The 236,353-nt window shown below is 43.4% G+C and overlaps 6 protein-coding genes, 1 long non-coding RNA gene, 2 other non-coding genes and 1 pseudogene across 10 annotated transcripts; 3 read left to right on the top strand and 7 right to left on the bottom strand.

The window, feature by feature from the left end:
• Positions 1 to 27,767: 27,767 nt before the first annotated feature.
• On the bottom strand, positions 27,768 to 39,535 carry LOC133055016 (zinc finger protein 154-like). The gene is given in 6 exon segments (XM_061140489.1): positions 27,768 to 28,541; positions 29,774 to 30,505; positions 34,344 to 34,694; positions 34,696 to 36,092; positions 37,381 to 37,507; positions 39,288 to 39,535. Coding segments are annotated over 4 exon segments (1,830 nt in total). The 5' UTR covers positions 39,486 to 39,535; the 3' UTR covers positions 27,768 to 28,541; positions 29,774 to 30,505; positions 34,344 to 34,586.
• Positions 39,536 to 47,085: 7,550 nt separating this feature from the next.
• LOC133055006 (glycine cleavage system H protein, mitochondrial-like) lies at positions 47,086 to 63,723 on the bottom strand. 2 transcript variants are annotated; one of them, XM_061140461.1, is made up of 4 exons: positions 63,437 to 63,723; positions 61,995 to 62,121; positions 60,376 to 60,436; positions 51,978 to 57,377 (listed from the first exon to the last, which is right to left on the bottom strand). In XM_061140461.1, exons 1-4 carry the CDS (start codon positions 63,479 to 63,481, stop codon positions 56,822 to 56,824), a joined length of 789 nt encoding a protein of 262 aa, XP_060996444.1. In that variant the 5' UTR covers positions 63,482 to 63,723; the 3' UTR covers positions 51,978 to 56,821. The 2 variants fall into 2 exon arrangements, with proteins under 2 accessions (XP_060996443.1, XP_060996444.1); XM_061140460.1 differs by lacking the exons at positions 51,978 to 57,377; positions 60,376 to 60,436 and adding an exon at positions 47,086 to 51,969.
• Positions 63,724 to 86,809: 23,086 nt separating this feature from the next.
• Positions 86,810 to 87,231, top strand: LOC133055002 (large ribosomal subunit protein P1-like; annotated as a pseudogene).
• Positions 87,114 to 94,675, bottom strand: LOC133055001 (zinc finger protein 587B-like). Its single transcript, XM_061140452.1, has 3 exons — positions 94,456 to 94,675; positions 90,959 to 91,085; positions 87,114 to 89,418 (listed from the first exon to the last, which is right to left on the bottom strand). Exons 1-3 carry the CDS (start codon positions 94,492 to 94,494, stop codon positions 88,100 to 88,102), a joined length of 1,485 nt encoding a protein of 494 aa, XP_060996435.1. The 5' UTR covers positions 94,495 to 94,675; the 3' UTR covers positions 87,114 to 88,099.
• An 11,626-nt stretch (positions 94,676 to 106,301) lies between these two features.
• Positions 106,302 to 123,494, bottom strand: LOC133054999 (zinc finger protein 850-like). The gene is made up of 3 exons (XM_061140451.1): positions 123,225 to 123,494; positions 119,298 to 119,424; positions 106,302 to 110,773 (listed from the first exon to the last, which is right to left on the bottom strand). Exons 1-3 carry the CDS (start codon positions 123,255 to 123,257, stop codon positions 107,676 to 107,678), a joined length of 3,258 nt encoding a protein of 1,085 aa, XP_060996434.1. The 5' UTR covers positions 123,258 to 123,494; the 3' UTR covers positions 106,302 to 107,675.
• Positions 116,811 to 116,893, bottom strand: LOC133055321 (small Cajal body-specific RNA 18). Its single transcript, XR_009692612.1, has one exon. It is a non-coding gene; the product is annotated as a small Cajal body-specific RNA 18 (non-coding RNA).
• LOC133055334 (small Cajal body-specific RNA 17) lies at positions 116,969 to 117,111 on the bottom strand. Its single transcript, XR_009692623.1, has one exon. It is a non-coding gene; the product is annotated as a small Cajal body-specific RNA 17 (non-coding RNA).
• A 14,410-nt stretch (positions 123,495 to 137,904) lies between the features above and the next one.
• ZNF671 (zinc finger protein 671) lies at positions 137,905 to 151,131 on the bottom strand. The gene is given in 9 exon segments (XM_061140671.1): positions 137,905 to 138,167; positions 138,170 to 138,707; positions 138,709 to 138,820; positions 138,822 to 138,970; positions 138,972 to 139,117; positions 139,953 to 140,059; positions 140,669 to 140,805; positions 143,151 to 143,211; positions 151,022 to 151,131. Coding segments are annotated over 9 exon segments (1,623 nt in total).
• LOC133054992 (zinc finger protein 418-like) lies at positions 151,115 to 183,959 on the top strand. Its single transcript, XM_061140442.1, has 3 exons — positions 151,115 to 151,367; positions 152,944 to 153,073; positions 179,041 to 183,959. The coding sequence occupies exons 1-3, from the start codon at positions 151,335 to 151,337 to the stop codon at positions 181,863 to 181,865; spliced, it is 2,988 nt and encodes a 995-aa protein (XP_060996425.1). The 5' UTR covers positions 151,115 to 151,334; the 3' UTR covers positions 181,866 to 183,959.
• Positions 183,960 to 191,031: 7,072 nt separating this feature from the next.
• LOC133054998 (uncharacterized) lies at positions 191,032 to 203,638 on the top strand. The gene is made up of 3 exons (XR_009692555.1): positions 191,032 to 191,203; positions 194,011 to 194,137; positions 201,679 to 203,638. It is a non-coding gene; the product is annotated as an uncharacterized LOC133054998 (long non-coding RNA).
• The last annotated feature ends 32,715 nt before the right edge of the window (positions 203,639 to 236,353 follow it).

Raw genomic sequence — 236,353 nt, 5'->3', positions numbered from 1 at the left:
GGATTCGGGTGTTCTGGTTACAGCACTGGCTGGAGTGTGGATACTCCTGGTGTGACCAGGCTCACAGGGCACGCACAGCGGCGCAGCGGGAAGGGACCCCAGGATGTCCCATTCTGTGGCCTGGGGCATGAAGGGAAACATAGAGCGGGGCCATGGACACTCTGCCGGAATGAGACTGCTACGGTGTATTCTATTCCTAACAGCACGCACTCACTGTGGGACTGGTCGCCAGACTCAGAGAGAAACCCCGGAAAGGAAAGTAACAGACAGTTTGCAGCGAGAATTTGGAATCTTGGCGGCACCCTTGTTTATCAAACTGAGGTCTGGAAGTTGCTGGCCGCTTTTGAAACAAGCGGATCCTTCATGCAGACTGGAGAAAAGGTTAAAGGTGGATTTTTTTGGAATGCAACTTGGAGATATCCTCGGGCTTGTGTACCTTATCCATTTATGATTATTGCTGGTTCTGTAAATCTTACTAAGAATAATAGTCAATATTATATTCATTGTTTTAATTGTACCCTAACCAATTGCATTCGAGGAATAAGAAATAATTCTGGAGTCTTGATAGTTAAACAACCACCTTTTGTTATGTTGCCTGTAAATCTTACTGAGCCGTGGTATGAAGAGTCTGGGCTTGAACTACGGGAAAGAGTGAGTACAGCCCTTGCTAGGCCACAAAGGGGGATAGGATTAATAATTCTAGGAGTAGTAACGCTTATAACTTTAATTGCTTCTGCTACTACTGCTTCTGTATCCTTAGCTCAATCTGTACATACTGCTAATATTGTAGATGATTTAGCAAAGAACACTTCAAAAGCTTTAGGGATTCAAGAAGATATAGATAGAAAATTAGAGGATAGACTAAATGCGCTTTATGATGCAGTAAGATTTTTGGGAGAAGAAATGCAAGGGTTAAAGCTAAGAACAAAAATTAGATGTCATGCTAACTATCGTTGGATTTGTGTAACTCCAAAAATTTATAATAATACTGAGACCCCTTGGAATAAGATAAAATTACATTTAGATGGTATTTGGCATAATGAAAACATTTCCTTAGATCTAATACAACTTCATCAGGAAATTCTTGATATAGAAAATGCTCCTCGGGCTAATATGGATTTGGCAGAAAATGCTGAAGAGTTTGTTAACAGTTTGTTTTCCAATTTTCCTTCAATAACCTCACTTTGGCATCTTTTTTCAGGGGTCGTGGCCTTGCTTCTCGTATTAGCGCTTTTTGTGTGCATTACTCCTTGTATCGTAAAGAAATTTGTCAAAGAGCTGTGGGACATCAAGGCTGTCCTACACAGTAATTACTTACGCCAAAAGAATCAGGCGTGCCATTTTACTAAATAAAAGAGGGGGAGCTGCGGGGAGCGGCTTGAAAGAGCTGACTCTGGGAGCTGCCTTGATTGATTATCAAGGGTCTGTTCGCAGACATAGCTCTCTGTCCCGCCACCCCTCTGGAATTTACTATCTGAGTTAACTCCTAACAGACCATTAGTGAGCCTTGAATGCACACAAGGTGCAGATAGATGGCTTTGCACGACTGCCCTTAAGATAAGTAGGATGCCTTTGGCGCCATGAGAGAGCTCTGGTGATTGTTATCTTAAAGATGATGTACATGGGGAAGAATTTTCTTTGGGATGCCTCTCTTCTTGGTTTAGTATATATGTAACCCTGAGAAATAAAGAATCATCGTTGACTGCAGCGATCCTCTCGACCCCATCTGTTCTGTTTCTTTATTTCTTAGCCTAAAGGAACGCGTAGTGTTGCTCGCTGAAATCTTCCGGCTGGCCCGGCAGGTGGCTGTGATAAAATTGGGGAGAGCCTCATGATTCCTTCTGACACAAGCAACAGCAAGTTTGTACAGTGTTTCCCATGCAGTGTAACCCTCCAAATGAACCTAATTAGTTTAGGGTCTCTCTTTGAGATGCTCCAGGGCCCTCTGAAGCACCCCAAAGTCAGCTGGAGTTCAGAAAAACTTTAAATAGAATCTGATATTTGGGAAGTCTGTCCAATGTTTTTTAAAAAGTTTTAAAACACTCGGTCAGAGAGAATCATACCCAAAAGATTGAAAGCAGGGCCTGGAACAGATGTGGGTACACATCCACATTCTGAGCACCGTGAATCGGAACAATATGAAGTGGCGGAAGCCACCCGAGTGCTTGTCGATGGATGAGTGGATGGACCACGTGTGGTCTACACACAAAGGAGTGCCATTTAGCCTTCACAAGTAAGGAAATGCTGATGCTCGCTGTAGCATACACAAACCTCAAAGGCATGCTCAGTGAAATAGCCCTGTCACAAGAGGACGAACATGGTAAGTCTCCACGTACAGGAGGCATCCAGAGAAGTGCAGTTCAAAGGCACAAAGTAGACAGAGTATAGCGTTTCACCAGTGAAAATGGAAAAGATTTGGATGTGGATGCTGAGGATGTTTATACAACAATGTGCGTGTGGTTGATGCCATAGGACTGTGTACATAAAATGGTTCAGACGGGAAGTGCAATGTCTGTTTAGTCACAATGAATGAAGCACTGATCCCTGTTACCGTAAGAAAGGGCCACCGAGATCTCGCTCATCTGGTGCACTTTCAGTCCATCAGGGTTGTGACAAGGAGGGAAAGTATCTGTTTATGGTCCCAGAGAAAGAAACACGGCTCAGAATGGGAAAGACATTTCTCTAGAATCGGGGCAACTGGTGGAAGTGGACATGGGCCTGTGGATCGGATTATAATGTAGAAACCAAAATAAAGTCCTCCCTTGGAGGTCACATGCCACTTCCCTGGCAGAGGGTTTCTACTTTGTGTAAAACAGGGCTGAATTCTGTGTGAGATGGCAAATGGGAGCCCATTCTACTGCTGTGGACAATCTTCTAGAGTTCGGAAGTTACCTACGTTTCTTTTCAAAACAACCATGTCAACGAAGAGCCAGAAATTAGAGAAAACATCAAAACTTGTTTCAAAGGCCAAGCCCCACCCAGGCCGCAACCCCAAAGTGATTCGCAGTTTACCACTGTAGAATGGTGTAGGTTCGAAGGGCATGGTGTGTCTTGATGTTCTGGATGACCTGGCTGTTCTAGAAACAGTGGTGTTCTAATTGTAGTTTTCAGTGTGCAACTACCAAAAAACACCAGTAGTATGTGAAGCTGCATGATACAAAAATCAGTACACAAATATCAGTTGTGTTCCTACACACTAATTAGCATCAGAGAGAAAGAAAACCATCTCACAGTAAGGTCAAGAGGACTTCAGGCCTGGGAATAAATGTAACCCAAGAAGGAAATGACTTGCCCAGAGAGGACAGAGGGCCTCTCCTGCTGGCTCGGGGAGGTTGGCTCACATCCGGTGGCAGTGCCCGTGTCATGTGGGCCTCACTGCTCACTTTGGGCTGGTCGGTGCTGATGCAGACTCTGGCTTTTGTGAATTGCCTCAGGGGGGTGGGGGAAGGGGTGATCAGGGGCTGGTGGTCGCAGAGTTGAGGAGAGCGGGAAAACCACCCTCCTCATGACCTAAAGCTCCCCACCCTGAGGGGCGGCCCCCTGCACCACTGCACGCCATGTGGTCCTTACTGAGCCAGGCTCCCCTTCTGGGGCCTGGCGTTTTGGAGGGGGAGGGTGGACACCACGTGACTAGCCCCACTTGGGGGTCAAGTCTCTAATGAGTTTTCCTGGGAAATTACCCTCCGTCACTGGGAGGGCAGATGTTCTGAGACCCTTGAGGAAAGGAGAGGTCGTGAGGAAGCTGGAGGAACCCCCCCCCCCCCAACATGCCTCCCTACTGCACAACCTGACCCGTCCTAGCCTCGCGCACAACATGCGCTGAGTCCGGTGAGCCTCCTAGAAGGTCGCCGAGAATGAGGGTGGCCCAGTGGGCCCACACTTCCTTCCATGTCTGGCAGGTGGAAGAACCACCTCTTGCCCTTCTGGAAGCACATCTCAGGTTTTGGGGACTGAGCCCCTGTCCCCCAATTCTTCTCAAGAGCCACCAGAACAACCTGCTACCCTGTTGCCTGCACCCCCCCCCCCCAATACTCAGCAAAGAATTCAGGGGTGTCCACAGCACCGTCTGCTGGCAGGTCGCCATCTGCGGATGCCTCCCCCGGCCCTGAGAGGCAGCATCACCCCACCTTTCCTCACCTTTCTCTCCCAGGGGGTCCCTCCCAGAAGGTCCTGAGGAAACCTAGCCACCCTCTGCGTGGACAAAGCCCTGCATTTTCCCGAAGCCAAAGCACTGGCCGGCCCTGAGGAGGAGACCTAATGCCTGTCAGCTGCGCCCTGGGCCAAGCCTGCGACCAGAACACACAGGTCTGCCCTGAGAAGAGAGGCGGCTTGTCGCCCTCTGCGGGCCAACTGGGAGAATGCAGGCCGCGCCCGCTCCCACCGCAGAGCAGGCCGAGGTCTCTCCTGTCCGTCCTGCTCAAGGCACAACACTCTGGAAATAAACCGGTCCAGGCCACTATCCCAGGACTTATGCAACCCTAACTACAGAGCAATTAGGAACCACAAAATAAATGTAGGAACAGACTTTACAACTCAAACAAAAGACACTCCAAGTTGTCTAAAGGCAAATTTAAAATATAAAACTTTAAAAATTATAGAAGAAAACTGACTGTGGCTTTTTTCATGTAGATCACAAGCTTTTATCTCTAACATATCACATGAAAATCCACAGAAAAGGGGAAAAAATAACAAATTTTCTAAAATTGAAAATTGTACTGGTGAAATAACTTATCCAGAAAGTCAGAAGCCAGGCCAGAAATGAAGAAAAAATACTTGCAAAATACATATGTGATAAAGAACTTGTACTTGCATAATATAAAGTGCTATGAAACAAGCAGCTACGTTAAAAACGGGTACCAGGGCAGCTTATTTAACTAATATGCAGAGTACATCATGTAAAATGCTGGGCTGGGTGAAATTCAAGCCGGCATCAAGATTGCCAGAAGAAAATAACCTCATAACCAGATGACACCACCCTTATGGCAGAAAGCAAAGAGGAACTAAAGAGCCTCTTGATGAAGGTAAAAGAGGAGAGTGAAAATGCTGGCTTAAAACTCAGCATTCAGAAAGTTAAGATCATGTCATCTGGTCCCATCACTTCATGGCAAAGAGACGAGGAAACATTGGAAACATTGACAGACTTTGTTTTCTTGGGCTCCAAAATCACTGCGGATGGTGACTGCAGACATGACTTAAAAGATGCTTGTTCCTTGGAAGAAAAGCTATGACTAACCTAGACAACCTGTTAAAAAGCAGAGACATCTGCTGACAAAGGTCGGTATAGTCAAAGCTGTGGCTTTTCCAGTAGTCATGTATGGATGTGAGAGCTGGACCACAAGGAAGGCTGAATTGGTGCTTTCAAACTGTGGTGTTGAAGAAGACTCTTGAGAGTCCCTTGGACTGCAAGGAGATCCAACCAGTCCATCCTAAAGGAAATCAGTCCTGAATATTCATTGGAAGGACTGATGCTGAAGCTCCAATACTTTGGCCACCTGAGGTGAAGAGCTGACTCATTTGAAAGGACCCTGATGCTGGGAAAGATTGAGGGCAGGAGGAGAAGGGGACGACAGAGGATGAGGTGGTTGGGTGGCATCACCGACTCAATGGAGATGAGTTTGAGTAAGCTCCGGGAGCTGGTGAGGGACAGGGAGGCTGCAGTCCACGGGGTCGCAAAGGTTTGGACACGACTGAGGGACTGAGCAGCGGCCAGTGCCACCGCCATCGCCTCCTCCGGGCCGCCTTGCTCTGGATGCGCCCAGGCGGCTTCGGGGGCCCAGGGTCTCCTGGCTCTCACCTCACCCCAGCGCTGCCCAGGGCTGTTCGTCAGAAACTGTGCTGGTCGCAAAGAGAAGATGCTCCTTCCCCATGGCCCCAGGGCAAGGGGCACTTTTAAACAGGCACTTCCAGGATGTGAAGCCACCTGGGCAGGTGCTTTCCAGAACCCGAGACTCGCCTGGGCAGCCCATGGGGCTTATCTGGCCTCCCCGCACCAGGCTTCCACATCTCCCGTCCTCTCCCTCACTCCTGCGCTCCTCTCCAAGGGAGAGGTCTTTTCTTTTCTTAAGATTCATTCATTTATTTTACTTTTTGGCTGTGGTATGTCTTTATCACTGCACACAAGCCTCCTCTCTGGTTGTCGGGAGTGGGGGCTCCTCTTCGCTGAGGTCAGTGGGCTTCCCATCACGGCGCCTTCTCCTGCCTGGAGTATAGGCTCCAGACGGGCTGACTTCAGCAGTTGCAGCGCGTGGGTCCCAGAGCACAGGCTCAGCAGCTGGGGTGCAGCCTCACTCTCTCCAAGGCATGTGGGATCGTCCTGGACTAGCGATCACCAGAGATCAAACCGGTGTCCCTTGCTTTACAAGGCGGATTAATAACCACTGGACCACCAGGGACACCCACCAGGTCGTCTTGAAATTGTCTCCCACTTGTAGGCCAGTTAAAATACTTAGAAGACAGACCAGAGCTGCAGCCCCACATCCATCCTGACCCTCAGGACACGGCTGGTCCTTGGACCTGGGACAGCAGGGCCCATTTTCTGTAACTGAGCCCCTGGTGGGCGAGGATTGGCTGACCTGAGCAGCGTGACCCGGCTGGCCAGCCCTTCCCGGGTGTGCCTGCTTGAGGCCCTACTTCCAGGCAGGAGGGCGCCTGCAGCGGTACCAGACGCCCCCTTCTCTGCTGTCAGAGGCTATGGGGCTGGGCTGGCGAGGGGGACTCAGGGGCTGTCGCGTGTCAGGGGATCCGGCCTGCGTGGGGCTCTGCTGGGCCTTCTGCAGGAGGTACTAGGCTGCCACTTGAAAAGGAAGAGCCTGTGTCACTGGTACCTGCTGTTGGAAGTCTTCCCAGGCAGAGGTGAGGAAGCGAAAACACAGGCAGTGGGAGCAGGACAGAGGAGTAACTTAGGTAGGAAAACGGAAAGCTTCCAGAAGAGCCCCGCGATCAGCACCACCCCGCCAGGCCTGCAGCCCAGGGTCGGCGCCGTCCCACCTGCACGGCCTGCACGGACCAACTCGGCAAGTGTGCTGTCGCTGGGGTGGCTCCAGGCCCCTCCCTCCAGCCTGTGGGGTCTTTGCTCATATTCAGGAGTCTTGGCTGGGAAGGCTGGAGGAGGCTCAGGAACAACCAGCCTGGGGGTCAGCCAGCGTTTACTTAGAGAGGCCTCCGTGGGGTCCCCCAGCTTCCCATTGTGGACCTTCGGTGGGAGTTGGGTGATGGGGTGAGTGGGAGGGTGGCAGGGCTGCTGGCTGCGTGTCAGTCCTCACCCTTGGCCACTTTCAGAATTGTCCATCTGTGGCAGGCGTCCTGATTGATTTTCACCTGTGTAACTGGTGGGTTGTTAATTAGCAACGTGACTGTTGACATTAAATGTTCTCCTCAGTCAGGGCTGAGACGTTACACCACGTGTACCAGTGTAAGAACCTGGGGAAGCATGTGCCACTGGTACCCCTAGGGACAGGCTTCAGACTTGACCCCTCAACATTCTGGGGTCCAGCCACTGCTTCAGGATTTGGGGGGAGCCCAGTGCTGACTCCAAGGGTTCTGTAATCCACCCACCATCTGCCTTTACTGAGACCCACACTTCTAGGATTCTACAGAGCAGGGTCTGTGTGGCTGCTCTGTGGCTTCTCTAACAAATGATCACAAGCTGGGTGGATTAAAACAACGGGAGTTCATCCTCCCCCAGTCCTGGAGACCAGACACCTGAGATCAAGGTGGCGCAGGACTGAGGTCCCTCCAGAGGCTCCAGGAAAGGGTCCTTCCTTTCCCAGCTTCTGGGGCTCCAGGGGTCCCTGAGCTTGTGGCCCCCTCCCTCCCATCTGTGCCTCCGTCTTCACATGTCTTCTCCTCTGTGTCTTTCCTCATTTGTCTCATAAGGAGCCGGTCAATTGGATTGAGGGCCACCTTAACCGGAGATGACCTCACCTTGAGATCCTTAACTACATCTACAGAGATGTTTTCCCCAGATACGGCCCTGTTTACATGTTCTCGGGGGACTCAGCTTTTGGGGCCACAATTCAGCCCATTATTTGTGTATAAAATAACCCTCATTTTAGGAGATCACCGCAGTCCCGTATAGGCCAGCACAGACAGCAGCCAGGTGGGTGGGCATCTGGGGAGAATGAGGACCCCGGAATCACCTGGAAAGATCAAGACCTGGCTTCATCGAAAGGTGAGCTCTCCTACCGCAGGGCCCGTGAAAACAGCCACCCCATCCTGTCCATGGAAAGGGGCCCGGTGTTGAGTCTAGCAGGGCTTACCTTGCAAAGCTGGCTCTCCTGGGTGGCACCATCAAAACCATCGGGTAGCCTCTGGCTGATGATTGTGAGACCTCGTGTGTCCGCCCCTTCCCATCCCCCAGAGGAGCCTGGCTCCCGATCTGCCCTGTGTGGTGCTTCTGTCTGGTTACATGTGCACAGGTTTGGGCATTGTTAGCTACTGCACCCCGGAAAGAATCCTGTAAACTAAAGCCCACTGTCTATGAAAGGTCCATTTGCCTTTAGTCTACAGATTCTGTTCAAGAGGTCTGTTTTGAGTCCAAATCTTTTATCAGACACAAGTTTTACAAATATTTTTTCTCCCAGTTTGTGGCTTATCTTTTGATTTCCTGAATAAGGTCTTTCAGAATAGACATCTTTAATTTTTAAAGTCCACAATATTTTTTGTGGACTGACTTGTTGTGTGCTAAACTCAAGATCATGTAGATTTTCTGTGTTTATGCCAGTAAATTAATTGTTCCTTGACTATTTTGGAGAAGTTTTGGGATCCTTGGCTCTGTTTCAGTTTGAATTTCCACACTTTAATGGACCTAGTAGAACTGCCCTCAGGGGTTCGGGGTCCCCACCAAGCTGTGAGGGCAGCTCGGTCTGCACTTGTTTAGTGGCTGGCAGGGAATGCACAGCTCCCCTCCCTGACCTGCTGGGGCGTTGCACCTTCTGCCCATGCACCTGGCTCTCTCGGGCAGTGGACAGAAGCCTGGTCTCCTTTGTACCTGCTGGGGCTTTGGCTTCTGGAACACTCGTGGCTGAGTCCATGCTGAAAGCCTGGGACCTTTGGGACAACATGGAGTCAAGTCCACGCTAATGGGAGTCTGGTCTCCTCAGGACCCACTGGGACTTCAGCTTTGGGACATTGTGAGGTTCAGTTCAGGCTGACAGAACTCTGGTTTCCTCAGGACTCACTGGGGGATTCAGCTTTGGGATATGGTAGGGTTCACTTCAGGCTGATGGGAGTCTGGTCTCCTCAGGACCCATTGGGGTTTCAGCTTTGGAACATTGTGGGGTTCAGTTCAGGCTGACGGGAATCTGGTTTCCTCAGGACTTGCAGAGAGGAGATGCCATTGAAAGAGAAGGTGAGGAAATTGGGGAGAGAGTTTCTGTGTGTGGCTGATGCTGAATATGTCTGTCTTCAGAGGACTCAGGACTGGAAAAGTTTGATGTGGGAAGTTGTGGGGTTTTAGTCAGTCTTTGTCCGTGGTATGGGATGCTGTCCAGTGTTGTGTGTGGTGTCCGTTTCCCCCAGCATGGTTTATTGAGAGGACTGGCCTTTCCCCAGTGTATTTACTTAGGTCCTTTCTTGTGAACTGACTGACCATGGGCCTGTAGGTTTATTTTTGGGCTCTCATCTCTGCCTGTTTCTGAGTCAATTCCACACGTCTTGTGGTGCCATTAGCTGCTTAATGTGGGTCAAAGTCAGGGAGGGAGAGGCCACCAGCCTCTTCTCATTTCTCAAGGTCACTTTGGCTCTTCTGGGTCCTTTGTGGCTCCATGCAAATGTTAAGATTGTTTCTGTGGAAAATGTCACTGAAATGCTGGTAGTGATTGCATGTGTGTGTGGCTTTGGGTAGAATAGACATTTTAACAATATTTTCACTCATGAGCATGCGATATCTTGCCATTTTTTGTGTCTGTTCAGTTTCTTTGATCAATGTCAGCATTTTCAGTGTGCAGCCCTTTTAAGTCCCTGGTTAAATTTATTCCTAGTTTTTTGGCGGATACAATTGTAAATGGAAGTGGGTTTTCTTAGTTTCTCTTTCTGATACTTCATTATTAGTGTAGAGAATCACAAATGATCCTGCAGTTTTACTGAACTCATTTTTTAGTTCTGGCATTTTTTGGTGGCATTATGTGGAAAACTAGAATTCAGAAATCCCACGGTTTCAGCTACATCAGGGTCATCCACAGCACCCAGGACATGGCTACTAATATACTCTTCCCACAGTGCCTTTTTATACTGTGTGTGCTTCTACAAGGACAATTAGCATCACTACTTTGGGTGAATTTGAATTGGGTAAGTCAGTCTTGGCCTCTGTTAGCAGTGTTTGATGTCATCTCTGATTTTCTGGCATGTTCCTGACATGGTTGTATTGAAAAGTAATTTATTTTCTAGTCAGTTTCAAATATTTAAATTTTAAATAGCAGTACAAAGTTTGCTACATTCATACCAGCTACTACAGTGTCTTTTACCCAAAACAGGGCCTCTCTCCCAGCACATAACTCCAAAATGAGGGATAATTATGCTTTCCACATTGCAATCCTATCCACAAGACCACTTCAACTTTCGCCAGGTGCCCCAACTTTGTGCAAAGGTTTTTCTCCATTCTAACGCAATTTTCTTTTTCTGGAACCATCCCTGGGGTTTTCCCTCATGTTAAAAGTCTTCATGGATTTAAATTCTATAAGATGAATATGATCTGGGTGGCTTTTTCTGTATGGCTTTTTTCACTGAGGATAATTTCAGTGTTTTCCCTTGTAACATATATCAGTAGCTTTTCATTGTGATTAAGACATGTAACATTTATCATTTGAATCATATTAAGTATACATTTCTATACCATTAATTACATTCACATTGTTGTAAAAATATTGTTGCCATTCATCTCCAGAATCTTCCTTTTCCTGAAGTGAAACTGTAACCATTAAACAAACACTCACCACCCTCAACCCCTGGCAACCTTATTCTACTTTGTGTTTGAATTTGGCTTATCTGGATGTCTCATACTAGTGGAATGATAACCTTTGCCCTTTTGTATCTGGTTTGTTTCAGTTAGGATATTGACTTCAGGTTTATCCACATTGTAGCCTGTGTGAGAATCACTTTAAAGGTTGAATTGTATTACATTTTGTAATTCATCTGCTGAAGGACACTTGTTTTGATTCCACCTTTTGGCTACTATGAATATGGGGTACAAATACCTGTTCCAGTCCTTGCTTTTAAATATTTGTGGGTATGGCCTGGAGTGGAATTGAGGGATTCTCCCATCCAAGTACTAACCAGGCCAGACCCTGCTTAGCTTAGGGGGTCAGTCGAGATCAGGCGTGATCAGGGAGGCATGGCCGTAGGCAAATCCAGGAGTTCTATGTTAATTTTATGTTTTAGTGTTTGAGGACCCCACCTACTGATTTCTACAGATACTGCTCCATTTTATTATTTTCCTTTATATGGTAAAATAGCATGTCTTATGGATCTACCCTATTTTCCTTATCCAATAACCCAGTGATGGACATTTTAGTTATTTTTTCAGAGGGCCTTTGAGAACAGTGCTGCTGTGAATATTGGTATACAACTTTTATTTCAACACTTATTTAAAATTCTTTGGGTATGTTTGTAAGAGTGGACTTTTTGAAACTGATGATAACTGCATTTTTATATTTTTGATAAGATGCCAAAGTTTTGCATAAGTAGATTGTGCCATATCACATTTCAACAACTAACATTTAAAAGTTCCAATTTCTATACATTGTTGCCAAAAATTATCTTCATTTATTTTTAATATAACAATTTTAAAATATGTGAAGGTTGTGGTTTTAAGTTCCATATGGATGGAGACTTGTTATAGTCAGGTCTGAGAGACAAGCAGGATCGGGTCAGAATGAGGACCAGAGCTGGGAATCAGTGAGGAACAGAGCCGAACCTCAGTGAGGAGCAGAGCCAGGCCATACAGATGAGTGGAGCAGGGCCTCAGGGAAGCACAGCCGGGCCTCTCTGGGGAGCGGAGACTTGCCTCAGAGAAGCAGACTCAGGCCTCAAGGAGGAGAGCGGAACCTCAGTGAGAAGTAAGCCTGCCCTCTGTGAGGCCCAGGGCCTCAGTGCTGAGTGAGGTGGGTCCCAGTGAGGAGCGGATAAGAGCCTCAGTGGGGAGCAGAGTGGGTCTTCAGTGCCTAGAGGAGCCAGGCCTCAGAGAAGTAAATTCAGGCTTCAGGGAGGAGGAGAACAGAACCTCAGTGAGAAGTGTGCCAGGCTCTGTGTGGACCCAAACCTGGCCTCCTGGGGACCGGAGCCAAACCTCAGTGAGGAGCGGAGCTGGGCTTCACTGAGGACCATAGCCAGGCCCCAATGCAGGGCAGAGAGGAGGCGGGTCTCACTGAGGACTGGGGCCCAGCCTCTGTGTGGAGTGTAGCCGGGCCTCAGTGCAGAATGGAGCCTTGCCTCAGAGAAGCAAAGTCTGGCATCAAGGAGGACCAGAGCTGGGCCTCAGAGGAGCAAAGTTAGGTCTCAGGGAGGATCAGAGCTGAACTGCAGTGAGAAGCAAGCCTGGCCTCTGTGAGGACGGGAGCCGGGCCTCAGGGAAGACTGGCGCCAGGTCTCAGTGAGGAGCAGAGCTGGGCCTTGTTGAGGAGCGGAGCTGGTGTTAGGGCTCACAAGGGGCTCATAGCTATAGTTAAAATATGGCCCACTGTGGTGACCTGACAAACAAGGGATGAAGTCATGGCAGCCACATTGCCCTGTGGGCATCCTGTTTTTCCCTGCTGTGCCAGTTTCTCAAGACTACACCACTATGAGACCATGAGACCCCTTCGACTACATGACCACCCAGCCGTGAGACCCCCTCAACTACATGACCACAAGACCCCAGCTGCAGGCTTAAAGACAAACTGAGGCCCCCTCCCTCCGGGGCACAATTTCCCATCGATATGGTATAAGAAGGGTTGGCTGTAAAAAGAGAGCACTGGTTTCTCTCTAAAGCCAGTCACTTTCTTTCTTCCTATAATAAATATTTCTCTGCCTGACTGCCCGGCTCACTCTCTTTTTCTCCGTGCTTGCCTTACAGTCAGAACACAGAGTAGCAAAGTCAGGCCTCAGGAGGAGAATGGAACCTCGGTGAGAAGCAAGCCGGACCTCACTGAGGTTGTAGCCATTCCCCAGTGCAGAGCGGAGCCTGGCCTCAGTGAGGTCCGGACTTGGGCCTCAGAGTAGTCAAGTCAGTCCTCAGGGAGGGAGAGAATGGAACCTCAGTGAGAAGCGAGCTGGGCTCAGTGAGAACCCAGCCAGGCCCCAGTGCGGGTAGGGCCGGTCCTCAGTCAGAGAGAAGCTGGGTCTCACTGAGGAACAGAGCTGACCTCAGAGAGGACCGGAGCCCAGTCTCTATGTGGAGTGTAGCCTGGCCTCAGTGCAGAAAGGAGTCTTGCCTCAGAGAAGCAAATTCCGTCCTCAAGGAGGACCAGAGCTGGGCCTCAGTGAAGAGCGGAGGTGAACCTTCACTCTCAGTGAAGGAAAGTCGGGCTTCAGTGAGGAGGGTAGCCGAACCACAGTGAGGCCCAGAGCAGGACTCAGTGCTGGAGCTGAACCTCAGTGAGGAGTGGAGCCAAACCTCAGTGGGGTGCAGAGCAGGGACTCAGGACTGGAGCCAGGCCCCCGTGCGGAGCAGAGCCGGGCCTTCCTGAGGAGCAGACCTGGCCCCAAGTGAGGAGGTGAGCCTGGCCTCAGAGTAGCAAAGTCAGGCCTCATGGAGGTGAACCAAAGCTCAGTTAGAACCAAAGCTCAGTTAGTAGCAGAGCCGAATCTCTGTGAGGACCAGGGCTCACTAAGGACCGGAGGCATACCTGAGTGTGGACTGGAGCCGTGCTTCACTGAGGATAGCACTGTGGCCTCACCGAGAACAGAGCCAGGCCCCAGTGCAGGGCGGAGCTGTGCAGCAGTGCTGAGCGGAGCCAGGCCTCAGTGCGGGAGGAGCTGGGTCTCACTGAGGACCGGAGCCGAACTTCATGGGGGAGCAGAGCCTGGCCTCAGTTAGGACCCTACCCGGGCCCCAAAGCACAGCACAGCCGGCCCAGTGCAGAGTGTGGCCGGGTCTCACTGAGGACTGGAGCAGAACCTCAGTGATGACCAGACCCGGGACCCAATGAGGACAGGAGACGGGCCTCAGTGGGGACCAGAGCCAGTCCTCATTGTGGATTGGAGTTGGTTCTCAGTGGAGAGCAGAGCCAGGCCTCAGAGAAGCGAAGTCATGCCTCAAGGAGGAGCAGAGCTGAACCACAGTGAGAAGAGAGCCTGGCCTCTGTGAGGACCTTAACCAGGCCTCAGTGTGGAGCAGAGCTGGTCCTCACTTACTGAGGAGGGAGCCGGATCTGTGAAGAGTTGAGCCTGGCCTGAGTGGTGCCCAGAGCCTCTTGTGGACAGGAGCCGTGTCTCAGAGTAGACAAGTCAGTCCTCAAGGAGGAGGAGAACGGAACCTCAGTGAGAAGCAAGCCGGGTCTGGAGGCATACCTCAGTGAGGAGCGGAGTCGAGTCTCAGAGGACTGGAGAGAGACCTCACTGAGGACTGCAGCCAAGGCCGAGCGGGGCAGAGCTGGTCCACAGTGCAGAACATAGCCAGGCTTCACTGGAGAGGAGAGCTGGGCCTCACTGTGGGTCAAAGTCAAGCCTCACCTACGAGCAGAGCCAGGCCTCAGTGCGGAGGGGAGCTGGTCCTCACTGAGGAGGCAGCTGGACCTCACTGAGTAGTGGAGTCAGGCCTCAGTGTGGAGAGGAGCCTGGTCTCACTGAGGACCAGAGCCTAATGTCCGTGAGGAATGGAGCCTGGCCTTGGTGGGGAGCAGAGCCTGGACTCAGTGAGGACTGGAGCCGTGTTCCAGGGGAGAGCAGAGCTGGGTCTCGCTCACTGAGAAGGGAGCTGGACCTCAGTGCAGAGTGGAGCCAGGCCCACTGAGGACTGGATTTGGTTCTCAGTGCAGACCAGAGCCAGGCCTCAGAGCAAGTTCATACCTCCGGGAGGAGCAGAGCTGAGCCACGCTGAGAAGTGATCCTGGCCCCTGTGTGGACCTTAGCCAGGCCCCAGTGCTTAGCTTAGCCAGTCCTCACTCACTGAAGAGAGAGCTGGGTCTCAGTGCTGAGCAGAGCCGGGCCTCAGTAGGACCGCAGACTGCCCTCAGTGAGGACTGCAACCTGGCCTCAGGAGAGTCAACCTCAGTGGGGAGTGGAGCCATGTCCCAGTGTGGAGCAGAGCCGGGTCTCACTGAGGAGGGTAACTGGACCTCAGTGAGGTGGGGAGTCTGGCCTCACTGAGGACAGTAGCTGGTCCCCAGTGTGAGGCAAAGCCGGGTCTCAGTGAGGAGGGGAGTCGAACCTCATTGAGGAGGGGAGCTGGTCCTCACTCACTGAGGAGGCAGCTGAACCTCAGTGAGGAAGGGAGGCACATCTGATTGCGTAGTGGAGCCAGGCCTGACTGAGGACCACAGCCAGGCCCAGTGAAGGGCAGAGCCTTGCCGGGTCTCAGTGCGGGGAGGACCTGGAGTGCTGAGCTGAGCCGGGACTCAGGCAGGAGGGGAGCTCAGCGAGGAGCGGAGCCTGGCCTCAGTGAGGAGCAGAACCGGCCCTTACTGAAGAGCAGAGCCAGCTCTCAGTGCTGAGGTCCGGAGCCAGGCCTCTGTGTGGACCAGAGCTGGGAATTATGAGTACCGGAACTGGGACTCAGAGTAGCAAAGTTAGGCCTCAGAGAGGTGGAGAATGGAACATCAGTGAGAAGTGAGCTGGACCTCACTGATTATCAGATCTGGACCCCAGTGTGGTGCGGAGCCAGGCCACAGTGTGGACTGGAACCAGGCCTCAGTGCGGGGCCCCACTGGAGACTGGAGTTAGGCCCTAGTGGGGAGCAGAGCTGTGTCTTCGTGTGAAGCAGACCTGGGCCTCAGTGAGCTCTGGAGCCAGGCCTCAGAATAGTAAAGTCAAGCCTCAGGGAGGAGGAGAAGGGAACTTCAGTGAGAAGCGAGCCGGACTCTGTGAGGAGCAGAGCCGAGCCTTACTGAGGACGGAGCCTCAAGTTTTTCTCCCAGGGGCCCCTCCCAGCAGGTCCTGAGGAAATCTAGTTACTAGTTACCGTCCACATGGATACAGCCCCGCATATTCCCAAAGCTAAGACTGACCTGCCCTGAGGAGACCTAATGCCTGTCAGCTGCGCCCCGGGCCAAGCCTGTGGCCTGAACACACAGGTCATGCCCTGGGAAGAGAAGGGGCTTGTCGCCCTCTGCGGGTCAACTGAGAGAATGCAGGCCGCGCCCGCTCCCACTGCAGAGCAGGCCGAGGTCTCTCCTGCCAGTTCTGCTCAAAGCAAAACACTATGGAAATTCAAATGGGTCGAAGCCAGCATCGCAGCACTTCTACAGCCCTAACTTCAGGACAATGAGCAAACACGCGGCCTAAAACCTATCTAGGAACACACTTCAGGGCTCACCCCAAAAGGCATCCAGATTGTCCCCAGGTGATTTTAAAATCTACATCACCAAAGAAAAAATTGGACAGGATGCCCCAGAGGAAAATCGACAGAGCCACGGGTCAGGTAGATCATGAGGTCTGGTTGGGAGCATACACATAATTTATTAGACACACAAAAGGTCCTGCATGGTGAAACCTCCTTCCAAAGACCAAGAGCTAAGCCACAAAGTGGGGAAAAAATGTATTCTCCATCACACCAGATGAGGAATTTTTACTAGGCTAAGAACCAGAAAGCAAACAACTACATTCAAAATGAGTACTGATCTGAAGAGAGCCCTCTCCTCAAAAGATAAAAAGGTAATGAGAAAGTGGACAGGAATATGATCCACATGGTATTAGCCAAGGGAATGGCAAATTACATAAAGAAGACAGCATTACACACCACTTAGAAGTGCCTCTCTCCTCGGGAAAGGTCAATTCGGATTACTGGAGCATGAGCGGTAGCAGGAACTCTATTTTCTCAAGGCTGGGACACCTGTAAAGTGTCCTCAAGTCAACCACAGGCAGCCTTTTCAAAGCCAAACAAGTCTCACCCCTGCAGACCAGCCATCAGGCCAGCAAGCATTCACACAGTTGTATTCCCAATCAGTGTCCAAAGAAAAACAAGAGGGCTCTTTTGCATGGAGGCTATACTCCTACTCTAAACCTTAAGAAATTGAGGAGGTCCATCAGTCAGGGGGATGTGATGAGAATACATACACTGAAGGAAAGCAGAAAATCACACCCCACAATATGAAACTACAACACAGTCCACTCCTCTAAAGCAAATGGAAAAAAAAGTCACATTTGAAGGCTGACACCTTGAAATTTCAAATGTGCATCCCACACCCACAAGAATAAAACACCATGATATTGGCATGAAGATGTACCTTTTAAAGATGATTGGAATTGAAAGGATATTCCAGCAATATACTCACGGGTCGAAAAAGAGGCATCAAGACACTCGAGGAAGCAACAGACATGTGGTCCAATTCCTTTAACAGCAAGCTGGAGAGACCTGCTCTGTTAAAGTACCATCACTCTAAGATGAAACCCAGAAAGTGAAACATCATAAACCGCCCCCCCCCCCAAAAAAAAACCCAAAACACACCTCCTTACACACCACACACAAAGCTAACTCAAAGTCAGAATTTTCTCCTCTAGCTTTCCCGTGCTGGTTGTGGGCATTTGGACTTCCTCCCTTCTGCCGGCAGGCCCCAGCCAGCAGCATCCCCCCACAGTTTCCTCAAGTTTGCCTCCCAGGGAGGCGCCTCCCAGCAGGTCCTGAGGAAACTTAGCTGCCTTCCCAGAGGACAGAATCCTGCATTTTCCCGAAGCCAAAGCACTGGCCTGCCCTGAGGAGACCTAATGCCTGTCAGCTGTGCCCTGGACCAAGCCTGTGGCCAGAACACACGGGTCCCACTCTGGGAAGAGAGGCGGCTTGTCGCCCTCTGCCGGCCAACTGGGAGAATGCAGGCCGCACCCGCTCCCACCGCAGAGCAGGCCGAGGTGTCTCTGGCCAGTTCTGCTCAAGGCACACTCTGGAAATTCAAGAGAGTCGAGGCCACTATCCCAGGACTTCTGCAACCCTAACTACAGGGAAATGATTGAAAATGTGCCCCCAAACCAATGTAGGCATTCACTTCAGGGCTCATATCCGAAGGCACTCCTGATTGGCTCCAGGCAGTTTTCCAAACCACAGAAGTAGATAAAAAATTAGATCACTTGTGGGAACCATGTTTTACTGCTTTCTCAGAAATATCTCCTGGAATTTAATCTTACTCATTCCCTCTTCCTTGCTTGCTCTCCCCTACCCTTAACTTAGACGTTCTGGCCGACACATCAGCATTAGTTAGATGCTGTTCTGCACGCAGAACAAACCCCCTCATCTTCAAAGACCGTTCTTTACAACTCTCATGTGACTACTTCTGGACCTCCAGGAGGAAGCTTTCTTAATCCCAGAGTTCTGGTCTCTGTCTTGCTGCTCTTAGTTTAAAATGACAAGATAGGTTACCAATAAATAAGCACTCAGCATTTTCTCGAGAAGTTGCTTCTCTGCGAGCTCTCCCTGCATTGTCACAATCCTTTGTGTTTGTGAGAATTATTCAATGTGAAACCACCACAATCACTCAGAGGAACATCCACACAGCCCTGGGTCCAGTCAGGTACACCATGGAGCTCTGATTAGAAACATGCATCACCAAAAGCCCTCCCAGAGGGGAAACAAAACAACATGCAATTTAGTAAACAGAAGAAAACAATAAAAATAAAAATCCTGCAGGGCAAGAAATCTTAGCCAGAGGTGGGAGGAAAAAGTATTCCCACCACACATCTGATGAGGAATTCCTCATCATATTGACTCACATGAGACTGAGGACCAGAAAGCAAACACCTACATTCAAAATGGGTACCGGGCTTCCCTGGTGGCTCGGTGGTAAAGAATCCACCTGCCAACATAGGAGACATGGGTTCAATTTCTGGTCCAGGGAGATCCCACATGCCTTTGAGGAACTAAACTCCTGTGCCAAAATGAGAGAGAGAGAAAAAAATGAGGTATTTAGAGCGCCCAGAAAGCAACACAGACAGACATATGTGGTTCCTTTACTTCTGACCAAGCTCCATGGACCTATGGCAGTGAAAGAACTGTCACCCTAAGAAAACACCTGGAAAACAGAATATCACAACTGTGAAAACCAAAACCAAAACGGGGCTCCTTCCACGCCACGCACAGGACTAACTCCAAGTCAGAATTTTCCTCACACAGGACTAACTCCAAGTCAGAATTCTCCTCCCCCAGCTCTTCCTCTGCTGGGTCCTCCAGGAAGGACCTCCCTTCTCCTGCAGGCAGCCCCCAGCAGGCAGCATCCCCCAACTGTTTCCTCATCTTTTTTCTCCTGGGGGGCCCCTCCCAGCAGGACCTGAGGAAACCCAGCCACCCTCCAAGTGGACAGAGCCTTGCATTCTCCCAGAGCCAAAGCACTGGCCGGTCCTGAGGAGAACTAATGTCTGACACCTGTGCCCTGGGCAAAGTCTGAGGCCAGAACTCTCAGGTCCAGCGCCATTGGGTGGGTGGGGTGGGGGAGGCGGGCTTGTCGCCCCCTGCGGGCCAACTGGGAGAATGCAGGCTGTGGCCACATGTCAGCCGTGCAGGCGGACATCTCTCCTGTCAGTCCTGCTGGGAATTCAAACGGGTGGAGGCCACTTCCTAGGACTTCTGCAACCCTAACTACAGGGCAATGAGCAAACATGTCCCCCAAAACCAACCTAGGCACACACTTCAAGGCCCACACCAAAAGGCACTCCAGATTTCCCCAAGGCAACTTTGAAATCTACAGCAGTATGGAAAAAAATCAGACATGATCAACTAGAGGAACAGCCACACGGCCATGAGCCTGGTCAGGCAGATCATGAGCTCTGACTGGCAACACACATCACCAACTGCCTTCACACGTGGGAAACAAAACTTAATAGCACACACTTTATTAAACATACACACACAAATCCTGCAGGGCAAAAAAACTTATTTTCCAATCCTATGAGCTAAGCTGGACAGAAGGGCCTAGGGGGCTACAGTTCATGGGGCTGCAGAGTCCGACACGACTGAGCAACTGAGCACAAAAGCCACAACGTGGGAGGAAAAAGTACTCCCCACCACACACTACATGAGGAAGTTTTACTGACATTATACTAAGAACCACAAGGCAAATCTACATTCGAAATGAGTGCAGGGCTTCCACTGTGGCTTAGTTGTAAAGAATAGACCTGCCAATGCAGGACACAGGGGTTTGATCCCCGGTCCAGGGAGATCGCACATGCCAAGGAACGACTAAGCCCGAGCGCCACACTATTGAACCTGTGCTCTAGAGCCTAGGAGCCACAAATACTGAACCCATGCCCTGAAATGACTTAAGCCCACTTGCCCTAGAGCCCAGTTCTGTGACAACCGAAATCAGCGCATTGAGAGCTGTGCAGGGCAACTGGAGTATGGGCCCCACTTGCTGCAGTTATCAGAAGCCACCTGGCAATGAAGACCCAGCACAGGCAAAAGTAAAAAACTAGTCATAAAAGTAAAGCTCCTTTTTTATTTAAAAGGACATTAGACTAAGAACCACAAAGGAAACAGCTACATTCAAAATGAGTACCAATCTGAAGAGGCCCCTGGCCTCCAAAGATAAACAGGTAACAAGGAAGTGGACAGAAAAATGATCCACATGGTATCACCCAAGGGAAAGGGAAATGAACAGCATCACACACCTCTTACAACTGCCTCCCTCCTCCAGAAAGGGTGGTTCCAATTATGAGGCAACAGCGAGCAACTCTCCTTTCTTGCTGCTGGAACAACCGTAACAGCCCCTCAAGACACCTTTTGGCACCATTATCCGAAACCAAACAAATCGAACCCTGCAGGCCAGCCATCAGGTCACCAGGCATTCACACCATTGCTTTCCCTATCTGTAGCCTAAGGAAAACAAGAGTGCTCTTTTGCACCAAGGCTCTACCCATACTTTCTAAACCTTAAAAAGTTCAGGAGGTCTTCAGTGCTTGTGTGCATCAGACAAGGGGAGCAGTGAACAGTATATCCCAATGAATAGGGATCAGACGATGACACTCCACAATATGTAACTCCAACACACCCACCTCTCTAAAGCAATTGTGAAAAAGTCACATTTGAAGGCTCTTGCAATTTCAAATGTGCATCCCACATTCACAGTAAATAAAACACCGTGATACTGGCATGAGGATGTACCTTCCTGGAGATAACTGGAATATAAAGGGCATCCCAGAATTATGCCCATGGGTTAAAAAACAGGTGTGGAGACAGCCCAGGAAGCATCAGGCACATATGTAGTCTATTTCTTTAATACCAATCTGCCAGGGACCTGCTTAGATAAAACACCATCACCCTAAGATGAAACCCCAAAACCTGAACATCACAACCCTAAAAAAAAAAAAAAAAGGCTCCTTCCACACCGCACACAAGACTAACTCAAAGTCAGAATTTTCTCCCCCAGCTTTCCTGTGCTAGGGATGGGCATTCAAACCTCCCTTTCTCTGGCCTGCAGCCCCGAGAAGGCAGCATTCCCCCTCACCCCCCAGTTTCCTCAAGTTTTCCTCCCGGGGTGGACCCTGCACCAAAGCACTGGCCGGGCCTGAGGAGACCTAATGCCTGTCATCTGTGTCCTGGACCCAGGCTGTGGGCAGAACACACAAGTCCCACCCTGGGAAGAGAGGCGGCTTGTCACCCTCTGCGGGCCAACTGGGAGAAGGCAGGCCGCACCCGCTCCCACTGCAGAGCCAGCTGAGGTTTCTCCTGCCAGTCCTGTTCAACACACTAGCCTCTGGGAATTTCAACATGTTGAGGCCAACATCCCAGGACTTCCCTGGTGGTCAGTGGTAGAGAATCCACCTGTCAATGCAGCTGACATAGGTTCAATCCCTGAGTCAGGAAGATCCCCTTGAGAAGGAAATGGCAACACACTCCAGTATTCTTGCCCGGGAAATCCCATGCACTTAAGAAGCCTGGTGGGCTACAGTCCATGGGGTCGCAGTGAAGACACAACTTAGTGACTAAACAACAGTAATGACTGGAACCCTAAATATAGGGCAATGAGCAAATATGTGTCCGGAAACCAACCTAAACACAGTTCAGGACTCACACCAAAAGGCACTTCATCTTGGCCACAGCCAACTTTAAAATGTGTACAACTACATAAAAAGTGAGAGGATCCCACAGAGAAACAGTGACATGGCCACGGGTCTTTTCGGATAGATTACGAGCTCTGATTTGCAATACATGTCACAAGAAGGCCTCACACATGAGAAGAAAAATCAATTAAATGCAGTTTATTTTTTTAAAAAATCAAAATACTCTTGTGTGAAAAACCTCCTTCTGAAGGCCAAAAGTTAAGCCATGAAGTGGGAGGAAAAAATATTGGGCAAACACACACCAGATAAGAAATTTTTACTCACATTACATAAAGAGGTAAAAAACAAACAGCTGCATTCAAATGATTAACCATCTTAACAGCCAGGATTCTGGCCAGGTGGCTGTTTTTGGCTGGTGTCTAGCCAGGCCTGATTTTGTCTGTTTGTGGGTTTTGTGTTCTGTGCAGTTGGTAGTGCTGAAGCCTTCAGCCTATTTGCTAAGTTGCTTCAGTTGGGTCGATTCTTTGTGAACCCACAGACTGTAACCTCCCAGGCTCCTCTGTCCATGGGATTCTCCAGGCAAGAATACTAGAGTCGGTTACCATTTCCTTCTCCAGGGGATCGTCCCAACCCACGGATCGAACCCGCGTCTCTTAAGTCTCCTGCATTGGCAGGTGGGTTCTTTACCACTAGCACCACCTGGGAAGAAGACTGTTTGGCAGGTGTGAAAGAGCCTATGGCACGCATGCTTTGGATTGAAATAAGTTCAGGGAACTGGCTCCAGTGCCTGGCTGTCATTCTCGGACAGTGAAGAGCACAGACGGGCTCCCATCAGACAGTAACAGGTTTCAGCTGGCTGTCGTGGAGAGAATCAAGTGGAAGGGTCAAGTCTGGATGCAGAGTCCTGTCAGGAGACTCCTGGGACATGCCTGTAACAGATGGCGGAGGCCTGCTCCATTGCAATTGTTGTGACTCTCAGCCATTTGGAAGAGGCAGTTACAGGAATTGAAGAGGCAGAATCAAGGAACAGGAGTCAGCTATCGGAGGGAAGGTGACCCGTATGATACTCAGACTTCTGGCTGAGACAACTGGAATTGACACTGTACCAACTAGCACCTTTGGAGGGAGTCAGCCCACAAAACAGGTGCACAGCGACAGCAAACAGTGCAGCGACGCGTGTCAGACACGGTGTGAAAGCCCTGCTGGAATAAACGTTTGCTCGCCTGAATGCTGACTCCTGACCATTCCAGCCAACCCAGTTTTATACATCACATCTTGTCAATTTTAAGACACACATTTGTTTTCCCATCTCTGGAATCAGGATGTTTTTAATTGAATGTGTGACATGATTTAGTTGGCTGTGTATTTTTTCAGTGGTACACATAATCATGGTTCTTCTGAAAATGGGATGAAATCTTACATTTGATGAAATACAATGATGTCTATCAACCTTAAAAGGAAACAACACATAAGTGTGCTTCCTTATGACTTAAATTTTACCTTATTCTAAAAAGATCTGAAGTTACACACTCCCTGATTTTGACACAGAATAGAGAATCCAGAAATAAATCCATGTACTTATGATTAATTAATCTACAACAAAGGAAACAAGAAGATACAATGGAGAAATTCTTCAATAAATGGTGCTGCAAAAACTGGACAGCTACATGTCAAAGAATGAAATTAGGACATTCTCTATAACCATATACAAAAATAAACTCAAAATGGATTAAAGACCTAAGTGTAAGACCAGAAATCATGAAACTCCCAGAGGAACACATAGGCAGAACATTTTTTTGACATAAATCGTACTGATATTTTTCTGTCCCTAAAACAAACAAACGGACTTAACTAAAAACTTCTGCACAGCAAAGAAAGCCATCAAAAAAAAAAAAAAAACCTACTGAATGGAAAAAAATATATGCAACTGATGTGACTGATAAGGGGTTTTATATATACAGTAAAGTCGTTCAGTAATATCTGACTCTTTGTGATCCCATGGACTGTAGCCTACCAGGCTCCTCCATCCATGGAATTTTCCAGGCAAGTGTACTGGAGTGGGTTGCCATTTCCTTCTCCAGGGGATCTTCCCAAACCAGGGATCGAACCCAGGTATCCCACATTGCAGGCAGATGCTTTACCGTCTGAGCCACCAAAATAAGGGGTTAATAGCCAACATAAACAGCTCATACAACTCAACATCAATGGAACAGTCCAAATAAAAAATGGACAGAGAATTGAATACATATTTTTTTCCCAAAGGAAACACGGATGGTTAACAGGCACAAGAAAAGATGCTTAACGTCACTAATCAGCAGGGAAATGCATGCCTGTCAGAATGATTATCATCCAAAAGAACACAAATAACAAACATTGGAGAGGATGTAGAGAAGAGGGGACTCTTGTGCACTGTTGTTAGGAATGTAAACTGGTGCATACCCTGTGGGGAAAAGCAAGGGGCTTCCTCAAAAAACTAAAATTAGAACTACTATATGACCCAGCATTCCACTCCTGGGTATATGTGCAAAAAAAAAAAAACACCAAAAACACTTAAAAAAAAACATGTATACATTGAAAAAACACATGCATTGCAATGTTCATAGCAGCATTATTTATAATTACTAAGATAAAGTGTCCATCAACAGATGAACTGATATATATTCACACACACACAAGGAAAATGGAGTTCTACTCAGTCATACAAAAAAAAAAAAAAAATCAATGAAATTTTGCCATTTAGAGAAACACGTCATTTAGAGCAAACCCATCACTTCATGGCAAATAGATGGGGAAACAGTGGAAACAGTGGCTGACTTTATTTTTCTGGGCTCCAAAATTACTGCAGATGGTGATTGCAGCCATGAAATTAAAAGATGCTTGCTTGCTCCTTGGAAGGAAAGTTATGACCAACCTAGACAGCATATTAAAAAGCAGAGACATTACTTTGCTGACAAAGGTCCGTCTAGTCAAGACTATGGTTTTTCCAGTAATCACGTATGGATATGAGAGTTGTACTAAAAAGAAAGCTGAGCGCTGAAAAATTGATGCTTTTTAACTTGGTGTTGGAGAAGACTCTTGAGAGTCCCTTGGACTGCAAGGAGATCCAACTAGTCCATCCTAAAGGAGATCAGTCCTGGCTGTTCATTGGAGGGATCGATGTTGAAGCTGAAACTTCAATACTTTGGCCACCTGATGTGGAGAGCTGACTCATTGGGAAAGACCCTGATGCTGGGAAAGATTGAGGGCTGGAGGAGAAGGGGATGACAGAGGATGAGATAGTTGGATGGCATCACTGACACAATGGACATGGGTTTGGGTGAATTCCGGGAGTTGGTGATGGACAGGGAGGCCTGGCCCGCTGTGGTTCACGGGGTCGCAAAGAGTCGGACACAACTGAGCGACTGAACTGAACTGAACTGAGAGCAACATGGATGAACTCAGAGGGTTTCCTCTAAGTGAAACAAGTCAACCAGAGAAAGACAAATACTGTATGATATCACTTACATGTGGAATCTAAAAAATACAACAAATGATACTGAATTTTTAAGCAGCAGATTCACAGATATAGAGAACAAACTAGTGGTTACCAGTGGGGAGAGGGAGGAGGGGTGAGAAAAGTGGGGAAGAGACTACAGCGGTAGCAGATAAAGAGGCAGAGACTATTAGGTATAAAATAGAGCTATGTGCTTAGTCACTCAGCTGTGTCTGACTCTGGCCCGCCAGGCTCCTCTGTCCATTGGATTTTCCAGGCAAGAATACTGGATCAGGTTGCCATTTCCTACTCCAGGGGAACTTCTCGACCCAGGGATCGAACCCTGCATTGGCAGATGGATTCTTTACCACTGCATCACCTGGAAAATCCATAAAATAAGCCCATAAAATAAGCTAGGATACATTGTACATGGTAAATACAGCATATATTTTGTGATAACTAAATGAAGTATAATCTTAAGCATGTTAATTACTATGCACCTGTAATTTCTATAATATACATCAACTAAACTTCAATTAAAAAAAAATAATCAGTGTGATTTCACTGTTTATGGGAGTTGGAAAGTTACCAGCAGCCCGACAATATATTCTATTTCCACTTTAGACATAGAGTAGCTACAATTAACCTCAAGAACACAGTAATAGAATTTAATATGATTAGGGAGTTGGAAGTTTTAATATTTTACTTTAAAAGTTGAATGTATAGGTATAATTGACTTGTTACACACACTTATTAATAAGTAACTTTTGATGAGTTGATGCATGTTCAAAACCCCAAAACCAATTTTCCTCCTGCTTTTTAAAATTTATCCTACTCAGCATATAAAATTAATGATACAATGACATATTGTATATTTTGTTATGCCTACTTTCAAATATATACAAAAAAAAGAGACTATTATGAAGCCAGATGAACCAATTATCCATCATTTCATGGCCATTCTTTGCTTTTTTTAATGTGCTTATTTGCTCCATGGCATGTGGGATCCTTCTGGATCAAGACTCAAATCCATGTCTCCTGCATTGACATGTGGATTCTTTACTTCTGAGCCTCCAGGGAAGCCTTCATAGCCACTCTTATTTCATCTATCCCCATCTACACCAGCGGTCTAGTTTACCAGTTTCTTACCTATTCACAAACTTGCTTTTTAGGGGTTTCAGAGACCCAAGGAAATATTAAATGGAAAATTCCAGAAATGAAACAATTCACGAGTTTTAAATTGCAACTTTCTGCATAATGCAATCTTTCACCACCCTCTTCATCTCTCCCATATGAATATACATTTGTCTAGTAATTCACAGGCATTCTATCATCTCACATCATCACAAAAGAGGTGAGTACAGTATTATATATTTTGAGAGATCACATTTATCTTAACAAATACATATTTATTTGGCTGTGCTGGGTCTTAGTTGTGGCACGTGGGATCTAGTTTCCTGACCAGGGATCAAACCCAGTGCCCCTGCTTTGGGAGCTTGGGGTTCCAACCACTGGACCATCAGGGAAGTCCCTCACTTTTATTACAGCTATTGTTAATCTTTATCACAGGTACATACGTATAGGGAAAAACAGTACATGTAGGGCTTGGTTTCAGGCAATCACTTGGAGGTCTTGGGATGTTATCTGCTGCAGATAAGGGGGGCCTAGTACTAATTCCACATACAGCATCATTTAATGTATAATCTCTGCAGAACTGACTTTTTTAAAAGGTATTTTCATAACTCAGTAATCATAAAAATGTATTTTATCAATGTTGAATTGTCTCAAAATGTGTTTCTTAAATCAGATTAGTTGCAATCAGAATCCAGAATATATTCTGGAAGCATTCATTAACTGTCTCTCACAGATCTCTTAACACATGGGATGCACTTACCTTGTAAAATTCTCATTTCTTACAGTTTGTTGTCATTAGTTTGTCTGAAATTGGCATATTCTAGATGTGTCTCTGATACTGTTGAACTGATACTGACCACCCTTCCCCCATATATCCTGTATACTAGATGCCAATGAGATGGGTGATGAGGTTTGATCCCTGTGGAGAGGTGCGTGATGATGACTGTTAGGGAAATGAAAACAAAAATTTCTCCCAATCAAGAAATCTTTTCCACAAGGTAGTAAAGACAAAATCAATTTTATTGTTAAAATAAGTATTAAAGGATTACAGTGCATCACAGGCAATCCACTAGGAAACTGTAAAGACAGGAAAAAAAAAATCTAACTCCCCTAGTCCTCGAGAAAGAGGAGCTGACAATACCATTTGTCACACAGAGTCCTAATTTTACCTGGTAATTGGGGTGACTGTGTAGTTTATTGGTTTTATCTAGAGGAAACACAAAATTCTCATCTCTATAACTGAAGGTAGTTTTTAAAGTTGGAGCATGGCATCCACTAAGATGAGACTCCTATCCTCCTAACAGAACTGCCTGGTGAGCTATCTCCCCATCTTCAGTGTCAGGAGATGGGAGCCAGGTTCTTGAGAAAGACGTATGAATCCTAAAACTGGAGGTAAAAAAAAAAAAAGACCAGCTGAGAAAAGGCCTTCTTAGAAGTCTTCAAAGACATGCATTTTAAAAAGATGAGACAGTTCCTACAAGTTTTCTAAAGTAAATGCTCTGAGAGGAAGGAAATCTCATTCCCCATTTTCAACAAGAAGTAAATCTCTCTTTTTTTTAAATTTATTTATTTTTGGCTGGGCTGCGTCTTCGTTGCCGAGAGGACTTTTCTCAAGTTGCACCACACCGGGGTTACTCTTCATTGCAGTGTACTTCTCGTGTTGCAGAGCCTGGGCTCTAGGGCATGTGGGTTCAGCAGTTGGGGCACGCGGGCTTCGCTTCTCCTCAGCATGTGGGATTTCTTGAAGCAGGTTTCTTGAAGGTAGATTCTTTACCACTGAGCCACCAGGGAAGTCCAATCTCTTGTCTATTTAAGTGTGTATCTGTGGAATAAAATTGTATGTGACACATGAACAGTGTGATTGTGTTTTGGTACCACACCATGACACGCTTGGATACAAACACTTCACGTACTAGATACAGCCTGCCTCCACGTATCTAGGGAGATAGTGTGACAGCGTGGGGCACTGTCATCCTATCATATGTGAAAGGCACAAGATGTACAAGACGGGCCAGACCTCATCTAGTCCATTCAGGGACAGTGGTCAAGTTTAGTTCCCTAGCAGGGAATAGGAATGTTCTTAAGGAATGTTCATTGTCAGTCACTGGTTTTCTTTTTACCTATAAGTGGTGAGAACTAAACTCACTAGTTGGAGGAGGTGAGAGAAGCGCCATGGGGACAGGGACTGGTGAAGGTTACAGTGGACATTCTTAGTCCTGAGCCTCTCTTCCAAGGTCCACAACAGTGAGAGTGATCACTGGGTGACAGCTGAGTAGCGGGGCACTGATTGGAGGAGACATCCTGAGGCGACTGAGGAGGAAGACCAACAACCTTGGGGTGACTCACATGCGGCAGCAAGGGCCAGTCATGTGTTTGGGGTGACATCTGGGCCTGTGGGGTAGGGACCATGTGGGAGGAAAGACCATGTAAAGACAGAGGAGGAGGACAGTCATTTGCAAGCCTCCAAAAAAAAATCACTGTTAACCCCTTGATCTCAGACTTCCACCCTCCAGAAATGTGAGGAAGTAATCTTCTGGTGCTTAAAACTCCCAGACCATGGGGCCTTGTTTAGGCAACCTGAGAACATCAACACAGGGACCAGCGGCATCTGGAGAGAATCTACAGGGCCCCAGGGGAGGCTGAGAGGGACCCTAAGAGGAGCCCGAGGGAACAAGGAGGTTTCTTGGGGTGCAACCAGGTCAGAGGGGAGGGGGGACATGGTGGGTGAGCCTTGGACTGATGTCTGCACCCTCACCTCTGCCGGGCTCACAGCAAAAGATGCCCCTCCAGTCTCACACATGACATTTCCCCCAGTGCAAAAGGGGGATAATGATGGGGCTGCCTTGGGGGCTCTTAGAGGACAGACAGGGCTGGGCCCTGAGGGAGGCCCCCAAGGGGGCAGCTGTGAGTTGAGAGTCTGCAGAGAGGTGGTGGGGCCCACAGGGAGGCTGCAGGGACAGCAGAGAGCTCCAGGAGCCAAGGGCTCTGGCCAGTCAGGGAGCTCTTCCCAAAGTAGCTGGGATCCCTACTGTGGGTCCCACTTGGAGGCTGCACCTGTGTCTTCAGCAGACAGATAGCCGCCCCGCTGAGACTCTTCTGCCTCGGGGTTCAGGTCACTGCTCTGCCTCATCCCAGCAGCAGGGCTGCCCGCTGGTTCTGGAGCCTCAATTTCCTTGTCTGTGGAATGGAGCCACTATAAAAGAACAACAGACTCACAGATATATAGTGAGAGATTGCCTGAGATTGCCAGGGCGGAATAGGGGTAGGAGAGGGAAGGACTGGGAATATGGGATTAGCAGAGGCCATCTATTATATTATACATAGGATGGATAAACAAGGTCCTACTGTATAGCACATGGAACTATATTCAATATCATCAGACAAACCATAATGGAAAACAGTGAAAAAGAATGTATGTATTACTGAGTCATTTTGCTGTACAAAAGAAATTAACATGACATTGTAGTCAACTATACTTCAATAAAATATTTTTAAAAATAGTGGAGGCCACTCAAACAAAACCAGAAACAAAATCCTAGAGGACAGAAGTCAGCAACAAAGGACACCCTTTGCTGAAACTGGAACTTCTACCAAGGTAGGTGGCTTAAGTACAGGAAGACTTACCACCATGATCTGGGATTACCAAGGAGATGAAAAGCTCAAAGGGCTTCTAGGCACCTGATTTGAATACAAGGCAGTGTCAGAGTTGGTGAGGGCTCGTGCAGGTCTGCATCCTGTATCCTGCTTCTGACACATGTAATGCCAACCAAAAAACAACACAGCAGGCTGCAAGTAAGAAAAGAGTTTATTTGGAGTCTTAAGAAATGCAATTCAGGAGACACAGAATCAGGTAACCCCAAAAGAATGTTCTGGGAGAAGACTCTCAGGGGCTTACAAAGACAGAAAGCCATGAGTTTCTTCAAGTTGCTTTGTGAGAACTGTGATTGAGTCTGATGGGATTTAGGAAATATTTGTCCTTAAGCAATCAGGAGTTTTTTACAGCTGGGGTCCAACAGGTATAGATAGGTGATCATGAGTTACTCTAGGCTAAGGGTTTGATAAGCATCCTAAGTTCCTGGCAGATGTTCTAGATGGCTTCATTAGGACAGTAAGTAGTCAAAAGAACAGATTCCATCCAGGCTGAGAGGTGCATAAGTCACACTTCCTTAATAGCCTCTGGACCCCATTTTAGAAAGCCCTGCTCAATATAGACTCCATTTTGATTTTCCTTTCACAATAGTAACCCCAACGGCTGAATAAATTTAGGAAGAAACGTGTGACAAGTGGTGCTGTCAAATTCTCAACTTTTTTTGTTTTCTGGGCCTATTTCTTACCTTTTGAGTAGACCTACTTCGAAGGTTTTAGGATAAGGAATCAGAGCTCCTCTGTCCATGGAATTTTCCAGGCAAGAATACTGGAGTAGGTTGCCATTTCCTCCTCCAGGGGATCTTCCCAACCCAGGGATCGAACCCGTGTCTCTTGTGTCTCCTGCACTGGCAGGGGGATTCTTTACCACTGTGCCACCTAGGAAGCCCATAAAATATCACTACAGAGGAAACACAATATACTGGTATGCTGTCCACTCTCAAACTCCATGTTCAGTGATACCACATTAGAAGCTTTAAATTGACAGCAGTGGGAATATTTACATTGGGGAAACTGCAAACAATGTAATTCTTGGCTTGATTATGGGGACTATGTTAGTAATGCAGATTAAATTTAAAATATGCTGTACATGGCCACTGCACAGTATACAGCAGAAAAAATTAGAAGATAGTATTTCAGAATTTAAAATAGCTAGAATTACATCCCTAAAGAATGAAGTTTCAAATTAAGTCTTTGTTGTTTCATTATCTTGCTAATAAAAAGAGAAACAGCCAAAATTATTTCTATAAAAATGGATGAAGGTTACCACGAGTTACCACTAGTGGGGAATTTAAAAAGTGAAAAAACACTCCACATCTGAGGAATGCAATTAAAACAACAGTGAGATAACACCACACATTTATTTTAAAAGTCAAAAGTTGAAAAAGACTAAAGATATTGGCAAGGATGTGGAAGAACTGGAAGTCCCAAAGTCTTCCGTAAGAATACAAAGGGAAACAACCATATTAGATTACAGGATGTGCTGATGTGCTCAGCTGTGGCTGACTCTTTGCGACCCCATGGACTGAAGCCTACCATACTCCTCTAACCATGGAATTTTCCAGGCAAGAATACTGGAGTGGGCTGCCTTTTCCTTCTCCAAGGGATCTTCCTGACCCAGGAATTGAACCTGAGTCTCCTGCATTGCAGGCAGATTCTTTACCACTGTGCCACCTGGGAAGCCATGGAGAGATTAAACCGCCCTCCATTTGGCTGTCCACCAACTCCTGTCACAGGACAGTCCACAGATGGAAAAAGGGCCAGGTGGCCAAGTCAGAGCAGAGCAGGCAGCTCCAGTGTCTACAAGGAATTCAGTTTTACCTGCTACATCAAGGGTGACCCAAGGCTCTGCTGAGGTAATGAAAATGGATCAAGCAGGATCTATATCCAGGCAGGCACTCGGGCCCCATCAGTCACTGTGTGAGCTCTCTCATCCAACTTATTCACAAAGAACTGTGGTTGGTCGGGGTTGCCCCTTGGGTGTCCCCCAGGAGGGCACTCAAGACATCCCCCCTTCCAGTGTCCCCCTTTCTGACAAAAGCACATTGGTTCAGGCCCAGGTGGCTTCCTGGGGGTTTGTCCAGCTTTCTCAGTCCTTCAAGGTCCCCTCGAGGTGGTGGCTGAATCAAAACAGCCAAGAGCTGCATTTTCTTTATTAGTCTTTTATGCTTATTGGCCTCCTCCATCAAGTCTTGGTAGTTAGACCTTGAAGGCCTCCTCTACCAAGGTTGACAATGGGGTCTGGGGCCCAGCTCAAGCCTTTGTAATTTTCTACAGATATCAGGAGTAGCCTGCATGATAAAATGCATGGCAAATAGTGATCTCCCCTCTGTGGACTCAGGGTCTGTACAGATGTAATTCCTTAATGCCTCTTATCACCTGGATCAGGAAGACTGCTGGGTTTTTTCATCTTTTTCTTGTGTAACCTCTCCTACCTTAACATAGTATAATGTTCTTTAAAAAGTCACACATTCACTAAGCCTGTAACTCAGGCATTACAGCCCAAAGTATTAATACAGGAAAAGTGAAACATAACCATGTGAAGAACTTTTAATATATTCAAATGTCTGCAGTTTTACTTGCAACAGTCAAAAACTGGGAACTCAAATATGGATAAACAGATGAATGGACAAATAGTGGTATATCCACAGAATAGAATTCTCATCAATATAAAAAAATGAACTACTCACTGATAAATATTTCACATAAGAGTACCTGAGAGGAAAAGCATAAACACTTCATGATTCTAATCATATAAAATTTTAGACAATTAAAACTTATCTAAAGAAAAACAAATCAGTGGTTGACTAGAGGTCAGAGTAACATCAAAAAAGGAAACAAGGTAAAAATGAAAGTAGATTGGATTTTTTATGGATGTGATGATGGTTTATATAAATGTCAAAACTTATCAAAGTGTATATTTTAACTATGTGCATTTTACTGCAAGTATTTTGATGTTATTAAAACTTAAAAATATATTCAAAATACAAATCTGGATTTCTTACCATTTAAATAAATTCCCGATATTGACTTCATCACTTTCTGCCTCATGCTTTGGGAGGGGCAGTTGGCCTCAGCGGTCAAAAATATAAGCAATGAAGACTGTTCCCAACGTGATTCAACAGGAATATTGTCACAATGTCTGCTACTCACTGAAAAGATATCCCTTCTCTCTATCCTCACTTTTCTATCTGCACAGAAATGGCCTTGAGGAGGACAGCTCAGATAGATTACAGAAACCACAAAACTTTTGGATTATTTTCTCCTGTAATGCTCTCTGCTAATACAAGATTCACAATTTAGGAGGCCTGAGAATTTCTGTACATGTTCATCCTTCACAGCCACAATGACTGGAACACTGTGGAGGCTCTTTTAAATGGGCACATCCAACCAGTCTGTAATAGTGTCCTGCTCCCACTATTAATCTAGTACTTTCTGTAACAATTACCATTCCCACCATAATCTTACAACCAGTGATACTACCTACAGAATTCTGCATGTGAGAGCACATAGCTCCACTGCAGGGCCTGAGAGTATGTTCCTCACCAGTGCGCACACACAAGGCAATATCCCCTGTGAACAAGACAACTTCATGCTATTTTCAGAAGCACTGACGGTTGTCACAATGACTACTCCTTCCTTAGACTGACCTCTGAACCCAGAAAATACACAGTCAGGCCACAGGTTAGAACCAGAAAGCTCTGCAGTCTTCCCTGGGAAGCCTTGGGCAACAAGCAGAGTCCTCTGGGCCCAAAATGGGTCATGTCAGTGACATAACTCATCAAAGCAATGAGAGGAAATGAGTGCTTCTCTGGCTTCTCACAGTTCCTCCCATGAATGGGAAAAATCAAGGTTCCTTTCCTGAACACTCTGGGGTGGCTGAAACCTGCCAGGTGGGAGAAGTGACGCCACAGAAACTGTCAGCAACAGAAGTCTGGCAAGAGGCCAGGTTAAAAAGCACAATGTAGCTCCCACATACCTGGGATGTTTGCAGATGTTTGGATGTATGATGTTCAATTCAGATGGTACCACCAGGAAGGATCTCAAGAGTAGATCCGCTGAAAAAGGAAACTGTACGATCCTACACATGTAAGGTGTTTTTCCCTTCTGAAATCTGTGGTTCCAAAGAGTCAAGACTTTGGGTTAATGGCCTAATCACTTTCATTGCATTCATAAGGCCTTGATCCAGTGTTTTAAGAGACTGGAGTTGTAGGTAAAGAACTCAACAGATTCCCCAAATTGTAAGGCCTTTTCCCAGAGTGAATTCTCCGATGTGTGATGAGGTTAGAGCTTTGGCTAAATGATTTCCCACATTCACTACATTTATAAGGCCTTTCTCCAGTATGAACTCTCCGATGAGTAGTGAGGTTGGATATGTATCTAAAGGATTTCTCACACTGATTGCACTTGTAAGGCCTTTCTCCAGTGTGAACTCTCTGATGTTGAAGGAGGACAACATTTTGGCGAAATGATTTCCCACATTCACTGCACTCATAAGGTCTTTTTCCAGTGTGAACTCTCCAATGTTGATGGAGTGAAGAGTTTTTCTTAAAGGATTTCCCACATTCACTGCAGTCGTAAGGCCTTTCTCCCGTGTGAACTCTCCGGTGTGTAATGAGGTTGGAGATATATCTAAAGGATTTCCCACATTCACCACACTCATAAGGCCTTTCTCCAGTATGAACTCTCTGATGCTGAAGGAGTGCAGAGCTTTGTCGAAAAGATTTCTGACATTCACTGCATTCATAAGGACTCTCACCAGTGTGAACTCTCTGATGTTGAAGGAGCACAGAGTTTTGGGAAAATGACTTCCCACATTCACCACATTCATAAGGCCTTCTCCCAGTATGAACACTCTGATGGTGAATGAGGCTGTAGCTTTTGTTAAAAGATTTCCCACATTCTTTACACTCATAAGACCTTTCTCCAGTGTGAACTCTCCAGTGCTGAATGAGATGTGATCTTTGGATAAAGGCTTTCCCACATTCACTGCACTCGTAAGGCCTTTCTCCAGTGTGAACTCTCTGATGCTGAATGAGGTTTGAGCTTTGGCTAAAAGATTTGCCACATTCGTTGCACTCATAAGGCCTTTCTCCAGTGTGAACGCTCTGATGTCTAATGAGATGAGAGCTTTTGCTAAATGATTTTCCACATTCGCTGCACACGTAACATCTTTCTCTAGTGAGGACTCTCTGGTGCTGAACAAGTGTGTGTTTGCCACTCATAGGTTTTGTGTAGTCTCCCCAATTATAATGATTTTTACCCCTTAGAAAGGGAGTCTCACACTTAGTTCCACTATGTGATTTGTGCCAGTTGTGTGTGGCCTGTTGGTGAAGAAATCCTGAGTTGCCCAGGAAGTCCTTCCCAATATTCCCAAGGGTAAAGGGCTTCACTGATACATAGACTTTGCAGCTGTTCACAAACAAGGCTCTCCTCACATCACTTCTCAATGGTTTCTCTCCAATATGCTGCTTTTGGTGCTGATGAAAGTTTACTCCAAAATAGAATGGCTTCTCACATATCCCACTCACGTGGAGTTCCTGCCCACAGTGTGGTTCCTGGTACTCAGCCAAGTGAAAAATGTCACTCAAGAGCGGGCCACATATCTCATAGAGGTTGGCCTTCTGGGGAGACAGACCTGCCTTAACAATCCTGATCTGTGAGCATCCTTGATCAGAAATACTCTGTTCAGAAAATGCCTCCTTATCCTCTTCTCCAGGCCAACAACCTGAAAGCAGAGAAATACTGGTGACATACATACTGACTTTGTGCAAAGAAAAAGGCCCATTACAAATGTGGGCATTATAAATCCAGGAATGAGTCAATGGGATTGTTTGTAAGACAAGGTGGTTGCGTTTAAGTTAAGGATGGGGCTGCTTAGCAGCACTGGGCTTTTAAAGATTACAGAATGGGGAAGTCCTCACAAAGTAAAGGACACAACCATGGAGTGACACAAGAAGAGGCAGGGTCTACAGCTCATTCTGCAAAAATTTTCAGTAGGACCTTGACTGGTAGTGACACATGAATACTATATAGTAGGTTATATTCAGGCTCAGAAAAATCCAACTGTAACAGAGCAGCTGGTGTTGAAGGATTAAAAATGTACATAGCTTATGACATAAAAGGTATAGGCTGATGTTGGACAGCACTGCAGAAGAAGCAGTGTGAAAAAGCACTGAGGAATGGAGTCCAGGGAGGTAAGAATTAGCCCTAAGTTGGAAATAAGAAGTGACAAGTAACAGTGTTGAGAAGGTGGCTAACCAAAGAATGGGGAAGTGCAGGGAGAAAGTATGGCGGCCACTGTGATTGGCACCCAAAGGCTAGTCAGAGAATAGCTTTCTGGTATGATTTGTATATAGCCCTGACATTACACCCTCCCCCAGGGGACACTTATCAGGACCAGACTATGTCCAAGTTCCATGTGCTGTAGTTGGAGTCCTTTCTGTTCTGTGAGCCTCTCCACTTCATCCTCTTGATGAGTAACTATGAAGAACCTGGATGATTCAAGGACTATGATAAAGACAGGACAGAAAAGCAGCCAGCACTGGCCAAAAATAACTCAGCACAAGACATAAAATTAAATATTACAAAAAGAATTTCAGAGGAGTATCTTGCAAGAATAGCCCATGCTCCATATAAAAGGAGCAGGTCAATGACAGTAATTTCTGGAACAAGCAAGAATGAGGAAATGTTAGCCAGAGAAAGGAAATAGAACCTGGGGTAGACTGGTACCTTGGATCTGGAAAATTCACCTGGCTATGGAGAGGGTAAACAAGGTGGAAAGACTCCTGACTCTGGATCCATCCCTGCAAGGCAAGGGGTAGCAGGTCTTGGATCTGTCAAGGAGAAAAGAGGACAGTGCTCATTCCTCAGCCCTACCAACCACAACACCTACTCAGGGAACTGAGGAAGGAAGCAGTGCCCAGGGTCCTGACGTGAGAAAGGAGACTTGCCAATGGACAAAGAGAAAGGGCGGAGACTAGCTCAGGGCACAGGGGTGGGTTTGAGGTTCTTACCCAGGGAGCTTATAAGTGCCAAGTTCTCCAGCATCACATCATGATACAGGCGTTTCTGAGACTCGTCAAGGAGACCCCATTCCTCCCAGGAAAAGTTCACGGCCACATCTTCAAAAGTCACACTACCCTGTCACAATTGGGACAGATGAAATCACAAACAAGTTCCTCTCAAGAGGAATTCCCCCATATATCTATTCTATGACCATCCTCCTCCCAAACTCCCCAGTCAGAGGAGAAACTAGGCCCTGATGCCATTGTCTCCCTACAGGCCCACTGATTATGGGGTCCAGCCATCAGTGACAAGAGACAGGTGCACAAACAGATACTTAAACTGTGGGCCTGACATAGAGGAATCCAATACTCCTGCCAGGCAATAACCCTGGTATGGTCAAGGTCATGTAAATCACAATACCAGGGACCTGGGACCATCAGACATACACCCTCTCCATGTACACATCACTCTCTAGATTGCACATCCCTCTTATCTCCAGACACCACAGGCACGTGCCCACAGCCAGCACCACCTCACCATCCCACTCTATAAGCCTCTCCTTGGCCTCCCCTCATGTTGAAGTATTTTGATCACATCCTTTTCACTCCACTGGTGAGGATGTGTTTCCTGCCTAGAGTTATAGTGATGACCAAACATAGGACAGCTAACACTGGAGAGATATTATCAGTAGCATCTTATTAATCCTATATATCCACAGCTAGAATAGGAGAACACCACACACCACACAGGGCTACAAGGTGTTACACTCTGGAAAACAGTGGACAACCAAGAGCTGTGGGACCTAAGCTTTATAGTACCAAGAAGGTAAGGTGCCCCTGCTCTCCAAAGGAGGATGCAAGTTTCTTTTCTAAATAACCCCAAAGGGCTGGCTGACAGGGCACTGAAACCCACTACAGAGGGATAAGCAGGAACTATACCTCAGCCCCTTTATGAAAAGGGTTGTTTAGTTAAGGAGACCCTATCCACTGGGGCAGAGCAAGGTGGGGAACTGGTGCTCCGGTCATTTGAGGTCCTACCAGTTTTAACACATGTCCAGGCAGCATATAAAACTGGGACTTAATTTTAGGACTTACACTACAATTTAGCAGACAGCATCCAGAGTATGTTTGGCAAATTCATACAGGATCCAGTAATTCCCTAGACCTCTCATGGCTCCCAGTAGCAGTGGCAGCGCCAAAATCTTCTATTAAAGGCCTCCCTGAGAGGCTCCATTTCTTACCTGAGACTCCACCACACACATCGCCTGTTCGTTTCCGACATCCACCGCCCTACTCCACTTTGAGGCTGTACCTGCTGTTCCCTTATCTGTCACAACCTTCTTCTGTCCACCTAACCCTCATCCAAAGCCTAGCCCATTGGTGGCGCACCTCAGGCCTACTGATGCTCACAAATGACCACATTTCCCCCTGATCTTATTCTCCAGGCTAAATGAAACAGGCCAGAGCACCCCGGAATCATCAATTTGATGTCTCTGCATCTTTTTCCTTTGAACAGCTTTTGAAAACACTTTAACCTCTGACGTGGATTCTGCACTTTCTTTCTTAAAACTACCCATCGCTTCTAGAGTTCTCAGAGTAATGAACAACTTGCACTCTACTAGTCCAGTCTTAACAGCTGCCTCATGTTGTTTATTCCTGCAGACATCAGATGGACCCCAGGATGCCCGAATCCACCCAGCTAAGTTCCACGTGCAAGCCTCTGCACTTGCGGGTCCCTCTGCCTGCACCCTCTCCGAAGCGCCACCAAACTGTCAGACGCAAGGCCCCACCCACGATTGCCTCACCGTCCTGGACCCGGGGACCTGAACTGTGGGAGCGGAAACAGGCGTCTGGCGCTCGGGGCTTCAGTGTCCGGTCGGCTGAGGGCGGTGCGGGCCCGGAGAACGAGCGCTTACCTGAGGCGGGTCCCTCAACGCCGCCGCCGCCATCGGACTTCTAGGCGCAGGGGGACCGAAGTGCTCGAGAGGCGGGGGGATACCCGCGCCGCGGTCTCGCTCCCGGGCCTGGCGCGAGGCACCCCGGGAGGCGCCGAACCTCGGGCCCGCCTCTGTGCAGCAGAGACAGCACCTCCTCTCGGACATCCTTAATCGCATCACCTTCGTCCCAACCTAGCGTTCTGGACCAGGCACAAGCTTGGGGCAGTTATAATGGCCGCCTGGAGGCGGAGTTAGGAGGTCCCGCCCCCACCCTTTGTGCCCAAACGGAAACTCCGTTTCCCTGAGCCAATAAAGGACACTGCCTTCGACGCAAGGAATTCTGAGTTATGTAGTTCCCGTTTCCAGGCCAAACTGCTGAGCTCCTCCACGAGGAGGCTGGGGAAATTGTGCGCAAAGAGAAGGTATCAAGCATTTCCCTTTGACGAACATGCAGAAGGGCTTCCCTGGTGGCTCAGACGGTAAAGAATCTGTCTGCAATGCAGGAGACCTAGGTTCGATCCCTGGATCGGAAAGATTCCCTGGAGAAAGGAATGGCTACCCACTCCAGTATTCTTGCCTGGAGAATTCCATGCGCGGAGACTAGCATTCTTGCCTGGGAAATCTCCTGGACAGAGAAACCTGGCGTGCAACCCCCAGTCCATGGGGTTGCAAAGAGATGGGCACGGCTGAGCGACTAACTCTTTGACTTTCATGCAGAAAGAGTGCTCAGTCTTACTTGACTCTTTGCTGCCCCGAGGACTGTAGCCCGCCGGGCTGCTCTGTCCATGGGATTTTCTAGGCTAGAACACTGGAATGTGTAGCCAATTCCTACTCCAGGGAATCTTCCTGACCCAGAGATCAAACCCGTGTCTCCTCCATTGGCAGGCAGGCAGATTCTTTACACTGACCCACCAGGGAAGCCCCACCAATCAATTTCTTCAACCCAATTAGCTGCAGAGGACAGTGGCACAAAAGAGAAAAGTTCAGTGGGGTAAAAAAGATATTGGATGGAAAAAACCGTAATTACAATTTAACCCACTGTGTCCTGGAAAAATTAATGGGTCTGCACTTCCCTGGCAGTCTAGGGGATAAGAGTCTGTGCTTGCAATGGAGGGAGTGAAGGTTCGACCCATGGTGGGGGAACTAAGGTTTCATAAAAGGAAACAATCAATCTAAGAAAGAAATGAAACATTTTACTCAGGCCAAATAGGATTATAACCCAGGAACATGCTCTCAGAAACCTCCAAGAACTGTTACGCTTGTTCAAAATCAAAGCATAATGATGTAGCATTATGTAGGTTTTTGTGACAGAAGGCTACTTTAAATGCCATAGATAACTGGCAAAATCTAGATCTGTAAGTACAAAGTGGTAGGTTATCATGATCGCTTACACCATCAAGGAGGCATGTTATCTTTTTTTAAAACAATAATTTATGTAATTTTTGCCAATGCTGGGTCTTCCTTGCTGTTTGGGCTTTTCTCTAGTTGTGGCCAGCAGGGGCTACTCTCTAGTTGAGGTGTGCAGGCTTCTCACTGCAGTAGCCTCTCCTGATGTGGAGCATGGGCTCTAGGGCACAGGGACTTCAGTAGTTGTGTGGCTCCTGGGCTCTAAAGCACAGGCTCAACAGTTGTGCTTATGGGCTTGGTTGCTCTGAGGCATGTGGGATCTTCCTGGATCACAGATGGAACCCTTGTCTCCTGCATTAGCAGGAGGATTCTTTACCGGTGAGCCACCAGGGAAGCCCAGACACATTATCTTTTAAGGCATTGTCTTGTTGGTGCTAGGAAAATGTTGCTGTTTATGGGTTAAGCAGGTATTTCTGCCAATGGGGAGGTTTGGGGGGTGCATAATGCAGATATATGATATACAGTAGAGGGGAAAGGGAGGTCAAAGGACAGAGAAAATTTTTCATATTTAAATTATCCTTGACTTGCCTTAGAATACAAATTTTTACTGCATCAGTCATTAACTTTGAAAAATACAGACACTCAGACTTTAGGGCATCTGTTGATGTTGCAGTCAAAAGATTCAGTCCATGGGATTTCCCTGGCAGTCCAGTGGTTAAGACTCCACACTTCCAATTCATGGGGTGCAGAGTCAATCCCTAGTCAGGAAACTAAGATCCCACATGCTGCTTGGTGCAACCAAAAAAAAAAAAAAGACTCAGCCCTGCCTATGGAGAACTGTGACCAGAGTGAATTTGATCAATGGCCCGGGCTGTAATTATACATTTATTTGAAGCAATGGAGAACATGTTAAAGCTATTGAAGAAACATAATTATATTAGAAAATGTGGAAAATTATCCCAAAGAACCTAGTTACACCATCATATAGATGACAAATGGGGCTTCCCAGGTGGCACTAGTGGTAAAGAATCCGCCTGCCAGTGCAGGAGATGTAAGAGATGCCTGTTTGATCCCTGAAGCTCCCCTGGAGAAGGAAATGGCAACCCACTCCAGTATTCTGGCCTGGGAAATTCCATGGACAGAAGAGCCTGGTGGGCTATTGTCCATAGGGTCACAAAGAGTCAGACATGACTGAAGTGACTTAGCACACACACATATATGACAAATACAACACAAGGATGTAAGACAAATCTTTGAAATAAAGAAAACTAAGATGCATAATGTAAATATAAAATGGGAGTATGCTGCTTAAGATTTAAAGATAATGATTATGAAAAATAAATTTTATAAAAAGAAACATTGAATTTTAAGTTATTGGTATTTGTTAGTGTGAGATGTTAATGCAATTGTCATAATAAAAGAGAATTTGTACTTTATAGACATATTCAAAAGATTTATAAGAGTGGTGATGTGTCTGGCATTTTCAATGCTATAATATTAGGAATATATTTATTTTGAGAAAATGAAGAAGTACATCTTCATACTCAAAGTTGACCCATATATAACTAAAAATCCTTTTAAAATCATTTAAAATATTATAATTAACAAGAAATGATGGGCATGCATATATGCAATAAAATTAAAAATCAATATTAATTTTTAAGAAGCTTTCTTCTATTTTAAAATTTAAATGCAGTGTTACTGAAATACAAAGAAAAATTTGAAAAACATGAACACTAAGAAATGTGATGGGAAAATGGGAAAAAGTCAAAACCTTTGAAATTAAACAGAAATTATGAAAACCACTTGTAAGTGATAATAAATACAAACCAAGTTTCTATATAAGAAGGCTATTATGAATAAAAATACTGAGAGGTCACTTACTTTATGCATTTCAAACAAAATACTATTGTTGCAGATCTTATTAGTTAAAGTTTACTTAAAAGAAATGTTTATTAGAATAAATGTATGGATGTGAGAGTTGGATTATAAAGAAAGCTGAGCACCAAAGAATTGATGCTTTTGAACTGTGGTGTTGGAGAAGACTCTTGAGAGTCCCTTGGACTGCAAGGAGATCCAACCAGTCCATCCTAAAGGAGATCAGTCCTAGGTGTTCATTGGAAGGACTGATGTTGAAGCTGAAACTCCAATACTTTGGCCACCTCATGCGAAGAGCTGACTCATTTGAAAAGACCCTGATGCTGGGAAAGATTTAGGGCAGGAGGAGAAGGGGACAATAGAGGATGAGATGGTTGGATGGCATCACCGACTTGATGGACATGGGTTTGGGTGGACTCCGGAAGTTGGTGATGGACAGGGAGGCCTGGCGTGCTGTGGTTCATGGGGTCGCAAAGAGTAGGACACAACTGAGCGACTGAACTGAACTGAAATATATCCAATAACTTATTCTGGAAGAGAAAACCAGAGTGAGTTAATAGTACATAGCAGAGTGCCTGGGAACACACCTTACTGACATGTACATACTGAATAATTTATTGATGCATACATGTATTAAACTTGACTATCAATTTAGAGATAAAATATATAATGCAATAAAATATTAAAATAGATTGAACACTGAAATGGAAAAAATTTTCTCGAATTGGAAAATAATTTAATCAAATCTATACATGAAAAATCATACCTGTATGCATTGAGTAAAAATTTTCTCAGTGATTATTTTGATTTATATAGCATTTTATAAAATTGAACAAAATTAGGAAATTGGCAGTACAGTAAATATGCCAAGAAATTAAAGTAAGAGAAGTATAAAAAGGAAAAAAATCTGACCCTCTACAATGGATTGAAAGATACCTATCAGTGTGTGATCAGGGCATGATTTCTTGGAGTAAGCCATCTCTTGACTACTAGAAACCTACTGATTCACCATTGAATCATCAGAGATCTTTCCAGAGAGAAGAGAGCAAAATATTAACAACAATGAAGATATTATATATATATATATATACAAAACATGACATCATACTTAGATAATCTTAGGCTTTGAGATTCTTTATATCCCTGATTATCTTGTTATCTGTATCTTACAATCTTATTCAAGTTGCATGACTTGCTTTCACTAAAAAAATCTGACAAGAAATTTTAACACTGGCACTCATCAGAGACATCTTAGTAAAACACTCCTACAGATTCCATTTTCAAATCATGCTCCCAAAAGATAAACAATGCATATCCAACAATTGACATAAATATCCACTCAAAAACTGAATAAAACAGCCTTCTTACTGTTTGTGGGGAACAAAGCTTTTAGAATGGACACTGTGAGGTTCAATGTGTTTGGTCAGCAATAAGAGCAAATATAACTCAGACAGTTTGTTAAGGCAAGTATAATAGATAAGGTGGCACCATGCCTCTTGGTTCCTCAGAATGCATCCCTTCTCTGTGACTCTGAATTTTCTGAGACATGCTCTATTTTTTTTTTTAATAATATGACATGGATCTGTGGATATTGGCTACTTACCAAATTTATACTTGTCAGGATAGCTGAAATGTCAGCATCTGTGTAGCGGTAAAAAGTGAGCACCCAACAAGAGATAAAAGTTGTTAATTCCATGATCTCATCTACTCGCTGGGAAGTGATTATCATTTTACCTATAAAACGAGTGGTTGTGACTGCAAGGGTACATGAAAGTATCTTAGGAAAATAGCTGTAGAGTGAGCAAATTACAGAGTTATTAATGTTGATTAATTGAGTCATCCATTGGGCACTGTTGAAATCACTAGAAGAGAAAAAGGATTTGTGAATCCTGAGGAAAGGTTAAGTTTCAATGGGTGGTAAATGAAGGACACTGAGTTCTAAATTTGAGAGAATTGAGTCCATGATTATGCTGGAAACATGGCTACCATGAAGTTCTTTTTTTTTTTTTTTTTTTTTTTACCATGAAGTTCTTATTTCCACAAAGTGTGAATCCTTTCCATTTATGACATCTCTGAGGAAAACTAACTTGAAGAAAAATAGACCAGAAAGGGGTAGAAGAGTAGAAGGAAAGCCACATCATGTTATATTCCATTGGTAATCACTTATTAAATAGCTCATCTGCCTCAGAGGCTCATCTAGATAATAAGTTATATACATCAGCAACCAAAGAAAGGTGTTTTCATGCAGCCTTACTTTGCTAAGGACAGGATGTTTGAATTCAAGGAACAGAGTTTTAACAGTGCCTGCAACAAACCCAATACCTCGTCTGTGTTTAGGGAAACTTGGCTGTGGCCACTGCTGTAATTCTCTTTTAAATGACCTACTTTTTATTTTTCTTATGTAGACTGTATTTTAAAAAGAATATTTGTATTTCTTTGTTTGCTAATTGGGAAAACCAATTTGACTTGCAACAAGCAGAAGTTTAACATGAAAAATGAAATCAAAATAATGAACTCCCAGGGACCTTATGGGGTATGTTCAACACTGCTCCCTCTGTTAAAAAGGGACATTAGTTTCAAGTCCATGTTTGGATGCCCCCCCCCAAAAAAAGTGGGGGATATTAGTAACAGTGGGGAAATGTAGATCTACCACTATACTGTATTAAAACTTTCTTCAGACAGCAGCAAGGGAAAAAGCAGGGAAAAAGGATCAGCAGCTTTCTCAGCATCCAGCCATGCCACTTAATGTCGTATCTGTGCACGCTCTAAAATTATCTCCTCAGGCAGCACAAGAGTGTGGTCCAGGCCTTAAACAATAAGCAACAATGGTGTAGCATTCCAGAGCCCATTTTAACTGGGATTGTATGGTTTAGGAAGATGCCCTTGGTGAACTGATAGCAAATGGCTTCCAAGAAGTACTGTCTGAATCACCCTATTCTCTGACACATCTATCATCCACGGCCCTGCAAACTTGGAACATGAGCAGACTGGGCCAGTCAGCTCCTCTTCTGTGGAATCTGGAACAAGGACCTCAGACATGCCAGAGCCTGCCAGGCACTCCAGTGAGGATTCGTGTTAAGGAGTGTGTTTTTTTACCAAAAGATCCTTGGTGCAGACACAGAGAGGTTGAAAGAGAGGATGCAGGTTCAGAACACATGCAGAGTGCAGGGAAGAAGGCTGGTGTGTGCCAATGGTCTTCTCAACCTGCCCCAACAGGCAGTGGGTCCACGAATGGAGCAGAGGCAAGCTGCTACCCAGTGAGACCAGGAGCACAAAGATCTCCATTATCACTTTCTGGTACCAGGTCCTCTGGGCTGTCTCTGCTCTTCCAAGCTGAAGGTTACAAACACCTGAGAAAGTTAAACCTCCTACCTAGTTGTTAGATGGTGTCAGAGGCTATCTGTCACTCAGCCGCTGAGAGTGGAGAGACCCAGCTCAGAATCACTGATTCTCGAAGGTTGAGCTCTCTGCTGTGCTCAAATGGAAGATGTGGCCTTGGGATATAATCAGTTGCAGCTGAGAGAAAAGCCTCCAGTGGAGGAAGCTACTGGCGGTAACAGACAAGGATATTCCAGTGAGAACTACAAGGGCAGATGGTACATGAGTAAATGGCTGTGTTGATGATTCCAACAAAGCTAAAGGCAGCTGGGACTCCTTGGAATTCTCTGTGTGTCTGCCTCAGGCTGAAGGCTTCGTGTACCAAGGTAAATAGATTAAACATCTCAAGTTTTGGAGCTAGACTGAGGGGTATGAATCCCTCTTGACTCAGGCACTTCTCCATTGTGTGATCTTGGGGAACCCACTTCATCATTTTGACCCTGGGTTTTGCCAGTAGTAAAACAAAAGTTCCTACTTTCTCAGTTGTGAGAATTAAAGAGAATATGTTTATAAAGCAAACCCTGGAATCTTGGCACTCAGTGTGACACTCAAGTACTCAGTGTTTTGTTACTTTTATTGATTCTCACAGGGACCAAGGTAAGCACCTTCATCACCTCCAGGTCATTCAGCAAATAGGTTCAGGAAGCTCTAGTGAGTTGCCTAGAGATTCCCAGGAGGTGAACCCATACTGAGATACCAGCCCTCTGCAGCCTCTGCCTCCTTCAGGTGAGTGTGTCAGTGGCTTATCAGAAGCCCCATTTCTTTCTCAAATGCACTCAGCACCAGTGGGGCTCAGGGACTTTAGGGGAAATGAGGGGTGCCTGGCAAGGCTGGTGGGGAGGCCCAGTGAGGTTGTGGGTACAGTACGGGGCAGCAGATGGGTGCTCCAGCTCAACCTCCCACAGTTCATGGGTAGAGCCACATCTTATACCTGTTTTACAAGGGGAAACTGAGGCCCAGAGGTGGGGAATCATTTGCCTGTGAGTCATAATGATGTTTTGTGATCAGGATTCAAACCCAGGCTGCTTGAGCCAGCGCTTGGGGAGTCTGATTACTGCCCTATTTCCAGCCCAGCTGGGCTCTGAGATTCTTCATTCTGATGCCATCTTGTCCCCCTTCCTCTAGAGTTCTGCTCCAACCCAAATCCCATGATGATAGATCAGGAAACCAGGCAAACACTATTAAGCAAGGGTTTCTGGTTTTATTAAATGCTTGGACTTTAGAAAGTGATGGAGAGTACATTAGTAACACAGATTAAAAGTGAATGATATATGTGTCCATTACAGTGCACATAGCATAAAAAAAAACTGAAAAAATTAGAACACATTATTCTGTTATTAAAATACTCCATAAATTAAAAAGTCACAAAATGAGTGAAATTCCAGTATGACTTGGCTGTTTCACTGCTCTTTTGTAAAAGGAAGAAAATAGCCAAAACTCAGAGACTAGGTGACAAATATGAACATTTCACTAAAGATATAGAGATAGCAAATACATATCTGAAAAATGATCACGAATCCTTAGGGAAATGCAAATAAAACAGTGAGATAGTATTACAAACTTATCAAAAGGGTTAAAATTAAGAATTACTGATCAGAAGGAAAATAAAAATTAAAAAAATAAAGATAAGCATATTCCTAATAAAAACACTAATATCCTGGAAGGTTATCCTCTACCCCATTTGTGTAGAAAGATATATATATATATACACACACAATAGATTAAAGTGACAGCTTCCTTAAAGAAAAAAAGATTGACCAAACGAAGTATTCACTAGGATACAGGAGGAAATGGACCTCTCAAACACTGCTGATAAGAATGAAAAAAACCAACCAAACAAACAAAAAAAAACCCCACAAAAATTCCCAGGCAGTCCAGTGGTTAGGACTCCAGGTGTTCACTGCTTAGGGCCCAGGTTCAATCCCTGATTGGGATATTAAAATCCCACAAGCCATACAGTGAGACCAAAAAAAGAAGAAAAGGTATAATTAGTTCAGATCATAATTTGATAATTTGTTTAAGTTAACACACATCTATCTTATGATTCACACTTTGCACTCTGAGTTATTGAAATAAAGATAAATGAAACATATATCCACATAAAGAATTATACACAAATATTTTACCAGCTTTCTTTTTCAATAGTCAAAAATTAGAAAAACTCCAAATGTTCATAAACAAATGAATGGATAATAGTGGTATATTCAAAAGCAAGAATATTTCTTAGAAAAAAAAAGTATGAGCTGCTCATACATTATTGATGACTCTTCAAGGATTTATGCAACTTAAATAAAAGCAGAAGAGTAAATACTTTGATTCCTATCATATGAATTCTAGAAAATGCAAAGAGATCTATTATAATGGAAAATAAATCAATGCTTACATGGAGGGCTGTGAAGGGCAAAGAAAGAGTATAAAAGGTCATGAGATAAATATACAGTAACATACAGTCATTACCATGACTATGATGATGGTTTTACTTCCATACATATGTCAGAACTCATCAAATAGCTTTTGAAATGGTTCACGATTGAAAAAAAACCACCACCAACAAAAACCAAACTTCTATGTCCAACTTTCTGCAAAGGAGGTTTGGCAATTCTATATTCATTCCACTTTCTCAGGCCCTTTGTGGATCAGTTTTACCTCAAAGACAACAAATAGAATGAGCAATGAATGACCTTCCACCTGAGTCAACAGGAATGTGACCTGGGTCACAGATACATTTGTGGATGAGAATTCTCCTTTCTTCTATCTTTACTCTTTTTTACCTGCCTTGCTCTTGGTAGGACCTGGGGAAGAAATTCCCCTCAGCACTGCTGGCATTCCCTGTGAACAAGGGAAAATATTTATGCTGCTCCCAGAAGCAGTTGTCACAGCTGACCCCTCCTCAGGGTGATCTAAGTCTCCTGATGCTCATCATAGCATCCAGGCCTGAAATGAGGAAAAGAAAGCCCTGCAGTCTTTCACAGGGGGCCATGGGCAGAAATGCAAATTTGGCAAAAACTAGTAAGCTAACTTCTGCCTCTGTGTTGGCTCCTCTGAAGCACAGAAAGTTTGATACCCCCATGAAAGTTGCACACCTCTTCATGGTTGTAGAGCCCAATTCTGCTTATAAAACACATGGCATGGTAAATGGAACGTCCAAGATTAAGGAGGATTTAAATAGTAACATCTTTGTTACTGTACAAACCAAAGCAATGGTCAGGCAGATCTGCCAGCAATGGCTGGCAATTCTTAATTGGTGACTTGGAAGCTAGAAAAATTAATCACTAGTATCTTCAGACCAACATGTCCCTGAAAATGGTGGTCCTTCTCTGCAAGCTGCCAGATGAACTTTTGATGTTCTCTGGGCCGATACTGCATCAGGCCCAGGCACAAGCTGCTCAGAAAGGGAATGAAGACATCCCAAGGGTTTAGGTTAATCCTAATTTCCTCCAACAAATGAGAGAACAGAGTACACTTCCCTGAGCATGCTGGGGTAGTGACTGATGCATACTGTGGAGACCTGCCAGATTAGAGGTGAAATGAATATGGCAACGGAAACTGGAAGTGATGTAAATCTATCAAGAGCAGATTAGCGTGCAACACAGTTACACGTGCTTCCCACATGACTGAAATTATGATGAAGAATCTCTTTACTCTTGGTGTTTGGATTTATGAGGCAATTAGTGTCTCACAGTTTGGTCCAGTGTCATTACACTGAACAAGGAAACTATACATTTCTTATACATCTAAGGCCTTTTTCCAGTGTGAATTCTCTGATGCTGAGAGAGGTTAGATTTTCGGCTAAAAGACTTCCCACATTTGAGGCAGTCATACGGCTTTTCTCCTGTGTGAACTCTCTGATGATAATGAAGGGTGGAACGAGAGGTGAAAGACTTCCCACATTCACTGCATTCATAAGGCCTTTCTCCTGTGTGAACTCTCCGGTGAATAATGAGGTGAATTCTTTGGGTAAAGGATTTCCCACAATCACTACATTCATGAGGCCTTTCTCCTGTGTGAACTCTCCGATGTCGAACGAGTATTGAGCTATTGGTAAAAGATTTCCCACAGTCACTGCACTTATAAGGCCGTTCTCCAGTGTGAACTCTCTGATGGTAGCCAAGGGCAGAGACAGAAGTAAATGACTTCTCACATTCATTGCACTCATAAGGTCTTTCTCCAGTGTGAACTCTCCGGTGTTTAGAGAGGTATGAATTCTGGCTAAAGGATCTCCCACAATCCGTACATTCATAAGGCTTTTCTCCAGTGTGAACCCTCTGGTGTTGATTCAACTGGGAACTATCTCTAAAAGATTTCCCACATTCACTGCAGTCAAAAGGCCTTTCTCCTGTGTGAACTCTCTGATGACAACGGAGGGCAGAGTTAGAGGTAAAAGACTTCTCACATTCGCTGCACTCATAAGGCCGTTCTCCAATGTGAATTTTCTGATGATAACGAAGGGCAGAGCCAGAGGTAAAAGATTTTCCACATTCACTGCACTCGTAAGGCCTTTCTCCTGTGTGAACTCTCTGGTGTATGTTGAGATGATTTCTTTGGGTAAAGGATTTTCCACACTCATTGCACTCATAAGGCCTTTCCCCTGTGTGAACTCTACGGTGTCGGATGAGTATTGGTCCATTGGTAAAGGATTTCCCACAGTCACTGCACTCATAAGGTTTTTCTCCTGTGTGAACTCTCTGATGATAACAGAGGGCAGAACCAGAGGTAAAAGATTTCCCACATTCATTACATTCAAAAGGCCTTTCTCCAGTGTGAACTCTCTGGTGTTGAGATAGGTAAGATTTATGGCTAAAGGATTTCCCACATTCACTGCACTCATAAGGCCTTTCTCCTGTGTGAATTCTTCGGTGTATAATGAGGTGATTTATTTGGGTAAAAGACTTTCCACAATCAGTACACTCATATGGCCTTTCTCCTGTGTGAATTCTCTGATGATAACGCAGGCCAGAGCTAGAGGTAAAAGACTTCCCACATTCCCCGCATTTATGAGTCTTTTCTCCAGTGTGAACTCTCTGATGATAATGGAGGGCAGAGCTAGAAGTAAAAGATTTCCCACAGTCATTGCACTCATAAGGCCTTTCTCCTGTATGAACCCTCCAGTGTTCAATTACATCAGATTTTCGTTTAAAGGACTTCCTACACTCAGTGCATTCATAACTGATTTCTCCAGTGTGAACTGTCCGTTGTTGAATAAAGATGGAGCTATGGCCAGAAGACTGTGCACAATGATAGCACACATGGCAATTTTCTCCAGTGTTACTCCTCTGAGGATAAATGAGGACAAATTCTTGGCTAAAGGATTTCCCACATTTGCTGCACTTGTACTGCCTTGCCCCAGTATGAATTCTTCGATGTTGAATGAGGGCTGAGCTTCCTCTAAAAGACTTTCCACAGTCACCACACTCATAAAGCCTGTCACCAGTGTGAGCTTTCTGGTGCACAATAAACGAGGATTTATACTTGAATTTTTTCCCACATTTACTGCACACAAAACGCTGTCTTTCAGGGTAGGCACTCTGGTCCTGAACAAGTGTGTGTTTGGGGCTGAAGGCTTTCTTGCATTCTCCCTTGGTACAATGACTTTTTTTGCTTTGTAAAGTTTCCATGCAGTGGGTGACCGTATTTGGCTTCTCCCCAGTGTGACCGGCCTGTTGCTTCAGATGTTCTGAGGTGGTTTGGCAGTCATCCCCAACTTCCTTGCTGGTTAAAGGCTCCCTTGACACATGGAAATTGGAGCTCTTCACAAATGATGGCCTGTCCACACTGATTATGGGTGGTTTTTCTTGCTTGTGCTGCTCCTGGTGCTGCTGAGGGTCTGTACTGAAAGAAAATCCTTTGGCACATGCCCTACACTTCAGTAATTTCTTGCTGTGTTGTGTTCCCTGCTGCTCAGCCAAATGGAAAATGCCTCTCAAGACTGGACCACACACTTCACAGGGGTGAATCTTCTGAGAAGATGAAGGTTCCTTGGAAGTCCTTGCCTGTGACACTGCCACAGAAACACTCTGTTCAAAGGAAGTCTCAACTTTCTCCTCTCCACTCCAGAAGCCTGAATGGAAAGAAATGCTGATGAGGTACACATTCACTTTATTGGAAGGGGCAACTCTCTGCACAAACATGCAAATGAAACAAAAAAAGATCTTGCATGTGGCAATGAAGATCCCATGAGCCACAATTAAGACCCAGCGTATGGGGCTTCCATTGTGGCTCACTGGTAAAGAATCCACCTGCCAATACAGGAGACACAAGTTTGATCCCTGGTCTGGGAAGATCCCACATGCTGTAGAGGAACTAAGCCCATATGTGCCACAGCTACTAAGCCTGTGGTCTAGAGTCCAGGAGCTGCAACTGGTGAACCCATGTGCCACAACCACTGAAGCCCATGCACCTAGAACTCATACTCTACAATGAGAAGCCTTTGCACTGCAATGAGAGCAGCCCCCACTCACCAGAACTACAGAAAAAGCCCACACAGCAACAAAGATCCACCACACCAAAAATTAACAGAAAAACAAATTTTTTCAAAAGCAGTGGTTAAAAAACACAAGTAGGGTAATTATACTATGTCAGATGAGATACTCTTTAAGTAAATAATTGTCACAAGAGACAAAGGAGGTCATTACATAATGATAAAGCAATCAATTCATCAAGAGGATAAAAATTACAAATACATATGTACCCAATATTGGAGCACCTAAATATATAAAGCAAATTTTAACAAATCTGAAGGTAGAAATAGATAGCTGCAATAATATTAAGGGTTCAATATCCCACTCTGGATAAGAAAGCTGCTGGACTTGAACTGCACCTAAGACCAAATGGACCTAATAGACATGTACAAAAGATGCTATCCAATTATAGCAGAATACACATTCTTCCCAAGTGCATGTATCATTCTCTAGGAGACGTTACATGTTGGGTCACAAAACAAATACTAAAAAATTTACAAAGATGAAAATAGTATCAAGTATCTTTTCAAACTACAATGGTATGAAACTGGAAATCATTAACAGGAAGAAACCTGGAAAATTCACAAATATTGGAATTTAAATGACACACTCCTGAATGACCTACAGGTTAAATAAGAAGTTTAAAAAAAAATATTTAGACAAATGAAAATGAAAACAACACACCAAAATTTGTAGGATGCAGCAAAAGCAACTGTAAGAGGATAGTTTAGAGCAATACATGCCTACATTAAGAATAAAAGAACGATCTCAAATAAACAGTGTATGCTTATACCTCAAGACATGAAAAAAAGAACTAAGATTAAAATTATCAGAAATAAGCAAATAATAAAGATCAGAGCCGAAAAGTGAAACAGAGACTAGGAAAATGATAGAAAACATCAATGAAACTAAGAGGGCCTTTTTTTGGCCACAGCATGTGGCTTAAAGAATCTTAGTTCCCTGACCAAGGATCAAACCTGGGCCTCCTGGAGTGAAAGTATGGAGTCCTAACCACTGGACTACCAGGGAATTCCCAAGAGTCAGTTTCTTAGAAGATACGAGGTCTTTGGTTAGATTGACAGGCCTTTAGTTAGATGATGAAAAGAAGAGTGACGAAACAAACTCAGAAATAAAAGAAGAGACATCACAACTGATACTGCAGGAATACAATCTATCAGAAGAAATTACAATGAACAATTTGTTCCAACTTTGAACAAATTAGATAACTTCAAGAAATGAATGACATACCTATAAACATAAAACCAACCAAAACTAAATCATGAAGAATTAGAAAATCTGAACAGATCTATAAGGAGGTAAGGAGATGGTAAGGAGACATAATCACTAATAAAAAAATCCCCAACAAAGAAAAGCCCAGGACTAGACAGAATCACTGGGAAATGAACTTAATATTTATAGACTTAACATTAATCCTTCTCAAAGTCTTCCAAGAACTTGAAGCAGGAACACTTCCAAGTTCATTTTATGAGAACAGCATTACTCTGATATCAAAGCTATTTAAGCATAACACAAGAGAAGAAAATTATAGGACAATACCCCTGATAAACATAGATACAAAACTCTTCAACAAAACACTTACAAATCAAATCTAACAGCACATTAAAAGAATCATACATCACAATCAAGGAGGATTTATCCCGGGGATGCTAACAAGGTTAAACATCATGTGCAACATCAAAAAATGTGACAAACACATTATCACAATGGAAGATAAAACCCATAATCATATCTATAAATGCTGAAAAAGCATTTGATAAAATTCAATATCTTTTCAAGGTTAAAAACTCTCAATAAGTTAGACATAGAAGGAATGCACCTCAACACATCTGATATGGCTACAGCTAACATCACATTCTGGGCTTCCCAGGTGGCCCAGTGGTAAAGAATCTACCTGCCAAGCAGGAGACAGTTTTGATCCCTAAGTCAGGAAGATCCCCTGGAGAAGGAAATGGCAACCAACTCCAGTATTCTTGCCTGGGAAATCTCATGGACAGAGGAGCCTGGCGGGCTACAGTCCATGGGGTCACAAAAGAGTCGGACACAAATCAATGACTAAACAACAACAACAACATTATATTCAACATTCAAAAGCTAAAAAGGTTTTCCTCTAACATCAGGAACAAGACGAGGATGCCCATCACTTCTGCTTTTATTCAACACAGTACAGGAAGCCCTAGCCAGAGTAAGTAGGGAAGAAAAAGAAAGAAAAGGCATTCAAACCAGAATTGCTGTCATTATTCAGTTGCTAAGTCACGTCCGACTCTGTGCCACCCCTGGGACTTCAACACACCAGGCTTCACCATCCTTCACTATCTCCCCAAATTTGCTCAATCATGTTCAAAAAGTTGGTGATGACATCCAACCAGCTCATCCTCTGTTGCCCTGTTCTCCTCTTGCCCTCAGTCTTCCCCAGCAGCGGGGTCTTTTCCAATGAGTTGGTTCTTTGCACCAGGTAGCCTAAGTACCAGAGCTTCAGCTTCAGCATCAGTCTTCCACTGAACATTCAGGGTTGATTTCCTTTAGGACTGACTAGTTTGATTTCCCTTCAGTCCAACTGACTCTCAAGAGTCTTCTCCAGCACCACAATTTGCAAGCATCAATTCTTCAGTGCTCAGCCTTCTTTATGGTCCAACTCTTACATCTATACATGACTACTGGAAAAACCATAGCTTAGACTATATGGACCTTTGTCAGCAAAGTGATGTCTCTACTTTTTAAAATGCTGTCTAGCTTTGTCATAAAGCTCTTCTTCCAAGAAGCAAGTGTCTTTTAATTTCATGGCTGCAGTCACCATTTGCAGTGATTTTGGAGCCCAAGAAAATAAAGTCTGTCACTGTTTTCATTGTTTTCCTGTCTATTTGCCATGAAGTGATGGGACCAGATGCCATGATCTTAGTTTTCTGATTGTTCAGTTTTAAGCCAGCTTTTTCATTGTCCTCTTTCACCTTCATCAAGAGGTTCCTCTTCACTTTCTGCCCTTAGGGTGGTATTATCTGCATATCTGATGTTGCTGATATTTCTGCTGGTAATCCTGAGTCCAGTTAGTGATTCATCCAGCCTGGAATTTTGCATTAGGTACTCTGCATGTATGTTAAATAAATAGAGTGACAGTATACAGCCTCGTCATACTCCTTTCCCAATTTTGAACCAGTCTATTGTTGCATGTCTGGCTCTAACTGTTGCTTTTTGACCTGCATACAAGTTTCTCAGGAGACAGGTAAGGTGGTCTGGTACTGCCATCTCTTTAAGAATTTTCCAGACTTTGTTGTGATTCATATAGTCAAAGGCTTTGGCATAGTCAATGAATCAGAAGTAGATGTTTTTCTGGAATTCCCTTGCTTTCTCTATGATCCAATGAATGTTGGCAAGCTGACCTCTGGTTCCTCTGCCTTTTGTAAATCCAACTTGTACATCTATAAGTTCTCAGTTCACATACTGTTGAAGACTAGCTTGAAGGATTTTGACCATTACCTTGTTAGCGTGTGAAATAAGCACAGTTGTACAATAGTTTGAACATTCTCTAGCATTGTCCTTCTTTAGGATAGAAATGAAAACTGACCATTGCCAGTCCTGGGGCCATTGCTGAGCTTTCCAGATTTGCTGGCATATTAAGTCCAGCACTTTAACAGCAAGAATAGAAGAAGCAAAACTGTTTGTAGGTAGCACAGTCTTATATGTAGAAACCCCAAAATTCTACCCTACTAAATGAATTCAGTAAAGTTGCAGGACAAAAAAACCCCAATATACAAATTTGTTTCAGTTGATTTTATATACACTAGTAAAAACTGTCTGAAAAGAAAATTAAGAAAATAACCTTATTTTAAATAGAATAAAAAACAAAATAACCTTATTTTAAATAGAATAAAAAACAAAATAGGAATAAATTTAACCTAGGAGTTGAGAAATTTTTTTTTTATTATTAAATTGTTTATTCTCCTGCAAGGCTGTTGCTTCACTGTATAAAAATAGCACCAGCAAACACAGTATACTGCAAAATTAAGACAGTAATATTCTTCACTGGACACTATACAACTAACAAACTTTTCTCCACTGGCAGTTATTTCTAGTGGGAAGATCATTTTGACCCAAATCCAAGGATAGCTGTAAGCAAGTTACAATGTCATATAAGGTATAAGATAACCATGTTATCCTTGAATTACATAATTTTTATAATTAGTTTTATCAGAGATAATTTCAGGAATTCTGAATATTATAACTGGAGCCTAGCCTAAAAATCACAGGATGCTGTGGAAAAGATACACAGTATTTATCTGAAGGCATTAGAAAGTTAAGGGGTATTTTCTTCAGGAAACATTGTTACAAGTAGTTTCTTTTGCTAAAAGTTGCTTTTTAAATATCTATCCACCACTAATTTAAGACAACTATGCTAGATTAAGTTGTTTCAAAGTAGTTTATTTAGGGGTTCCATTTTCATTCCTCAATAGATTTTATGTATTTTTCATATGCTTCTTCACTCATTAGTTCATCTAGTTCTGAAGGGTTACTGAATGTCATCTTGATCAGCCAACCATCTTCATGACAAGACTTGTTGACAAGTCCTGGATTTTCTGCTAGAGCTGTATTAATTTCAGTTACTTCTCCTGATAGAAGGGAATAGAGTTCACTAGCAGCTTTCACACTTTCCAAAGCACCAAACTCCTCTTGTTTGTTCAACTTTGTCCCAACTTCAGGCAGACTACAGTAAACAACATCTCCCAAAGCTTCCTGTGCAAAATTGCTGATTCCCACTGTTCCAACACCGTTTTCTGTTGTTACCCATTCGTGTTTTTCTGTGAATTTCCGCACCGACAGCAGAGCAGGGCCGGTGCGCAGTGCCCGGACTGCACCCGCCCGCAGTCCCCATGGCCGCGGCGAGCAGGGCGCGCTGGGTGCCGAGATGGCGCGCAGGCTGCCGACCGCGGCCCACACGCTCCGCACCGCTTGCAGCGCCATGTTCGCACGGGTGCAGAGGGTCTCGGCGCGGCACCTAGAGCACCCAGGAGTTGAGAAATTTATATTCTGAAAATTATACAACAATGATGAAAGAAAGTAGAGAAGACATAAATAAATGAAAAGATATCCAGTGTTCTAGGATTTCAAGAATTAATATTGTTAATTTTACCAAGAGCAATTTACAGATAGAAAACAATCCATATCAAAATTCCAAAGACATTTCCCACAGAAATAAACAATCCTCAAGTTCATAGGGAACCATAAAAAATTCCAAATAGCAAAAGCAATCTTGACAAAGAAGGACAAAGCGAGCGGCATCATACTGCCTGATTTCAAAGTATTACAAAGCTACAGTAACCGACACATTATGGTACTGGCATTAAAAAAGACACATAGATCAATGGAATTGAATAGTGAGCCCCAACTCTAATGGCAGAAAGTGAAGAGGAACTAAAGAGCCTTTTGATGAGGGTCAAAGAAGAAAGTGAAAAGTTAGCTTAAAACTCAACATTCAAAAAACTAAGATCATAGCATTTGGTCTCATCACTTCGTGGTAAATCAAAGGGGAAAAAGTGGAAGTGGTGACAGATTTTATTTTCTTAGGCTCCAAAATCACTGCAGATTGTGACTGCAGCCATGAAATTAAAAGACACTTATTCCCTGAATGGAAAATTATAACAAACCTAGATAGCATATTAATTAAAAAGCAGAGATATCACTTTGCCAACAAAGGTCTGTATTGTCAAAGCTACATTTTTTCCAGTAGTCATGTACGGATGTGAGAGTTGGACCATAAAGAAGGCTGTGTGCCAAAGAATTGATGCTTTGGAACTGTGATGCTGCAGAAGACTTTTGAGAGTCAAATGGACTGTAAGGAGAGGAAACTGGTCAATCCTAAAGGAAATCAACCCTGAGTATTCATTGGGAGGACCAATGTCGAAGCTCCAATATTCTGGTCACCTGAGTCAAAGAGCTGACTCATTGGAAAACACTCTGATGTTGGGAAAGACTGAAGGCAGGAGGAGAAGGAGGCAGCAGAGGAGGAGATGGTTGGGTGGTATCACCAACTCAATGGACATGAGTTTGAGCAAACTCCTGGAGACAGTGGAGGACAGAGGAGCCTGGTGTGCTACAGTCCACTGGGTCGCAAAGTCAGACACAACTTAGTAACTGAACAACAACAATACAAGGTCAAGCCAGGCATAACATTCCCTAAGCCAAAGCCCAAGGGAGTCAAGCCCTAACCCTCTCCAATTCTGTGATGACTGAGAGACGTGAGAAGCTGCAAAAAAAAAAAAAAAAAAAATTTGATGCTAGCACAGATTAGTTCACGAGGTTCAAGGAAAGGGACTGTCTCCATAACACAGAAGCACAAGGTGAAGCAGCAAATGTTGATGTAGAAGCTACACCAAAGTTATCCAAAAGATCTAGCTAAGCTAATTAATAAACATTGCTACACTAAACAACAGATTTTTAACGTAGATGAAATAGTCTTATGTTGGAAAAAGATATCATCTAGGACTTTCACAGTGAGAGAGAAGTCAATGCCTGGCTTCAAAGGACAAGCTAAACTCTCTCGTTAGGGGCTAATGCAGCTAGTGACTAGATGTTGAAGCCAATGCTCCTTTATCACTCTGAAAATCTTGGGCCCTTAAGCATTATGCTAGATTTACTCTTCATATACTCTATAAACAGGACAACAAAGCCTGGATGACAGCACATATATTTATAACATGGTTTACTGAATAATTTAAGACTACTGTTGAGACCTACTGCTCTGAAAAAAAGATTGTTTTCAAAATATTACTGTTCACTGAAAATGTACCCAGTCGCTCAAGAGCTCTGATGGAGATGTATATTGTTTTCATGCCTAGTACAACATCCATTCTGTGGCCCATGGATCAAGTAGACTAGACTGCCAACCTTAAGAAATACATTTCATAAGGCTATAGACACCATAGATAGTAATTCCTCTAACTGTTGTTGTTGTTTAGTCTCTAAGTCACGTCTGGCTCTTTTGTGACCCCCGTGGACTGTAGCCTACCAGGCTCCTCTATCCATGGGATTCCCCAGGCAGGAATACTAGAGTGGGTTGCCATTTCCTTTTCCAGAGGATCTTTCTGACCCAGGGATCAAACCCATGTCTCCTGCATTGGCACTTGGATTCTTGGCACCAAGAATTGCCATCAAGATTGGCACCACTGAGCATTTGGGAAGGCCTGATTCCTCTAATATATCCAGGTCAAGTAAATTGAAAACCTTCTGGAAAGGATTCATCATTCTAGATGCCATTAAGAATATTTATGAATCATGGGAAAAGATCAAAATATCAACACTAACAGAATCTGGAGAAAAGTTGATTGAAGAACACTCTCATGTGTGACTTTGAGGGGTTCAAGACCTCAGTGAAGGAAGTAACTGTAGATGTGGTGGAAAATGCAAGAGAACTAGAATAAGAATGGAGCTAGAAGAGAACTGAATTGCTGCAATCTCAGAATAAAACTTTAACAGATGAGAAAAGAAAGCATCTTCTTGAGACAGAATATACTGGTGAAAATGCTGTTTAAAATGTTGGAATGATAACAAAGGATTCAGAATATTACATAAACTTAGTTGATAAAGCAGCAATAGGGTTTGAGAAGATTGACTCCAACCTTGAAACAATTTCTACTGTGTGTAAAATGCTATCAAACAGCATTCCATACTACAGAGAAATCATTCATGAAGGGAAGAGTCCATCCATGCAAGAAATTTCATTGTCTTATTTGAAAAAATTGCCATAGCCACCCCAACCTTCAGCAACCTGATTAATCAGCACCTTGATCAGCCAAAATTAAGGGAAGAGCAAAAAGATACAGCTCAGATGACAGTTAACATTTTTCAAGCAATGAAGACTTCTTTTTAACTAAAGTATATTTGTTGTCATTTTATATATAATGCTATTGCACACTTGGGCTACTGCACAGCATGAACATAACACTTACATTCACTGGGAAACAAAACTTTGTCACTTGCTTTAGGGTCATACTCACTTTTTATTGTGGTGGTCTGGAACCAAACCTGCAATGTCTGTGAGGTATGCCTTGCCTCTATCTGTATATGAATAAATGGACAGTCTGGTATTTATATGCAATGGAGTATCACTCAGTCATTAAAAAGGAAAGCATGCATTGATGAACCTGGAAGGCTTAACACAAAATAAAATAAGCCAGAAAAAAAAAAAATACTGTATGACTGAATGAATGAAAGTCGCTCAGTCATGTCTGATTCTTTGTGACCCCACGGACCACAGCCCACCAGACTCCTTTGTCCATGGAATTCTCCAGGCAAGAATATTGGAGTGGGTAGCCATTTTCTTTTCAAGGGGATCATTCCAACCCAGGAATCAAACCCAGGTCTCCTGCATTGCAGACAGATTCTTTACCATCTGAGCCACCAGGGAAGCCCAAATACTGTATGGTATCACTTATATATGAAATCTTGAAAAACAGAGTTGAAACCAGAGAAACAAAGAATGGGGGCTCAGGTCTACAGAAAATGGTGGTTGGTTATAAGGTGAATAAGCTCTGGGGATCTAATACAGCATGGAGACCATAGTTAATAATGCTGTATTGTACACTTCAAATGTGCTAAGAGAGTAGATCTTAAGTGTTCTCACACATATGAAAAAGGTAAATATATCAGGTAATGGATACGTTAATTTATTATAGTCCTCATTTCATAATATGTGTGTATATGTATAAAATCATAGCATTGTATACATTCTTTTTTAAAATTTTTTGGCTGTCTTCAAAGGTCACACCACCTGTCATGAATGAGAAAGATGAAATCATAAGCATTCTCTGAGAACCCACAATTCATCTCACATCTTCACATCTATTCCAGTCATCCTCCCCCAGAGTTCACCACCTCAAGGTTTGTGGGATCTCAGTTCCCCAACCAAGAATTGAACCCAGGCCACAGCAATGAAAGAACTAATCCTAATCACAGGACCATTAGGGAACTCTGTACACTTTAAATGTATACAGTATTATTAATTATAACTCAATAAGAGAAAAGGAAAAGAAGAGATCTAAACACTACAGACAGAACCATAAAGGATATCCTTGAAAAACAGCCCATGATCCAGGTTATGACCATGACAATGCCTTCAACTCTTGGCATACAGAGACATGAGGAAACGTGAGATAATTAAAGGGAACAAAACCAGGGACACAGAAGTGCCATGGATCTGGATACACCACCTGGTCAGGGAAAAGGGAAGAAAGATGCAATCCATTAGCCTCACTGCAAGATTGCTGACTTCAAATACATCCGTATTAGGGTTGAGTACAGAAATCCCTATGCTTATTCAATTATTAGTATTGAAACTATATCAGCATCTCATTTAATCCTTACAATGACCCTGTAAAGGAAAACAGTAATATTATTTTATTCTTTTTGGGAATAATAATAATAATTGGGGCTACAAGGCGAGACAACGGCAGTGCAAACAACCCTGCCCTATCTATCAAAACAACCAGCCAGAAAGCTGAGGAAACAAACAGTGCCCAAGGTGCATGTGTTTGAACAGGGCACCCCTTGAGGAAAGGAGGGTGAGGCAGGATATAGAGCCTAGCCCAGGTCAGTCTGGGGTGGGTGACAGTCTTACCCAATGAGGATATAAGTGCATAGTTCTCCAGCATCACATCATGGTATAGGCGTCTCTGAGCCGCATCAAGGAGCTTCCATTCCTTCCAACTAAAGGACAGGGCAACATCCTCAAAGGTCACACCACCCTGTCATGAATGAGATAGATGAAACCATAAACATTCTCTCTCTGAAAACCCACAATTCATCTCACACATCTATTCCAGTCATCCTCCCCCAGAGTTTGTCACCTCAGGCTATGGTGCCAACGATGCCTGATCTCTCTTCACTGTCCCGTTAATCACTGTTGAGCCTTCAGCCACAAAAGGCGGTGCCCAGGAGGAATAAACTCCACCTAAACTCTGGGCCTGGCTTACAGGGCCCCATCCCTCCCACCAGGTAATTCCCCTGAGAACTCCCACATTGTGCCTCCAAGACACAGCCAAACATGGTCTCATCGCTACCCTTAAGTCACCAGCACCAGGGCCTGTGGGCCCTCAATTCGTACTTCCTCTTGATGTGCACATCAGCTGACCAAACCTCCTTCACATCTTCAGACCCCACAGTTGCACTCCCAGAGCTCTCCCACCACCCTGCCCCACATCACAGGCATCTCTGTGGACTCACCTATGTACCTGGAACATGACATTCAGAGAGTGCTTAACAAAATCAAACATGATCTAGTATTATCCCAGATCTCTGAGGGATCCCATACCCAGGAGAAGTCCTGAATGCTGTTTTGAAGCACTGCCTACTTTCCTTCTGAACTTTCAGTATTAGCCACCCAGAACCAGTGAGGGGCTGGGACATCCTCTCCTGCTTTAGGTAGGTTCCATATGTGCCTTTTCAACCTTCAGAACCTGGGGGGAAAGGAAGGCAACCATGGCTGGGCTCAATGTGTATCACCTCGCCTGTATCCCCACCTGGCACTGGAACCTAGTGAAGTCAACCTGACTAACCTCTGCGCTTCAGTCCTCAGTGCTGCCTCTTATCAGATCCTGAGCCCTTAGACAAGACTCAACTTCCTGTGCCTTTCTGTGTCACCCCATTCCAGTATGTTCCTTCTCAGAGCAGGTTTTGAAAACTTTTAAAGCCCTGACAGTGTTCCTTGTCCATTCAGAACTCTCCATGGTTTCCAAGTCCCTCAGAATAAAGGAACAACCTCTCCCTCTGCCAGGCCAGGCCTGATTATCACCTCACACTCTTGTTTACTGCACATATAAGATGGACCCAGGTTTCCCCATCCTCCTGCCTCAGTACGACCTCCAAGCCTCTGAGCCTGGGGGTCCCTCCGCCTGTCACCCTCTTCCACGAGCCATCACATTGTCAGACACAGGACCCCACCCACGACCGCCCCACCGTTCTAGATCCCGCGGCTGTGGGCACTTGAGCAGGAGCATCGCGCTCGGAGCTTTAGTGTCTGATGGGGTGAGGGCGGTGCAGGCCCGGAGATCGAGCGTTTACCTGAGGCGGGTCCCTCAGCGCCGCCGCCACCGCCGCCGCCGCCATCTGACTGTGGCCGGAGCGGGTCCGGAAGCGGCCTGAGAACTCGGGCACTGCAGGGCCTCTACTGGGCCTAGCGCGGGTCACCCCGGGCGGCGTCGCCGAGTCTCAGATCTGCCTCTGTGCAGCGGGTACAGGCTCTCCTCTCGGACCCTCTTGGTGCGGCCACCTAGATCCCGACACAACGGTCTGCAGCCGGAAAGGACCCAACGGGCGCGAAAAAATCACTGCCACAACGAGGACGCCGGAAGTCCCTCCCCAAAGCAATAAGACGGCGCAGGAATCCCTCGCCCTGATTGGTCGTTGCCTTTTAATTGAAGCTTCTCTGCCTGCCCTCTTCTGGGTGTCTGCGCTCTACGGGCGCAGTGAACGGAGTTATTGTTCATCTGAAGCATTGGCTTTGCAACCCCCTGAGAGGGACCGTGGCATCCACTCCCAGGTGGCACAGTGGTAAACAATCGGCCAATCAGTGCAGGCTTCGCTCCCTGGGTCGGGAAGATCCCCTGGAGACGGAAATGGCAACCCACTCCAGTTATTCTTGCCTGGGAAATCCCATGTACAGAGGGGCCTGGAGCGGACTACAGTCCAAGGAGTCGCGAAAAGTTGGAGGCGACTGAGCACGCACGTAAGCTGAAAGGACTAAGGAGGAACGCTGGACGGTGGTTCTTATCCCTCAAAGGAGGGAGAGGCTTTGTTTGTTGGCGAAAAGACATTATTTCAGACTCCATGAAACTCAGCCAGCTCTTATGTGTGCGCTCATTCGCTTGAGTGTCCGACTCTTTGCGACCCCGTGGACTGTAACCCGCCAGGCTCCTCTGTCCATGGGATTCTCCAGGCAAGAATACTGGACTGGGTAGCCATGCCCTTCTCCAGGGGATCTTCTGATCCAGGGATTGAACCCTTGTTTCTTGCATTGGCAGGTGGATTCTTTACTACTAGCGCCACCACTTGGGAAGCACCAATATACAATATGATTTATCCTAGATAATCCAATCACTTAGTCCCTAGTTGGCTCCAGAGGCCAAATATGAGATTTTTAACTCAGAGGCTTAGTCCTGCCTTTTCACTTCAGAGGCAGAATCCCAACTTGTGCATGTTGCTACCAGGGTGCATCAAAGTTATGGACACGGGTTTCTCTGACACAGAAGGACAGAAGGACAGGGAAGCCTGGCATGCTGCAGCCCATGGAGTTGCAAAGAGTTGGACACGACTGAGCAACTGAACCAACCACCACCGGATGCATGAGTGGCGGATGGTTGGGTGCTGCTGGGTAGGTTGGAGAGCCTGTGGATCCCCATGAACTGCTCTGCCTCCCTCAGAAGCCTCCAGGGACAGATCTGCCAGGAACTCTGGGCAGGGCCTAGCCTTTGGTGATTTTAGAGGGAGAAGCTTTCCACAATGGGCAGACACATGCTAGGTGTCTCCTGCGGTCCCTGTACCATCCCAGCCTCCCTGACTGACATTTTGGGTCTGGCACTCTCTGCTGTGCTCCTCCATTACCACTGCACCTGTACTCCTCCTCATCTGAGACACAACCTTAGATCACAGGTGTCCCCGCAGACTTGACACATGGCCCTCTTAAGGTATAGAGCAAAGAGTGCATGCCCCAGGCGCCTGCCCTGTACATTCCTACCGCAGTTCTTATGAGACACTGCCCCAACCAGAAGTGAGTAGTGGCCCTGAAGTCCAAGTGTCTGAAAAAGCAGCCAAACATGGCGAGATCCACAGAAGGTAAAAGCAGTTGCAAATAGTCAACAGTTAGAGAAAGGGAGAGATAAAAAAGAGTTTTGGAGAGTTTGGTGTAAGAAGCCCTTGCAAAGTAACCAGTGAGTCAGACAGGGCAACTCAGAATAGCATGACCACTCAGATACCCTGATGCTAAAAATGTGAGGCCAGTGAGGATTTCCAGGGATGCCCCAGTGTGTTCAGGGACATGCCTCCCCTCTGGTCAGTAAGTTATGTCTTTGAGGCCTCCAAGCCTCCAGTCAGGTCACGGTGCCCCGAGCTGTTGCCTGACTGGCCTTGTAAAGTCTCCTCCTGCACATGTGTAGTTTTCTACCAAAAGCTTGGGGGAACTTGGGTAGAATTTTTCAGCTCCACAAGGACCTCCCTGGCCGTCCAGTGGCTTCACACTTCCAGGACAGTTAGGCCCTGCTCTATAGCACAAGGAACTCTGCTCAATGTCATGTGGCAGCCTGGATGGCAGGGGAGTTTGGGGGAGCATGGATACATGTATACCACATGGCTGCGTCCCTTCACTGTTCACATAAAACTATCACAACATTGTTAATCAGCCATACTCTACTACAAAACAGAAAGTTCAAAAAAATAAAAGACTCTATGCATCCATGCAGGGGGTGCGGGTTCCATCCCTGGTCAGGAAACTAAGATCCCACAGGCCACACGGCACAGCCAAACACAAACACAAACACACATACACACAAAGAAATTTTCAGCTCCTTCTCTGACCACATTCCAAATTAGTGGTGATTGGGAAACACTATAAAGTAAGACTACATTTATTGTATTATTGAATATCTGGATTTAAGTAATGGAGGTCATGTTTATAATGCAGACTGATCTTAAATATGTGTGGGATATGGTCATGACATTGTAGAAACTTTGAGTAAAAATGAGGAAATATCTTACCCGTATTAAAAACAATGATTCCATATGGCAAATGTTACTCATTTAAGAAAGTAAAATTCCTCATGTCTTTGCTGTTTCCGTGTCTTATTTGTAAATGAATCAGGAAACTGTCATAATGCATATTTAAAAAATAGCAAATAAGAAGTGAAACAGCACAGAAACAGATATACAGGTGGCAAAGACCTGCAAAGTGCTCAAAACCACATATCATTAAAAAATGCAATTAAAATCACACTGAGATAGCACTCTGTATGTGTACATGCTCAGTCACTGAGTCATTTCCAACTCTTTGTGACCACTGGACTGCAGCCCACCAATCTCCATTGTCCATGGGATTCTCTAGGCAAGAATACTGGCATGAGTTGCCATTTCCTCCTCCAGGGGATCCTCCCAACCCAGGGATCAAACTCGTGTCTCCCAAATTGCAGGTGGATTCTTTTCCACTGGGCCACTGGGGAAGCCTCGAGATAGCACTATTCAGTTTTAAAAAGGGCTGCTATAAATCATATCAAGCATTAGCAGGGATATAGAAGAAGCGGAACTCTCTAACACACTGCTAGTTAATATGCCAAAAAAAAGTACAATCATTTTAGATCTATCCTGTGACTCAGACATCCCAGTTTAAGTTATTGACACAAGAGCAAAGAAACACACATCCATGTAAACTAACACAACTGTTTGTAACAGGTTTACTTCCAATAGTCACAACCTAGAAATAACCTAAAGAACCATAAAGAGATGGATAAGTAAGTCAACAGTGGCATATCCAAAGATAAGAATATTACTCAGAAAAAAAAGAGATACTCATATCTCAAAGTAATTACAAAACAAAGAAAACCAGGAAAAAAAAGAACAGCTTATTCCCATCATATAAATATAAGAAAATGCAAAGGTTATCTATTATAAGGGAAAGTAAATAAATGGTTACCTGGAGAGGTGGGAAAGCAAGAAGAGATTATAAAAAGACATGAGGTAAACACACCATGACAGATCTGGTCATTATCAAGAGTAGGATGATGTTTTCAGAGGTCTGTACATAGGTCAAAATTTGTAAAACTGTATATTTTAGTTATAAGCTGCTGATTACATATAAATTGTATCTTTATAAAGCTTTAAAAATTGGCTCAAGAAAAAAAACCAAACAAAATCCATGTCCCACACTTACAGAAAATAGGCTGAGAAACCCTGTGCTGACTCCAGCATCTCTCTCCTTATGCCCTCTGGAAGGTCAGTCTTGTCTCAGTAGCAGCAAATACAGGGAGCAATGAACATTTCTATCCATCAGGAAGAGTGCTGCACAGGCCAAGAGCCACATCCTCAGAATACGAAACCTCTTCCCTTTTTTCCTCCCTGTGTAGTAAGGGCCTGGAGGTGAACATCACTGAGGCTACAGTGATCCTCAAAGCCTAATTTCCCTGACAACATCCTCAGCTACATAAGATAGGCGTGCCCACAAGTCCTGAGATTTGCATGATCTGTGATCCTGCAGAGTCACAGAAACATTGCTGGCTACACTGTTTTATTTTGGCCACACTTTGAGGTTTATGGGATTTTAGTTCCCCAACCAGGGACTGAACCAGGGCCCTTGGCACTGAAAGCGTGTAAGTCCTAACCATTGGACCACCAGGGAATTCCCTCTAGCTACATTTTTAGAAGAGGTACATTTCATCTAATTGGCTGCAGTTTCCTACACTATATACTAGAGTTTCCATACTTATTATGGTTCCCCTTATAACCGTTCCGTATCTATCACAGTTCTCTTACAATCAGTGACAACCAGTGGATTGTGGCCAAGGAATATGGATCTTTGCAGACCTGGGGAAGACATTCCATCAACAGTGGTAGAAATACCTGTGATCTTTACTCCAAGAGAAAAAAATGATGTGGTTCTCAGAACCACTCCCCTTCCTTAGGAGTCATCTGAGTCCTAAGGAGTCTTCCTTAGGACTCATAAGAAATATAACATACAAGCTTCAAATGAAGAGAAAGTCCTGCAGTCTTTCCTAGGAGGCTCTGGGCAGTAACACAAATTTGGTCAAAATCACCAAGTTATTTTCTGCCATGATGCTGCCCCTCCTCAGTTACAGCATGTAAGACCTATAAAAATTTCTCCCCTCCTTCCTGCCTGTAGATTAGAAATCTGTACTAGTTTCTAAACTACCCTACACAGGAACAGAACTGTCAAGATTAATGAAGACTTCAAGGGTAAGGCCTTTGTTACTATTCAAAGCAATGTGTAGCTGAGCTCTGGAGTCCATGACTTGCAAGCTGGACACACTCATCACAAGTATCACATGACACCAACATGTCCCTTAAAACTGTCATCTTTGTTGGAGTGCCACCAGCAAACTCAAATGATGTTCTATGGATCAATATTGGGTTAGGTCTATGCCCAACATCATCAAAGAGGAGAGAAAGACCCCCTAGGGCTCAGGTAACTCCTGATTTGGCCAATACATGGGAGGACAGAGTTAAATTTCCCTGAGCACACTATGTGGACCTGCTAGGTGGTAGGTGTGAAATGGCCTTGACCACAGAGATGGCAGTGACATAAATCTGGGAAGAACCCTGGATAGGTTGGAGAGTGCAACATAGTCACACGTGCTTCACACATAACCAGGGATTCTCCCACTATGCATGCGCAGATGGATAAAAGTCAATTCAGACAGCTGGCTCCTCAGAAAGTTTCCTCCAGTACCCTTAAACTGAATGCTGAAACCACATTTCTTGCATATCTATGCCTTTGTGTGAACTCTGATGTTGAAAGGGGTTAGATTTTTCCTATAAAAGATTTCCCACATTCAGTGCACTCTTAAGGCCTTTCTCCAACATGACCTTTCTGATGACAACGCAGTTTGGATGTGGTAATAAAAGATTTCCCGCATTCACTGCACACATAAGGCCTTTCTCCAGTGTGAACTCTCTGATGATAATGGAGAGTGGAACTACAAGTAAAAGATTTACCACATTCACTGCACTCATAAGGCCTTTCTCCTGTGTGAATTCTCTGGTGTATTATGAGGTTATTTCTTTGGATAAAGGATTTCCCACATTCACTACACTCATAAGGTCTTTCTCCAGAATGAACTCTTTGATGATAATGGAGGTCAGACCTAGAAATAAAAGACTTCCCACATTCACTGCACTCATAAGGTCTTTCTCCAGTGTGAGCTCTCTGATGATAACGAAGGCTAGAGCTGAAGGTAAAAGATTTCCCACATTCATTGCACACGTAAGGTCTTTCTCCTGTGTGAATTCTCTGGTGTAAGATGAGGTTATTTCTTCGATTAAAGGACTTCCCACATTCACTGCACTCAAAAGGCCTTTCTCCAGTGTGAACTCTCCAGTGTTGAATGAGTGTCCACCTACTGTTAAAAGACTTCCCACATTCAGTGCACTTAAAAGGCTTTTCACCAGTGTGAGCTTTCTGGTGTTGATTCAATTGGGATCCATATTTAAACAATTTCCCACACTCAGTACACTCATAAGGCCTTTCTCCTGTGTGAACTCTCTGATGTTGAATGAGAACCCACCTATTGTTAAAAGATTTCCCACATTCACTACATTCATAAGGCCTTTCTCCAGTGTGAACTCTTTGATGATAATGGAGGTTAGAGCTAGTGGTAAAACTTTTCCCACATTGACTGCATGCATAAGGCCGTTCTCCTGTGTGAGATCTCTGATGATACCTGAGGGCAGGCCTAGAGACAAAAGATTTCTCACAGTCACTACACTCATAAGGCCTTTCTCCTGTGTGAGATCTCTGATGGTAAGTGAGGGCTGAGCTAGAGGTAAAAGATTTTGAACATTCACCACACACGTAACTATTTTCTCCATTGTGCCATGTGTGGGGAGAAATGAGGACAGATTTGTGGCTTAAGAATTTCCCACATTTGCTGCACTTGTACTGCATTGCTCCAGTATGAATGCTTTGATGTTGACACAGGGTTGAGCTTTGCCTAAAGGATTTTCCAGATTCACCACACACATGAATCCATTCTCCAGCATGGACTCTCTGGTGCACAACAAATGAGGATTTGTACCTGAATGCTTTCCCACATTCACTGCACACAAAACAAGGTCTTCCAGTGCGGACACCCTGGTCCTGAACAAGTATACATGGGGGACTAAGGGCTTTCTTGCATTCTTCCCATGTGTGATGACTTTTCCTGCCATGTAAGGTTGACTCGCACTGGGTGACTGTGTTTGGCTTCTTCACAGCCTGTTGCTGCAGATGAACCATGATGGTCAGGAAGTCCTTTTCAAAATCCTTGCAGGTAAATGGCTTCTGTGACACAAGGAATCTGCAGCTCTTCACAAACAAGGCCTTGTCCACACTGCTTCTGAGGGTTTTCTCTCCCATGTGCTGCTTCAGGTGCTGCTGAAAGTTTGTACTAAAATAAAATTGTTTCACACATGCTCCACACCTCAACAGTTTCTGGACGTGTTGTGTTTCATGGTGCTCAGCCAAGTGGAAAACATTTCTCAAGACTGGACCACAGATCTCACATGGGGGCGTCTTTTGGGTAGACAAAGCTGCCTTCGTGGTCCTAGCCTGTGACATTCCTAGAGAAGTGATCTGTTCAGAAGGTGCCTCTGCATTCTCTGTTCCACAGCAGCAACCTGAACAGAAAGAAATGCAGGTCAAGTACATATTGACTACAGGGAAGGGTCAAGCTCATCACAAATTTGCATCTGCATCAACAACAAAACAGCCAGAAAACAATAAACAGTGGCCACAATTTCCCTGGAGATCCAGTGGTTAAAACTTCACCTTCTAATACAGGGAAAGTGGGTTCAATCCCTGGCTGGGGAGCTAATATCCCACATGCCTCTGTCAAAAAACCAAAACAGAAAACAGAAACAATACTGTAACAAATTCAATAGACTTTAAAAATAGTCCACATCAAAATCTTAAAACAAAAACAGCAACCAAATTAATAAAAGAACAAGACTGAATCTTATATTGTCAAAAAGAGACTCACATCAGTACTAAGGACACACAGAGCTCAAAATGAAGGCAACATAAAGATACTCCATGCAAATGGAAAACTGAAAGTCAGCATAAGTACTGTATAGCTAAAAAAAAAAGAAAAAAAAAGTACTGTATAGCTTCAGACAAAACAAACATTAAGTGAAAAACTGCCACAAAAGACAAAGAAGTTCATGATATAATGATAAAAAAGTTAATCAAGGGACTATAACAATGGCTAGCATATATGCATTGAACATTGTAGCATGAAAATGTCTGCATCAAATATTAACCAATCTGAAAGCAGAAACAACAACCCAATAACAAAGGATTTCATAGAACTTTCCTAGTGGTCTGGTGGTGAAGAATTCACCTTGTCATGCAGGGGACAGGGGTTCAATCCCTAGTAAGGTAATTAAGATCTCACATGCTGCAGAGCAACTGAGCTGGCATGCTAAAACTTCTGAGCCCGTGAGTTCCAGAGCAGCTCACCACAACAGAGGGCCTGCGTGCTGTAAATACTGAAGCCCATGCGCCACAACTAGGGAGTCCATGTGCCTCAACAAAAGATTCCAAATGATGAAACAAAGAAGATCCTGTGTATTGCAACTAAGATCTGACACAGCCAAATAAATAAATACAATTAGGGGGAAAAAAAAAGAGCTAGAGACTTCAATATTCTCCCTTCAACTAGAGGTTGATCATCCAGACAGAAATTCAGTAAGAAAACTTTGGACTTGAACATATATTTTAGATCAAATGGACATATACAAAACATAACGTCCAACTGCAGCAGAATACACATTCTCCTCAACTACATACAGAACACTGCCCAGAGCAGATCATATGTTATAGGTTATAAAACCAGGTGTAACAAATTTAAGGAGATTGAAATAATATAAACTATCTTTGCTGACCACAATGGATTGAAGCAAGAAATCAGTAACAAGGAGGAAACTGGGAAAATTCACAAACATGTGGAAATTAAACAACAGAATCATGGAAAAATAATGGATCTCAAAAGAAATAAAAAAATACCTTAGTAGTTCAAAGAGGGAAACTTAGAGCAATAACTGCTTACTGTATGCATATATAGGAAAATAAAAATTTCGGCTTCACAGGTGACTTCTACCAAAAATTCAAAAAAGATTAAATACCTACCCTTTTCAAACTCTTCCAAAATATTGGAGAAAGGAATGCTTCCTAGTTCATTTTACAATGGCAACATCACCAGACACCACAAAATGAAGACAACACAGAGAAAATTATAGGACAGCATCTCTGATAAACACAGATGCAAAAATTCTCAACAAAATACTAGTAAACCAAATACAACACCACATTAAAAGAATCATACATCACGATTAGTCCAGAGATGCAAGAATAGTTCAACATCTACAATCAATCAATGTGATATATCACATAAACAAAATGAAGGATTAAGACCATATGATCACTTCAATAGATACAGAAAATGCCTTTGACAAGATTAAACATCCATTTATGATAAAAACTCTGAATTAAGTCGGTAAAGAAGGAACATACCTCAACATAATAAAAGTCATAGATGGCAAATCCTTCAGCTGACATCAAGCTCAATGGTGAAATGTCAAAACCTATCTCTCTAAAATCAGGAACAAGAAAAGGATGTCCACTATCTCCACCCTTATTTGATGTAACATCGAAAGTCCTAGCAAAGAACAGTCAGGCAAGGGGGAAAAAAGGCATCCAAAATGGAAAGGCAGAAGTAAAACTTTCACTATTTGCAGATATCATGGTTTTACACATAGAAAACTTGAAGGACTCCACCAACAATCTATTAGAAATAACCAACAAAGTTGCAGGGTACAAAATCAACATACAAAAAACAGTTCAATTTCTAAACCTGAATAGTGAGCTAGCAAAAAAATTAAAACAATCCCATTTACAATTTCAACAAAAAAAAAAATACCTAGGAATATTTAACCAAGAAGGATGAAGACCTATACATGAAAAACTCTAAGACATTGTTGAAAGACTGAAAAAGATACAAACGGAAAGATATTACATGCTCACTGACTGGATGAATTAACATTATTAAAATGTCCTAAAGCAACCTACAGATTGAATGCAATCTCAATAGAAATCCCAAGGACATTTTTCACAGAAACAGAACAAAAAATCTGACAATTTATATATAAAACCACAAAACTTGGCAAATAGCCAAAGGATTATTATAAAATAAACAAAAAAACTCAAAAAAAAAAAAAAAAAGCTAGGGGAATTCCCTAGAGATCTGATGGTTAGGACTCAGTGCTTTTACTGCGATGACCCAGGTTCAATCCCTGATCAAGCAACTAAGTTGACCTGCTTGAAGACGCAGCACAGCCAAAAATGAATGAATTTTTAAGAAAATAAAAAAGGCCCCCCCGGCCCCCCAGGGTGGTCCAGTAGTAAAGAATCCAACTGCCAATGCAAGGGATACAAGTTTGATCTCTGGTGCAGAAAGATTCCATATGCTGCAGGGCAACTGAGCCCATGCACCACAACTAGTGAAGCCCACTTGCTCTAGAGCCTGTGCTCCACAACAGAAGAAGCCAATGCAATAAGAAGCCCATGCATCTTTGAATCAGTTCTAATGAGGTGGATGAAACTGGAGCCTATTATACAGAGTGAAGTCAGTCAGAAAGAAAAACACCAAATACAGTAATATTAACGCATATATATGGAATTTAGAGAGATGGTAACGATGACCCTATATGTGAGACAGCAGAAGAGACACAGATGTAAAGAACAGACTCTTGGACTCTGTGGGAGAAGGTGAGGGTGGGATGATTTGAGAGAACAGCACTGAAACATGTATATTACCATATGTGAAATAGATCACCAGTCCAGGTTTGATACATGAGACAGGGTGCTCAGGGCTGGTGCACTGGGATAACCAAGAGGGATGGCATGGGGAGGGAGAAAGGAGAGGGGTTCAGGATGGGGAACACATGTACACCCATAGCTGCTTCATATCAATGTATGGCAAAACCCACTACAATATTGTAAAGTAATTAGCCTCCAATTAAAATAAATAAATAAAATTAAAAAAAAAAAGAAGCCCATGCATCACAACTAGAGTAGCCCCCACTGACCTCAACTAGAGAAACCTCACATACAGCAACAAAAACTCAGTGCAGCCAAAAAAATTTTTTTTTTTTAAATGAGGGGTAACATGCTAGCAAGGATACACAGAAAAGGGAACCATTGCACATGGTTGCAAAGAATGTAAATTAACATAGTAATGGAAAATACCACAAATATTCATCAAAATATTGAAAGTAGAACTACCATATGATCAAACACACCCACTTCTGGGTATATATCCCAAGGAACAAAACCAGTATCTTCATCAAACAGGTTCACGTGCATATTCATTGCAGCATTATTCAAAAGAGCCAAGATACAGAAACATTCTAAAGTGTTCATTACTGGATGAAGTGATAAAGAAAATACGGTATACACACAAACATGCACCAACTTTCCCACGATTATGTGTGCAGGAATATTTGGACAAGAAAAAGGAAAAACTGCCACTTGTAAAAATCAGGAGCCTAGAGGACATTATGCTAAATGAAATAAGCCACAGAGCGATGAACAAATAGTGTATTAAATATAGAATCTTTAAAAAAGTCAAACTTAGGCATAAAGTAGAATGCCAAATATTGAGAGCTAGAAAAACAGGGAGATGGTCAAAAACACTTCCAGTTATGAGTAAGTTCTAAGAACCAAAAGTGCAGAATAGTGACTATAGTCATTAATATTGTATTGTATACTGGAAATTTGCTAACAAATCCTAAGTATTCTCACAGACACAAAAGAAAAAAAGTTATGTCTGGTGATAGGTGTGTTAATAAATTTCATGGTGATAACTGTTTCATAATATATATATATCAAATCATCACATTATATATATTAAGTACATACAATTTTATCAGTTATACCTCAATAAAGTTGGGACAACAGGATGAAATGGAAATAAGAGGTCTAAACATCATAAAAAGAACTATATAGGAGAGAGATCAATAGTAGCCAATGCTCATGTAAGTAGTCCCCATGACAATGGCTGCAATTCCATAAACAAGCAGAAACAGAATTGTCAGCTAAAGGAGGGGCCACAGAAACTGCGTGGATCTGGACACACTGACCCATTAAGGGAAAGGGCGAGCAAGCTGCACCCAAAGGCCTTATTGCAAGACTATGAACCACAAATCCTTCCCTGTGACAGTTCAGTATAGCAGGTATTAGGGCTGTAGAGGAGAAAAAAGGGCAGTGCAAACACCCCAGCCCTAATTACCACAACTACCCAGAACACTGGGGAAGGAAGCAGTGCCTACATGTGAGGACAGAGCACCTTCTGGGGCGTGAGGCAGGATACGGAGGCCAGCCCAGGTCAGTAGGGAGGCTGAAGGTCTTACCCAGTGAAGATATAAGTGCATAGTTCTCCAGCATCACATCCAGATACAGGCGTTTCTGAGCCTCATCAAGGAGCCTCCATTCCTCCCAGGAGAAGTACACAGCAACATCTGGAAAGGTCACACTACCCTGTGGTGAAGGGGACAAATGAAACCTTGAACATTCTCTCTCTAAGAATCCACAACACATCTCTCCAAACACCTATGCCATTCCCATCCTCCACTGGTGCCACTGATGCCTTCTCTCTCTTCACCAGCCGCTTTACTCACTGTGTTCAGCCCTCAGCAGTAACTGGGCAGGGTGCGGGGAGCGGTACTACAAGGCTTCTCCAGAATTTTGTGCACACAGATGCCATCTAAACTCTGGGCTTGGCGTGCAATGTCCTGTCCCTCCAGTCAAGCAATTCCCCTAGAGTCTCCCAAATTGTGGGATTCCAGACACAGCCAAAGATAAGCTCATACTTCACCTGTAAATATTCAACATCAGGAACCAGAGGCCATCAGTTCACACTTCCTCTCAATGGGCACATCATTCTGTAGGTAGCACTTCTCTCACAATTTCAGACTCTACAGTTGCACTTCCATAGCACTGACATCTCCCTGCACCACACCACAGAATTCTTCCTGAACATACATGAACACCTGGTGCTTGGCATCCAGAGATTGCTTTAGAAATTAAAAGAAGATTCACTACAACCCCAGTCCTCTGATGGATCTGACACCAGACTAAGCAACATGCTGCTTAGAAGATCTTGCCACCTGCTGCCAGTCCTTCCTTCAATATTCACCACCCTAAAACCACACATGATTTTCACATTCCCATAACTCTCTTCAACTTCTTTACTGCCAGCTTTGCCCCTTCAACAGCCACAATGCTCCTCTCTCCACTCAACCTTTGTAAAAAAAAAATCCAGCCCTAAAAATCTCCCCTCCAGTCATAGTGACTCACAAATGACATCGGCCCCAGACCTTATCCACTAGCAAGACTAAAACATCCCAGATCCTGTCAAAGTTTATTGCAACATTCTGGAGAAGTCATATGGTACTAAATGAGAAGCAGCCCCAGCCTTACTGCCTTCTTGTCTCAATTACTCCTGGGTTTCCTCAGCCATATCTCAGACTCCATTCACCTCACTGAAGCCTTGGCTGCCTGCCAAGTTGACCTCTTTTACATGGGTCCCACTGCTACTTCTCTACTTCACTTGGGTTTGCAATGCCGTACAAACCCTGAGCAAAAGAACTACTCCTTAGCACACACCCTAGTCTTTCTGACCTACTAATAATCATGGCCACTATAACCTGCATTCCCCCCCTAAATGTGATCCACAGCTCCACCTGTGTCCACACAATGGTCATCACTTTTGAAAATTTCCATTCCTGAACAGGTTCCCCAGTTTTCCAGACCTGCCTAGTCAAATGCCCATGTTGCCTACACTCAGTCTTCTCTGAAACATTTCAGACTCTTCAGAGAGCCAAAACAAACTCATAATATTTCCAAGGAAAATTAACCTGATGCTAAGGTCCCCATCCAGTTGATGGGTCTTCCATCCTTTTGTCTACTAGGGCCAAAATCCCAAGGGTCATCACTTACAATTGCTTTTCTCTTGTCATCAACAACACCCACAATCTTATATGTCCCTTTGTAACAGAACAGGATGAGAACAGCCCTTAGCAGGCAGCCATGGCTGTGCCTCATTACTCCGCACCCTGTAACTAGGCAACAAGTCTTGCTCAGCCATTGGTCAGTGCTGCAGAGGACCCTCCCCACAAGCAACCAACTGTCAATGAGTGACCATTAGGGAAGTGATTCAGTCAAGGGTCAGTGGTGTGGTGATCATCAGGTGGAGAGTGAGCTAAGGGGCAGATTCAGGCCTTCTCCTGGAGACCCTCCACCGCAACCATGCTTAGGCCAGCAGGTCACCTGAAGAGTCCAGGAAACAGGCTGGGGATTATGTCCTGCAGGGCTTCAGGGCCCTCATAAGGCCCTCTACTAGCCATGGCCCAGGCCTTGAGGCAGTAGTGAACCTCTCTCCCATCCCTGTCTCTGCGATGTAACAGCAGTGGCTGTTTGCATGGTTTGCAGTCTGTGAGAATTGGTTTCCCAGTTTTGGGCAGCCTGAGGAGTCTGAGTTGGATTATAAAGAAAGCTGAGTGCTGAAGAATTGATGCTTTTGAACTGCGGTGTTGGGAGAAGACTCGAGAGTCCCTTAGATAGCAAGAAGATCAAACCAGTCAATCCTAAAGGAAATCAGTCCTGAATATTCATTGGAAGGACTGATGCTGAAGCTGAAACTCCAATACTTTGGCCACCTGATGCGAAAGACTGACTCATTGGAAAAGACCCCGATGCTGGAAAGACTGAAGGCAGGAGGAAAAGGGGAAAACAGAGGAGGAGATGCCTGGATGGCATCACCGACTCAATAGATATGAATTTGAGTAAGCTCTGGGAGTTGGTGATGAACAGAGCAGACCGGCGTGCTGCAATCCATGGGGTTGCAAAGAATCAGACACGACTGAGCAACTGAACTGAACTGAGGAGACTGAGGGCCAGTTGGTTTGGGTGCCTGGCTCCCTCAGGGATGACAGCTGGGCAAGTCTGGGGACCTGGCCTTGAAGGAGCTGCCAACTGCAATCTGCCTCCTCTTAGCTAGGACTGGGACATTGGGGGGTGAAAGTTGTGCCTTGGGACTTTGCCCTTTCTTGTCAGGACAAAGAATAACATTCATCTGGTAGAGACTTACAGGAACTTCCTTACCTGACCATGAGCTGATGCCAAGATCAAAGGATCTGACATGAGAAATCTACAACTAACTACGCCCATACCTCACCTTTTGCTTTTAAAGAGCCTTGCTGAAAGCTTTCAGTCATTTTGGGGCTCATAGGGCATGAGCCACCCATCTCCTTGTACAAATCTGCAATAAACCTCTGTTCCAAACTCTGTTTTAGTATTGATGGGCCTGACTGTGTGTGGGGCACAAGGACTTGCGATTTCGATAACACCTTCTCAAAAACTTGATCCAGAATTCAATCACTTTTCACACATCCAAGGTAGTCGCTCCGGTCCATCAATACACACCTAGGCGATTACAATTAATACCTCTGTGCTTCCTGTCTCCTTCCTCCCTCTCCTAGTTTGTTTCCTTCTCTGCAGTCAGAGGGAGCCTATTTTGGTCTGCATGCGATCACTTCCCGCTTGGGATTCAAACCCTCTATTACCTATGAAATAAATGGTCCTTTCTTTTTTCTGGCCGCACGGTGGGACTTGTGAGATCTTAGTTCCCCAACCAGGGATTGAACCGGGGCCCTCGGCCATGAGAGGCGGAATCCTAACCACTGGGCTGCCAGGAAGTTTCCATAAATGGCCAACCTTTCTCGCAGCAACACTGCAACCTTGACTGGCCTAGCTGCAACTTGCTCCTAGCAGAAATTGCTAGGAGGGTGGAGAATTGCTATACCTAAGTCCCTGATCAGTACCACCTCCAAATCTCTGCGCCTGCAGGTCCCTTCGCCCGTCACCCTCTCCCACGCGCATTCACAGACACAGAGCCCCACCCAAGTCGGGCTCACCGGCCTGGATCCCGGGGACTGGGCTGCGGGCACGTGAACAGGCGCCCCCGACGCCCCCCGAAGCTCGAGGCTTTAGTGTCTGGTGGGGTGAGGGCGGTGAGGGCCCACGGGGACCAGCGTTTACCTGAGGCGGGTCCCTTAGTGCCGCCGCCATCGGACTCTGTGGGCGGAGCGGGACCGGGAGCGGCTGCAGTACCCCGCCCGGCGGGGCCTCTCCCAGTCTTGGCGCGGCAGACCCTGGGCGGCGTCACCGGGCCTCACACCCGCCTCTCTGCAGCTGGTACCTTCTCAGTCTCATCCCCGCTTCCCAGCACGAGTAACCGAAGCGCTTGAATTATGAAAAAACTCGAGCACATTCAAAATAACGCTCATAGCGTCGCCACCGGAAGTCCCGCCCAGACATTATTGCTTCACAAGAAAATGCGGCTTCTTTTCGTCTTAATTGGCTGATCGTCGCAGCCACCCATCGCACAGCCGCCTGGGTAATGTATTTCCCACAGATCCACGAGCCAAGGTCGTTTGAGTTATCCCTGACGTGCAGGAGAAAAGGCGAAGCTACACTGTGAGGTTTGCTAAAATAGCAACCTAAGTCCAGAGACTGAGGTGGGGCGTTGCTTCTTAAAGAGAATGCATTCAGATGTTTGAGGATTACTATCTGTAACTGATCACCCAAGTGTTTGGAGACAGTTTTTCAAATTCTTCGAAGCTCAGCGTGTTCCTAGAGGCTAAGAGTACCTTTCCAGATGCTCTCAAATCCATCAATCCAAATGCATCCCCGAACTTCCCAGGCGGTCCAGTGATTAATATTCCTCCCTTCCACGGCAGGAGGCGTGATTCAATCCCTGATGAGGGAACTAAGGTCCCACAAATCTCACAGCACGTCCAACCAAACAAAAAACCCAAATGACCTAAGCCGAGTCACTTAGACACAGAATGGAGACGCCGAGTCACTTAGACACAGAATGGAGACACTGATAACTGAAGCTAATAAAAAATAGTGCACTGTACATCTGTTTGATATAGACAAGTACACAAAAGTGTAGATAAGGAAAAGGATGCTGCGCCACCTTGAGGAAGGAATACAAAGATAGGTCTCTGACAACGATTCCCAAGACAACAGAAATCCTGCCTTTATAGTTGCTGGGAGAAATATCAATAACATCAGATATGCAGATGACACCACGCTTATGGCAGAAAGTGAAGAAGAACTAAAGAGCCTCTTGATGAAAGAGGAGAGTGGAAAAAGTTGGCTTAAAACTCAACATTCAGAAAACTAAGATCATGGCATCGATCCCATCACTTCATGGCAAGTAGATGGGGAAACAGTGGAAACAGAGGCAGACTTTATTTTGGAGGGCTCCAAAATCACTGCAGATGATGACTGCAGCCATGAAATTAAAAGACGCTTACTCCTTGGAAGAAAAGTTATGACCAACCTAGACAGCATACTAAAAAGCAGAGACATTACTTTGCCAACAAAGGTCCATCTAGTCAAGGCTATGGTTTTTCCAGTAGTCATGTATGGGTGTGAGAGTTGGGACTATAAAGAAAGCTGAACACTGAAGAATGGATGCTTTTGAACTGTGGTGTTGGAAAAGACTCTTGAGAGTCCCTTGGACTGCAAGGAGATGCAACCAGTCCATCCTAAAGAAGATCAGTCCTGAATATTCTTTGGAAGGACTGATGCTGAAGCTCCAGTACTTTGGCCACCTGATGTGAACAGCTGACTCGTTTGAAAAGACCCTGATGCTGGGGAAGATTGAAGGCGGGAGAAGGAGATGACAGAAGATGAGATGGTTGGATGGCATCACTGACTCAATGGACATGAGTTTGGGTAAACTCCAGGAGTTGGTGATGGACAGGGAGACCTGGCACACTGCCATCCATGGGGTTGCAGAGTCAGACACAACTGAGCGACTGAACTGAACCAAATTGACTCTGTCCAATTCATTGAGCAATACTTTCATCTATTTATCTTACTTCATATCCTCACATATATTCAATTCCTTTCCGAATCTGATGTCAATTTCAAAAAAGAGAACAAAACAAATGCCATTTTGACATGCGACAATGGCTGCAGTGTTTTGCAATATTTCAGCACTATTTGCTATTTCATGGTTGGTCTTGTTTCATCTACCCCAAGCACCTTACTATATTATTTCACCTGTAAAGGGGACGACAGAGGATGAGATGCTTGGATGGCATCACTGACTCAATGGACATGAGTTTGGATAAACTCTGGGAGTTGGTGATGGACAGGGAGGCCTGGCATGCTGCGGTTCATGGGGTTGCAAAGAGTCGGACACGACTGAGCGACTGAAGTGAACTGAATCCCAGATAGCATGTATTTTAATGTATAAACTCTTCAGACTGTTTTTAAAATGTAAGGGTTCTTGGGACTTACCTGGTGGAGCAGTGGTTAAGAATCCACCTAGCAATGCAGGAGACACAGGTTCGATCCCTGGTCTGGGAAGATTCCATGTGCCTCAGTGAAAGTAAACCTGTGCACCACAACTACTGAGCTCACATTCTGCAACTACTGCATAATGTCTTTGTACCTCAAGATCTAAGTTAAGTCAGAAAGTCATGTCCGACTCTTTTGATACTTCATGGAATGTAGCCCACCAGGTTCCTCTGTCCCTGGGATTTCCCAGGCAAGAATAGTGGAATGGGTTGCCATTTCCTTCTCCAAGGGGTCTTCTCAACCCAAGTCTCTTGCATCACATTAGGATCCTTTACCACTAAGCCACCAGGGAAGCTCAAGATGAAAGGTTCTATTGTTGTTGCTGTTTAGTCACTAAGCCAGGCTCCTCTGTCCATGGGATTTTTTTCTGGCAAGAAAACAGGAATAATGACAGATGCCATTCATCATAAGCACAAACTAGGTGTAAAACATCTGATTAACTATGGTTCATTTATTTCCTCTGGGAGGAAAGCATTGTCCTTACACCCCTTACATAGCCCAGGACAAGGAGAAACAGCCATACCACCGCTCCAGTGAATTTTACCTAAAGTCTCTGGGAAAATCCTCTGAAGCTATTTTTTAAATGTTTGCAATGATTATTTTTTTGTGATTTACTAAGTGTAGAGTTTTGGGAAGAATATTCCAGAGAGAGAAAAGTACATATGAAGGACAAGTATGTGAAGGGGTGTGAGCATTCAGGAAGCTGAGATAAAGGGTGGAAAGAGAATGAAGGGCACTTCTCATTAAGATGCTGAACTGAGCAGATATAATTATTTGTGGAAATATTAACAAGTTAACTGACCCATAAACCCAGTGGAGTATATTCATAAATTTCAAATCTTTAGATACTAAATTTTAGTCTTTATAAATTACAATAATGTGATAATATTTTTTCCATGGTAGAAAATGTTGTTTTTGTTTTAAAATTAAAATTATGAAGTGTTATTTGTTCAAAAAGTCATCCTGGTAGGGCTACTGTAGAAACTTTCAAAAATATAATTTATAAATATCTATATACACAAATCAAATGCTTAAAGACACTTCAAATTATGTAAAAGCTCTGAGAGTCTCCTGTTTCTTCTCACCTGGTAACCTATAAGGGGAAAACATTATTAAAAATTATACCTTTTAAACTTTTCTTTGAGAAAACAACTTTGAGCAAGATTATGTTTAGCAATGTAATGTGCTGACTCCATCCAAACCATTATAAGCCTAATATTTATCTTTCCTTTACTAGCTTAGTATAATTTCTTACATTTTCTAGTGTCCTTTTTAAAAACTTTTTTTAAAGGGGGGTTTGTATTATTTTTAACCTTTAAAGTCTACAAGATTTATTAATATTCAAACCCCTTTCAGGAAAGGTCTAAGATTTTTCAACCAATGTTGTTTTTCTTGTCTCAGTCACAAGTTGCCTGGACTGTGTACACACAGAAGAGAAATGAATGTTCTAATAAACTTTTCCAACCTGGGATTTAGGAAGTCTTTGACAATGCCAGAGATTTGAACACAACCATGCTGAATGTACATGGAGGGTTTCCTCCATGTGGAAATTGCAAATTCAGGGGACACTGAGTGGCATTTCCCTGGTGGTCCAGTGATTAAGACTTGCTTCCACTGCAGGGGGCACAGGTTTGATCCCTGGTCAAGGAACTAAGATCTAGCTAGCCACATGGTTCAGCACACACACACAAAAAGGACACTGAGCTACTTCAACCAGCTTATCAGAGAAGAGGAAAAGAAAAGAAAGGTGGGATGCAAGTAACACAAAGGGGGCAGGATTTAGGTGGTTTCACCAGTGAGAAAGCTTTAACTTATTCATAAATTATCTATAGCCAAGTGCCCCTAAGTGGATCCTACAGTATTGTTTACTCACAAGCAAAAGAAAGTTCTGATTAACCAATGGACCACTTTCCATGCATGGTGTGATGAAGCTTCCAAATGCAATTTTGACTAACAATGCCTCCTTGAAAGATGTTGGTTAAGGCATCATCTTAGATCCATTTGTTGCTAAAATGTCAATAACCTAAAATGGAAAATGAAATACAACAAACTAAATGCTGTATAAAGTGAATACTTGTATAATCACATAGTCAAAAACTATTTCAAATCAATTCATAACACAGAATTTTGACTACACTTACTTAGACTTGTGGAAATAAAGATAGCCAACCAAATGAGAACACTCAAAGCCTATTTATTCAGAGCTACAAATCATGGCTTAAAAATGTTGAGTATCTAGATTTAAGAACTAATCAGGAAACAAGGTCACGGAACTATATTGAATACTCTGTGATAAACCATAGTGGAAAAGAATATTAAAAAAAAAAAGAATGTATATATGCATATAACTGAGTCACTGTGCTGTACAGCATAGACTGGCACATACTATAATAAAAAATTTTTTTAAGTGAGCAAGAATATTAATGACTAAACTTTAAAAGTATATGCTGTATGTGGCTACTGCATTGTGTACAGTACACAAAGTGTTTATGAAATACTCCCACATTAAAGAACAGTTATTTTTATAGCAGAGAGGTCACATCACTGAAAAATGAATAAAATTCCAACATAAGTTTTTGCTGTTTCACCATCTTTTTTGTTAGGAAAAAAACAGAAACTTCCCCAAAGAATTTTTTAATATTTTTTTTTTGGTTGCAGCTTGTACCAGAGACTGAACCCAAGCCCTCAACAGTGAAAGTGCCAAACCTTAACTACTGAATTGCTAGGAAATCCCCCCAAAATTCAATAGGAATGCAGGGTGGTCTACAGTGGGGATAGCACATCCTCACTATCGTCATTTTCCTGCACAGCAACACATCTGAAGTGAAATCACATAGACACTACAAAACTGTCGGGAGCCATTATGGGAGGTACCGCCCATGACGAGGTCATGAAGAAAATACCGGGCAGGCAAGGCCGTCCGAGACCCCATCCATGACGAGGTCATGAGGAAAATACCTGACAGGCAAGGCCGTCTAGGATAAGGGACCCTCCAAGTTGGCCTCGGCCTCTACCCTACCCTATATCCTCCCCCCTTTTCTGCTGTTGTTCTTGTTTGCCCTGCTGCGGATTCTTGTGTTGCCTGCCGAAAGTTCTCCTGCTCCTCTTTCACTGAGTGAGGACCAACTTAAAACCCTAACTAATAAATCTCCTGGACGCTGGTACCCTATGAAGTGGCCAGGGATGAAGGAAATGCTTCAATTCAAACCCTTTTGCTGGCATTCTGGCTTGTTTGATAAATGTGTGCTCTTATTGCACAAAATGCTCATGATTGTTCTAAACATCCTAAACATAGTACGCTAACAAAAGAAACTATTAAGCATAGGCCCCTTTGCAGGGTGAAAAAAGCCCCACAAATATTATAGCCACATATACGCCTAATAGAAAATAGTTTAGAGATTAGCTGGTGACTTCTTGCAGGTAATTAACTTTTGGACTAAGAGCCTATTTTGTGCCACATCTGCTGTTTTTGCAATCCTTTGCATTTCTGTTCTGTGAAAATGTAATCCTATCTAGTTCCCATAGAGATGACGCTTATTAGAAAGAAAATAGATTAATTATAAGAAAGACAGGGTCAAAAAAAAAAAAAAGACAGGGTCGGCTACTGAAGTTGCTTAAAGTTGCACCAGGTGCAAACCATAAATTGTCAACAGGCCTGAAAGCCAAAAGATACTATATATAGAGATTAACCATAAAAAAGGCCCTAATAGGCACAGAGCCCTTTGAGGGTGAAGAAGCCCTATTAGAGAATACAAAAAATATTGTTTTAAAAGTGGTTATTAGATCAACGTTTGATTGATGTTAATGTGCTGAGGTTGTGCAGTGGACACTATTGTTAATACAGTTAAAGATATAGTAAAATAAGAGTTTAGCCCTAGTGTAAAAACAATAAGATAATTGTTAATTTTAACCAAGAGCGCTAATCAGGGGCTGCCTCACCAGAGCCACAGAGTCTTTGTGTGTTAAACTTTTTAGATAAATTTAGCTGAGAGTTTCTGCAAAAGGACTGACTTTTATGTTAACAGGATTGTATGTCTATTATGTTACAACTTGCTGTACCATGAGACTGCCAATTTTCTGTTTTCTGCTAACCTCAAGGCCAGAAGATAATGTACAAAAAATCTATGGGAAAAGACTCTCATAAACAAAAATATACAGAGCACACCTGGTTTCGTGAAGGACAAGCTGATATAATGTTAAACTAAGTCTGTATGCTTATCTGCCCCTTAGAAATGTACCAACTTAGGGTATAAAGGCTACGGTGAAAAATAAAGCAACTGCCAGACTCTGCTGCATATTCCTGGTCTGGTCTCTTTCCTTCTCTCTCTCTCTCTCTCCCTAGCAGACTTGGCCCTATCAAGGCCGGTCCTACGTGTCTCTCTCTCGCCGACGCTGTTCATCCTGAGGGTTCCCCTGGATCCTGCTGGGGCTGGACCCCGGCACAAAACCACTGATAATTTTTTCATCTCACAACAGCCTCCCTATACAAGATACATAGTTCTGGATGCCATGACAATTTCTGCACTGGCTCATCCTTCACAGCTAGTAACTGGAATACTGCAGAGGCCCCTTCAGTACAGGCACATTTCCACAAACTTGTGGCAATCTTTTCCCCTCCCTACAGATCCAGTGTTCCTTTAACAGGTGATTCCCCCTGCCTGTACGACTGTATAATCTATGCTGCCACTATCTCGAATTCTAGACATGAGGATACATGGCTCCACTGCAGGACCTAGGGAACAGTCTTCTCTTACTGACTGGACATAATCCATGACCTCCGTGAACAAGAAAATTTCCTTTATTTAGGAAGCAGCAAAGGTATCACAAATGCCCATCTAAAGACTGACATCTGAACCAACAAAATACCAATGCATCCAGGCTGCAAAAAAGAACCACAAATCCCTGCAGTCTTTTCTTGGAGGCCCTGGGCAGCAATGGCAACTAGGACAAAACTAGAGAGAGGTACACTCACAGCATACTGTTCTCTCTGAGGCACAGAGTGTGCAATTCCACAAAAAAGCTTTTCAACCCTGACTGCTGCTAGAACCCAGTTGTTTTCAAGTCACCACAGTGAATAAAATCCCAAGATTGAAGGGACTTAAAGAGTAAGGTCTTGCTTTTTCCTCCTCTGCTGCTAAGGTGCTCGGTTCTTCTGAGGAAGCTGCCATTTGGGGATGAGGCCCTCACTTCATCTGGTGACTAGCACCGTGCCTGGCAGCCCCCACCTAGCACTCGTCCTCACCATGGCCTCCATCTCAGAGCTCACCTGCATCTACTCTGCCCTCATTCAGCATGGTCATGGAGGATAAAATCAATGCCCTCATTAAAGCAGCCAGTGTAAATGTGGAGCCTTTCTGGCCAGGCTTGTTTGCAAAGGCTTTGGCCAATGTCAACATCAGAAGCCTCATCTGCAATGTGGGGGCTGGTGGACCTGCCCCAGCAGCTAGTGCTGCACCAGCAGGAGGTCTTGCCCCATCCACCACTGCTGCCCCAGCTGAGGAGAAGAAAGTAAAAGCAAAGAAAGAAGAATCTGATGATGACATGGGCTTTGGCCTTTTTTTTACTAAACCTCTTTAGTGACATATTCAATAAAAAGCTGAGCTGTTAAAAAAAAAGAGTAAGGTCTTCATTTTTCACACAAACCAGTACAATGGGATGCAGACTATTCCTGGGCTTGAGGCATGAAGGGGAGGAAAATCTCATCACAGGAGTCACAATAGACACTGAGAAAAGTAGGCTCCGTTGGCAAGTCACCAGCAGAGTAGCCTAGGACAAAAATAGGTCAACTCAGATATGTAACCCATCAAAAGAATTAGAAAGGAAAGAGTGCTCAGACTTATTACAAAGGCTCCCATAAATGGGACAACATCAAAGTGTTCTTCCCTGGACTCAGGGTGGTTCAAAAATGTACATCATGAACACCTTCCATACAACAGAAGCTCCCATAAACCTGGAATATAAGTGCATGTGTGAGGTCAACACCCTCATAAGGGATCTCCCCAGTGTTATACTGACCAATAATTCATCCCTGTACAACTCGTTTCTGAACTTTGTGGTATTCAATGAAATAAGAGTGAAGTTTGTGAACTCTCCAGTATGTAATGAGGCTAGAGTTTCAGATAAAAAAAAAAAAATTCCCACATTAGTCACATCCACAAGGCTATTATCCAGTGTGAACATTATGGTGTTCTATGAGACTAGAGTTGTAGGTAAAGGAATTCAAACATTTCCTACAATATAATGCCTTTCTGCAGTATGAACACTCAAGTGTTTAACGAATCTGAAGCTTTTTGCAAAGTACTTCCAACATTCATGGCACTCACACATGGCTTTGATCCAGTGTGAGTTCTCTGATGTTGAAAAACAGTTTCGGCTAACCAGCTTCTTAAATTTTCTTTACTTGTAAGATTTTTCTCCAATGAACTCTGTGATGTCGAAGGAGTGAAGAACTTTGGGAAAATGCTTTCCCACATTTGCTGCACTCATAAGGCCTTTCTCCAGTGTGAATTCTCCTGTGTTTAGTGAAGGTGGAATTATCGGCAAAGGATTTCCCACAACAGTGCACTTGTAAGGCCTTGAACCAGTGTGAAGTCGCTGATGCTGATGAAGAACAGAACACTGATTAAAAGTTTTCCCGCATTCACTGCACTCATAAGGCCTTTCTCCAGTGTGGATTCTCTGATGTTGAAGGAGCGTAGAGTTTTGGCTAAATGATTTCCTACATTCACTGCATTTATATGGCCTTTCCCCAGTGAGAACTCTCTGGTGTATAATGAGGTGGGACTTCTTGCTAAAGAATTTCTTACATTCCCCACACTCATATGGCCTTTCTCTAGTGTGAACTCTTTGGTGTTCAGTGAGATGGGACTTGTTGCTAAATAATTTCTCACATTTAAAAGGTCTTTCTCTAGTGTGAATTCTCCAATGTTGAATAAGGTTGGGCTTTTGCCTAAAGGATTTTCCACACTCTCCACATTCATAAGGCCTTTCTCCAGCATGAACTCTCCAATGTCGAAGGAGTGAAGAACTTTAGGAAAATGCTTTCCCACATTTGCTGCACTCATAAGGCCTTTCTCCAGTGTGAATTCTCCTGTGTTTAATGAAGGTGGAATTATCGGCAAAGGATTTCCCACAATCAGTGCACTTATAGGCCTTGAACCAGTGTGAAGTCTCTGATGCTGATGAAGAGTAGAACGTTGATTAAAAGTTTTCACGCATTCACTGCACTCATAAGGCCTTTCTCCAGTGTGGATTCTCTGATGTTGAAGGAGCGTAGAGTTTCGGCTAAATGACTTCCCATATTCACTGCATTTATATGGCCTTTCCCCGGTGTGAACTCTCTGGTATACAATGAGGTGTGACTTCTTGCTAACTTCTCCCCAGTTAGGATAAGTTTTTCCCCTCTGAAAGGCTGTCTCACACTCAGTTCTGCTTGACCTCTCCCAGGTGTTAGTAGCCCATTGCTGGAGAAATTGAGACCTAGTCAAGAAGTCCTTCTCAACCACCCTGAAAACTAATGACTTTCCTGACACATGGAATTTGCAGTTCATCACAAATGAAGTTCTATCCACATCTCTTCTGAAGAGTTTCTCCCCGATGCACAGCTTCTGATGCTGATGAAGGTTTGTGCTGACATACAACTGTTTCCCAGACCTATGTAATTTCTGCTTTGAATGTATTCCTTGACATTCACCCAAGTATAGAAAGTCTGTCAATATTTGGACACATAGTTCACAGGGGTGGGCCTTTTTGGAGGATAGATCTGCCTTGGGAGTCCTGATCTGTGACATTCTTTGAAAATAAACATTTTGCTCAAAAGAAGTCTTCTCGTTCTCCACTTCATGGCAACAACCTAAAAGCAAGAAATGTTGGTGAAGCACATGTTGACTTTAGTGGGGCAGGGGGGAAGCCCACACATCAGTGTGTGTCTGATAAACTCATGAATAAATCTGTGTGATTATTTACAAGAACAGGGAGTTGGCTTCTTGATGACAATATCATGAGCAATACTGGGCTATAAAGGCCACAGGATGGGGGAAGACCACATGAGAAAAAAGATAACCATGTGATGTGCCATAGAGAGGAAAAGCAGGGTGAAAAATTACTTAATTACTGACAGTTAAAAAATCAGTTACAGAGACTTCCCTGGTGGTCAAGTGGTAAAGAATCTGTGTTCCAATGCAGAGGACATGGGTTTGATCCCTAGTTTGGAAACTAAGATCCCACAAGCCACAGGCAACCAAGGCCATGAGCTGCAACCTAGAGAAGCCCATGTGCCACAATGAAGACCCAGTGCAGCCATTACAAAAAAAAAAGGAAAAAATATATATATAAATTAGTTACAAACAACATCAGCAGGACTGTGTCTGCTGGTAACACATGACTGCAATGTAGATGAGCATTTCCAGAGCCAAGAAAAAAGGACTGCAAAAAAGTAGATTTTGGTCAGGAACATTTTAAGAATGGGTATATGTTTGATTATAGAAAATACATGGGCCAATGTTACACAATGAACAGATAAAGCAGGGAGGAAAATGGGTGATACAGAGATTCAGAGATATAAGGATTAGCCACAGGTTGGACTACAAGTAGAAGAACCACAATGCAGAATTAAGTCAGCACTATTAAGAATGGAGAAAAAAAAAAAAAAAGGAGAAATAAGGTGTGGTCCTGGAAATAGCCATCAAAATTGAAGTCGAACAGAACAAATTCCTGGTATCACTTGAACTAGCATCATGCACTCCCACAGGGTGATACTGTACAGCAGCCCTTTGGGCCTACCTGGTTGAGTTGAAATTCATATCCAGCTTGTGGACAAATAAGAGCTCCCCACTCCACTTCCAAAATGAACAAGTGTATGGGACCTGGATGATGCAAATACAAGGGGAACGACACCACACAGGAGAAGCTGACCCATATTCATCACATCATAAACCAGAGAAAAACATTTAAATACTATTAAGAGAACTTTGGAAAGGTTCTTGCAAGAAGTGCATGGTCTACACCAGAGAATTAATTCCCAGCAAAGGCAGTTACAAGGAAATGTTTATGAGAAGAAAGAAGTAGAACCTGAGGAGCACAGATAACTTGCATCTGGATGTCACCCAGTAGGAAGAGGGCAGGTATGGTGGGATATATTAGGCTGAATGGAAGATTCCTGACACTGGATCCTTCCAGGGGAGGCTGCAGGGTAGCAGATGTGGGACCTCTTCAAGGAAAACAGATGGCAGTGCAAATACCTCAGCCCAACCAACCACAGCACCAACCTAGAGTACTGGGGGAAAAAAAAAGCAGTGATCATGGTCCTGACATGAGAAGGACAAGCTTGTCTCTGGGGAAAAGGAAAGTGCAGAGACTAGCTCAGGTCATGAGGAAAGGTTTAAGGTTCTTACCCAGGGAGGTTATAAGTGCCAAGTTCTCCAGCATCACATCACGGTACAGGCATCTCTGAGGCTCATCAAGGAGATCCCATTCCTCCCAAGAAAAGGTCACAGCTACATCTTCAAAGTTAACACTGACCTGCCATGATGGTGACAGATGAAACAATAAACAGTACACTTCTGAAGAGCTGCAGTCCATTTCCCCACACATCTACCCTTTGACTATCTATCGCCCAGCCCTTCCAATTCAGAGAAGCAATCACACCCTGGCACCTTGGTGTGGTTGTCTCCCCACAGGCTCATTGATCACTAGGTATAACCACCAGGAACAAGAGGCAGGTGGATGAACATATATCTCAACTATAGGCCTGGCATAGAGGGATCCACCCCCTGCTGACAAGCAATTTTCCCTGGTATGGGCATTGCCCTGGACATGTTAGCACCATCAGACATGCTCCCTCTTCAAGCACACATCACTCCTTGGGTTGCACATCCTCAGTCTCTGTATCCCATAACCATACATGACCATGGCCACCAAAACCTCACTCTCCCACACCACAGACATCTCCTTACCCTTCCCACACCTTATCTGTATTTAAGTCACTTTCTCCTAACCCCAGCATAGGGCTATGATGGTGACCTAACACATGACACCTCAGACTGGACAAATGCAACTGACAGTAGCTTATTAATCACATAAACTGACCACTCACCACAAAGGCCCACAGGGAGTAGTTCTAAAAAAAAACAGCACAATCAGGATCTGTGTAAAGGAATCTTTGTGGGATGAAGGAGTTTGGATGCTCCAAGGAGGATGTGACTGCCTTATTTGAATAATTCTGAGGGCTAGTGCTACCTAGAAGTATCTGGTTTCCTTTGTAAAAATGGTTGTTAGGCTAAGAGACGTTATCCACAGGAACACTGTGAGGAGAGGAACTTGCACTCAGGTCATTTGAAGGCACCCAAGTTTCACCAAATGTCAAAGAAGCACATCACATTGAACTTAGGCCTTATACCATAACTTGGCAGGCAGTATCCACAATACAAATGGCAAAATCAAACAGAACCCAATATGACTACAGAACTCTCAACAATTCCCAAAGGCAGCATCAGAAATCATCTATAAGGGCCTTACTGCATGACTCTGATCCTTGTCTCAGATTTAAAACAACAGAACCGTGTGTGGATCTCAGATACACATAGTCCCATGGTACTTCTGTGTGGTCCTTGATGTAAGTCAGCAATGACAACCTTTCTCTGTTCCCTTACCCTCATTCAAACTCCAGCCCCATTACTTGCCTACCCCAAGCCTAGTGATTCTTACAGAGGACCTTATTGCTCGTGGCCATATAACTAGGTTGAATGAAACACGCCAGGCACCACCAAAGTTCTCACAAAACTTGGTGAGCTGATAAAGTGGTAAAGAAGTACCAGTTCTGGCCTGAGTGCCATATGGATGAATTATCCCTTGCTTCTACATCCACCTCATGTTAACTCTTCTCTTGGAAGCTTTGGCTGCCTGCCAGACTATCCTGTCTCATACAGCAAAACTTCCTGGCCATTTACTTACATTTATGAAGTAAATGACACCACCACACATGGAAGCAAGCAAGAAACCCAATCCTCTGCCCGCTTCTTCCATACCTCCTCCCTAAAAGATCTGCACCACAACCTGAAGCTTGCCTCTTCCAAATGTTGAGACACAGGTCATTCAGTTTGGTCTACACTGTAGTTACATTTTAGATGTCTCTAACCTGAATCACTCTCAAGAATTCCAAGCTTGTACATCAGATGTTCATTTGATGCCTCCACTCATTGGTGTCTAAAATATCTGATTCTTAACATGGTTAAAACAAAGCTCCAGATAAACAATGAATATTACACCTACTACCAACCTGCTATCTCCACTGATGCAGCTTCCATCTCTACAGCTGCAAAGCCAGGGCTCATCTCTGGTACCTGCGTTTCATTCCCTCACCACCCACTTTACAAAATCTAGCTGCCTCCTCTAAAAACATGCAGCCAGGGACTTCCCTGGTGGTCCAGTCATTAACACTCTGTGCTTCCAGCACAGGAGGAACATGCAAGATCACGGATTGCAGAACTAAGATCCCACATGCTGCATGGGATGGCAAAAAAATAAAATTCTGTGGCAGCCAGAATACAGCCACATTTCCCAAGGCATGCCCCTGCTCCATTAACCCTCAGCTGGACTATGGTAGTAACCTCCACAATGATGGTCCTTCTTCCTCTCTCAAGCCCACAGTTTTCCACTCTAAAGCCAAATGAAACCTTAATCACATCACCTCCATCCCACGACCCAAACTTCTAGTTTCCTCTAGAACACAAAAATTGACATCTCAGGCAGTTGTTCCTCTCCTGACACCAACCCACCTGCTATTTATTCCTACCCAAAAGAGAGGAGACCTGTGGGTCCTGAATATTCCTGAGCTCAGTTTTAAATCTAGGCATTTGCACATCTTGGGTTAGGTTGACCTTACACACGTTTACCATGACTGCCAGAAATGGGAACACCTCTCTATATAACCTCTAGCATGGACTTAGGACGGTAGGCTTGGCGTTTTTCAGGAACCTCGGACTCAAGGAGGAGATAAAGGACATTAAGCATCTCCTGTGTGAGTGTGTGCTAAATCGCTTTAGTCGTGCCTGACTCTCTGAAACCCCATCCTAACAGGATCCTCTGTCCATGGGATTCTCCAGGCAAGGATACTGGAATGGGTTGCCATGCCCTCCTCCAGGGGATCTTCCCAACCCAGGGATCAAACCCGCGTCTCCTGTATCTCCTACATTGCAGGTAGATTCTTTACGCTGAGCCACCAAGGAAGCCCATTAAACATATCGGGGCGACAACAACTCCAGGGAACATGGGAGCGACAGCGGGCGAGTGAGGCAACGGGACACCCCCTACCACCCTGTTCAGGTTCCATAAGCACTTCTTTAACCCTGAGAATTGTGTGAAGAGGAAGGAATGCGTCCAATGTGGGATTCCACCGTTCACCGTCTGTACTCCTGCCTGGCCAAGGAAGCCAGCTTACCTCAGGCTAGCGGATTAACCTCTGGGGCTCAATGCTCAGTGCTGCCTCTTACCAGCTGTGGGGCCCTGAACAAAGATTCAACCTCCCAGGACCGCAATATCCTCAACAACCCTCCCCACCCTGTTTTTCCTTTAAACAGCTCTTGGTGATTACATCCCAATAACGCACTACCCCGGGCCTGACTGCGCTAACATTCTTCTTTCCGGTAAGCAGAAGGCTGATGATAGGTTTCCGGAATTCTCCCGCCTCAGTCCGACTTCCAAGCCTCTGCACCTCCGGCAGACCCCATCTCCCTTGCGTCATCACGCTGTCTGTCAGACGCAGGGCCCCACACAGCACCGCCTGTCCATCCTGGAGCCCCGACCTGGGCTACGCGCACGTGAGCAGCCGCCGCGCAGGGCTTTATGGTATGATGGGATGAAGGCGGTGAGGGCCCGGAGGACGAGCATTTACCTGAGGCTGCTCCCTCAGCGCCGCCGCCGCCGCCGCCATCGGACTCTGGGGGTAGCGGGGCTAGGAGAGGCGGGGAGACCCGGGAGCGGCGGACCCCAGGCGGTGTCGCCGAGGTTCAGACCCGTCCCTTTGCAGCAACGACAGTACCCCCTCTCGGACCTTCCTGTTCCCGTCCCTCGGGTCCTGCCAGCCCTCTCATACAGAACAGAACCGGCGGAGTTAAAATGTCCGCCTTAAGGAGGAGGCCAGAAGTCCCGCCCCTTAGGGTTGTTCCCCAGCGGAAATAGCTTTTTTCTGCGCCATCATTGCCTCAGCAGCGTCGCCTTTGACGCTGGGCACTCTGGGTCTTGTAGTTCCCAGTTGCCAGGAGAAAAGGCCTTCGTCCACCTCATATGGCGCCAGGGAATGACCTCTCCCAAGTCATGCCAGAGCAGTGAGTCGCCGCCTTTAAAGGGGCCAAACACCATTGGTAGGGATGCGTTTTGCAACTGACCGCCAAGGAATCCATGCCATGAATTAAGAAGACACGTCTTTCCCAGAACGCCAAGGGCGCCAGTGCAAATTCACGAAATATTTTGTTAATTTTATCTTCAGTTCAGTTCAGTCGCTCAGTCATGTCCGACTCTTTGCGACCCCATGAATCGCAGAACCCCAGGCCTCCCTATCCATCACCAACTCCCGGAGATTACTCAAACTCATGTCCATCGAGTTGATGATGCCATCCAGCCATCTCATCCTCTGTTGTCCCCTTCTCCTGCCCTCAATCCCTCCCAGCATCAGGGTCTTTTCCAATGAGTCAACTCTTCACATCAGGTGACCAAAGTATTGGAGTTTCAGCTTCAACATCAGTCCTTCCAATGAACACCCAGGATTTATCTCCTTTAGGATGGATTTCTCCCAGCAATCTTGATTCCAGCTTGTGCTTCTTCCAGCCCAGCGTTTCTCATGATGTACTCTGCATATAAGTTAAATAAACAGGGTGACAACATACATTTTATCTTGAGTATCTGTAAATGTTTTTGGTTATAAGGCAAATATTTTTTAAAAGTTTCCTTTATGCCCTTGACTTCCCTGGTGGCTTAGAGGGTAAAGTACCTGCCTGCAATGTGGGAGATCTGGGTTCGATTCCTGGGTCAGGAAGATCCCCTGGAGAAGGAAATGGCATGCTATTTATGCCACTGGGCATAAGGGCATCATTGAAAATGCTCATGCCAGTCTACCTCAATCAGAATCACTGGGCGAATTTTATTCCAGAGTCCTTATCAGACCAAATAAACCACTTTATGTAGGGTCGGACTGGTTACACTGAAGTAAAACTTACCTGTTTCAAAGAAATCTAAACCATACGATTTTCCAAACCTTGTCACAGGAACTGGATAGTACACTATGGGTTGCACAAATAAGCGTAGCCATGTCTTAGGAATGGGGGTTCTAGTAGAAGATGGAAATATTCAGGATATAGAGTGAGTGTAGGCAGTATAGCTTTCAAGATCCCAATGGGGTTACAGAGGAAGTTAGATAGAGGGGGATGGGAGAGGAAGCTGAAAAGAGTCCTCCATGACGGGCATCTAGATTTTCTGGAGGTAGCCAACCTCCATAAATCCATAAATCCAATATGGATTTATGCCCTTATGATTCTCATTTGTGGAATTGTAATTTCTTTTTGGATACTGATCTTAAATAGAGCAAACTTGTGGAAGTGTCATGAATATGCCAGATACTAATGTTACTTTTTGAAATTCTTTTATGTAATCATAGATTCTCAGATAGGCTTGAAAGTGAAAGAAAGTGAAAGTCACTCAGTCGTGTCGGACTTTTTGTGACCACATGGACTATAGAGTCCATAGAATTCTCCAGATCAGAATACTGGAGTGGGTAGCCTTTCCCTTCTCCAGGGAATCTTCCCAACCCAGGGATTGGGACCAGGTCTCCCGCATTGCAGGCAGACTCTTTGATTCACCAGCTGAGCCACCAGGGAAGCCCAAGTGGGTTTTCAATTATTTTAATTCTTTAATGTCTGTGTTAAAGCACCAGTTACAATGTATAGTATATTTGATATAGCACCAATAATGAGAGCCTTGTCTGCTTGATAATTTTAAAGCAAACTTTCTTATTTTACTAGAATGCTAATTTATTGTAGTGTTTTCTTTGGTACATTTTGACTAATGATGTATATATTTGCATGTTGTGTTGTTTTCTAACATGAATGGATCTATTTTTCTGCACTTGTTAATATGAACATGTTTTATAATTCGTTAGTATTATGTTGAATGCTATTAATGTATTTCTAATACTAAACCATTCTTGAGTTACTGAGATGCTTTCAACTTGTATTACATTCTGGAAACACAGCTGAATTTAATAAGTTTTATGAGCCTGCTATTCTAGTACCATAAAATTAGTTGAGGAATATGAATCTCTGTAAGATTTAGAATAAGCTTAGATTCCTCGTTTCAGCAAATGATTCATGTAACTCCCTTCCTATGAATCAAGGTCTTTCTACAAATCTGTCAGATATCAAGTATCAGCAAGTATCAAAGAGATTTGGTATTTGTTAGTTTGATCAAAAAAGACATGCATTTTAGGGAGGTTTAAGAGGGAGATGACATATGTATAGCTATCAGACATATGTATATGACTGATTCATGTTGATGTATGGCAGAAACCAACACAATATTGTAAAGCAATTATCCTTCAATTAAAAATAAGCCTTAAATAAAGAAAGACATGCCTAGGAGGTTGACTTATTGTTTTATTTTGTTATTTTATTTTTTAATAGATTTACTGAGTTATAGGGCTTCCTTGGTGGCTCAGAGGGTAAAGCGTCCGCCTACAATGCAGGAGACCTAGGTTCCATCCCTGGGTCGGGAAGATCCCCTGGAGAAGGAAATGGCAACCCACTCCAGTACTCTTGCCTGAAAAATCCCATGGACGGCAAAGCCTGATAGGCTACAGTCCATGGGGTCGCAAATAGTCGGACATGACTGAGCAACTTCACTTCACTTTCACTGAGTTATGATATAAAACTGTAAGATATCAATGTGTACATCTTCCTCATTTGACATATGTATACCATGTGAAACCATTCCTTCATCTAGTTAATTAATACATCATCACCTCATATAGTCATCGTGTATATGAGAGAACATTTATGTTACACTCTCTTTAGATGTATCAATTATACAATATGGTTTTATCAACATTACTCATGGTTTTACATTAGATCCTCAGACCTTAGTCATTTTATACCTGGAAGTTTGCTCCTTTTCACCAACCTCTCCCTATTTCTTCCACCCTGCCTCACACCAGTAACAACACTTATACTCTTTATTTCTATGAGTTTGACTTTTTAAGATTTTGCATAAAAGTGATACCACAGAGTATTCGTCTTTCTGTTTCACTTCTTTTACTTAACACAATGTATTAAAGATCCGTTGATGTTGTCACAAATAGCAGGAGTTCCTTCATTCTTGTGGCTAAGTTGTTGTTCAGTCACTCAGTCATGTTCAACTCTTTGCAACCCCATGGACTGCAGGCTTCCCAGTCCTCCACTATCTCCTGGAGTTTGCTCAAACTCATCTCCATTGAGTTGGTGATGCTATCCAACCACCCCATCCTCTGTCACCCCCTTCTCCTCCTGCCCTCAATCCTTCCCAGCATCAGGGTCTTTCCCAATGAGTCTGCTCTTCACATGAGGTGGCCAAAGTATTTGAACTTCAGCCTTAGCATCAGTCCATCCAATAATATTGAGGGTTGATTTCCTTTAGGGTTGACTGGTTTGATCTCCTTGCAGTCCAAGGGACTCTGAAGAGTCTTCTCTAGCACTGTTATCTGGAATTGTTGGATACTAGGGTAGTTCTTTTTTTTTTTTTTTTTTAATTTTTTTGTGAAAACTCGACTTTTTTCCAGAGTGGCTGCACTAATTTACATTCCCAGAATTGATGCACAAAAATTTCACATTTCTCAACATCCTCTCTAAAACTTATTAGCCTTTGTCTGTTTGATGTTAGCCTTTCTAATGTGTGTGGTGATATCTCATTACAATTTTCTTTGTGTATTTAGTGATACTGAACACATTTCCATGTACTTGTTGCCCATTTGTAGGCTCTCTTTGGAAAATATGTTTATATAGTTTCACTGTTTATTTTTTAATTGGATTATTTATTTACTTTGCTATTAAGTTGTATTAGTTCTTATATTTTACTTATTAACTACTTATCAGATGTATGATTTGCAAATATTTCTTGCTATTCTGTACATTCCCTTTTCATTTTGTTGATAGTCTTGGTTTCCTGTGCTGTGCAGATGCTTTTTTAGATTGATGTAGTCCCACTTGCTTATTAATATTTTTCTTTTATTAGTTGCTTTTGTTGTTAATCCCCCCAAAAAATCAATGCCAAGGCAAATGACAAGGAGCTTTCGCTCTATGTTTTCTTTGAGGAGCTTTATAATTCCAGGTGATGTGTTCAAATTTTCCATCCATTCTGAGTTGATTTTTGTGTATGGTGTAAGATAGGTATCCAGTTCCACTCTTTTGTATGTGTCTCTCCAGTTTTCCCCAAAACAATTTTTAGAAAAGACAATCCTTTCCTCATTGTCTATTCTTGATGACTTTAATGTAAGCAGATTCACCATATGTGGACCTATTCATTTCTGGGCTATATATTCTGTTCCATTGGTCTACATATCTACCTCTATTCCAATGATGGATTTAAAAGCTTAATTCTAAACCCTTATACTATACTGGGAGTATAACTGTGTGTTTCTAAACTTCTATACACTTTGTAAATATCTATTGGGATTAAGTTCCAGGTGGTAAAGAATCTGCCTGTCAAGGCAGGAAATGCAAGAGATTTGGGTTGGATCCTTAGGTAGAGAAGACCCCCTGGAGGAGGAAATGGCACCCCACTCCAGTATTCTTGCCTGAAAAATTCCATGGGCAGAGGAGCCGGGTGGGCTACAGTCCATGAGGCCCCAAAGAGTCGGACCTGACTAACCAACTGGGCACTTCACAATAAGCTGTAATGAGGCTGTGTCCTTCCTATTCCTCCATTTACAGAATCTTTACAATAGGGTCAAGGGTATATTTCAGTAAATCAGAGACTTGAATGATTTCCAGTTAGCTAAGTAGTTCACCAACTAACTTTTGCCACCACTAGTCATAAAGTCATTTCTAACCCAGTCATAACTGAATAATTTTATGATGAAACATTCTCTTAAGCCACTTCAGTAGTGTCCAATTCTTTGTGACACTATGGACTTTAGCCTGCAAGGCTTCTCTGTCGATGGGAGTCTCCAGGCAAGAATACTGGAGTAGGTTGCCATGCCCTCCTCCAGGGGATCTTCCTGACCTAGGGATTGAACCTGCATCTCCTATGTCTCCTGCATTGGCAGGTGGGTTCTTTACCACTAATGCCACCTGGGAAGCATTAATATAACATTATTAATGTTGATGTATATTGAAATATTAATATAACATTATTATTTTGTCTGATGACAGATACCTAATGGACACTGTTAAGCAATGAATCCATAGTAAATAAAGAGGCTTATTTACCACATATTTACCATGTGACATGACCGTACCAATGTCACAAAGTCAGAAGTAAGTCCTGTCTTGGTTTGCTAATTTGTCTTTTTCAGTTATTTCATTTCTTTCACTTCTATCCCATTATGCATTTTCTTTTCTTTGTTTGGCCAAGCCATGGGCATGCATGATTTTAGTTCTCCCACCAAGGCCTGAACCCGGGGCCCTAGCAGTGGAAGGGTGGAGTCCTAACTACTGGATTGCCAGGGAATTCCATTATTCATATTCTATTGTCTCTGTGGCAAATTATTACAAACTTAGAAGATTAAGACCATTTTTGTAGATAGTACTTAGGATCTTGGTTTTCTACCTACCCTGGAAATCTCTTGTATTTAGTCTTTTGCTGTTCAAAGTGACTATTGAGATAGTTGGATTGTTGGATTAATATCTACCATGCTGTGTTGTGCTCAGTCACTAAGTCATGTCTAATTCTTCACGACCCCATGGACTGTAGCATATTTGTTACTAATTTATATTCATTGCCATTTTCCTTTGTTTAAAGTAAAAAAAATTTTTTAATTTATATTTTTTTGTGCTGGGTCTTTGTTGCTGCATGAACTTTTTCTCTAGTAATGGCAAGCAGAGGCTACTTTCTGGTTGCAGTGTGTGGGCTTCTCATTGCAGCAGCTTCTCTTGTTGTGGAGCACACGCTCTAGATTGCACAGGCTTAAGTAGTTGAAGTGCATAGGTTCAGTAGTTGTGGTTCCTGGGCTCTACAGCACAGGCTCAATAGTCGTGGCACACGGGCTTAGTTGCTCTGTGGCATGTGGGATCCTCCTGGACCAGTGATCTTCTGCATTGGCAGGCAGATTCTTTACCACTGAGCTACCAGGGAAGTCCCTTTATTCCAATTTTTGTTTTCCACTCTTTTCCTGCTTATGTGGTTTTCATTATTTTATGATTCCATTCTATCTTGTTAGTGTATCAGGTTATACTTCTTTGCACTACTGATAAAGAACCTGCCTGCCAATTCAGGAGATATAAGAGACATGGGTTTGATCCCTGGGTCAGGAAGATCCCCTGGAGGAGGGCACAGTAATACATTCCAGTCTTTTTGCCTGAGGAATCCCATGGACAGAGGAGCCTGGTGGGCTAGAGTCCACAGGGTTGCAAAGTCAGACATGACTGAAGCATCTTAGCACATGGACACTAGAGTTTTCAGTAAACACTGACAACTAAAACAAGTCCATTTTCAAATAATATTCTCCATTTCACAAATAGCGTACCTCATAATACAACAATCCCAGTTCTTCCCTCTAGTCCCTTGAATTATTGTCATTTATTCTACTTATAGTCAAATCCTATAAATTTATATATAGGATAACATATAATTATATTTTATATAATTATATTAAATATCATTATATAATATATATTAAATATAATTATATTATATAGGATAATATATAATCCTATATAATTTACAATTATACAGTGGAAGTGACAAATAGATTGAAGGGATTAGACCTGATAGAGTGCCTGAAGAACTATGGATGGAGGTTTGTAACATTGTACAGGAGGCAGTGATCAAAACCATACCCAAGAAAAAGAAATGCAAAAAGGCAAAATGGTTGTCTGAGGAGGCCTTAAAAATAGCTGAGAAGAGATGTGAAAGGCAAAGGAGTAAAGGAAAGATATACCTATCTGAATTCAGAATTCCAAAGAATAGCAAGGAGAAAAGGAAACTTAAGTGAATGATGCAAAGAAATAGAGGAAAACAATAGAATGGGAAAGAATAGAGAGCTCTTCAAGAAAATTAGAGATACTAGGGGAAATTTTCATGCAAAGATGGACACAATAATGGACAGAAACAGTATGAACCTAACAGAAGAAGATATTAAGAAGAGGTAGCAAGAATACACAGAAGAACCATACAAAAAAAGATCTTAATGACCCAGATAACCACAATGGTGTGATCACTCACCTAGAGCCAGACATCTTGGAATGTGAAGTCAAGGGGGACTTAGCAAGCATTACTATGAACAAAGCTAGTGGAGATGAAGGAATTCCAGCTGAGCTATTTCAAGTCCTTAAACATGATGCTGTGAAAGTGCTGCACTCAATATGCCAGTAAATATGGAAAACTCAGCAATGGCCACAGGACTGGAAAAGGTCAGTTTTCATCCCCGTCCCAAAGAAAGACAGTGCCAAAGAATGTTCTACTGAACAATTGCATTCATTTCTCATGCTATCAAAGTAACGATCAAAATTCTCCAAGCTAGGCTTCAACATTGCGTGAACCAAGAACTTCCAGATGTTCAAGCTGGATTTAGAAAAGGCAGAGGAACCAGAGATCAAATTGCCAACATCTGTTGGATCATAGAAAAAGCAAGAGAATTCCAGAAAAACATCTACTTCTGCTTCATTGACTACACTAAAGCCTTTGGCGGTATGGATCACAACAAATTGTGGAAAATTCTTAAAGATATGGGAATACTAGACAATCTCACTGGCCTCCTGAGAAATCTGTATGCAGGTCAAGAAGCAATAGTTAGAACCAGACATGGAAAAGACTGGTTCAAACTTGGGAAAGGAGAACATCAAGGCTGAATATTGTCACCCTGCTTATTTAATTTCCATGCAGAGTACATCGTGGAAAATGCTGGGCTGGATTGAAGCACAAGCTGGAATAGAGATTACCAGGAGAAATATCAATAAACCTCAGCTATGCAGATGACACCACCCTTATGGCAGAAAGCAAAGAGGAACTAAAGAGCTTTTTAACATAGGTGAAAGAGGAGAGTGAAAAAGCTGGCTTAAAACTCAACATTCAAAAAACAAAGATCATGGCATCAGGTCCCATCACTTCATGGAAAATAGATGGGGAAACAATGGAAACAGTGACAGATTTTATTTTCTTGGACTCCACAAAATCACTGCAGATGATGACTGCAGCTGTGAAATTAAATGATTCTTACTCCTTAGAAGAAAAGCTGTGACAAATCTAGACAGCATATTAAAAAGCAGAGACATTACTTTGCCAACAAAGGTCCATCTAGTCTAAGCTATGGTTTTTCCAGTAGTCATGTATGGATGTGAGAGTTGGAGTATAAAGAAAGCTGAGTGCCAAAGAATTGATGCTTTTGAACTCTGGTGTTGGAGAAGACTCTTGAGAGTCCCTTGGATGGCAGCGATCGAACCAGTCCACCTGAAAGGAAATCAGTCCTGAATATTCACTGGAAGGACTGGTGCTGAAGCTGAAACTCCAATACTTTGGCCACCTGATACAAAAAGCTGACTCCTCAGAAAAGACCCTGATGCTAGAAAAGATTGATAGCAGGAGAAGGGGACGACAGAGGATGAGATGATTGGATAGCATCACCAACTCAATGGACAAGTTTGAGCAAGCTCTGGTGAAGATGGTAAAGGACAGGGAAGCCTGGCGCATTGCGATCCAAGCAGTGAGTCGGACACACTGAGCCACTGAACAATTCTACTCACATAGAAGCATACATGCACAGAATATGCACACACATAAGCATACATAACAGGATGTGTTGTCAGTATTACTATTTCAAACAAACTGCTATCAGATCAATTAAGAACGAGAAAAATAACTTTACCTGTATTCGTTCTTCAGTGCTCTTCTTTAATTGGACTTTTTGACCTATAGTTTTGCTCATCTCTAATGAAATTTACACAGTTCTTGCAAGGCAGGTGCTATGGTCTGAATGTTTGAGTTGTTCCTCCAAAAGTTGTGTGTTGAAAGAACAGTTCCAAAGGTGCTAGTATTAGGAATGGGGTCTTTAATAGATGCTTCAGCTATAGGGTGATGGAGTCCTCGGAAGTGGAATTAGTGCCTTTATAAGAAGCTCCAGAGAGACCCCTAGCTCTTTCTATCACATGTGGACACAGCAAGAAAGCACCAGCTAAGACCCAGGAAGCGGGTTACCATCAGAAAACTCATCCATGCTGGTATCTTGATCTGGTACTCTACAGTCTCCAACTTAAAGGGAAAGAAATGTTCATTAAAAACAAACAAACAAACAAACAAACAAGGCTGTGGTATTTTGTTATAACACCCCATGTGAACCAAGATGGTAGTTTTACTGGGAAAAAAAAATTCCCTCAGTTTTTATTTCTCTTTATTTTTAAAAACTCTTTATTTTACATTGGAGTATAGCTGATTGACTTTAAAAGGCTTTGCTTTCCCTGCACAATTTTTGAAGATTATTTATTATTGGTTACAGTGGGTCTTCATTACTGTACACAGGCTTTCTCTAGTTGAAGCCAGCAGGGGCTACTCTAGTTGTTGTGGGAAGGGTTCTCATTATAGCAACTTCTTGTGTTGCAGAGCACAAACTCTAAAGCATTCAGGCTTCAGTAGTTGTGGCCCGTGGACTTACCTGCCCCTGGCATGTGTAATCTTCCCAGACCAGGGATTGAACCCATGTCCCTTGCATTGACAGGCAGATTCCCAAACACTGGACCACCAAGGAAGTCCCCCTGAACTTTTTTTTTTTTTTTGAGGTGGCGGCTGTGGTGGTGGTCTTTGTTGCTTCATGCTTTCTCTAAGTTGCAGCAAGCAGGGGCTGCTCTCTAGTTGTGGTGAGAGCTTCTCATTAGTTTCTCTTGTTTTGGAGAATAGGATTAGTTGCCCCATGGCATATGGGATCTTCCAGGACCAGGGAATCCACCCCATGCCACCTGCACTGTAAGATCAATTTCACCCATCTGAAATTGGTGAATTGTTAACCACTGTACCACAAGAAATCATTTCAGGACTTTTTAATATCTGATTTCATTTAAAACTGACGTCTACATGTAGTTTTTAATCTTTAACCCTTGATTTCCTGGAGTTTCAAGCTGATGGCTACGTGTAGTTTTTCATTGCCATTTATCCTGCTTAGTACTAAAGCTCCTGATTTGTGCTTTCTTGTCTGACATTAATTTCTCCCTCAATGATGTAGCTTGGACAACCTAATCAATACCAATATTGACGCTCCACTTTGCTCCAAAGACTGAAACTCTTGATTCTTGCCTCAGAGACTAAGCCTTGGTTTTTTGCCTCATTGAGGAAATCTTTGGCGTTTACACCATACATGTTGGGCACAAGGTGGGGCCTGCCAGCAGATCAACAAGACTGCATCCTGCCCTCACTGTCCTGCATTGCTCAGGAACCTCCGAGGGCAAGAGGGATCTGTGACTTTGGGCAGCGCATCACCTTGGGGATGAGCTGTGGTAACCTCACCCCAAGAGAATTGGTTACTCAGCCTGAATGGTCCTACCTAAATTCTCTTGGTGGATGCCAACACACCTAGGTTTCTCCTGGGTCCCCATTACCAACACTACCTTCCTGCCACCTCCTGCTCTGCACCACACCTGGCTCACCCCTTTCCCTCTCCTGAGATGCCACCTCCAATCAAACATGGCCAGTGGCTTGGAGAATGTAGGCCTTGGACAAAAAGGCCACACCAGGTTGCACTGGGGAACCTCCTGGCTCTAGTTTTCCTGAGAAGTCTCACCAGGGATGGAGAGACCCACAGTGGCCCCATCAACCAACTGGAGTGTCTGAAAAAGCACCCCAAGTGATGGTGAACTTCATGGAGGGAAAATACCTGATGCCATTGTCAATAATTATAAACAGAAAAAGATGACAAGAACCTTGAAGAGAGTGTTCAGAGCATAAGAAGTCTATATCAGGAGATGGTGAGACAGGGAAGCCTAGCGTGCTGCACTTCATGGGGTTTGAGTTGGACACGACTGAGTGACTGAACAACATAAAGACTGGATGCTAAGTTTAGTTTTCCACCAAACACCCAGAGGATCCAAGCAGAATTTATCAGTTCCTTCCCTGAGTACATCCCACTTTCACAACCTAAGAATTTTAAAAATTGGCAAAAGCTACAAAGCAGGGCTAGGTTTATTGTTTCACTGAATGCCTAGACTTAAGTGATGGGAACAGGGATGATACATATTTAAAAAGGCAAATGATATGATCAGCAATTATACAGAAGATATAGAGCTGGTAAACACCACATTAAAAATGCTCAAAATCATGAATCTCTAGGGAAATGTAGTAAAACCAATTGAAAGCTCACTGAGACAGCACTACTCACTTATTAAAAGGACTGATATTAATGACTAGTACAGATGTTGAGAAATTGGAACTCCTACAATGCAGATGGAAATGCAAAGGGGAACAGTCATTTTAAATGAGTTTCTTAGTTTCATCAGGTGTTAAAATTCATCTACCAAAGTGACTCAGACATTGCCCTGAGTTATCAATAAAAGGAACATACATCCACAGAAAGAAGTGACACAAATGTTTATAGCAGCTTTATTTTCAAGAATGAAAACCTAGAAGTAACCTGAATACTCAGAAAAAGATGAATGGATAAACAGTTGTACATCTAAATATAAGAATGCTACTCATTAAAAACTAAAGAGATGAGATACTTGTACACATCATGGATGAATCTGAAACAATTATGAAACAAAGGAAAACAAAAATAGCCGTTTATGACTCCAATCAGATAAATTCAAGAAAATGCACATGTTATCTATTCTAAGGGAAAGTACATCAATGGTTATTGGAGAGGTGGGAAGGGCAAGGAGAGGTAAACATGCCATTAACAGATATGGGCATTATCAGGACTCAAGGTTCATACCTAGGTGAAGACTTGCTTCAGCATCAGTCCTTCCAGCAAATATTCAAGGTTGATCTCCTTGCTGTGAAAAGGACTTTCAGGAGTCTTCTCTAGCACATTTTGAAATCATCAATTCTTTGGCATTCTGCCTTCTTTATGGTCCAGCTCTCACAACCAAAAGTGACCACTGGGGACACCACAGCCTTGGCTATACACATCTTTGTCGGCAGAGTAATGTCTCTGCTTTTCAGAACACTGTCTAGATTTGTCATTGGTTTCCTGCCAAGAAACAATGGTCTGACTTCATGGCTGCAGTTTGGTGAATGTAAATTATACTTTGATATAGCTTTAAAGATTGGCTCAAAATGGAAAAAACATGTATGTCCTACACTTTTTGGAAAATAGGTTCTGCAACTGTATGCTGAACCCACTAAAGCACTCCTCATGTCCTCTGGGGATCAATCTTCTGTCAGTGGTAGCAAAGATGGAGACAATGAAGTACATTTCTACCTGAGTCAGCAGGAATGCTGCCTAGATCACAAGAGTCACATCCCTTTTTCCTTTCTTGCCTCTGTAGTAAGGTTCTTGAAGTGAAATTCACTAGAATCAGCATATAAACTGATCCTGCACAGTCAATGGAGAGGTACATTCCATCAAGTTGCCTGCAATTTCCCCCACTCCCTATTAAACCAGAGTTTCTGTACCAATTGTGGTTTCCCCTGGACCCAATGGTCATACAAATAATGAGATTAGCTCAAAGATTTGTGGACATCAGGAAACATGGTTTTTTTTAGACTTGGAGAATACATACCTTTCAATAGTGCCTCAATACCCTATAATGTCTAATCTGAATAAGGAATAAAGATTCAGAAACACTTGAAATGAGATTCAATTCAGACCAATGGCCCCTCAATTTCCTCCAGTGTCCCTATACTCAACAAGGAAATTGCACATTCCCTGTACATTTATGCCTTCCTCTAGGGTAAACTCTCAAATTTTCAAAGTGATTTGCTTGTAAAAGATTTCCTATATTTAGTACATTCCTAAGGCCTTTCTCCAGTGTGAGATTTCTTATGACAGTGCAGTTTAGTGGTGTTAATAAAAGATTTCCCACATTCACTGCATTTAAAAGGCCTTTCTCCAAGGTGAACTCTCTGATGATAATAGAGGCTGTTGCCATGAGTGAAAGATTTCCCACATTCAGTGCACTTATAAGGCCTTTCTCCAGTGTGAGCTCTCTGGTGTATAATGAGATGATTTCTCTGGACAAAGGCTTTCCCACAATCACCACACACATAAGGCCTTTCTCCAGTGTGAGCACTCTGATGATAACGGAGGCCAGATTTGCTGCTAAAGGATCTCCCACATTCACTGCACTCATAAGGCTTTTCTCCAGTGTGACTTCTCAGATGTATATGGAGCTGGTAATTAGTGGTAAAAGATTTCCCACATTTGGTGCATTTGTAAGGCCTTTCTCCAGTATGAACTCTAAGATGACAACGAAGGACGTAACTAAGAGTATAAGATTTCCCACATTCATTGCACTCAAAAGGCTTTTCTCCAGTGTGGGCTCTCTGATGAACACGGAGGAGGTAATTAGTAATAAAAGATTTTCCACATTCAATGCATTTGTAAGGCTTTTCTCCAGTGTGAGTTTTCTTATGATAGTACAAGGCAGAGTTAAATTTAAAAGATTTTCCACATTCCCTGCATTCATAACGCCTTTCATCTTTGTGAATACTCTGGTGTTCAATAAGCCTACACTTACTATTATAAGATTTCCCACACTCACTACACACATAAGCACTTTTCCCTGTGTGAACTCTCTGGTGTTTAGTTAAGGTACTCCTAAAGATAAAGGATTTCCCACATTCACTACACTCAAAAGGCCTTTCCCCTGCATGTGATTTCTGATGACGCTTAAGGGCTGACCTAGACATGAAAGATTTTCCACATTCACTGCACTCATGAGGTCTTTCTCCAGAATGAACTCTCTGATGATTACGGAGAGAACTGACAGTAGTAAATGATTTCTTGCATTCATTGCAACTTACATAAGACCTGTCTCCAGAATGAATCCCCTGATGATAACGAAAGTTGAATTTAGAGGTAAAAGATTTCCCACACTCACTGCACCTATATGGCCATTCACTAGAATGAATTCTCTGATGGTAACGAAGAACAGCAGGAGTAATACAAGATTTCCCACATTCACTGCACTCACTAGGCCTTTGAGTGTGAGTGCCTTCATGATAATGGAGACTAGTGCTACTGGTAAAAGATTTTCCACACTCACCACACACATAAGGCCTTTCTCCAGTGTGAATTCTCTGATGACGACGGAGATGGGAACTAGTAATAAAAGATTTCTCACATTCATTGCACTTATAAGGCCTTGCTCCTGGGTGAGATCTCTGATGATATCTGAGTGAAGGCCTAGAGGTAAAAGATTTCTCACATTCACTGCACTCATAAGGTCTTTCTCCTGTGTGAGATCTATTATGACAAATGAATGAGGATCTAGACATAAAAGATTTCCCACATTCACTGCATTTGTAAGGCCTTTCTCCAGTGTGAGATCTCTGATGATATTGGAGAGCGCTGGTAGAAGTAAAAGATTTCCCACATTCATAGCATTTATAAGGCTTTTCTCCTGTGTGAGATCTCCAATGATATTGCAAAGCGTTGGTAGAGGTAAAACATTTCCCACATTCATAGCATTTATAAGGCTTTTCTCCTGTGTGAGATCTCTGATGATTACGGAGGTTGACGTTAGAGGTGAAGCATTTCCCACATTCACTGCATTTATAAGGCCTTTCTCCAGTGTGAGATCTCTGATGATATTGGAGAGTGCTAGTGGAGATGAAAGATTTCCCACATTCACTGCATTTATAAGGCCTTTCTCCAGTGTGAGATCTCTGATGATATTGGAGAGTGCTAGTGGAGATGAAAGATTTCCCACATTCACTGCATTTATAAGGCCTTTCTCCAGTGTGAGATCTCTGATGATATTGTAGAACACTAGAAGAGGTAAAAGATTTCCCACATTCACTGCACTTATAAGGCCTTTCCCCAGTGTGAGATCTCTGATGATATTGGAGAGCGTTGGCAGAGGTAAAAGATTTCTCACATTCATAGCACTTATAAGGCTTTTCTCCAGTGTGAGATCTCTGATGAGATCGGAGGATGCAGTTAGTGGTAAAGGATTTCCCACATTCACTGCACTGATAAGGCCTTTCTCCTGTGTGAGATCTCTGATGATAAATGAGGGCAGATCTACATGTAAAAGATTTCACACAGTCACTACACTTATAAGGACGTTCTCCAGGAAATACTCTCTTATATCCAATGAACATAGAGCTGTGGTAAAAAGACTCTGCACACTCACTGCACACAGAACTGTTCTCTCCATTGTCCAATCTCTGGGGAGAAACGAGGACTGATTTGTGGCTTAAGGATTTCCAACATTTGCTGCACTTCTCCAATCCTGAACGAGTATAAATTTTTTGATGCTGACTGACAGTTGAGTTTTGCCTAAAAGATGTGCCACTTTTGATTAACAAATGAAGACCTTCCCCAGGATGAACTCTCTGGTGCATAATAAATGTTGATTTGTACCTGAATGTTTTCCCGCATTCCCTGCACACAAAACATGGTCTTTCAGTGTAGACATGCCAGTCCTGAACAAGTGTGTGTTCAGGGCTGAAGGCTTTCTCACAATCTCCTGAGGTATAATGACTTCTACTTGGTGAAGGTGATCTGCACTGGGTGGCTGTATTCAGCTTCTCGACAGTATAAGTGGCCTGCAGATGTCCCATGCTGGCCAGGATTTTCCCAGAAGTAAGAGGCTTCCCTGACACATGGAATCTGGGGCTCTTAAAAGATAAAGCCTCATGTACACAGCTTCTCAAAGGCATATAAAATTTTTTTGCACACGCCCCACACCTCAACAGTTTTTGGCTGTATTGTGTTTCCTGCTGCTCCACCAACTGGAAAACATATCTCAAGACTGTACTACACTTCTCACAGGGATGGGTCTTCTGAGAAAATGGAGCTGCTGTGGGAGATCCAGTCCATGAGACTCCTACAGGAACAGTTTTTTCACAGGGTGTCTCCTCACCTTCTGCTCCACAGCAGCAACCTGAATGCAAAGAAACACTAGTCAAGTGCACATTGACTTCCTAGGGAGGGAGCTAGTTCACCATAAATGTATAGCCATTTCATATAAGAACGACCTTCAAAGAAATGGGATACTTTTTAAGACTAGGGAGTTGGAAATCAGTTTAAGCAGCAGCTGTGCATTACTGGATCTGAAAGTGGTGGAGACCTCAACAAGAAAAGGATGCAAAAATAAGAGTTGTCACTGACACAAGGAAGAGAAGCAAGGTCTAGTGCTTATTTCTCTGTCCACAGCTTCCTGTAGGACCTTTTCTACTACTGATGTGAAGCTCAGTAGAAGGGTGTGATCACAGCCACAAAAACACAATCACAAATTATTTGCTTTTCAAGGTCAATTTAAGCATATATGCATACCTCACAGCATGATGCATGATGGGCAAAGTTCAGAGAGTAATAGAGAAAGCGAGGTAAGAGAAATAGGTAAGATGTTGAGTCCAGAGAGGTGGAGATGATCCCTGTGCTGGAAGTCATAGCAGAAATGACAAAGTAACAGAAATGACAGGTCGGCAAAAAGTCAACAGTGGAGGAGTAAAGGTAGAAATGGGGTGTGGTCACTGGCAATAGTACCAAAGTTTTCATTGAACAAAGACAGTTTCCTGGTATATATATGTATATATATATATATATATTTTTCCCCCCCCTGGTATATTTTTAACAATGCCCTGATGTCACAGTCTCCCCAGCTATAATTCAGCAGGACCAGGCCCACTGAGCTCACTGTGCCATGGCCAGAGTCATGTCCATCCCATTATGCACAAAGGATTCCTTTCCCTAAGAAAGTCATAACTGCAATTACTGGGTACATGGAGCACTGAAGGCAAAAAAAGAAAAAGAGAAAGGCCAGTACTGTTCCAGAGCAACTCAGCATTACAGCAGACCCAGGAAAAAGCACAAGTTGAGTGACATCAATAAAATAGTAGAATAGGAGATACCCTTTCACCACTAATGAAAAATAAACAGCTCTCCATGAAGGACATTAATCAGCCTTGGAAGACACAAGAGTCCAGTCAAGAACTGACTCTCATATTCATGTATGGATGTGAGAGTTGAGCCATAAAGAAGGCTGAGTGCCAAAGAACTGATGCTTTTGATTTGTGTTGGAGAACACTCTTGAGAATACCTTGGACTGCAAGAAGATTTAACCAGTCAATCCTAAAGGAAATCAACCCTGAATACTCATTGGAAGGACTGACGCTAAAGCTGAAGTTCTAATACTTTGGCCACCTGATGCGAAGAGCCAACTCACTGGAAAAGACCCTGATGATGGGAAAAATTGAAGGCAAATGGAGAAAGGGGCAGCAGAAGATAAGATGGTTAGATAGCATCACTGGCTCAATGGACATGAATTTGAGCCAACTCCGGGGACAGTGAAAGACAGAGGAGTCTGCAGTGCTGCAGTCCAGGAGGTTGTAAAGAGTAGTATACAACCTAAGCGTTGAACACCACCACCACCACCACCACAGTGGAACATAATTTAAAAAGCACACAGAAAAGATCACTAGAAAGTGTCTTTAAAAAGACATCTGGAAATGACTAGGAAATGAGGGCTGGGCTGCCACTGGGCTATTTCTCTCAGCCATAAGACAGGGGCCACTGCAGTCCCAGTGGCCTCTGCTGCAGAAGACATAGCTGCCTGCTCTACAGAGGACACTGGAACTTTTGCCACTGAGTTATCTGACACTCATGGTCAGAGTGGATGCCCTGCTGAGTATGAAGCTACCAGTCAACACCCTCAGTAGGAGCTGTTGTGGTGATCCAGAAGCAGGGCTGCCACAACCCCCAAACCTGTGCCGGCATTCCAGACCCTGACTCCACCACTACACCATGTACTCCTGTGTCTCAGGCACTAGAAACAACTTTGCTATAGACATGCCAGTTTGACAGAATCACAGCCACTGTCTGCATGTGCAGCCAGGCAGATTCCATGGCTGATCCCTGCACAGCCACATATCTCAAACCAAAGCCAAGGTTGCTGAGGCTATCCAATGACCCAGACCCCATAACCACTGTCACTCCAAAAGTGCCTGTATACAACACCCCAGGTCTGTGGATCCTCAACAGATACATACACCTCAGACACCAGTGTTACTACAACCAATCAGGTGAGCAACAGTCGACAGGGCACCAAGAAGGATCCCCTTGGTGACAAAGTCCTCTGGGAGAAAAAGAGATCAGGAGTTCCCTAGCAGCCTTCTCCACCACTTTGGACACCCTCAGCCTTGCTAATTGAGGAGTCTTGATTATCTTTACTGAAACTGACTTCAGGTGAAGGAGCAGCACAGAGAACAACATAGCTGGGCTTTCCACAGAGCCAGAATAGCCACAGCCCAAACGTGAACCCACCACAGATTGAGGTCTTCCCACACCAAAAACTGTAATGTGAAGCCTGGAAGAAATGACTACACCATCAAATCAGCATAAAGAAATACAAGGCTACAGGAAACACACAAAAAATCAAAGAAAACATGAAACCAATACAGAAATACCATAATTTATCAGAAACCACACCCAAGGAAATGGAGACCTACAAAGGGTCAAAGAGTTCAAAATAATTGTTTCACCACAGTTCAGTGAAGCAACAACAAAGCACAGACAATTCAACAAAGTAAGGTAAATAATACATAAACAAAACAAGTTGTTTAACAAAGAGACAAAAATGAAAAAGAACAAAACAGACTGCCAAAGGTGCCCTAAGGGACAGTCTCTGGCTGCCACACCCAAGAGCTGCAGGGGACAGGTACACCATCTTCCATCTTCCACAGTTGTCTACAGGTCTTCCCTGGTGGCTCGGCCAGTAAAGATTCTGCCTCCAATGCGAGAGACCTGGGTTCAGTCCCTGGGTTGGGAAGATCCCATGGAGAAGGAAATGGCAACCCACTCCAGTATTCTTGCTTGGAGAATTCCACGGACAGAGGAGCTTGGTGGGCTACAGTTCATGGGGTCGCAAAGAGTCGGACATGACTAAGTGACTAACGATACCAGCACTCACTGAACTCATGAAGGTTGGCTGAGAGGAATAGGACTGAAGAATCACCCCACACTTTCTTTTCTTTTTTTTTTTCACCCCACACTTTCAACCAGTGATACCAGAGGTTCTGGTATGCCCACTCTCCAAAAAGGCACTCAGATGTGAAGAATCAACAGATAAATCGATAAATGAATATGTGGGAAATGCCTATCACATCACTGATGGGATTCTTAATATTGTCAGGCGAGTGTATGCTCCTCAGTTCTGTCTCATCACAACAAAGATTTGGAACGATGGACATTAAAGCCCTCGGCTCGTCACAGCTCTTGGGTCTTGGACAAACCATGCTATAGCTCTTAGACAAATCAGTGTTATAGCTCTATTTTATTTAGAAGATAGCAGGAGGATCCATCCTCAAAGTGTGAGGGCATGCCAACCCAAAGACGCGAAGAGAAGAGAGTGGAGGAGCACGACAGTGTGCGGGAGAGAGAGAGAAAGAGAGTGAGTGAGCATGGGGGAGGGAGGGAAAGAGAGAGAGAGAAAGTGCTTTGGTTCCTCCTTTTATGTTTTTTCCTCCCCCTGGGCCTGCCCTATGTAAATTGGGCTTAGCCAGAAGTGCTGTTTGTTGTACCTGAGGTCTTCACTCTGGTCCTCAGACCTTTCTTTGACCTTCCTTTGTTCTATTTTCACGGGCTTGTCCCTTCCTTGTCTTTTAGCCACCGCCATTTGGGACGCCTTTTCCCTCTTCTAACTACCTAACATTATGATACAACAGGGAGCTAAGAAGACATATCAAAATAAGAAATGGAACAAGACCATTACATATATTTATAATCAAACACTTTCATGCAGACACAGAACAACTATATCCTCTTAATACCAGTACAGTGTCAACTAATATGTGGGAAAGGCTGTTTCTACATTGACTGTCTTTATTGCACTGATCTTTTAGCAGAATTATTCTACTTGGTCTCCAAAAGAAAACTTTCTACTGGGCTGAAATAGCACAAACAACTTACACTTTTACAGTCTGCTCTTACCTATTACCAGAACAGTTTATGTATTCTTACACCTTTGGACTTCTTCTTTTTTTTTTTTTTTTACATCCCTACATATTTAATGCTTTCAAAATAAGGTAAAAACATTTTATATAATAGAATATATTTGTTACAAGTTAAATTCCAGAAACATACTCAAGATTGACAATTCCTACTGTTATTTTTTTAAGTACCTTTGGACTTCTATGGGTATTAAAAACTTGAATAACGAAAGTTAGGAGAACCAAGATAGTATATATATATGAAGTATACGCCTTCAGTTCAGTTCAGTTCAGTCACTCAGTCGTGTTTGACTCTGTGACCCCACAGATTGTAGCATGTCAGGCTTCCCTGTCCATCATGAACTCTTGGAGCCTGTTCAAATTCATGTCCATTGAGTCGGTGATGCCATCCAACTATCCCATCCTCTGTCATCCCCTTCTCCTCCTGCCTTCAATCTTTTCCAGAATCAGGGTCTTTTCCAGTGAGTCAGTTCTTTGCACCAGATGGCCAAAGTATTGGAGCTTCAGCTTCAGTATCAGTCCTTCCAACGAATATTCAGGACTGATTTACCTTAGGATTAACTGGTTTGATCCCCTTGCAGTCCAAGGGACTCTCAAGAGTCTTCTCCAACATCACAGTTTAAAAGCATCCATTCTTCACTGCTCAGCTTTCCTTATGGTTCAACTCTCACATCCACACGACTCTTGAAAAACCATAGTTTGACTAGACGCACCTTTGTTGGCAAAGTAAGGTCTCTGCTTTTTAATATGCTGTTTAGGTTGGTCATAGCTTTTCTTCCAAGGAGCAAGCATCTTTGAATTTCATGGCTTCAGTCACCATCTGCAGTGATTTTGGAGCCCCCCAAAATAAAGTCTGTCACTGTTTCTACTGTTTCCCCATCTGTCTGCCATGAAGTGATGGACCTGATGCTATGATCTTTGTTTTCTGAATGCTGAGTTTTAAGCCAGCCTTTTCACTCTCCTCTTTCACTTTCATAAAGAGGCTCCTCAGTTCCTCTTTGCTTTCTGCCATAACAGTGGTATCATCTGAATATCTGAAGTTATTGATATATTTCTCCTGGCAATCTTGATTCCAGCTTGTGTTTCATCCATCCCGGCATTTTGCATGATGTAATCTGCATAGAAGTTAAATAAGTGGAGTGACAGTATGCAGCCTTGATGTGCTCCTTTTCCAACTTGGAACCAGTCCGTTGTTCCATGTCTGGTTTTAACTGTTGCTTCTTGACCTGCATACAGATTTATCAGGAGGCAGGTAAGGTTGTCTGGGTTCCCATGTCTTGAAGAATTTTCCAGTTTGTTGTGCTCTACACAGTTAAAGGCTTTGACATAGTCAATGAAGCAAAAGTAGATGTTTTCTGGAATTCTCTAGCTTTTTCTATGATCCAACCAATGTTGGCAATTTGATCTATGGTTCCTCTGCCTTTTCTAAATCCAGCTTCAACATCTGGAAGTTCATGTACTCCTGAAGCCTTGCTTGGAAAATTTTGAGCATTACTTTGCTAGCATGTGAGATGAGTGCAATTTTGCAGTAGTTTGAACATTCTTTGGCATTGCCTTTCTTTGGGATTGGGATTAAAAACTGACCTTTTCCAGTCCTGTGGCCATTGCTGAGTTTTCCAGATTTGCTGCCATATTGAAGGTAGCACTTTCACAGCATCATCTTTTAGGATTTGAAATAGCTCAACTGGAATTCCATCACCTCCATTAGCTTTGTTCATAGTGATGCTTCCTAAGGCCCATTTGACTTCACATTCCAAGATGTCTGGCTCTAGGTGAGTGATCACACCATCGTGGTTATCTGGGTCATGAAGATCTTTCTTGTATAGTTCTTCCATGTATTCCTGCCACTTTTTCTTAATATCTTCTGCTTCTGTTAGGTCCATATCATTTTCGTCCTTCATTGAGCCCATCTTTGGATGAAATGTTCCCTTGGTATCTCTAATTTTCTTTTCTTTTCTTTTTTTTAATTTCCGGTCTCAGTCTGATCTCAGAACACGCTCCATCACCTAGTTCCCAGAACTCAGATTGCGCAGTGGTCACGTCATCATTGACCAGGGCTCGCAGAGCGGCAGGGGCCACCCTAACCTCACCCAAACCTTAGCCCAACTGCCTCCCCCTAACCTCCCAGTCCCTGGGTCCCTGGCCCCATTTTGCCTGACACGTTTTCATAATCCTCTCAGGCTACGGGTCAGCGGCGCCACCAGCCATGGGGCCCGATCATATAAGGAAAATACTGCGGCCTCAGCCGGGGGCTGCATCGTAGACCCGGGGGCGCCCTGTCCCCTACGCCACTCACTACACCCACACCTGCCAACCTCCCTGACCTGCTTCGCACGCCCGGACCTCCCGGGCGAGTCCAGCCGCCCCTCTAATTTTCTTGAAGAGATCTCTAGTCTTTCCCATTCTATTGTTTTCCTCTGTTTCTTTGCAATGTATATCCCTTAGGCATCTATTTTTAACTAAGTGAAAACTAGATGGAAATACCAGAGACCCAGTCAATTTGCAGGAAAGATATTTAAGTTTTTGTCAAAAAATTATGACTATGGGCTTAAGCTTTTATTGTCTTTTTGTGCTGTCTTTGTGTTTTGAATGTTCAAACATATAACTCATGTATTAGAAGAAGAGTATAAATAACTGTTGAAAAAGGATAGTATCAATAACCTGAAGATTTTAACAATCTTTTTTGGGGGAGTATAATTGTTTCACAATGTTGTATTAATTTTTTCTGTACAACAAAGTGAATCAGCCATATGTATACATATATCCCCTCTCTGTTGAGCCTCTCTATTTCTTACCTTGTTTAACTAAAAATCAGTCAGTTGGAATTCCATTTAGATTCTAGGTCCTTGGTACATTCTTATGTTATGGCTATTGAAAATCACTCCAAAGCAGCTACACTGGAATACATGTAAGAAATGCTTTGACTAGTCTGAGAAAACTGTACAATAAAAATGGAAATTTCATGTACTTGCAAAAATTCTGAGTTGGTAAAATTACCTTCATCTGTTGGGCATTATGTTTACCTTAGTAAAACAATGATGACACTCACTGAAAACAAACAAATAAGAGCTTCCCTGGTGGTCCAGTCTTTAAGAGTCCACCTGTCAAAGATCCCTGGTCCAGGAAGATTCTACATGGCCCGCAGCAACTGAGCCCCTGCACCACAACTACTGAGCCCATGCTCCTAGAGTCTGTGATCCACAAGAAAAGAAACCACTGCAATGAGAAACCTACACACCACAAGGAAGAGTAGTCCCCACTCACTGCAACAAAGACCCACACAGCCAAAACTAACCAAATAAAAATGTGTTTTTAAAAAGAAAGCAAACAAACAAATGGACCCAAACAGAAATTCTGCTGCTGAAGAATACAATGAAATAAAGCACAATGAAGACAGTATCAACAGCCAAATTTTATTAAGCAAAAGTAAAAATCTAGGAACTTGAAAACAGGTGTTTCAATTATCCAATGAGGAGGAAAAAAAGAGAAAGATGAAGTGAAGAAAGCATACATGGATTATGAAACATAAAGCAAAACATTATTTGCATTTTCAGAGAAGACAGAGAGAAAGGGGTAGCAAGCAGATTTAAAGGAACAATGATTGAACACTTTCTAACTAGAGAGAAAAGAGTAGATATCCAGATACATGAGGCTCACAGGTTCAATCAAAAACTTCACTGAAGCATATTATAATAAAATGGTCAAAAAGCAACTACAGCAAATTCCCTGGAGGTCCAGTGGTTAGGACTGGGCACTTTTACTGCTGGGGCCTAAGTTCAAACCCTGGTCAGGGAACTATGATCCCAAAGCCTTGAGGTGTGTCTGGGAGCGGTGGGGCGGGGGTGGGGTGGGGGCGATTATATACTAGTCATAAAAAGAATGAAATAATGCTATTTGCAGCAACATGGATGAACCTAGAGGTTATCATACTAAGTGAAGTAAGTCAGAGAAAAACAAATGTATGTGCTATCACTTATATGTGGAATCTAAAAAAAATAGTACGAATGAACTTTATTTACAAAATAGACACAGACTCAGATAAAAAAACCCATGGTTGCCAAAGGAGAAGTGAGGGAGGGATAAATTGGGAATATGGGATGAACAGATGCACACTACCATGTATACAATAAACAATGATTTACTGTATAGCACAGGGAACCATATTTAATAACTTATAGTAAACTATTTAATGGAAAAGAACTGAAAACACATGGATGTATACATATATATGTATAACCAAATCACTTGCCCTATGAGAGTCCAGTACAGCAAGGATTGGGGTTGGAGAGAAAAGAGAGCAGTACCCACACCCCAGCCTTCTACCTACCACAACAACTATACAGAAAACTGGGGAAACTAGCAGTGCCTATACCACGTGAGGACAGAGCACCTCCTTCAGAAAGGTAGGGTGAGGCAGGATACAGAGCCCAGCCCAGGTCACTGGGGAGGCTGTCTTACCCAGTGAGGATATAAGTGTGTAGTTCTCCAGCATCACATCCAGATACAGGCATCTCTGAGTCTCATCAAGGAGCCTCCATTCCCTCTGGGAGAAGCACACAGCAACATCTGGAAAGGTCACACCACCCTGTCATGAAGGGGACAGATGAAAGCTTGAACATTATCCCTCTGAGAACCTACAATCCATCTCTGCACACATCCATTCCAGACATTCTCCACCAGAGCTCCCAACCTGAGAGAAGATGCCAGGCCCTGGTGCAACAGATGCCGCTGTCTCCTCACAGCCATTAACCAATGTGTTCAGCCCTCAGCAGTCACTGGGTGGAGGGGGTGGTAGTGCACACAGATGCCATCTAAACTCTGGACTTGGCGTGCAATGTCCTTTCCTTCCAGCCGAGCAATTCCCCTGGAGACTCTCAAATTGTGGGAAACCAGACACAGACAAAGATAAACTCATGTTTCACCTGTAACCTCAACACCAGGGCCTGGCAGTGGGGGCAGTGGGGCAGGGGGGCAGGGGGGCAGTTCACACTTTCTCTCTATGTGCACTTCATTCTGTAGGTGGCACTTCTCTCACAATTTCAGACCTCACAGTTGCACTTCCACAGCACTGCCATCTCCCTGCACCACACCATAGAATTCTTCCTGAACATATGTGTACATCTGGCGCTTGGCATTCAGAAAATGCTTGAGAAATTAAAGGAAGATTCACTACAACCTCACTGCCCTGATAACTCTAATGCCAAACTAAGCCACAAATACTGCTTAGAAAATCTCGCCACCTGCCACCAGTCCTTCCTTCCATATTTGCAACCCTAAAACCATACGTGAATTTCACATTGCCACAACTCTCTTCAACTTCTTTACTGCCAGCTTTGCCCTCAACCACCACAACACTTGTCTCTCCACTCAAGCTTTGTAAAAAACCCAGCCCTAAAAAATCTCCCCACAAGACATCACTTCAGTTCAGTTCAGTTGCTCAGTCGTTTCCAGCTCTTTGCAACCTCATGGACTACAGCATGCCAGGCTTTCCTATCCATCACCAACTCCCAGAGTGGACTCAAACTCATGTCCTTTGAGTTGGTGATGCCATCCAACCATCTCATCCTCTGTCATCCCCTTCCCCCACCTTCAATCTTTTCCAGCATCAGGGTCTTTTCCAGTCAATCAGTTCTTCGTATCAGGTGGCCAAAGTACTGGAGTTTCAGTATCAGCCCTTCCAATGAATAGTCAGGACTGATTTCTTTCAGGATTGACTGGTTTGATTTCTTTGCAGTCCAAGGGACTCTCAAGAGTCTTCTCCAACACCACAGTTCAAAAGCGTCAGTTCTTCACTGCTCAGCTTTCTTTATAGTCCAACTCTCACATTCATACATGACTACTGGAAAAACCATAGCCTTGACTAGATCGACCTATGTTGGCAAAGTAATGTCTCTGCTTTTTAATATGCTGTCTATGTTTGTCATAGCTTTTCTTCCAAGGAGCAAGCGTCTTTTCATTTCATGGCTGTAGTCACCATCTGCAGTGATTTTGGAGTCCAAGAAAATAAAGTCTGTCACTGTTTCCATTGTTTCCCCATCTATTTGGCATGAGGTGATGGGACTTGATGCCATGATCTTAGTTTTCTGAATGTTCAGTTTCAAGCCAGACATAGTGACTCACAAATGACATCTGCCCCAGACCTTATCCACCAGCAAGACTAAAACATCCCAGATCCCATCAAAATTCATCACAAAATCCTGAAGAAGCCATATAGTACTAAATAAGCAGCAGCCCCAGCCTCACTGCCTTCTTGTCTCAATTACTCCTGGTCTCCTCAGCCATTTTTCCTCCACTCATCCCACACAAGCCTTCTCCACCTGCCAGGCTGACCTCTTTTACACGGCTCCCACTGCCACTTCTCTACCTCACTTGGGTTTGCAATGCCCACAAACATATCCAGGCCCTGAGCAAAAGAACTGCTCCTCAGGACACACCTGTCTTTCTGACCTACTAATATCACGCCTACTATAACCTGCATTCCCCTCCTAAATGTGATCCACAGCTCCACACTGCTCCACACAACAGTCATCACTTTTGGAAGTTTCCATTCCTGAACACCTTCCCAGTTTTTCAGACCTGCCTAGTCAACTGTCCACCCGTTGCCTACACTCAGTCTTCTCTGAAACATCTCAGACTCTTAACAGAGCGAAAACAAACATAATATTTCCAAGGAAAATTAATCTGCTGCTAAGGTCCCCATCCAGTTGATGGGCCTTCCATCCCTTCATCAACTAAGGCCAAAACCCTGAGGGTCATCCCTCGCTACTTCCTTTCTATCACCAACAGATCCACAATTTGGCTTGGCCCATCTCCAAAAATGGATCCAGAATTCCTGAGACATCGAGGGCAGTCCCTCTGGTCCATGAATTCTCAACTAGGCAATCGCAATTAATCATTCCATGCCTCCTGCTGCCCCTCCCGCTGTTTACTTCTATAGTCTGTTCTCTGCAACCAGTTGGAGCTTCTTTTGATTTCGGAAAGCCTACCTCCTACCTGCGATTCAAACCTCTCATTACTTGTGTAACAAACTGCCAACTTCTCAGGCAGCAACACTGCAAGCCTGACTCTGGCCCCGCCGCATCTGGCTTCTAAAGGAAAACAGAGTAGTTGTACTGCGGTTCCGGTTAGTCTGACCTACAAGCCTCTGCATTTTGGGGTCCCTCCATCTGTCATGCTCTCCCACTCTCCACCATGCGGTCAGAAACGGCCTGACGATCGCCTCACCATCCTGAATCCCGGGGCCCGAGCTGTGGGCAAGTGAGCATGGGCCCCAGACTTAATTGTCTGGTGCAGCATGGGCTTCCCAAGGTGGCGATAGTGGTAAAGAATGCTGCTGCTCAGGGCTGGTGCACTGGGATGACCTGAGGAAGGGGATGGGGAGGGAGGTGGGAGGGGGCTTTCAGGATGTACACCCATGGCTGATTCATGTGAATGTATGGTAAAAACCACTACAATATTGTAAAGTAATTAGCCTCCAATTAAAATAAATAAATAAATTTTAAAAAATGTGTTATAATTCAGAAAGCCTTTTCTATGCCTGAAGCTTGGAACTGAAAAAAAAAATGTATTAAATGTAGCCTCTTGCCTTCCTTCCTTAGAACAGCAGCATGGAGTAAGAGGCAGACTGCTTGAGGTTAAATTCTAGGGTACTGTACACCAGCCATAAGTCTGTACATTGTGCTTAATACCTCTGTGCTAAAGTTTCCTCCTCTATAAAAGTTACCACCTACTTCACATGATTACTATTAAGATTAAATAACATATATTGAGGGTTTAAAATAGTTCTTGGTAAGCACTGTGTGTTTACTGTTATTTTTGTGACCGTTATTACTACCATTGCTATTTACATATTCTAGTCCCTCTGCTCAGGATGTATTTTCTTTCTTCCTTCACTTGGCAAAATACTTCTCATTTTTCAAAACCTGACTCAAAAAACTGTCCTGAACTTTTAAAACAATGTCCTTTTTCAGTGCTTTCATAACAATCTTTCTATCTATAATTATTAACAAAATTATACTGAAATTATCTATTTGAATGCCATACGCCTGTACACACTTGCCTCCTTCCTCCCCACTAAGTTCCTGGAGAACAAGTGTCCCTTCTCCATTTGTTCCCTAGAACTGATGCACAATTTATGTATCAGGGATCCACCCGCCCCAGAAAAAGAATCCGCCTGCCAATGCAAGAGACACAGGCGACGCGGGCTCGATCCCTGGTTCGGGTCCCAGGAGTAGGGCACTCCAGTATTCCTGCTTGGAGAATCCCATGGACAGAAGACATGGAGGGCTACGGTCCATATGGTCGCAAAGAGTCGGACAGGACTGAAGCGACTTAGCACGCAAGCCCGGGGCAAGGGCGGTGAGGGCCGGGAGGACTAGCGTTTACCTGAGGTGGGTCCCGCAGCGCCGCCGCAGCCATCGGACTCTGCCTTGAGAGGGACGGGAGTGTCGGTCCTTATCCCGGGTCTGGCGCTGTGCAGCGAGGACAGAGCCTCCTCTCGGACCCTGCCGTCCCCAACCAGCGAGCCAACAGGAGAGACGCCAAGAAAGGGGGGTAACCAGGCTGGCTAGGCGGGTGTCCCCTTCTCCCCTCACCATTCCGTGAGGACAACCGTGCCTGACGGAGCACAACGGTTTCCCGGGAGCGTACCCTGCTCCAACGGATCCTCTAAGCAAATAGAGCGCTAGGCGAGACCGGAAATCCCTCGGAAATCCCTCCCCTGGCGCATGCTCACTGGGGGAAAGTCGTCATCCTCATCCCTCATTGGTTCAACACTGGTGTCGCTCTGCCTAGGCTCTTCCTGGTAGTGAGGTTCTGGGTCCTCTGGAGACCCCAGGAAAGGGTGTTTTGCCATCCTTAATTTCCAGAGCATTTCCTGTAAGCTACCGGGAAGAATGCGGGGAAATGGTTCTCCTCCCCAGAGGGAGGAGCTTTACTCCTTAAAGACGTGAAGAGACATAATTTAGACTCCTCCCAAGCTCATCCAGCTCTCAGAGGACAAGTCTATTATTTTAGACTTTTCCAAATTCTGTTACTGTGGGAAGGCAACGCTGCCCCCATTCCTGATCCCATTCCAGTTCTAAAGGAATCAAAGCCACAGCCACTACTGCTGTTCCCCAAAGGTGTTCCCTGAGGGGAAATCAGGATGCAGACAGACAGGAAGCATTCTGTGCCTGGGACAATGACCCTTAATAGTTAAGATGCATATCTAAGGACTAATGTTAAGAAGCCCAGATTCCTGCATCCTCTCATACACAGAAAAGAAGCACTAAAATCATTAACTTGAGTTTGTTCTTTGTGATTATCAGTGATCCTTTAATGGTCAACTGCCTGTTTTTTCCAGGAAAAAAAAAAAACTCCTTCTCTATACCCCAGCTTTTCCCTTACCTCTATGGAGCAGTTCCTCAGAGCTGTGTGAGAGATTGTTACTAGAGTTAAAATTTTGAGTAACATCCCTGAATAGAACAACTTGCAACTTTTATGTTATGTCTTCCACTTCTATCTACAACTGAGGTGTGAGGGGCATCATTCAATAGAGCCATTCAGGCAAAAAGGAGTCCATGGGTTGCTAGAAAATTGGTTATTGCTCTCAAATATTTGTAACCGGAAGCATTAGAGTAACTTTTGTGAGTTTCAGTGTGAATTGCTAGGAACAATAGAAAAGATCCCTTTCAGGTCCCGACTGGCAAGAAAAAAAACAATCAACTGGGTAAATTTTAAAAGTAATTGTCTTTATTGATTGGTTCATGAATTAAGCATCAACCCTTCTAGCAAGCAAGGGGGAGTTCTGAAGGGCTACAGAGAGGAAAACTTTTTTTAAAGTAGGAAAAGGAAGTCATCAATAGATAGGATGATTTCAGGCTTAGATAACCTACCTATGGAGAATGGAAGGGGTCTAGGCACCAGATTACCTCATCTTCCTTTGAGGGAGATGGAGAGGGCCCCATGTGACATATTACCTCATTGGTAACAACCAGAAAATTATTTTTTTTCAAACTTTAAACTTTTTATTTTGTTTTAGGGTGTAACTGATCAACAGTGTTGTGGTAGTTTCAGGTGAACAGTGAAGGGACTCAGCCATACATATGCATGTATCCATTTTCCCCCAAAACTGCTCCCATCGAAGCTGGTACGTAACATTGAGCAGAGTTCCATGTGCTATACAGTAGGTCTTCATTTCAACCAGAAAATTCTTAAGTGATTCGTTAAGGCTACATTTCCAGAGAAAGTTGAAGAGTCAATTAGGTTAGGTATTAAGTCCCGGTTTGCTGTCATGGCCTATCATAAGTAACTTCGTATTCAGCCTGTGGTTTTCTTGTGAACAGATGGTGGGTCACCCTGAAGTAAACAACAAGGTCTGCTTCTGGTCCGACACAAAACCTCTCTCTTGCCTGCACAATTAGGAATTTTCTCACTCATTGAGGAACACTTTTATCTATTGTAATACTTTTAATTCATATCCCCAGATACATGCAGTTGCTCTGAGCAATCAAACAAAAAGCAACTTGACTGAAGTTTTGGGCACTACATAGAAGCTTTGATTTTCAGTTGGAGTGCATGTGCAAAAGGGAGCATCTGAACCCTGATAAAAAAGCATTTCTGAACCCCTGGATCTCATCTTCTAGGCAGTGATCATTATTTCTGCAAGCCTTGGTGTAACATTTTGTATGTGGAGTTGAGATTATATCAGAAAAACTGCCGCAAAATGTGCACTTCAGAAAGTAGTTAATAATGTTTATGTAGTTCTTTAAAGATAGTAGCAGGGCTTCCCTATTGACTCAGTGGTATAGAACCCACCTGCCACTGCAGGAGACTTGGGTTTGATCCTGGGCTCAGGAAAATACCCTGGAGAAAGAAATGGCAGTCCACTCCAGTATTCTTGCCTGGGAAATCCCATAAACAGAGGATCCTGATGACAGTCCACGGGTCACAAAAGAGTCAGATACGACTTAGTAAACAACAACAAAGATAGTAGCAGAAATAGCTCTAAGGACACGTCAGTAAAGGCTGAAAAAACTTAAGACCTCAAGGTTTGGAGGAGGCTCTGTGAAGTCAGGAAATACAAAATCAAGCCAAGCATGTGATTGTCTTAAACTTTGGTCATTGTGTGTATTTTGTTTTCAAAACGTGATTCTTCTTCATCCCTGAAAACATGGAGCAATACTACTTTGCAGTGAGAGTTAAAGAGGACATTAAGAGTACTTGGAATGGTAAAAATAAGAGGAAAACTGAGGTATCATGTGTCGTGGTCCAGGCATGGGTTGGAAAAGAATTTCCAGACATGAGACAGGATGAAGGGAAAATAGAGTTTATTAGAGTGGGAGGTGCTGTTAGAATAGTGGGCCAGGTCAAGGGACAACCGACGTTGAACATCCTTAGTCCAATTTTATACCCAGGGTACAAGGAGTGGGATAGGGATCTTGCAAGTCATTTGCTGGTTAGATGAGGCACATATACTGAGTTGGTGGTGGTGGTTGTGGGGGATAAGGCAAATATCTTCTCACTATGGGGTAGGAGGGGAAATGGGTTATACTGTTCCATTAATAGTTACAACATGGGGGAGGGAAGGACAATAAGGGTCTGGTTTTTCCATTCCTGCACTCCAACCCTCCTTGGTTATCTGCTCCTTCATCTTTGGGTCACCACATCATGTTTATTTACTGCTCTAACAAATGATCATTGAGCAGACACTTGATTTTCAGGAATTTTTTCTAGGTGCATGGGAGAAATTCAGGCACAGGAGAAACAAAGAGCCCTGCTTTGGTGCAGCTTCTATTATATTTAAAGAAAACAACAAGAAACATAAAATAAGAGATATAAATTACATAGTATGTTAGAATATGGCAGGTGCAATGGAAACAGAGGTGGTTTTGCTGAACAGAAGGGATGGGATGTAATAGCACAAGGAACAGTAAGTCCTCCTTAATAAGAGCACCACTGAGCAAGGATAAGCCCTGTGGGTTTTTATGTCATTGTTGTCTGTTAAAAGAGAAGTGTCCTACATTAAGATTTTAAAGAGATCATTTGAGCAAACATCAATTCAAACTGGACAGCCCCAAACCTAAATAATGGAAAGGATTTTGGAGAGCAGGAAGGGAAGCAAAGTAAGGAAATAATCCCATTGGTTGTAGTTTAAGGAATAGACTTATTTGGGAAAGTCTAAGGGGGTGTTTGTGATTGATTGTTCTTAAGTTTCTATTTCTCTCCTTGGAGGCATTTACAAGAATTTACTCTGGCTCAAGTTTTGTTTTGCTTACAAGGCTGTTAAAGCATTGGAACCAACTCTGTCTGATGGCTTTCTTGTTTAATTACACTTCCAAGCAAAAGAAGCAGGTGGCTACATACCTTCAGTGTGTGGGGCTCACACAGTTGTCCTCAGCAGTAGAGGTCTGGTCCTTTTTTTTTTTTTTAGTTCCAGTCATTTTAGCCTTGAGTCCACTTGGATCACTGCAGAGACTGGGGGTGGAGGAGGGGATGTCCATTAGAAACCTTAACTCTGCTGCTCTCTGAGTCTGCAGATCAATAGCCCCATTATCCGGGGCTGGGAGGGAGGCAGCCTTCCTTGAACAACTACTCACAGTTTCCTCTCTGCACTGACCCTGTACATCAGCATCACCTAAGGACCCATTAGAAAAGCTAATTCTCAGTCCAAAACTCAGACACCTTGGGAGTAAGGTCCCTGTATCAATGTTTTTTTTTTTTTTTTTTGGTATCAGTGTTTTAAGAAGACTTCAGGTGACACAGATGCATATGTTAAAAAAGAACAGGCCCAAAGTAGAGTCATTTACTCCTTATGGCAGTAAACCATGACTTAAGTGCAGTTTTGGCCTTCTGAAGAATCTTAACCAATGACTCCAGAATTTTCTGGTTGGCAGCCATGAGGCAGTCTATCACTAACGCCCTCTCCATCCCCCACAGGAAGAAGAACTATCTACCTGATAAAACCTTCACCATTCCCTTCCTCCCATTCCACCCCCAAGATACTCTGTCTCTAAAGTAATCTTTTTCTTTTGCTAATATCATCCTTGCACCACCCTTCTTCTCAAGTTCCTTTCTGTACAACCCATCTGAGTATCCTTTTAGTTGCTACATGGATCATGATCGCCTTATAAAACCAATTAGATCTCCAAAGAAGAATTGTGTTTATTAACACAAGTAGTAATATAACAGGAAGGAAAGGGGCAGGGTACAACTTTTGAAAGAATGACATAGCCCAAGTGATCCAACATAAACTGATTAGAATCAAATGGGACCAAGATGGCAGACAAGACTAGACCTTGATCCTCGATCAGCAAGTGAAATGGCACATACAGAGGTGCCATGACAGTTCCAAGGCACTGTTAAGAGACTAAGGAGCAGGCAGTGGTCCATAGCCTAGAAATCTCCTTCCCTTCCCAAAAATCGTTGGAATAATCCTCCTGCTCTTTAGCGTATGAAATTATCCAGCTTATAAAAACTAACTAGATCACATTTTTGAGGCTACACTGCACTCTGCTATGGCCCATATTCTGTCTGAGGGGTATGCTTCTCTCTAAATCTGAATAAATCCACTTCTTACCTATCACTTTGTTTCTCACTGAATTCTCTCTGGGAGGAGACATCAAGAACCTGAGCTCCATTAGGTCCTGAAACCAGGTACCGTGGGTTTTGGCTGGGTTTAAGTCCCAGCCATGTGGGTTCAAGTCCCAATCTGTGGTAAATTGTTTCAATAAGAGGTTCCATTCTCACACTGTGTTTCCTGTGGCCAGGGTGCCTGAGCTTCCTGTCAGTAGTATAAATCTACTCTGTGCTTACTCCCTCAGTCTTCTCAGACTCTTTGCAACCTGCCAGGTTCCTCTGTCCATGGGATTTTTCAGGCAAGAATACTGGAGTGAGTTGCCATTTCCTCTTCCAGGGGATCTTCTCCATCCAGGGATCAAACCTGGGTCTTCTGGGTCTCTCGCACTGCAGGTGTATTTTTTAACCACTGAGCTATCAGGGAAGCCCAAACCTCTTCTATAGCTGCAGAATTTTAGAACTGTGGTTGCAAAAGTTTATTAGTGCACATTTGTTATCTTAATTTAAAAAGCTAAATTTCAAGAAAGCAGAATGGAAGGACCTTGAACTTACCTCCTCTCAGGAACACACCAAAATCACAACTAACTGCTGAACAACTATGGATTAAAAAAACTGTAACCTACAGAAAAAGATCTACAGCTAAAGGCATAAAGAAGAAACCACAACGAGATGTAATTATATTCCAATTAAATAAATTTTTTAAAAAATTAACATGTAGGGATTTCCCTGGCAGTGGTTAAAACTCTGTGCTTTCACTCCCAGGAGACAAGAGTTTGATCACTGGCTAGGAACCTAGGATCCTGAATCACCAGCTGCACAATTAAAAGAAAAAGTTTAAAGTGCAGAATGTCGAGTTTGGATTATTACTCCTTTATAATCATAGAAAGTGAAAAACCTCTAATCATTATACTTGGTACAGGAAAACAATATTTGCCAATAAAATATCTTTTGCCCTGGACTAATGGCTGTATGTGTGTCTGTGTGTTCAACATGTACCTATGCACAGTATTTTTCTTAGTACAGGAAAGTCATTCTTTACCCGACTGCACTGTAATTTTCTCCATTAACCATGAATCATGGATTACCCGCTTGCTGAAGCGCTTGGCCCTGACTTGCACAGACTGCCGCCTAGAGGCGCCCAAGCTGGGAGTGACCTGGGCTGGTCCAGAGATCCCCGCGCACCGGTGGGCGGAGGGCGGAGGAGTCAGCAGATGGCGAGGACCCGGCTGAGACCCTCAAGGGCCTCCCCAGAAAAGAGTGAGCCTGAACTCTGGGCAGGGCATCGCCTTTGGGCTACGCAGTAGAAAATTCGACCCAGAAGAAGGGAGAACTCAGCTTGGAAGGTCCTACCTATTAATAAATCGCCTTGGCAGGGCCCAGACACTCCTGTGTGTCGCCCGGGTCCCCGCGCCACCCCTGTTTTTCCACCCAGCAAAGGACTCAGCCTGACTCTGCACCCCGCCTGACTCGCACCTTCCTCCTGCAGGTCCCCTCTAAGATGCGATCTCCACTCAGCTGTGGCCCAGGGGCCGGGAGCAGGAGGGCCTCAGAGGAAAAGCCCTCATCAGGTTCCTCTGGGAACCTTCTCCCTGGGCTCCTGCAGGACCTTCCGCCAGGTGTCTCTGGGTGCCAGCCCTCCTGAGAAACCTCACCAGGGACCCGGAGGCCCACAGGGACCCCGCTCAGCAATTGAGGTGTCTGGGAAAGCAGTCCCAAATGGTGGTGAGGTCAATGGAGGGTAGCTACCTGTTAGAGACCATAAGTCAGTAATTACAGAAAGGGATAGATGAAAAGAACGGCTGAAGAAAGATGTTCAGAGGGTGAGAAGCCCTTACAATGAACCTGGTAAATGCAAGGACTGTGGCTGTGTTGGGTACCTTTCCAGCCCTCCAGTCTCTCCCGACCCTCCTCCCACTGTCCCTTTGGGGAGGTTGCATATGTGTTCCAGCACCAGATGGCTGCTAAGGTGAGGCCGCTCTGGGTTTCTGCTGATTCTCCAACCTGTTCAGGGAGGGCTCTCACCTCTGGCTGGTCAGGATTTTCTTTCCAGCTGGTGAGGCTTCCGGAACCTCCAAACAGCTTGCAGCCCCAGATGCTGATAACTGCCCAGCCTTGTAAAGTCTCCTCCTGCACATGCTAAGCTTAGTTTTCTACCAAACATCCAGGGGACCCCAAATCGAATTTTTCAGCTCCTTCTTTGAACACAGCCCACTTTTATGGTGGGAGCATTTATACCTTGGAAATTTGCTAGATATATGGTATTACTGATGTGAGTGTGAGAGTTAGACTGTGAAGAAAGCTGAGCGCCGAAAAATTGATGCTTTTGAACTGTGGTGTTGGAGAAGACTCTTGAGAGTCCCTTGGACTGCAAGGAGATCCAACCAGTCCATCCTAAAGGAGATCAGGCCTGGGTGTTCATTGGAAGGACTGATGCTGAAGCTGAAACTCCAGTACTTTGGCCACCTCATGCGAAGAGTTGACTCATTGGAAAAGACCCTGATGCTGGGAGGGATTGGGGGCAGGAGGAGAAGGGGATGACAGAGGATGAGATGGCCGTATGGCATCACCAACTCAATGGACATGGGTTTGAGTAAACTCTGGAAGTTGGTGATGGACAGGGAGGCCTGGTGTGCTGTGATTCATGGGGTCACAAAGAGTCAGACGGGATTGAGCGACTGAACTGAACTGAATGATATTACTGAATACTTGGATGTAAGACGGTGATGGTTAATAATGCAGACTGAACGTAAACATGTAATCTTCTCTGGTGGCTCAGTGGTAAAGAATCTGCCTGCCAATGCAGGAGAGCCAGGTTTGATCCCTAGGGTCAGAAGATCCCCTGGAGAAAGAAATGGCAACCCATTTAAGTATTCTTGCCTAGGAAATCTCATGGACAAAGGAGCCTGATGGGCTGCAGTCCATAGGGTTGCAGAGTCTGACACGACTGAGCATGCACACATATCCAGAAAATGAAACAGTTCTCAGCAATAAAAAGAATGAATTACTGGTATAAGGCTTATTGATGACTCTCAAAACAAGACAGCATCATGATGAATTTAGGGGAAAAAAGAGTAAACACTTCATGATTCCAATCAAATAAAAGTCTAGAAAATGCAAGCTAATCTGCTGTAGAGAAAGTAAGTTGATGGTTGCTGGGAGGGTCAGAAAATGCAGGGAGAGAGATTATAAAAGTGCATGAGGTAGGGTTTCCCTGGTGGTTCAAGGGTCAAGAATCTGCCTCCCAATGCAGGGGACACAGGTTTGGTCTCTGGTCTGGGAAGAAACCATGTGCCGTAGCACAACTAAGCCTGTGCACCACAACTAATAAGCCAGCATTCCAGAGCCGTGAGCCACAACTACTGAAGCCCACATGCCTAGATCCTGGGCTCCACAATAAGAAACACCTCTGCAATGAGAAGTCTGTGCACCACAACTAGAGAGTAGCCCCCACTCTCCGAAACTGAAGAAGGCCCTCCCGTGGTAACAAAGGTCCAGCACAGCCAAAAATAAAATAAATAAATCTTTTTTTAAAAAGTGCATGAGGTAAATGCGTAAGCAACAGGTATTATGATCATAGTTTTACAGGTTCATATGTATGGTAAAACTTCTTAAACTGTAAATTTTTTTTTCAAAACTGTAAATTTTAAACATGCACACTTTAATTTCTATCAATTATATTTTAACAGTCCTTTAAAAGTAGTTCAAAATAGAAACCTAAATCTCCCACTTCTTTCAGAAAATAAGCTTTGGTAACCCTATATTGACTCTATATAACCTCTCTTCCTAGACAGGTTAGTTTCATGTCCATTGCTGGAAGCAATGAAGGGTATTTTCATTTGTATCAACATGAATGCTGGCTGGACCGGGCCACGGAATCCATACACCTGGACTCTGAGATCTCCCTTTTCTTTATTCTTGTTTTCCTGCCTGCACAGCAATAGCCTTATGGGAATCCAAAAAAATTTAGATTATTTTATCTCACAGTGACCTCTGTCACACTTTCCATGGATCTGAAGGTTGAAGAATTTCTGTGCACGATGATCTTGCATAGCCATAGTCACCAGAACATCTGTGGACACATGTTTATCTTTTTTAATTTATTTTCATCTGTGCTGGGCCTTCAGTGCTGAGTGGTCTACTCCCTGTTGTGGTGTGCATGTGCAGGTTTCTCATTGCGATGGCCTCCCTTGTTGTGGACCAAGGCCTCTAGGGTGTGGGCTCAGTAGTTGCAGATCCTGGGCTCTAGAACACAGGCTCAGTAGTTGTTGTACATGTACATGTTGCTCCAAGGCACTTGAGATCTTCCCAGATCAGGGATCAAACCTATGTCTCCTGCATTGGCAGGCAGATTCTTCACCACTGAGCCACCAAGGAAGCCCTATGGACACACTTTTAGAAGAGGTACACTCCATTTGGATGACTGAAGCCTCCTCTACTCTCTATTAATCCAGCCTTCTGGATTACTAATTATGGTTCCCCCCCCACCCCCCTTAGTGTTACCAGTGAATCCTGTATTTCAGGGCAGGTGATTCCTTTGCAGGATCTGGGGGAGATTCCACTCAGTAGCCTGAGCACGATGTGATGTCAACAGAACAAGCAAAACATTCATGGTGTTTTGAAGCATTGGAGGTTGTGGCAACTGCTCCCTCTTCAGAGTGATTTTTAAAGTAATTTATTCATTTTTGGCTGTGCCAGGTCTTCCTTGCTGCTCGGGCATTTCTCTAGTTGTGGACAGCAGGGGCTACTCTGTAGCTGCAGTGTGTGGGCTTCTTATCACAGCGACTTCTCTTGTTGTAGAGCACGGGCTCTAGAGCCCAGACTCAGTAGCTGTGGCATAGGGGTGTAGTTGCTCTGAGGTGGGTGGGATCTTCCTGGATCTAGAATCGAACCCACATTTCCTTCATTGGCAGACAGGTTCTTTACCACTGAGCCACCAGGGAAGTCACAGGATGACTTCTGAGCCCACAAAATATTCTGGTATTGAAACCACAAATTAAGACCATGAAGCCCAGATATGTATCCTACTGGTTGTATTTATCTGCTAGAGCAGCTATAACAAAGCACCACAGACTGGGTGGCTTCAACAAAAGAAATTTCTTTTTCCACAAATTTAGAGTCAAGAAATCTGAACTTGTTTCAGCTTCGGTTCCTTCTGAGCCCTTTCTCTTTGGCTGGTAAATAGTGGTCTTCTCCTTAGACTGATTCTGTGCACATCTGTATCGAGATTTCCAATAACTTTCAGATCATGCCACTGAACTTGGTAAGAAATTAAATTCTAGTGGGACTCCTAAAGGCTTTATAAAACTGTTAACAAAAGATCAAAGATTAGTTACATGGGACCCAGTGAACTGATGAATACAGATAATTTTATGGGTTCGTCTGAAGTATTACTAGCTTTTAATCTTTGCTTCCCAGATAAAAGGAAATATTTACCTTTAAGCTAATAGTGATTTAAAGCAACTTGATAAATCTTTTCTCTCTAGCTGATCCCTCCAAAAGTTGGAAACTCTTAGTGAATCTTATTCTCATGGCATTATGGTACTTCCTTGGTGGTTCAGATGCTGAAGAATCCACCTGCAATGCAGAAGACTCAAGTTTGATCCCTGGGTTAGGAAGATCCCCTGGAGATGGGAATGGCAACCCACTCTAGTATTCTTGCCTGGGAAATCCCATGGACAGAGGAGCCTGGCGGGCTACAGTCCATAAGGTCAGAGACACGACTTAGCTACAGAGCACATGACTATGCACTCTGCTTACAGGATTCACAGGTAAGTGTCGCCACCTCCTGGCAAGTTCAGGAATCACATGATATTAGTTACCTTGACAAGAGAGGAATTCCCCCTTCGTGGATCACAGCCTTGTGGTGAAGGGCTTGCATACCTCAACGAAGCTAGGAGCCATGCAGTGCAAGGCCACCCAAGACAGAGGGGTCATAGTGAAGAGTTATGACAAAATCTGGTCAACTGGAGGAGGAAGATTAATCCCCCCAGGTCGGAAAGTGTCCAATATGCTACTGGGGAAGAGTGGAGGGTAATTCCTAATAGCTCCAGAAAGAATCAAGTGGCTGGGCCAAAGGGGAAATGATGCTCAGCTGTGGATGTGACTGGTGGTGAAAGTAGAGTCCAATGCTGTAAAGACAGCATCACCAACACACATGAGTTTGAGCAGACCTCGGGAGATAGTGAAGGACATGGGAGCCTGGTGTGCTGCAGCCCATGGGGTCACAAAGAGCTGGACACAACTTAGCATCTGAATAAGAAACAGAGGAATTCATCCAACTGTTTAGATAGATCTCTGACATCAGTCCCTTGGTATGGCTTCCCTTGCCTTGAAAGGCCTCTTAGAAGTTCAGTCTGAGGGACTTTCCAGGCGATCCAGCAATTAAAACAGCTCTGGGCTTCCATTGCAGGTGTGTGGGTTCAATGACAGATAGGAGAACTAAGATTCTGCATGCCCTTTGGCATGGCCAAAGAATAAAAAAAAAAAAAAGCACAGCATGTGTTATAAAAAGACAAAGAAAATGCAGAATTACATTGGGGGTCAGAGACCTCCAGGCAGTTTCACAGACTGTTACCCACACAGTGTTTTGATGAACTTCCAGATTAAGCCACAGATATCTGGGTGATGACTCCTGACTTTTGGAAGGCTCAAGTCAGAAGATATCGGCAGGGACTTTTATGCCTTTCTGGTAACAGTCAAGCCAGACTGCCTAACCATTACCATCAGTAATCAAACTGACCTTAGTGTTGTCACAGGATTTTAGGCCACGCTGCATGGCGTGTGGGGCCTTAGTTCTCCAGCCAGGCATCAAACCTGTGACCTCCAAATTGAAAGCACTGAGTCTTAACCACTGGACTGCCAGGGAAGTCACTGCCACAGGATTTTTTAACATTAAACAACACATAATAAATCCTGTTATTCTTATTTTAGCAAAATGTCAAAGCCGGATATTTAGAAGTCCCAAGAGACAAAGCTAGAACTGTTCTGGTTCAGTTTTAAAACAAATTTTATCTTACATGAAAACAAATGCCCAATACAGCAAAATTTCTGGGATGCTGGAATATAGTCACTCCAGTCATTTTTGCCGGAGAAGTCCGTGGACAAAGGAGCTTGGTAGGCGACAGTCCATGAGGTCGAAACTGTTGGCCATGCCTGAGTGATTACTTACAGAACAAGTGACTACATTAGGTGCGAGTTCTTGGATAAATGACACTATCCACCTTAAGAAAACAGAAAGGACAGACTAAATCCTATGTTTGGCAGCTGTATGATTATTCCACCATATCCTTATACCCTGGGAGTCAGGGCAGCAAACTGACAACCGATTAAACCTCTTTCAACAGGAGTTACCAAAAACACTGGGTAAGTCACAAAATGCATATCTCTGGAATCCTAGATTTTCATTATCTCAGCCCCCATTCTCCTTTCTGCACAGCAATAGACTTGACCTGATTCATCGAGTCTAGGGACTTCCCTGGAGGTCCAGCAATTAAGACACTGCACTTCCACTTCAAGGGTGTGGGTTCAATCCCTGGTGAGGGAACTAAGATCACACATGTTGCATGGTGTGATTTTAGAAAAGTAAGAAAAAAAACTGATTCATCAAGTTTAAGCAAATCCACAGAATGTTTATAGATTGTCATGCAAGTGAACTTGGCTATAGAAGAAACACAGCACTGGAGGTCCTGACAATTTCTATACCCTCTCATCCTGTATAGCTATAGAATGGGAATATCTGAGGAGGTACCTTTAGCAAGTACATCCCTCTAGGGTGCTGTAATCTCTCCAACTGCTTATTATGCATACTCAGTGTTTCTGAACCAATATGGTTCCTGTAGGACACCCAGCTAGTGACACTTGCCTCCCAAGTTCTGAACTCAGACTCCTTGGCAGATACCGGGGACCAATTGCTTCTTACTAATGCTTGAGAACATTCTACAGGAACAAGGGACCATCTGGTTATCTTCATACTTACAAATAAAACTAGTATTGAGGCCACATGTATCTGGTGGGACCCAGAAGTCAGTCCTATAGTATCTTGATAGCAATGCAAACTGGGCCAAAAATGGACAGCTATTCTTTGCCATCATATTGGACTCTCTGAAGCACAGAAATCTGAGGGTTCTCATGAAATCTGTTTACCCTTTCACACTGGTAGTACACAACTGTGTCCTTAACAGACTCCACACAGTAAACAGAATCCTCAAGATTACAGGTAGCTCAGAGTAGGGACTTTATTACTGTACTAAAATGAGCAGGTGTGAGGCTCATGGTTCCAAGACTGGGGGACTTGCAGACTGTATTTTACACTCCTAATGAGACCAAGACATCCCAAAGGTAAATCTCTGCAGGCTTTCTGGAGAACACACGTGCTGATCCTTTCCATACTGAACCCAGTAAAAGGGGGAAAATAAGGCCCCCTGTGGGTCCCTGAGGCTACTCCTGACTCCTCCAGGGGACTGGGGAGACAGCAGAGGTCGGCCTGCCTGAGCCTGTAACCAACACACATGTGGGACTTCTCCCATATGCAGGATGCCCTCTACCACCGGCAAAGGCACTTAGTGTAGAATGTGTACCACAGCTCCTGAAAGCAACTCACACAAGGGGCGCTCATCGAGAGCCTTCCTGTTGTGAGTGTTTATATGTATGAGGTGTCACTTCTGATTGATGGCTCTCTTACAAAGCCCATGCTCAGATCTTTACTCTGGGGAGTTGTCAGGGTGAACAAGGAGATAGCATATTCCCTGGACTCTAAAGCCATTGTCCAGTGTGGCCTTTCTGTGCTAATAAGGTTTGCTGTTGTTCAGTCACTCAGTCTTTGAGAACCCATGGACTGCAACATGCCAGGCTCCCCTGTCCTTCACTGTCTCCTAGAGTTTGCTCAGATTCATGTCCCTTGAGTTTGTGATGCCATCCGACCATCTCATCCTCTGCCACCCTCTTTTCCTCTTGCCTTAATCTTTCCCAGAATCAGGATCTTTTCCAATGAGTCGGTTCTTCACATCAGGTGGCTAAAGTATTGGAGTTTCAGCTTCAGCATGTCTTCAATAAATATTCAGGGTTGATTTCCTTTCAGATAGACTGGTTTGATCTCCTTGTAGTCCGGACACTCAAGAGTCTTCTCCAGCACCACAGTTTGAAAGCATCAATTCTTTGGCACTCAGGTATCATTATGGTCCAACTTTGGTCTTTGGGAAAAGGCTTTCATGCTTCCCTGGTGGCTCAGTGGTAAAGAATCCACCTTCCAATGCAGTAGATATGGGTTCAATCCCTGGGTTGGGAAGATCCCCTGGAGGAGGACATGGCAACCCACTCCAATATTCTTGTCTGGGAAACTCCATGGTCCATGCAAATTCCATGGGGTTGCAAAGAGTCAGACACAACTTAGTGACTAGAGAACAACAAAGGCTTTCCTATGTCTGCTGCACTCACAGGCACTGTCAGGAATTCTCAAGTGCCCAGCAAGCTGGGAGCATTGGGTAAGAGATCTCCCATGTTCCCTGCACTCTCACGGTTCTTCTCCAGTATGAGTCCTCTGGTGGAGAACAAGAATGTATTTGCAGTTGAACTCTTTCCCGCAGTTACTGCAAACATAAGTCCTTGCTCCCATGTGAACCTTCCAGTGCTGAGTAAGGTTTGGCCTTTGAGCAAACGCCTTCCCACACCTGCTACACTCATAAGGCTTTTCTCCAGAATGGGCCTTCTGGTGCTGAATGAGTTTAGAGATGCAACTGAAGACTTTCCCACATTTCCTGCACTTGTAGTCACTGTGTGAACTCACCAGTGTAAATTAAGGTTGGAGCTTTGACTGAAGGTCTTCCCACATTCGCTGCATTCATAGGGCTTTTCTCTAGTGTGAGTTCTCTGGTGCAGAACCAGTGTGAGTTTGCAGTTGAACTCTTTCCCACATTCACTGCACATGTATGGCCTTGCTCCTGTGTGAACCTCCTAGTGTTGAATGAGGTTTGATTTGCTGTTAAAGAATTTTCCACAGTTACTGAACTGAAAGAGCCTTTTTCCTGTGTGAACTCGCCTGTGTTCAAACAGGCCAGAGACCTGTCTGAAAAATTTCCTGCATTCGTTGCACTTGTAAGGCCTTTCACCTGTGTGTATGGTCTGATGTTTGAAAAGGTCACAGCTTTGGCTGAAGCATTTCCCACATTTGCTGCACTCATGAGGTCTCTCTCCAGTGTGGATTCTCTGATGTCAAGCAAGCGTGTCTTTCCAGGTGACTTCTTTCCCACATTCACTGCATTTGTTAAGCTTCTGTCCAGTACTAAGGGCTCCCCCACAACCAGTGCTCATGTGGGGGCTTCATTCTGTCATGAGGGACCTAGTGCTGAAAGTCAGAGGCAGCTGGCATGTGCATTATGCCTTCACCATGTACATAAATATTCTCCATCACACAGATTCTGCAGCTTTTCAGAGTCTCTGCTCTCATCCTTCCTGAAGAATTTCTCTCCACTGTGCTGTTTCTGGTGCTGGTGGAGGTCTGCACTGAACCAGAACTGTCTCCCGTAGGCCTCACACTTGTGTGGCTTCTGTTTGGCTTTCCCCTCCTGGTTATTCAGTAGGGTGAAAAATGTCTTTTGATACCGGGCCAGACATGTCATATGGCTGGGTCTTCAGACCTGCCACAGGGGTCCTAAATGGTGACATTCCTTCTAAAGAAACAGTCTGCTCAGAGGAAGCAGCCTCAGCCTCCACTCCATGGCAACAATCTGCAACAGAGGAGTGCCCAATGAGACACATGTTGACTTTCAAGGAGGGGACAACCCCACCATAAACATGTCTGACACACCCAGGGTGAGTCCATGGGACTATTCACAGGAGAGAGAGGTGGGACAGGTTGAGGAAGGGGTTGCTGTGCAGTGTGGGGCCTCTGAATGTCACAGAGTGGGGGAGGCCTCCTGACAGCAAAGACATGAGTACAAGTTTCAACAAACAGCTTCCAGGAGGAGGTTGATCATTGGGGCAGGTGAGTGCTAGGGAGAAAGGCATGTCCAGGTCCAGAAAATCCAGTTACAAGTGAGTAACTGGTGTTCAAAGATGACTGAAACATATGTGCACCTCTCATGAGACATGCAGTGCAGGCCAATGCTCTAGACAAATGCAGACTGAGCAGTAAGGAGTAGTGGGTGCAAGGTAGATGTTAGGGTCCAGAAGTCAGACTAGAAGTAAGTCACAGTGCTCAGAATATGGGGAAGAATAGGTAGATTTACTGTGTGGCCACGTGCATGCTCAGTCACTTCAGTCATGTCCAACTCTTTGTGACCCCATGGAGCCCACCAGGCTCCTCTGTCCATGGAACTTCCCAGGCAAGAATACTGGAGTTAGGTTGCCATGCCCCTCTCTTGGCAATCTTCCCAACCCAGAGAACACAGGGTTCCCAATCCCAACACAGGGATTAAACCTGTGTCTCCTGCAGTGCAAGTGGATTTTTTTTTAATGTGGAGACACCCACATAGGACTTGAAATCAAACACTGGCAGGAACAGTTGATATTTCTGTATTTGAACCCAACCTTGACATCCCACTCTTCTCTGTGTCCACTCACCATGTCCCATATGAGGCTCTTTCTCTGTGGCTGGAGTCATCTCCACCTGGGCAGGTATCCAGGTTTCTTCCCTCTGCTCCAGCTGCATGATGATGTGTGATCTGGTGGGTATGATTCTTGAGGGAAACCCAAGACAGGTGAGTACAGGCTCAGAGCAACCCATCTTGTGACAGACTACCAGTTAAAAAAATAATAATTATCACTGGGACTTCCCTGATGGTCCAGTGGTTAAGACTCTGAGCTTCCAATGCAGGGGCTCAGGTCTGATCCCTGGTGGGGGAACTAAGATCCTACATGCTGCACTGCATGTCCAAAATAATAATAATAATTATTATTATGAAAAGAACCATGAAGGAACCATCCAAGAGTCTCCATTAAGTAGTGAGTATATGAGTGCTTGAAACTCTGGTAGGATGGAGCTTCAGAAAAATGTCACCTGGAGCAAGAGGCCAGAACCTTGGGCACATAGGTGTCATAATTCTGGACAGATTCACCAACCCAGAAAGCAACTATAATTAATGGGCTCCACTGGGCCAACCATGCCTTGTGATCACTTAAACCTCAGCTTGTGTGGCTTTGGGGCTTCTCAGTAAGAAGTGAGGACACAGCTCCAGAGCTCATCCCTGGCATCTCCTCCAGGAGACACAGCAAGAAATCAGTGTGGGAAGGACAGGGTGGACCCTGGGGAAAAGGAAAAAGGAGATGGGGTTGGTGTGAGGGCCTTACCCAGGGAGGCTAAAAGTGCCAAGTTCTCCAGCATCATATTTCCATACAGGAATCTCTGGGCCTCACCAAGGAGCCTCCATTCTTCCAGGGAGAAGCACACAAACACATCCTCAGACAGGACACAGCCCTGCAAAGATGGAGACACAAGGTCCATGAGAAGTATCTCCACTGAACATCCCCACGCTGCTTACCCATAGCAATGTCCTGCTCCCTCATGTCCCCAGGTTGCCAGGTCACAGAAAGTACCAGGCACCTCTACCACTGGACCTCGCTCTCTCCTGACCACCCCCAGCAAGCACTGTATCAGCCCACAGCAACAAAGAGTGGGCTGTGAGATAGATGCCATCTAAAGTCCATGCCTGGGCTTTCCTGGTGGCTCAGTGGTAAAGGAGCCACCTGCCAACTCAGGAGACACAGATTCCATCCCTAATCCAGGAAGAGCCCACATGCCATGGAGCAACTAAGCCCCGTGCTGCTACTGAAGCCCTTCTGCCCAGAGTCAATGCTCTGCAACAAGAGAAGACGCCGCAGTGAGAAGCCCTTGTGCCACAACTAGAGAAAGCCCAGGTGTCAGTGAAGACACAACACAGCCAAACAAGCAAATAAGCAAATTTTTTACAAAAAGAGTCCGTGCCTGGCCCAGTTCCCCTAGGGAACCCTGTAACATACTTCCTGGGCATAATTCCTACATCTGGGCTCACTCTTTTCACTTACGTCTCCAATGACAGGGACCATCAGTTAACACTCCCTTCTCTCATGCACTTTGCTCTTCAGACTGTCTCCCTCACATCTTGAGCTACCTACCACCAGGCTTCTGTCCCACATCACAGATGTCACACTGGACTCCTCACAGGTCACCCTGCACACAACATGGACAGAGCACTTGGCAATGCAACCAGGCTGCCATCTTGTCACAAACCTCCAATGGCCCCCAATGCCAAAGCCCCCATTCCTGGTCTAAAGGCCCTGCAAGCTGGTCCTTTTCCTTTCTTCAAATCCCAGGGACCCAGAACCTCATGCACACCTCAGTTACTCTCAGCCCTCTTCCATTTCTCAGCTGTACATTGTATTAGTTTCCTATCACTGCTGGAAGAAGCCACTATGAGCTGGTGGCTTAAATCAACACAAATTTATCATCTTACATCTGGAGGGTGTAAATCCAAAATGGGCAAAGGTTCCAGGAATTAGGAAATGGAGGTCATTGTGCTGTTTATCACACACATGTTGTCCACACACTGGTCACAATATTTCTACACCTGAATATTAACTTGACAACAGACTTCCCCATTTCACTGGCTGGCATTTCCATCCTTTCAGCAGCTAAACTGAAAACTTTGAGTCCTCTCTCCTCGACTTCTGTCTCTCATAATCCACTTAAGAAAATAAAACCAGCTTTAGTAAAATTACAGCTTGAATGCCATGGAGCAGCTGAGCCTGTGTGCCACAACTACTGAGCCTGTGCTCCAGAGCGCTATCTCTGCAACAAGAGAAGCCACCACAGTGAGAAGTCCATGCACCACAACTAGAGTAGCCCCACAGTAATGAAGACTCAGTGCAGTCAAAAATAAATAAATAAAGTTAAAATCACAGCCTAGAATTACAACCTCTCGTGCCACTTTCACAGCAATCACTCCAGTGCAGCCCACCAACATTCATTTAGATGCCTGCGATAGTCTCTGCCTCAATTTCCCTGTGGTGTGACCACTTATAAAACTAAAATTCTCAGTGAGCTTATGGTTGCCAGGGGGCAAGGGAGAGTTAGGGGGTTTGGGGTGGACACGTACATACTGATTCATTTAAAATGGATAACCAATAAGGACCTACGGTACAGCACAGGGAACTCTGCTCAATGTTACAAGGCAGCGTGGTTGGGAGGGGAGCTGGGGGGAATGTAAACATGTATATGTATGGCTAGGTCCCTTTGCTGTCCATCTGAAACTATCACAACATTGTTAACTGGCTATGAAAAAGTGAAAGTGAAAGTGTTAGTCACTCAGTTGTGTCTGACTCTTTGTGACCCCATGGACTATAGCCTGCCAGGCTCCTCTGTCCGTGGGATTCTCCAGGCAAGAATACTGGAGTGGATTGCCACTCTCTCCTCCAAGGAATCTTCCCGACCCAGGAATCAAACCTGAGTCTCCTGCATTAGCATGTGGGTTCTTTACTGTCTGGGTCACCAGGGAAGCCCCTAACTGTCTATACCCCAATACAAAAAAAGTTAAAAAAAAACAAAAAAAAACACACACCTAAAATTCTGGTCCATAACCTCTGCAGAAACTGAACCTGATTTATATCCACTTCCAACTTAGGGATCAATCAGCCCTCTCCCTCCCGTGCCTGTGAACCTCAGCTTCAGGGAAGTGATGGTGCCCAACTCCCTTGTTATTACCAAGCTCTGAATAGGTGGCCTTCATTTATCTCATGTGGGTGGGCTTGTGTCGGGGTCCAGCCTCGGCAGGATCCAGGGGATACCCTCGGGATGAACGGTGTTGGCGAGAGAAGACAAGTGAAACCAGCCTTGATAGGGCCAAGTCTGCGAGGGAGAGAGAGAGAAAGAGAGAGAGAGAGAGGGAGAGTGACCAGCCAGGGGGTGCAGCAGAGTCTGGCAATGCTTTATTTTTTACCATAGCTTTTATACCCTAAGTTAGTACATTTTTAAGGGGAAGATAGTTTAACATTACATTGGCTTGTTCTTCACGAAACCAGGGTGTTTTCTGCATACTTCTTTGTTTATGAGGGTCTTGTGCATTATCTTCTGGCCTTGGGGCCTATTAACATTTTATGCAGGCCAGGTGAATGTAAACCTATTTTCTCTTTCTATGGTGATCTTAACTGAAAGGTAGTGGTCTCATAGGGCAACAGTACAGAGTAGAAGTATAACCTTGTTAACACAAAAATTAATCCTTCTGCAGAAGTTGTCAGTTGAGTTTATCTAAGAAGTTAACCTCACACTGACTCTGCGACTTTGGTGAGGCAGCCTCTGCCTAGCACTCCTGGCTGACAATGAACAACCATCTCATTGTTACTACACTAGAGCTAAGCTCTTATTTTTCTAGATCTATAACTATATTAACAATGGTTTCTATAATACAACCTTAGCACATTAAAAGCAAAAACACAGCAAGCAAACGTCAACCCAATAACCACCTTTAAAGTAATCATTTATTGAGGGCTTACTGTCTTCTTAGCCTGCCAGTTGCTCCCAAGCCTCAGGCTGCATATCACACCTCAAAATCTCTGTAACCAGATGAGGCTGGTACCAAACCCAAGTTCAACTGCTTGCCACTGGAAAAAGCAGACAAATGTTGGTGGGAAAGGAACAGTTGCTTTATTTAGGAGACCAGCAGTCTGGGAAGATGGTGGACTAATGTCCTGAGACCATCCAAGTTGCCGGTTATGAGACAAAGGATTTAAAGGCTGTGTGAGGAAGTGGGCTGCAGGGTGTGTGATCCACTTGTGCTCAGTCCTCAGATTGGTTGGCCTCAAGGTGAAATTTCAACAGGTCTGGTTCTGTCTGCTTGTGGTCAGCAGTTTTCCCCCGATGGGGGGCCTGCTTCCTGTAAAATCTCCAGCAGGCGCTCCACATCCTGAGTGAGATACGCTGATTCTGGCTGTTTTGGAGGTTCACAGCCTGCAAATACCAGCCTCTGAATTTGGGACCCAAAGCCAGCAGCTTCACTTCCATGATGTGGAATGCAAATTGAAGTTAAAACCTCTCTTGCAGACCTCTGTGAAATTACTTAAATATTCCTCAAACATAAATGAGCATTCACTAAAATAGTACCCATATCTTGGTAAGGTTACATTATTAAGGGCTTAAACCATGGCATGGTGCATGATTAGTGCTGGCTACATGGTTCTCATCATCAGGAACCTGGGCTCTCAGGTACCTGTGTGGTGGGAGGTGAGGCAAGGCTGCCTATGTACAGAGTTCTGGGCAATGTCTATCAGAATTCACACACACACACCATGGACCTATGAGGAGCCTTAACAGGAATGATTTAAAATTTTATAGGATGGCAGTGTGTACAATCTGTACCATTTAAAATTCATTTAGGAAGAAAATAATCACACATACAGAATAATGTCATCAATTTCAGGTAGCCAGTTTCATTAAGGGTATGTTCTTCTAGGCAAGATGATTCAAGATTTATAGTTTAAGAAACATTTTTCCCTCAGGAGTATATTTTTTTGAAACAGGCAAGAGCAATTTTTTAACTGCACCATAACGTATGTGGGATCCTAGTTCTCCAGCCAGGGATCAAACCCATGCCCCCGGCATCAGAAGTGTGGAGTCTTAACCACAGCATAGGATGGTAGCATAAACTTTTTATATCTTACTTTCAAATTCACAGCCTTTGAACTTACACTAGAACCAATCATGTGTTTGGCTTCAAACTGGCAAGGCAATCTATGACATGGTGTCCAGTGTCTGACTTCAGGGCCTGTAACCCCATTACTGATTATGGTACATTAGCCAGAAAGCCTCACTTCTCTAAGCGTCTGTTTCCTCATTTCTGAAAGTGGGAAACAACAGTTTTCATAGCACATGATTATTGGGATTATTACCTGGAGAATTACATGCCATCCTCTAGTCATTCTCCCAACAGTGCTTCAAACCTTTCACATTGGAAGACCAGGAAATGACTCCTGACCATTCATATTCTCTTGAGTTGATTCAGAGGCCTTCAGGTGCTCACTTCTTCCAGGAACAAGAACCTCACCCTCACCAGCCTCCCTGCCCCTACTATCCTCAGGTAAACTGGCCCTAGGTGGATCTGGCTAGTAAATGAAAGCTCAGCCTGAATTCCCATGACTCAGGCTTATCAGGTTCAGTCTTCAACAGGACACCATCACTTGATACTGGAGTCCAAAGTGAGCACAAAACTCTCAGAGGAGGGAAAAACTGAAATCAAGTTCTATAAGAAAGACTGCTCCATTTATTTAAGTCATCTTTAATTTCTCTGAGCAGAAGTGTTTTTCTGGATTTCAGCTAAACTTCGAAGTTTTCAGTAATACTAAAAAAATTATTTTGTAGTTTTCAATAAATGAGGAATGAATATAATCAAAGAATTTGCATATATTTAATTATATTTATTCCTATTTTACTTTTTATGCTATAGATTTAGAAAATTTATTCAATTGTTTTCTATGTATTACTAATACATAGAACACAGTTCATTTATATCTATAACCTCTGTCTACCATATACACACATGTATTTATAAATATATATAAAGAGAAAAAGAACTATACACAGCACTTTGCTGCATTCAACTATGCTAGTGAGTTTTTTGCATCAAATGATATGTGATTTTTCTTCTTTAACCTGTTGATATGGTGGATAACATTCTTTGTTTTTCTCATATTAAATAAGTCCAACACCACTAAAAAAAGAATCTCTCTGATTACAGTTATGTAATTCAAACACATTGCTGAATTTTATTTGCTAATATTGTTTTTAATGATATTTATATTTATTTTCATGAGGTGTGAGTATGCTCAGTTGCATTCAATTCTTTGACTGTAGTCTGCCAGGCTCCATTTTCATGAGGTTGGTTTAATTTCAGATGTTTTAGAATGTTTTTTACATTCTCTGTTCTCTAAAGATTGCTGTATTTGGTATGCAGTTCTCAAATGTCAACGGGTTTATCTTATCATATGCCTGATAATCACCTTGACTCCTTCTTCCACTGGTTGCTCTTATTTTTGTCATTTAGGTTGGAGTTGTATTTCTTGTTCTAATTAATACAGTTTCCTTGTATGTCCTGTGTGCTCATCCTTTGGCAGTTTTAGAAACTGGAGATATAGTCTTTTGCTCTTTAAATTTTAACTGTCATGAGCTTTATGGAATAGAAGCCTGCAATTCTAAAAGAAATTACTCATCAATTTCCCCACACAAAATATTTTGTTTTTTGGTGATATTTTAAATTGTTCTTGAGACTTCCCCAGCAGTCCAGTGGTTAAGATATCACACTTCCAACACAGGGGGCATGGGATTGATCTCTGATCAGGGAACTAGGTCTCACATGCTGTGTGGTACAGTAAAAAAAAGTTAAAAAGAATTATTCTTGCCCGTTTAAAAAAACTATTCTCCTAATTTATCTTCTATTGGTTTCCTTATTTCTTTTGCTTCCCTGATGGCTCAGGTGGTAAAGATTCCATCTCAATGCAGGAGACCTGGGTCCGATCCCTGGGTCTAGAAGATTCCCTGGAGAAGAAAATGGCAACCCACTCCAGTATTCTTATCTGGAGAATCCCATGGACAGAGGAGCCTAGTGGGCTGGGACAGTCTATGGGGTTGCAAACAGTCAGACACAACTGAGCGACTAACACACAATTTCTTTTACTCTTTGATACGTAATAGTTCTTATTTTAAAACTTACTGAAATTTACTTTATGCCCCCAGAGTTTAATTTATCTCGGAGGAATGTACTATGTGTACCTGAAAAGAATGTGTATTCTGCTGTAGACTGAAGTAATGTCTTATACATATTTACTGAATAAAAATAGCTGATGATACTGGTCATGTCTTCTGTATCCTTATTATTTTCCTGCCTGTTCTATTAATTATTGAGAGTAAAGAATTTTGAAAGCCTATTCTTAGGTACAAATATACTTAGCATTTATTTATTTATGGCCATTCGACTTGCAGGATCTTAATTTGACCAGAGATCAAACCTGTGACCTTTGAAGTAAAAGCACATAATTCTAACCACTGGAGTGCCAGGAATCCCCCAGTTAGCATTTTTAAATATTCTTGATTAAATTACTTGTTTAATATTATAAAATGGCCATGTGTTTTCTTTGGTCATATTATTTTTCCTTAAGTTTTTCTTATATTAAAATAACCTCTCCAACACTTCTTTGGTTAGTATTCATGTATTATTTCATTCCATTCCTTTTCACTTAAATTTATGTTTGTAATTAAGGATTATTTATTATAGGTTCTCCAAGAACTTAATCACTTGAAAAAAATTTTCCCTATAATTTAAATATATGAGAGTATTTATTTTATTTTATTTTTTTTATATGAGAGTATTTAAAGCAAAAAACTGAAAAATAATTGTAGGAACAAAAGTATAACTTATTCATTCACATACATCTTCTTAGAAAGAGATAAATCAAACAAAGAATAAGCATATAGATGATATTAGTAATATAACATTCAGAAGATACACATTTATCTTGATTTTACACTGTTGAACATTTGAAAAATCACACTCACTAAGGTAAAAATGAAGCCACAATATAGAAAGGTTTCTGAATTCTCTATGAACATATCCATATTTGTTTACTACAGCAGTGCAGTACTAAGATTTATAACAAGAAATACATATTTGGTCTTTGTCCAGGTTTCCAGCACAGAACTCATAAAACCTTAGGTCTTTCCTAAGGGAGAAGCCAAATCAAAAACAGCACTCATTTGTGGATGTGACTGGTGATGGAAGTAAGTCCGATGCTGTAAAGGGCAATATTGCATAGGAACCTGGAATGTTAGGTCAATGAATCGATGCAAATTGTAAGTGGTCAAACATGAGATGGCAAGAGTGAACATCGATGTTTTAGGAATCAGAGAACTAAAATGGACTGGAGTGGGTGAATTTAACTCAGATGACCTTTATATCTACTACTGTGGGCAAGAATCCCTTAGAAGAAATGGAGTAGCCATCCAATTTCCTGAAAAACAACTCTGGCAAACATCTTAATTGTTTAGGCATTACAGCTGAGATGACATGAAGGCATTTTACAGTTCATTTATTTATTAAGCGAGTTATAGTTTAATGGGCTTCTCAGGTGGTGCTAGTGGTAAAGAATCCACTTACCAGTGCAGCAGATGCAAGAGAGGTGGGTTCAATCCCTGGGTCAAGAAGATGGCCTAGAGTAGGAAATGGCAACCCATTCCAGTATTCTTGCCTAGAAAATTCCATGGACAGAAGAGTCTGGTGACTGCAGTCCATGGGGTCACAAAGAGTCAGACACGACCGCACGACAGAGCACACAGTTTAATAGATCTAACTGATGAGTCCTCTCAGTTTCAATAGCAGTTATGTGTTTTGTGCTTGTCTCAGGCTATTGATAACCAATGTCTCCTTTGTCTGTATCAACAGTGATTGGCCTACCCAGCAAAGAACACTCTTTTTTAAAATCCATATTATATACCTTATTCCTCAATATTCTTTTGCCCAATCATTCCAGGGCCAGGCTCCAGGCAACTAGATATCACTCCTGTACACCAAGTCTCTCACCTCAGTTATTCAACTTTATTGTTCTTGTTTAGTCACTAAATGGTATCCAGTTCTTTGTGCCCCATGGACTGTACCTGCATGGCTCCTCTGCCCATAAGATTTCCCAGGCAAGAATACTAGAATGGGTTGGCATTTCCTATTGAAATAGCCAATCTTAAGCTGTTTGCTCTGCCCTTGCCTTGCCTTTTCCTTGAAACCTCGTGAAGGATCTGGCCTGGACTTCCCCTCCCTTCAGCATGTATGACAGGATGACAGTATACAGCCTTGTTGTACTCTTTCCCAATTTTGAACCATTCCATTGTTCCATGTCTGGTTCCAACTGTTGCTTCTTGACCTGCACACAGGTTTCTCAGGAAGCAGGTAAAGTGGCCTGGTATTCCCACCTCTCTTTTTTTTTCCCCATCTCTTTAAGAATTTTCCAGTTTGTTGTGATGCACACAGTTAAAGGCTTTAGCATAGTCAGTGAGGCAGAAATAGATGTTTTCTGGAATTCCCTTGCTTTTTCTATGATCCAACGGATGATGGCAATTTGATCTCTGGTTCCTATGCCTTTTCTAAATCCAACTTGAACATCTCAAAGTTCTTGGTTTACACACTGTTGAAGTCTAGCTTAAAGGATGTTGAGCATTACTTTTCTAGCTTGTGAAATGAATGCAATTGTGTGGTAGTTTTAACATTCTTTGAATTGCCTTTCTTTGGGATTGGAATGAAAACTGACCTTTTCCAGTACTGTGGCCACTGCTGAGCTTTCCAAATTTGAGGGCATATTGAGTGCAGCACTAACAGCATCATCTTTTAGGATTTGAAATAGCTCAGCTGGAATTCCAGCACCTTAATAGATTTGTGAGTATCTCAAATTTTATTTCCTGGGAGCAGGCTGATCTTCACAGAGTATGAAATTACATCTTTCTCCTGCAGTTCACAAGAAGTAAAGCCCCTCAGTCCATCTAGGTGGGATTATCACTTTCACGTATTTCTCAGAGTAATGCATGGATGGAAAGTTCTTTAAGAGATGGGAATACCAGACCACCTTACCTGCCTCCTGAGAAATCGGTATGTGGGTCAAGAAGTGACAGTTACAACCAGTCATGGAACAACAAACTGGTTCCAAATTAGGAAAGGAGTACATCAAGGCTGTATATTGTCACCCTGCCTATTTAACTTAAATACGGAAAACATCGTGTGAAATGCCAGACTGGGTGAAGCACAAGCTGGAATCAAGATTGCCAGGAGAAATATCAATAACCTCAGATATGCAGATGACACCATCCTTATGGCAGAAATCAAAGAGGAACTGAGGAGCCTCTTGATGAAAGTGAAAGAGAAGAGTGAAAAAGCTGGCCTAAAACTCAACATTCAAATAACTAAGATCATGGCATCCAGTCCCATCACTTCATGGCAAATAGATGAAGAAACAATGGAAACAGTGACAGACTGTTTCCTTGGGCTCCAAAATCACTGCAGATGGTGACTGCAGCCATGAAATTAAAAGATGCTTGCTCCTTGGAAGAAAAGCTATGACCAACTTAGACAGTATATTAAAAAGCAGAGACATTACTTTACCAACGAAAGTCCACTTAGTCAAAGCTATGGTTTTTCCAGTAGTCATATATGGATGTGAGAGTTGGACCATAAAGAAAGTTGAGCGTCAAAGAACGGATGCTTTTGAACTGTGGTATTGGAGAAGACTCTTAAGAGTCCCTTGGACTGCAAGGAGATCCAACCAGTCCATCCTACAAGAGATCAGTCCTAAATATTAATTGGAAGGACTGATGCTGAAGCTGTAACTCCAACATTTTGGCCACCTGATGCAAAGAATGACTCATTTGAAAAGACCCTAATGCTGGGGAAGATCGAAGGCGGGAGAAGGGGACGACAGAGGATGAGATGGTTGGATGGCATCACTGACTGGATGGACATGAGTTTCAGCAAGCTCTGGGAGTTGGTGATGGACAGGGAAGGCTGGCGTGCTGCAGTCCATGGGGTCGCAGAGAGTCAGACACCATTGAGCGACTGAACTGAACTGATTCTCTGATAGTCAAGACCGTCAACACCCTTTCCCAGTGGCCTCTAGAGCGCTAGAAACTACATTACCCAGAAGGCTGTGTGCCGTTTTGAGCCAATGACAGGACAACATAAAGGCATTTCCGTGCCTGTGGCTCTCCTCGGGGCGGGACTTCCGGCGTCCTCCTCCTGGCGGCCATTTATATTGCTTTTCTGTGTGTTGTCGCTCGGGAACGCTACGTTGGGAGTGAGGTGACGGGATTGAGAAGGTCCAAGAGGCAGCGCAAAGAGGCGGGTCTCAAGTTCGGCGACGCCGTCCGGGGTCCCCCGCTCCAGGCCCCAAATCTCGCGCGCTGTGCCCGCTTCCCGTCTCCTCTCCCGCCGGCTCTGGCCACAGAGTCCGATGGCTGCGGCGGCGCTGAGGGATCAGCCTCAGGTAAACGCAAGTCCCCTGGGCCCTTACCGTTCTCACCCCACCAGACACTAAAGCCCGAAGTGCGTGACGCCTGCTCACGTGCCTGAAGCCCGGCCCTGGGGTCCAGGCCGGTGAGGTGGTCGTGGGTGGGGCCCTGTGTCTGACAGTGTGATGGAGCCGGGGAGAGGGTGACAGGCAGAGGAACCTTACAAACGTTTAGAGGTCGGATATAGGCGAGAAGGTCCAGGAAAACTGGCGTGGATCTGGTGTCTGCAGGGAACAGAGTGTGACAGAGTGATCTTGATCTAGGGTGGATCTACCTGCAGTGAATTGAAGCGGGTGACTGGGTGGGTATGCTTCGGTTCCTGGCCAGAGATTGAGGGATTGAGGCAGGTTGGTGGTGGTGTGAACACCGAATCCTAGTCACTAGACCAGTGGTCAGTGACAAGGGCCTAGCCCTTCAGTTTTGCAGGAAAAAAATTCCCACAAAGAGGGGAAGCCGTGAAACAGAGTATTTATCAGGAGGAGAAAAGAGTACAGTACCTTTTGGACTGTACACCAGCGGACTCGGGGAGAGTCGTGCTATGGTGGTTTTAGTCGCTTTTGTGGGGCATTTATTTCTGGTTTCCTTTGGCCAATCATCTTGCTTTGCCTGGTTTTGAGTCGGTATTTGGTGTATCTCAGGATTTTCCTGGGTGTAAGCGCATCTTTTAGCCAAGATGAATTCCAGTGAGAAGGCTTATTGGGTAGTTGACATCACCTGCTATGAGGTGACGCCCCTTCCCTTTCCAAGGAGGTTTTCTGTGCTGACTTCCAAGGAGCCTTTCTGTGCACGTGTAGTGGGAAGGTATCCTTAACTTCAAGAATGGAAAATGTATGGTTTCTTATGTTTTATATGGGCAGGGCCCAGCCTCCATCATCCCGCCTCAGACCTACTCAAACGTGAGAGTCATTTGTGGTGTCTAGAACAGACACCATGTGGACCAGGATTCCAAAGAAGGTTGAGGGAGGGAAGGGTTTTGGCTGCTGAGGGGACAGGGAGTGCAACACAAAAGGGGAAGTGGGTCTTGGGCATCTGTAATCACATGTGCTTCTGGGTGGCTCAAATTGAAGCAAGAATCAATAAAGGTATAAAAGGGGCCTTCAAAGCAACTTTCCACAAGTGCAGTTGTGGGAGTGCAGCTGTGGGGACTAGAGGTGTGAGAAAGGTACTGTCTACAGAATCATGGGTACATGGAGAGGAAGTACTAGCTCATGACCCCAGCATCCTGTTATTGGGGACTGAAGGGTGAAACTTGAGCCCAGGTTTGGTTGTGTCTGTGAGTCACAACCTAGAGACTCCAGGGGAGTTCATTGACAGAATGGATGGGACCCTACAGGCCAGGACGAAAGCTTGGAAAGCAGTCCATCCCAATGTTGCTGAGGACTGAACACAGTGAATAAGGGGACCCTGAAGGATAAGGTGGGCATCAGTGACAACTAGGTCTGGAATTCCTGTTCGGGGGAGAGCTTTGGAAGAGGATGAGGGTGGAATAGATGTGTGATGAGATGGATTGTGGGATCCTAGAATGTTCATAGTTTACTCTGTCTCTCATAGAAGTGCAGTGTGACCTTTGAGGATGTGGCTGTGTACTTCTCCTGGGAGGAATGGAGACTCCTTGATGAGGCCCAGAGAAGCGTGTACCTCGATGTGATGCTGGAGAACTATGCACTGATATCCTCGCTGGGTAAGACTCTCACAGCCTTCCCAGTGACCTGGACTAGATTCTGTCCCATCTCACCCCCCTTTCCCCAGGGTGTGCTCTGTTCTTCTACATGTGGACTGTGAGCACTGCTTGTTTCCCAAGCTTTCTGAGTTGCCAGGGTCCAGCCTCGGCAGGATCCAGGGGGTACCCTCAGGATGAACGGCATTGGCGAGAGAGAGAAGACACTTGAGACCAGCCTTGATAGTGCCAAGTCTGCGAGGGAGAGAGAGAGAAAGAGAGAGAGAGAGAGTGACCAGACGGGGGTTGCAGCAGAGTCTGGCAGAGTCTGGCAATGCTTTATTTTTCACCGTGGCTTTTATACCTTAAATTAGTACATTTCTAAGGAGAAGATAGTTTAACATTACATCGGCTTGTTCTTCACGAAACCAGGGTGTTTTCTGCATACTTCTTTGTTTATGAGGGTCTTGTACATTATCTTCCGGCCTTGGGGCCTATTAACATTTTATGCAGGTCAGGTGAATGTAAGCCTATTTTCTGTTTCTATGGTGACCTTAACTGAAAGGTAGCAGTCTCCTAGGGCAACAGTACAGAGTAGAAGTATAACCTTGTTAACACAAAAATTAATCCTTCTGCAGAAGTTGTCAGTTGTGTTTATCTAAGAAGTTTACCCCAGACTGACTCTGCGACTTTGGTGAGGCAGCCTCTGCCTAGCACTCCTGGCTGACAATTAGCAACCATCTCATTGTTACTACACTAGGGCTAAGCTCTTATTTTTCTAGATCTATATTAACAATGGTTTCTATAACACAACCTTAGCACATTAAGAGTAGAAACACAGCAAGCAAATGTTAACCTAATAACCACTTTTAGAATAATTTTTCTTATGTTTTCTAATAGGACTCCTTCACCCCTCAAAAAGGCTCTATGTCTATTAGGGCTTCTATATGGTCAGGTTCTTTATGCTGTCTTATGATTAGGGTATTATGAGCAGTCCTGCATGTTAGTACCAAGGGCATAAATGGATTTGCCAAACAAACTAAAATACCAGCAAAGGAGTTTAAATTAAAACACTCCTTTCACCCTGGATAATCTCATAAAATACCACCACCCGGGAAACTTATTGATTAAAGTTCTGAATTGATTGTTATTTGGGAAGAGATCGGGGAAGGCCTTCTGCCAGTGTCACAGAAATTAGGGAGTAGTCTATTGAGGCAGGCATCAGAAAGACAGATATCATCTTTAAGGTGAGCACCGGGGGCAGCTTTTTGGAATCCCTGAAAACCTGATCTGCCTTGCCTGTCAGGCTTTCTCCTCATGACCTTGTCATGGGTGGGATCTCATGAGCTGGCCTTTTCGAAACCCCTGAAAACCTGATCCGCCTTGCCCATCAGGTTTTCTCCCTCATGACCTTGTCATGGGTAGGGTCTCGTGTGTTGGCTCCCGGCATCTCCCCCTTTTTTTACTTTTTAAGACAGCCAGATGGATCTCAGTTGCGAGCTTCTGAGTGCTCTGCCGGAGAGTTCTGACAATGCAAGGAAGGATTATAATGAGAAGTAAAACTAGGGCTGCTACAGCAGCATAACTGAAGATAGTTGATAGGATATTTTTTCCAGTAATAAATTTAGAAAAGGTACGAAAAAAATCATTTGCAGCTCCTGCAGCAGTAAAGTCCAGGCGGGAATGTTCTAAGGTTTTTATCTGACCGTGAAGCTTTCCAAGATCTAAACTAATGTAGCTATTCCATACACCTGAAATATGATTTTTAATCCTTTCCCAATTGTAATCTGTATCATTTACTTTCAGGGGTGTTACACAGATCCACCGATAGTCGGCGTGACAGGATAGTGCTAACTTTACTCTTAAAGCCTGCAACTCAGTTCCAATATGCATGACTGCTTCTTCTAGGGCATCTATTTTTCCTTCTAATTTCCTATCTATAATCTCTTGCATAGCTAGAGCTAAAGAAACATTTTTTGACATATCATTGACATATTGAACAGTATGTACCTGTTGAGTCAATGATATCGCTGCCACAGTGACAGAGGTAATTGCTGTTATCAAAGCTGAAATCCCTAGAATAAGTAGTCCTACAAACCGTTGGGAATGCATTAAATCTTGTAGTTGTTGCAAAACGGCTAAACCGTAATTGTCATACCAATAGACATTCACTGTGACAAGCACCATAAGATAAGGTGGGCGTTGCAGCACCACAAAAGAACAAATATTATATTGAGGGGTTAAACAGGATGAGAGCATGCATGGTTCACAGTAGACTATATTGGGTCCACCTGAAGAATTCTTCTGTATATGAAGCCCTTTTGAATCATTAGTAAACAACAACAACAAAAAAAACATAAGGGGAGGGTAAACAAGCCAGCACAGAATAGGTGGAATCATTTTCTGGCCGAGATAGAGTAACAAGGGAGGTGGCAGCAAGGGCTCTCCAAATTTCTGGTTGCCAAAAAGTTTTGCCCTTAGTTGTATAGGACAACATGGGGGAAACAAACTGATTATAATGCCATCTGTTGGCCACCAGTGGCCAAGGGAGGGAATCATTTTTCCAATTGCTAAACCTACTGACATGGTCAGAAACAGCTCCTGGATTCTGACTTGGATTTGGATTGCTCCAGTCTTGTACCGAATAGTTTCCGCCTCCCGGTATTCTATAATCTATTCTTGAATTGTAAGTACAAAATTTTCATACCAGGTATCCAAGGCGGTTGTCTATAATTTTCCATATAACGTCTGACGGAGCAACATCAATACAATTTGGATATTTTGGTGGAGCATTAAGGAACAAGGATTTACAGGGGTCAAGGGCCCCGGGCATATGGGCCTGTAATATCCAAACCAGCCGATCTCCTGTTTTATCTGAAAATTTTCATGCTGGAGAATCTGTCAGAATTGCTTTTTTGGAGGCTCCGACACACCCCTCCTTAGAGGGAGTGATAAGATCGCTTGTATGACTATGGGGGAAGTTAAAGCAAAGGGGAAGGTCATCCGTTAATCCCCTAAAAGTATAGTTAAAATTGATGGGATAATGATCTTTATTATAAGAAGTATAGGATCCTCCCAAGAGATGAGGCTGGTCTGTGTTGACCCGTATAGGGTCATTGTTCCAGGTAACTACTTGGAAGGTCGGGGGATCAGGGAAATATGCCCAGTATTTTTCTGATGTAGAAGAGGTAGCACTTACCTGGCAAGACATAAAGCAAGCATAGCAATAAAAACCCTTTCAGGAGAGGCTGAAGATCCCTGCAGAGAAGCGGCACAGCGACTTAATTTGCCCCCATGTGGGTATGGAGGCTTGTTGAGTTGCTCGCACAGGACGTCCTGGTGGTTTCCGTTTGTTCTTCCGGGATCTCCACTGCCAGTTGTTTCAGAGTCTGCTGGACCTTCCAGGTGGGCGGCGGAGGCAAGGGCAGGGGAGTGTCCTCCTTCTTTTGTGGTTGGAGCAATGGGGGAACCGGATGTCTGGGGGACTGCGACATGGCAAATCAGTCTGTCCAGGACCCAAATTGGTGACTCAGCACCCTGGGGAAAAATACAAGCATACCCTTGGCCGCTGGTTAGCAATGGGTCAGGACCCTTCCATTGTCCTGAAAGAAGGTCTTTCTATTTAACCAGAGGTTTTGTACTCTGCTGCTCTGGACTCCAAAGTCGGAGCATTACAGTAACCCCAAATGAATCAGTGTTTAGATTGTTTATCACAAAAGAGCGTGTTGTAGAATCTGGTGAGGGGAACTATACTTAAATTCACCTTGCTTTAGTTTTAAAATTTGAGTTTTTAGGGTCTGATGTGCTCTTTCTACGATGGCTTGTCCCTGTGGGTTATAAGGGATACCTGTGGTATGTTTTATATAAAACCTTGTACAAAAGTCTTGAAACGATTTAGAAGTGTAAGCAGGGGCATTGTCAGTTTTAAGACATTAGGATAGCACAAGTCTAACAGTGAGGGGTTATTTTCGGTAGAAGCAGAATGAGCTTTTAAATGTATTTACTTTACTAAAGTAACAAAAGATTTTAAAAACAAATATAAATCACTTAAAGGCAAAGAAATTCATAATCTGTTATTGAAAGATTCATTCTAAGAAAACTTTGTTCTCTTAACATAGAGAGTAGACTAAATTTCAGTCTGTTACCAATTTACCAGATAGCAGACAAACAAAATTTTTCAGTTAATCTTAGAAAAGTCTTCTTTATAAATCTTGAAGAACTAGCAGTATTTTTCTAAAGGCATGAGAGTTAAACCATACAAGGCATGTTTAAAATCTATTTAAATTGTAATTGACAAAGTAGCCTGGTCATTGCTGTGACTTGTAACACTTTAACATGATAACTAAAATTATAACTAACAACATTTTACCAGGAAATATCAGATTTTCATGAATTTTACATAATTTCTAGGATATCTATATAAGTAACATCAACCATAGAATATAACGGGAGAAGATTTATCACTCCTCCAACAATAATTCCCATGCAATTTAACATGTCAAATGAACTCAGGTAGTTTAATAGCTCTTTGGGATGTCTCAGGGGCCCTCTGAAGCATCCCAAAGTCAGCTAGAAGTCAAGCTATTTAGGCAGTTTTGTCAATAAATATCAAAAGGGTTTATAGTACTCTGTCAGGTAGAATCATATAGTTCACTGTGAAATAATATATTTACTTAGCCAAAGTAAAAAAGAAGATTTTAAAGATAAACATAGAACAGATCACTTCAGAGGTAAAGAAACTTAAAATCCATTATCAAAGGCAGTTCAACGTCTCAAGAAAACTTGTATTTATGCATAAAACTCTTCCCTTGGAGTGCACTTTCCATCAAACCTTCTTAACACTTTCTGTACCCGTTACTTTGTTCTCCCATCCTGAAACAGCCACCTGTAAGTCAGACTTACTTCCTTTTTTTGTTTTTTTTTTTATAAAATGTAACTTCATTTTTCATACCATCTTTACTGAATACACACATCCTACTTTCTTTAAGCAACCAAGAATTTACTTTTATATTAACATTCTATAGATTGGTAAATATAAATACCAGTGATAATTTCTAAAAAAAAATTCTAGCGAACATTTCAGGATGGCATCAAAAATTATTTATTAATAGTCTAAAATCTTTAGTTTCTCTGTAAGAGGAAATTAGTGTTCAGTAATGAATGTTTTAGAATCTTATTATTTTTTTTTTAAAATGATCTAGTTATTCAATAAATCAGTCACTTAATTTAGCACAACCCTAGAAATTCAGGTTACCAAAATCTAAAGGGACTGTTTTAGAGAGACATTTCTAAAGTATGATGATTTTTAATAGTTTATCTAAAAACTCCTATCTCATTTACATTTTTTTTGAAGTTTCTTTACTTGAGGTACTTTCCTTGTTGACAAACTTGTAGCGGATATTACAATATAACAATATTTAACTTATAATAAACCTAGGCATAATGAAAATATTTTACTTGATGTTAATTATTCTAAGACATGTCTATATTAGATAGGTCAACAAACAAACATTAATATCAGGTATTTAATACTGAATATTTTCCAGTTTACCTGAACCTGGAATTTATTGTTTAATTTAGAATTATTTGATTTGTAAGCACTTACCTTTCTTTAAGCCAATTAATTAGAGCTCTTTTACAAATTAACCTAAAAAATACTACCCAGAGACAAAGACATACCAAGACATATTTAGACAGACACAGTGCAAGATCTAGCTTCATTTTTTAAGTTTGGTCATGAATTAGATATTACAATATAAAATTTACTAGTTTATAAAAAAGTTGAAATAAATAAAAATTTTAAAGGCTTTTTCCCTTTTTCCCTCAGTCTCAGGATTTAGAGATGGTCTAGATAAGTGTTCCTGAGAGCCCTGGTCTCAAGGTACAGGGAAAGAAAATCAAGTTCTAACAAAAAGCAAAATGGCCATCAAAAATCACAACACAGAACACAGAGTTAAAACACACACATATAAACCTGGCATTCCTCATCAGACACGCCCTTAAATACAAGAATACAGTCTCTCAGAAAACCTTCTATAGAGACACAGAACTTCAGATGTCTTCAAAGATTTTAAGAGGAGGAAAGGAAAAGAAGGAGGAGGCGGGAAAGGGGGGCAAAAGGGGTGGCCTTACAGACGTCTCCTGCCACCTGCAGATACCCAGGCGTTACGGGAATTTTCCCTGGGTTTCTAGAGAAGGGAGGACTGGAACTCGGCCCTACCAGAATTCAAGTTCTCTGCCAAGAGGAGGTGATCAGTCTCCAATCCTCAGCTCAAGCTGAGGCCCTTCGACCAGATTCCTGCGTCCAGGACCAGGAGACTGGAAAAACGGGAAGGATAGGAAGGGCTAAGGAGAGGAACGAGAGAGGGAAGGGGAGAGAGGTCAATAAAGTCTCTTGTTCCTTACCAGTTAGGGCACTCTGGCCAGTTGTCCGCTTCAGGAGGAGACCAGGGACAAAAGGGTCCCAGTTGCGGCCGCTGGGTCTGGTCCATTGGCAGGCAAGCTGGCCCCTGAGTACCCCGAGTGGTCAGGATGTCAGTCTCAGCGAAGATGAGTCCCCACCAGAGTCACCATTTGTTGCAGGAAGGGGGACCCCTTCCAGGGCCCGAAACTGGGCTCTTGTCTAACACTCGGAAATGAATTGTCCGAGGAGACACATGCTGACAAAGCAAGAGATTTTATTGGGACAGGGCACCCGGGTAGAGAGCAGTAGGTAAGGAAACCCAGGAGAACTGCTCTCTTCTGGAAAACAAGGACATTGCTCTTGGACAAACATAAAAAAGGACTGAACACTGGTCTTTTTAACTTTAATTCCTCTGTGGTTAAGGAGTTGCATTATGATTCCAATAAAAAGCTGTCTTCCTTTGACTCACTGTTACCCATTTTTGTCACTGATTAGAAAAAGAAAAAAAGAAAAAGGCTTAATTTTAGAGAAGAAAGAAAAAACCTGAAATGTACCCACCTTTCTTACCCTACCTTTCTTATGTAGGGGGACCTGTAGCACCCTAGTGGGGTTCTAAAACCTGAAGCCTACCCATTTTCCTTACCCTACCTATCTTATGCAGGGGGGCCTGCAGCGCCCTAGTGGGGTCCTAGCCGTCCCGAAGACTGAACAATGGGGGGAGATTACCTTCAGGTTCCCTGTTCGGGCACCACTTGCCGGGGTCCAGCCTCGGCAGGATCCAGGGGGTACCCTCAGGATGAACGGCGTCGGTGAGAGAAGGCACTTGAGACCAGCCTTGATAGGGCCAAGTCTGCAAGGGAGAGAGAGAGAGAGTGACCAGACGGGGGGGTGCAGCAGGGTCTGGCAGAGTCTGGCAATGCTTTATTTTTCACCGTGGCTTTTATACCTTAAATTAGTATATTTCTAAGGAGAAGATAGTTTAACATTACATCGGCTTGTTCTTCACGAAACCAGGGTGTTTTCTGCATACTTCTTTGTTTATGAGGGTCTTGTACATTATCTTCTGGCCTTGGGGCCTATTAACATTTTATGCAGGTCAGGTGAATGTAAACCTATTTTCTCTTTCTATGGTGACCTTAACTGAAAGGTAGCAGTCTCATAGGGCAACAGTACAGAGTAGAAGTATAACCTTGTTAACACAAAAATTAATCCTTCTGCAGAGGTTGTCAGTTGTGTTTATCTAAGAAGTTTACCCCAGACTGACTCTGCGACTTTGGTGAGGCAGCCTCTGCCTAGCACTCCTGGCTGAAAAATTAGCAACCATCTCATTGTTACTACACTAGGGCTAAGCTCTTATTTTTCTAGATCTATAACTATATTAACAATGGTTTCTATAACACAACCTTAGCATATTAAGAGTAGAAACACAGTAAGCAAATGTTAACCTAATAACCACTTTTAGAATAATTTTTCTTATGTTTTCTAATAGGACTCCTTCACCCCTCAAAAAGGCTCTATGTCTATTAGGGCTTCTATATGGTCAGGTTCTTTATGCTGTCTTATGATTAGGGTATTATGAGCAGTCATGCTTGTTAGTACCAAGGGCATAAATGGATTTGCCAAACAAACTAAAATACCAGCAAAGGGGTTTAAATTAAAACACTCCTTTCACCCTGGATAATCTCATAAAATACCACCACCCGGGAAACTTATTGATTAAAGTTCTGAATTGATTGTTATTTGGGAAGAGATCGGGGAAGGCCTTCTGCCAGTGTCACAGAAATTAGGGAGTAGTCTATTGAGGCAGGCATCAGAAAGACAGATATCATCTTTAAGGTGAGTGCCGGGGCAGCTTTTCAAAATCCCTGAAAACCTGATCCGCCTTGCCCGTCAGGTTTTCTCCCTCATGACTTTGTCATGGGTAGGGTCTCAAGTGTTGGCTCCCGGCACTGAGTTGCTGTGATAGCTAGCAAGGACTGGGTTGTTTTCACTGCCCGCTTCTTTCCCCTGCAGTACCAACCCCAATACCTGCTGTATAGAACGCTGTTAGGAAAAAGATTCCAGGTCAGTAGTATTACAGTAAGTTTAATGGATTCTACCTTACTTGCCCTTTCTCTATTCAGGTCAGTGTGTCTAGATCCTTTTCAACTCTGTGTCCCTTCTTTTATGCTGAGTTGTGCAGCTTGTGGGATCTTAGTTTACTGACCAGGGACTAAATCAGGGCCCTGGCAGTGAAAGCTTGGGATCCTGGTCACTGGACTGCTAGGAAACTCACTTGATCCCTTCTTTTTAGCTAACATTTCTTTGTGCCTGCTTATGCTGAACCATGAGCTACTTTTCAGTGTCCTCCAAGGTCGGTAGTGTTTAGATTTGCTTTCTCTTTTTTCCCCAGCTTTGTCCAGATATAAAATTGCATATCTTGATGTGTAAACGTTTTGACTTGATGTGTGAATACAGTATGAAATAATTGTCACAGTGAAATTAGGTAAACATCTATCACCTCATTAAGTTACATTATTGTTGTTGTTACCGTTGTTATACATCATTTTTTGTTAATATTTATTTAGGCTGTTCCAGGTCTTAGTTGTGGCACTCAGGATCTTTGATCTTTGTTGCAGCATGCAGGCTCGCTCTTTGTGTCATGTGGGATCTAATTCACTGACCAGGGATTGAACCCAGGCCTCCTGCTTTGGGATGGCAGAGTCTTAGCCACTGGACCACCAGGGAAGTCTCAGCATCATTGTTAACTATAGTCGCCATGCTTTATATTACATCCTCAGAACTTGTTAATCTTATAACTGAACATTTGTACCTTTTGACTAACAATCTCCCTATTTTCCATATTCCCCAGCTTCTAGCATTTTACTCTCTATTTCTATGATTTTCCCTTATTTAGTTTTTAAAAATTACAACCATAGTGGACAAAGATTGTTTCCTTTAAATCTATGCCCTCACCAATACTTCTTATCTCTGCTCTTTTTTTCCTTTTCTTTTTTTTTCCCCTGCTCTTTTTTGATAGTAGTCATCTTATCAGGTAGACTTCCCTATAGTTCAGATGGTAAAGAATCCCCTTACAGTGCAGTTTGATCCCTGGGTCAGGAAGATCCTCTAGAGAAGGGACTGGCAATCCACTCCAGTATTCTTGCCTGGAGAATCCCATGGACAGAGCAGCCTGCCGGGCTACAGTTCATAGAGTCACACAGAGCGGAACATGACTGAGCAACTACTACTACATCTTACCAGATGTGAGGTGTTATCTCATTGTGGTTTTGATTTGCATTTTCCTGATGGTTAGTGAGATAGTGAGGAGGAATATTTTTTCATGTACCTTTTAGCCATTTGTAGATCTTCTTTGATAAAATGTCTATTCAAGTCCTTTGCTCCCTTAAAAAAAATTTTTTTTAATCTTTATTTTTAACTTGTGTGTTAGCTTAGTCACTCAGTTGTGTCCGACTCTTTGAGACCCCATGTAGCCTGCCAGGCTCCTCTATCCATGGGATTCTCCAGGCAAGAATACTGGAGTGGGTTGCCACTTTCTTCTCTAGGGAATCTTCCCAACCCAGGGATTGAAACCAGGTCTCCTGTATTGCAGGCAGGTTCTTTACCATCTGAGCTACCAGGGACTCCTGTTTTTAGCTTGATTTTAATTAACTTATTTAGTTTTGGCTGCCCCACATCTGTGTTGCTGCATGCAGGCAAACGGAGGCTACTCTCTGGTTGCAGTGCACAGGTTCACAGTAGTGGCTTCTCTTCTTTTGGCTCATGGGCTCTAGAGCACAGGCTCATTAGTTGTGGGCTCATGGGCCTAGTTGCCTCAAGGCTTGTGGAATCTTCCTGGACCAAGGATTTGTCAGGGAATGTTTGACGGGAGGATTCCTACGTGCTGTCTCTCATGAGTCCTTTGTCCCTCTTCAAGCGGAACAGCACCCTGCTCCCAGGGACTGAGGTCATTGTGTGAGGCAGGCTTGGGTCTCCTTTAGTAAACATTCTCTTTAGGACAAAACTGCTTAGTCTCATTCCCCTTTCTTGAGATATGGATTGTCTCCTGACCTTGTGACTAACATTACCCCTTGTTCCCTTGGTAACGGTTGCTGTACATTTGGTTTTCTGATCTCTATCATTCCCGAAAGAAGTTTCTTGTACCACAGCATATATATACTCATAGAAAAATCATTAAAGCACCTTTGCTCCATCAGAGCTTAGGTCCCCGGGTCTTTTTTTGTCTCTCTCTCTCTTTCTCTCTTTTACTTATCGTCGACTCCGTACCACCAAGTTCCGGGCCATTAAAGGACCCCAACAAATGGCGCCAAGGAACAGGGACACTGGTGTACGTGGCATATCGGGCGGAATGACTCAGGGACCTATTGAGGTCGGTAAGTACTAAGGCATGGGTCAAACGGCTGGCCAGCCCCATTATTTTTCTATTTTACTTCACCATTTGTTTAAATTTCAGGGACTTCTGGTTTCATGCCAATGAATAGAGGCTTGCCTTCAAACAGTAGTTGAACATAATCCATAGTTTCCTGATAAATGCAGTTTTGATTTAGAAATTTGACTCCAGGTCAAAGAAAATGTTAAATGAGCAACCAAACAAGGGAAAAAATATTCCAATTGATCTGTAGCCCCTATGGGCTCTTATTAAAGCTGTAATTCTGCCATTTCAAGGTACATTCTAGCCCTTCCAGTATTCAGCAACAGACAGAACACTTATTACGTAAATATAAATTAAATGATTAAACTTTGCAAAAGGCCCAATTAAAACAATACAAAATATCTCAAAATTTTCTTACTCGCCCTGCCTCAGCTGCTCCAAATGCTTCTCCTCTGCCAACAGTCGCAACTCGAAGTCTCTCCTTTGTTGGAACCTAATGAAAAGTTATGCTAATTTTTAAGCTAGATTAGAAGCTGCTATTTCCCATACTGTAATCAGAGTAGAAACCAAAAAACAGCTAGAGAAATTACTTGCTTATGAGAATGCAAATCAGAAATGTCAAAGAGCTATAGCTGCAATTTGTGAGACTAGGACTATTATTGATTATTTGAAGGCTTGTCACAATCTAGGATCAGAAACTTAAAAGATGCAAATACTAGCTGAAACAATGGCTACTACCTTTTAAAAAGGGAAATGAAGGATGCTTTACATGTGTAGATAAAAACCATTTAAAAAGGGACTGCTCTAAGAAGGCTAATAAAAAACCTCCAAAAATTTGCCCTTGCTGCCATAGAGGAATGTATTGGGCCAAAGACAGTAAATTTAAATTTGATATTGAAGGAAAACCTATTCCAGGAAACTCCAAACAGGGGACCTCTCAGGTCCCCTACAACAAAAACCAGAGGCAAATTCTATCTTTTCCCTCAAACCCTCAACGTCCAGCAGTGCTGCCATTAGTATACCAGCCCTAAATGATTTTTTCCTTCACCCTTAAGCAGTCCCTTCTAGAATACCTACTGGACTTTTTGGACCCCTGCCCCCACAAACCTTCAGTCTTTTACTTGGCTGATCTAATTTGGCTTCTAAAAGGAATTACTGTTCACCCTGGAATAATTTATTCAAATTATAAAAGAGAAATTCAAATTATGATGTCAGCTCAGATTCTTTGGCAATTCAAAAGGGGGGACAAAATTGCTCAGTTACTTCTTTTGCCTTACATTTCTATTAACTCCTCTAATAATGTACGGACAGGCAGATTTGGCAATACAGATCAAAAACAATCCTTATGGACATCATTGGTATTTAAATATGTCCGACCAACTATAAATATCAAAATTAATGGTAAAAGATTTCCTGGTCTCCTCGGCACTGGATCTAATATTATTATTATTTCCAAACACTGTGGCCCAAATCCTGACCTATACAAAAGGTCTCTTGCCAAATTGCAGAAATTTCTTAAACCAAAGTACAAGAAATTTATCAAAATATTCAAATCTACCCATATGATAGACTAAAAGGCCAACCTACAACATTAAGACCTTATGTGATAGATGCACCCCTTAATCTAATAGGAAGGGACTTACTTATGCAATGGCAAACTCAGAAATACATTCCACATTTTCCCTAGGGGCCACTGCTCATTTAACAAACAAAACAATTATTAAAATAACAGAAAAATTATGAGTCTATTTGGACAAAGCAATGGCCCCTTACAAAGGGAAAATTACAAGCTACTAAAGAACTTATAAACACACAATTAAAATGGAAACATATTGAGGAATCTTGCTCTTTTTGGAACTCTCCTATTTTTGTTATAAAAAAGAAATATAACAAATGGTGTCTCTTAACAGAGTTTAGAAAAGTTAATTCTTTTATGAAACCTGTGAGTGCATTGCAACCAGAGCTCCCATCACCTATTACTATTCCTCAAAATTGGCACATTATTATTATTGATTCACAAGATTGCTTTTTTAATATACCTTTACACCCTTTAGACCGGGAGAGATTCACTTTCTCTCTCCCTTATCCTAATCATATCGGGCCTCATAAAATATTTCAGTAGACTCTGTTACCTCAAGGTATGCTTAAAAGTCCTGCTATTGCTGTTGCTACGTCACTTCAGTCATGTCCTACTCTATGCGACCCCATAGATGTCAGCCCACCAGGCTCCCCCATCCCTGGGATTTTCCAGGCAAGAGTACTGAAATAGGGTGCCATTGCCGTCCCCATAACTGTCCTAGAATTTGTCAAAATTTTGTAGCCAAGGCTTTACTTCCTATGTGACAGCAATTCCCTTATGCATATATCATTAATAATATACTATAGCTACAAAAAGGAGAAATGATATTTTTGACACTGAATGGCTATGATATTCTTTAGACTCCGGAGAAAACTGATTAAAATAAAATCTTTTTTGAAATTGCAAAACCGGTTCTTCTTGCATGTGCAGTTAAGAAAAGGTTAACTTGTTAAAATATTTTTTTGGAGCTCCAGTTCTGCCTGGGAAACAAAAATAGGCCTAAGAAAAAACCTTAAGTTAACTCTTATCATGTCCTTGGGATACACAGCCCACTCTATCTAGGACTCCAGCCATTAACAAATTGGTGGAGCTCAAAATAAATAAATAAAACAAAAAGATACTTTAAATTTCAAATGGAGAACTATGCTTATGTATCTAAAATTATCTATGTCTCAATATATGTCTTTGTTTTTGGATAATATAAAGTTAATAAGCTCTATTTAAATTCAACTTCACATGAACTGAAAAGTATTCAATATTAAATATAATGTTTATTTAAATATAAATATAATTTAAATATAATTATTTGTTAATCTAATTAAGACATGTCTTAAGTCATCAACATTATATAATACTTTTATTATGCCTCGGTTTAAGGTAAACTAAGTTTGTCAACATAAAGGTAACTATATATATATACAAATATATAAATGAGATGAAAACTTTTAGATAAGCTCCATTAGAAATAATTATATTTTTAGTAGAATAATCTATTATCTATAATCTAAAACAATCTCTTAGGATTGGAGTGACTTAGGTTTCTGGAGTTGTACTGAACTAAATAGTGGAAGTTTGTTGAATGGCTGGGTCATTTCCAAATGAAGTAGGATTTTGAAGCATTAATTGCTGAGCATTGGCTTACTCTTACAAGGGGTTTTTCTTGCAGAAGAGCTGAAGAGATTTTGAGCTGTTAATGAATATAAATATATATTTATATAGGAATGGATATATATAATATAATATGATTTGATTAATATATTCAACAGTCTATAAAATACTAACATACATTTCATAGTTGCTATAGAAAAGAAAAATATATGCTTTTAATAAAAAGATATAAGAAATGACAAATAAAATGAATACAAAAATAGTTTTTTTAATTGTTGAAACATTTATTATAAAATAAAGTAGTATTTACATAGGCTTTACTAAACTAGTTTTTCATTGTCGTTCTAGCTACAGCAAATGTTCTTTCTCCAAATTAAACCAAATTAGAAACAAAAGAAAAATTCTGGGAAAACAACATTTAACAGAATTAACTTTAGTCAGCAGATACATTCAGACTGCAAAAATATTGGAAAATGCAATTAAAATATTTAGGTAGATAACAATGAAAACCACAAAGTATGATGTGTTTATTTGAAATAAACATTACATTTGTTTATTGTGCTATCATATTTTGTTTTGGCCTTTTAACTTTTAAAGATATTTAGTGCTGGAATTTTAAAAAGGCTTATGACAAATGAAAGAAAATTTTATGGCAAATAAATGTAACTCATTGTCCTGAACTTTCTTCCTCTTCCTTCTTACATTTCTCGATCAATACAAATTCTTCTTTTCTAAGGGCAATACCTCTCTAAGGTAAAACTACACAACATGTTATAACCTACCTATCAACTTACTTCATGATAATGAGAACACCTAATTCTATAAAAACAGACAATGACTCTGCCTATATTTCTAAGCAGTTCAAACAATTTTTACATTCATTCTCTATTAAACAGATTACAGACATTCATTATAATCCACAAACACAAGACATAATTAAACAAACACATTACACACTGTAACTGCAAATAAAAAATTAAATAAGAGGAAATACACAGGAACACTTTTATCTTCCTTATCCAGAACAAACTTTACTAGATTCTAATGTAATACAGTCTTTAAGACTATAACTATTATTAATATGACTTTATTTCTGTTTCCAATCTGTAAGATTCTTAAAACGAAAACAACATAAAAAAAGACCATTTCCTGAATGGATTATTTGTTCCTAAGAATATCAGAAATGTGGAATGTTCGCCTTCTTTTCAGGTCTGTCTTGGAAGTGTAGTCATCCTCTTTAACACACTGAACAGTGAGATTCAACAGTTGCTAAGCTGCATTTCTTTTTCAAGGACAAGGTCAAATATATTTGGATGTGAGCAACATTTCATTTGTCAAGTTGTTCTGCATCACCTTTTCAATAATTTCACTTAGGGAAAAATATTTAAATGGTTACTCCTAATCCTCTGCCCCAAATAACACAAACCACAGCCAAATACCAGTCCCAAACAGATTTCTGAATGATTTTTTTCTTTTGGACTGAAATATTTCCTAAGAATGTTTTCATCATTATCGCTTTCCTTTCTTTTTATAACTATTGTTAATATAGCCTTATTTGTTTTAAACTTTTTAAACTTACCACAAAGAGATGTTTTGACAAAAGCAAAAAACAAAAAACAAACAAACAAAAAAAGAAGTTTTGAAACATTAAAGGACACCTCCTTTGCTTTGCCCATTTGATATCAAGACGGGTTAACTAATCAATGGAAATCTAAGAAACTAATCTTACAGGGAAAGGGTATGCTTCTATTTCTCCAGATGGATCCAACGAGCTCACATGACTTCCTCTTCAAAAGATTCAACCTAAGGGGGCCCCCAACATTCAGACTAGAGATGAAACAGCAAAAAACCCAGGAAGAAAGAATTCGATTACGAGCCATGGCGACATTAAAAATTTCCAAAAAACACCGCACTTGACGTCATCGACCTTATGATCTCCCTACTTGGAGACAGATAAAAACCCTTACTAATCAAACTGAAAATCTGATTTCTCAACAGGGAATGCCTCGGAATCCTGAAAATATTTTTCTTCGCTATGCTTGCTTTGCTTGCTTTTGCTCCCCCCGCTCAGGCTGACTTGATTGATCACACTTACTGGGCTTATATACCTAACCCCCCCTTTTTATTGTAGGTTATAAATTGGACAGATATAGGACCAATCATATCCACTAATGAGTCAACACATATGCCCCCTTCTTGGAACTTAGAGGGGCCCTCTCATCCTGAAGAAAAAGAAAAACTAATTAATATCTTTCTAGGTTATGAAATCCTACCTTTGTGTATGGGCACAACAGAATTATGCATAAACGTTAGCTGACAAACTTAGGCCTTCCCCTGCCTCCAAAAGAGGACTTTCTGATGCTTCTTTGATTACTTACTGCCCTTTCTTTGTCCATGAATCATGTTTATAATACTAAAACTTTAGGAAAAGAATTAAAGAAAAAACAAAGAACACTATGCAAAGGGTTTACTAATAAGAACTTTAAATATATTCCTGTTCATTAAGACAAATGTCAGGCCAAATCAGGAAAATTAACGTTTATAGCTAATCATACAATTGTCAATTGGGGACCCCATAGTATGTGGTTATTGAACTGCTCAGATGATATTAACAATACTATGTATGATTATATTACTAAAGTAACATGGAAGGTTACTAATACTACAATGAAACATTACTATGACAGAGGACTTCTTGGCTAGCTTGACGATGGAATGGCCCCCACCCCGTCCTCAAATTATCCTTGATAAACAGATTGGGCCTAAACAATGGGACATCTGAAAACTTGCTGCAAACACCGAAGAACTTGGGACTTGGACCAGACATTTCACAGGGACCAATCTATGATAATTGCTATAGCAATTATTTCTTTCACTATAATCAATCATATTTTATACAAGCCTATGTTCCACTTCCTTTTGTTTTCAGCTATAAGAAATTTACAATTCAATAAGACTTTATGTTCTGTAACTTGCATAAATTGTAAATTATATACTTGTCTTAACTCCTCTATTTCCTTAAAAAATGACTCCCGTTTGATTCTTCGATCTCGACATAATCTATGGTTGCCAATAATCTCCAGTGGCCCTGGGAAGAAGGTCCCAAGGCTAGACTTGCTTCCCAGTTATTTACTAAATTGCTCTAGTGATCTAAACGATTCATTAGATGGCTGATTTTTGGCATTATAGGATTAAAACTATTGGCACCATTGCTGCCATCACTAGCGTTACTTTACAAACCTCAATTCAAACACATAATTTTATCCAAAATTGGACTAAAGATGCTCATACTATGTGGGCTACTCAGGCTCAAATAGATTAGGATATTCAAAAAGAAATACAGGAACTGAGAACAGCCATCAAATGGGTTGGAGATCAATGAACAGATGTACAAAAACATGATGCTAAAATGTGATTGAAATTCTACTCAATTTCATGTTACTCCTGTTCATTTCTATAATAGTGGCTACAACTGGAAGCAAATCAAGTTTCATTTACAAAACATATATGATAATGCCTTTCTGAATGTACAGTTATTACAAAAAAGAAATATGTGAAACCTTTTCTAATAATCTGCCCTCTTCCACTAGTATGGGAACTTTAGCTAAACAATTAGCTGATCAATTATCTGGGCTAGACCCACATGGATGGTTTCAAAGCCTTACTCATAACATTGGGTCTAGAACTATAATTTTGGTGATTGTCTTAACAATTATATTTGTTGTCTACCGTTGGCTTCATGCAAAGATTGTCAAAACTGAACAAACTCTGATGGTCAGAACTCTTCTTACAAATATTATAAATAAATAACGGGGAATTGTCAGGGAATGTTTGACAGGAGGATTCCTACGTGCTGTCTCTCATGAGTCCTTTGTCCCTCTTCAAGCGGAACAGCACCCTGCTCCCAGGGACTGTGAGGCAGGCTTGGGTCTCCTTTAGTAAACATTCTCTTTAGGACAAAACTGCTTAGTCTCATTCCCCTTTCTTGAGATATGGATTGTCTCCTGACCTTGTGACTAACATTACCCCTTGTTCCCTTGGTAACGGTTGCTGTACGTTTGGTTTTCTGATCTCTATCATTCCCGAAAGAAGTTTCTTGTACCACAGCATATATATACTCATAGAAAAATCATTAAAGCACCTTTGCTCCATCAGAGCTTAGGTCCCCAGGTCTTTTTTTGTCTCTCTCTCTCTTTCTCTCTTTTACTTTCTTATTTTCGACTCCATACCACCAAGTTCCGGTCCATTAAAGGACCCCAACAGGATTGAACCCGTATCTCCTGTAATTGGTAGGCGGATTCTTAACCACTGGACCACCAGGGAAGTTCCTTTGCTCACTTTTTAAACAGATTGTTCTTTTCCTGTTGAATTGTACAGTACCTTATGTTATTGAGTACTTTAGATATTAAAATATAAATTTCACCAATGAAATCTATCTGATCTAATGGCCTATTTTTGTTGTTGAAGATTACTGATTCAAATTCCTTATTGGTATTGGTCTATTAAATTTTTCTATTTATGGTTAAGAATTGATAGGTTGTATGTTTCTAGAAATATATCTGTTTCTTCTAGGTTATCTAATCTGTTGGTATGTAACAGCTCCTAGTAATCTTTTATGATTCTTTTGTTCTGTTTTATTTCTCTGTTAATTTATATGAGATAAAGTCTAGACAAAGGTTTGTCAATTTGATTTATCTTTTTATTTATTTATGTTTGGCTCTGCTGGGTCTTTGTTGCAGCGAGGGCTTTTCTCTAGTAGTGGAGAGTAAGGACTACACCCTAGTTGAGGTGCTTGGGCTTCTCATTGTGGTGGCTTATCTTGTGGAGCACAGGCTCTAGGGCACAAGGTCTTTAGTAGTTGTAGCACGTGGGCTTAGCTGTTGCAAGGCATGTGGGATCTACCTGGATCAGAGATTGAACCCATGTCTCCTGCATTGACAGGTAAATTCTTTACCACTAAGCCACTAGAGAAGCCCCTATCTTTAAACAAAACCAGCTTAGTGTTGTTAATCTTTTTATTATATTTATAGTTTCTATTTCATTTATTTCTGCTCTGATTTTTTTTTTTTTTTTTTTTTTAATTTGGCCATGCTGTGCAGCATGTGGGAACCTTAGCCTTAATTCCCCTTCCAGGAAAGGAACCTGCACACCCTGCGTTGGAAGCATGAAATCTTAACCATTGCATCTGTAAGAAATTCCCCTTTGCTATCTTCGTTTCATTTGTTTTGATAACTTTAGTCTTAGTTTTCTTTTTCTAGTTCCTGGAGGTGTAAAGTTTGGTTATTTATTTGAGATCTTTCTTTTTTCTTAATGGTGGCATTTATTGCTCTAAACTTTTCTCTTAAAACTGCCTTTGCACGTTTCATATGTTTTGTTTATATTTTTGTTTTTTTTTAAGGTATGTTTCATTTTCCTTTTGATTTTTCCTTTTACTGATTGATTGGCCAGGAGCATATTGTTTAATGTTCATGTATCTGAATTTTGAAGCTTTCCTCCTATTGCCGGTTTCTAGTGTTATCCATTGTATTAGGAAAAGTTAATTCATATGGTTTCAGTCTTCTGATATTTGTTGTGACTTGTTTGATGTAATATATAATCTATCCTAGAGAATATTCTATATGTACTTGAGAAGAGAGTGTATTCTGCTACAATAGGATGGAATGTTCTATACACATCTGTTACATCCATTTGGACTGAAGTATTCAATTCAAATAACTTTCTATTTGGATATCCACCTATGTTGAAGGGGGGATATTGCAGTTCCCTGTAAATATCCTGTGGCTGACACTTCCCTGGTGGCCCAGTGGTTAAGATTCTATGCTTCCATTGCAGGGAGCACAGTTCAGTCCCTTGTTGGAGAACTAGGATCCTGCCTGCCATGCAGCATCCCGCCCCTTCCCCCCCACTCCAATTTTCTCTTCCTGTCTTTTCTGCCTTCAGATCTGGTCATATTTGCTTAATTTTTAAGGTATGATGTGTAAGGTATGATGTGTGTGTGTGTGGTTATAATTATTACATTCATGACTAACTCCTTTATTATTATATAATGACCTTTGTCTCTTGTGACGTTTTTTGATTTAAAGTCTGTTTTGTCTCAGTTAAGTATAGCTTACCCTCTTCTCCTGATTTCCATTTGTGTGGAGTATCTCTTTCAATTTCTTCACCTTCAGGTTGTGTGTGTCCTTAAAGCTGAAGTTACTCTGTTGGAGGCAGCATAGCGTTGAGTCTTTTTTTTTTTTGTTCAACCACTTTACATCATTTGATTGGACCTACTGTTGTCACCTTATTATTGCCCCCCTATTTTGCAGATTTTTTCTTCCTTTCTTGCTGTCTTCATGATTTTCTGTGGGAATGTACTTTTAAAAATACATATTTATTTATTTAGCTGTGTTGGGTCTTAGTTGCAGCATGCAGGATATTCATTGTATTGGGCAGGATATTTTGTTGTGGTGCACAGCTAGTTGCAGTGCATGGGCTCTGTAGTTGTGGTGCATGGATTTAGTTGCTCCGAGGCATACAAGATCTTAGTTCTTTGACCAGGGATCAAACCTGCATCGCTTGCATTGCAAGGCAGATTATTAACCACCTGGGAAGACCCTGTGGTAAGATACTTTTATTCCTTTCTCCTGTCTTTTGTGTCTATTGGTTTTTGACTTGTGGTTACCATAGGCTTATATAAAACATCTTATAACGTTCTGTTTTATGCTGATAATACTGTAAATTCAATCCTGTACAAAATGTCCACTCTTATACTTCCCCAACACGTACATTTTGTTTTTGATGTCACATTTACTTCATTTTCTATTGTATATTGTGTAACCATCAACAAGTTATTGTTGGTATAGTTGCTTTTAATACTCTTACTATCTTTAATAATTGAGTTGAGTGATTAAGGCAGTTTTACAGTATTAGAGTGTTCTGAATTTGACTATATACTTATTTTTACCAGTGTGTTTTATGTTTTAATATGTTTTCATATTACTGTTAGCATATCTTTATTCAGCTTGAAGAAGACTTTGTTAGACTTCCTCATTTCTTATAGGGTTAGGTCAAGTGGTGATGAACTTCCTCAATTTTCATTTGTCTAAGAAAGTCTTCCTTATTACTGAAGAATAGCATTGCTGGTAAAATATTCTTGGTTTGCAGTGCCCCCATCCCTTCCCCCTTGGCATTTAGAACATATCTCACTGTCACTGTATGCAGTGTTTTAGCTAAGAAAACCACTTGTATCTTTAGGGGGGTTCCCTTGAGTGATGACTTTCTGTTTTCTTGCAACTTTCAAAATAATTTGTCATCACTTTGAGTTTTATATTAATGTGTCTTGGTGCAATCCTCTGTGGAGTGAATCTGTTTGGGGACTTGCAAGCCTCATGTACCTGAATGTCCATTTCTTTTCCCAGATTTGGAAAGTTTTCATTCATTATTTCTTTTAATAAAGTTTCTGACCCTTCCTCACGCTCTCTTCCTTCTAGGGCTACCATTATGCAAATATTATTTTGTTTCACAGTGTCCCATAATTCATGTAGACTTTTTTCTTTACTCTTTTTAGTCATTTTATCTTTTTTTCTCCTTTGACTAGATAATTTCAAAGATCTACTTTCCATTTCATATTCATTGTTTTGATTGATCAAATTAGCTATTAATGCTCTACATTTCATTCATCATACTCTTCACTGTAATTTGACTTTTTTTCATATTTTTCTGAATCTCAGTTTAAAGCCTTATTTTACTTGTATATCATTTTCTTTATTTTGTTGAATTGTCTGTCTGTGTTTTCTGGTAGCTTACTGAGCTTCATTAAAACAATTATTGTGAGACTTAGAGAATGAACTTATGGTTCCTGGGTGGGGGAAATGGGGGCAAAGGGATAGTTACGGAGTTTGCGATCTACCTGTATACAATGCTATATTTAAAATGGATAACCAACAAGGACCTATTGTAGAGCACAGGGAACTTTTCTCAGTGTTACGTGGCAGCCTGAATGAGAGGGAGCTAAGGGAAGAATAGATACATGTATATGAATGGCTGAGTCCCTTTGCTCTCCACCTGAAACTGTCACAACATTGTTAATCACCTATACTTTATACTCCAATATAAAATAAAAAATTAAAAAATTATTGTGAGAGACTTCCCTGGCAGGCCAGTAGTTACGACTCTGGGCTTTCAGTGCTGGGGGCACAGGTTCCATCCTTGCTTGGGGAACTAAAAGCCTGCATGCCTTGTGGCCTGGTCAGATTATACTACAAAGCTGCAGTCATCAAGATGGTATGGTACAGGCACAAAAACAGAAATATAGACCAATGGAACAAGGTAGAAAGCCCAGAAGTAAACCCATGCACTTATGGGTACCTTAATTTTGACAAAGGAGGCACAAATATACAATGGGGCAGAGACAGTCTCTTCAATAAGTAGTGCTGGGAAAACTGGACAGCTACATGTGAAAGAATGAAAGTAGAACACTTTCTAACACCATACACAAAGATAAACTCAAAATGGATTAAAGACCTAAATGTAAGACCAGAAAATATAAAACTTAGAGGAAAACATAAACTCAATAACATAAATCAAAGCAAGATCCTCTATGACCCACCTCCTAGAATAATGGAAGTAAAAACAAAAGTAAGCAAGTGGGACCTAATTAAACTTGAAAGCTTTTGCACAGGAAAGGAGACTATAAACAAGGTGAAAAGACAGTCCTCAGAGTGGGAGAAAATAATAGCAAATGAAACAACTGATAAAGGATTAATTTCTAAAATATGTAGGCAGGTCATACAATTCAATGCCAGAAAAACAACCCAATCAAAAAGTAGGAAAAAGACCTAACAGACATTTCTCCAAAGAGGACATTCAGATGGCTAACAAACACATGAAAAGATGCTCAACATCACTCATTATCAGAGAAATGCAAATCAGAACTACAGTGAGATATCACCTCACACCAGTCAGAATGGCCATCATCAAAAAGTCTACAAACAGTAAATGCTGGAGAGGGTGTGGAGAAAAGGGAACCCTCTTGCACTGGGAATGTAAATTGATACAGCCACTATGGAAGATGGTATGGAGATTTCTTAAAAAACTAGGAATAAAACCACCATATGACCCAGCAATCCCACTCCTAGGCATATACCCTGAGGAAACTAAAATTGAAAAAGACACATGTACCCCAATGTTCATGCAGCACTACTTATAATAGCTAGAACATGGAAGCAGTCTAGATGTCCATCAACAAATGAATGGATAAAGAAGTTGTGGTACATATACACAATAGACTATTACCCAGACATAAAAAAGAATGCATTTGAGTCAGTTCTGAGGTGAATGAACCTAGAGCCTATTATACAGAGTGAGGTAAGTCAGAAAGAGAAAGATAAATATTGTGTACTAACATATATATATGGAATCTAGAAAGATGGTACTGAAGAATTTATTTTCAGGGCAGCAGTGGAGAAACAGACATAGAATACAGACTTATGGACACGGGGAGAGGGGAGGAGAGGGTAAGATGCATTGAGAAAGTAACATGGAAACTTACATTCCCATATGTAAAATAGGTAGCCAATGGGAATTTTCTGTATGTCTCGAGGAACTCAGACAGGGGCTCTGTATCAACCTAGAGGGGTGGGATGGGGAGGGAGGTGGGAGGGGGAAGGTTCAAGAGCCAGGGACATATGTATACCTATGGCTTATTCATGTTGACAGAAAACAACAAAACTCTGTAAAGCAGTTACCCTTTAATTAAAATATAAATTTTTCAAAAGTTAAAAAAAATAATTATTATAATTTTTTTTTTTGACAGCTTGTAGATCTCCCATTTCTTTGGGGCAACTGATTATTGTTCCTTCGGGGGTGTCATGTTTCCTCGATTATTGTGTTTGTGTTTCCTGAAGCCTTATGTTGATAGTACCTTTCATGGAGCAGTCATTTCTTTCAGGCTTTACGTAAGGTTTTGGTGGGCAAGATACTCACCTCTGTGTGGGTGTGAGTGTGCTAGCTTGATGGACAGTGGCTGCTGCACCCACAACAAGGCCCAGCGGCTTTGTTTGCAGCTCTGTCATCTGAGGTCAGTGTCAGCACAGACTGCAGGGTCCTCAGTAGCTAAAGCCGGGGGTGTCCACAGAAGTAGAGAAGACTGCTAGGGCTCTCTTGATTTCTTTCTCCCATGGGAAATGTTTTGACTTAGGGGGTCCCTCTTAATGCAGAGTTTGGCTCTTGGAGGTGGAATGCTTCATAGGGGTGATGGCATGGGTGTCTGATGTGTGGATTCTGTGGAGCAGATATAGATCTGAACTCTAGGATGTGAATAGATGGAAGGCAGTAGCACTTTTAGGGTCCCAGACACTGAATAGTCTGTCTCAGTGTTGACCGCTTTGTGAGATGCAGTGGCACAATGAGCGGTGGTGGAGCCTTGACCAGAGTGTGGGTATACACAGAGAGACAGTGTCTCTGGGGTCTGAGGAACTAGCACACCCACAGTGGCCATGAATCTGGCACCTGAGGCATTCAGACATTCGGGTGACAGACGTGGAGTCAGGTTATAGAATATGAACATCTGTGGTTCAGGTGGGGCTCAAGGGTTTAGAGTGTGTGCAGGATTTATGGGGATGGCAGCTGTGGCTCTGAAATAGAGCAATATCTACTTGGGACAGGGATGATTCACAATACTATTCTCTTGCAGGTGCCTCATGGTGGTGGCTATTAGTTACCTTAGTGTGAGAACTTCCAGTGCCCGCTGCAGAGCAGGCAGCTGAGGTTCACACCTGTAAACACTTGCCTTCCTCTGCTCTGCAAACTGTGGGGTCTCCAAGTGTGGCAGGGCCTGTTGAGGCTCTCTAAGGTAAAAGCTACTGGGATCCTTTGCAGTGCAGGCCATTGGGAATGTGACAGCAGCCATCATTTGGCTGATGCACTTAGTTCCCACCCTTCATCTTATTTCCTGTCCATCTCCATGTGTCTGTTAAGGTAATATCTTTGGTGATCGTTTTCGTGTTGTTTTTTCAATTCCAATTTCAATTTGTTGCTGCAGTATCTTAATTGGATTCCTGAGTCTTCCAAGGGCAACTTTGGTTTGCTTTTGTGTATTTTTTTGTTGTTGGCGAAGGCTCGTGTCCTCTGCTGTTTTGCTGACATCACTCTCCTGGATCTTTTTTCTGCATCTGTTATGTGCTGAGTTGCTTTGCGACGGTACAAGCTATTCATCTGTCCTGTTTTTCTGTTAGGATTTTTATCCTGCATGTCCTATGTAGTTGCTTAACTAATGCTTATAGATGTCCCAGGATTGACATGACTCCAGTCATGGTGAGGTGGGCTCAGAGGGGGCCTGGTCCTGGTGAATGGCTGCTGAGAAGAGTATGACATCAGACTGTGTTCAGATCATAGCAGGAACCTGTCTTTGTTCAACCAGGGTTTAGGTGCCATTTCCAGTGCATGGCCATACTACTTCTATCTTTTCTTTTCCACTGTTAACACTTGACTGACTTGTCAGTTATACTGCTTGTTATTCCTACTGTGACTTTAGCCCAAGGATAATCTGGACTGATTATTTGGACTCCACATCTCTGGTCTTCACTCCTCTCTGGACTCCACATCTCTCCCATTTCTCTCATTACCTTTTCTGTAGTACTCACCAACATTGATTGTGCTATGATATGTTCGCATTTCCCTGAATTGATTTTGAATAGCAGCTGATATGTTGCTGTGGGGTTTTAATGAGCTTAGATAACCTTTTCTACCCAGTGTCAGCAGAAAAGTCCTACAGGAAGCCACTGGAAGAGAAGTAAGTCATAGACCCTTCCTCTCTTCTTGTGTCCTACCCTGTTTTTGTTTTTTCTCCTGATGAGGTCTCCACTATTGTGTGACCTTGACACTCAGTAATACACAACAGTTGGCTGTTCTTCCGGCTGAATTCCAACTCCTGTATCTTGAAAAGCATCTCATAGACTCATACCTGGATGAGATAGGTACACATTAGTGATGAGCTGGACCCTTCTCTATAGTCAATATGTACTTGACCTGCATTTCTTTCTGTTCAGGTTGCTGCTGTGGAACAGAGAATGCAGAGGCACCTTCTGAACAGATCACTTCTCTAGGAGTGTCACAGGCTAGGACTCCAAAGGCAGCTTTGTCTTCCCAGAAGATGCACCCCTGTGAGACTTGTGGTGCAGTCTTGAAAAAAGTTTTCCACTTGGCTGACCACCAGGAAACACAACACACCCAGAAACTGTTGAGGTGTGGAGCATGTGTAAAACAGTTTTGTTTTAGTGCAAATTTTCAGCAGCACCAGGAGTGGCACATGGGAGAGAAAATCCTCAGAAGTAGTGTGGATGAGGCCAAGTTTTTCAAGAGCTGCAGATTCCTTGTGTTACAGAAGCCATTTACCTGCAGGGAGTTTGAAAAGGACTTCCCAACCATTGTGGGACACCTACAGCAACAGACCACTCATACTGTGGAGAAGCCAAACACAGGCACCCAATGTGAGTCAACTTTACAGAGCAGAAGTCATCACACCTCAGGAGAATGCAAGAAAGCCCTCAGCCCCAAACACACACTTGTTCAGGATCAGAGTGTCCATACTGGAATACCTTGTTTTGTGTGCAGTGAATGTGGGAAAGCATTCAGGTACAAATCCTCATTTGTTGTGCACCAGAGAGTGCACGCTGGAAAAAACCTTCATATGTGTGGTGAATGTGGGAAATCCTTTAAACGAAGTTCAATTCTCTATAAACATCGAAGAATTCATACTGGGGCAAAGCAATACAAGTGCAGCAAATGTGGGAAATCCTTAAGTCACAAATCTGTCCTCATTTCTCCCCACCCATGGTGCAATGGAGAAAAGAGTTATATGTGCAGTGAATGTTCGAAAACTTTTAGCCATAGGTCAGTATTCATTCCACACAGGAGAGTTCAAACTGGAGAACGGCCTTATAAATGTAGTGACTGTGTGAAATCTTTTACTTCAGTGTCTGCACTCTGTTATCATCAGAGATCCCACACTGGAGAACGACCTTACATATGCAGTGATTGTGGGAAATCTTTTATCTCTAGCTCTGACCTCCGTTATCATCAGAGAGTTCATTCTGGAGAAAGGCCTCATGAGTGCAGTGAATGTGGGAAATCTTTTATCACTCGTACTGCTCTCCGTTATCATCACAGAGTTCACACTGGAGAAAGGCCTTATGAGTGTAGTGAATGTGGGAAATCTTTTACCCGAAAAAATAACCTAATTATACATGTAAGAGTTCATTCAGGAGAAAGGCCTTATGAATGTAGTGAATGTGGGAAATCTTTTACTTTTAGCTCTAGCCTTCGTTATCATCACAGAGTCCACACTGGAGAAAGACCATATGAGTGCACTGAATGTGGGAAATCTTTTAACAATAGGTGGACGCTCATTCGACACCGGAGAATTCACACAGGAGAAAAGCCTTATGTGTGCAATAAATGTGGGAAATCTTTTTCCTGTAGCTCCACCCTACAGTATCATGAGCGAGGTCACCTTGGGGAAAGGCCTTACGGGTGTGATGAATGTGGGAGATCTTTTACTACTAGCTCTGCCCTCCGTTATCATCAGAGAATTCACACAGGAGAACGGCCTTATGAGTGCAATGAATGTGGGAAATCTTTTATCTCTAAGTCTGACCTCCATTATCATCAGAGGGTTCATTCTGGAGAAAGGCCTTATGAGTGTAGTGAATGTGGGAAGTCCTTTATCCGAAGGAATAACCTGCTTTTACACCAGAGAGTTCACACAGGAGAAAGGCCTTACAAGTGTAGTGAATGCGGGAAATCTTTTAACAATAGATGGACACTTATTCAACACCAGAGAGTTCATACAGGAGAGAAGCCTTATGTGTGCAGTGAATGTGGGAAATCTTTTACCTCCAGCTCCACGCTATGTTATCATCAGAGAGTTCATGCAGGAAAAAGGCCTTATGAGTGCAGTGAATGTGGGAAATCTTTTACCTCTAGTTCTACCCTCCGTTATCATCAGAGAGTTCACACAGGAGAAAGACCTTATGCGTGCAGTGAGTGTGGGAAATCTTTTACTTTTAGTGCCAGCCTCCGTTATCATCACAGAGTGCACACTGGAGAAAGGCCTTATGAGTGCAATGAATGTGGGAAATCCTTTAAGGATAGATCACAATTCAATAAACACCGGAGAGCTCACACTGGAGAAAGACCTTATGAGTGTGGTGAATGTGGGAAATCTTTTAGCCAAAAATCTTCCCTCTCAACACACCAGAAAATTCATAATAGAGAACGGTCTTATGAGTGTAGTGCATGTGGGAAATCTTTCACCTCTATCTCTGGCCTTGGTTATCATCAGAGAGTTCACAGGGGAGAAAAGCCTTATCAGTGCAACGAATGTGGGAAGTCCTTTACCAATAGCTCTATACTGATTCGACACCAGAGAGTTCACACAGGAGAGAGACCTTATGTGTGCAGTGAATGTGGAAAATCTTTTACTAGTAGTGCCACCCTTTCTTATCATCAGAGAGTTCATGCAGGCAAAAGGCCTTATGAATGCAGCAAATGTGGGAAATCTTTTACCTCCAGTTCTACCCTTCGTTATCATCAGAGAGTTCATGCAGGAGATAGGCCTTATGAGTGCAGTGAATGTGGGAAATCTTTTATCTCTAGCTCCAAACTCCGTTACCATCAGAGAGTTCACACAGGAGAAAGGCCTTATGTGTGCAGTGAATGTGGGAAATCCTTTAGAGACAGTTCCCAGTTTAGTCAACACCGGAGAGGTCACACTGGGGAAAGGCCTTATGAGTGTAGAGAATGTGGGAAATTTTTTATGCGAAAATCTACCCTTTCTCAACATCAGAGAGTTCACACTAGAGAAAGGCCTTAGATGTTTAGGGGATGTGCAGTTATCTTGTTCAATGTAAGGATACCAAAGAGAACTGAGGATTCATCTATCTGAATTAGCTCCCAGACATCTGCATATGCACAAAGGAAAGATTGCTCATGATTTTCAGTTATGTGGGAAATGTGTGGCTATGTTGTAGGCTCTAACCTTTCCAGGGTTCTTCCCACATATATGTCACTCCCATCTCTGTGGCCAAAGCCACTTCACATCTAGCACTTGGCAGGTTCACCCCGTGTAGTCAGGGAGACTTACTTAATGTTTCCGCCCATGTTTTAGCCAAGTTAGGAGTCACTTGAGGCCTACAGTGCCAACTTTCACTCCTCCCTGACTATCTTGGAAATGGACCTGGTCAGGGTCAGCCCAGAAACTATCAGAAGTTCAACTTGCAGAGAATAGCAGCAGGGATGTGTTGATCGCATTTGATACTAGTAATAAGGTTTTCCAGCTTCCAAATGATGAATTCTTGCTGCAGGTTGCTTTGGCTCATACAATAATTGAGACTGTCTAAGCTCTTAAGTCCTCTTTCATCTTGGACGTTGTATTTACTGTGCAGGTAGTTCACAGATTTGTGCTGTGTAAGCATAAAGGGGAGAACAGTTTTTAGGGGTCTCAAAATTTCTGTTTGAGGGGGGCTGGTATGTTGACAATAGCTTGCCAGTTATGACCAGGTCTGCCTTGTAGCCTCAGATTTCTGGGAAAGATTGCAGGGATTTCTGGTTTTCACTTGAAACCTGGAGACTTTGTTTTAGAAGTCTCCCAGGTGACACTGAGAAACAGGCAGATGTGAGAATCTCAAGTCCTTCTGAGCATAGCATTTTTTTTTTTTTTCCTTTCTAAACAGATATTCCAGGGTGTTTCAGCACTGTGGAGGGAAATCTTCCCCAGGTCTTCAGAGAAACATGTTCCCTGATTAGTATAACTGGTTGTAATACCACTGGGTCCATAACTGGTGCAGAAATACTGATTTGTAGGGAGAGGAGGACTGCAGTCAACTAGTGTAATGTGCTGCTTCTAAATGTGCATACACAACTGTCCATGTAAAAGTGATAGTCTCTCTGTATTGTTCATCTCAAGGCCATTACCACATGGACTGGAAGAAAATAAAAAGAGGGTCTAGTCCCTGGCTGTGGCTCTTGTGACCGAGACAGCATTCCTGTTGACTTTCAGTGGAAATGTTCTCTATTACTCACCATATTTGTTGCCACTGATGCAAGTTTGACTACCACCCTCGCCCCCCGCCCCCCCCCCCCCCAGGCATAAAGAGAGAGATGATGGAGTATATGGTTGCCATACTTCTCTGTCAAAAACACTGGGGCATAGAGATCCTTAAATTGAGCTATTTTTTAAAAGCTTTACTAATGTATAATATCTGGCTTCCCCAATGGCTCAATGGGTAAAGAATTTGCATGCAAAAAAAAAAAAAAAAAAGATATAATGCAGGAGACACAGGAGACCAGGGTTTGATCTCTGGGTTGGGAAGATCCCCTGGAGAAGGAAATGGCAACCCACTAGACTATTCTTGCCTGGAAAATTCCATGGACAGAGGAACCCCGTGGGGTACAGTATGGGTCACAAAGGGTTAGATATGACTGAGCTACTAACACACACACACACACACACACACACACACAGTATAATTTACATTTGCTAAACTGAGTGCATTTAAAGTACAATTTGACAAGTTTTGACATAGGTGTGAACCTCTGAGACTATCACTATAGTCCTGATAGTGACCATATCTGTCATTATGTATTCACCTCATTTGTTCTATAATCTTTTTGCCTTTCTCACCTTTCCAAGTAGCCACTGATTTACTTTCCTTAAAATAGATACCTTGCATTTTCTTGAATTGATATTATTGGAATCATATGCTATTTACCATATTTTCCTTTCTTTTATATATTGTAATTACTTTGAGATTCATCAGTGATGTATAGTGCTTTTTGTTTTTTGACTGACAAAAATATGACATATTTTTCAATATGCGATGGTTAGTTTATCCATTCTGTTTATGAGTATTTGACTTGTTTCTAGAATTTGACTTCTGAAAATAAAGCTAGTATAAAAATTGTGTTAGATCTTTGTATGAATATGTGTTTATCTTTTGTCAGTAACTTAGAATGCAGTGTATGAGCCACAGCTGCAGTGGGTTTTTATTGCCGGCCAAATGCTTAGTTGCCCTGCCACATGTGGGATCTTAGTTCGGGCTTTAACCCCAACCCCTGCATTGGGAGGAGGATTTTTAAATACTGCACCACCAGGGAAGTCCCACAACAGTTTTACTTTTGAAGAAGCTAACATTGTGATCTAAAAATGATTGTGCCTTTTGCATCTTACCAGCAATATATTGAGAATTCCACTTCGCCCATATTCTGAATACTTGGTTTATCGATTGCTTTAATTTTAGCTTTTTTTTTTTTTTTTTTTTTTAGAGGTGTATCACTTTTTGTTTTAATTGAGTTTCTGTAAGGATTCATGATGAGCAGTTTTTCAGATGTCCATTTCCTAGCTATGTATCTTTGTTAAAATGTCTGCTTAAATCTTTTTCTTTGTTGGCCTTTGGCTGTTTTCCTTTAACAAATAGGACAACAAAACCACAAAGATGTATGTTGGAATTTCACTCATCTTTTAATATTGTGAGTGATTTGCTTTATGGAGTAACTTTTCAATACTGGCAGAATTTTCTAACCTGAAAAGTTGTTTTTTTTTTTTTTTTTTTTCAGTGTTCACAGTGCAGTGGATGCTTAGACATATGCTTTCAAATTTTACCTGCACTGTTAACATATTTTCTATCACATTCTTGAGTTTAGTCACTTAAGAATACAATAAAGCCTTTCTTTATAATGCTTGCGCTTTTTCTTGGTTCTATCACCATAGAAATTGGTGAATTAGAGATGGGGACAAGGTTTCATCAAGATGGACTGGTCTTTACTTTGAGTCCCAAAGCCTGGTTGGGAGGGAATGGAGGTCAATGGTCAGACTCCTCAAGTCCTCATCCAGGCTACCTGAGTTTAAATTTTGTATCCCTGATCAATTCAAGGACCCACAGGCAAACACTCTTCCCCAAGCCCTTTTCCTTTTATGTAAAATGGAGATTAGGAGCTGCCCTGCCTCTGATCCACTGAAAGATGTGAAGAGGGGAGCTGTCGATTCCCATGCAGCTCCTTCTACAGGTGAGATCCTGGTGCCAGGAAACTTTAGTTCTCCCTGATATCCTCAGACTCCTCTATCCCTGGGTGCATGCATGTCAGAAATAAATGGGGCTTCCCACAATTCTTGATCTGGGTCAGCCCGCAGGGACTTGTCTGCATCGAGGAGGGGGCTGCTGGTTAGTGAGGTCTCAGTGTGGATTTGCCAGTGGGAAGTAATCTGGGAAACTTGCTAAAGCTTCCTGAGCCTCATTTGGCTGACTTTGACATTGAGGTGTTAGCTTTGGCCCTGGGAGGATCAATAAAGATAACAACACTGAGCACTTACACCAAAATTCCAGGCTTTGTATTTTGAACATGGATGTGCCATTTATTTTAAAAATGTTATATAAAATATTTTTGTAACTCTCCTTTTCTCAATTCTCTTATTGTACTTAACTAATTTATTCTTTTTTATTGTATTAGTTATATCCTTATTTTGTTGCATTTTATAGAGTGCCATGTAAATTAATATAAATGCCATATAAATATACTGTGAAATTTTACGCAGTCTATATGTGTTCATGGTTATAGCTTATTTTTCCTGAATCCATTGACTCTGGAGATTGAGAGCACACTCAACAATTGATGGATTACCACAGAAGCATTTTGATTCTTTTTCAACTGTCCTGAGAGATGGCTTCTCTCTATTTGTCCTAGCTGGTAAATTAATTCTCTTCAGATCCTCTTTAAACAAATTTCATTTATTATGCTGAAATGCGAAGTTACCAATTCTGTTAGAGTATGTTTTTTCTTTCCCCTGAAAGTCAATGCAAGTTTTACTTATTTAAAAATAAAATTTTAATCTAAGATGATATAAACCACAGATAACTGCTTAGAAAGACAGAAAGCATTCTTATCTCAATGAATATTCATTTGATTGTACTGGAAAGGTTCCACATAAGCCTTTTTAAAAATTCAATGAAATGAGACTGATGAAAGTATGTGATAAAGTAATAAGTATTATAATGGTGTAAGTATTCTATAGTCAGAGTGTTTTGGAAACATTTTTAAATTATCAGGCCACCTTAATTCTGTCTGGTTATAGGTAAAATTTGAAATCAAAATGAATTTTTCACAAATTATCATTTTGTATAGTATTTGGATAGTTTTCACAAAAATTGCCTGTTACAAAATATTGCCCAATGTTTTATGGATACTGAAAATACAGTTTTGTTTGTTTGTTTGTTTTATACAAGTCATTTTTGTCATATGAATGATTTTGTATTTTTTTGCAGCAGTGAAAACTCAGAATCCTAATCACTAGGCCACCAGGGAACTCTCTGTTTGTACTTTCATTTCAAAAATCAAAAGTATATTTTATGGCCTTAAATTGGGGCTTAGTTTTGTAATGACTTGCAAACCTTAGTTTATTAAAAATTTTTTTTACATTTTTATTATAAAAGCTACAGGTGTACAGTATAGTGAGTCATAAATTTAAAGATTATACTACATTTATAGTTATTGAAAACTATTGGCCATATTCCCCGTGTTGTACAGTATATCCTCGTAGTTTATTTTATACCTAGTTTTTTGTACCCAAGCTATAGATGAGATGCACTTGTGGCACCCACTCACCTGTCTCTGATTTACTATTGGCATTATCATCATGTTCAGGATTCCTCCTACTAATATTAATAGAACCTCACCCTGGTCCACACACTGTCCACCAAGTTTTGTAGATGTGTCCATCTAGAGATCCTCCCCATAGTTCCAGACCTGTGTATCTGGTTACCTGCTAAATAACCCCATTCTTTTGTTTTCTGAAATATACCCTCAAAAGGAAACTGCTGATACCCCAATGAGAATTATTACCACTACAGAACACCCAACATTGTTGATGGAGGTTCTGTACTTCCACCTCCCAACACCAAAAATCTTGATGTCAAAACCTGACTCCCATCTTTCTTTCTCTCACAATCAGAAAAACCAGGCTGTCTTGTTTTAAAAAGTGATTCCAAAGTTCGCTTCTTCCACAACCACAACAATGGTTCACACTAACAACGCTCACTCCTCACTCCTGTATATCCCACTTCCCCCTTCTGTAATGGAAATGTCTGTCTTTTGCCTGTTTCAGTATTACATTTTCGAAGCATGAAACCCTTGGTTTTACATGTGGAGAGCAATTTTGCCTCAGGGTTAATCGTACATTAAGTCTCAGTCATATCTGAGTTAGATGATATGTAGATGAGTCTTTGAACTTTCTAATATCACATTAAAACTTACTGTAAAATTACACACTTTTTCTTTCATGTTTCCTTTCTGTGTTCATTGAAGAATGTAAGCTGTATGAAAAAAGAACAGGTTTTTCTCTGTCGTGGTTTCCATACACTTAAAGCAGTGCCTCACACTGTGTATTCTGCTTAATGAAAATTTACTAGAACCGTGAATAAACATGATACTCCAAATTCTTGTTCACATTTACTAGTTTTGGCTACTTTTTAAAAAATAAAATTAATTAAGATTTTTTTAAAATTCATTTATTTTGGTTGCACTGGGTCTTCCTTGCTGTTCACTGGCTTTCTGTAGTTTCAGCGAGCAGGAGCTTCTCTTGTTGCAGAGCAGAGGCGCAATAGTTGTGTCACACCGGCCTGCTTGCCCTGAGGCATGTAGATATCTTCCCGGACCAGGGGTGGAATCCATGTCCCCTGCTGTGGCAGGCAGATTCTTATTAATGTACCATCAGGGAAGTCCTAGTTTAGCTAGTCTTAAGGTCCATGTCAGTTCTTTCTCCAAGCTGGTATTAATGCTTTCAAGAATAAAAGCACTACTGAAAATTCTCTGATGTCTTCAACATCACTTGCTGTATCCCCAGCGCGGTATCAGCTACTGTCTTTGAATAACAACACAAATAACTTTCTGAAACTTGCATGTCAAAATTTTTTCTGATATTATCTCATTCCCCACCCCCGCCTCCCTCCCCTCCTTACCCCCACCCCGTAAAGAAGTGTGCCTGCAGTCACTGGAAAATGATAGTCACTTACCAGCAAGGAGACGACCTCATAAGCTTAAGATGCCTTCCTTTATATAAGTGTTCAGATACTCCCTTCCATACGTGCTGCGACTCTGAAAGTTGCAGCTACTGACCCATACCAAAATAACATTAGTTCAGTTGCTCTCAGTTTGAGATGGATATCTGTTCACTAAAAGGAATTGAGTTTATGTTAGGAAGTGGAATAAGAGATAATATACGGATGAAAGTGTTTCTCGGTGGATAGGACACAATACCTAATTCTGTAGGCAAGAAAGAAGCTTTGTTGTGGAACCGGAAGTAAAACTCCTGCTTGACCACCTAATTTAGAATATCCATCTTCTTTCTCCCCAGTCATGACCCTGTATAGACTGTTTTCTCTTGCTCATAGCCAGTCATAATACAACACAGAAAACAGACTACAGCTTCAGTACATGGATTTCAAGAACAATTATATAATGTGTCCAGCTACTTGCTGACTCATATCTGAATGGCTCTAGAATAATATGGCCATTGAGAGGCCATTTAGAAGACATCCTGGACAGTGAAGTCAAGTGGGCCTTAGGAAACATCACTCCAAACAAAGCTAATGGAGGTGATGGAATTCCAGTTGAGCTATTTCAAATCTTAAAAGATGATGCTGTTACAGTGCTGCACTCAATATGCCAGCAAATTTGGAAAACTCAGCAGTGGCCACAGGACTGGAAAAGGTAAGTTTTCATCCCAATCCCAGAAAAAGGCAATGCCAAAGAGCACAATTGCATTTATCTCACATGCTAGCAAAGTAATGCTCAAAATTCTCCGAGATAGGCTTCAACAGTATGTGAATTGTGAACTTCCAGATGTTCAAGCTGGATTTTGAAAAGGCAAAAGTCAGAGGAACCAGAGACCAAATTGCCAACATCCATTGGATAATCAAAAAAGCAAAAAAAGAGTTTCAGAAAAACTTCTGCTTTATTGACTATGCCAAAGACTTTGACTGTGTAGATCACAACAAACTGTGGAAAATTCTTCAAGAGATGGGAATACCAGTCCACCTGACCTGTCTCCTGAGAAATCTGTATGCAGGTCAAGAAGCAACAGTTAGGTCTGGACATGGAACAACAGACTGGTTCCAAATCGGGAAAGGAGTATGTCAAGGCTGTATATTGACACCCTGCTTATTTAACTTATATGCAGAGTACATCATGAGAAATGCTGGGCTGGATGAAGCACAAGCTGGAATCAAGATTGCTGGGAGAAATATCAATAACCTCAGATACGGATGACACCACCCTTATGGCAAAAAGTGAAGAAGAACTAAAGAGCCTCTTGATGAAAGTGTAAGAGGAGAGTGAAAAAGCTGGCTTAAAACTCAACATTCAGAAAACTAAGATCATGGCATCTGGTCCCATCACTTCATGGCAAATAGATCGAGAAACATTGGAAACAGTGAGAGACTTTATTTTGGGGGGCTCCAAAATCACTGCAGATGGTGACTGCAGCCATGAAATTAAATGACACTCCTTGGAAGAAAAGCTATGACAAACCTAGAGAGCATATTAAAAAGCAGAGACATTACTTTGCCAAAAAAGATCTGTTTAATCAAAGCTGTGGTTTTTTCCAGTAGTCATATATAGATGTGAGTGTTGGACCATAAAGAAAGTTGAGTGCCAAAAAATTGATGCTTTTAAACTGTGGTGTTGGAGAAGAGTCTTGAGAGTCCCTTGGACTGCAAGGAGATCCAACCAGTCCATCCTAAAGGAGACTAGTCCTGAATATTCATTGGAAGGACTGATGCTGAAGCTGAAACTTCAATACTTTGGCCACCTGATGCAAAGAACTCACTCATTGGAAAAGACCCTGATGCTGGGAAAGATTAAGGCAGGAAAAGGGGGCGACAGAGGCTGAGATGGTTGGGTAGCATCACCAACTCAATGGTCATGAGTATGAGCAAGATCCCGAAGTTGGTGATGGACAGGGAAGCCTGGAGTGCTGCAGTCCATGGGGTCACAAAGAGTCTGACACGACTGAGCAACTGAACTGAACTTGCTGACTTATATCTGAATGGCTCTAGAGTAATATGGCCATTTAGAGGACATTTGAGCACATCTTACTGACTTAAAAAAGAAGGAAAGGGAGAGTTGCAAGTTAATTTTTATTTGGGGGCTAAGTGAGGACTGAACCCCAGGAGACAGCACCTCAGATAACTCTGAGAAAATGCTCTAAAGAGGTGGGGGTAAGGTCAGTGTATATGTGATTTTGGTGAAGGGAGAGTACATGCAATCAAGCGCATATTTTTATGAGAAGGTTTCTGCTAATTTCAGGAAGATTTCTGAGTCATAAGGAAACAGTTATCACCATGAAGGATTTTAGTGCTTGTCTAAATATGAGGCGATATAAGAATTGGGCTCATAAAATCTGCTCCTGAGAACATCTAACTGAAGACCTGTCCTGCCAGTTTGCTCCCCGCCACCCCCAGCATAGAATGCTTCATTTCTGCTTTCCACTCAGAACTACTTTCAGAGGGTGTTGAAGTCAACAGCTGGAGCAGCACACGATTTAATCCTTGTAGAGGTAGGCGGCAAGTACCATGGCAAGTGCCAATCTGTAGTTGACAACCTCATTATTTTTATCTTCTGGGAGCTGATTGAGCTTCAGGAAGTCTAAAATTTTGTCACTTTGCTGCATTTAACAAGAAACAGAGCCCTTCCTTCCTCAAGGTAAGATGACTGTTTTCCAGCATCCTTCCGGGTGCCAATTGGAGCAGGTTCTGGTTGGTCAGAAAGGAGAACACACTTTCTGGTAATCGCTAAAGTCATGAGAACAATATTACCCGGAAGATCCTGCGCCCAGGAAGGAAGAGCCACATAAATGCATTTCCGGGGAAATTCTTCACATCGGGCCCATTGGGGCGGGACTTCCGGTATCCTGCTTTTAGCGGCCATTTTAAACTGCTGTGAGTTTCCTGATTGGGGGCACGCTGATTCCGGACCGCGTGACCGGATCTAAAAAGCGCGAGAGCAGGCACTGTCCCTGCGCCACATAGTGGACTCTGAGGTTCTGCAACGGCGACCGGGGTGCCCTGCGCCAGGCCGGGGAGAGGAAAGTCCCTGCCCGCGTCCCCCTGCCGCTCCGGCCAGAGTCTGATGGCGGTGACGCGCTGAGGGACCCACCTCCAGGTAACGCTGGCCCGCTGGGCTCTCACCGCCTTCACCCCACCAGACACTAAGCCCTGAGTGCAGGGCGCCTGCTCATGGGCCGGTTGCCCAGGCCCCAGACTCCAGGATGGTGAGGCGGTCGTAGGTGGTCCCTATGTCTGACAGACAGCGTGATGACGCCTGGGAGAGGGTGATGGGCACAGGTACCTGCAGGTGCAGAGGCCTGGAGGTCGGACTGAGGCGGGTGGGTTTGGGAAACCTGGATTCCGACCGTTGTCTCCAGGAGGCCGAGTTGAGGGAGTGTACCTGAACTGGCAGAGAGGTTGTTTCTTTTTCTGCTTGACCTGGAGGCGGTGGAGCCTAGTGGACAGAAGAGGGACACTTATGTGTTAGGGGTTTGTTGTTGTTGTTACACTGCATTGGGTCTTCGTTTCCGCCCACTGGGCTCTTCCTTGCTGCTGGAGGGCTTTCTCTAGTTGCAGAGTGTGGGGGTGGCTTCACTTGTTGGCAGAACTCCGGCTGTAGCTGGAGTGAGTAGTTGTGGTGTGTTGCTCTGCGCCATGTGATATCTTCCCAGACCAGGGATCAAACCTGTGTCCCCTGCATTGGTAGGCAGATTCTTTACTACTGAGCTACCAGAGAAATCCCATATGTGTTAGAGTTTTAAAGGTCATCAAAATCCTGCTCAGAGAGGGAACAGATTGGAGGTGGTTGACGAACAGATTGCGGCAAAGAGAAATAGCATCATTTTCCAAGGTCAGGGATCTGATAAGAGTCTGCTCTGAGGACTGAAACACAGAGGTTAGTAAGTTAACCCCAAGTCCAGGTTCAAGGCCTGGTGGGGATCCAGGGGAGTCCTGCATACTTGGAGCCCAGCCACAGTTGCCTTCCTCTTCCTCCAGGTTCTGAAGGTTGGAAAAGCGCTTAGGGATCCTACACAAGGCAGGAGATGGTGTCCCAGTCCCTCACTGGTATTGATACCACCCATAGAGAGTGGTCAGCTGATAAAGAGTCTGCCTGCAATATGGCAGACCTGGCTTTGATCCCTGGGTTGGGAAGATCCCTGGAGAAGGGAAGGGCTGCCCACTCCAGTATTCTGGCCTGGAGAATTCCATAGATCATATAGTCCATGGGGTCGCAAAGAGTCGGACACGACTGAGTGACTTTCACTTTCACTTTATAGAGTGTCAGGGTATTGTGTCCAGAGACTTGCCTTGATATAATCTCAGCTCTTGAATGTGAGGACCTGAATCCAACTCTGGGTCCTGACTGCAGAACAAGGGTAACATACACATGTTCTGTTTCCTGATGACTAATATAAACTAGTATGGAAGGTTTTCCCGGGAACAGATAGCATGTGCAAATACTTGGAGGCATATGTGAACTGGGAGCAGGGTACAGCAGGCCTTCATTTTTTCATTTAAGAACAAACAGCAGGGGGTCTGGTAATCGGGTCTTTTTTTTTTTTTTTTTTAAGTTATATTTGGTTGTGCTGGGTGTTTGTTGCTGTAAGTGGGCTTTCTCTAGTTGTGGCAAGTGGGGTTTACTCTTTCTTGAGGTGATTGGTCTTCTCATTGTGGTGGCTTCTCTTGTTGCAGAGCTGAGGCACTAGAACTAGCAGGCTTCAGTAGTTGTGGAGCATGGCCTTAGTTTCTCAATGGCTTGTAGTAGTCTTCCCGGACCAGGAATGATATTTGTGACCCCTGCGTTGGCAGACGGATTCTTTTTTTTTTTTTTTTTTTGGGCAGACGGATTCTTAACCACTGTACCACCTGAAATTGTCACAGCATTATTAATCGGCTATACTCCAATAGAAAATAAAAAGCTTGAAATATTAAAAAAAAAAAAAAAAGATACGTGGCTTGGGAGGCAGAGAAATAATTGAAACAAATTGGCACCGAGGGCAGTGCTCCTGCTAACTTAATATTATCCAGATTCACTAGAATTGTGCAGTGAACCTTGATGGAGCCTAGAGTGTTTTAGTCTTGCTGGAGGATAAGGTCTGTGGTAAACGTAGTCAAGAGTCATCATGCTGCAGGGAGACTGTAAGGGCTGAGATTTTAAGGAGGGTTGAGTAGATGGTTGTGACTGTTGAGGGGACAGATGATCAAACAATGTGTCACAGAACTAGAAGAGTGTCATGGGTGTGTGTGATTCACACATTGCATTATACATGGCTAATGTTGAATCAGGAATCAGAAGTAGGTAGAGAGGCCTGCAATGCAACATGTGGGACTTTCCCTGGCACTGAGATTCATCAGAGGTCTGGGGTGGTACTGGACAGTTTTAGAATGTCAAGCAGTCTCTGGAAGCTATGTGTTGGGTGTATGAATGAGTCCAGGGTGAAACCTGTATTATAGAGCAGGAAGGTGGCAGAACTGTGGGAGTGTAACCCCACACTGTAGGAGTGGGGAATGATGATGTTAGAGATAGTCTATAAAATGATGTGCACATGCACAGGTACTGTGAGCTGATGGCCCCACAGGCCTGGTATTCAGGACTTGATAGTGAAGCGTGAGCCCAGGTTTGACTGTGTGTTGTACATATAGTCTGGGAAACTCCAGGGGAATTGCTTGATGGGAGGGATAGGGCTCTGCTATCCAGGCCCAGAGCTTACATGGCATATATTTATCCCCTTGTGTATTATTGCTGAGGGCTGACTACAGTGATGCATGTGACCAAGGATGACCCAAGGCTGCATTAGCAGCCGCAGGTCCTGGTATCTCCTCTGAGGTGAGTTTGGGAGGAGAGGATGACAGTGGGGTAGACGTGTGTGGTGATGGACTGTGGGTTCTCAGAACATTGTTTCCTTGTCCCTATGTTGACAGGACAGTTTAAACTTTAAAGACATTGCTGTGTACTTCTCCTCGGAGGAATAGAGGCTTCTTGATGAGACTCAGAGATGCCTGTACCTCACTGTGATCCTGGAAAACTTTGCACTCATATCTTCACTGGGTAAGACTCTCAAAGCCTTTCCAGATACCTAGAGTGAGCTCTGGATCCTGGCTCACCCCCCTTTTCCACGGGGGTGCTCTGCCTTCTCTCAGGTGGACCTCTGGCACTGCTTGTTTTCCCAGCTTTCTGCGTAGTTGCTGTGGAAGTTGTGGCTGGGTGGTTTGCACTCCCTCTTTTCTGTACTGAATCCTCATGGGGAAGAATTGGAGGTCTGTAGTCTTGCAGTGAGTTTAATGGACTGCACCATCTTGTAACTGAAGATGTGTCCCTTTTGAGCAACAACTTCTGTTCCTGTGAGTTCAAAGTGTTTTGTTTCTTTGTTTTAAATTCTACATGAGTGATACCATACATAATTTGGCATAATGTCCTTCTGGTTCATCCATGTATATGGGAGGACTTCCTGTTTTTTATGGCTGAATAATATTTCAGATGTGCATATGTATGTGTGAGTATATCACATCTTGTTTATCTATTCATACATGGATGAACACTTAGGTTGTTTCCACATCTTGTATATTGTCCATAATGCTGTCACGAACGTGAGTGCAGATTATGTTTTCCCCATTTGATTTAATTTCTTTTGGCTATATTCCAGGAAATGGGATTGCTGGATTGTATGGTACTTCTATTTCGAATTTTTGAGAAACTTCCATACTGTCTATTCATAATGCCTATACCAATTTATCTTCCCAAGTGTACAAGGTTTCCCGTATCTCTGTACCTTTGCCAGCACTTACCTCTTTGACGATAGCCATCCTGACTATCTATTACTACTAGTTTTGTAGTAATATCTCATTGTGGTTTGGATTTACATTTCCCTGGGATTGGTGAGAAAGAACAGTTTTTCGTGTACTTGTTAGCCATTTGTATATAACATCTAATCAGATCCTCTGTTCATATTTTAATAAGATTATTCTGTTTTTGCTGATTTGATTATGTTATGTGTTTAAAGTATCATCACTTTATTAGGTTCATGGCTTGCAAATAATTTTCTGTCATTCTTTAGATTACATTTTCATTTTGTTCATTGTTTTATTTTTGCTCTGCAGAAGCTTTTCAGGTTGATGTAGTTTCACTTTTTATATATTTTATTTTCACTGTACCTTCATGTCATATTAAAAAAAAAAAAGAATCATTGTGAAGACCACTGCCAAATAGCTTATTCCTTGTTTTTTGCCTCCAAGCAAGTTTCCACTTTCAGGTCTTATGTTTAACCCTTTAATCCACTTTGAGTTAATTACTGTTAATGGGGTTCAGTTTCACTGTTTTGTTTTTGTTTTTTAATATTTATTTATTCATTTGGCTGCATTGGATCTTAGTTGCAGCACACAGTATCTTCATTGTGTCATGAGGGATCTTTTGTTGCAGCGCACAGACTGTCTAGTTGTGCCACACAGACTCTGGAGCACATGGCCTCAGGCTTAGTTGCTTCACAGCATGTGGGGTCATAGGCGAGTGAACCTGCTTCCCCTGAATTGCAAGGTGGATTCTTAACCACCAGGGAAGTCCCAGTTTCATTGTTTTGCATGTGGAGATCCAGTTTTCCCAACACCTTTTATTGAAGAGACTGCCCTTTCCCCACTATGTGTTCTTGTCAAAGATTAGTTGACCATATATGTTTGAGACTTTTTCCTGGGTTCTTTATTCTGTTCCATTCCCTTTGTGTGTCTGTTTTTATGACAGTAGAATACTATTTTGATTACTTTAGCTTTGCAGTGAATTTTGAAATCAGGAAGTTCCATATCTTGAGATTTGATCTTCTTGCTCAAGATTGCTTTGCCTCTTTGAGGTAACTTGTGGCTCTATATGAACTTCAGGATTCATCTTCTATTTCTGTGAAAAATTGTAATTTTGATAGGAATTGCATTGAATCTGTATATTGCATAGGGTAGCATGGATACTGTAACGCTATTAATTCTTCCAGTAGAAGGACATGAATTATCTTTTCATTTTTGTGTCACTTTCTTTTATCAGTGTCTTATAGTTTTCAGTGTTCAGATCTTTTTGGTTAAATTTATTCCTATGTATTTCATTGTTTTTGATATTATAAATATAATTGCTGCCCTAATTCAGATATTTTATTGTTAGGTTTTGGAGATGCAACTGATTTTTGCATATTGATTTTTGTATCCTGTGACTTTACTGAATTTGTTTAACAGTTGTAACAGTTTTAAGGGGGAGCCTTTAAGATCCTCTGTATATAAGATCTTGTCTTCTTCAGACACAGTTTTGCTTCTTTTGTGATTTTATTACTATTAGTTTTTTCTCATGACCTAGTGATCTGAGCAGGCCTTCCAGAACAATACTGAATAGAAATCAACATAATGGGCATCTTTTTCTTGTTCCTGATTTTAGAGGGAAAGCTTTTAGGTTTTAAACTTTGAGTGTGATGTTATGTGTATGTGTCTCAGTCAGGTCTGACTCTTGGCGACCCCATGGACTGTAACCCACCAGACTCCTCTGTTCATGGGATTTCCCAGACAAGAATATGATGTTAGCATGGACTTATTGTATATGGGTTTATCATATTGAGTTACATTCCTTCTACACCTAAAGTGTTAAGAGTTTTTGACAGGTAAATATGCTCAATTTTGTTAAGGGATTTTTCTGCATTTGTTGAGATGATCATATGATTTGTATCCTTCATTCCATTATGTGTCATGTTTATTGACTTGTATATGAAAAACTATCCTTGTATCCCAGGAGTAAATCACATTTGATGATGGTGTAAGATTCTTTAATACACTGTTGAGTTTGGTTTGCTACTTTCTGTTGGAGATTTTTTTCTTCTATGTTTATTAAGGATGTTGGCATGTAGTTTTTATTTTCTTGTAATTTCCATAACTTTCTTTGGTATTGACATATATTTCTAGCCTGAGAAAGTGAGTTTGGAAGTGTTTCTTCAATGTTTTGGAAGAGTTGAGGAGGGATGGACAGTAGTTCTTAAAATTATGGTAGAATTTACCAGTGACTCTGCATTTTTCTTTGTTGGGACAATTTGTCATTATAAATTACTTTTTTAAAAATTGAAGTATAGTTGGTTTATAATATTATGTCAGTATCAGGGTAAAACACAGTGACTCAATATTTTTATTAATTGGGAAGTTATTTGATGGTCCAGTGGTTAGAACTGTATGCTTCCATTGCAGAAGGCATGGGTTTGATCTTAGGTTGTCAAACTAAAGCCATGCATGCCATGCAGCATAGCCAAAAAAATTTTTTTTAAGTTATACTAAATTTTAAATTATTACAAAACAGTGGCTATATTTCCCTGTGCTGTAAAATATATCTTTGTTGCTTAGTTTGTTGAGAGATAATTGATTAACGATTCAGTTTCTTTACTTGTTACTGACTTGTTCAGATTTTTTTTTCTTCATGATTTATTGTTGCTGGGTTGTCTGTTTCAAAGAATTTATTTATTTATTTATTTTTTCTAGTTTTTCCAGTTTGTTGGCAGTTAATTGTTTGTTTGTGGCTTTACTGAGTCTTTGTTGCTTGTCACAGGCTTTCTCTAGTTGCAGCAAGTGGGGACTACTCTTCATTTCAGTGTGTGGGCTTCCCATTGTGGGGGATTCTCTTGTTGCAGAGCACAGGCTGTAAGTACTTGGGCTTCAGTAGTTGCAGTGGGTGGGCTCAGTCATTGCAGCATGTGGGCCCTAGAGCACACAGGCTTAGTAGTTGTGGTACATGGGCTTAGTTGCTCTTCAGCATGTGGAATCTTCCTGGACCAGGGATCAAATCCATGTTCCCTGCATTGGCAGGTGGGTTCATAACAACTGGACCACCAAGGATGTCCTGGCATTTAATTGTTGATAGTAGTTTTTTATGATCTTTGTGTGTCTGCAGTATCAGTTGTAGTGTCTCCTTTTTCATTTCTGATTTCATTTACTTGAATCTTTTCTTTTCGTGCAGCTAAAGGTTTGTCCATTTTGGTTCTTTTCAAAAATCAACTCTTAGGTTTGTTAATCTTCCCATTGTATTTTTAGTCTGTATTTTATTTATTTCTGCTCTAATGTTTATTATTTCCTTCCTTCTAGATTTGAGCTTAGTTGTTTTTAAGTTTTGGCATATTTTGATTCCATTTTATTTTGTCTTAAGATAATTTTTTCTTATTTTTTTCTTCAACACATTCAGGAATGTATTTTTAATGGCCATGTGTCTTTTTATTTTTTTATTTTTATTTTTTTCCATTTATTTTTATTAGTTGGAGGCGAATAACTTTACAATATTGTAGTGGTTTTTGCCATACATTGACATGAATCAGCCATGGATTTACATGTATTCCCCATCCCGATCCCCCCTCCCGCATGTGTCTTTTTTGATGTCCATATATTTTTTAGCTTTCCAGCATTCACAATGATAATATTATGTTATTGGAGACTTCCAGGTGGTGCAGTGGTAAAGAATCTTATCTGCCAGTGCAGGAGATTAAAGAAATGTGGGTTTGATCCCTGGGTTGGGAGGATCCAGTGGAGTAGGAAATGGTAAACTGCTCTAGTATTCTTGCCTGAAAAATTCTATGGACAGAGAAACCTGGTGGGATACAGTCTATAGAATCACAAATAGTCAAACATGACTGAGCCACTGAGCTTGTTATGTTACTGATTATTAGTTCCCAACCCTTATGTATGGATAAAATTCTTGACGTGATTTCAGTCTTCTTAAATGTGTTAAGACTTGTTTTGTGACCTAATATGTGACCTCTCTTAAAGAGAGTGTTCTGTGTCCATTGAGAAGAATGTATTCTGTTGTAGTTGATTGGAATATTCTGTGCATTTGTTAGGCTCAGGTGGTCTAAAGATTCATTCAGTATTTTTTCAGTGCTTGAGTTAAAGTGTCATTAAGTATTTCCTTGATGATTTTCTATTTGGTTAATCTACCCTTTCTTGAAAGATGGGTATTGAAGTCTGCTAATATTATTTCATTGTTGTCTTTTCTGCCTTCCAGTTTATTAATATTTGCCTTACACATTTAAATGCTCTGATGTTAGATACATATTACTTATAATGTGTTCTGCCCTCTTGATGAGGGCTTTATCCTCAGTCTTCGTGTCTTTTGAATGGCGAGGACTTGCCTGGCAGTCCTGAACATCGACTGCAGGGGGTGCAGGTTCTATCCCTGGCCAGGGAACTAAGATTGTGCATATAGTGTGACCAAGAATTAAAAAGCAGACAAACCAAAAAGCACAAAAAAGAGAATGGAGAAAATTTTGTCAGGACTTTACAATTACCAACTCGTTAATTTTTGTATGACTGATTTGTAGTTCCTTTGATGTTTCCACCATTTCTTTCTTTTTTTTTTTTTTAAATGTGTAAATTGGAGGATACTTGCTTTATAATATTGTGTTAGTTTCTGCCTACATCAACACGAATCAGCCATAGGTATACATATACCCCCACCCTTTTGAACCTCCCTCCCACCTCTCACTCCATCCCATCCCTCTAGGTTGTCAGAGAGCATCAGGTTTGAGTTCCCTGTATCATACAGCAAATTCCCACTGGTTATCTGTTTTACATATGATAGTGTATGTTTTTCAGTGTTACTCTTTCAGTTCATCCTTCCTTCCCCTTCCCCTACTGTGTCCACAAGTTGTTTTCTATGTCTGTGTCTCCATTGCTGCTCTCAAATAGATTCATCAGTATCATCTTTCTAGAGTCCATAATATATGTGTTAATATATGATATTTTTCTCTTTCTGATTTCACTTTGTATAATAGGTTCTGGGTTCATCTGCCTCATTAGAATTGACTCAAATGCACTGCTTTTTATGGCTGAATAATATTCCATTGTATATATGTACCACAACTTCTTTATCTATTCATCTGTTGATGAACATCTAGGTTGCTTCCTTGTCCTAGCTATTGTAAACTGTGCTGCAATGAACATTAGGATACATGTGTCCTTTTCAATTATTGTTTCTTCAGGAACAAAACAAGGGTGCCCGCTCTCGCTACTATTATTCAACCATTTATTTTTTTAAAAAACCTTTGGCTCATTTCTTTGTCACTTCTTGTGGTACTTCCACAATGCGAATATTATTTTCCTGGATAACACCCCATAATTTACTTCAGTAGGCTTTCTTTAGTCTTTCTTCCCTGTGGTTGGATGGTTTGAAATCACCTGATTCAAAGTCACAGATATTTCTCCTGCTTGATCAAGTTGACTGTTGCCTATTGTATTTTTCATTTCGTTTATTGTATTCTTCAGCTACAGAGTTTAATTCCTTTATTTTCTTTCTATTTCAGATCTCTCTCTCTCTCTTTCTCTCTCTCTTTTTTTTGGCCACACCACATCTCATGCAGAATCTTAATTTCTTGACCAGGGATGAAACCCGTACTTCCTGCAGTGGAAGCACAAAGCCCTAACCATTGGACAGCCCGGTAATTCCAAATCTGTTAATTTTCTTGTGTGTGTGTGTTTTTTTTTTTTCCCCTGCTTTCATTGAATTTCCGTTTGTTCTCTTGGAACTGGCTGAGTTTCCTTCAAGTATTTATTTTGAATTCTTTGTCTAGTTATTTATAGATCTGCATTTTTGGGGGTTCACTTGCTGGAAAGTTATGCTCCTTTGGTGATGTCATGTTTCCTTGATATTTCATGTTTCTTATAGCCTTTTGGTCATCTTTTTGCATTTGATGGATAAGTCACATCTGAATTTTCAGACTGGTTTTGGTGAGGAAAGACCTTAACTTGGATTGATTGCAAAGTTACTGGCTAGGTCGGGTGTGCCAGTTTGGGTTATCAGGAGGGACAAGCTATATAATGGCTCTGCACCTTTGTTAGCTGGGGTCAGGGGCACCAAAGATTGTAGGGGTTCTGAGTAGACAAGGCTGCAAGATGAACTCACAAGTACCTTTTCTGGGAAATCTGGGGAGGGTGTGACATCAGGACTGTTCAGGTCACATAAGAAATGTTTCTCATTTAATCGGGATTTTTTGGGTTTTTGCTAGTGTCACACCCTTTTGTCTACCTTTCTTGTCCTGTTGTTAATTCTTTGCTGACTAGTCAGTTTTACTCCACTGTTATATATACTCTGACTTCCAGCCCAGGTAGAAGCTTCATCTCTCTGGATTTCATATCTCGGTCCTTTCTCTCTTACTTCCTCCTTTCTTGCTCTGCAGCTTTGGTTCACATGTGCTATGAGGTGTCCACTCATCCTTAAATTGGCCTTGAACAGCAGCTGGGTTTCTCCTGGGTTTGGACATTTGCTTCTACACAGTCTCATGTCATTGCAGAATAGGTCCTGCAGGAATCCTCTGGCACATGAGCAAGCTCTAGAATGTGCTGCTCAACTTTGTGTTGCACCGTATTCTTATGTCCTTCCCCTGGTTAAGGATACCATTCTTTTGCCTTAGAGGCACAGTCATGCCAAGTAGTGGAATGCCACTTCCCCAGTGGAATTATAGATCTTTCCGGAAAAGCATCCTGCAGACTCACCGCTGGATATGACTCATTACCTTTATGATGATGTTGCTTCCTCCTCAGAAAGTTGACATGTTTATTTGCATTTATTTCATCACAGGTTTTTTTTTTGTGTGTGTTCAGGTTGCTGCTGTGGAGGACAGGATGCAGAGGCACCCTTTCAACATAACATTTCTATAGGCCTGACACAGGCCAGGACTCCTAAGGCACTTTCGTTTTCCCAGAAGAATCACATCTGTGAGAAGTGTAGTCTGGTCTTGAGAAGTATTTTTCACTTGGCAGAGCATGAAGAAACACAACACAGCCAGAAAGTGTTCGGGTATATAATACACATGAAATAATTTCATTTTGGTGCAAACCTCCAAAAACACCAGAAGCAGTACATGGAAAAGAAATCCTTCAGAAATGATGTAGACAGGGCCATGTTTGTGAAGTGCTGCAAACTCCATATGTCAGAAAAGCCCTCTTCCTGTGAGAAAGTTAAGAGACTTTCTAGCCACCTCAGGACATCTCCAGCAACAGTCCACTCACACCAGGGAGAAGCCAGACAATATTGTCCAGTATGAGCCAACTTTACAAAGCAGAGAAAGTCATTACAACCTGGGAGAGAACACAAGAAAACCCTGAACCCCAAACACACATTTGTTCAAGACAAGAGTGTCCACATTGGAAGACACTGTTTTGTGTGCAGTGAATGTAGGAAAACATTCAAGTACAAATCCTTATTTATGTGCACCAGAGAGTCCACACTAGAAAAAGACTTCATGTGTGTGGTGAATGTGGGAAATCGTTCACGTGAACCTTGATCCTCAGTCTGCATCAAAGAATTCATACTGGGGCAAGGCAGTACAAGTACAGCAAATGTGGGAATTTCTTTAGCCAAAACTTTGTCCTCATTTATCCCTGGAGAAGTCACATTGGAGAAATTACTTGTGTTGTGAATGTGTACAGTCTTTTAGCCGTAGATGCATCCTAGTTTGACAGTCAATAGTTCCCAATGGAAAAAGGCATTGTGAGTGTACTCAATGTTGGATATCTTTTAAATGAAAGTGTTTTCTCATTGTACACTGGAAAGTTCACATAGGAGAAAGGCCTTACAATTGCAGTGAATGTGGGAAATCATTTACCTATAGCTCGGTTCTCATTCTCCACCAGCGACTTCACAAGGGAGAAAGAAGGCCTTTTACATGTGGTGAATGTGGGAAATCTTTTACCACTTGGAAATCTTTTTACCAATAGCTTGATACTCATTCTCCACCAGAGAGTTCACACAGGAAAAAGGCCTTATGAGTGTAGTGAGTGTTGGGAATCATTTAGTTATCAGACTTACCTCATTCAACACTGCAAGGTTCATAGTGGAAAAAGGCCTTATGAATGTAGTGAATGTGGAAATCTAGTTCTGGCCCCCATTATCATCAGAGAGTTCACAATGGATCAAGGCCGTATGATTGCAGTGAATGTGGGAAATCTTTTACTTCTAGTTCTACCCTCTGTTATCATCAGAGAATTCACACAGGAAAAAGACCTTATGAGTGCAAGGAGTGTGGAAAATGTTTTATGTTCAATTCTGCCCTGTGTTATCATCATAAGACTCATGCTGGAGATAGGCTTTATGAGTGCTCTGTATGTGGGAAATGTTTTTCTTCTGGTTCCACCCTCCCCTGTCATCAAAGGTTTCACACAGGAGAAAGGCCTTATGTGTGCAGTGATTGTGGGAAATCCTTTATCCAAAGATATTACCTTCTTATACACCGGAGAGTTCACACAGGAGAAAAGCTTTATAAGTGTACTGAATGTGAGAAATCTTTTACCACTAAGAGGAGCCTTATTTATCATCAGGGGAATCACACTGGAGAAAGGCCTTATGAGTGCCATGAATGTGGGAAATCCTTTAAGCGACAGTCTTCTCTCATTGAACACTGTAGACCTCACACTGGACAAAAAGCCTTATAAATGTAGTGAATGTAGGAAATTTTTGCATCTAAGTGCAGTTTCTGTTATCATCCGAGAGTTCATATGGGATTGAGGCCGTATGAGTGCAGTGAATGTGGAAATCTTTTACCTCTAGTTCTACTCCTCACGAGTATCAGATAACTCACACAAACAAAAGACCTTATGAATGCACTGAATGTGGGAAATCCTTTAAGAGAGAGTCTTCTCTCATTGAATACTGTAGACTTCACATTGGAGAAAGCCCTTATAAATGCAGTGAATGTGGGAAATCTTTTACATCTAGGTGGGGTTTCTGTTATCATCCACAAGTTCACACTGGGTCAAGGAAGTATGAGTGCAGTGAAATGTTTTCAAAAGATTTCAAAAAAGTTCTGCAGTCCTTCAACATCAGTATTCACAGATGTTGAAAGGTTTTTGTGTGTGTTGTGAATGTGGGAAAACCTTTACCTCTAGTTCCACCGTTTGTTCTCAACAGAGAGTTCACAAGAAAAGTTTTATTCATAACAGGAGTTTGGGAAGTTTTTTCCTAAAGAATTTGCCTCATTATACATGATAGAGTTTACAGTGGAAAAAGGTCTTGAGTGTGCAAGAGAATGTGCAATTTTCCTGTTCAGGATAATGACACTGGAAGAAACTGAGGAGCTGTCCATCTGAATTCAATCTCCTACTTCCAGTTGTCTGCAAGGGGAGATACCCCTTAAGTTTCAGTTTTGCAGGAAGCATCTGTGGCTATATTGCACTTTCTAACCTGTCTGTGGCTCTTCCTAGATTTATGTCACTGCCAGGTTTGTTTTTTTTTTGCCACTTTATCTCTGTCACTTGGCAGGTCTACACAGTGCATCAGTCACCAGCCCAGTGTGCTCAGAGAAGCTGACCTCTGTTCTTCCATGTGTTAGAGCCCAGTCCCTATGAATTCAGTTAATGAAATGTACAGAGAAGGGCAACCTTCTTCATGGACATGTTCTCACACAATTCATTTTTCTAGCTAGCAAGTCACCAGACCAGACTGCATGCCACACATTGTTTTGGTTTGTGCAATATAGATGCCTTATTGTTTAAGGACCCTCTTATTTTTGAGTGTTCTCTGTACTGCGAGAGGTTTTCTACAAGGAGGTTTGGGCTCTGCAGGCATGAAGGGTGAATGGTTTTTAGGGGCCACAGGGAGGATAGTTTGATGGCAAAATATTGGCTGGCCAGTTTTGGCCAAATTTGCATTGGTACCAGTGAAGTCGGAGGAAAGAGGGCAAGGCTTTTTGGTCCTTGTTTGAAGCCTCTATGAGTTTTAGGAATCTCAGACATCACCCTGGGGAGGGGTGAGATGTGATAATCTCAAGTTCTTGAAGCAGCATAAATTTTTTCCCCTGTTCCTAAAGGATATCACAGGAGGTGTCAGCTCTGTTGAGGGGGATCTCCTGTCTAGGTCTTGCAAAGAGCATGTGCCCTGATGTCCATAATTCTATGAGTGACAGTCACTGGTTGTAAGACTACAGTGGCCAGGGGAAACCGAAACTGCTACAGAAACTAGATTATTAGTGAGTAGAGGAGACAGCAGCCAAATCAGTGGAATGTGGATCTTCCAAAAGTGCACCCACAGGTGTGTTTGTGACAATGGCTGATGTGCAGGATCAGTGTGTACACAAATCTTAGGATGTCCAGCCATGATTTTCTTAACCACTGGACCACCAGGGAAGTCCTGAGGACCTCCAGGCATGTTTTTCTTGTGTAGCTGAGGTCATTGTGAGAGAAGATATTTGGAAAGTCTTGCAGGTTTTTGTAACCTCTCTTTAATGTTTGCCTCGAGGCCAGTGCTGTACAGGCAGGAACTGAAAGGTAGAGAAAAGTAGTCCAGGGATGTGTCTCTTGTGACCCAGTGAGAATTCCTGTTAACTGAAGTGGAAATATCCTTTATTACTCGCTAGTATTTGCTGCCACTGAGGAAAGATGACCCCCAAAGGGCTTGACTAGAAAGACGGTGGAGTCAGTATATGTAGAGTAAGGGAGTTAGAGAAGGGGAGGTTCGGAAAAAGAACAAGACCAGCACTTTACAGGAACAGATCACCTTTAATGAGGTGAGAAGGGGCAGCAGTCAGATCAGAGAGCTGCTGCACTAACCCTAGAAAAGAGTGAGTATATATAGGCATATATGTGGAAATCTACTGTCTTAAGGGGGCCTATCCTTCTCCAAGGTTGTTCGGAGTAGTTATCTCTTAAACAGCTGGGTCAAGGAATTCTGGAGATCAGCCAGAGGCTGGGACCACCTGGGAGCTGAGCATAATCAACCTTAATGTCCATTTTTTTTCTTCGGGTGAGAGAATTCTTTGTTTTGCATAGAATGGTGGGGAGGGCCCAGAGGGGAGTTTTAACTCCAGGCTATTTTGAGCTGTGTAACTTTCCTTCATTCCAGACCCTAAGGGATATATATAAAAAAAGAAAGAGAGGTGGGCGTCATTAATGTTCAGGGCTTCTTCGTGCTGATAAATGAGGGTCAGGGGGTTGTGGTCTGGGAGGAAGGAAGTCTCAGGCCCGTAGTGTTGATTCTCTGTTTTAGCTGTCAGGGTCTTGAGCAAAAGAACAGTCTTGACTTGGTCTCGGGAAATTGCTTGAATTCGGTCTTGGTCTTGGAGGAATCCCTGGAAAAGATTAAACAAACAAGGCCTAAAGGTGAGTAGGAGGGTGATAAAAATGAATGGTCTGAGAAGGGGTAAAACCCAAGGCATACAGTTCCAATCTGTTAACCATGACTGCCAGGAGATGCTTAATCTCTGGAGGATTCATGAAGTTTGATCTGTGAGTTTTTTTGCAGCTTCTTGGACAATACCTGTAAGAACACCGTGGCAAGACAAAGAGAGCGCCGGAGTATCAGGAGGCTTTTATTGGGCAATCGCTCCCGGGCAGAGCTCCCAGGCGCGAGCAGGGGGAAAGCGGGAGTCTGCAACCTGCGGGAAGGGGGCACGACACCTATATACCCTGGTGACTGTGGACGTGGCGGGACCTTTCCATATACGGTTAGGGTCGGGCTCTAGGGTGCTGGTTGGGCGTTCTGGTCTCGTGCCAGTTTTTGATTGGCCAGAGTCTTGGCGCCTTTGTGTCCATCAGTCTGCCTGGCAACAGGCCATTGATTGGTGGATGTCTGTCCCTGGGACTTATCCGGGACTTTCCAGCGGGGGCTTCTCTGTCAGCATTTTCCGGCTGGCGCTTTCCCACCTGTGGTCAGCGTGACCTTTCATCCTGGCCTTTTTGGTATAGGACAAGGGGCGACGTTTGTCTTCTGGCTACTTCCTGCTGAATGGGGGCGACGTGGGGGTCAGGGCCGGTCGGGATGAAAGGTCAGTTTATGCAGGATTGTGAGGTGGGTCTATGTTTTCTTGATTGAGTTGAGTGTAAGCTGTTAGTATCATGGCCCGTCCGGTCGCGGCTTGCGCTATTTCTTGGACCCTGCGAAAAACAAGTTGGAGGAGGTAGGGGCCTATGGTGAGGCTCATAACCAGCAGGAGTATAGGGCCTAGAAGGGGCAAGAGGTATGGGAGTAAACCATTGAGTCCGGTCCAGAGGGGGCTCTCCTGGAGCTGTCTGCGCCTTTGTTCCAGGTCGTCCTTAAGATTAAAATTCCTTAATCTTAGTCCTTAAGATTAAGATTCCTTAATCTTAGTCAGGACTATTCCGGAGCGGTTGGCATAGAAACAGCATCTTTCCTGTAAAAAAAGGCATGTGCCGCCCTCTTGGGCAGTGAGGATGTCTAGCCCACGTCTGTTTTGGAGGACAACTTCTGCTAGAGAATCTATTTGCCCCTGAAGTTCTAACATGGTGTCAGCCACATGTTGGACATCTGATATGATCTGTTGGGAGAGCTTGGCGTATGTGTGCTGTGAGAGGCCGATCCCTGCTGCCCCTGCTAAGCTGGTGGATAAGCCCAGCCCCACCAGCAGGGGTACCATTTGGATAGCTCGCTTTTTTTTTCCAGCCACATGGTCTAGAGTGGGTATGGGGACTGGTTCTTTTCCTGATATCAGGTCAATGTCTGTGAGCAGGACTGCGAGTACACAGGTTCCAGTCCAGTTTGTAGGGAGGAAAGTATAGGCCAGGTTTCCTCCACAGACAAAGACCAGGGGATGAGGGAAGCATATTGAGGTGGTGATGTTCTGTATTGTGGTGCAGCTGGCAAAGTCTCCCACCCCCACGTCTAGAGCTGTCTCATTGTCTGTTATTTGGCCTCTTAGGCAGTATCCTATTGAGGCTTCTATCGGTTGTACCCACAAGGGTGGTGTCACTTTATATGCTGCTGGGTCTACAGAGGTGTTGACCAGTTGGGAGAGGTTGGCTGGCACGGCTAGCGGGCGAGGGGTTCCTACGGCTAGGCATATCCAGCAATCTTGGGCCCACTCGGGGCTGGACTGATTTAGGGTGTTCCATGTTAGCTGTATTAAGTTTGTAGTTGCTGGGTCTAGTTGTAGAGGGCCCCGCCAATCAGGCAGGGCCAGGGGATGGTAATGGACTTTTGGAAAGTAATGGTCCATTACTTCTTGGAGTCTTTGTTGGGCTTGTTCTCTTCGTGCCATATCCTGGACCCCTCCTCCATCTGAGACGTGTATGGGTGCCTTTAGGTTCCAGCAGACCTCTTTACCTGCCTTATTTGGGCACGCAGGTGAGGAAGGGCCTGGGCCCCATGTACCCAGGAAGTGTCCTGTTTGTGTTGCAGTCCAATAAGTCTTATTTTTGGGGCTCCTGCATTGACGTGCCTGTTCCTTAACGTAGCATAGAGAGTGGAGAGTTTCCTGGTATTCTAAGCAAGAGCAGTTCTTGAGCTGACCTGGGGGCAGGGGTTCCGGGGTCTGGATGGCGTTAACGCATTGCCATGAATTGGCTTTTCCAATGTGTGAGTATCCATTTGAGGAAGACTCATATCCCGACCCTATAAAGTTGTAAGCCATTTTGTCCCCGCAGTTGACTGATTGGACGTGTCTGACCCTTCCCTCGGGATATTGGGAGAGAGTCCCCCCGGTGCAGTCGCAAGGCTTTCCCATTTGCCTGGCTAGGATTTGCCTCGCCTTAGCCGGGTCATCAAATCCCCTGTAGGTCTGACTGAGGAGAACAAGCAATAGGAGGGTCCCTGTCATTCTTTGGCTGCTGGTGGGAAGGGGGTCCAGGAGATTTTTAGTTTTGTGGGCCCCATTAGAGAGGACTGGTATGTGTGTCCTGGCGAAGCCTTTGGACCCGAGTCTAAGCCTGGATCTCTTTCTGGAAGGCCTGGGGGGGCTCGTTTGAGCCTGGTCACGTGGTACCAGGGTTTGAGGCCTGAGAGCTTGGCTGCAGTGGGGGTGGTCAGGACTACTGTGTAAGGACCCGTCCAACGAGGTTGGAGGGGCCCGGGAGACAGGGTCCTGAGTAGCACCTGCTCCCCGGGCGACAGCGGTCTGATGGAACCGTCACCTCCAGGTTGTGGCAGGACCCGGTCTGCGTGTTCCCTGAGTAAGGCGCGCAGGCGGGTGAAGAGGGGCAGATAATTGGCCAGGGGAGGTGGTTTTTCTGGGGGCAGATGGGTCAGCAGGTAGGGCCTTCCGTACAGCAGTTCAAAGGGGGTCAAACCTGTCTTTGAGTGCAGTGTTGTGCGGATGAGGCTGAGAGCCAAGGGGAGGAGGTCAACCCAGGAGAGCCGCACTTCTGAGGCGAGCTTGCTGAGTTGGGCCTTGAGGACCCCGTTGGCCCGTTCTACCTTACCCGATGACTGGGGTCGGTACGAGATGTGAAGATGCCAGGTGATGTTGAGGGCTGCAGCTACCTGCTGGGTTATCTGGGAAACAAAAGCAGGTCTGTTATCAGATTGGAGGGAGCTAGGGAGTCCGAACCGGGGGGGATGATGTGTTTGACCAGTGTTTCGGATACTATTGCGGCCGTTTCGCAGGAGGTGGGGAAGGCCTCGACCCATCCTGAGAATGTGTCCACGAGTACCAGCAGATAACGATAAGCCCAGTGTCTGGGCATGTGAATGAAGTCCACCTGCCAATCTTGACCAGGCAGATGTCCTCTCAGCTGGTGGGTTTCCTGGGGGGGCCAGAGCCCTCCTTGAGGAGAGATCGTTGCGCAGGTCAGACAGGAGCGATGTACAGTCTGGATGGCCTGTCTAAGGTGAAGAGGGGAGAAGAGCGGGCTAAGGAAAGTTAAGAGAGCTCGCGGTCCGATATGGAGGGTGTCATGGATCTGCATTATGATGGTGATGGCTTGTTGTTCAGGGAGGACCAGTTTTTCGTGGAGGGTGATCCATCCGGAAGGATGTGTTTGTGTCCCCTCCTGGGCGAGTAGAGCTCTGGTTTCTGCCTTGGTGTATTTAGGGGTAAAGGAAGTTTCCAGGACCAGTAGAGGGACCGCCTCTTGCTGCAGGGCGGTTTGCCGGGCCACTTGGTCAGCCAAATTATTACCCTGGGCTATTTCATCGCAAGCTGCCTGGTGTCCCCGGCAATGTAAGATGGCTACTTCTTTTGGCAGGGGGATGGTCTCCAGTAGTCTGGTAATATGGGAGGCATTACATATGGGGGAGCCCTTAGTTGTGAGAAAGCCTCTCTCTTTCCAGGTTGCCGCGTGTGAGTGGGCGATTAGGAAAGCATACTTAGAGTCTGTGTAGATATTGGCCCTTTTGTTTCTTGCTAGGTGTAGGGATCGGGTCAATGCATTTAGTTCTGCCTTTTGGGAAGTTGTTCCTAGTGGGAGGGGTTGGGCCTCAAGGACTTTCTGTAGGGTGACTACAGCGTAGGCCGCTGCCCGGCGCCCATCTGGGTCCTTTTTGGAACTCCCGTCGACAAACATGGTTATATCGGGATCCGGCAGTGGCTCTGCAAAGAGGTTTGGAGGTGGCTGTGTCAGAGAGTCCAAGATCTCGGTACACTGGTGAGCAGGGACTCTTGAGGAAATCGGGAGAGAGGGAAGCGCAGATAGCGGGTTCAGCTGGGAACTACGTCCCACGGTGACCTGCGGGTTGTCTAGGAATATTAAGTGGAACTGCTGTAGTCTGGAGTCACTGAGGTCAGAGAGGAATCTGGAAGCCAAGAGGTCACTGAGGCGGTGAGGGGAGAAAATGGTTAGAGGTTGATATTGAAGTAACTATTTTGCGTCCATGTAAACCGCTGCTGCCGCTGCCAGTACCCGTAGGCAGGGGAACCATCCCCTGGCAGTGGGGTCTAGTTGTTTGGAGATGAAGGCGACAGGCAGCAACTCAGAGCCCACCGGCTGTACCAGGGCCCCAAAGGCTATTCCCCCCTTTTCATCAGTATAGAGATGATATGGGTAGTTTGGATTTGGCAGGGAAAGGGGAGCGGCAGATGTCAGGGCGGCCTGTAACGTGAGGAAGGCTCGGGTGACCTCGTCTTGTGAGGAGAGTGGCCCCTGTGGGGTTTCCTGTGCCGCTGTATAGAGGGGTCTTGCCAGGGAGGCATAGTTGGGAATCCAATGGCGGAAGAACCCCGCCAGGCCCAGGAAAGACAGGATTTGGGCAGGGAAGGGGGAGCGGCAGAGGTCAGAGCAGACTGTAACGTGAGAAAGGCTCGGCTGACCTCGTCTTGTGAGGAGAGTGGCCCCTGTGGGGTTTCCTGTGCTGCTGTATAGTTGGGAACCCAATGGCGGAAGAACCCCGCCAGGCCCAGGAAAGACAGGATTTGGTCTCCGTTAGTTGGAGGCTGGATAGACCGGAGGAGTTGGCAACGGTCGGTTGTGAGGGCCTTGGTGGTGGGGGTAATTTGTAATCCCAGGTAAGTAACTGAGGACTGGGTGAGTTGGGCCTTTGACTGTGAGGCCCGGTATCCTCTGGAGGCCAGGAAGTTAAGGAGAGCTGTGGTGTGTTGTTTCGAGAGATCTTTGGAAGGGCTACATAGTAAGAGGTCATCTACATATTGGAGCAGGGTACTAGGGCTAAGAGGGCAGCGGGCCAGGTCCCGGGCCAGGGCCTGGCCGAAGTAATCAGGGCTGTCTTGAAACCCCTGAGGCAGGACCGTCCACGTGAGTTGAGTGGGCTGTCTGGTGTCAGGATCAGTCCAGGTGAAGGCGAACAGAAATTGACAGTTGGGGTGGATTGGGATGGAAAAGAATGCATTTTTGAGATCGATTACCGTGAAGTGGGTGGTGTCCATGGGTATTTGGGACAATAAAGTATAGGGGTTGGGAACCAATGTGTGTGTAGGGACAACGGCCTCGTTGATAAGCCGGAGGTCTTGGACTAGTCGGTAGGCTCCTGAGGCCTTACGGACCGGAAGGATGTGGGTATTACATGGGGACGAGGTGGGGACCAGTAGGCCCTGTCCCAGGAGGCGGTCAATGATTGGCTTAAGCCCTCAAAGGTTGGGCTGGGACAGGGGGATCTGGGCCCGAGCCGGAAAACAAGTGGGGTCTTTTAGGTGGATGAGGACTGGGGGTTGGTGTTGGGCCATTGTTGGGATCTCGGTGTCCCAAACCTGGGGATCTATCTGGGAGCTAGAGGACCCAGTGAGTAGCAGTAGGAATCTGCCTGTGGAAGGGAAAGGCCCTGGGGCTAGGTGAAGTGTGGCCTTGAGTTTTGTTAGAATATCTCTCCCTAGCAGAGGGGTTGGGCAGGAGGGAATAACTGGAAAGGAGTGGGTGAATAGGCAATTGTCTAATTGGCAGTTTAAGGGCTTGGTCTCTAAAGGCTGTGACGGCTGGCCGTCAATTCCCATTACCGAGACCCGGGAAGGATGCAAGGTGCCTCCAAAAGAGGGAAGGACTGAATAGGTAGCCCCCGTGTCAACCAAGAAGTCGATCGACTTACCCACTACCTGGAGCATTACCCTGGGCTCGGCTTGGGTTATCGGGGTTCCCAAGTCTGGGCGGCTTCAGTCTTCATCGAAGGTCAGCAGTTGTAGGGTGGGGTCTGGGCTCAGAGTCATCCTGGGTCGCTCTGGTCCCTTACCCCCTGGGGTCAGGGCCCGAGAGGCCGAGGGACAGTCACTTGCCCAGTGCCCACGTTGCCTGCACTTTGGGCAGGGCCTTGTGGGCTGTCTTGGGTTAGGACACACTTTGGCCCAGTGTCCCTCTTTGCCGCATTTGAAGCAGGCCCCCGGTGGGGGTTTTTGTGGGCCCGAGCCTGTTGCCGGCCGCAGGGCTGCTATCAGAGCCTGGGTTTGTTGGTTGAGGAGGCTGGCCTGGAATTCGGCCTTTTGTCTCAGTCTGGCTTTACGACTAGCCTCTGCAGTCTCTTCCCGGGCATTGTAAACTTTAAAGGCCATTTTTACCAGGTCTTGTATGGGAGTCTGAGGGCCGCCCTCAGCCTTGGCCAGTTTTTTTCGGATGTTGGGGGTGGATTGAGAGATAAAACAATTGGCCAGAGTGACTGCTCTGGCTGGGGAGTCTGGAGCCAGTCGGGTATATTGGATAAGGGCCTCTGTCAGCCTATTTAAGAACATAGCGGGGTTTTCGTCAAGGCCCTGGGTGATCTCATCCAGCTTGAGGAAGTTGACCACTGTATTAGAAGTGGCTTCCATGCCACCCAGGAGGCACTCTACCATATATCTGACCCTGAGTTCGCCTCCCCCAGTCTCCTGAGAGTCCCAGTTAGGGTCTGTGTCGGGGGCTGCCTGGGCCCCTGGGGGGCACTCGGGAGAGGGGTTAGTGAAGTGTCTCTAGTCAGCCTGGGTCTTAGCGGCCGTCCAGATGGCTTGTCGCTCTTCTGGGGTGGTAGTGGAACCTAAGACCACATAGATATCTTTCCAGGTTAAGGCGTATGAGCGGGTCAGTTGGGTGAACTGCTTGATGTAATGGGTAGGGTTGGATGAGAATGACCCAAGCTTGGCCTCGATTTGAGACAGGTCTTGGAGGGAGAAGGGGACGTGGACCTGTGCCAAGCCCTCGGCTCCGGCTACTTGTCTCAGAGGGAGTAGGGGGTCCGGGGCACAGGGAAAAGAATCTCGGGACGGCTGTCCGTGGGACTGTGTGTGTGAGCTGACCGGTGATGGGGAGGGTGTTAGGGGAGGTAATGGAAGATAGAGAATGGGAGTAGGAGGGAGGTGTATAGTTTCAGTTGGTTGTGTATCGATTGAGGAAGTGTGGGGAGGTGTTGTTGGGGCAGTTAGGGAAGTGGGAGTTGGGGAGGGAGCTGCTGGAGTCGGTTTTGTATCCGTTGAGGAAGTGTGGGAGGTGTTGTTGAGGCAGCTAGGGGAGTGGGAGTGGGGGAGGGAGCTGCTGGAGTCAGAGGAGCATAGGGCGGGGGGGCGACCAGGTCTTCTGGGGGAATAGAGAAGGCAGAGGACTCAGGGCCTGGCGATTCTTTGGGAGGGGGGTCTGGATTTGGGCAGGCGGGCCGTTTAGGAGCCATAGTGAGCATAATTTATGTCAGGGAGCAGGTTGTGCAAAGGGTAGGGCGGGAGCGCAGTGTCCAGAAAGCCTGTACGTAGGGGACCTCGGACCATTTTCCCGTTCTCCGACAGTAATTATCTAGATCACGGAGGACATCAAAGTCTAGCGTCCCTGTGGGGGGCCAATGGGAATTATTGTCTAGGGGGTATTGAGGCCAAGCCTCTGAGCACAAAAAAGTGAGCCGTTTTGGCCAGATGTAGCCTGTTAACCTCAGATTTTTTAGGTTGGCTAGCAGGCATTCTAGTGGAGTAGACAAATTGGACTCGGGTTTGGAGGCCGTGGACCCCATGGCAACCACGTGGGGCTAGCCTCTATTGTCCGGGCATCCACGGGTGAACAGAAGCAGCCAGATCGGAGGTCTCGAGAGAGAGAGAGAGAGAGAGAGAGAGAGAGAGAGACCGGGGGCTAGCCTCTATTGTCCAGGCGTCCCCAGGCAAACAGAGGCAGCCAGATCAGAGGTCTCGAGAGAGACCAGGAGTTACTCAGCCGATTAGGACGTCTCCGGCATGAGCTGAGAACCGGGAGGAGGCACAACTGCCGGATGAGGGCCCGATAAGTGCGCACTGGTTATCTGGCCCTAGGAAGTGGTCGCCCAGGGTGGCGGGACCCAAAGCCGGAGGGACTTACCCCATCATCTGCCGTCTGGGAGGTTGGTCCATGGCTGAGGCACGTATGGCCGCGGCGGTGGAGCTCAAGAGGGCCTGCACGGCGTGAGCCGGGGCCCTCACCTGGAGCCCCACGTTGGGCGCCAAATGTAAGAACGCCGCGGCAAGACAAAGAGAGCGCCGGAGTATCAAGAGGCTTTTATTGGGCAATCGCTCCCGGGCAGAGCTCCCAGGCGCGAGCAGGGGGAAAGCGGGAGTCTGCAACCTGCGGGAAGGGGGCGCGACACCTATATACCCTGGTGGCTGTGGACGTGGCGGGACCTTTCCATATACGGTTAGGGTCGGGCTCTAGGGTGCTGGTTGGGCGTTCTGGTCTCGTGCCAGTTTTTGATTGGCCAGAGTCTTGGCGCCTTTGTGTCCATCAGTCTGCCTGGCAACAGGCCATTGATTGGTGGATGTCTGTCCCTGGGACTTATCCGGGACTTCCGGCGGGGGCTTCTCTGTCAGCATTTTCCGGCTGGCGCTTTCCCACCTGTGGTCACGTGACCTTTCAATACCCAACTGGTTGGCCTAGAAACAGCAGGATTCGTCTAGAAAAAGGCACAGACCTCCCTTCTCTGCAGTGAGTAGATCTAATCCCCTTCTATTTTGTAATACGGTGGCCACCAAGGAATCAAAATTTATTTTGGATAGTTATTAGGCCTTGAGCTATTTCCTGGAGGCTGTCTGATAGGTGTTTAGATAGTGTCTGGTAGTTTTGGATGGAGTTGGTTAAGCTGGCGGTTCCTGTTCCAATTCCAGTCGCTGTTCTTTGTCCTACTAAGAGGGGAATGAAATGAACGGCTTGTTTTATTTGCTTGTGGATGAGAGGAATAGGCAAGGGTTGATCTTTGGGGGCTATTAAAATGTTTGGACTGGCTATTAAAATGTTTATACCAGGGTGCAGGTCCCGGTCCAGTTAGTAGGTAGACAGAGGTATGTAGACATCCCACACAGGAAAAACAGGCCAGGTGTCGTAATATAGCAGCTGAAGTCAATGGCGAAGAGAAGTCAAGGGGGTTTGATTGTTCATTCAAGGACTCTCAGAGACCCCACTAAGGTGGCCCCAACGATGGGAGAGGTGGAGGAATATGCTGAGGGAAACCGCCCTGTAAAGGTTAAAGAGTGTCCTGTAGGACCAGAAACATATATAGCCTCTCTAGTTGCAAAGAGTAAGGTGGAGGTATGGTTGCATGTGGAGCTTGGGATTGTGCCCATGGGTTGGTCATATGAACTGTTTTGGGAATTTCTGGATATGCAAAAAGGAGCTGGTTGTAACAGTGTTACTCTCTGGGCGATAGGGCCTCCTATTGGAGGTTTTCCGTTGAAGGAGGGAAGTTCAGTGAGTAAAGATTCTAAGTGAAGTGAAATAGCTCAGTCATATCTGACTCTTTTCGACCCCATGGATGGAGGAGCCTGCACCAGGCTCCTCCATCCATGGGATTTTCTAGGCAAGAGTACTGGAGTGGGTTGCTATTTCCTTCTCCGGGGCATCTTCCCAACCCAGGGATTGAACCCAGGTCTCCCGCATTGTAGACAGACACTTTACCATCTGAGCCAGATTCTAAGAGTATGTCTGAATTTCAAATTTGGTCACTAGTGTGAAGATATTTAAGATATGAGATGACTAAAGGCTCCCCATGGTATGAGTGGTGTAGGGACATGTTACCTGTGGTCCGGTCGAGGATGGATGTGGGAAGGGCTGAATCTCCCAGAGGAGTTACAGATAGACATATCCAGCAGTCTTTAGCCAATTGTGTGTTGGAAGCATTGAGAAGGGTATGGGTTAAATTAAGGGTCTGGAATAGATAGTTGAGGTTAGGATTTTGAAGGAGTTCATGGGTCAGAGGAAGAAGGGAGGATAAGAAGATGTTAAACAACATTTGGGAAAGTGAATATAAGATAGATTACTATGAAAAAGCTGAGCGCCAAAGAATGGATGGTTTTGAACTGTGGTGTTGGAGAAGACTCCTGAGAGTCCCTTGGACTGCAAGGAATCCAACCAGTCCATCCTAAAAGAGATCAGTCCTGGTGTTCATTGGAAGGACTGATGTTGAAGCTGAAACTCCAATACTTTAGCCACCTGTTGCGAAGAGCTGACTCTTTGGAAAAGACCCTGATGCTGGGAAAGATTGAGGGCAGGAGGAGAAGGGGGCGACAGAGGATGAGATGGTTGGATGACATCATTGACTTGATGGACATGGGTTTGGGTGTACTTTGGGAGTTGGTCATGGACAGGGAGGCCTGGCGTGCTGCGATTCATGGGGTCGCAAAGAGTCGGACACGACTGAGCTACTGAGCTGAACTGAACTATGGAAAAGAATTGGATTTCAAGGGGTAAAAGTTATAAGAGGTCCCCTGCAGCCACAGGGTGAAGATGTAATCTTTGACGTGTTCGAACGTCGATCCTTGAGGACTCGAGACCCAGATATCTGCCAGAAGTTGTTCCAGGAATAATTGCAGCCGTGAAACCAACAGGCTCATCCGTCGCCAGTTGGGGCCAGTGGAAGCCGTGCGAACTTTAGAGTTGTAGGGCCTGTGTGAGAAACTTGGTAACCATTAGTCTGGCAAGCATTTTCATCATTGGGCTTCATAACCTTTTTTAACTGAGTGATGTATACCCAAGGCTTGATTTCTTTTAATTTTGCAGTGGTAGGGGTCAGCAGAATTACCGTGTAGGGACCTTGCCATTTTGGGGTTAGATCTGAGTGGGACTGAGTTGTCATATAAACTCTGTCTCCTATTTGAAGGGATGGGTATGGAAGATTGGGATGTGGTTGAGGAAGTCATCCATATGTTGCCAAAGGGCATCTCGTATCTGGGCAAGTAAAGGAAAAGGAAGGTGGGATGGCAGTTTGGGACTATCCTGGGAGTGGGGAAGACCCAAAGGTATTATGGGCCTCCCATACATGGCCTCGAATGGACTGATATTTAAGGGGGTTTTTTTGGTAAGGCCTGGACCTTTAAGTGGGCTAAAGGGAGGAGTTTAGTACAGTCTTGATGAAATTCTATTGTTAATTTGGTCAGAGTTCTTTTAGGACTCAGCTCTCTCAATCTTTCCGGAAGACCAGGGATGATAAGGAATGTGAAACCTCTAAGGAACTTGAAGGGCTTGTGCAATATTTTGGTTGATTTGGGATGTGAACTGGGGCCCATTGTCAGACTGGAGGGAGGAAGGCATTCCAAACCTGGGGATGATTTCAGTAAGAATAAGGTGAGCCACAGTAGGGGCTCGCTTGTTAGTAGTCGGGAAAACCTCAATCCATCCAGAAAATGTATCTACGAAGACTAGGAGAAATTTAACCCTTTTTATGGGTGGCATGTGGGTGAAACCTGAGTTAGGAATCCCCTCTCCCTCCAGATTGTAATGTTAGAATGTAATATGTTATAGACATACTTGGAGTCAGTGTAAATGTTTATCTTTTGGTCTTTGGCTAGGATCAAAGCTTGTGTAAGAGCTATCAGTTCAGCCTGCTGTGAGGATGTGTGAGCCGGGAGTGTGGCTGACTTGATGAGGCAAGGGGGGATTGTCGGACTATCCCTGAACTATAGCGTATCCAGCCCCGAATGAGGCTTGTTTCTGGGCACTGCCCTCTGTGAACCAGGATGAGACTGTGGGGTCAGTAAGGGGCTGATCAGTTATATGTTCAAAGGGATTAAGTGTCACACAGTCATGAGATAGGTGTCCTGCTTCTGGATCTGGTGTAGGGAGTAAGTTAGCAGGATTAAGAGGTTTACAAGGCATAAAAGAAAGGGATAGGTCAAGGAGGTGTGCCTGGAGGATTTGTAGTTGAGCAGGAGGCAGAGAAAGGAAAGCCTGATAAGAGTACATCTTTGAAGGAACGAGGTGAGCATACATTTAGAGGAGCATTTCCGGTTAGTTTTTGGGCTTCAGGTATTAAGAGGGTGGCTGCAGCTAAGGCCTGGAGACAAGGTGGCCATCCGAGCATGATGGGATCGAGTAGTTTAGATAAGTAAGCTAGAGGCCCCCGTGCCCCCCCCCCCCCCCCCTTTTGGCACAGAATCCCTAAGGCATGTCCTTGTCGAGAATGTAGAAAAAGGAAAAAAGGCTTGGTGTAATCAGGTAAGTAAAGAGAAGGGGCCTGTAGTAAATGTTTGATGAGAGTTGGTATGGGGGTGTGGAGAGAGGTGGGAGCCAACAAGGGTCCATCTAAGTTTCCTTGAGTAGCTTGGTAGAGAGGTTTTGTGTGGAGGGCAAAATTTGGGACCCATATTCAGAAGTTTAATAGACCTAATAGAGAAAAAAGTTCCCTCTTGGTTTGGGGCCTGCGGGTCTGTGTCAAGGCTCGAAGTCTTTGAGCAGGATTATTTTGGATATGGGAGTGAGAAGCAATCCCATGTAACTGACAGTGGTGGAAGCAATTTATGCTTTGGAGAGTGAGACTCTCCAGCCCCAGTTGCCGAGGGCATTTAATACTGTCACAGTGTGGACTAGGCAGTTACAGCGAGAGGAACAGTAAATCATCTACATGTTGGAGTAAGGTAGTAGAGCCTGAGTCTAAAGTCTGTAGGTCTCTTTGGAGGGCTTGACCAAAAAAATGAGGGCTATCTCTAAACCCTTGTGGTAAAACAGTCCAAGTTAATTGTTGAGATTGATATGTGTCTGGGTCCGTCCAGGTAAAGGCAAATAGGAGCTGTGAGAAGTGGTGTAGAGCTATAGTAAAGAAAGCATCTTTGAGGTCCAGTACTGTGAAGTAGTGTGTCAGGGGAATATGTGAGAGAAGGGTGTAGGGATTAGTGACCACGGGGTGTACGGTATTATGGCCTCATTGATCTTGGGAAGATCTTGAACTAGACCCCAGGAGTGGGGTCCCTCTTTGACTGCCAGTATAGGAGTATTACGAGAACAGATAGGCCTCAAAAGGCTGACTTTGAACAGTTGGGAGACTATTGGTTTAAGTCTTTGTCGGGATTTTGTGGGCAGGGTATAGTGATTTGGGGTTATGACCTGAGAGAGATTTTTAAGAAAGACCTGCATGGGGGAATGGTGTTGGGCTACTGATGGGGCTTCAGTGTCCCAGACCTGAGGATCTATCGGGGGAAGGTCAGGGGGCAGGTTTTGGGAGTGAGGGCTGGCCACAGGTTCGGGTGTCATTTGGATGCAAAGAAGTGATATGGGGTCTAAGGATGGGAGGTTTATAGAAGTTTGTAGCTTAGCCAGAAGATCACGTCCCATCAATGCCATTGGGCATTGAGGAACTACTATAAAAGAATGTGTTAGTGTTGTTTTGCCAAAGGAACAAAGAGGAGGGGTTATTTTGGGATAAAAAGGGGTGCCTGAGACCCCTTCGATGGCCACTTCTGAAGGTTGGAGAGGGCCCCAAAAGGAGGTTAAAAGTGAAAAGGCCACTCCAATTGTTATAGCCACGCATTCCGGGAAACAAACTCACTCAGAAGGACAATGCAGATAGTGAAGTGCAGTTTATTACACCGGCGGGCCCAAGGCAGAGTCTCCTCTTAGCCAAGGACCCCAACTAGCATTTGTGAAAATCTTTTATACCCCAAGTGTACGTGTCCAAACCCACTACCCCAATTCCCTTGAGACTTACATAAACAAAGGAAGGGTAAATACAACTACAATAACCCCATCATTCACGTGTTATGTGTTCAAACAGTCAATAATCAATAAGCCTGCAGTTACATTCCAAATAGTTAATAACCAATAAGCCTGTGCTTACATTCTGATAGATAGTGTCCGGAGGCAGGGGTGATTAGTGTCTGTTTTCTCTTCTTCAAGATTCCCCTGCCCAGAGGGGGGTCTTATCCTTCCATTGTCATTCCCACAGGCGCTAAGCACAGAGTTCAGAGTCCACTGGAGAGGTGGCCGCGCACGATCAGCACAGACAGGCCTCAGATGGAGTCCAGGCCCTATGAATTCCTTCTTCACAATGTCTGTTAGGAATGAGACTTTGTGTCCGGCCACTGTGCCAATTACCCAAAGCTCTGAGTTCATCTGTATGGGGACTTGGGGTCTGGAGCTTGGGTTCCATCACTGGAATAACTCAGGCACAATTGGATCATCTCTTACCTCATCTGAGGAACCATGGTCTGGGTGCCAGGGCCCCCCTGAATCTGGTTTCCAGCCCATTGTTGTTGGGCCTGGGGTGGACCCTGAGGTTTGATGGGTAGTGTCTGAGGAGAATCCTTTTTCCAGTGCCCCCATTGTTTGCAGGTGGAGCAGGGTTTGGTGGGTGGCCGGAGGTTTGGGCAGGACTTAGCCCAGTGTCCCGTTTGGTTACATCTGAAGCAGGGGCCTGGAGAGTTAGGTCCCATACCGGTAGGCCAAGGTTGATGGGCCAAAGGGGTTGAATTTTTTTCTTTACTAGCTGCAGCGAATAAAGCATATTTGGCCTTTCTTTCCTTTTCTTTTTTCGCTTCTTCCTCCCCATCGTTGAAAACTTTAAAGGCTGTTTCTAGGAGATCTTGTTGAGGGGTTTCGTGGCCCTTTTCTAACTGGCTTAATTTTTGGCGAATATCGGGGGCTGACTGGCATATGAACTGGGCGTGTAGGTACAGAAGTCCAGCAGGTCTTGAACAGCTGGGTCAAGGAATTCTGGAGATCAGCCAGAGGCTGGGACTGCCTGGGAGCTGGGCAGAATCAACCTTAATGTCCATTTTTTTCTTCGGGTGAGAGAATTCTTTGTTTTGCATAGAATGGTGAGGACTCGGATGGGAGTTTTAACTCCAGGCTATTTTGAGCCATGTAATTTTCCTTCAGTATAGGGTTGCCAAATCTATTTTCAAAAAAGGGGGGATGTACATCTTGGAGTGTTTTTTAAAAGCTTTATTTAGGTATAATTTACCTGTAGTAAAGTGTACATCTTTAAAGTGAAATATTGAGACTTTCCTGGTGGTACAGTGGATAAGAACCCACCTGCCAATTCAGGGGACACAGGTTCAATCCCTGGTCCAACAAGATTTCACAAGCCTTGAGGCAACTGAGCCTGTACACCACAACTACTATTTACTTTCCTTTATAATAGATACCTTTACATTTTCTATAATTTATATGATGGAATCCTTAAGTGTTGCTTTTTATTCTGTAATTATTTTATGTGATGTTATATTTGTAATATAGATGTTATGTGAGTGGTTCATCACCCTCCTTTTTCTTGGTTCAATCCTCATGAGATATACTGCTATTTAACCATTCACTTGTTCATGACAAACCTAGACAGCATATTAAAAAGAAGAGACATTACTTTGCCAACAAAGGTCTGTTTAGTCAAAGCTATGGTTTTTCCGGTAGTCATGTATGGATGTGAGAGTTGGACTATAAAGAAAGCTGAGTGCTGAAGAACTGATGCTTTTGAACTGTGGTGTTGGAAAAGACTCTTGAGAGTCCTTGGACTGCAAGGACATCAAACCAGTCCATCCTAAAGGAAATCAACCCTGAATATTCATTGGAAGGACTGATACCAAAACTCCAATACTTCAGTCACCTGATGCGAAGAACTGGCTGACTGGAAAAGACCCTGATGCTGGGAAAGATTGAAGGCAGGAGTAGAAGGGGACGACGGGGGATGAGATGGTTGGATGGCATCACAGACTCAATGGACATGAGTTTGAGCAGGCTCCAGACATTGGTGATGGACAGGGAAGCTTGGCATGCTGCAGTCCATGGGGTTGCAAAGAGTCAGACACGACTGAGTGATTGAAATGAACTGAAACATTCACTTGTTTATGTGCATTTTGGATATTTCCAGATTTTGACTGTAGAAAATAAATTGGTGCAAACATTTGTATACAGTTTTTATAAGGATATTTATTTCATTTATTTTTTGGTCAAAGAATATTGCTGTGTCTGAATCATGAGGCACGTGACTATTTAGCTTTTGAAGAAGCTAACAATTTGTGACCTAATAATTGTGGTTTTTTTAACATTCTTTCCAGCACTGTATGAGGGTTCCAGTTTCTCCACATCCTAGTGAATACTTAATTTGGTCAGTCGTTATTAATTTTAGCCCTTTTAGTAAGTTTATCATGCTGTCTCACTGTTTTGTTTTTCTGTAAGAATTCACGATTAGCATTTTTCCCCAGATGTTTGGTCTCTTTTTTCATTTGCTCTATCTTGTGAAATACCCACTTTTATCTTCTGCCTACTTTATAAACTTTGGCATTTTCATGTGTGTTTTTTTTTAACAAGGAGGACAAAGATGTACATTGAAGAGTCATCCATCTTCACTTGTTGAATAATGTGATTGTTAAGATTTGCTTTCAGTGCTGGAAGAATGTGTCCTGAGTTTTTTCAGTTTTTATTATGCACAGTGTAATGGACACATGTACCATACATTTTTTAAGATTAATATACCCTGGGAATTTCCTGATGGTCTAGCAGTTAGGACTTTGCTCTTTCACTGTCTGAGGCTCAGGTTCAGTCCCTAGTGGGGGAACTAAGATCTCACAAGCCTCATGCCACACTGCCCAAGCGTGGGAAAATAAAGATTAATCGGCCCCTAATATATCGTTCATCAATTTCTGAAGTCCAGACTGAATAATAAACCCTTGCTTTGTAGTGTTTGCCCATTTTCCTGCTCCATTATGGGGGACGGTGGGTTGGAGCAGGACTGTTAGATGGATTAAGTGCCATCAGGCTGGACAGTACATCTCAAAAGCCCAGTGTGGAGGGAAATAGGAGGGCAGGGGTCAGTCTCTCCAAGCCTGGGTCAGGCAGCCTGGGTTTGCAGCCTAGTTGGGTTCACATCCTGGATCCCTTTGCCTTGACTCACAGAGAAATGACAGCCACCCACCCTCTACCCTCCCTGACCTCCTGGAAGCAGGGATAGGGAGAGATCCTGTCGCCTGGTCTTTAGAGGAGCTGAGGAGCCGAGGCGCCCGTTCCCCGTTAGGAGGGTGTGGCAGTGGTGACACATTGCGCCCAGCCACCCTGCGCTCCTCCCGACGCTCACAGTCCAAGCTGATGCCCTGGAACCGCCCTCAGGGCGGCCAGTGCTACAGGACACTGAGGTGTCAACGCGGGTTTTCCACCTGAGAATCTGCAGGTGACTTATTGGAGCGCCTTCAGGCTCAGTTCCTGACTGGGATTTGCGGGCAAATCTTCGTGAGAATCAATAGAGACTGGGACTTGACCATGCAGGGTCCACAGGTTCCATCCCGGGTAGAGGATCTAAGATCTCACGTGCTGCCGGGCACGCCCACGCATTACAACTGAAGGGCCAACATGCTGCAACTAAGATCAGACACGGTCAAATACATGAATATTAAAAACAAAAAAAGCACCCCTAACTCAAAGACCCCGCGGGAGTAGATGTGAGTCTTGTCCCCCGCTCCCTTGCTGGGTCACCTGCAGTAAATTTTGTACTTTCTTTCATCGCCACCAGGTGGCACTAGATCGGCTTTGTGGAGCCAGTGGACTAAGTTCCATTTAGCAACACAAACACTTGGGTGATCCATTGCAGACTGATCCCACAGATTCTAGTGTGGCTCCTTTATGAGGAAGAAAAGCCGCGTCTCTGTCCTTAGAACTGGAATCATCGTTTTCCAGCGACGCTCATTGTGGAGCTTAGCCTTTTCTCTTTCTCCTGAAAGTCTCATAGGGAGAGCCCTTGCCCGTGACTTGCGCGTGTGTCCGAACCACATTACCCAGGATGCTCAGAGTAAAGGGCAGCATGGGTAACGAATGAATTATCAGGAAACGGGCAGTTTCCGTTTAAAGAACACTTCGTTGGGGCGGGGCTTCTGGCCTCTTCCCTAAGGCGGCCGTTTTAACTGCTCTAGGTTTGTTCAGGTCCGGAGGCCTGTTAGGACCGGGCGATGGGACCGAGAACGTTCAATGGGAGGGGCTGTCGTCGCTGCACAGAGACGAGTCTGAGCTTCGGCGACGCCGCCCGGGGACCACCTCGCCCGAGTCTCCCCACCGTTCCTGGCCCCGCTCCGCCCAGAGTCGCTGGCGACCAGCCTCAGGTAAACGTCGTCCTCCGGGCTCGCACCGCCATCACCCCACCGGACACGAAAGCCCCGAGTGCGAGGCTCCTGCTCATGTGCCCGCAGCCCAGGCCGCGGGCTCCAGGACGGTGAGGCGGTCGTGGGTGGGAGCCCTGTGTGTGAGGAACTGTGTGATGGCGCGTGGGACAGGGTGATGGGCGGAGGGACCCGCAGTTGCAGAGGCTTGGAGGCCGGACTGTGGCTGGAGGATTCAGGAAACCTGGACCCATCTGATGTCTGCAGGACCCAGACAATGAGAAGCGGAGTCATGCCCGGACTGTCAGGCTGAGGGTTGTATCTTTATTGTTGGGACGTAAGAAGGTGTGGGGAGAAGGACATGGCAACCCACTCCAGTATTCTAGCCTAGAGAATCCCATGGACAGAGGAGCCTGGTGGGCTGCTGTCCATGGGATCACACAGAGTCGGACACCACTGAAGCGACTTAGCATGCATGCATGCATTGGAGAAGGAAATGGCAACCCAGTCCAGTATTCTTCCCTGGAGAATCCCAGGGATGGAGGAGCCTGGTGGGCTGCCGTCGCACAGAGCCTGTGGGGTCGCACAGAGTCGACACGACTGAAGCGACTTAGCATCAGCAGCAGCAGGAAGGTGTGGAAAGTTTTGAGCAAAAAGGGGAACAGGATTTACATTTGCTTTTAAAATGTTTCCCAAGGCTATTCAAAGGAAAAACAGATTTGAGGGGAGTGATGAGAACGCTGAGGCACTAGGAGGTTGAATTTTCGTTCAAGGTCACACTGCTGGTAAGGAGTGACAAAGTGCACGGAGGCACAGAGGTCAGACAGGTCAGACGACCAAACTGAGGTCAGCTGGCTCGAGCTAGGCAAGGATGCGTGTGGGGTGGCATGAGCCTCAACCTTTCTGTCCCCACTGTTACGTTTTTCTAAGGTCTGCCTCTTTCCACAGAGTCCCAAGGCTGCAGAAGTACTTAGAGAACAAAACGGTTATGTAGAGGGTGTCTTAGTTCCTTTCTGGCTCTAACCCTCATTCAGATATTTTCTGGTTTGTGGTGTCCGGGGACTCTTAGGTGCTGTTTTCCCAATCCTTGGCTCTGGGCGCCCTCGAGAAACGCCATGCCCAGAGTCTTAAGTCCATATTAGAGGTTATATGGAGGTATTTCCATTTCTGGAAACCATCGTAAAGTAGTGTGGAAAGTTAACCCAGGAGTTGGTACCGCCATGTGCAAATACTTAGTATTAAAATTAAGGTGGGAGTGTTGAGGAAGCACAGGTCTCCTTATCTGGTATGAACACAAAAAGAAATAGAGGATGAATACCTGAGAAATTGAGCATCTATTCTGGAGGTATTGGGTGGTTTCCATCAGAGGAGGGAGGTGATATTATCACAGTCTTAAAAAGTTATCTCTGACTGTATGTAGAGTGGAGAACAGACCGTGGGAGTGAGAGGAGTGAGGCAAATCCCGGTAGAGGCTACTGACATAGTCTAGGTGAAAGTTAATGGGCCAGAGTTGTGGTTTAGTAGATGAGGTTGATGGAGAAGGAAATGGCAACCCACTCCAGTACTCTTGCCTGGAAAAATCCCATGGACTGAGGAGCCTGGTAGGCTGCAGTCCATGGGGTCGCTAAGAGTCGGACACGACTGAGTGACTTCACTTTCACTTTCATTCATTGGAGAAGGAAATGGCAACCCACTCCAGTGTTCTTGCCTGGAGAATCCCAGGGACGGGGGAGCCTGGTGGGCTGCTGTCTATGGGGTCGCACAGAGTTGGACACGACTGAAGCGACTTAGCAGCGCAGAGCAGATGAGGTTGAAGTCTGGATGCATGGTCTGAAAAGGGGCAACTAGGTTTTCTAGTTTGGATGGTGAGAAGTGAAACAGAGAAATCAGAGATTACCCCAGGGTGTTTGGTCTTAGATCTATCTGTAGGGATGGAAGCTCCAACTGAGATGAGGAAGTTGATAGTGTAAGTAATAATCACTGGGTTTATCAGAAGCTTTATTTTGACCATATTAAGAGTCTGAGGTACTTCAGGGAGCAGTAAGTGGAGGCATCAAATTGGCAGCTGGACTCACAAACTGGGAAATCGAAAGAGGGGTTCAAGTGGAGCTATCCAAAATGTGGTAGCTACTATGTGCACCTGAGTGAGTGAGCTGTGGTCACATCTAGGAGGTATAATCTTCATGTTATAGTCCTAACGCTGTTCAGGGAGCAGGAAGTGGAGGATAGAGGCTGAGCACTGGGGCTCTTGCTTGAGTACCTGAGTGATGGTATTGGGTTTCTTGGTGGCTCAGATAGTAAAGAATCTGCAGTGCAGGAGACCTGGGTTCGACCCCTGGGTCAGGAAGATCCCCTGGAGAAGGGAATGGCAACCCACTCCAGTATCCTTGCCTGGAGAATTCCATGGACAGGAGCCTGGCAGGCTACAGTACATAGGGTTGCAGAGTCAGACACAACTGAATGACTATCGCTTTCACTTTTCAAATGCAGTTGAGGGAGGTATATGGCCATAAAGGTAGGGTGTGTCAGACATGACAGCCTGGTAAGTGGCCAAGGCTTCCAAGAGAAGAGTAGATATGAGTTGGATGCCAAGGCATAGCAGTGATTGAGGCAGGATGACATGCAGACCAGAGCTATTGCTTCTTCACTTCACTAGGGACTCAACAAGATTTTGTGAGGATTTTAATGGGGTCTGGAGTGATTCATTCGGCCTGGTGGATATGGACAGAGGCAAATACTGTCATTTTTGGTAATTAGTGGGATTGGGGTGACTTGAATGAGGGTTAGCTGGACAGAGAAGGCTGTCATTGCTGAAGGACAGCGAGAGCTGCACAGAAATGGAAGAGGGCCATGGGCATCCAAGATTGACTGGTGGGTTTGTCTGGCTTAGTCTTAGGCAAGGAGCAGCCATGCAGGAAGAGAGGCCATAGAAGGCTTAGATGTTTCCACCCTCAATGGGCGCTGTGGGAGGTCTAAGCTAGTATTGAATCCTGTCTGAATTTGCTGAGCAAACCTGGGTGCTTTCTGCAAAGTTGTATTTTAAGACCTTAAATTAAGGACTTCCCTGGTGGTCCAGTGGTTAAGAATCCACCTGCCAATGCAGGGGACATAGGTTCGATCCCTGGTCTGGGAAGATCTCACGTGCCACAAGGCACTAAGCGGGGCACCACAACTACTGAGCCCATGTTCTAGAGCCATGAGCTGCAGCTGCTGATCCCTTGTTCAGTTATACTTCTCCTGAGAGGAGTGGGCTCACCTTGATGAGGTTCAGGGACGCTTGTACCTTGATGCTGGGGAACCTTGAACTTAAAACCTCCCTGGGTGAGGTCCTCACACCTACCTCTGTGTCCAGAGGTATTCCCTGCTCTCTCTTTTCACCCGAGAGCCTGGTCTGCCCTTCCTACATCAGAACCACGGACAGTGTGTCCTTCCCCAAGTCCCTAAGTAGGTGCTGGGGTTAGTTGGATAAGGTGTGTGCACTGCCCTCTTCTCTCCTTGAAAAGCCCCAACTTCTGCTTCCATGAAGCCTCACAAAGAATGATTCAGGGTCAGCCATCTACTGGTCACTGTAATGGATTCTATTTTGCTTGCCCTCTGCCTGCCCTGGTGACTTTGTCCAGATCTAAAGCACTCTAGTACCCTAGATCCTATTTCTCTCTTGTAGCTGACATTTCCTCACGCTTGCCCATGCCAGGATTTGCCATCATTGACATGTTTACTAATTACGTGGACCATCATCTTTTCTTGCAAGACTCTCTGAAGTTTTCTGTAATAGTTTTCTTTCCTGTGTACTACTGTGTGCTGAGTTATTCTGGCCTAGTACTGGCTGCACTTTGTAACGTCTTTCTCTAAGTAATTGCATCCCATGGTTGCCATGTGTATTTGCTCATCTCGGGAGTAGGATGGAGTGCATTCAGTGGTTCACAAATGACTGTTAATCCAGTCACAGCAAGAAGCATCAGGAGGCTCCTGGTCTTAAATGGCATCTCGGGGAGGGCATGACATCCAGGCTGTGTTCAAATTATAGGAGAAGCTTACTGTGTTTCTTTAGTATTTTGTGCCAGTTCTAGCAGCCACACCTCATTTCTGGTGTTGCTTCCCCATTCTTGACATTTTGATGACTTGTCTACTCTGCCTGTTCTACTCTTACATCCTCACCTCTTGGACTCTCACCTGCTTTTCTTACTGCTCCTTCTGCAGTGCTCTCCAATGTTGACTTTTACATATTGTGTCATGAGGTGTGCACCTATCTGAATAGTCCTTGAGCACAGACTATTCTATTGCACTTGGATATTCTTGGTCCTGGACTTACCCTTCTACTCTAGTGGTCATGTGTCACCAGCAAACAGGAACCCTCTGGAAATTACTTGCAGATACACTGGTTGTAGGCCCTGTTCTCCTCCAGATATCCCATTCCATAGCTGTGTCCTTCACCTTGCGAGGCCTTCCCCATTCTGTGCTCTTTATTTCCTAGTACAGCAAAGCGGCCTGATCCTTAGCCTGCATCACCTCCCTGGTCCTGTAGACAAGCCCATGGACTTGAGTTTGTGTTCAGGTGGCCCTCTCCAACCATGTACTGTGTTATCTAGCATCATCTACAAGAGTGCATGATAGAAATGTACATGACTCTGCAATGTGAAGAGGCAACAGAAGTTTTCAGAAGGCAGATGGAAGAGCACAAAACAGAAATACAATGGCATTATAAATTTTAAGTTTCATTATGTGTCTAAACACACATCCATTCTTCTGGATTCCACTAAATAGTATGAAGAACAGAGAGAGAGAGAATGTCTGACATCTAGGACCTGTCTTGACTTCAGCTCAGTAACATTTCCTCATTTTGCCAGGAGCAAATCCATATGGAGAAGATTCGAAGTCTGGGAAGCCACTCTAGATGGCTCATCATTTTCCTGTGTTCCCTTTTTATGAAACCTGAATACAAGGTCACTGCATACATTTAGTAAATTATCTCTGACAAGGTGTGATCTTGGATCAGAGATCAAGAACAAACACATGGGGTAAAACAAAGGAAAGAGAAGAGGGACAGAGAGGGAAAATGAGAGAGATGAATTATGGTAGAAATGACACATAAATATCAGGAAGTGGCACAGTTCTGAAAATGAGAGACTGTTAGAGTTATATAGTTTGTGAACATGGGAAACACTATAATATTTTAGGTCAATTAATTTTTCAAGGTATAGAGAATGAGAAGCAGTTCATGAGAAAGAATAAGAAGCAAGCTATAAAGAGTGAAACTATGATCTAGACTTATGAAAATCCAGATTCTTAGACAGATGGGAAGGTATGATAAATCTTCAACAATGAAAATTTAAAATGGACATAACTGAAAGTAAGTAACTGAGGGAAAATACATTTTCTAACACAACTGAAGTGAGATAGTTTTCAAAGGAGAATGATCAAAATAGAACTCTAATAAAGGTTTATTTTGCTAAGTCAACAAACTGTCTGCCCTGCTGTCCAGAGAACTGATAGAAGCAGTGTTTGCAAGTAGAGTGGATTCATAAAGAGAGGAAAGTTTCTTCAAAAACAGCAGCAACAGGAGCAGCCTGACACTGCTGTGTTCCATGTTGGGGCATTACTGTGACTCTATGAATCCCAGTCCATGTGGGCTGTAAGACTGGCACCCCCCTCCCTCAGGATATCTGAGGTTCTGTTTCTGTACAGAAGAGAAGGCAGGGCGGGGCCCTGTGGATCTGAATGTGACTAGAGCTCTCTCACACCTTCCTTCTAGAATTGTGACCTCATATTCTGAAACTCTTCTTAGATTCAGCGTCCACTTGGATGATGATATTGCACCTTCCTTTCCATGAATATGAGATGTCTCTTCCATTTATTTAGTTTTTCTTTGATATCTTTTATCAGAATTTGGTAGTTTTCTCCATATAGCTCTTGTATATGTTTTGTTAGATTTGTACCTGAGTATTTAATTTTGGGGGATGCTAATGTAAATGGTAATATATTTTAAATTTTAAATTCCATTCATTCACTGCTGGCATATAGCAACAACCTTGCTATAATTTCTTACTGGATCGAGGATTTTTGTTGTTGTTGATTCTTTCAGGTATTATACATAGAGACATTCTTATCACTTGTTTACAGAGACAGTTTTATTTCTTTCTTCCCAATCTATACCTTTTCATTTTATTTTCTTGTCTTATTGAATTAGCTAGGACTTCCAGGACATTGCTGAAAAGCAGTGGGTGGCAGGACATACTTGCCTTGTTCCTGATGTTCATGGAAAAGCTTTGAACTTCTCACAAGTAAGATTAAGCAGCAGTTTGCTTCTAAGTATATCTGATCATCTCTGCTTTTGTTTATTTGAAATTAAATGCATCATTTTGAGTAAGGTCTTTATTTCACAACCTGATACTTATTATGCTATGTTTATTATGTCTATATTTATTATATTTTTGTAGATTTTCTTCAAATGTTGGGATTTTCTCAAATGTTTTTGCTGCATCTATGATATGACCATGTGATTTTTCTTCTTTTAGCCTGTTAATGTGATTGTTGTTGTTCAGTTGCTCAGTTGTGTCTGACTCTTTGCGGCCCCATGGACTGCAGCACGCCAGGCTGTCCATCACCATCTCCCAGAGCTTGCTCAAACTCATGTCCATCATGTCGGTGATGCCATCCAATCATCTTGCCCTCTGTCGTCCCCTTCACCTACCTTCAATCTTTCCCAGCATCAGGGTCTTTTCTAATGAGTCAGCTCTTTGCATCAGGTGGCCAAAGTTAATTTGTATTTGAATATTAAACTAGCCTTGCATACCTAGGATAATTCCACTTGGTTGTGGTGTATAATTCTTTTTATGCATTGTTGAATTTGCTTCTGTGCCCATGAGAGATATTGGTCTGTAGTTTCCTTGTAATGTCATTGTCTGGTTTTGGTGTTAGAGTGATGTTGGGCTCATAGAATGAGTTAGGGAGTATTTCCTCTGCAGTTTTCATCTGGAAGAGATTGTAGATAACTGGTATAATACCTTCCTTAAATATTTGGTAAAATTCACCAGTGAATCTCTCTGGGCCTGGTGCTTTCTGCTTTGGAAGGTTAGTAATTATTGATGAAGTTAGTTCTTCACTAGAAAGTAAGAATAGACAAGCTGAATAGGCCTGTATCATTTAAAGAAACCAATAAATGCTGTAAAAGCATTTGAGAAAATCTAACACCCGTGATCTCCTGTTTTCCATTTCATTGGTTTCTATTCTAATTTTTATTTCTTTTTCTGTTTTAGATTTAATTTGCATTTCTTTTTAGAGTTTTCTAGGATGGAAGTTCAGACTAATGATTTTGTATCTTTCTTCTTTTTATGCTGTAAATTTTCCTCTAGGCACTGCTTTCTCTGCAACCCACAAGTTTTGGTAAATTGTTTTCATTTAGTTTTGAGCAGTTTGAAATTTGGCTTGAGATTTCTCCTGATTCATAAGTATCCTTGAATTATTTAAAACTGTGTTTTTTCAGCTCCATATATTTTGGGATTTTCCAGCTATCTTTATCTTTTTTATTTCTACTTGAATTCCATTGTGGTCTGAGAGCAGACGTTGTGTGATTTCTATTCCTTTAAGTTTGTTAAGGTATATTTTATAGCCCAGAAAATGTGGTAGTGAATGTTCCATGTGAGCTTGAGAAGAATATGCAATCTGCTCTTTTTGGATGAAGTAGTCTTGTAGATATCACTTATATTAAATTGATTGAAGGTGCTTTGAGTTTAAATATGTCCTTAACTGATTATCTGCCTGCTGGAGCTGTCCACTTCTGGTAGAGGGATGTTGAAGTCTCCCAAATATAATAATGGATTCATTTATTTCTGTTCATCTGGAGCTCTAGGTCCACTTTCACACTCACAAAGCACAGTTAATTTCCTTCTCATAGTTTCCCTCTGAATTCCTCTATATTCAAGCCACAACAGGAGATTGTCAAGTAGAGAATTTCTTCTCCCACTTCAGATCTGCCTGACTTCCACTTCTGTTTCAGCCAGAACAAGTTCTCTACTTTAAGAACTCATGTGATCACATTAGGCTAACCTGAATAATCTCTATTTAAAGTCAAACAATTAGCTACTTTAATTACATCTGCAAAGTTCTTTTATCTTGTAACATAACACACTCAGGGGAGTAACTCCAGGGGTCAGAGCCATAGCCATCAAAACCAGCCATAGTCTCTTTTCCTAATTCACCTCTAGTATTTTATAGCACATTTCATATTTTTATCTCCTCAACCGTAAGTCTGAAATTATTTTTATTTATATAAATCTACTCACAATTTATCCACACATCTCAGCCATGGGATAGATATCCATATATAATTGCAACTACCATTGTTTGGCACAAGTTGACTTAAATTCCAGGTTTTCCGTGTTCAATACAGTGCTTAGATTAAGCAGTAGTTTGCTTCTAAGTACATCTGATTATCTCTACTTTTGTTTATTTGAAATTAAGTGCATCATTTTGAGTAAAGTCTTTGTTTTGCTTATTTACTTTGATTTTATGGACTAATCTTTTGCTCTTCTTCTCATGATATTAACTTGGGGGCTTACTCTCTGAGTCTGTGAAGAATTGATACTGATGCTGCCTTTGTGTATAGGTGTTACTTCTGCCCTGCTGACAGGGACCTCATTTGGACAGACCTATCACATAAGCCTAATATCTACCCAGTAATCTACATGATGAATACTTAGGCAGTGATGCTTTAGATTTTCACACAAAGGCACATACATATACAACAGCCAAGTTTATAACTGTACAGCATGATTATTTACTGTTCAGTGTTTTGGTGTTCTGAGGTAGGAACTGTTGTGGAAACATAATTTTAAATAAAATGTCCTGCTAACCCAGAAAACTTCTTCACATAAAAGGAAGAGAAAGAAAACTTTTTTTTTTCTGTTGAAGAAGCGTTGAGGCAGAATGTGATATGCATTACAGGCAATCTAGTGAGGAGATTGTGAAGTCAGTAAGGAACCTCACCCTTTTATGTGACCATGTAGTACAATGTATTACATACAAGTCCTTGAGATAAATGAGAACTGGTTCTCCAGTAAGAGGATTTGACAGTACCATTTCTCATATCATTCATGCTAAATTTACCTTGTAATTGGAGTGACCATTGGTATTTGCTAAGTGTCTTTATCTAAAGGAAAAATACATTTCTTATACCTTTATGACAGGAGGTAGTTTTATAAATTAGAGCCAGACACCTGCTGAAGTTAGGCTTCTGCTCTTCTACAGAAACTGGAAGATAAGGGCACCCTCTTACATAATGATTGAATTTAAAAGAGCAATCTCTCAGGTCCCGGAGCAAAAGTTTTCCAGAATGCAAAGCTGGCAAAAGGCTTATATAGCTTTTAAAAATATATCGTAATGGGCAAAGGAAGAAAAGACAAGTTTTCTTAAGTAAATGCCTTAAGAAAAAGTGGGTGTGGTGATGAAACTCTCCTTTTTTGCCTCAGAGAATTTATTTTTCTTTTTTTAAAATCTGTGTTTACTGTTACAAAACTCACTGTTAATTTGAACTTTAAGTTGATCTCCAAAAAATTTATTTGCATTGTCTAAGCATACTGGCTGGTTGAAGTTGCTTTCAAATGGAGAGGAAAACGTCCTAAAAATTTACTGACTTCTGGAAGCTTTTGAAGACTGGAAGAACTGAAGGGATATCAAGAATTCTGTGTGTGGGTGTGTGTAAGTAATATAAAGCCAGGAAAGCATGTGATAACTTCTGACAGGTTTTGATGGAAACACCAAAGGAGAGAGATTTTCCAGAAGAGACATGATGTATCACTGAGCGTTTATTCATGTAGGAGAAATGATAAGATTCCTTAAAAAATTCAATTAAAACAAATTGATTTTATTAAAAAATTTTTTAGCCCTTTTAGTTTTAAGTATTAAATAAGTATTTTTAATATAAGTAATGTTTAGCAAAATTTGACAGCCATTAGCACCTAAAAGCAACATTCCAAGACCTACCTTTTCATGTAGTCTTTATTGTCCATATTTGATATTAACTTGCCATTTATTATAAGTAACATGGTGCAGTGGTAAAGAATCCACCTGCCAATGCAGGAGACACGGGTTCGATCCCTGGGTCAGGAAGATCCCCTGGATGAGGAAAGGGCAACCCACTCCAGTATTCTTGCCTGGGAAATCCCATGGACAGAGGAGCCTGGAGGGTTACAATCCATGGGGTTGCAAAGAGTCAGATATTGACTGAGTGACTGAGCACACACAATTAACTTATAAACAATACTTGGTCATTGAAAAATAGTCTTACCTGTGGCAAAATGTATAATTCTTCAGCTCTGTGATGTCTGCTTCACTTAAAAGTGATTGAAAAAATTGTTTTGGTCTTTTTGTATTTAATCATGTAAAATGCTTTTTAATGTGTGCAGGTATGAAGCACATAACTTAATTATTTAAATATCATTTCGATCCAGAATATTTAGGTAATATGGTTGTCATTAGTGATAACTCTTGCTGAAATAAGTTGCATTTATTGCCACTAATAAAACGTCATAGCAGCAATACCTCCCAGAATGAGTTTTTCTTTTCAACATTCATTTATATTCCTATAGTAAATTAATACTGGATGGATTTCTTTTCCAAGATTTTAATTTGATGGTTCCCTATTATTTACAGACTCAAAGTGTTTAGTACTTGTTCAGTGACTTTGAGATCTGTCCTAATTTCAGATCCTCAGGATTATCTCTTGTTCACTTATCACATTTTTCAAAAGCATAAATACTGTGTGAACTTTTTTATGCTTATGACAGTGCAGTGATCTGGTGAGAAACCTCATCCTCTCCTGTTTCCACAATTCTACACGGTATTTATAGTGAGAAACTTGTGCTCACTTAACTATATGCAAATTAACAAATCAATCTCAAAACTCATTATTGCAGAAACTGAATATGATCTTTGGTATGATTCATTCTTAAAAATTGTTTTATGATTCTATATCTTAATAGATGTAAAAGACATCAGAAAAAAATTAAGCACACTTCTTGGATCTGACCATTCTCAATACACTTTGACCTCAGCCTCAATACTTCATTATAGGAATGAGCGCAGCTCATAGTGCTTCTGTCTATTCTCTATTCTTTGCACTCTGCCTACTCTCGGTGCCCCCTTTATCTTTTCCTCAATGCTGATATTGTGTAATGACTTAAAGCGTAAAGAAGAATCACATTTTGAAGACAATGTCTTAAGGATAATTATTCTGGTCACATGCTCAGCTTAATTGTATCTCTTCTCAGACATCACTGCTAAAACTTCTCTAAGATTTTCACATTTTTAACCATCTACTGATACTTCCGCTGAGACATTTCAGACACAATTTCTGAATCACTACATAGTCATTAATAGCTTTCTGTAATTTGAATTTTATAACTTTTTCTCAGGTAGTAGCAGTTTGTCATGCAGAGCAGTCTCTGTAATCCAGGGGAAATGATAACGACTTCCCAGTGATGAGATTATAGTTTCAGTTACTCCGTGCAGTTTGGGGTTCAGAACACCTTTTTATACATGCTCCATCTGTGAACACCACCCTGTTAATCTGTATGAAATCTGCATGTCTTTCATTGTTCTGTTTTTGAGAAATAACTATCAGGCTATCCAAAAAGAAACAATGATTAAAAATATTATATGCTTGCTAAATTAGACACAATAACTTACTATGCTGTTAGAAGTATTTTCTGAAGTGACTACAGAGATCCACCTTTGTATTCCTGCTGACCCATCTGGAGTGTTTTTTCTCTTCTTCCTGACCAAACATACAGAAACTGATCAATCTGATTCTAATGCTTCATAGTGCATAGATTTAATTGCAACATGGGTAATGATTATTTTTCATTATTAGTTTATTTTTATCGAAGTATAGTTGTTTTACACCTGGAACT

The sequence above is a fragment of the Dama dama genome, chromosome 4 (genome assembly GCF_033118175.1).
Source record: "Dama dama isolate Ldn47 chromosome 4, ASM3311817v1, whole genome shotgun sequence".
NCBI lineage: Eukaryota > Metazoa > Chordata > Mammalia > Artiodactyla > Cervidae > Dama > Dama dama.
This window is presented reverse-complemented; position numbering and strand designations above follow the sequence as displayed.

What these genes read in the sequence shown, in the direction of transcription:
- LOC133055001 (XM_061140452.1), bottom strand. Translation starts at nt 94,494, where the DNA reads ATGGCGGCGGCGGCGGCGGCGCTGAGGGAGCAGCCTCAG. An exon ending in CGCTGAGGGAGCAGCCTCAG is followed by an intron (nt 91,086 to 94,455) that starts GTAAATGCTCGT and finishes CCATCATGGCAG; the next exon opens with GTCAGTGTTAACTTTGAAGA. An exon ending in GGCACTTATAACCTCCCTGG is followed by an intron (nt 89,419 to 90,958) that starts GTAAGAACCTTA and finishes TCTTGCTTTTAG; the next exon opens with GTTGTTGCCATGAAGTGGAG.
- LOC133054999 (XM_061140451.1), bottom strand. Translation starts at nt 123,257, where the DNA reads ATGGCTGCGGCGGCGCTGCGGGACCCACCTCAG. An exon ending in CGCTGCGGGACCCACCTCAG is followed by an intron (nt 119,425 to 123,224) that starts GTAAACGCTAGT and finishes CCTTCATGACAG; the next exon opens with GGTGGTGTGACCTTTCCAGA. An exon ending in CACACTTATATCCTCACTGG is followed by an intron (nt 110,774 to 119,297) that starts GTAAGACAGCCT and finishes CTTTGCATTCAG; the next exon opens with GTTGCTGCTGTGGAGCAGAA.
- LOC133054992 (XM_061140442.1), top strand. Translation starts at nt 151,335, where the DNA reads ATGGCTGCGGCGGCGCTGAGGGATCAGCCTCAG. An exon ending in CGCTGAGGGATCAGCCTCAG is followed by an intron (nt 151,368 to 152,943) that starts GTAAACGCAAGT and finishes TGTCTCTCATAG; the next exon opens with AAGTGCAGTGTGACCTTTGA. An exon ending in TGCACTGATATCCTCGCTGG is followed by an intron (nt 153,074 to 179,040) that starts GTAAGACTCTCA and finishes CTTTCTGTTCAG; the next exon opens with GTTGCTGCTGTGGAACAGAG.
- LOC133055006 (XM_061140460.1), bottom strand. Translation starts at nt 63,481, where the DNA reads ATGGCGGCGGCGGCGGTGGCGGCGGCGCTGAGGGACCCGCCTCAG. An exon ending in CGCTGAGGGACCCGCCTCAG is followed by an intron (nt 62,122 to 63,436) that starts GTAAACGCTCGA and finishes CATTCATGACAG; the next exon opens with GGTGGTGTGACCTTTGAGGA. An exon ending in TGCACTTATATCCTCATTGG is followed by an intron (nt 51,970 to 61,994) that starts GTAAGACTGTCA and finishes CTTTCCATTCAG; the next exon opens with GCTTCTGGAGTGGAGAGGAG.